Below are 288,358 nucleotides of genomic sequence, written 5' to 3'. Positions count from 1 at the left end.
AATGAGCTGAGCATGCTTCTGTGTCCCAGGAGCTATGTCTACACTAGAAATCTAAAGAGAACCTGAATACTGTGCTGTATTCAACTATGTTTAAGTTACAGTAGTTAATTCCTAGCATGCTTCCTGCATGGTTTTAGCCCATGAATACTTATCCTGGTCTCCTAGATACTCAGAAATAGGTGTAGCATGACAAAAAAATAGGCAGCAAGAATCAGGTCATGTGGATCTGGGGGAAAAGCAGATTTAGCTGCACAGGTGCAAGTTGCTGCAAGGTTGGGGAACCTTGAGAATGGGGTGCATTATTGGGTAGTACAGATGGAGGTAGTGTCCCACTACCCAAGCAAGCTCCAAGGGTGTTCCAAGTGAATAAAATTAAAGGATACCTTTTCACCAGTCACTTTGCATCTGGGGATAATTGGTAGTGAAAGGGTCAATGTTTTCCCCAGAAAAATCTCCTTAAAATGGTGACCTTTGAGAAGCTCCAGTGAGCGGTAACAGCTACGAAATTAATCTCCTGTCACATCATTCTCCAAGCAGAGGATGCATTTTTCAATATTTGTTGAGTCACAAATTGGGAGATTGAAGAGAATATACATTTTCATTATATTATTATTATTATTATTATTACTATTATTATTATTATTGTTGTTGTTATTATTATGCTGAGCATGTGCATATGTGCATGGTGGGCCCATTTTTAGGAATAACATCACAAGACATTATAGAACATGTGCAAAAATTTATCTGTAGAAGAGTGGGTCTTTGTGTGCGTGTGTGGTAATCATAATCAGTCACTGTATTTCTGCCTTGGGGTACACGAGCTGAAAGAAAGGTTGAGAACCACTGTTGTAGATAATCCTCTGTAATGATTTTCCTTTCTTCAGGACAATCTTGACAACAGCACCTTGCCCTAGGAAAGTTTTCTTTGATCCATTTTGTGACTGAAATACAAATTCTCTATTTTTCATTTGCCTCTCTTCAAATTAATGATCCCTGCAATAAGGATGCCCTGCCCAGGAGTGGTTTCTCCAAACAGATTAAAAGAAATAACAAAGCTAAAACTCAGAATTGGGAATTAAGTCTGAAAGGTGGGAGGGTCTTTATTTGCTTTTCTTCCTGCTTTTCTGATGATGCTGTCATGTCCTGTTACACAGATTGTCTCTTTGATATTATTTCACTTATCAATATAGGCAATCAGCACTGTTAGCAGTAGAGGAGATCTGAGGATCTTTAAGGCATAACACTTCATTATGGAGACAATTTTCATGAAAAAATTATGCAAAGTAGTGTACGAACATGCATACAGAAAGCAAGCAGTTAGCAGATCGCTGTGGCGTGGTAAAGTTATCTACAGTTTGGTAAAAAAATGTCTCTTTGTGGCTGTGTTAAAGAATCTGATAAATCTGTCCACTGCTGATACAGCTACACAAAAGTCAGCGTGGCTGCAGGTGCTAGACAACTGAATCCCAATCAAATATGCTAAATATGTGCCTTAAGATGCCCGATAACATTCAAGAATTTTGCACGGGTATGACAGATTTAGCGCAGAGTCGCAGGAGACCCAGGCTCCTCTGGAGTAGATGCAGGAGACAAGTGAAATATTTCACCCGCATACAGGTATGGTGCATACATGTGCAGGTAATGGCAGCATACACCTATATTTAGGCAATTTAATCCCTCCCTTTATGGCCTGGGTGTACTTTTCCATGGCTTTCTGCATTCTTTTGTCTTAAAAACTTAAACATAACATACTTAAAAAAAACCCTAAACCAACAAAAAACCACCCACCCACAGGACTTTCCTAATGTCGAGCTGTGTTTTCCTGGATTTTTTTTTTCTCCTTTTCCTCAAAAAGGGGCAGCTGATCAAGACTGCAGGACTGTCAGTGTGAGGACCCTAGGACTTCTTGGCTGACTACCTGCTGTCCCTCAAATCCCCTCAAAATCCATGCTGTAACTAGAAATGAGGACAAATATTACTTAACCATATCTTTTTCAAGTTCATATCTCTTCACCTACAATTTTCCTTTAGCAAAAACAATAGGACAGGGCACCTGGAAATGTAAGTCTGAATTCCCACAATGGCTGAGGCTAGAAAGATCTCTGGAGACCGTCTAGTCCAAAACTCTGCTCAAGCAGGGTCACCTAAAGCAGGTTCCTCAGGGCCGCATCCAGCCAGGTTTTGAATAGCTCCAAAGATGGAGACTCCACATCCTCCCTGGGCAACCTGTGCCAGTGTTTGACCACCCTCACAGTTAAAAAAAAAAAAAAAAAAGAAAAAGTATTTTCTTACATTTAAATACCATTTCCTGTGTTTCAGTTTGTCACCCGTCACTTGGCACCACTGAGAAGAGTCTGCCTCCATCTTCTTTAAGCCTTCCACATCCCACCAGATATTTATGCACATGGATAAGATCCCTCAGAGCTTTCTCTTCTCCAGGCTGAACAGTCCCAGCTCCCGCAGCCTCTCCTCATACTTCAGATGTTCCAGTCCCCTCATCATCTTTGTGGCCTTTCACTGGACTGGATCCAATGTGTCCATTTCTCCAGTACTGGGGGAACCCAGTACTCAACACAGCACCCCGGGTGTGCCCCACCAGTGCTGAGCAGAGAGGAAGGATCACTTGCCTCAACCTGCTGGCAACGCTGTGCCTAATGCAGCCCAGTGAGGCTCTTTTTGCTTTCTTTTACCACAAAGGCACATTGCTGGCTCATGGTCACCTTGTTGTCCTCCAGGACCCCCAAGGCCTTCTCTGCCAAGCTGTTTTCCAGCCAGTTTGCCCCCAGCTTGTGCTGGTGACTTCCTCCCTAAATGCAGAACTTGGTACTTCCTTTTGTTGAACTTCATGAGGTTCCCATGGATCCAGTTCTCCAACCTGTTGAGGTCCCTCTGAACAGCAGAACAACCCTGGTGGAGTGTAGTGCTGTACGGTCAATAGACTACTCACATGCCAATGGGCTCGGACAGAAAATCTGCGAATAAACTAAATTCAGATTGCTGTTGTTGCTGTTATATTCATTATTATTTTTTCTTATACTTGTAATAAGCCAGTAATAGCTCAATGCAAATCATCAACTGACACTTGAATGCAATAAAAAATAATATAACAGTGTTTGGGACCAAATCAATCTCTATCCTGAATTGTATAAAAAGAAAGAGAAGTGGAGATCTTCAAGCCCTTCCAAGAAATGGATGTTTTTCTGTTACCACAACTATTTTCACCAACCACTTGACAAATTCTTTCTGAACACTAGACAATCTGTTTCTTAAATAATCACAGTGATTTCCTGGTCCTAAAGTTAAAAAAAAAAAAAAAAGAAAAGAAAAGAAAAGAAGATAAGAGGCATGTATTATTTCCTTTGGTATTTTCTTGAGACAGATGATAGCAGATTCTATGATTTATCTCATTGTCTTAACTCCACTGTTATAGGAACCAAAGTTAGGCTCTCAGCACCTTCATTGACTCTGGAGTGACGAGCACATATAAAAAGAAAATCACCACTTGCAGGTGAACATCTGTCAGGTATTTTTCCCCAACTAGCAGACATTAATACTGGGTTATATTATTAATAATTATTATTATTAATTTTTATTAATCTATTCCCAAATTTTAAATCACTGTTTCCTTCTAGCATAAGATACACTTCAATGTGGTAGATGCTCTCTTTGGCTTCAGCAGAGCATGTCAACCTTTAACTAGAGGACAGTGTATTGAGAAGCTTGTTCACTTTCCATGCTCAATTAATCTTAAGTCTCTCTTTGGAGCACATGCTATAAAATGTGTCAAACATACAATGGTTTTCTGATGTGGATTCCAGCTTATTCAACATTTAAATGGGGTCATCAAACTTATTTTATCAATATTTTTATTAGTTAACACTATCTAATCATTCTTATTTTGCTGACTTTGGTCAGGCTAAATTCAAACTGCTCTACATGGAAGAAAATGAATGACTAATCTGGCGAATATGATATAGCTCTTTTACTACATAGCTGGAGTAAATGTAACTTTCATGAAGGTTTACAGTTTATTGCTACAGCAAGAAAGTCAGCAATGCAATTAACTGGCTTTTAATTTTTTTTAAGCCCCTTCTTCCAGTGCCTGACTTTACAAATTAAAATAAGCTTGTTCCAATATTAAATTTTGGGATGTTTACTGCCTTAAATCCGGAAAAAAGCAGAGAAAGCAAAGCAATTTCATGTGGTAAACAAGTTAAATGACTATTGCCTAGGGCTACCAAATAAGTGTGTGGAGCCATAGTGACAATTTGCTGTATTTGTAATATTTTGTTTAGAAAAAAGAACATTATGTTGACATGTAAGTAACAAAGAATTAAATCATCATGGAAATTGTAGTCTCAGGGAAGACTGATCTTTAGGAAGTAAAGCTGACAACATTAGAGTATTGAGCTAGCATCCCCAAAAAGGAGATGAACCAAATTTATATCCCAGGAGCCATTTAAGCTCAAATTGCTGCTGACAGCATCATTATTGAACTACTTATTCATGTGATGGTAGCTAATTAGAAGTGGGGTTCACGTCACTGGGTGTTATCCATAGTTAAAATACATGTCTACATGAAGATTTTTGCTCCAAATCTTTGAGGTGTTTCACAGAAACAACTCCTGAGTCAGCTCACTCTTCCTCTGCTTGCAGCAGAGCTGTTGGGACAGGTAAAAATCCAACCATACAGAGCTGTTGGCCAACAGGTTTTACATTTAGCTGAGGACATAAACAGGACACATGAACAGGCATTAGGGTCAGAGGACTGTTAAATGATAAACCAGATATTTTAGCAAAGCAAAGATGGTTGTGAGCATCTGAAAAGATCAAGACCTTATGATCTTTATCAATATCTCCCAGTGTGGAAGGTGGCCTCTCCTCAAAAAGCTCAGCTGGTTTGCCTTTCCTTTTATTCTCCAAGGCATTGCTGGGAAACGATTAGAAAACACCGAAACAAAATGTCAAAAAATTCCCACTGTGACACTGTGAACTATTAATCATTCAGGTCTGTTATATGCACAAGGGGTGGAGAATTGTGTTTATATTTTTTCTGTCCTTTTATCATAAAGCTGAAGTGCAGTAGATTTTGTAACTAGGCTGATAAACTTTCAAGAAGAATTTGTACAGCTGAAATGGTAAACTATATAGCTCAAATGGGAGTCAGGCTGAAACTCAAAAGCTAGTGAATGGAGCTGAAGGAGTAATGTGTATGCACACATTAAAAGTGAAACTTCTCAGATGAAGTCAAGCAGTTCAGGGGAGACAAGGCTAACAGCTCTAGGACCATAATGTTGCTGAGCCTTTTGTTGTCACAGCAGCCTTGACAACAGACAGTCAAGGACTGAACTCTTCATTTATGAATCACGCAAACCCTTTTTTCAATATTCTTTTGACTAGCACAGGAAGTTTGACTTGGAAGAGACTTGCAGCTTGAGAGAGCATCTGGGAGCATCTGGAAGCATCTGGGCTGAAAGGTGAGACTTTCCTACAGAAAGCAGAAAATTATGCCTTTTACAAGTCCTAGGGAATAACTGAATGCTTCAACTCAAGCAAAGAGGGAGGTAAGAATAGAATAGAATATTTTCAGTTGGAAGGGACCTACAATGATCATCTAGTCCAACTGCCCGACCAATTCAGGGCTGACCAAAAGTTAAAGCATGTTGTTAAGGGCATTGTCCAAATGCCTCTTAAACACTGACAGGCTTGGGGCACCAACCACCTCTCTAGGAAGCCTGTTCCACTGTTTGACTACCCTCTTGGTGGTCTAAACCTCCTCTGGTGCAGCTTTGAAAGGTACCTGACCAGGGGACTATTGAAATATGTTTTGATCTCCAGGCACAGAAGCAGGGTCTTGGCAAGGGGTTGTACTCCCTTCCTTCGCCCCAGTTCCTGCTCCCCTACCACAGCTCTGGCTACTCCTCCAACTTCTCTTCCAATACTCCAAGCCATAGGAAAGTTTCCACTCTATATGGCAACCAGAAGCGTACAAGCAGCACATCCTGCTGTGCCCAGTCCCTTCCCACAAGAAGCTACAAAAAGGATACAGGAGCTGCCATCACAAGATGCAGTGTGAGCATCATGCCTCTTTATAAGACCGAGCATGAGGAAATGGCCACGTTTATGGGTAGAGATGTTTCAATGTGTGCCTGCCCACCCCTCTTTGATTATAGTCGGGCCACACCTCTCCCAATTTCTAATGAGTTATTCTTGGTTATTTCACTAGAAGCCTTTATTGAAAGTCTTTTGTTTCCACACACTGCAGCTGTAACATGGCAAGAGAGAGTCCCTCCTCTGCAAGATTTACCCTTGACTAGAGATAGGGCAGAAAGGGACTCAGTGGCACACAGACATGAACCCAATTTCTAAAATCTCGATCCATTTACTGGGAAGGCAAGTCATTCCTTGTAGGAAACATCACTTTGCCTGTTATGGCACTGCAGCTGTCTACAGGAGACTGTTTGCTCACCTTCAAGAGTTTTGGTGATTCATTAGCCACTCAGATCCCAGAGAGCACAAAGAGGTCAAAGCCTTAACTGTGTGACCAATTAGTTTACAAAAAAAGTAGTACTTGAAAGCGCTCAGATGGGAAAAGCTACAGCACTGCAGAGTTTAGTTGTTAGATGATGCCTCAAGGCATCCCATACCAGGAATTGTATTAATTCCATCTCCCCCGCAGGAGGCATTTCACCTCCAGCCTCTCCTGCGGAGAGCACAGAAGTGAATAGGGTGCTGGAGGAAGTATCCAGAGCACTAACAAATACACACACCTCTTGGTCGTTCTGTACTTCTTGGTGCAGGAAGGGGAAATATGAGTTACTGTGAACCTCTGGGATGGTTTCATGTGTGAAGGTGGCATTGCATACGTATGGACTCTGATGTTGTGGTTCTGCCCAGCTGATCTCTGAACTTTAGCAGAAAGAGGGCATTCTTATATCTCCCAAACAAGAAACAGACAGAGGTGCTTAATGAGGAGAAAGTGCTTATTGAATGCCTTTTCATTGGAAGAGGGATTAAAAAGTGTTAAATCTTAAAAAAGTGGAGGGAATCACAAACTCACTGAAGAAAAATCAGCATGAAGTTTCTCAATTACAATTAAATACCGTACATGTGCATTCCTGTCTCGCTGTAGCTGGCGCAAGGTCTATCCCTCCAAAAGTTGTTCCAAAATTAAATTTATAAAAAGAGGAATAAATTGAGAGAGAAGCAGACAGAGATGCTTTGATGTCTTTGTTTCCTTCCCATAAATATTAATGCATTTCCCATTGCTGCCATTGTGACATGCCATGGACGGGGGCAGAACGTGTGCTTGCCTGGCTCTCAGCCTTGCTGCATACAGATGAGCGCTTTCAGAAAGGCTGCAGGTGAAATGCACGCACAAAGTAAAATTAAAGCTGCCCCTTGTCAAATGCAACAACATGGGCCAATAATAGCTGCTTATTCCATCAGTGGCTAATGCAGTCGTTGTGTCAGAGACCTATTCAATGATGTTGTAGTATTAGGGGGAAAAAGGTAACGCAGGTTGCCAGAGAAAGGGTGAAACTGGCAGTTTATCACTAATACTTCCCCCCACCTTGACTTCAGAAATGTTTCCCTTCTATCACGCTAGTTCCTTTACAACTTTATATCCACAGCCTTTGTCATTCTCATCAGAAAAAAAAGAGTACAGGCTATGCAACAGACTGAAAATGCATCAGATGATATGAATAAATTTTCATGTGTAAAAGCAGATTTAACTTTAGTTGCAAGAAACAAAGGAAAGGGAAAACAATACCAGAAAAATCTTTCAGAGGTTATGATTTCTAGAGGTATCGTTATTTTGATGATGACACCGTGGGAAGTTTTAAATCATGAGTTAATTGTAGTAGCTACTTTTATAAACAAAAGACAAATGGCAATCTTGCCCTTGAGAATCTGAAGTATGACAAATAAGAGGAAATAACAGGAGACAGATAAATGGGTTTTCATAAGGAAGTTCTGAGACAGTTTGTGTTTATGTGAAAATGCAGTGGACTTTTAAATTCAGTTTCTTAATACCACAAGTAGCTCCATACCACAACTGTTTTACCTCCATTCTTTAAAAAAAATACAACTTTTAACATGTCTTCATAAATGGTCGTGTTAACTTAAGGGGAATTTATTTGGCTTTATAAATCTTAGAGAATCAGTCTAGCTTTGTCACATAAATAAACCATGGATTAGGTTTTCTAGAGATAGGTAACACAAGTAGACAAGTCATCTCAAGCTTGATGAATTCTATCTTAGAAATGCCTCTCTGTCTTTCCACTAACTATAGAGGGAGACTAGATAATTTAGCTAAACCTTCTTCATATGGCTAAAATTAAGCTAAATGAATCCTGACTGGAACAAAAATGATGACTCTGAAAAGACCTTCTATGAAGACATGGAAGTTAATTCAGCTGATATGAAAGGTCTCATACCTGTTAGAGTTAACCAGGTATCTGGATTTCCACGCATGTATCAGGTCCATTTATCGTAACAGAGTGTTCTTTGTGATGAAGATTGCTTTGGTACTTTGTATATAAGCATTCCCAATCTCCTGCCTCCTAACAAGAAAGAATTCTTAACAAATTGCTCTCCCCTGTAGCCAAGCATGTCTCTCAAACCTTTTTTTCCATTAATTCATCTAATAATTTAAAATACCTGATCGAAATGTTTAATCTGGGATTATGGTCACTATTTCCTTCCTCTCGCAGCCAATGGAGGGAGATGGACCAAAGGGGACTTCAGATCATACAAAGCTACCATGCATACTGAACCCTACCTTCTCAGGTACATGTTTTGATCAAGTTTCAAGTATGTTTAAGTATCAGCTGAATTTAAAACCTGGACAAACTCAGATAAAGTGAATTCAAAATCAACGCCTCATGATCATCCTTTTTTCTTACTTAAATAGGAGATCACATACTAAATTGTTTGCCCAAACCTTTTGACATTTATTTAAAAGTACATGAAGTAAGCAATCTGTATGAGAGCTGAGAACCTTAAATTTTGGAGATATTTTCCTTCAGGTGCTGAATAGAGATGTTTTCTCCGAAGTTAATAGGATCTTTAAGGTTACAGCCTCTAAGATTAACTGAATTTGAATAACAATGTGTAGTAACCACCAGCAGCATAATAGCAGCACCAAATACACAATCATTTCATAATTACTGAGTGTTAAATACAAAACCTTTGCAAATGCTTTCTTTGGATCCACATAGCAACAGTATTTCAGTTAAGTTTATACCTAGCTTTGAGGTGAGAAAGATATGGATATATATGCAACAAAATGATGAAATATGAGGAAGGATCTTACATGTTTCAGTGTATAACTGCCCAGGGGAAAAAAAAAAAAAAATTCCTTCAGATCTTGCACATCTCTCAATGCATTCCAGAATATTAAGATATGAACAAATGATTATGAATAAATCAGTTGGTGCAACATAAAAATGAGCATTTCTCATATAAACTAAAGTGTGTCTAGCCTACACGATTGAATAGCTGGTCTAAAAAAAAAAGGTGGGGGTGGGGTCTTTACTTCTCTAGGACCTCCCACAAAGTCAGTTACTAAGAAAAAATGCTTTGCCAAGAGCTCGTAACTCACAGCATCTTGATTTGAAATATCACTGGATTTCATTTTATTTGATCTGTCTAACCTCAAAATATAACAGTTTTGATTGATGTTTTCTGCCTCCTCCTCAGTCATCCCCACTTAAGATCTAATAATATATTAAAGAAGTTCAGAGCCCCTTTTCCTGCACTATCTTCTTCCTCACACTGTTTTAGCACTTTTAACTTTAGAACACTTCAAATATCACAGAAGATTCAGAAGTTATCCTAATTGTACTGATATTTCTTTGTTGAGGTTGCAATTATTAAAGCCTTTTTTTTTCTGTTACAAAGTCCATCTTTTATTAAGTTTGGTCAGGATTAGACATGATCAACGAAAAGCAAAATTGAAACTGCTCTGAATAGCTTATGATTAATAAACTTCTTTTAAGTAAACAGTTCACCCAGCTGCATATCAGAAAATGTCAGAGGGGAGCAGTCACTGTGGTGCTACTGGAATTAGGTAATAGCATAATTAGTAGTGGTCACCTGGATCTTACGGTTCTGAGACTAATAAGCACCTAACATTTTAGATATCTTCTTCCTCACTATTAATGTCTGCCAAGACCAAGCCAGAAGTTTTTCATAAATCATTCCACTGAACTGTGAGTGAAAAATCCTTCCTTCTCATTTGTAGCAATTGAGGTCTACAATCAGAATCACTGGGAAGTTATAAGGTAGCTCACAGGACTAATTTCTTCCATGCCTGGAAAAATTTTAGGCTTCAATCATCTGCTATAAGGCCTGAGAAGATCTGTCCCATCCAATAATGACATGTAATATTGAAAGCATAAGGTTCAATTTCAAAGAATAAGACAATGACCAGCACTGAATAACCTCTCAAAACATCTTATGCATATAAAGCAGAAGGGAAATGAGGTTGCAAAATGTGCTTTCAAGGTCTATGAAGTTAAAGATTATCCATACATCTAAGCCAATGCTCACAGAACTTCTTTCTTTTTTGAGAAAATAAATTTTCCATCATGGCCCTGATCCATTCATTGTGCATGATGGCATGAGTCCATCTACTTGATTTCCAAATTGTTATAACCTTTTATAACCTGCATTCATTCCAGGATCAAATTTTGTTATTTTCCTGCCTAACATTTCCTCATCTTGCTGTGATATTCTGTAAATACCTTTCATTATTCAACTTGTTTAATATCAAGTAGTCATCTCCTCTGGAAAGTCCCCATTTCATGAATAGAAATATCTACAAAAATTCAGAAAAGTAGGAAAAAAAAAAATAACAACTCATTAATGCCTAAGAAAAGGGTAATAAAATAATAATAAACTTACAAGATAAGGCTAAAATATGGCTCAAAACAAAGAAATTAGAAGACACAGAGAGAGAAAGGAGCTTTGTGTGATTATTAGATCAGAAAAAGATAAGTAATTTATAAAAGTCAGTCTTTCCACTGCGTGATGTCCTCTGTGTCACATCTGGTACCTACCAGTTTCAGTCTAGGGCTGTATATGTTTACATTAAAAAAAATTTGTTCCTCAGCTTCACCAAGTTATTTGCTGTTTTATCCTCGATAATTCACACTGGACTTGTTCTTCCGTTGCCCCTAGAGATGTACATGTTTTCATGTCCATTTATGTCTCCAGTATTCCCCAGACAATATTATGTCTCAGTTGGGTTGGTGTACAATGAGAAAATAAAAAGTTTCTCAGCGTTTCTCTTCTTTCTTGTTGATGAGTAATAGAGGCAAAAAGTTAGAAACAGTGTCTCTGGACAGCTTCTAGAGATTACAGAAATAGAGGTTATTCCAAAGCCCAAGGAAGTCAATTAAGAGATTCATTGACTTCAACAGGCTTTGGAGCAACACGTAATGAATGTAGGTTTATCTCACTATCTGATGGAGAGCCTCAGATCAATCAACATTGCAGCTGCTCAAGAGGAGAAAACTATTTGTAAATAAATTATTCACTGATTAGTTATGATACTCTCCCCAAAGCATTTAACTACTCAACTGACAGTCTACAGAACTGATTATAAAGTGGCAAATTTTAATGGTGAGTAATTCAGGGAAACAAAAGCTCTATCTCTCACAAATATATGCTAGAAAGCTGATTCCATAACCCTGATGTATCCTACTTGCATTTTTTCTAAGACTTTTATCTGGCCTTTCTTATTATATCATCTGAATGCTTTACAAGTCTTAATAAATTTATCCTCATAGTGTCCCTGAGGCAACAGCTATGTGAACAAAGTTGCCCAAGACAAGGAACCTTTAGGCAAAAGCCTGGAGGAAAATGCTGCAGGCAATCACATGCAAAGGAACAGCTGTCCGGAGAAGAAAATATTCTGCCCCAGGAAGAATTGACCATGGGACAGAACTGGGGAATGTCCTTGATCAGGTCAGATTTACTGGGCTATGTGGCTCCAGTTTTTCCTTTCTTCCTTCTGACAGATGACAGATGGGGTTTTCCCAGAATTTCTCATGTCCATTTCAGAAGTCATAAAGATTTTAAAACTGTAGACTGCATTTTTTGATGCTGTCCTTCCGAAAGCTAGATCTAATAAAACGGTTCATGGAGTTATTATGAATATCAGTTTGTAGTGCTGCAGCCCAGTAAATACAGTATTGTTATTGCTACTAAGAGGCTTTGTATTGAGTTTGCAGGGCCTCAGGAGCAAGGCTTGTCAGGCTCGCTTTGTCTGAATTTGTGTTCACTTGCCTGGGGCTTTGTCTTAGCTACTTTAGCTGAAACAGTGTTTTCTAACAACAGATCACTGGCTAATTTGTTTTACTTTGTATTTGTATGGTACAATCATAGTTTTTAAGCAGATAGATGCAAAAGGCAGTTTTGTTCATACTGAGACTCCTTCTGTAGTATTTTTCCTTTCTGTTATAATCACATCTGGACTAATAATAATTTGGATTAGACTGTTAAGATGTCAATTATACCAACAATAAATTCCTGGATTTAGACATAAGGCGTTTTCCTTTTCCCTAAACAAGACTGAGGGTAACTGGTTCAAGTCTGTATACAATGCAAAGCAAACAACATAACAGTTGTCCTGGGCCTTCTGGTGACAGATGCTGCTCAGCTGAGAAGAGCAAGGTGTTCTTTACCCAGAAGTTTACAAGATCAAGGGTAAAAGATTACTACAGGCAACTTAGTATGTAATAAAGGAAGGAGGCAAAGTATCAGAAATATAACCAGTGAATGAAACTGATTTAGCAGAGAGTAAAAACTCTTGCTGTGCATTAAGTAACCTTTGTACACATGCAGCAGAAAGTACAATTTAATATTTTGTACCTGCATCTACTTAGGCTTCTGAGTGAAGAAATCATTGATCAGCATTAAAAGCAATTATATCAGTTTGCTGATATATTTTTTAATTAATTTATTTTTCAGCAAACGTGCCCAGAGGGAGTTTTAGAGAGATTTGCACCTGCTCAGAATCCAGCCTCTAATCTTCTGCTCCCACTGATATTTATAAAACCTTCCTTTCCTTATAAAGGGCTAATGCCTTTTAGAAGTGGTACTTCTTTGTAGCCAGGGATTAGGATTCAGAGATGATCCTTAAACGTCCTGCTGGTCTGATCTTCCTCCTTTTCCACAGCACGTTGCTTAACGGACTTAGAGGAAGTAAGTATCTCCTATTCTTACACAAGTCTTACACAGACCTTTAAATGGTGCAAGATGGTCAGTGCTGCAGGGCCAGCACAATGCTACGCTACGTGTTACAGTTCAATAGACTTTGCAATCCATCTTCTGCTTGTCTTATTGTCTTGCTCATTCCCTATCAGCCATCACAGTAATTTTCCACTGTCAGCTCATACATATTCCAGCAACTCCCCAGAAACCACACATTGAATAGTTTTTCTCTTTTTGCAGTCATTTATTTGTAGATTAGCCTCTCCAAAGAAATAAAGACCATCTCATTGCCCTCATTTAAATGGACTCTCAAGGCCAACTGATCACATTTGCTTCTAATTTGTAGGGCTATCTTCAATGGTATTGCTCTGTTATATTGTCCTACTGCTTTGTAAAGTGCATGAATGCTGCATGGGAATTTTGCTTAAATTATTTGTTAATACCTCAAGTACAAAAGGAAATGAGAGCAGAAAACCTTTGCCAATCTCCCCAATGGGGAGGGGTGTTTGTGCTAACTATGATGTTTCTTAAAATTTTGATATAGCTTGAGAAGCTTTTAGGTGGCATAGTCTGTTCAAGACTTCTCTGGGATATTCTAAATTTGCAAGGAAAGACACTGGGGCTTACCACTAATATCATCATATGCATAATACATTAAAGCTTTCTTGTTAAAGATTCTTTATAGTATACTTCAAAATTCCTTTTCTGAGATGATTTAAAAGCATTATAATACAAAGTCAGTCTCATAAAATTCTATAAGTGTTCATGCTAAGCCTTTTTTAATGCTATTGAACATCAATATGCCTTATTTGAATGTAACTCCAGAAAATTATTTGTGCTTTTAAAATTGCAGCCAGACTGCTCAATGCAGGAATGATTTCCTGCGTGTATTTAGAGCAATTGCTACATGTGGATTTGACTCGCCTCCTTGCCTGACACTAAAGAATGAATTAGCGTGGCATAACTTTCACTAAAATCCCCAGGCTCAGTTGACTTTCCCTAAGATTCCAGAAATTGCCTGTGCAATTCACACGGATGTATCTAAACTTAGTATAAACCATTGACTTAGGCATTGATACCAGAAAAAGGGACAAAGCATAGCTCATTTGACAACAAACCCCACAATTCATCAGCCAGGGGAAATTTCTGGCAGTTGACCTGGTGAGTTACGTGCTAGCCTATCATCTCCTATGTTACCTTTCCGCAAGGTATTTTAAATTTAAATATGTTCTATCTTTACAAACTGCACTTGATGCAATAGCTCTAGCAGAGCTCAAAATGTAAAAGCGTCTTAAGAAGTGTACGTCCCTCCTCTCATGAGATAACTACTGGGGTGATTATTATGGTGACTAAGGAGAAATTAAGCATGTATGGAACTTGATGATTGTCAGGAAAAAACTAAACGTGTTTGAATTACTCTTAATATGAACATACAAAACCAATATTCACAAGTAATATATATACTTAGTGATTCAAAAGGTCTGTTTTCCCAGAACTGAGGAAAGTTATAAGGAATACTGATTGGAGGAAAAAATAAGCAAGAAACCTGAAGGAAATTTAGGACTTCATGATAGTTTAGTTGTGTACTATTCCATAACCACTGAGCAGAACAGCTATGCTTGCAAGCTCAGTGGCAGAAAAAGGGAGCAATTCAAAGAAAGAGTTGTATAACAGAGAAACATCATAATCTAGGTGAGTAGCATAAACTAGATAGTAATTCAGACTAGAACTAGTAGGCATCATCTAGTTCTGCACAGTGTTTCAGTACAGCGCTAATTTTCCCCTTACTGAAGTAGCAAAGCAGCCCCGTTAGATTTGCATGCAAGGAATCCCATACTTCAGTATCCAAAAAGAGATATCAATAAAATGGAAAGATGACAGCTAACTTCAGGTAAACCACATTTTAAATTTGCTATTTATAGCAGGGATTTGCTAGCCTGACTGGATGCCCCAATCTAGTGTTTTCAGGGAAACAAAGAATTTACTGTAAGAAAGAATTCAGGTTCATCAGTAACCAATTAAAATCTGTTTCTTTCCTCCCAGCAGGGATACAAACAGCTGTGTTATCAACATAGAGGACAGAATAATCTGTTAACATTTTTGGCACACATTAATGGGCTATCCATAAAGATCTCTTAATAAGGCATTTGAAATCCCAGGGAAATGCCTCCCAACAAAAGGCAATATTTATTTATTTAAACTTGCACTCTTACCCATTACCTCTTTGGACCCGCTGCTGCATTCTTCATCTAACTGAATGAAATCATGCATGAAATAGTATTCTATTTAGTTTAATGGTTAACAGAACCTGAATGGCTACGTGCAATGCATTAGCTTACTTCTGAAAGACTCAGTAATTTTTAATACAGCGCAGAACTGTTCAGTGTATAACCTCAGTGAATAGGCCAGCCTTATTTCCATCATCAGCAAATATATTCCAGAAAGTTGTTCCATAATATTCATTCTTATATATATAATTTCATCTTTTACAAAAAGAACCCTAAAAATCAAACTCCCAAAGCTCCACATTCTCTGATTTTATTATCAAATATTACCTCTGCTAGCAAGAAAATTTTAGTGTTATTTCACTTTTTATCCTCACTTCCTTTGAAAGAATAGCAACCTTTGTCACCATTTGCCCAGTTATCTCATAAGCAAATTTGTCTTTTTCTGAGATTCCTCTTTTGATAGAACACCTTCCTTAAATACTACACTTTCCTTAAATACACTGCTATTAAGGATACTTTCTTTAAAGTTATTAAAGAAAATTTCATCTGTACTCTTTATCATCCTCACATTTCAAATGAAAGTAAAAGAAAACAAGATCAGTGATAGCATAGAAACTGTATAAATACTTGAATTTATCATTTTTATTGCAATCCAACTAGAAAAAATAGTGTTGAAGTAGAATGTCGCTGTAAAAGGTGCTGCAGAAACAGTTTAGCAAGAAGATTTTGCCCCAGTGAGTCTGTCTAATAATTGATATGCATGTAGCAATCGCATTAATATCCATGAGCTTTGTTTGTTGAAACCCATCAGGAAACATAATGGCATTCCAGAAAATTGCGCTTTTCAAGGTCAAAAGTTTTTTAGAAATTTTTCTGAATTTTAAATGACTAGGATTTTAGAACTGGGACAGATTCATCTCTGCAGGATTCCATGTCTTAAAACATCATTAAGATGTACATAAACACGTGTCCCAGAACATTTCTTGTTCTTCTTATTCCAAATATGTTTCCTATCAAGCCTTCCTCAACATAGTTAGCCCTGCCGGCTGTGTCCCCGCCACCAGTGCAGAAACCCCAGAGGCAACACTGACGAGATATTCTGAAGTAGGTTTTCTTTGCTGCAAGCTAAAGCCAATTATCCTTGTTGTAATGTCATGCTGATGCGGCTATACTGCTTTTGGGATTGGACCTCAATGTCTTCATATGGTTTTTGACTCTTGTTTGGCCATCTCTTAAAGCGGGCAGTGTTTCACCACTGACTTAAGATTTCTTTCGGTTGCCCACACTTAGGAGACCTAGGACCATTTGAGATATCCTCGGGTATCCAAAACATCCAGATGGCACTGGCAGATCTCACACAGGACCTGAGGGAGATTGTGCACATCTGGAGCAACAGCTGGAGACCAGATAGCACTGCCTGGGTTATCTCAGATCGTAGAAGATATCTAGGTGAGGGCTACTGAATAAAGTCCTTTACATTTACACTTCAGGCATGGCTTATATTTTCTGTTATGGGTGTAGAGAGGTATCCTAGGAAACAGTAACCTGAGGACCAATCCTACTGCATTTTTTTCTCTGGGTATTCTTCCATGTTAACCAGGGGTGGTAAGACTTCAGCCTCTAAATCCTGTGAAAGTCCAGTGAAAGTTCTGTTTTTTCTCTCTTCTATAGCTGACAGTGTATTTATCCTTCTCTTCAATTCTTCCCTCTGAAATAGTCATTCAGCTCCTTTTGAAACAAATGGGCTTAGCTCTAAGGTTGATACCTGACCTCTTCAAAATTATTTAAGATGCCCCAGGGCTTACTTGTTCATTTCTTGACTTTCAGCTGCAGACAACCGGAAGATGACCTATGTAACTGTACTTTCTCTATTATTCCTACCTCTATCTCTTCAGAATTTTATTGCCACATGGAATAAAGGCTTTGAAACCTTCTAAAACAAAATACTTAAGCCTAGCTTCATCCAGCTTAGCTTGATTCATTCTACTTACGATTCAAAACTTTTGTGGATGGGTTTACCCACCTCCACTTGGCAACTAGACCTCTAACATATAGATATCAATTAGATTCCCAAAGGGTATGAAACCAGAACTGAGAGCCAGATTCCAGCAAGTGTTTGGTAAGAACAGGATAATTGGCTTCAAATACATTAAAAAATGCAGTAGCGAGAAAGGGAACAATATGTGTTCTACGTCCAAGATAGGACAGCCGAGAAATAACAACCACAGAGAGGAAGCATGAAGGAAGTCTTTTTAACAACAAACGAATCACTGGAGTTCCACAGAGGTTGCTGCATAGGATTGCTGCACTGGAAGTCTTTAAGGAGTTTGGCAAACTACCTTGTTAAGGCAGGAAGGTGGACAAGATGACTTTTCTGTAAGTCTCTGCCACCCTTTTAAGTCAGTATCAAATTATATTTTAATTCATGAATTGCTCCTCTGGGAGAAATAGGTTTATACCTAGAGTGAGGTGTCTTGGCATCTAAATAAGCTTTCATAGTTTGGCCTTAAGAATTCAATTCAGAGGCCAGAGAAACTTTTAGATCCAGATATTATGAGCTCATCAAATCTAACACTTTTTAAAGAGATAAGAACTATACTGATACCTGACTCCCTTGACAGAAATTCAGGGATATTTCTTGGAGAAAAGAAAAAAAGAAAAAAGAAAAACGTTTAATCTGTAGCTCACCACTAACTAAACAAAACCTTTCCATTTCTTTGCTGCTTCTTATTTGCATCTGACCTTGAGTGTCTCTTATACCTGAAAAGGAATGAATATTTTTCATCTACCCTAACTCTCATTTCTCACACTCATGATTGGAGGGGTGGAGCTATAATAAACATGAACGTTTAATCAATAGCCTAGTATGAACCGAACAGTAAAGCGCAGACTGAATAATGAAGAAATACAATTCTTACTCCTGTCGCATCTTTAATTAGAGCTTTACTACATGACGCAAATTGCTTCGGTCCTGTGATATTACCCAAGATGTTTAAATGTTCTACAGAAGTATTGATTTTGTTTTGAATGTCAGATCTTGCGCTTGGCAGCTTTTTCCATGAAACAAATGGATTACACTTGGAATTCTAATTAAGCTGCATTTCTAAAATGAGAAGCAGATAAACAGCAGTATAAGTATACAATTATTGGACTATACTTATCAACCTTCATATGGGCAAAACAACCACAATTTTGAGTAGTATCAAATAGCACATGATTTGTTTTGAATGCAAGCTTTTACAAAGATGAATGTCTGTATTCTCAGTATATAATTTGCCATCTTGAAAAAGACTGGTTAAATAGTTCAAATGGTACATTATTTTTATTTTTGTTTAAATAGGTTTGGTGACTTAGCAGTGAGAAGTATTAACCTTTGGAAAAATCAATTGTCTTCTCATCTCATCTAGTTAAGAAAAACACACATGCAAGAAAAACTCCACAGAAACCTGATAAAATTTGTCAGCAGTGAACACAACCCTCACTCTAAACTAAGCTTTCAGCATCTGTGTGGTGCAGTAGATGGTCTACGGCAAGGAAAATTTAGAGTGGAGCTGAGTAAGAAAAGACTGTGACTGAAAAGCTGAAGGGAAAGACCTCAACTGTTTACCATGACCAGTGAGTAGCTGATACTCAGCACTTATTCTTCATTGTGTTTTGAGCTACAGGCTTCTTGTGTCACTTCTTTTGAGTACATTGACTTTGGAGACCTTCTGAGATTGTACGAGATGTACCTGTTAGAAAGTTCCATCTCACATTCATCAATAAGATATACACCATTCTAACTTTATTTTCAATTCTTTCATCATCTAAAGACATAAGCTTCAGATTTATGTTCAGGTCTGTTGTTGCTACTGGCTTCCTTTTTTTGTGTGTGGTTTTTAACTTCTTCCCCACGCGCACCAAAATTGCCATCACCCCTTCATTGGTCTTAATAGTGATATGACCCAGACAAAGAAAGAAAAGTCTTTACCAAGACATGGCTAGTTCAAAATTGCATCCTACAGCAAATTGACAAGAAACATAAGTAACCCAATGTTCTAGTAGCTTCTATTACTAAACATTTATGAGGTTTCCAAGTTTATTTAGTTTCTAAAGAGTTGACATAATGTTTCCAAATATTGGAAGAGATCTTAAAATCCATGCTCCAGGGATTAAAACCATAATTATTAAATCTTCCAATTACTCATATGCGCCTAACTCTAAATTGTGGCAGGTTTTATCTCACACACTCATACATACACACACACAGAAATATACACACAGAGCTAAAGGACAATCTCTGTATTTACAATATCTGCCACATAAGGAATTCAATCGCAAAAAAAACTTTGACCTCTTAGTAAGCCATTCAGGTATTCATCCAAATATTACTTGTTGTGAGTTCATTATATTCTCCATAGTTACTGTTAACTAAAATCCTCTGAAGCATCGGTGTCCTGACCTGGTCATTACACTCACTACACAATAAAGGATACTACATTTTAAATGTATGGGAGTGAAAATAAGATATTTCATAGAAAATAGAGTAACTCTAGCAATGATATTTAACAGAAATCATTTTACGAAGGAAAAATGCGGAGCTTCACTTTTCAGGAAAGGTAGTAGGCCTCACTACTGCATGAATGATGTAAAAAATTCCTCTGTAATAAGGAATTTTTCTTCAACTCACTTTTTGGGAGTTCGTGGAATTAATTAACAATTAGCTTAATATTCCTTGCAAAACAGTAGTATTCCTCAGACCTGAATATCTTTTAGTTTGCTTTTTATTTTAAAGCCATTTCTAAGCACTAGTTTTCCCTTCAACAGCTTCTTCACCACCTAGCTTTTTAATTTAGTGTTAAAATTTCACAATAAGGCTAGTAGAATACCTAGCCAGACTAGAATACTTAGACCATCTATTTAAATTATTTGCCTGCCCCTGATTCCTGTATGTTCTGTAAACCCCCTTCTCAGACTAAATCACAGTGACTGTTATAGAGCTCAAAAGCACAGCAATGAGCACCAGGCCCATGGAGAGTAACAGAAGCCATGTAGGAAGCCAGGAGATTATAGGAGGTGCTACAGTAAGCTCAGAGTACACAACTGTAGTGCAAGATCCACTATATTGCTCCCACTTTTATCGCAGAGCGTATCCTAAAGAAAAAAATTGTAAATTGGAAAATAATTATTCTCTGTTTATGAATAACCTATTGTTCTGACCTTTTTGCTTTGAAGTCAGTACTTGCTCCAGGGTGATTCAACACTATGCTTTGGCTTTGATGTACAATCTTAAAAGCACCATTACAGGCATTTACTGGAAGGGAATACCTTGTTGCCATGGCTACTAGTGCATCACTTGAAATTGTGATATAGCTGGATTTCATCACTATGACACTAATTTTCTCCAGTGCAGCAATGGAGGGACTAGATCATAACTGTATTAGATGCAGCAGGGCTGCATTTCCTCCTTTTCACTTCTTAAAGTTTGTGTAGGTGAAACCCATGACTGTAAGAGCAAATCTGTAAGCCAAAGAAAACCATGCCAACTATTTTTTATAGGGAGGAAAGAAATAGAGAGTATTTTTGGCTTTGTTTCTTACTAGGAAAAAATGAAATGCAGAATCCTGTAGGAAATCAGCTGTCAGGCTTACCATATCTCCACTGCTACGAGATAATGACAGTCAAATTAAATGCTTTCCTGGCAACTGCTTGGCCCTAATCCAACGCTCACTGAGTGTTCTCAGCTGAATGTGGTATTGTGAGTTGTGGTGTGAAGAACATTTCTTGGGGCATGTCTTTATCACAGACAGAGCAAGGCAAAGAGGACCTGCACCAAAGAGAAGGAAGCATCTGTACAACTTTTGTATCCCCAGCAGTTCACATACAGCCAACTTAGAGCAAAAAGTGTGATGAAATTGCCATTGTGTTTGGAAATAACCTCTAGTTCCAGGTTCATCATGACCCAGTCCAGCTCAGTTGTCCCTATACCTGCCACACAGATGTGCACTGAGACAGCTGTAATGTCCCAGATATAAGACAGATCTATGGAGAAATGTACAGCAATTGAGTGTGAGATTTGTTTTCAGCTGGGCTGAATAGAAAGGAACAGTTTTATCCCAGTACCTGTCTTCATACCTCTTCAGGCTACAAGCTAAACCTTTAGAAGTTAACTGAAAACAAAACTTTCTACAGCCTTCTAGTTAAGGGATTTAAGGGAAAGAAAACCCTAAATCCTTCGTCCTCTCAGTCACGCTTTCATCCTCAAACATTCAGCACACATGAAGGATCCCAACTGAAATCCCAACTTACATCTTATTCCTCACCTAACTTGAACATCTAAGTAAGAGTCATCTCACCAGAAGTATAAACAAAGGAGGAAGCTTCAACTGTAGGTTCAAGCATCTACTTTCAGAAATTTACAATAGAGATACCTGCATCTGAGTCCCACTGTAAGAGCAGGATTCACTTTCTCACAGATAGAAATCTAGTACCATTAGAAATGCCTTCTGATTGAGACATAGCTGGCCGATACAACACAGGTCTTATGGAAAAAAAAACAAACAAAAAACACTTGAAGAGGGAGCCGGACACTCAGCAGAATGCACAATTCATAGACAGGCAGTGAATCACTCCTTAAATTTGACCTAAGGTCATCATCTAGGTTCAATGTGTCTTCAAATGAGAGCTACCAACACCTTCAGGGTATTAGTGGCCTCAGATATCTGTATTAGGATAGGATGAGGAGCGTTTGGGAACATTTATTTTTCAGCATTAACTATTGAAAGGAGCTTAAACAACTACTTAGGCTGGATGCCTTCAGGTAAATACAACCAAGATGATTCTGTCCTCAGCGTTTTGGTTTCATACAATTTTAAAAAAAGTATTTATTTTAATTTAATATGTTTCTGTGAAATAATCAATTTCTGCAAGAAAAAAAAAGTAAAATAAAAAAGGACCAGCTTAATTGGTTTCATTTTTATCTTCATTATTACCTCTGGGTAATCACAGTTATTCCCAGTTCACCACAATTTTGGTGGAATGCATGAGTAGCAAAGTCCCCAGTGAACTCCCAACATACTTCCTAATCTTTAGCTTTCAGCTGCCAGATGTTGTAGCAAAGTAAAGATAATTGTGTCTGAGAAGTTGCTAAGTATGTATTTACATAAATTTGTCGCTATTAGGAAAGTTTGGTCCACTGCATTCTTAATGCATAAATTCCAAAGTGACTGATGTGCAAATGTTTTTTTTTTTGTATGGAGTTTGGTTCAAACCCATTTCTAATTAGAATAGCCCGATTTTGAATCTACTATTTTAATCACGTTTTCTTTCTGCTTTTAGCACATATATTCCCTATTTTGGTCATTCAACAATGGGAGATTGCTCCCCTCCCCAGACTATCCTCGTCTTTAATATTTAGAAGACCTTATAGCTCAAAGTGACACCAGAAGCAGCTTTAAGAAATACCTGGCTTACATCAGGTAGGTGTTACAGTGTTTGAAATTATATTCAAATTTTACAATCAAACAAATTTGCTGCAGGAATTAGTGATCTTAGTGTGATATAAGGTTACATGTACATCCTCTAGTCAAATTTGAACCCATAAAAGTTAAGTTCAGTTAAAAATATTAGCTTGTAAAACTGTTGTGGTGTCAAAAGTTTAAAGAGTAATTTTTTATAATGAGTTCTCTCTGTAAGGCAGACCGGCTTTCCTCTTCTGCTTCCAACATTTAGATGTAGATTTACCAAGCAGCGCTTAACATCTCAAAGTAACTCTGTATCTAAACATACCTATTTGCTTCCACTTAAAGTGCAACATACTTTTCCTGCAGAAATGACTAAACAGAAAAATGACGCTTGGTTTTTAACTTTAGTTAACCTATGATACACAGCTATCATTACCCACAGAGAATGAGGAGTATTGATTTTAATTTGTCCAATAACAAAGTCCTACAGAAGACTTTGAAATAAATTCCTCCCTTACCCCACATGGTAGCTGTTCAGATTTCTCCAGTCTTTTCTCTCTCTCTCCTGGAATAGGACTTTCAGATTTAAGTAGTGACTATTCGACATATATGTGCCTAATGTCATTGATTCTCAGTGCTGCTATTTAACTGCAACTGTTGACAATTAATTTGAGAGAGCTACATAAAGCTATACATAAAGCTACAAATACATTTTTAATGAAAAATGTTAACAATTTTTTATTATTCTTGATTTTATAGCAAAAATGCTGCACTCCTCTAAACAAACGCTATCTAAATTTTACGCACTGTTCATCTTGCCCATAATTTGTATGTATTAGTGGTGGCAGAGTTTGTAATTGAAAATGTTTGCTTTATTACCTGAACATTGTCAAATTTTGGTTGCTAAAGTGACTTTTGTAAAGAATTTTTTTTTTTTTTTTTTGTAATTAGGAAGATTTTTCCATTAAAGATTTTTCAAAATATCAAAAAATTACTTTAAATTTATTGAAAATAAGGTAACTTAGTAAACAGTTTTGATAATCTAACAAGATCATTTTCTTCATTTGCTATAGCCTAGAAGACTGTAGTAAGATGTTATTTTTATGAGAGTTTAGACTTCCAGACATTCTGTAAGATCTTTGTCATATTTTAGCACTTCTCTCTCTCCATTTAAAATTTGGCAGATCAGAATATAACTAGGATGAACAAACATCGATGGAGAGGGAAGAGAGGAGATGCTGATTCCTGGAAATCATTCAAACCTCAAAAAAAGGGTCAGGTTCAGGGTGCCCATTTCCTTAATTAAAAATCTAGTCAATCAATCCCAACGTCTCTCTCGTTCACATTAGAGTGACAAACCATGTCGGACCAGATTCTTCTCTGTTTTTACAGTCACGTAATTGAAAGCTGAATACACTACTGTATGAAAGTTAATGTGCCATCCCAGTGGCTATTCTTAGTCCCTATTTTCTCATCTTCTACACAATGGTTTAAGAAATAAAATCAAATAGTGAAAAATAAGGCATCATTTGGGTTCATCTGGTGAGCAGAGAAGGCTTCTAATTTTACAGAAAAGGATAAAAAAAGCAGCCTGTCCATTCCTCAAAGTGGTGATACAGAGCCAAGCTCTATGGGGTTGCTGACTGGATTTATTGTATGTCACACAGATCAAAAGTAAGTGTAGGCAGCGAAAGAGTCTTGATACCCAGCTGGGTAGGATGGTTTGTGAGCGTAACAGACACTGACTGTGCCACAGCACAATACTTCTGCTTGCCAAGTTAATTAAGTTAGGATTGAATGCCCATGGATAACAGATAATAATATCAGCCACATACAAAGGATATGTGATATTGTAGATTAGTTTTATAAGAACTGCTTTGTCTCTCTGACAGGGAGACAAAAATGTGCTGCCGTTAAGCTCGGAGAGATGGGACTCCTGCCATATTCAAGAACATGCCTTAGTTTGTATTTTTTTCCTTTATTATTTCTATTTCCCATTTAATAAAAACCTGTGCCTTTGAGCTATATGCAAGGGAAATGGCAGAAAAGGTGACAAGCCCAGGAAACTGCCAGAGGTGAACTTTTCAACTCACAGCAACATCTCAAGGCAGGCTGTAAATAGGATTACTTTTATTAGAATGCTGCCTGCTACAGCTGCTCTCGTTAAGGGCCTGTCACTCTGCCCATTGTGCATGGCAAAGTGACGGCAGCCCAAGCCTTGGGGACCCAGCGCAGGGCCCCCACTGCCAGCCGTCACTCAGGTGGAACAGTCCCTTTGAGTCAATAACAGCGTCTGTCTGAAGCATAAAACAGGATTTTAACGTGCTTTACAGAAGATAGGCAGGTGCTGGGATTACCCTTTCAATAGAAACACAGGTTGTCAGTAGAGGGCCAGTGAACCACCAAGAGCCATTCCCCCCCGCCGTGGATGTGCCTCCAATGAATTAAGGCATGCACCAGCATGTCACCATGTTGACCACATTGGTGGTTAAGCCCTTCTGTTCTAGAGATTTTTTTTTTCCTCTCACCTCCTAGTCCAGTGCCTGAATCACAAGAGGCTTAAATAAGGCAATGCTCAGTCTGGGCTGAGTCTTAAAAAGGAATTATCAAGCTTTCAGGTAAGCTCTCAAATGTTTCCAAGGTCTGGGCCACTGCAATACAAGGTGGGGTGTAATGATCAAACCACTCGGAGGGAAGCACAAGGATTACGGTGGTCTGCACCTAAAATTTATGGAGATGAAGAACAGATAAGAGCAATGGAAATAAGGAAATAGCAATGGGGAGAGCTTCCTGGAAAGACCAAGAGTTGCAGCAAATTTTTTTGTAGGATGTACCTGTTACTGCAGCTCATAGTCAGCAGATGTGGATGGAACACTACATCTGCAAGTCAACCTGAGTTCCCAAGGGAGGAGAAAGCTCCTGTGAAATTATCAATTCTCCCCACCGGAACCTGGAATACATATATATATATATACACACACACACACACATAAATGTATATGTTTAAGCACTTGCAGCTCCAGTTTCTCCAAGCCTCTCTAGTGTAAAAGCCCAGTTCAAGCTGGTAAGAAGGTCCCACGCTACAGAAAGCAGGAAGTCTAACTGAGGTCCTCATCTCATGCATTTTACTCTATCTAAGCAATCCTCCATTTCACAGGATGTTTTGAAGTTGAAGTTTTGTTCTAGAGGGACATTGCAGCAGACATTGAAACTGCATCAACTGAAATACTTTTAAAATATGAGATAATTTGAATTCCAGACCCAGTGTAGCAAAAGGAGGAAGCTGGAAAGCTTTAGGCCACACTGGAGAGAGAGTTAGATTTTCCTCGTGTACTTGACCCTAACTCTGCAAAGGCATGTATGTACTTCTGTCAGGGACTAGCACAAGTGTAAACACTTTTTAAAAAGGATATACACTTTTAGGTTGCTATTCTGCTAATTTTGATTAACATTACTAAAGTATTACTGAATTGGATGGGTTTATAAAAATATTTAGTCTGGACATATCTTGCAGTAAGCACTTGCAACGATATATTTGTAATACCTTTTATTGTTTCCTTTCTCAGAGAGGTTTATAGGAGTGCACATCTCTCAAAACATACAAACAAAAAGCTATTTAAAAGATATTATAAAAGTCTATTGTGTTTCATGATCTGATTATACTTATTCTGTTTCAGGACAAGCACGCTATTTGGAAAATTATAGTCCAGTCACCTTCTTGAGAAAATTCTTATTTATATTCCTGACTGGCATCTCCTATTTCTCCAAGTGATTTTGCTCAGTTTGCATGAAACAAATCATCTATACAGAGGAAGACCAGGTCCAAATTCACTCCTGATTTATCTCCACCAATGCACAAAAGGGTAAAAAAAATCCATTAAAAACAAGGTTAAAAAGAAAAAAAAAAAGAGGCACAAGCATGAGCTAGATGGAAGATAAATGCCAAAGACCTGATTGTCATTTACATTAAGGCAGAATAAAGAAGCTGTGAATAAGAACACAGGGCAGGCTGTGCTTCTGTTTATTTCCAGCTAAATATGTGATGGATATTTTTTTTTGGGGGGTGGGTTCTCATTTGTTTGTGAGAAATTATTTTTTGCATTAACAGGAGCTGTTTTTTTGGAGGACTAGGTGAAAGGTTCAGAGTTGAACTGATTTTACAAATCCTCCAGCTCTCCAGGATTCACTTATCTCTCTCTGAAAGGATCTGTTTATCTCTTCATCACAGGTCTCGCAATCACTGGCTATTATGCGAGGGTCAAGCTCACTCTGAGAAAGGAGAATATACTAAATTAAGATGTATAAGAGATTAACCAGCTCAGGTTAATTGTGTTTTCATTTTCTTAAGAATTTATCAACGCTGTAAAATAAATCTCATTATGTTTTTGCAGTTATTAAAAGAAAATGGGACACTGCATAATAGTGACAGTCATTATCATCAGATCTGAAAACAAGAACAGAAGAGCAATTCTTTCCAGTTGGAAGTATAACCAAGTGGCTGCATTTAACACTGTTTCTATAAACTCCCTGCTATTTCTTCATCTTCTTTTTCTGTTACTATTCAGCAAGAGATCTTGTCACTCTTGCTTACAATGTCATCAAGAAGGCATCTGCGTGCCTGTTGAAACTACTGTTCCTGTGAGCTTTCCTTTCCAGGCCTTGTAACATCTTTTTTGTAACTGTGGGTTAGAGACAAGCCAGCTTCCTTCTGTGAAATAACTTTCTGTGTCGATAATGGAAAGCATAGAGAAAGTTAGACACTGGCTAAGGGGATGGGGGGGGGGGGGTGAGAAGGGAGGGTAATAATAAAATAAAAATAACATCTATCTCCTTGCTACCTGAAGTAGACAAGGTGCTTTGGATCAGCATCTTTGTCATGTTTGAGTCTGCCCACAACCAAAGACACTCTTTGAATGAGGCAGTTGCGTTTTACAAAGGCATCGTTACACACCAGAAGTACTCAAACAGTGGTCACGGGACTTTCCCTCAAGTTGTACCTTACCAATAAGAGGTGACATGTACAACCATGTTGAAATACCAATATTCTGCCTTACTGGAGAGCTGGGTGCACATGTTTTTGTGGCTGAGCTTGGTTTTATTTTATTTTCAACTTGAGCTGCAAACCCAGAGCAGTAACTGGGTCTCGCCCAAAAAACCAGTAACAGTTCCCAAGGTACTCAACCAAGTTCCCAAGGTACTCAAGCCACTCATTCTCCCTTGCATTATACTAACTACCATAAAATACATATTTAGTGCTATTTAAACCGTTGTAGGAAGTGCTGGGGAGGAGGCTGTGCAACCTTCATTATGGTGACTGAGTGTTTACAACAGCAATCCTTTTAGCAATAATGAATTTCCTCATGTGAATGAGGGCTCCCCAGGGTAAAGGGAGTATCCAGCAATCAAGAGCCTTGAATTTCCTTTGTGCTCATTAAAACTAAAAAAAAAAAAAAAAATCCTGCATGGGAAAAAAACCCCATAATAAACAAGGTGTCAATCTGAACACCACAAACCAGCCTCTAAGCAGCAAAAGCTGTGCAAGCACTCCGTGCTTTCCATTTTGCAGAAGATAAAACAGGAACCAATTTGGAATCAATATTAGCTCAATCTTGATTGAACTTCCTTAATGTTAATCTTCCCACTTCAGTCACCCAAAGGACTCTTTACAGTTGATACTAGAGAGGGATGCTTCCAGATCTTAAGCCACCTGAATAATTTTCAGACTAAGTCCAATGATCCTCAGATATTGCCAAAGGAGTCTAGAGTGAGTAGTTTTGTCATTTACTTAACTCCCACGTTTTCCCTGATGTGACTGATGGTATTACAAATCTAAAACAACCTAACTCCAATGTTTTCTTATCCATGAATGATCCTCTGTGAAAACATATGTTATTTTACTTTTTAGCCTGAAATGAATGGAAAGATATATTGGAATGAGAAACTGAAGTATTGTACATAGCCCTAATTAAATGGGATTTTTCATAATTGTAGAAAAATAGGATATAATCTTAAAAATTTATTCTGTTGCTGTCTGATAAAGACAATGGTTTGGGACTTAAAAATGCTGGGGAGAAGAATTGGTGAACAAGGAAGTCTTTGCTTTAATGGTGCTTTTTCTACTTTGCTTCTGAGTAAAAGTTAGTATTTCAAATCATTTTCAGGGTCTCAGGTCTTCAAAAATATTTTATTACATTAGACGTTGGGACACTTCAAAATAAGCACTGTTTCAAAATGGAGAAAAAATAATGTGGATAATCTGCAGTTCAGATTTTTCTCATGGCTAAAGTGAGTCACACAATTTTTCAAAATTTGGAAAAAAACCACCAAAAAAGGTCCTTTGTGTTTTTGCTAGTAGTAACAATTAAATAAATGGTACAAGTAAACCAAACCAAGTACATGATTAAGTAAATAGTCTTTAATTAGCTCTACTAGCAAAACCTCAGCTTGATTCCTTACTCTGCATATTACTTTGTCATTTCTACCTCTTACAGTGCTTATGCCTCACTGCAAGAGACCCTCATCTATTAAATGGGGCTAATAATGCTTTCCAAGCACACAAGAACAAATGTGTCAGGAACTGAGAAGTCTACGTACTGTTGCAGTGTGACTGGACAGCAAACCCCAAAATTTTCAAGGATTTTTAATCAAAGACTTATGTGTAAGATTGTTAATATGGATAAGTGTTCATTCCACTTTTAGCAAAACACTATAGTTACCTCACCATCTAATGGCACGGTTGCATATATTTTAAAATATGAAGATATTTCATTGTTTGAATTAGAATTTGAAATATTTTTTCAGTTAATAGTTCATGTGATTTGTATCAACAGTTTCCTAGATAGAAACAAAACCCACCTAAATGGAAAAGATTTGTTTTTTTCCCCAAGATTATTTGTGGTTTTGTGTCTTCCAGTACAGCAACTGCTTTCTTCTAATTTTTCATTTTGAAGTGGCACCTTCTTAGACAAACAACATCTATATGGCTAGAAATCTAAAATGTACAATTTACACCTGACCTCCTGCCCCTAGTGTTAGCAAGGGGATTGGATTCTATTCCCGCCCCCCCCCCAAGAATAAAGAAAAAAAAAAAAAATCCCTAAAGTATTACTCATTTTTATAGCCAGAAAGAGCATTTCTTATAACTAGGCTAAAGCTACTCAATTGTGAAAAATGACACTGAGCATGACTGAAAGATTAATTCTCCTCGGAACAGAAAAAGAAAAAGACAAAGAAAGAAGATAAAAAAAGTGTATAGGAACTTTTCATGTCATGTATTTCTATTCTTTCATGGCCTGGAGCTACACACCAATGCTTGCATTTCAACAGAGAGTAGGGGACAGACTACTTAAGCTAAATATCAGTTTTTACTTGCTTTAGGGACCAGCAGTTATAGTTGCCCATAAATGTTTTGTAATAGGCAGGCTCATAAATCCAGGTGACAACCTTCCACTTTCAGCAGCTGTAGGAACAGGCCACACTTGGACTGGGGTTTAAAGCACATTGCCTAAGTAATTACAACAGGGTGATTTGGAGTTTTATTTCTTTTCCTGTATTTCAACATTGGTCAAAGAAAATGCATCCTTAATGGAAACAATTTGTTTTTTCTAAGTGTTTTATAGCCAGAGATAACAAAGCACTTCTGAAAGCATTTGTATATAATCCTCCCCTAAAGCTATTTATGCCCAAAGTGTCAAACTTGAATATTTGAACTCACACACCTAAGCCTGTACTCATGCATGTTTGCAAATCAACCTGAATTTCAGAGGAGCTTCCAAGGCATTGCTGGGGGAACAACTTCAAAGGTGTCTCCAAGATGAACGCTGTGGCTAGGACTCGATGGGGCTATTAGGTGCTGCATGGTGCACATCAAACTACTCACTCTCTGAAGTGTATTTGGGTCTCTTTACCTCAGCAATGGTATTGTTAATAATTGTAGACTCCATACTAGGTCCTACTGGCCTTTTCCTGAATTACCAGCCCATTTCTGACCACGACTGGTGTCCCTGCTGGCTGGGGCTCTGCTACGAACCCCAGTCTTTCCAACAGAAAGAAGAGGGGAAGGAGGAATTGAGGCAAATTGATATTTTAGGCATGGGACTCAACCAGAAAGCCTCAACACAGAAATGCATAGCACTCTTGTCAAAGATAAAAACCAGGCAGTTTACCTTCACAGTGAAGAAATCAGGTGGGGACATAACAACATAGACCCATGTCATTTTTCCTTTGTCTAGGCTCCTCTCCTTGTCTGTCTATTTTATAGCCTTTCTCACCTCTTTCAGACAAAATTCACTTCCAAATTAGGGTAATGTTAGCCTAGTCTTTACCTAATTGGCCACTTTTTTCTTTTCCCCTTGCAGTGGGGAGAGGTTGAGTTTAATGAAATTCAGCTGAAATTGAATTCCCTCATTAGCCTTTTCTATCAGGTTGCCACATTTTTGTCACAGTGACTGAGTGTCTTCTGCTGTTACTATAGCAATTCTGCCCTTATTTACAAAAGGTAGGCACAAATTACTTAACTTTGTTCTCTGCCTATCACTGAGTCTATTATTGATTTAAAGATCCAGGTGTACAAAGGCGAGAGAAGAGGTAAGAGTCTAGCAAATTTCTAAAGACTCGGATATTTCTGAAAAAAATATACATTACTTTCTGAAGATTAAATAAACTAACACCTCAGTGGTGCTGTGCTTAGGCGTTACAAGACTATCAGGGATTCTCCTGGAAAGGAGGGCCTTTACTTAGTGCTAATGACCTTCACCAGCTAAGGGTGGCCTGTGAGCATAATTGGTGGTTGATCTACCCAGCTTGTATATATGGGAATTGCAGTAGCTCTTTCCTACTCTTTCTCAGTGTGTATGCTGGCTGCAGCAGTGCTCAAAAATGTTCCTTCTGAAGTCTGGTTTCTTATTCTTTACGCTATTTTTGGTTTGTTTTGCTTTAGTCTCTAGTTCATGTGCTCTTTCTCCCCGTCTTAGGTTGCCCTTTTGTATAAGCCCCCTTCTTTTTCCTTTGGTCATTTCTCTATGTTGGGTTTTATTTTGTGTTTTGTTTTTTTTTCCCCCTGCTTCCTTGAGTGCGTAGTTACGTTACCAACTATTAGGCCATTATTTCTTCCTGAAAATTGCTGTGTAGCCCATAATGTCTTACTGGGTGATACAGCTTAGTACTGAATTCAGTCATACAAGAAACTAAAACTTAATTCTTTCAGTCATCAGCTGAAGAGTTAGATGGGAGCTTAACAGTTACCAAGGGAGAAGACTTCGCAATAACTTTTGCAGCCATTTCAGAAGTGACACTGATGGCTCTAAAAGATTTGGTGATGCTGATTTATCAACATTATATTTTGGTAGAAGAGGAAACAAGCCATAAAAATGACAAATAGTGAAGAAGTTTGCTGAAGAATAGGGGTAGATGGAGGAAAGAATATAGAAGACAGAGAGCACAAACTTTGTTGCCTGAAATACTGAAAGCAAAAAGAGTACATCTGTAGTTTGCTTAATTGGTGCTATCCGTACAGAAACTTTTTCAAGAATCTGGAGACAACAAATTAACTTTTGACATATATAAATATACAAAATATATCTAATAGGAAGGGAAGATATGTATGATGAGGAGAAGGTTGAGAATTTTTTCTCCTTTCTTCTTCAGGAAAGCAACATGTATCATCCTTCATTCAAGACACATCCTGAACCTGTCATTACTGGTCCTGACTGTAATTTGCTTCTGTAGGTGTCTATTAACTCGGTGTGCAATGCTCAGTGGTTTAGATACCACTATAGTCTTCAGTCAAAGTCTACTTATAAGTATTCATATTTCTGTCTTGTGCTTGGGGATCTCTTCTCCCTTCAAGCTTTCTTCCATGGACAGTCAACAGACTATGCTGAATGCATAGGAGCATCATTATATAATAAACAATCATCAACTGGTCGCTAATTGACATTATGGGACTCCTCTCAGGCTGTGACATGCGGAAAAAGAAAAGTCAGCCCAGTGTTGCTCTGCTGCCAGGAGGTTCACCTTCAAAGGCTGCTTCCTTGCTCTGCAGTAGCCACCCATCCTGAGCTGACCCTCTGCACTCCTTCCTCCTCTTCAAGGGTAGTCTTAGCAGCACACGGGGTGCCTCCTAGCTAAAACATCTCCAAATTGCCTTTTCTTTTTGGTTTTTTTTCTTTTTTTGTTATTTGCTCCAACATTTCCTTCATTACTGTTGTCTTGTCCTGTTGGCGACAGCTTTGCCTCCGATAAAGACATGTCCCCACGTCTTGATCAGGGTCCCCTGCAGAGCTCCTGAGTATGTCATGAAAACATTTTTAACTTTTGAGTGTGAGCTACAATGGCCAGCAAAGAACATAAGCATTTACACAATTTAATTTGAGCCCTAACAACAATGGTGATGGTAAAATAATAAAGTTAACAACTGCCAAAAGTAGTTGAGGTTTTATATAAATGAGATAGGAACAAACCCTGGCATTCCACACAGGAATTAATTATTTTTAAAAAATACAAAGACAAAAAAAAGAATGAGAGGACCAGAACCTATCCTGCTTAGGAAAAAAAAAAAAAGAGAGAGAGAAAGAAACATTGTTTAATTTATCATCATGGTCTTTTGTGTCTTTCAGCATTCAGCATAAGTTATTTTCCAGAAACAGACTACAAATGAAGAGACTGGAATATGACTCTCTGATAAACAAAACCATCAGACAGTAAATAGGGAAATGAGAAATAGAATTACAGGTGCAAAGTAATTATTATTGTGCCACAGCATTTCAACTGCTAACCATTTTATTCCTGCATATTCTATCAAAGGGATCAGCATTTGGCTTGCAGAGCCACTGATGTTTTCAAGGTCTTTGCATTCATTAGAATTTAGTACTGTGAGATTTTGCTTTGCTTTTGTTTTTTAACCTCTTTTATTCCATTCAACTCATTATGGAGGAAATATTTGTATTGAAACACTGCCTAGGAAAGTAAAACACACCAGAATATGATACATTTTAGTGATTATTTTAAAATGAATTGTTTTCAGTCTCTAGAATGTGTCATAATTTTTTTATATGTGAAGTTTGTGTGGAAATTTCAAATTCTGAAAGGCTTACAAGGCTTTTGCTATAGGTAAGCCCTAGAAATTACCATTTGAAATATAAATAGTGACTATTTCTCCATCTCAGACTCAAACTAGGGTTAAAAATACAGGAAATTTCCGTTAAGAGAAACTACAAGGATCCACTCTGAATAAAGCATGGAACTGTAGTCATACCATGGTCACAGGTCATGCCTGAGACTGAGGATTAGATATAAGTCAATACAGCATAAACTTGATCTCTAATATCATAGAAAAGGCTTAATTTAAAGGACGATTCACACCATTATGAGATAAGCATCTCCAGAGATTCATCCCTCTGACCTATTTCTCTCCATTGACAAAAAGAGCCTAGGGTGACCGTCTCAGATTTAGATGCCTAACCTTTAGATATCTCAAGTGAGATAAGACAAATCCCATACATAGGATTCCTGTGCTGTGAATGGTGATAGATCAACTGCCCCAAATGGAGCAATCCAGAAAGGGGATGTGTTGAGTGGAGGGCCGTCTCCCACGAGCTGGCGGGGAAGGTGGGTGGATGGCAAGGTGGGCAGCTCCGACTATCTGCCTTGCTCTTTGGCTCGGGTCCCTAATGTGAGGATGGGGACAAAGTGCCTCTGTCCTTACAGGGCAAGACCTTCCTGGGGTTTGGTGCAGCTCAGCGATACTAGCAGTGCAATTTGTTCACTAGTAAGTGGGTCAAAATCAATACATTTAGAAGGGCATAAAATAATATTCTATAGCAATGAGGTTCTGCAGCATAAAAGACAATCTCTTGGCTTAAACTTCTTGTTATCTCTCTGCTTAACATCAGACCAGCAAGGGAGTTAAAAAAAAAAAAAAAAAGGAATCACCAACATTTTAGCAGAAACAGAAATTTTGAAGAGGTGCCTGACATAACACAGCATTAGGCTCACTGACTCTTCCCGTCCTGTGTTTGGTGGGTTTTAATCAAGTAGGAGGATTTCACTGAATGTTCACATACCCTACGGAAAGCTGCAGCAAGCCTATGTTTCCCTCCTCTACAGGGTAGTTATTCTGTGGAAAATAATTTCCAAATATATTCATTAGGATTGGGAATTTTGGGGAAAGCAAACCTGGCCCACTGAGACCTGTAAACCTGTCTGATTTTACTGTAGGTTAAAATTTAAATTTAGTGCTCTGACTATGTTTCCAAAAATATGGTGAATGCCAATGCTAATTCTTATGTGCCAACTCTTTGCTGCCATCTTTTTGTGTGTGAACATCAGAAGCAGAGGACACAGGGGTGGAGGAGGGGATGGTGCTGACGGGATCTCTGTTCCATTGCTGGGTGGTTTTTTTGGTCGCTTTGTGTTTTTTTTCCCCAAACAAAGATTTTTGCTGCTCTGTGGCATGTTTTGATGACATCTGTATTCTTTGTTCTGAGTGGGCTGGAAGTGTCACACTGAAAGATTGACCAGTGTGTTGTGACAGATATGTAATCTACTGAGCAGGAGCACATTTTGCTTTCATGAGGTGAACATGATGCTCCTTAACTCCCCAGGGAGCACACATAACACTCGTGTCCTCAGCTTCACAGAGCTGTGGAGGAGACACTTCAGACAGGAAAAAATCTGATGATTGATAGTTTTACTTTTCTAATGGGGCAACTGATTATTTAACATTCACTTATGAATACACAAAGACGTATAGAAGTATAAAGTATTGTGTGTCTTCAAGAGGATTTAGTCCTGCAGGTAAAGTGGAGTTTGGACTTTTAAGTGGTGGTGTCCTTGCTAGAAAATAGAATTGTTAACTAAAGCACAGGAATGGTGTTGATGCCAATAAAACCTAGACTTCTTTTTTCTCTGAATCTGCCTATAAAGTACCTGTCACTGTAGGATCTGAGCATCCCTCTGGACCTTCATCTTCACTTGTCCTTCCCCTGTTCAAAAAAAAAAAAAAGGAGTGTGGGGATGTTGTCATGCAGGTTTCAGTAATGTCTTTGTCAGAGTCCCATGTAAGACATCAGTTACCCTCTATGCACAGACTTTTCTCTGCTAAACTCTCTAGGAGCCTGACCTTTATTTTGCTTCAGTTCATGCCCTTAGCTCTTTAAGCACTTTACCCTTTAAACTGTTTTGCCGGTTTGTATGCCCCAGCATGCCCTTCAGCTCTTCTTAAATTTCCTGCTAAAAAAAAAAAAAACAAACAAGCAGATGTACAGAGATTATCTGGTAAACTGATACAGCCTCTTCATGCAAACTAAGAATTGCTTTCAATATTCACCAAATCTAACTCTTACTGGACTATTATTGGAAAGGAGTTATTTTGTTTTGTTTAACTATGATTTAACACTTGTGTTTTCATGGACTGCAGCTCCGAAGTTCTGGGCTGCAATATAAGTCATACATGGAAGTATTGAGCAATGTTTTAAAACCTTTTATTCTTTTGTTCTTGCTTAGAAAAATGCTGGAAGTATACGGTGTCTCCAAAGGAACCAAATTTCCAAATCTATCTAAACTTATTGCTGTTAATAGTCGCTCTTTGAAAATCTATCAGATTTGTTCAAGGGAGCCTTAAGCTGATCATTGCTAGTGATCAGGATGCTAGCAGACGGGATCAATTATCCCAGTTCTTCCCCTTGAGTTCTTATGCTTTCCCTGCTGTATCTGCTTTTGGTGTCTGCTGACGAGATAATACTGTAAGATGTGAGTTTGGATACTATAAATCAATTCTTACGCAGTTAATTCCTTTTTTTCAAGGATGGTCTCTGTAAATCTTGGTTGTCCATCTCTTTCCTTAGCTTCAGAGATAATTTTGACCAAATAAGGTTGTTAGAACAAGGCTTTAATTTTGTATATTCTGAAGATATATACTTCAGGCAGTCTGAAGGAAAGTTTCAAAATAGCATGTGCTAACTCAGTGAGACTTTCAATGTTGACCCAGTGTCTTTTTTATTGCTTTCAGACTGATGCTGTTGGATATTCTTTCCTTTTTTATTTTTTTTTTTTTTAAACACAGGACTTTGCTTGCTGATTAATGGCATTCTAGAAGGAATTACTCTTCTATGATGACAGTATGAGAAACAGGAGGGAAATATTGGTTTCCTATTAAATTAACACGTTTCCTATTTCTATGTGGATTTGCATCAAATACATTGTACCTTTTGTATGTTCAATGACACATGAGCATTTGCTTTGGGTCAGTTTGTGCTTTTCCCAGCAGTCAAAATAGCAGTCAAAAAATGTTGAACGCTGAAATTGTAAGCAAGGTGAAAATTAAACTTGGAGCTTTAGTCTCCTGTTTGGGTTTTGGTACCATTCAAAACCATCTTTCCAAGAGAAATATGTTCAGACAACTGTGAAGCAGACCTGAAGAAAATGTTTGCCTAAAGCTTTGTGTTATTGAAGCTAGGGCAGCAACTGATACAGTGTTAAATAGGTCTATTAAGATGAAAAACAAAACAGAAATTATTGAGACATTACACGGAAAAGAATGGAGTCCTTGACTCCCACTACATGTTGTAAAACCTCTAAAATCAGACTGAGATCAGGTACTGTTTGCTTTACATCTGTCTTTCTGCCAGCAAATATTTGCATTTGCAAGACTATTTCAATCTTATCATTAAAACTATAGCTCTTAATCCTTTTTTTCCAGTATACTTGACAGGAAGACAGTGATTTGTCTTTGTTACCTGACTATATGATGAAGTGGCAGTGGTTAATATAAAAGCCCTCCGTGCTTAGGCCGAAGTCCTGGTAACTTAGTGAGAACAAGACCTAAGTGTGAGAAAAGGATTTGACTGCTTTGCACCTATTTCAGAATAATATAATTAATCCCACCTTTTTTTTTCCCCTAACACTTTTTATGCTGATATCTTAGTCTGGATGCTTATCAGCATCTAAAACCTTTATATTCTGTAAGTTTTGCATTCTCACTGCTTCAGATGAAACAAAAGGGGCTTCTTTGTCCTACCCTCAAAGTAGAGCTCCTCAGAAATGTGATAATAAACTCAGTGTCTTATCTTGAACCGATCACATCATCGTTTATGTATTTACCTTCTTCTAACGGACAGTAAAGCACATCAGACACTAGTATGGAAAAGATAAAGAAGCTGTAGTTTATGGAGAAAGTATATTAAATCCAGTATCTAAAACAATGCATTTTAACGCGTGGACTTCTAAAGCAAAACTTGTGATGTCTAATGATTATCATAGTGTACGTAGTGTATCACATCCTTTAGTATCTTGAGATAAATTCTTTTGGTAGCATAAGGCATTTCCAACAATATTAACGCTGTAAATTTTACAAACTTCAAAATTATTCGCCAAAAGTATTAATTACTTTTTCCTTTTGCTTGGAGGAGAGATGAGAAAGATTAGAAAAGTGAAAACTAGAAAAAGCTTAATCCATAAATAATATTGCCAATGAAAAAGTTGGCATCCGAGCGAATGTGAACACCTAGGCAGCACAAAAGTCGTGACACAGTCAATAGCCTGTCAGACTTGTATGGTCCTTGTAAATCAAATGCAAAGTCGTTATGAATTATAATCATCATTGTGGGAAAGGACAAAAAGCATGAATCTACCTACTGTTACTACAGTGCACCCTGATGATCTGCAAAGGTGGAGGTTTTATACTAATTAAAAAAAGGAAAGGCACTCTTATAACCAAGGCAGATAAATGCGTGTGTTTGTCAGACACATCTCTTCCACTCCTCATGTGAACTAATGATGTTGTCTGGAAGCAGAGTTCATTGTATGCAATAGTAATTTGAGACTAATCCCTATTTTCCTCAGGCATATTCATCATTTGCTCTTGAGTAGGAACCAAGCATTGTGCTCTGACCTTGATTCAAGGTGTCAAAGTTATAATCGGCTTCAAAGATGACTAACAACTAGATAAGCACTCAGCTTTGAGGGAGAGTTCTCTCTTAATGAATCCAAGTTTTAACAGCAATATTCCAACTGGTCAATACGCAATATCACCTGTGGAGAACAGCAAAATTAATGAAAAAGAAGAAACAAAGTGGGGACCTACAACAGATTTCAAGACTTCTTAAATATATGATTGCTATCTTAGTTAAATTTCTGCTAATAGATTATCACAGCCAAATAACATGAATAATTAATCACAGAACCTGAATTTCAAACTGAATCAGAATTATATGGAACCATCTTTGTTGTATCTGTACACACATATATGAATAAATATATGTGTTTCAACCTGAAGTAAGGTATTTCATTAGTGTGGTGGTGGTGGTGTTTGGTTCTGTCTTGTCTCACGTTTCTACCAGCCTCTGCATCTATTTCCTTCTATGAACACTAGAAATTTAATGATAGGTCTATCAACAAGGTTAAAAGAAGTCACCTACTCCATCTCTTTGCAATCAGGACAGTTTTAAGTGTTTGAGAAACGCACTTGATGTGCCTAATTGCTTAAACTGAAGCTGAGGTAAGTATTTTTCTTACCAATAAACAAAAACTAGATTTTGTATGTCAGTATCCATGATCTACTACTCCAACAGATGAGGCAGAGAAAGTTCTTTCATTTTTTATCACAAGAATTTGTGTCCAATTCCACTTTTGGCACAGCATGATCAACCACATAATCTAGTCTGGTGCCTCTCACTTCAGTTAACTTTGGGACTGTTTAAGTTGTGCTCATCGTGTTTGGTTCCTTTCACCACAGGAATTAGGAAAAAGAAATCACTCCCTGGAGGCGTCTGTTTCTCTCCTCAGCTGTAGAAGGAGCAGAGGCTGCCTGAGAAGTAAACATCTCATTTTGGACACGGGTGTCAGGACCAGTGAATCGCAACTGTTGCTTCAGGCGTTGGCCTAAGTTGGTTTAGGGAAGCGTCTTTTTAAAATGTTAATTGTTATTCGGGTAGCTGGCAATAAACAATTCACTGATCTGAAACAATGAATTGCACAGGAGGATGCAAAAAACCCAAAAGATTGGCAAAAGGCCTGGAATCAGAAGCCAAACAGACAGACAAGGGGGATAACTAATGACTAAGTGACAGCAGGTTTAAAGACAGCAGGTATGAAACCTAGGGAGAAAAACATATTAATTACATTGGAAAACAGGTAGGAGTTTAAGACAAAATTTGAACATGATTTAAATGGGAGACTGTACACCAAGAAATACTATTCCAGCTTATTTTAATCATTTCCCTATTTCATTCATAAGGGCTGAATAAATAATACACATCAAACATCTCCAGCTTTTGTCTGAACAAATGACAAGAACAAAAAATAAAGCAAAAGGAATTGGGTAGTTTAACATGAAAACTAAATTCTTTTTCTAACCTGTACTAAATAATCAGCATCAAGTGTGCGGTGAAGAGAAATGCCAGAGAGACTTGGGGGATGAGATTTTTTTCGTGTTTACCATCAAGTAGGTAGTTTTGGAAATTTCTAACAATATTGAAAATGGAACACACTGTACCTGAAAATAGTCACAGGAAATTAAATGGTGTCTGCTACTGGTACCATATATATGGATTGACATCCAAATACTCTGTGGGTATAACTAGGACAAGGCAGATGTTAGCATTTATTCACTATTGGTAATGTCAGATATTTTACCACAAAACAATTCATGCAGTATTCGTTTTTTTTTTTCTTTGCATGGAGGAGAATTCATTACTGTTTTTCGTTACAGTCTGATTTTTCAGTTGAAATTTCTCCTTTTTTCTTCATCATCTACAATGACTTGGAGGGATATTAAAAGCATATTTTTCAAAAACTCCTGATGCATCAGTAAAATTACACCCACAGACAGTGCCCTCCGCTGGATCCCAACTAGACTATTCTAAAAGGTGGGATGCTGGCATTTGGGGATTTACTCTAAATACCCATGGCCAGCTACATGACTTGTTTGATCAGTAGTGTTACACTTTGTCTGGAGACAACGTGGAGATTCAAGTTGTGTCTTTGTTCCTTAATCTTGCCTATGAGAGTTTGAATCCCCTGTCTTTCCTTCTATAAATTTATCATACGTAGAGTTAAATCTGACCGCGTTCCTCTCTTCCTTTCCACATAATACTGTGAGTAATGATATCTGCTTTCCAATGTATCTCTATCTCAGGCAACCTGATAGTTATTGTTACTAGAATTGCCTGTCACAAAAGTCCAACGTTTAGAGTAAGATTTATCCCAACAAGCTTTATGCACATAAAAGTCTGGTGTGTAGTCTAATTTCTAATTGGCAAAGAGATGGAAGTACCTCCAAAAGCGATTTATCCCACCTTGCACACCTGTCTCCGGATGGGTTGAGTCACCCTCGGGAAGTGCCTATTCCTTTCAATTTCCTTTAACTGCATTGCTGTGGTTGAATATTATCATGACAGCGCTTACTGGGAGGAAAAGTCTTCTACAGGAAAATTGCCTGCCAGCTGGCAATTGCACTGGGATATAACAGATTGTCATACAGGAAAATGGAGCATTTTAGGACAGTGCAATACCTTGCAGGCTCCAAGGGTTAACTGCATACCCTGTGGTGATGTTTGTAAGCAAAAGTCTGTGCTGACTTTTGGGCTCAACAAGACTTGAAAGATGAAGCCTATTAAAGAACCTCAAACTTTTCTGCTGTCAATGAAACCAGGAATTCTATTCTCAGAAGACGAGCTTCCATACCTCTGCTTTTGGGACTTTTCTGTGATTTTTTACTATATTTCTATTTTTTTAATACAATAAAGGATATCCAGATTACTTTTTAGCTTTATTTCTGTGAAGAATGTAGGTAAACTCATTAGTGTCTAAAAGTGGGCACGTGGAAATTAAGATAAATGTTTACATCATAATAACCTAACACTATAGCTGTTGAGAAAGACAGAACTGCAAAAATGCAGATGCAGATATAAGGGCTACCTACTTCCAAAGTTAATTTCTGAAAATGCTAAACGGATAATGCAGACTTCATCATTTCAGAAGGGATAAAATGATCATTGAATGTGCAAAGAGAGTCTGAAATTATAAGACAATACTAAAATTCTACAAGTTAGTTCACAGATGAGTAGCAATGTGGGCTATTTCCAGGAAGGGAACTCAATGGTGGTACAGGAGCTCTGAGATTTCTACTGGCAGTAAGCTGAAGAGCTCATACAATGCAGAGTGTAGAAACCTGCAAAGCTGCAGTATGAAAATCTGGTTAGTAGATGATTCTCTGTGTGATGAGCAAAAGTTCAGCCACTTCTCTTGAGCAACACTATCACTAGTGTGATATGAAAGTGGGATAAGCAGCATTTACCCCTCTGAGGTCCATTAACCACTCATTCTGCATCCTGACTAATTTGCAGTTTGGGTAACTACAGACTGGCCTGAAGAAGTATTTTCTAAACTTTCCACCACAAACTGTAAGCAGCTGTCTCTTAAACATAGCTACCCAAAGGATTAGGAGGACAGGAGATACAGTGTGTAAAAAAACAAACTGGAAATGAGGATTTTTAAAAAGCTGTGGTTTAAAAAAATGCTCTTTATATTTACCAAGTGAGATCTCCTTGTACTGTTTCCTGCAGCGACTGCAGATTGGATGCTCATCTTTCTGTCAACCATGGGAGGGAGGATCTCCAGGGAGGAAGAAGCTTTCTGGCAATGAGAAGCTTTGGTCTCTCACAGGACCTCTCTTCCTTCACCTGAACACCCCTAAAGTGGTTCTACAGACACATGAGCTTAGAGAGAGATCAATATATATGTAAATATCCAGGGACAGAACCGATTTTACTGAAAATGTAACTTCTAAGGGCATATTCAGTTATCTATGAATATAATTTTTTTAAAGTACAAATTGGGGGTTTCATCTGCTGACATTTGGGGCCCACAGGGCAATTCAATAGCTGACAGAGATCCCCTAGTCAAAAGATATGGCAAAAACTAGTGACAGGGATAGCATTAACATTCCCAGCTTCTCCCATCCTCACAGACACAGAGATATATTGATGTGGGGCCAGGAAAAGAAATATGTTACAGCCTATGGAAACAATCAATGACTATATATTTTGCACATTTTATAACGTATGCCATACAGCATTTGTCACAGGCCCCTTGTACTGTAGACAGAGCACAAAGTAAAGGAAAAGGAAAATATATTAACTTTCAAGTAGTTATTTTCATGTAATTGTCTGGTCTCAGCCCAAGTCTCAATCAGATAAAACCCACCAAATTCTCCATTGATCAAAGTCTCTCCAAGAAGCAGTGCTATATTCAACATTGATCTTCCATTGATTTAATGTTATTTAAACAAGGCTAAATTTAAGCTAGCATTTTCAGACAGATAATCAAAACCAGAACCAAGTTTATTTGGCTTCTTAATAAATTACGGTGAATTAAAGAACTCTGTTAACCAAAGTCAGCTATATTCTTGTTAAAAATAAGCCCAGAAATGGTGTCAAACTAGACACTGTTAAGGTGTTCCAAACACATTTTGAACAATGTAGCTCTTTTTCAATGTTGAAATCTTTGTTTATATTTTTATGAAGGCATTTGTTTTTGCCATCAAGAAACCATGGGAGAAAAAAATGGATGTAGTACAATATACATAGAAAAATCGTGGAGTTAGACATCTTTTCTCCTTTACCTCCTCCATAAATATAAAGCATCAGATAATAGAAACCAATTCATGTGATGTACTGTAAGTCAGGTGCTATTAGAGTCAAAGGTGTTATCTGCCTTAGTAAATAGTTGCAATAATCTATAGCTTAATACATTGTAAACCGTGGTAATAGATAAGAATAAAACCAAGAATACCTCTTACAAATAGTCTCTGCTGTTTATTTGAGTTTTCAGGGAGCAGCATGGAAAGGTTTTCCTACCCCATCATAACCCAAGGAGTGATTTACATTTCAACCTGTGCAAATTAAGCAAAATAAATAACTACTTAAAAAAAGATAAAGAAGTAACAGTCTGGAGAAGTCAGAATCTCTCAGAACTGTTTCCCTAATAAGTCATCCTTTATGATACTAATAAACCAAAAATAAGGGGGAAGGGAATGACAAAGTTTGTTTTCTCTTCCACCCATTAAATTTGAGGGAAGAGGAACAATACATATAGACTCAGTTTCTAAATCAGATATCCACAGAGACCAATACCAACGGTTGGCGAATATTGGAATCGGGACTTTATGATTCAGTAGCCTTGTGGAAGCTTCTCCCAACGTTGTATTGGCACCCCAGGTACTTACCTTACATATCCAATATTCTGACAAGGAAGCAAAGCACTAACAATGATCTACCTGGCAGAAGAGTAAAGCTGCTAGTGCAGCACACTCTAGCTAATTCTGATTTTTACAGCCAAAGCCTTCTACCGTCTGCAACCTGAACTGTTTCCATTCATTGATAGATGGAGATCTAGTTTTCTAAGCATTTATAATAGATACTGCTTTGCACAAACCCCACAACTGTACCAGATATATAAAACAAGTCTTTAAACACTTAATGATGTGTCTGGTTGTATCAGAGATAACTTAGTAATACTACAAATTTAGGAATCTCTGTTCCAGAAAAAAACAGTCTTCAAGAAGAAATTGCACGGGACCAAACTAAAGGTTTCTTGTACATTTTATTTATATATTGTTTTAATTATGCTTCTTTTTCCCCACCTTCATTTCTTATGTCTTCTCTAGTCCATTCAGTAAATTTCTGTATTTATATTTCAGTTCTTCAATGTGTAGATCTTGTAGTATGTGCTTTCCTGAAATTTAGGCAATTTTCATCAGTGGCTTCTCACTTGTAACAATTTGGAAATGAACATGTTGGTCAGCTCTAGTACATTGCTCAGCTGTGATCCCTTTTTTATGAGTGGACTTTGTTTTTAATATATTTCTAGATGTTTTGTACTCTCTTCTCTTACTGATAATTCTTATATCCTTCATGCAGCTGAAGTACATTTGGGGGGTCACAGACATGCTACAGAAAGGAAGGGCTACATTTGGATTGAATTCAATGAAAAGAGAGGATAAAATTGAAAGCAGATGATTTTTTCCTTTTATTTGTAAGTCCAAGTGACAGAAAACAGCATTCTCGCTATAATTCTGTTCCATGATACTTCACAGAATTTTTAAGGTTGAGGGATGCCGAACACCTCTGAACATAATATCTTTCATCCTGCTTTCACCCAAGATAGAAAGCAGATTCTCCTGAGGTTTTGACATATTCACATCACTTTGTATAATGATTGTAAAGACATCACTTTTAATTATCCATTTAATTATGCCTTTTTTTTTCCTCAAGTAGGGACATGTGGCTGTGACAAGAAAAGCCAAAATACCATAGAAAATGCCAGTTAAGGCACTTTCTGATAGGAATAAGAAAAACCCCATCATTATTTCTACTCAGCTTTCCAACTCAAGTTTCTAAATAAAAAAAAAAAATTCAGGCAATTCAGCTGAAAATCCACATTGCTAGAGAGATATGTGAGTGGATCTGGAGGATTCTTCCTTGCTAATTGGCCAGTGATGCTGTTGACCACTTACATATGTTTGCTGATAGTGGCCTTAACCTCCTTTCACGTACAGTCTCATGAAACCACATTTGGACTAGTTTTGGTGAATATTGCATTAGGACGTCTCAACAAGTGTGACTGTATTTAATTATCTATGAGACTTTCTTCTGAAACTAAGCCAGTAAGAATATTTTCAGTGTCATAATATGATTTATATACCACTGTTTCAAAGGTTTTAGACTGATAGCTGTTTGTTTTTGGTTGCATTTGATTTTGATAATGGTTGTTTAAACTTTGTTGCTTTAAGCAACAACAAAAGTGATGTCTTAGTGCTACAAAAGCACCCCAAACCTGTGTGAAGTGCTATGAAGCATGGTTTGAGCAGCATGCTCTGGAGAGACCCAGGCCTGAACAGAGCCACTCTTCACTAATCAGCCTGGAGCCATTTAAAACATCCATTATGGGATGCAATACCAGTAACTCAAGGTATTTAACCAAAAATGACAAAAAAAAATATTGTTTAATCTTCACAAAAGAGAGAGGGAATTAGTTGCTATATAATTTTTCTGTGATCATGTACTCCCCAAAAAGTTGAAACCTTGCCACCTTCTTTCCCTTTCCATCTTTGGGTATTTTTCCTCTTTCCTTTTTGGAATGGGGGGTGTTTATGTCTTTATTTTTGATTTGTTTTGCTTTTAAACTTGAAGCCCTACAACCCGCTCCCAGAGAACAGACAGTACAGACTTTTACATGCCCACAGGTAAACTGCAGAACAAATCAGGCCTGAATTTTCAAGCGATGTTATATGTGACTATCTATCCTTCTGCCAGCCTTTGCAAATGCTTAACAAAGGGCCTTATAAGGACTAAATAGGCAGTTGAAATATTCAAACATTTCATGGCTATATTATTCTTCTACGGTCAAACTACACAGAAATTGCCTATTTCCTGTCTTTCTGGTTCAAAGTAAAAAAAAAAAAAAAGGAGAAGAAATGGCCAAACTGCTCATACCCATCATACCAAACCCATCACTGAATTCACCCCATCAGCAGAAGCTGCAAGGGTAACGTAGAAATGAAAGCCTTCATCATCTTTCCACTTATTTTTTTTTTTTCTTACATTTTCTGAAAGCCTCATCAGTTCATTTTGATTTAAATTTGGCAATGGCTACTAAAAGTTTCAGGAAAAATCAGTTTATATAGGAAGCAATCATGCAGTTTACCAGCATTTCATTTAGCAGGCAAGCTGAGACCTTGAGGTGGCCAGCAGTCATTGAATGTGGCGGGGATGCAGTGGTGGGCCAAGAAACCAAAAGACCAGTGAACGCAGTGAGCAGATGGAATGGTAAATCTCCCACACAGGTCGTGCAAGGCAACTAATCTTGTCAAAAAGCTTCTTTGCAATTATTAAGATGATGTCTGGTTTTGACTGCTAATTTTGCTAATGACATTCACCCTGCATTACCAAAATAGGGAGGCCAACATAAACACTAAATCCAAATCCGTATGTAATCCCCTAAATAATCACAATTTACATTTCAGTCTTTTTAAGAGGTATCAATTCACTGGTTTGAGTGGATTAAGTCTTTGTTGGGTTGTAGAGTGTGGGCTGCTGTAGTCTGCTCTTTCTGGCTACTTCCACGGCATTGCGCAAGTGAAATGTCACAGGGATTCTTGGTGCCTGCTTTTCCTGGCTGTTTGCATATGTTTAATAGAGTCAGATTCACTTATGATTTCTGACTGCAGTTTATTAGCTTTGCCAGGAAGATGAAAATGCAAGGCAAATTCATTCGAGCAGATGTGAATGTTTTTTAAAAGAAAATGTCAGCCTTCTTTTTTTGCCCCCCTTACTGGTCCAAACCCATAGATTTCCAGGAAATCTTTAGGGAACCCCAAGGAAATTAGAGTAAAATATTTATAACTGAGTTAGAATAATTGGTTGATTTGGAGATAACTGGAAAGATATCCCTGCTATTTTTACCCTATAACCTGGAATATCCTTACTGTGACAACCATTTCATATTCAGCAAAAATGCAGTCTTAGTAGATGATGGAATATGTAGACAGTGGCCACATCTAAGTATTTTATGTTAATGTGCCACTGGAATGATTTTCTCTTTTTTGCTAAGGACTTCAACCCTGATTTTTTATATAAATTATGTATATCAAAAAGAATGAAATTGCTTGAGTAGCTCTTCTGAAAAACTTTTTAAAATAAATTGTTGTTGTTGTTAGTGACCTTCTCTGTTTTCCTAGTTCTAATTTTGATATTGGAGGTGAAATGTTGAATTTTTAAATGTTTTATTCTTGTCTTCATTAGCATCTGCTGTGCAGTGATAATGTGTCAGCTGCTTTAGAGAAAGGCTTGACGCATGTGGCCTTGCTTGAAAAACTTGTAAAGTTGATAGCCAAAATGAACAGCTGATGTGTGAACACAAGATATAACATCAGAGTTAAGAAGTCACAGATTGGTAGCTTCTCTCTGTCTTTACTTTAGGGAGAAAAAAAATAGATCTATTCTTATAGTTTTTAGACATTCTTTTAAGGATGGGATTGAGGAAGAAAGGGCATTGAAATTATTCATAATCAATGATAAATCTAGTTAAAATGGCCTGAGCCAGGATAAATTTTAAAGTTTATTGTTCCAGCTTAGGTCATATCATATTCATATTCATATTCATATAACTGATACACGTGATCCCAGCAGACTATTTACCTTACCACCCTGAATAATCCACTTTCTTTCCAGTGCTATTGTTGTTCCTGTATCTTGGAAAAAGCCTCAAAATTAAAAAAGAAGTAAAAGCTCTCTTGGATTTGACATAGAATAATTACTTTTAATAACCAATGTAAATCATCATAGATTCTTGATTCAATATGGTGACTTCTGATTTACTTTGCCTGACTGATGGGAGAATCAGGCCAATTGCACTTGCACTTTAAAAGGCCAGTGGTTTCATTTTCATAAGTAAAATAGAGGGATTCCTAGGAAGCAGCTGTATTTCTTTATTTGTGGGTGTTACTGCAAAGCACAAAAAACTCTACAAATGTTGCAGGGCAAACCAGCCTGATGGATTGCTAGTGTAGAGTGCCCTTAATGTGAGATGTTCAGCTTTGCATCTCCCCTGCTCATATGTTACCACTAACTTGGTTTTATGCTTCATTATTAATCTGTAAACTGTCTGCAGAACAACAGGAGACGAATGTCCAGGCTGCAATGGGCGGGGGTAGTCATTGATCAAACTGCTCAAGACAGTTCCCATCGATTTCTTGAAGATATGCATCCCTACATGTCTGCAATAATATGGGAATGGGTTTTGCAATACAAAAAAAAAAAAAAAAAAAAAATCCTTTGTGTTTGGATTTTGCTTAGAAAGTAGAAAATTTTATAACATTATATGCGTATATTGTGGTTTGGTTTATTGGTTATGTTGATATCAGTACGTTCTGGGGACTAGCCTGCTAAGAGCTTTTTAATTGTGGGTAAAAAAAGCCTAAACAGAATAGTGACTATAGCCTTTGTAGGTGAGAAATTTAGATGATTGTTTTTGTGTCTCTGAAAAGAAGCTTCCAAAGACCAGCATTTTATTGTAATGGTGCAAATAGGTTGACTCAATGATTTGGATAAACAGGCTATATAACTCATCGACCTCTATGTCTATGAAGATTTATACATTATATGGCTAGGCCATGACACAACTAGGTGTGGTTTTCTCCTGACAACATGTTCTCTTCATCAGGGAAGAAAAATATCCAAAATGTAAAATTTTACTGGGAGATTCTCCAACTATTATCTTTACCTAAAAAAAACCCCAAAACAACAACAAAAAAACCCAAAAAACATGATCCTGCACAATTTAGCTGGAAACCTCTGAGGGGAAATAACTTCTTTCTGGTCCTGCTGCATTCCACCTCCAGGAATTAGACTGAACTTTCTAACAGGAGATTGGCTGGAATCTGGAAAAATAAATGAAAAAATACAAGGAATTGAAAAGCACTATGCAATGTCCTAAAAAGGTATTTAATTTGGCTTAAAAGATATCCAGTTTGGTTTCAGTAGAGAGAGATGTATATTTATATATACATACATGCACACACTCACAGAGTCACAATATGATGAATTATTGAGAATTAGCACTAGAGATTAATTCTGGTGAAAAAAACCATTGAATTAGATTAATTAATTTTGTGATACTGTTCATTTCTGTCTCTTGGCAATATCTAATTAGGGATTTGATACAAAGCTGGAACAGGAAAAGTTAAATATTTCTCATCAAAGTTTTATGACTTGCCTTGTTATATGCTGCACCTTCGAATTCTGAGGAATGAGGAATGTTAATAGCTGGCAGAGATGGTAACCGGTGCTTTTGCAAAGTTCCTCCAGTCCACTCCAGATCAAACATGAACACATTATACTTTCTTATAAGGAATACACAACTATGCTTTTTCACCGTGCCTACCATCTGAATCAAAGTTAATTTAAGTAGAAGAATATGGAAAGCTATGTAATAATTTGCTAGCATGGAAGGAAATTTGCATCTTTTCTATACAAGGACTAATTGTCATGAATCATATAAACATAGTGAGGAAAATTGGTTTTGTTGATGTTATGATGCCACTTCTATCTTCCATTTCTTCCTCTTCAGCAGCTCTGTTAATTCAAAATTTACTGGAAATAAAGATTTCAGCTTTGCCTTGCAGCATTGATCTGAAGCACAGTTGAACCAGTTATTAAAACACAGAGTCTTCTGAGCCAAAGAAATAATCAAAATTCCAATTAATGCTGCTGCGGCATTACACTATTGTCATAGTAACAGTGGCATGAAAGTTTACATCAAAAGCCTTGTTAGGAAGTGCCAGTCTAAAAGCAATCAAATCCCTGGGAAAGCATTCAGAAGTTCAAAAGAAACTAATGAAAGAGGCCTTTAGGATGTAATTTCATTGACAGTTATTCTTAGTTAATAGAGGCAACCCAACCAGGGTCTTCTGTTACAAGGAAGCTCAGTGGTTAAAACAAATGTATTAGAGCAATAGCGCTAAGATTAACAAAAACAAAGAGGCACTGTGCAGAAACAGCAAAGCACAAATCTGTGCTTGTAAAAGGTAAATCCACAAAACAGTAATGGCATTAGGAAGATTCTGGAAAAGATGCTATATGGACTGAAAAAATGGGTAGGTAACTTGGGTTCAGAGCACATAGAAGAGAGGACTTCCAGGCTCTTGGAGATCGACCAAGTGTTTTAAATGCTTAGGTGAATGGTCCTTAGCTTGTGACCTGTGTATAATATGCTGCCTGAAAGACCGCCTGATCTGTCTTGAGGGCACAGAGGGAGGAAAAATACCAACTAAAAATAAAACTAGGTGAGCATATTCTGATGTTGGTCAGCATGCTAACTTTTACGTATTTTCCATCGTAAAGTTAAGGAATGTGTACTAAATGCTTCTTCCTATTGTATGTTTGGGGTGGTGGGGTGGTGGGGAAGTGGGTTGTTGTTGATTACAGTTTGAAAGCAGCTGAAATCCCAGAAGAAAAGCTGTTCTTTCACAGTGTTCCAGGAAAAGATAGAGGCATTGTCATAAAGATGGATATTCTCGTGGAAGTTCTTCTCCTTGCATGAAGGGAAGAAAAAAAACCACACAGGATCAGAAAGTTATTCCAATATCTCCTAAACTCACTAGGTTGACAGATTCAAACTGAGATACAAGTCTTGATTTACAATCTAACAGAAAACTTAGTCCTCATTTTGAATCAAATTTAGACTCGGTCAAATTTTGCAAGCTTGGATAACTAAAATGAAGTGAATGTGACACACTGAAATAATCATTGGTCACATCCCCAATATGTGCAATGCAGTTCTGTCAAACCAAAAGCAGACAAAAAAGAATAACAGATGTGAAATAGCATCTAAAAGCAGAAAAGAGCAGAGCAGTGAGTCTTGGGAGGAAAGGGGGGGTATAAGAGATTCATGCACGTTCAGGTAACGTTCTTTTGATCTTCTCTCACTCCTGTATTTCATGTTCATCATTATTGCCTGCACAGAGGGGAGGAAGGACGGAAAATCAGGTAATTAGTTACACATGTACTTTGATCAGTATTGCATTTTTCTTTTTCAAGCTGTTTGCCAAAGTGCTAACAGAGGAGAGGGAGGGTTTCATTTACGGCAATTGTTCGGTCAAGCACATTCTCAGGAATGTTTCCTTAATCTCAAAATTTAACCCCGTATTTCTCTAATGATAACTTAAAGGTGATTTGGATTTGATTTTATTTCCACATCATCAAAGCTTTCTTCCTGGTAGAATTTCTGTATTTCCATGTCCTCAATCTCAAGACACTGTACACAGGTATTTAACTAGCACGCTTTTGTAGATGATGAACACAAGGTCTGGAAAGATAAATAAATGGTGAGTAACTTGAAAAGTTAGAATTAGATTTAGAAATCTCCTGTTTAGTGCTCAGATGTTGACTTTCCATAGAGGGAAAAAAACTTCCCCTGCTCTTTCCTGTTGGTAGTAGCTGGTGCTATACATGGTCCCTTGTGAAGTGACATAGTGTCTGTCATGCAGATAGGGTCCCCAGCATCATCTTTGGCTTACCATATCCTCCCTTTACCATTCAACGTAAGAGAGGGAGAAGAAAAGAGTGGGAAAATACTTCTGTAAAAGAGGCAGGGTCTTTTATCTCAGATATTCTGCTGGAGCGAGCTATTTTTAGGCTAGTGTTGACATTGAAATAGGGATATAATCTAAAGAGGGGCATGGCTGTACCCATTCAGTTTGCATCTGGAAGGGGAAGGGGAGCGATACACAGTCAAATACCACGAGAGTGCATAGCTCAGTTTTTGTCCTTCCCTAAAGCTTCAGACAGGGAGCTGATCGGCTTGTGAGATGAGACATGGGTGGTTTCCCTTCACGTCCTGGCTGGGGGCAGCATTTGAAAGCGGGGTTGTGTGTTAACTATGACAATTCTCTGTAGGAACTCTTACTGGAAATTTAAAAATGTGTTCTGTAATAGACTTAGACAGCAGTCAGCACAGGTCTGGCTTTATGATCCTTTTCTTCTCCATCACAGAGTCCCAGGACACCTGTCCATAGAGCTCCCCACATCCACTATAACTAATGAGGTTGTGGAGCACAACAGAACAGCATAGGTCACTCACTACCAACAGTATGACAAGTGTTGGTTCTGTATAAATTACCTTGTAGACATGTTTTGTAGAATATTTCATTATTTTGTGTGGCAGCTTCAATAGCAGCAGTATGGGACACATCTCCCATTAGTAGTGTACAATATATTTTCTTGTCAGTTAATCTTGAAAGCTGGCTACCGTTCCTCAAAAAAGCTGGATCTTTCATTTCCTTCTAATAAATACTTCACACTAAATGCATTATTGCTAGAGAGATGTCAGTAATCGAATGCTTATCATCACATTTTCCTTGTGGCCTATGACAAAAAATTTTTCTGTAGTGGATGCAAAAGGAGAGTAAGAGAGGTGATGGGGGTAAAGTAAGGAAAGGAGATCAAATCAAGTGATAGATGAATAGCCCCCCTGAACAGCCAGATCTCTTGCAGACAACACAGACTGGAAGGCTCAGAGAACTGAAAGAAAACACAAGTCTAAGGGGCCGGATGGGATCCACCCGAGAGTGCTGAGGGAGCTGGCAGAGGTGCTTGCCAAGCCGCTCTCCATCATTTATCAGCAGTCCTGGTTAACGGGGGAGGTCCCGGACGACTGGAGGCTTGACAATGTGACGCCCATCCACAAGAAGGGCCAGAAGGAGGATCCGGGGAACTACAGGCCTGTCAGCCTCACCTCGGTGCCGGGGAAGATGATGGAGCGGTTCATCTTGAGGACGCTCACAAGGCATGTGCGGGACAACCAGGGGATCAGGCCCAGCCAGCACGGGTTCATGAGAGGCAGGTCCTGCTTGACCAACCTGATCTCCTTCTATGACCAGGTGACCCGCCTAGTGGATGAGGGAAAGGCTGTGGATGGGGTCTACCTGGACTTCAGTAAGGCCTTTGACACCGTCTCCCACAGCATTCTCCTAGAGAAGCTGGCGGCTCACGGCTTAGACAGGTGGACTCTGCGCTGGGTCAAAAACTGGCTGGACGGCCGGGCCCCGAGAGTTGTGGTGAATGGAGTTACATCCAGTTGGCAGCCGGTCACGAGCGGTGTTCCCCAGGGCTCAGTTTTGGGGACGGTCTTGTTCAATATCTTTATCGATGATCTGGATGAGGGGATTGAGTGCACCCTCAGGAAGTTTGCAGACGACACCAAGTTGGGCGGGAGTGTTGATCTGCTCGAGGGTAGGAAGGCTCTGCAGAGGGACCTGGACAGGCCGCATCAATGGGCCGAGGCCAACTGGATGAGGTTCAACAAGGCCAAGTGCCGGGTCCTGCACTTTGGCCACAACAACCCCATGCAGCGCTACAGGTTTGGGGAAGAGGGGCTGGAAAGCTGCCTGTCGGAAAAGGACCTGGGGGTGTTGGTCGACAGCCGGCTGAACTTGAGCCGGCAGTGTGCCCAGGCGGCCAAGAAGGCCAATGGCATCCTGGCCTGGATCAGAACTAGTGTGGCCAGCAGGAGTAGGGAAGTGATCGTGCCCCTGTACTCGGCACTGGTGAGGCCGCACCTCGAATACTGTGTTCAGTTTTGGGCCCCTCACTACAACAAGGACATCGAGGTGCTGGAGCGTGTCCAGAGAAGGGCAACGAGGCTGGTGAGGGGTCTGGAGAACAAGTCTTCTGAGGAGCGGCTGAGGGAACTGGGGTTGTTTAGCCTGGAGAAAAGGAGGCTGAGGGGAGACCTCATCGCTCTCTACAACTACCTGAAAGGAGGTTGTAGCAAGGTGGGTGTCGGTCTCTTCTCCCAAGTAACAAGTGATAGGACGAGAGGAAATGGCCTCAAGTTGTGCCAGGGGAGGTTTAGATTGGACATGAGGAAAAATGTCTTTCCTGAAAGAGTGGTTAAACATTGGAAGAGGCTGCCCAGGGAAGTGGTTGAGTCACCGTCCCTGGAGGTATTTAAAAGACGTGTAGATGAGATGCTTAGGGACATGGTTTAGTGGGCATGGTGGTGTTGGGTCGATGGTTGGACTCGATGATCTTAGAGGTCTTTTCCAACCTTAATGATTCTATGATTCTATGATTCTAAAACAGAGAATATGTTTCAGTGGCAAAAAAAACCAAGGTCTGAAGAACAGAAGTATGTAAAGTATTAATAGCTCCTTGAATATTTTGTGAATCTTCCATGATGCTTACTCTGTTCTATGTACTTTATAACCTCTCTGTGTGTGTAAAGTGTGAGTATTTAATCCTGGCATACTTATGCACTTTAAAAGACAGTTATTGGAGACCTGGCTCTGCTAAAATTGTTGCTATGAATTTTTTTGTAGCATAACTGTGTAGGCCAGAGCAATAACCCACTATTTATTTTGCATCGTTATCTGTTGCAGCTCCTTACAAAAAATTAGCCATTTTAGACATGTTGCATATGTTTCAGTTTCATATCGCATGCAGAAAAAAAGCACAGCAGCAGCTTGCATTATATTTATTCCAAGCAATTATGATGCAGCTGCCATATGAGTACTGAGAACACAGGCTCATCAAAAATTGAAGCAAATGAAGGAAAATGCAATGGACTCCTACAAAAATGATTGTGAGGAGGTGGTGAGTGGAGGAGTAAGAAGTGACAGGCTTAGGGTGTGTGTCTGTTTTTTGCCTAAAACATTTTGAAGATTGGAGATTCATGTAGGTTTCTAAAGAAATGTGTCTGCAGATAATTTACTCTGCAAAGCAAGATTTCAGCTGATAACTTCTTATTGACTGAATCCTGTTTTTCCAGTTGCCTTCCAGAAAGGAGCAGGTTTATATCCTTAGCTGCAAACTCCCAAAGGCTCCAGAAAGCCAACTCTCCTTCAGTTATGGCAAAGCAAAAAAAGGAATCAACTTAATCCTTTCACAAGCCAAGCCCCGTGCCTTCCAGTTCTCCAGGGTGTCCATCCACCTCAGTGCATATCCCCATCCCTTCTAGTTAGCGCGTGGAATCAACCCCGATGGTTCAGAGGGAGGATGTTGCCGTGTTTGGGTCTCAATTCTTCTACAGGCTGAGAAAATCACTCAGCCTTTCTATGCCTCTTTGCCCTGATGATGGAGGTAAAATCTATTGTTACTTCTACGTTTTTTCTTGCCCTTATCATGTTTATATAAGTTCTTAGACTGAGCTTCTTGTCAATGATAAAATGATATTTTGTAAATGGGGCCAATTCCGGTGCCAGAGGTCCTCGGTGAACTGTTGTACAGGTATTAATGAGGGAGTGAGGTGAACAGGGATATTTGCCACATACTGGGCCTCAGAAATTCAGAAGCTGCTTAACTGGAGAGTTTTTAGGTATTTTTTGAGACCTCAAAGCCCACTGATACATTTAAGGAAAATAAAAGTGAAAATTCAATCTGCTCTAACGTATCTGCCTGTCTATCTGTGTGTTGGTTTTACATTACCGTCCTATCACAGTATCTGAACAGTTTTCACAAAAAAAAAACCAGTAACAGTGGTGTTATCTCTCCCTGCCCATGCTGGCTTTTCTCCTTTTCACTCCTTCTCTTAGGCTGGGTCTGAGTTTGTCACCTCCATGCTGTGAACACCAGCACTGCCCGTTAGCCGGCTCGGCTAAGGAAGGGAAGCCATTTCACTTGAAATCAAGAGGCCCAGCAAGTGCGATTCATCCTTTTTATCGCAACCACTGTGTACCCTGCTGAGATGCAAAAGTCTGACTTCCCCGCGCACGTGGCGGTTTTGGGGGATGGGAAATGTGTCTCCACTGGCGCAGAAGGTCTGTGTCCCACCAGGGGGAACGTGTCCTCGCCTCCTCAGGAAGAGGACAACCAACCAATATCTACATGTATGGCTTTGCACCACTCCGGGGAGGGGTTTATCTGCTCGGTTTGACTTCAGTCACCTGTTGAGCCTAAGCAGTCTGAAGTTCTTGTTGTCTGGGTTTTTTTTTCTTTTTTCCTTTCTTTTTTTTTTTTTTTTCCCCCCCAAGCTCTCCTGACTTTTGCATTCTCTCTGTGTGCGATGAGGGCGGTTGTGTGAGTTGCTCAGAGAATAATTATCCTTGCTGAGACCTGAGGAGGCAATTCATCATGTCAGACTAACAATGGCTGCAGATAGCGCAAGGAAGCCTACATAACTAAGCATTGAAAACTAAGCACAGAGTGCACTGAATTTCCCTGGTGAATATAGAATCTGGGGTCATTATCTCACATTTTTGCTGATTATCAGTGGACGTATTTTGAGGCTAACAGATGCATCACTTTGGCTTTATTTCCATCTGCCAGGCAAACAGAGGATTTATGGCTATTTCACAGAGCCCACCAAGCAATGCTATGAATAGTATCAAATAGTCTTTTTGCTAAATTCTGCTTGCCTTGGGGGTATGTGTAATTATCTCTTCTGATATATTGCATATTGAATTGTATTTATTTTTATTGTGATGTGCAATGGTATGTTCCTGTTCCATTTATTGGCGTCTTGCAGATTGATGGCAATTTTGTATAAATTTGTTGTTTGTTCCAGAGGAAGGCTGCAGTCTTCTCCGAGTGTTTGGACCTGGGCAAATAAACTTCATTTACAGCTCTTGCAGGGATGGGCTCTTTCTTCCTTTCAAACCTGGTGTACAGCAGGAATACCCACACCACCACCACGCCTCCTCAAGGCCCCAACTTCAAAGTCTGCTGAACTCAGGGGGGGCATTTTCTATAAGCTGAGCAAGCTTTGTTTAGGGCTGTGTGGAAAGTAGGTTTGAATTAGTTCAATATGTTTGATAGCACTGGAAAGAAGGTAAGCCAAGCCCTGCCAGAGATCTTTTTTAAAGGCAGCTAGGATATACATACATATATACATACGTACATACATATACATATTTATTCAGTGATGTTTGTGAGTGTATGTGTGTTTTTATTCTTTTTTTACCACAGCTTTGATAATTTTGTGGAGAAAAGCAGATTTTGAAGACATTTTCAGCCAGATTTTCTGGGAGTAAATTCTCTCTTGTCAATAAGGAGCAAGGAAATATTGGAAATATTCAACTTGGAAATATTAAAATATAAACTGTTGTAACATAAATTAGACTTTTTCTTTCAATTTGACTTCACTTTACTATGAAAAGGAATTTTTAAATTTAAAAAATATAATGAAAGGAGTTTGTAATTTTCTGATTATTAATTTGAGATTGGACCTTTAAAATAAAGCTGTTAACTCACAAGAATCTTGTTTCAGATGTCCTTATAAGCTACTGGTAGAAGTCAGGTCTTTTCTGTATGTCTTTTTGCAGGTTAAAGAATATTTTCACTTTTTTTCACAGGAGTGAGACAGAAAAGGCAAAGAAAATTTTTCAAAACCTTAGTGTGAAAAAATTTAAGAACCAGGTGTTGAACAAAACTTTTTTTGTTGTTGTTCTCAAAGCAAAACTATATAAATACAACCGGAAATAAAGCCATTCTCAAAATACCTGTTATAATGGCCCAAGGAAGTTCAGTAGGGGAAAGCTAAAATACAAAGTGGATTTAAGATTGAAAAAATAATACCTGTGCACTCGGGATGGTCTGCACGTGAATGAGAGCTGTGCCAGGGCAGTATCCTGGGGAAAGTGTAATGACAAGAGAGGGAATTTCTCTAACCAGCCTCTGTGTGCATCGGTATCCACCTGGGTAAATCATTCTCTAAGGGTTCGGTTGCAGCGTAGATTATCTACCCGTAAAAGAGAGAGAAGACATGTCATAGCTCTCTCATGTACTCCTCTACAGGGTACAAAGAAGAAAGGTGAGGTCTTGGCTCCATCTGTCCTTCTTGCTGCCTCGTGCAGGGTGCTGACCAGGCTATCCATAAATCACTGAACCACAGAGGAAAAAAGAAAGAGTGATGCCTTAGAGAGGGACCTCCAAAGCAGAACTTTGGATTTGCACCTTGTTTTAAGACTGCACCTAATGCTGCCGACAAGTTTCTCACTATTATCACCTCAGAGCTTGTTGGGTCAAGACATCATTGTGCCAAGGAGCAGACAGTGTGACAGCCTCCACTTTGGCTTGGTTGAAGTGGGAGCCTTCAAAACTTTGTAACTTTCCAAAGCTTGATCTGTAGATTCACACAGTTTTGCAGCTCCTTTGCTTCTTGCTGAACTGAGAGGCTTTACGCCGGCTGGTCAGAAATCATTTATCCGGAATTCACACTGGTTTTCGTCTTTTGCAAGACTTTTTTATTCTGTCGTTTAGTGAGTTTGAGAGATTGGACTATGAGTCTTCATAAAATAAAATCAGACCTGGTCAGGTACTAGAAGCTTTGTTCTTTGGAAATTTAGAAAGCACACAAAAAGTTATATTAGATTTCCTTACAATAGGCTTATTGGAATGCAACAGGTGATGGATTCCTCATGAAATTCCACAACTGTGTTTAGAAAATGAAAGCTGTGGTAATATTCCCCGTCAAGATGTTAAAACCTGTCTGAGGCTGTACTAATTACAGGACTAATGAAGAATTAGGCTTTCTGGAGAGCTGCAAGCTTCAGAGCCCTGCGTACCTTGCTGTGTGGCTCCTGATTTCCAAGCCACCCTGCAGAGTTACTGATGCGCCAAGCAGGGCCAAGCAAAAGCCATCTGACTCTAGATACTCTTGCATAGCAAACAACAAATTCCCCCAGACCTTTCTAATTTTTGCTAAAATTATTTCTGATGGCGTAAACAATGCTCTTTTTTATGCAAAAGAGTTGGGTTCAGAAGTGGAAAGTCGGTGGATAGTCTCAGTCATAGGTTAGGATATAGGGAGATGTATGTACCATATACTGTCAGTGCCTTCTGCGAATGGGGAGTCTTCACTCAACGAAGCAGTAGTTCTGAAATGTGTTGGACACATGATCTGGGATTTTGTTTACAGTGAGAAAGAGGGGAAGGAAGTGGCAAAATAAATACAACTTGATACTAACCTGGAACGAAATTCTAAGAAAATTACATTTTCAAGATAAAATAAACTACCTGGCTGCAATACTTCAACACCCTTCTCCATTCTGTGACTTCTGAAATTGCCAGCATGGTGTGAAAACCATGGTGATTTCTGTGATGTTTCTACTTAGCTGTGATGCAGAAAATGCATCTTCATTCTTTCTTTGCTGTTTTCAGACCCCCAGTTTAGAGAAGTTAATGGTCTGTTGTAATTCTGTTATGAACTGAGCTGAATCACCACACTTTCCAAATTCGCAAGGCTGGGTTACATTTTTCAGTTTCCCCCAACAGATGGTAATTTTGGAAAGTCAGGAGGATGCCCAAAGCGTACATTAAAAACAGAGTTGAAGCACTTGTTTCTCAATTCATGCTCCAAAGTTCTGGTTATAGTCTAGTCCCTATCAATGTCCCATATAGAAATAAAGGTTGTTTCTTTTGATGCATAAGATATTTTATTGTGGTTGAGAATTTCTTAGCTTCAGAGAGAACTGCTCCTCCTTCCCTTGCCAGCCCAGGGAATTACAGGAATCCCTCCCACAATCATTTGCAGGCATAATGAATTTTATGACTCAGTGTATTGAGAATTTGCTGCTAGACTGCTAGAATAATACCGTTTAGCAAGATGCTTTGGAGGAGTTCATGTTTTCGGGAATATTTTATTAAAATTTTCACTTCAGTGAAAATGAACCTAATTTTAGGATAAAGAAACAAAACTTCCTTGAAGAATACGCTTTTTATCCTGCACTATCTTCTACATCTATGTCACAACTCAACCAGCTTTCAGGCTCCACATGTTGACTTGAAACACATAAAAGTTCGAAGAGGTTTTGCGCTCTGCTAAAATGAGAGTTCATTGCTGAAGATCTGGCTGTTCAAGTGTGTTCGTCCAACAATCACGATCAGAGACCTAACAGTTCTCCTAGCGCCTAGGAACAAAAATCATCCAGGGCTGTACTCCTGAGTGCAGTTGTCTCCTGTTCATACTTTATTCACTTGGAAGTTCCTCAAGCAACAAACATTGCTCTATTTTTCACAGTCCAAGAGTGATAGTCCTTAGGAACAGTGCTCGTCCCTGTCCTGTCCCCACCATGTCTCCTACGTGCCATCACTACCCGCCTGTTCTAAATACTGAAAACTAATGCAGTAGGTGATATTCACTCAAGAACAACATCTGATGTGAACGGACAAGTGAAGCATGGTTATTGCTGTTTAACAGCTGGAGACATTGGGACAGTAAGAGGTTCGGTGGTTTATCTAAAGCTGCAGAGGTAGTGGCAGAGAAGAGAGAAATGTCAAACTCACAAACCCAAGTCTTACATACCAGGCAGTCCTTCCTCAAGACTGTAGGAGTCACATTTAATTGGTGAGCTGATTTAGGATGAAGCAGAGTTTGCCATCAATTACAGAGCAACATTATTGTGCCTAACTTTGCTAAGCCCCTGAATGAACCAAAGGTCTGGCAGGGCAAAAAGGGCCCTAGTCAATTCTGCTAACTGTGTAATTCTTAAACAGAGCTGAATTCTCCTAAACTGTATTTATGCTAAATTTCATGGCATCTGATGACCTCAATTAAAACCTTTCAGAGGAAATCAGAAGTGCCAGCAAGGTCCTGCAAGATGAATGTCTATGGCTTTCTCCTGTTAACTGCTGATATAAACTTGGCGATTTTAAAGAAGATTTTATAGTGATGCTGCTGCTGCTCTTTTTATTGAAGGTGTCAGAATGCCAGTAGTGATAATGTCTCACTGAATGAGCAGCTTGCTTTCTCCGGTCCCTTTCCTAAAGCACATAATAGACATCATTAGCATCCAGATAAATCTCCCTTTATGGTACATTTGGTCGCAGAGAAGAATAAAGTTGTGTTTTCCTAAAGCTCCCAAGATTGTTTCTGTTATGAGCATGGACAAGGGCACAAACTTTTGTAACTTTACTGGTCTTTATTGGACAAGCCAGTAATTATCCAGAAGAAAAAGATTTCTTAGGAATGGACCTAGCTTGACAAACAAGATGAAAGCCTGCATACCATTGGCTTTAAAATACATATATAACATAATTTGTAGGGTACAGAGAACTGTACACGGCAAATTCCAGGTGTAAACATGAGCACCAAACCCCACACATAATTCTCATACAACTGAATAAATGTATATACAAGAGTTGGAAAATAAAAGGCCAGGTGCTTTGTGTTCCTGAATATCGCCTTCTTGAAAAAATAAATGCATGCATCTGCTGTTCTTCTGGTGCCTTAGAGATTTCAGCTTAAACTTTTCTAATGAATAAATATTTAAGCCCTGCCAAGGAGTTTAGAAATTTCCTTTTTTTAAAATTTTGAATAGGAAATCAGACTGAAATGACCGTAGAAGTGGTTATTTCATTTGCTTCAAATTCAAGTCAGGACTTCTTGAAGGTTCAAAAATGTTTTCATTATTGTAATTGCAAAGAATGGTATTTCAACATTTCTTGATGCTTGTGATAAACAAAGGCTTGGTAGAATATCCACCATGGCAAGAACGTTTTCAGCAATGATGGAATTAAAAAATGCAATTCTGAGGAGAATATATTTTTAATTGCATGTCTGCTGTAAAATTTAGGGCTTGAAAATTAATTGTCTAATTAGGATGAAGCTTAGGCATATTTTTAACTGCACTGACCCATAACATAAATATATTTTGGTTGAACATAAGATTTACTTGAACAATTTTAAATCCCCACAATCACAAGTATGCAGCAACTGCAGTCTCAAATTGTTCATTTAATGTTAATCACAGCCATTGTAACGTGGAGCCAACCAGCTCTAAGGGACATGACCTTATCACAGTGGACAGATGGCAAAAAATTTTCAAGCCGTGTTAAACCTTTTTCTTCAACACTTTTTTGTTCTTAACATATTTATTGCTGACACCATATATCAGTGTTATAGCTTCTGTTCAGGTGAATACGATCAGTTGGCAGTAATAGGTTCAGCTCTGGGAACCTTTCAGCCATTGCTTTTTGAGTTGTTTCTGTAAACTCACCGTCTGGAAGAAACAAGGGAAAAAACAAGAAAGGGAGGGAGAGAGGCTTTTGGAAACCCTTCAGCTTGGCTTAATTCCCATGCAGAGAGGAGAATAAATTAATGCAGACACTGTGTTTTCCTGGCTTGGATGTCATATTTTCTCGTGATTGGAAAGATCAGTGGCAGCACAGGATGCGTGGAAGAGAGAGGGGGAAGCAGAAAATGCGAGAGGAGAAATATATTTGAAAATGTTAAACTCAGCTCTAGCAGTATCTGTTAAATGTCTCCCGCATTTGTAAGAGAGCTGTGTTTCCCCACATTAGCGCTGAGCCTCTGCTGCTCCACTGATGTCTGTCATCCCAGTGAAAGAATCAAATACGGTTTGAAGACACAGTAGGAAACATGCCTTAATAAATGCATTTGCAATTGTATCATATGACTTTATGAATGCTCTGCATAACTGTGCAAGCTACGAACGTATTTTATGTGTGTCAGATTTCCTGTTGCCTTGCTTTATCCACATTTCTCCTCTGTTCTTGAAGAGAGTAATATGGACACCTTTCTCATTATATTTTTGAGGCGAAGAATTATCCCTGCCTAGCTCCAATTCAGCAAGTCTGGGAAGAGCTTTCTAGGTTCAATAGCACTTTTCCACAGGTAAATATCCTTATGAAATGACAAAAGATTTTTTAAAGGGACTTTGTGTTTTCTCTGTGACAAAAACAAGCTCAGCTGCAGCTACTCTTATTTCCTATTTGGTAAATAACTTGGCTGAGGTGACCTGGTATACGTTGGACATACGTTCCGCATGAGAAATGTGAATATCAGTAGGAAAAATAAGAGCATCCCACCCAGAGAGTCATCACTCAGAGGTCCTGAGAGCAGATTTACTGGGATGAGGATGGAAGGAGGTGCGAGAATTGCCTCTCTCAGCAGCGAGGAGCACTCATCCCTGATAAGTGGCATCCCTGCGAAGTTGTGCAGTTATGGATGCATCAAAATGGGAGTGCACAGCACGTGCTCTGGGCTGAGAGGCTCCCAGTGATTAAGTTGTGTGTTCAATTAAACCTAATGCCCCAATAACTTTGAAAAATGCAAAAGGCCCATGGATGCAGGAAGGAACAAAATCCTCAGGCTCTCTTTACTGGCTAATAAACCTACTATAAATGCCCGTGACTGGAGGCCCAGATCTTTATATATAGCTGCAAAGCAGCATTTCCATTAGCTTTAGTGGTGACAAGCTGGTTTCTGTTTGTTTCAGATTAGATCATGAAAACTCTAGATAGTGCTCCTGTGCCACTCGGGAAGGAGGTGGGGGGCACTTGTTCTTGGTTACATTTCGGGAGTCAGGGACGAACTTTTAAGCTTAGTTCTAAGCATTTTTTAGTTCCTTAAGGCCTTTCAAAAATAGACAGGGAAAAAGTTAAAAAAATAGTCAAAATTAATGCCAGCATGCTCTACTATTTAGAAAGCATTACTTGATCTCTCTCACTGAGGGTTCCTGAAGAATTCGCCAGGCTGACTCTGTAAAACAGGTGAGATTTTCTCACCTAACTTTAGCCCTCTAAAAATTAAGAAAATTGATGGTGTGGCTGACTACAGCACCTGTTTCAAACTGAAAAATAATTAGGCAGATGCACCTACCGAGTATATTAGCTGTAAAGAGAAGCTCACATAAAGGACTTAGATCGGTTTAAGATGTTTATATTTAGCAGACTTGAATCTCGCCCAAAGAGAGGTGCAAGGTCTTCTTAACTTTCTGGCAAGTAACATCCCCTCCTCCCTTCCCTGCCCCAAATCCTGTGCTTATGCAGCTCATCAGAAAGTGACCTGCCAACCGACGATAGCTCTGGTAATGTAGGGGTGCCAATACAGATATTTTCATTAATTGCTGTTTTCTCATGCTCTACCCTGTCTCTTTTTTTTTCTCTCTGTGTCTCCTGTGTTAGGTTTAGAAGGCAAATTGTAGGGAACGGGCCCTGTCCTTTCATTGTACTAGCAAAGACTTCCCGGGAAATCTGAGCCTACATTTGAATAAAGACTCGACTACCCTGCTGTATTTATTACTGCTGCTGTTTGTTTGTTTGTTTTCCTCAGACAAGTCATCTTTGGGTATGGAAAGTAGGAATCATCCATCATCCCCAATAAAACACAGCAAGTGAATGAAAATAACATTCAGGCAGACAGCAGACCAAACCCGGAGCCTTTGCAGAGAGGTTTCCTTTTAGATGAGAAATCAGTGACCTGGGACGCGGAGGACCAGGATGGGGGCGAGGGGAGGAGGAGACTTATTTCTCACGGCAGGCTTTGGGATGTGGTATGACAGTTATTAGCCAGAAAACACAGCTGAATGCAAAGTGGCAAGGCAGACTGGGGAACTGCGGTGCTGCCGAACCAAAACTGAAGGAAAAGGTGCTGGTGAGTGAACTGGAAAGATGAAATGTGCACTTGGCTGGAATAATAAAGCACGCTGCATTCGGTTTGGCAGCAGACACCAAGAGCTTATCAAAAACAACATATTCTCGTGTAGCAGAAGGCAGTACAGTAACTATGTGATTGCTGAGCAGACTATGTAAAACTGTATAAAAAATTTCTTGTTGTACTTAAGTCAACAGGAGACTGAGATCTTCGCTGGCCTTGCGGGAAGAGGGGAGACTGATAGAGTCATCTTGGCTTGCACAGAGTAGAGCATGCTGCAAATGGGAATTTCACAGAGAAGCATTTTCCCCGTCTCTTTTTTTAAAAAAAAGAGATTTTGACAGTTAAGTGCAAACTGTTCTGAAAAGTGTCAACTGTTCAAATAGTTTTTATAAAAAAATAAAGCCAATAAGACTCTATAGAAATTATAGAATGAAACTTTTACAGTAACTTTTAAACCAAGAAATAATTTCAAACATGTATCTCTCCAGTCAGGATTTAATGGTCACAATTGTAAATGAGTGGATGAAAATCTTCCTAGCCTCTTTTAAATCAGCAGAATCATCTATTACAATTTAAAGGTCCTAAATGACATCACACGGTCATCCACAACTTTTATATCTTATCTTAGACTATGTCTAAGGTTAGAAAGCAGTTATTCTTCCCCTGAATTTTTATGATTTTGTAGAAGGGAGTGAAATAGAAAATACAAAAGGAAAAAATCATTTTTCCTTGATGAAACTCTTTCTTAACCCGATGTACAAAGCAGCTAAATTCCTTTGGTTTTGGTAAACAGGAACAAGTGGTTGCTAACCATTAGTATTGAAAAAGAGCAAAAGATTCAAGGATCCAGACCTAAGAGCAGCCTGATTGTTGGAGGCCCATTTGCTACAAATTAACCTGACGTTGACCCTAGTTACAGAGAGAGATCTAAAACAAAGCTGAATATTAGCATATACATGTATATGCCTTATAAATAAATATGCACAATTTATTCACTCAACCCACAGCGCCAGGAACTCCTTACCGAATGCACTGACCCACCAATACAGAACAGCACTAATTACAAAGTGGTGATTGTCTCTGATTTCATGACAAGATTAATGAGTTTGATTTTCCACTGTGTGATTATTGATTGAAACTGCGTCTGGTAATTTTGTATGGATTTAGTACTCCAGCTACTCAAACTTAGACAAAGATACATATAAGATATGGAAAAACTTTTTGCACATTAAAGTCAAAGGCTTGCTGTTTGGCTCATGCAAGTAATTACACAACTGATATTGAGCACAGAGAGGTGTTTGTTGCAATAGAGTGGCCTGCAAGAACCGCCAGCTGCTGAACGCTTGCAAAAGATAAGAAAGATCCTTCAAATCCTCCAAACCTGCTATGCAGTTACTGAAGATTTACAGGATATGTTTTTCATCTTTTGCAAAACAAGGGTTTGCAGTAGAGATGAAATTGGATTGGACCAGCAGTTGGCTCCGTCAGGCATACAAGCTGAATTAAAAAAGAGAAAAAGAAAGATTCTTCCCCTTTAAGCTAAGCCAGATGGTTGACAATCCAGACTCATGTCAGAGTGGAAATATATGGCTGATTTGTCCATGCATTTTTTTATTTATTAATTAAAATTGCCAGTGGAATAAAGACAAATGAGAAATGGTGATATGAAAACACAAGTTATATAAATATTAAAAAAGGAGCATATCAGAGAAGATAGTTCAGTTGTACTGGCATCACACACAGCCCAGAGGAAGAGATGTTGTAAATTGTCAAGAAAAATGTGTTAAAAAATGGATATGCAGCTGACTTTAAAAAAAAAAAAAAAAACTATTGATGCCTCAAAAAGACAAAGAAGACATGCCAGTGAGATTTCTACAGGAGGAGAGAAGCTGAAAAAGAGGTGGCAAAGAGACAAAAGATGCTGCACATGTTGTAAACAGTGAACTGGGTAGAAAGAGACAAGAGAAGGGCATCAGAGAATTGAAAGGAATAAAAAATGTAGGTGGAGAGGAAAGAAACATTAGGAAAGCATTGTGTTCTCTGTGTCATTAGGAGTTTGATCAGCTCTCAGGAAACGAGCTCACTCTGATGCAGCCCACACCACTACTTGTATAATGGGTAAAAGAGGTAAGGAAAAAAAAAAAAAGATAAATGTTCAATCAGCAAGAGCTATATAAAGGGTACTGCATTTGAGTTGATGGTAAATGGAGAGAGGAGATGTCTGAGCTGTAAAAAGGAGGATGTTTAAAGAGAGAATCAGCAGCCGCATTTTGCTAGTCAACAAAGACCGGTTCAAGGCCCAAGGGAGACGTTTCGGACTGGACACTGATAGAAACCATCTCATTTCCTAGCAAGAGAAAAACACTGAATAATAGAAAAGGTGAGTAATGTACATTGCAGAGTCTCTGGGAGGAATGTGATAGAATAAATAGCAGGAACAACTGAGTACAGGATACCAGCACATAACAATGATGTTGATCACATCCTTGCAAAAAACATGTCTGTATAGCACTGCACTTCCATAATGATCCAGAGCCAGCACAAAAAGGAGAGGAAAATGGTCTTTTTATGACAGTCACTCTCTCTCGCATGGGGGATCCTAACAAGCAAAAAGCTGGTGTGACTGGTTTCTATGCTACCTCCCAACACATGAAAAAAGTGCTTTTGGGGAAAAAAAAAAAAAGATACATAAAAGAAATTGCCATAGCCAAATGCTCCTCAGCTCTCTCCAGCTGTTATATAGCATTTTGATCTGGACTTTAGCGGACAACCCGGCGGCATTAATCTACTTCTGATAGCTTCTCCCTTTAAGCGTGGAAGCAAATGATACATCCTGGTAGGTAGTGGTAATATTTTTCCCTATCTATTATACATAGTTTCATGGCTATCTTGATAAAACTATCCCCTGCATTTAATACTGCACTAACACAACCCCCCTACCAAAAGGTCACCATGTCTAATTGTCTTATTTGTAATTATAACAGTAAAAATCCAATACAAAACACGTATTTGCAAATAAAATGCTTCAGCTCAACAGTTATACTTAGCATGAGGACCAATTCTTGACTCGTGAAATAATGCAAATGGATCGAAGTCAAAGGTACAGTGGTAAACTCTCTTGTTCAGTGGCCTTCTCCCACTAAAACAAAATCATTGCTTTTTAGCATACTCTCATTTATACCACTTGTTTACATTTACAGTGAGTGTTAATTTCTCTCATATTTTCAACTTGTTAATTTTTCTCTTTTGTTTTCAATATCTCTACATTTTCCCTTCACTCCCTCTGCCATCAAATTAAATTACATGTTTATGCCATAATTTGTCTAATTTACCAGAAAGAACGAACTTGGGAAGAAGTTGCAGAAACGCTTATTATTAAAAAAGTCTGCAATAGGTAGAAGTTGGTCTGTGAGTAATGGACCTAATGAAACTAATGGGTTTGTGTCCTTTGTCTCCTTTGCCACTTTTCTGGCAATAACCCTGAGTCCTTCCACTGTTCCCAGTGATTCTCAATTTCCCATTTCTCTCAGTACTCCTAAACCTCTTCATAAGTGAGCACCATCCAGTTCCTCTCGTGCCCCCAAAATCTTCTCGTCTATTATAGAATCATAGAATCATTGAGGTTGGAAGAGACCTCTAAGATCATCGAGTCCAACCATCAACCCAACACCACCATGCCCACTAAACCATGTCCCTAAGTGCCTCATCTACACGTCTTTTACATACCTCCAGGGATGGGGACTCAACCACTTCCCTGGGCAGCCTCTTCCAATGTTTAACCACTCTTTCAGTAAAGACATTTTTCCTCACGTCCAATCTAAACCTCCCCTGGCGCAACTTGAGGCCATTTCCTCTTGTCCTATCGCTTGTTACTTGGGAGAAGAGACCGACCCCCACCTCGCTACAACCTCCTTTCAGGTAGTTGTAGAGAGCAATGAGGTCTCCCCTCAGCCTCCTTTTCTCCCCAGCCCCTTCCTTGACTCAGTGTAACACCCTTTGTACATAACTCCATAATTTCTCTTCAGATTGCCTAAGCTCTTCCCCTTTTCTCTGTCTATATATTTTTTGGCTTACGCCTGGGAAAGAGTTGGAATATATTGCAGGCAACCTGCAAATATATATCTGTTGATTGACCATCTGCTATTAGCATCCAAAATTAAATGGATAAGAGCTGAGTTTTTTCTACTTTTTCTTCAGTATTCAAATTTTTCCTTCCTCACCTAGATGTATAGGAACTTGATATCTTTTAGAATTCAGCCTTTCTCTCAAATTTCGTTGAGTCTGACAAGAAGATTAAAGGTTATTAGAGGAAGTTAAATTTACTGACAGCTGGACAGGCAGAATGAGACCATGACTGCAGGAACTCTTTTCTTTTAGGAAACCAGGCTAAAAAGCTGTCACCTCAAAAATGCAAGGCCTGACTCTTCTGGTCAACTGAAGGATTCTTCCAGAGATGAAGCACATTGCCATGATGGTGCAGTGTTGATACAAAACTGGAAGGAGTGGCTGATACACCAGATGATTGCGTTTCCTTTCAGAGAGGCCTCGACAGGCTGGAGAAATGGACCCACAGGAATCTTGTGAAGTTTAACAACGGGAATTGCCAGGACCTGCACCTGGAGATGACTTTCCTTTGCAGAAAAGGACTTGAGGGTCCTGGTGGACAGCAAGTTGAACAAGAGCTGTCAACGCTTCCTTGTAACGAACAATCTCCAACAGCCTCCTGGGCTACGTTAGGACCATAAGAAAAAAAAATAAAATTGCTGTAGGTTCTATGGAGCTGCCAAGAAAACTGGAAAATATCGAGGGACTTGCATTCCCAAGATCTCTAAACATCAGAAGCAAACTTGGGAATAAGGGTCCTTCCTAGTGAAAGAATTAGTTCATGAGAGCTAGAATATATATTTTATATTCACATTTTTTCTGATACACCTAGCGTATTTCTGAAGAAGTCTTCTTCTAGAGAGAAAAATAATAAGGAAATCATTTCAGCTTTTAATAAAATTTTGCCTTCCATGGTACATTTGTGCTCTCAAATGTTTTAAATAGCAATTTTGGCTTTTTTCTCATGCTGCTTGCACACTTAGGAAAAGCTCAACATAATGAATATTTGCTGAGACACTTTGTTAACCTTTTTGAAACCATCTTAAAACTCACCCTGATGTAGAAAACTGAGAAGATTTCAACAGCTGCATGCTGAGCCGGCTGCTATAACTTTCTTGAACAGTCTTAAGTAAGGCCTACCAGTGGTGTCCTTTTGCTCAATGGCTGGCATTTAAGCTTTTGGGGCAGATTACTCTCTCTTTTTCCACACTTTAAGCAACAGTAATTATAATGATCATCATCATAATAAGCATAATAATAGATTTTCTGCAACTCTGCATGGTATAATTTTAAGCATACTATTTGAAGGCACTCCCATTAACTTCCAAGAAGATTACAGTCAAAAAATGCAAATATTGGTATGAATGGGCCCCTCTAATTGCTCTCCATGCTCCACTGTGCTTCCCCAGATCTACTTTTCTTTTCACATTAGAGTTACCAGGCTCTTTCATCTTCCTGCCGTGCTGGGCAGTGGCATATTTGTTACGTGGTTTCTTTCTGGCATTTTTTTCTCCCTTCTTAGCTCCTGGGGGTTCCTGCAATTGTCAGAGACACAATTTATGAAGCTTTTCTGATGTCAGGTTAAAGCAATGCCTTCAAGGTTAAAAGTGTAATTGGACTGTAGCATGAGGGGTAAAAATTCCTGTTTCCCTTGATTTGTTTTGTTTAATTAGAGATTCTTGGGAAACGTCTCCATGTGTCATTCTACATTTAAATGCTAGAAAGGAAAGGGTGCCTTGCTCTTGTAAAAAGACACTGACTCTTGGTCCCAATATGGAATACACCAGTGGAAAGGTTGGTAGTGACGACTGGTTGCTCCACAGGATAGTAAGACTGATGATTAAAGTCTGAGAGTGTGACAACCCTAACGTTTATGTTTTGATGTATACAGATTAGGCCACAGTGAGGCTGTAACTAACTGCACGACCTGAGGGTGGAATAAGGAAACAGGAAAGTCTTGTAAAAGATCCTAAAGTCCCCGTGCCTCCAAAGCTAGGAAGGCAGAAAAGCTTGCTGCTTTCGTGAAAAGCATTTGTGCACTACCTGTAGGCAGAAGAGATTTTGTACCCCCTTATATTAGAAAGGATATGTATATTATCCTTTTTTAAAAAAATCATTTTCCCTTCCTTGCTTTTAGTCAGGCCATGTGGTCTTAAATCACTGCTGGAAAGGCACAGAATTAGAGTAGGAGGGTCACAAGCAACGACCACAACTTAGGCTTTCTCTGCTTCTCTGTGGTATTCTTCAGTTTGAGGAAGATGTAATGAAAGATTGCGGCATTCCCTGCTCTGGTAAGCTTTTAGGGTTTTTTTCCATAAATGAAGAGCTTTGATATAGACTCTTGCATTGCTGAGAAAAGCTGTGGCTCCTCTGCCACTTCAGGGAGCAAAATCAGGAGACTGAACCCCTGAGAAAGTGGCAGGGAGGGAAGGAACTTTCCCTGAGGGGAAGTGAGTGAAATTAGAAGTCCAGACATCATAAATTTTAGTGCCTGTTGTTTTATAGCTGTTGGTGATTTTTTAAATTTTTGTTTCCATCACAAGCCTCGTTATAAGCAAGTTCTTCTTGCTCCTTTTAGGAGATAAGTACCACCTATCAGCTTCACGGCGAGAAGACATTAAGTCGTTCCAGTGAGACCTGGGATGAGAACGCAGCTGGCTAATAAAAGAGTTACTGCTCAACCATTTTATCACTCAGGCTTTTGGCTGGCTTGATGCAAATTAGGTGCTTCAGTAGGCCACAGGGCATTATCCATATGCAGGTAAATGATAGATGGGGACTTTTATCATTAAAGTGTGCCTAGGCTTAGGTGGTAAAGGTCTGAGATCTGAAATTTGTCCTCCACAAATAATGTTTGGATGTTCTTTGTCTGGAAATGCGTCATCCAAGTTTGCTTCTAAATTTAGGAAGTGGAGGAAAAGGAGGTGAAGGAAAAAATAAGACAACAACTAATGTCGTACTGCTCTCCATCCAACAGTTCGGTGAGCCTTCTCCTTACAGAGCAGGGGACTCGCTGATGGATTTTGACCTTTGTTATTTTGTAGCTCTAAGAATAATGTCTGGAAATTGTGTTGCTATAATATTTTAAATCTAAAAATCATGAAGTTTATCAGCAAGTTCTTAAAAACAAAAACAAAAACCCAACAAAAGAAACAAAAAGATCCCCCCAAAAAACCCAACCAGTTTTGAATATCCAGGGTTTGGATGTCTAACTTGAAACATCATTACCAGGTATCATTTTTTAACATTGGATGTCCCCGCCTGCGTTTCTGATACAAACAAAAACTTAATGGCTACAGGAAAAACTAAAATGCCAGGTTAACAAGTTATAGATACAGAAAAGTATAACCATCTGGTTTAACCCCCCTGTATTAACAAGGACTATAGACTTTCCTTGAATTGACACCTGTGTGAATTAGAATTTAATTTTTAGGAAAAAAAATGAAACAATAGAAAACAGAACCACATCCAGCCTCCATTAAAACTATTGGTGATGGGATCTGAGGAACTAAATCAGCATGCAAGTGAGGCTAACAGCAGAAAAGGTCAATCTTTTGCATATATTCCTCAGGATAAATAAGAAATAGAAACGCGATGCCTTACTAATATAGAGATGGTATATTATGCCTTGCACAGAATACACAGTACCGTATCTGAGAAAAAGGAAAAAGTTCCATTTTTTACAACAGCCCATAGGCCTGGTAGCTTGCCCTCAGAGATTTAACAAATAAAGGCATAGAAAGAAGCCTTGTTATAATATTTAACATCAGATTTGAACCAAGTAGAACTAGCTGGGTATCTTTCACTGAGAAGATAATTGATTTCCTCCAGGGAATATGTTAGATCTCATTTGTTTGGACTTCAGTAAAACATTTGATATGGTGCACATAGGAAATGCCAATGATATTTGAGAAGAAAGGGATGAATATTATAATTACATGATGGATAACGAGCTGGCTACCTAGGCACCCATTAGCTTTTTGAAAGCTGAATTGTATTACCAGAGAAGAGTTATTAATGGTGTTTCTCCAAGACTAGTCAGGACAGGGATTGCTGGGGGGAGGTGTTATTATTATTTTTATAAATGACTTTGGTATAAAATCAATCAAATTAACAATATATGACTAAGTTTAGTAAAACAAAGGTAAATACACTGTACAATTACTTTCTAGTAACACATAAATGTAACGTCTGGATGTTATATGTTTTTTAAGAGTAAAACTTGTTTTTCAATAAGCACTAATTAATTCATTAATAACAATTAATTCTCTAAGGAAATAATTTAATAAAATTCCTACTGATCTTAAATATAGCCTTTACCACCCATGGGTCCTGGGTCATGAAAAATGTACCCTACAGCATACCAGGAAGGGAGAAGAAAGGTTTATGCAAAAGGACAATGATAAGCTGAGAAGAAATAATAATAAATGAATATATTTAGGCTGAAAATTAGAATGTTTCGAGCAATAAACCCAGTGAGATTCAGGAAACAGTTGTCCATTTAGCGTAACAAGAACAGAAATTTATCCCATTTAAGAGGGGTGTGGATTATGAAAGGGATTATATGAGACGGCTGCTGGAAAACTGGGTTTGTGGCAATCCTTGCTTCTCTCTCATTATTTTCAATGCCTCTGTGTTTTGCAATTACTAAATTCCACAATGTTTCGAAAGAGGCTTATTTCTAGAGGACTTTTACTGACTGATTTACACCATGAGATGTTCCCCACAGTAATTAACCTGCCCCAGCCACTGCTGGAAATGAATTTCCATGGAGCCATCCTATGACTGGTGGGATCTCTGCTCTTTCGCTGTGTGCTGGTCAGCCTTTGGCAAGCCATCAACTCTGGGTACTTTCAGTGGAGGCAAGAAAAAGGCACATGTTTTTATTTTCTTTTGAGATTAGAAAGGTTTAGAGATCGTAGGTGAGTTTCACTCTCAAGTCAAGGTAGCTTTATTGCCTCCAAAACATGGCTTAATTATTCAAATGTTTGGCTTAAACAAAACCCAACTTTAGGCTTGGCACTAATATATGTATCAGCATAAATTATTACCTGCTTATTTCCTTACTGCTTGTTTGCAACAGTAATTCAAATTACTACAGTCAAAATTATTTCAATAAATATAACAAATTATGGATGTAATTATTACAGCGTGTATTTTAGAACGTAGCTTTATTTACAAAGGACACAGCATTGATTAAAACAGCTTGAATTATGCTAACTACAACACTGAACTCTCTTTACAAAACCATCTGAGTAGCACAGTAATTTGAGTTCAAGGGAGAGGCAGTATTACAAGAAGGCTAATGATAATCTTGTTTAAGGTCATTGGCAACTAAAGTACTTACTGTACAGGAGCCTTCTGTCAGAGACAATTATAGTGAAGGGCCTTTGAATGGGGTCGAAACACTCGGAGTGTGTTTCTGTGACACCTTTGTTCTTACAGTATTTATTCTGTTTTTAGTTTATCTGTAGCACAGTACTAAATTTAGAGTGTCACGAGCCAAGAGGTTCATGCAAAACTAAATTGACAGCATGCAATAATGTTGTAGTTACACTGCAGCCTTTCTAATAATGGCAATGCCTTGTCAGATCAAAAGCATCCCCCAGGACCTAGGAGGCAGCGCCAGTAGTCCTCTTCACACAGATTAAGAAAGTACTGCTGGCTGCACAAGGCTGTTGGAAATAAAGAAAAATCTTCTAGGATCACATTTGTTTGTAGCTGGTCTTCAGTCCACAATTTATTTGTTGTACATCTATTTTATTGCATTTTACCTTTGTTTGTCTGGAAAAGGAGGAAGTAAATGAGCAATTAACTTCACATACTCTGCTGTATCTAAACTTCACAGAGTCTTTAATTTGTTCAGCCTCACTACAAACCTTGATGGTGGTGTGAATATTGCAGAAGGGAAACAGAGTCACGCAACACATCAAGTAACTTGAGTGCTGTTGTTGCAGCGTGTCCACTCTCCAGCATGGCAGCCTGGGGACCTAACCATGTTGCCATCCTATCCCAAATAATACTGCTCTCCACTGGGGTGGCCTCAGCACTCTGAAGTGGCAGAGGAATCGAAATAACTCCAGTCTGTGTGGCAAAAGCTTGTTTCACACAAGCAGGACGTGTAACCAGTCACTTGGGTCGGGAGTAACACACCATCAGATTTTGAGTGACACGCGTTACACATGTGCCTGGTGATGGGGGTAGGTTCAGCATTGCCTTCTCTCCCTCTTTGTTCCCATGGGTTGGTGATGGACAGTCAAAACGTATCTTAAAGCTCATGGGAAATCTTTCACAAGAACTGAACTTTGGAGATTATTGTTTATAATATTAGTCGTCTATTAAATAATATTAGTTGTCTATCAATATATTATTATATTATTATTTGCCAGTTAAAATCAAAAGCAGAGCCAGAAAAATGTTTTCATGGGAACCTCATTAGATGGAGGCTTGTCTTTTTCCATTTTTACAGCAGCCTTTTTGCAAACTTTGCTCTTTGCTATTTTCTTGAGAAAAATTAGCTCACCTGGGTCCTGTCCTCTATGAGGATTAGTTAAAATTGAAAGGAAAGATTAAAAAAACAATCTATCATTTTGACAACAGCTTTTTAATTAACATCTGGATTTATGGATTAAAACCCCCTTAATATTTTAATGAGAAAAATAAGGAAACTCGTAATAATGTTGATTCATCTTCAAATAGGTTTAGGATTAAATTTTATACAAATAATGGAGTTGGTCAGATATTTGAAAATGCTGCTATCTTAATTTTTTCAAGTGTTCTGTGCAACCTAGTGTAGTTTGAATTCCTCATGCTTATATCACATTTATGGGCCAAGCTGTCTTATCAAATAATAATTTCCATTATTTTACCCTTTTAGAGAAGTGAGGAAAGTAACAGTAAGTTAGGCATGGTGTTCTCTTGAGCACGTGCTTCCCCACAGACTGTACCCCGAGAGACGTGGGAAGACAGGAACCAACAAAACTACCATTTCCAGAATGCAATGCAAAATCTTATTAAATTTGCCACCCTCAGTCTTCAGTCAGATTATTGGTGTTTATTTGAAATAAGGCAAGTTGAGTTAGCAAAATGATGTTTTTTCATCGTGGATATTTTCAATGGAAAAACCAGCGTCATGAAAAAAATAATTTTCCATCAAAAAACCACAGTGATAGGCATTTTGTTACAGAACTTAATGTGAACACTTACTACTTTACAGCGAACATTGATCCTCTTAAGGATATGGATATGGCGGATTATTCTGCTTATTTCATTTTAAGCAACAGACAAGAAAAGCAACATTTAAAGCACATACATTACAGTGCGCATTAAACACAGATATATCAAAAATCAGCCTCTCCTACTTTAGCAAATTCATACAGAGTGCCAAGCAAAAAGATGGGGTTTTTTTCTAATGTACATAGGCAAAATAAAACCCAGCCAGATTTGCCGTTCCCTGGTGAGTGAACATAATTTCCCCTTGTTTAAGTCTGAATACTTTTCATACTTCCTATGCATTAACATGGGCCCATTTACAGGGTTTTGAACAGATGTCAGACTTAAAAATAATACACAGGGACACGGGGCGATTCTTCCATCGAGTGATCTATTTCCTTCTCCAATGGGGAAAAAACAAGGGGGAAAAATAGGAAAAGAGAAGGCAAGGAAAACCCGATCCTTTAGTGCTTGGTCATAAAGGCTGAGCTGTGAGGGCAGAGCCATTTGAGGAGGTTTCACAGCAAGGTTTCGGGCAGCTCTGGGATGCACACACAACTACTGGCATTTGGTTTCACCCTTAATGGTACCATCTCCTCGGCACTGACTGAGGGGCATTAAATATTCATGAGTTTTTTAAAGGCTTTTGGAAAGAAAGTGCTAGAAAGGAGCATTAACACGCTGATCTTTTTACTAGCCTGTGTCAGCAAGGGGATATTAAATAATTAAGTCAATTTAAGCCATTTTTTGCACAGAAGGAGGTTAAGATTAGCAGCCCCTGTGTGCTGGGACTTGCTGCCTTTTCCACTGCTGGTGCTTTTAGGCCTAGGAAAACAAAAACAGAATAAAAGGGCCAGGTTGATTCTCAATAAAAAAATGCACTAAAGCACCATTTGTTCCATGTTGTAACTCCTGTGTTAGATTAGGAGCGCCTTTTTTACAGCTCCAGATGGAAATGTGACCTCGTAAAAAACCTCTCCGTACACAATATGTTCTCCAACCTCTGCCTACGAAAAGGCTCATGCAAAAATTAAACAATCATGTAGAAATTACACAGTTTGCCTGTGAAAATACAGATTCTCAAAGGGCTATCCTCCCAATTCCTGCCTCCTGACACCCTATGTTATGTTTTCCTTTTTGTGCTGAGCCTCGGAGAGTTGAGGTGGATGGCTGTCATCGGCTGAACATCACTGAAGCTGAATCTCCAGGAGGGTGCTTCACCTTGGGGCATTTGAATCAACAGGACAAGGGTAATTTTGACGGAGTCAAAATGGGCAAAATGTGCATATCTAAGTCGTGAGAACACATTTTGGGGAGGTTTACTCATACACACAGAGACACACACACAGAAAAAGGTCAGAACTACGGGCTGTAAACCACCAGGCACCTTTGGGGAACATACTTTCCCATTTGAAATTTTGGGTCCAGAATGGAATTGAGCTAAAAAATGCCAAAGATTGCCTTGAAATAATTTTAAAACCTTATCTCACTTGGAGATCTGGGTTTAATTTCCATCTATAATTAGTATTTAACTGTTTGTACAAACTGGGAACGTTTAAGCTGGGAGAGTTAGAAACCTCTTTCTTCTGTAGCGCGTATTTAGGAGTTGATACCGCACATCAGAAGGTTCAAGGCTTTGATCTGTAAAAGGCAGAAAAGAAATGTAAAATTGCTCTCTGACATGGCAGGTGGTGGTTGGGCTATTAGCCGTTATGGGTAGATTCAGGTCTCTCACCCTCATTTTTCACAGCAAATTTGACAGCTCTTGAAACAGTCCTGAGACAGACTGGAAGGGGGGAAAAAAATCATTGGATGGGAAATGCGTTTCCACACAACTCTTCCAAATGGTGTTCAGCACTTCTTATCGCAGAACAGAAAGCCTTTCAAGTCAATTAACACATTTTTTCTCAAATACATTTTTAATACTTGCTTTATTTATATCCAGCTCATTAATTTCCACATACTGAACTCAGAACACAATGGAAAACTTTACTTACAGGACCTAACTCTAACTTGATTTATACCAGGGTGGAAGGAGAAAACAAAACCAAAAAAAAGGTACCTATAATAAACACAATGTTAGCTATAAAAAAAGAAACAAAATCTCTGTTTTAAGCAAGATCAAAGCCAATCAAAGCCAGGTTTGTGATGTGGCTACAGAATCAGTCTTTTTGTAACCAGGCTGCTTGCTGGAGAGGTTGATTCTATGGGTGTTATTTTAATGTTTTCTAAACATGGGATTATGTCTATACCAGCCACAGGAGCACAGGTACATATTAATAAGGAGTCCCTTTTACACAGCTTATGATTTTTATGCAGCATTGTTTCCTTCAGCTTTCTTTTTCATTAATATTTAAGGAGAAAGTCACTTCACTATGATATTCAGATTCCAGTGAGATCATTCCTAAAATATTTAAAGTGAATAATGCAAGTTTCCAGAAATAGTGATAAATATAACCTCAGTTTCCTGACCCCATAATACCTGCAGGTGGGGAAATATACTGGAGGCATTTTAAAGATCCGCATGCCAGACTGACCCCATTTTTTATATCAAGAAAGAGAGACAAACAAGGACAAAGCCATCAGAAGGTTGTCTGATGTATTCTCCTGGCCACAGTGAAGGTCTTTACAATCTTTTACTGAGAGAGTATCTGCTAAGAAAGAAATCCTCGCTATGAGGGCTAGAAATATCATCTCTCTGTGCTTCGGTTTTGCATCAGAAGTTGGTGATAATAAATAGATCATGTTGGGAAATGTGGATTTATTCATTTTTCTTAGAACGAGAAGAAAATAACAAACTTTTTTAGAGATTACCTGTTCTGGATGATCTTCAAAGAAATTTTGAAATACAGCTTTTCTTTATCAGAACCCCCCCTTCCCTACTTCTTTCCCTGAAGAGAGAGAAAAGAAAATAAAGAGAATATTTTATGTGCCAGTGGTGCTTTTTGGTGCTCTCTTACTTTTCTTTTTCTCATGAGTTTTTTACCGTAACTCTCCCCATATACTTTTTACCTGATCATGGTGAAATCCCAGATATTAGAGTAAGAAATAAAAGTTTCAGAGATGTGTCACCATCCATCCAAGAGGGTCTAAAGTCATGGAGCAGAGCTCATTCCCTCTGGAGCATGCAAACTCTCAAACGGCATCCTGAAATCTGAGTCTCACAAACTCTCTTAATGGGGAATATAGACCACTTCCTCGCATCCTTTCTGGTCTATGTGAGAGAAGGACTTGATATCTGACTGTGGAAACTGTATAGAGGATAAACAAATAACTGGCTTTAAAACTAGCTTTACAAGCAAAAAAGTAAATAATATAATTTGGGATATTTTTCTTCCCTTGTGGCTAAACAAAAAGTGGTTGGCTGAAACCTGTTTAGTGCTATAGCATGTTCAGAGAATCAAGTGGTTAAAGACAAGAAACTAATTTCCTCTATCCCTCTCCTTATCGCTGTTTCCCCCCTTTCTGATCCTGGATTTTTCTGGTTGCTGGGCTCTGGCTCACTTTTACCAGCTGCAGGTGTGAGACGGTATGAAACCTTTACCGAACATATCTTTGGCTTGTGACTATATGGAGTATTTTGCACTCAGCAACATCTCATTTGGCTGAATAAATAAAAACCACTAAACAAACATCCTTTCTAAAGGCAAAGTGCTACTTGTATTTTGGACTCAGCACTTACTGCATTTGTAAATATGCATCAGCGCGGCTTGTGGTATAGAAGATTAGATGCTACATGGGGAGTTTTATTGTTTTATAGTTACTGCAGCAGCAGCAGTGGAGCACAGAGTACATGAAATTTAGGTAATTGTGGATGGGAACCAAGTAATTTTAGTTACAGCTATTCCTTTATCCATAAGTGAATCTATGTTATTTTCTTATTTTGTTTGCAACACTAACTTTAAGGAGAGTAGAGCTGGGACTCTGTGCTACTTTCCCTTTCCACTCCTGTTTGAACATGCAAGCATATCTCATTGCTACAAAAATATGGGTCACTCTTCTCATGTAATATGAAGTTGACAAACGACCAGATACGTACATAAATCCTTTAAATGACTAAGGAAAGCTCATCTAAAACTCTCAACTGACATCCTCATTACTGCTGTTCAACAACACAAGGCTATTCATGCAATCTGGCTCACATACCATTGTTTGAAAACCATCAAAACCACAGACAGCCGCACGCTGAGATACAATAAATGTCAAGTCTATATTGCATATTTTCTGGAATTGTTTAATGCTGACACAGTGTGTGTGCCAAAGAACGCATAATCAAACAGGCAGCGTGCTTCATTGTGGCCATCCCATTGGGGTTTGAAAATTACTTAAATTCGAGCCAGTAGCAGAAAATGACAAAGCGGAGACATGTTAGGATTTTGGACACAAGCTACCTAGCAGAAAGCAAGTAAGCATACTGTTATGTCAGAAGGTTTTTGATCCATCAGTACAAAAAGTCACCATTGCATGCCGATGACATCAACTTCTAGTAAGCAAGGCTGAAGGAAAGTCTCTCAAATTTCAAGTTTAAAAGAACAGGTGGAGGTCAGCCAAAAATATCAATTATTGTCACAAGTCCCCCGCGGTGCCTCGGTCAGGATTTTGTGGACCATTTCAATGATTAATACCCACTGGCAGCTGGTATTACTGGGTGGTATGAGCAGATCTACTTGGGGTTTGCACACAGTTTGGCATCTCTGGTTTGTTTGTCCAGGACAGATTAATGATTAGTCCCAGAACATCTCAGCTCATCCACATCTGGGGTAAAGGACAGAGTGACATTCATTACACTCCTCTTCTTTCTAAGACTGTCCTTTTTGTAACATATTCAAGTAAAAACTGAAAAATTAGGCATGTGTTTATCCCGCCTGTGCAAAATCTAAGACAGAAGAGAAAGGAGCGCAGGAGCATGCTTTCCTAAACAGCAGTGTTGTCCAACGGGCTCCAGAAGTTTTTAGGATCCCTGGAAGAGGAGGAGCAGGTAGGGAGCAGGGATGGGAATTTTTCAGCAGCACGCCCTTATGCCTGGGCTATTTTTTTCTCTACCTGAATATCCTGACTGGACGCAAATGGAGATTCTGCTATTTGGCTAGATTTTTCCCTGGGATGAAAAATTTCTTCAATAAGGCTGCCAGATATGCAGGAATCTGGGACATATGCACAGCATGTGTGAAAAACAGCTCTGCACATTCACAGTTAGCCTGACACATCTGGGAAATGTCAGACTTGCAGAACAAATGATCTGTGCATCACGGATGTCTTGGGTTGACTGAACACAAAAAGAAGATGTAGCTAGTAAGTGTCCCACACCTGCAAACTACTGGACTCACTGAGCACCCCATGAACGAACACACGTTTCTTCCTGGGATTAAAAATGGCACTTGTGAGCCAAGAGAAATTTAGAGACACCATGCGCAGTCTTCAGCTGGGACATACCTGACCAAGATCCTGACTCAGCACAAATACGACTTCATCCAGCCCTTCCCAGCTTTCCCTCTCATTCAGGCTATTTCTTCTTGTGTGATGTCAGAAACATGAACTGGAAATTTCCATTGGCATTGAGAGTCTCCAAAATGTTACTATTTTGAAGACCATTTGTCTATTACAGTAGCAAAAGTGACCTCAGAGGATTTGGCCCAAGCTCCCTCTGACAGCAATGTTACATAGGCATGGGACTGCAACTGGAGAAGCTACTATTAGTATAAACCAGCAAAGCAACTAACAAAATGTAGATTCCTTTCAGTGGATACATTTTTTGGTTGTTTTAATGAAGAAAATAACTAACTCTCCCCTTAAAAATGACAGGAAAATGGAAGTAATAAGAAGTAAATTTACTTTTTCTGGGTTACTCATCTAGACAGAAGTAGGTCAGAAGCTACAGCTTCACTGTCTGGAGCAGTGTTTCTCAGCCTTTTAAAGCTAAGAGCCTTCTAGCTCCCCCCAAAAATAAAAAGCCCACTAACCATCTCAGTAATACTGCCAAACTTTATTTTCTATTTATAGCTGAATAAGAACTATGTTAACCTTTGACTTGTAATTTTATTATTTGCTTTCATTTTCCTATATATGCTTTGGGTTTTTTTTCATTTGCTTCCTACCTTAAAAAAAAATGGCTATTACAATTATTTAACAGACCAATTTCTCTTACATAATTAGCCCACAGACGGGGATAGACAAACACCATCCAGTTAAACTCCATCAGAGGTGTATAACTGAATGACAGAAGAAATAGGACTTGCATGTAAAACTGCAAGACAGAGTAAACCAATTACTAAACTGCAGAAATGATGGAAAGGGATTTTCTCTCTCATCTAGAGCAGCAGCTCTCCAGGAATAATCAACACAGACATCTTGTTGCAAATGTGGATACTCATTCTTTGCATAAAGAACTACTGGGGGTAACCAAAAAAAAAAAAACCAAACAAAAAAAAAAAACACAAAAAAAAAGAGAGAGAGAACACACATTTAATAGTTTGAAGGCTTTCAGATAATTCAGAATATACTGGAACACAAGTATAAATTGCTATGGAGGTGAGATATTAAAGTGCCTGTTCACCCATGTGTAAACCTAAGGTTAATAATTCATACTTGCTCCACAGAGTTGTTGCAGTAAGATGTGATTAATTAATGTTTATAAAATACTTTACAATCCTTGGGTTTCCATAGCTATATTATACATAAATCTAAGTGATGATGGACATTATTCTTAGTAATTTACTACTGCTGTTTTTTGTGTATGATCTCAAGAAACTTCTGAAATTTTAATCTCAGACTGAAATGTTAGTGCATCATCCGATTTTGGCATCTTTATATATGATTTCATGACAATTAGGAGGGCACTAGAAAAATAGATGTAATTCCAAAAAGCTGAAATGGCTTATGTTAACACTGCAGTCCTAAAGCATGACAAAGCTCTATACAGACCTGTGATAGGATGTTAACAGTATGACAGCATAATAAAGTTAGTTGTTCACTACACTGTATTCTACATCCTTACACTTCATAACTGATGCGATCCAGGACCAGAAGTCAAAGATGTTTGTGACCTTCAGTTGTGGACCTCCAAAGGAAAATACATGACAGGGTGAGGTATTTTCAACGATTTTTTTTCTTTTTTTTTTTTTTTTTTTAAATTTGTACTTTATGTATCATAGGCTAAAAGAGGAGCTCATAATGAACCAGCAACATGCTAATTTTTTTTGAAACAGTTAATGAGATCCTTAGTGTTATCATCTTGGAAGAAAAGACTCTGAATAAACTAGATAATAGAAATAGTAAGAGGAGTTCTCATTGGCTGGATTTCCTAAGAAAAACAAGGCTTGTGTGGTACAGCATGAATGTACACGTGTCCATGTATTTGTTGGTTTACCTGCTGTGCTAACAACTTATAAATCAATTTGACAAATTTTAACCATATTTGACAGCGGAGTGGGCACCTTAGATACACAAATTTTTAACAAGATTCATCAGAATACGTGGGCAGGGAGAAGAGAGAAAACATGCCAGTATTCCAGCTGAGGTTCAGGCTACAGTGTGAGCTTTGCTTTCCATCGACACCAGAAACTGCGCACAAGGAACAACCCTAAAAAATTATCTATATGCAAGAAAATTTTTAATTCATGCATTCATTTTTGGAATGTAAGAAATTAAGAAATTAATTGCCAAGATCAAATAATGCCAGAAAGTAAAATTACAAGAAAACAAGACTCCATAGTTCTGTTCCTTCCTCATAGATAGCTGTTTTGTTTTGCTTTGTAAATCGATGTGGTTTTGTTTCCTTAGAAGATCAAGACATTAGTTTTCCATGTGACAAAATGTAGATACTTGCAGAAAAAGAATTGAAGTCAAGAAGGATCCAGAATAAAGGAATTTGAGGTGAATTCTATACTAATAAATTGAGTGTGCATGGGAATGACATGGAGGTCAACAGGAACCAAATACTCCATGTCTATGCCAGGAAATGGATCAAACTTTAAAAACAGGGAGGCTGCATGTTTGTTGTTCACAGGGAAAGGTCCTTCAGCTATTCTAATTACAAAATCATGTCCAGGAATTATTTAGGGAAAGTGCTGGTTGGAACAAACTGGTAAATGTTCTGCCAGATTAGCAACGTAAAAGATCATATTCCAGTGCCTTTGAGTATTTCCCAGCTCATCTCAATTTCTGCTACAGGCAAAGACATAGCACATTAAAATATTTTAAACTTAATTTAGCATTTATTTATCCTGATGGCCATTTGCTTGCTTTTGATTGTTTTTGTTAGCTTTAATGAAAAAGAGCGAAACAGGAGGATGGAAACCCACCCCCCAGTGTTAGGAAATCATGAAAGATTTTGACATTCCTGCCACCACCATGACAATCCTTCATGGGAAGTGTGATTGCATTTCCTTCCCCTCCTTTGAAGCCTGGGTTTGCCGATGGGAAAAAAATAACTATCATGGATTATGACCAGACACACTCAGAATTTAAACTCAGTGTGAAGGAAGCTGGACTGCCCTCCTGAAAATAAAATGTAAATCAGGGACTTTTGCACATTCTCCACAATCTTAGGAATCCAGTGTTTGGAATATGCTAGCAGAGTGGTCTTAGCAATGCTGTTGAAATAACTGGGTAGTAATAGTTTAAAGCATTCCCAAAGGTGGTGTAAAATGAGCCAGGATAGTGCAGAACTAATATTTGACTCAGCTTTATTATGTGATGTCTCAGACACAGATCCCTTGCTGGCATTTAATCAAGGTTATCGAACATTTTGGACCCAACAAAATGAAGCTGAAATTTGGAAGTCCTAACAGATCTGATTCCATATAATTATTTGTATCAGCACTGAAGAGAATAAAATATGTATTAGGGTGTTTTTGGATTATAACATCATAGTCTGCTTGGATAAGGTGATGAGAAAGCTGAATTTTCTCTGCATTTTTCGATTTATTGTTAATTACTATGATGTTTTGCTCTAATAAATCGTATTCACACTCAGAATTTTCAAATGGATGCCAATTTTCTATAATAATTTATCAGAAAATGTGCAGAACTGCTGCATGGAGCAAAATGATAAAACTATTTAGAAAAGATTTATTGCACTGCTCGTGGTGTAGCATCTATGACTTAAGATCATTAGTATTTTGCCTTCCTGCTCCCACATCTGACAATACGCGAGGGCATATTTAGCAGTGGATATTAAACAACTAAGGATTATAAACCACATAAATCATTTGTGAAAGGCTGTTTTCCATGAAAAAACAATGCTGAAACCCAGCTCTTTTCCTCTGAAAACTCTCTTGCATATTCTCACATTTAAGCACTTACAGATGTGCATAGACAGACAGACAGACAGACACATACGGGTGCGCAACTGAACCCCATCATGCAAAAACCCATACTGAAATAGTTCCTTAGCCACCCGATGTGGCTGGAGGCAGAATTTCTAAATAATGTTTTATTACCACCATCAACCCCCCCAAAAAAGACAGATAAAGGAATAATTGCAACTACACGAGGAAGTTAAGGAAATAATGATGATAATGCCGTTGATAACAGTGAAGTCCTGATGCTCTTTCTCAGGATTCACTCATGTTTTAGTCAGAAAAGAAAAAATAACAAGAAAACTAGAGGACAGAACTGGCAAAGTTAGAAAGAAAAGGTGAACTTGTAATAAGATTTTAGGCTGAAATACAGAAGAAATTGATGGGTTTTCTGTGCAGGATAATTTGCACAGCTTTCTGACCTTTACAGGCACAAAGCTCAGGCGAGACACACCCATACGGCGCTGCCCCACACTGCAGCAGGATGTGAAAACATGCCAAGATCCCGGTGAATCTTCCTCAATATATTTCCTGTGCCTAATTTCCTTAATATATTCCCTATTTTCTGTGCTCCTAGAAATGCAACCTGTCATTTTAATGATTCTATGATTCTATGATTTTTATAAGCAATTTTTTTACTCCTTTAAAGCTGTCACCTCTGTCCAGTGCCCACTTGTGGCCAATCTCTGCCACTTCAAAGACAGCTGATAATAGGCAACAACCTCAAAATACACCCAGCCAAAGGAGAGCTTTGTAAGTGCAGTCACATAAAGCACTTGTCTTGATTCCTTTCATACTGATGTCAATAAAAAACCCACCTATTTACTTTAGTGAAAACAGAGTTAAACCACTTATCAAACCCTTATTATAGGAGCACAAAATATTTAGCCAACATCAACTACTACCAAGTGCTTGGTTTAGCATGTTGGCTGAGCCGCAGGAAGTATACTAATGAAATTATTGTCATTTGGGAAACAGCCCACTCTCTGGAAGCTTGCCTGGATGATTTGATCTGAATCCAACATAACTTGGATTTTTTATTTTTTTTTTTTTTAAACAGAAGCATACAGTAATGCAAATATGTTAACTAACACTATCTTCATAAAAACCTGCTGCTGCGCTAAGATATTCCAGGCTGTGCAAGAATTTTCATTTTGAAGTCTGTAGAAAAAGCAACCATTTTTGGCCCTTTTACCTGAAATTATCATAGTAATGAAAGTCCCAGTTTCTCAGTTGAGAGTTGAAGTGTAGCCTTTGTGCCCAGCAAGATTTAAGCTTTTGTGTTATAGTGGTTTTGTCTCACCATATGTTTAGAATATCACAAAAACCAGAATCACCTTGGCAACATTATTTCTACTGGTCCAGTGAGATAATGGTTTTATGTAACTGTTAGTACTGGTCAGTCCCTTAATCGCAGCAGAGCCCTGATAAAAATGAAGCACGGTTTTATAGCAGGCCGCAGCGTACTTACGAAGAACTCCTAATCTTCATCTGCAGATATAATTGTTTATGGTGTTCTCTTTAGGAGGATGCTCATCCAGACAATGCGTTTTGAAACTTTGACAGAAACAGTGCAATAGAAATAAAACACTCCAAATCAAGACACGTGAAATGGAGGGTAACAATATCCCACTTGTAACATGAAATTTAAAAATCTGAATTCATGCACCGAAATCCCTGCCCAACTCCTTCGTCGCATGCTACGCTTTAATAACTTTCATAGTTGTCTTAATGCAGTGTATGCCCAGACTTCTGAGACAACAAATATCTGGAGCCATCTCAGATGCATAAATTTGGGTCTATGGATGGATGAACTCTCTGCCTCACAGCCCCTGAATCCTGAATTCAGAGTGATCTTCACTTACTATCCTAGTCTGCTTTTCTCAGTACATTTCAGGAAAGAATAAACATTTCTAGGTGCTTAAATATAGAAGACAACACGAGCCTAAGAAAGACAGGTGTTTGACTCAGAGTTTTAAGTAGACCACTAAATCATGAAATAAGCAGGATCTCATACACTCCCCTCGAACACCGCTTTCTGCTGACTAGCTCAATTATTTGTCAGTGCCGGCCTTTAAATCCCATTGTTCATCTCCAGCACTGCTTACCCTTTGATTAAAGAATTTGGAAACCCACTTTGGGCACCTGATTTAGCAGACTGGGAGTAAAACCTTCTCACATGAGGTCTGGTTTGTTCTTCAGCCTTCGGTTATATGTGCTGAGGACAGATCTGAAATAAGGTGTTCATAGATGTGTGTGTGCATGTGTGCTTTTTTCTAAGTTATTCACCTCCATCAGCTGGCAGGACTGGTAGAAATTGTGTGCCCATGCATGTATAGTTCTTTTGGGTTTTTTTCTTTTTATTCTTTTTAACTAGGATGTATGAGATATTGTGGTAACTAAGTGGGGGGGGGGGGGGAGGGAAGAATTGAAACAGCTTTTTTTATAAGAAATGTCTTTTTTTGTGATAAAACAGAAATATTTATAAAATCATACCAAATCTTGTTTTAAAACTTAAATCCAAGCCTTATGTTGTAATTTAGGTTCTTATCTTCTTTAACAATACTACAGATGCCAGCAAGTAATGCAGAACTATATTAATGTCATTTAAAAAAAAAAACAACACCACAAACCTTTTATCTGGTGTAAGTAGGAGGCTCCTACAGACATTTTCAAGCAGGAGTAAACAAAGTTTCTATAGATATCCTTGTTCTCTTAGTGCTTAACAAAATATCTCATGCTCTCAGAGACAACATCATGGGATGGCGGGGGCCTTGTCTGAGCCCGTGCAGAATTGCATCTCTTTCTCTCTGAAAATGGTAGGACTTCCTGTGAATTTTATGTTATCCTCCTCATTGTGGCTGACTCCACCCATCCTGTTGAAGGTTTCTCCAAATATCTAAGAGAAAGATTTCATTACAGCTTGAGTCATTTGAATGCCCCCATACATGTTTGGACTCGATGATCTTAGAGGTCTTTTCCAACCTCAATGATTCTATGATTCTATGATTCTATCCTTTTTCTAGACTATGTCTTCTAATCTTTGGGCTGAAACATGAAGGAAGGTGGTAGCACAGTGCTAGGACCATGGCAAAGGTGCCTGCTTTAGAGGAGCGGTGCATGCTCTGCCTGAATCTGTTCTCTGCACCCCAAAGCAACGACAGCACCTTAGCTTGATGTCCCTGCTCATGGCAGGGGGGTTGGACTAGATGACCTTTAAAAGTCCCTTCCAACCCAAACTATTCTATGATTCTATGTTTTGAACAAAAGCTATGTAAAGATAAACGCATTTTGGACAACTTCAGCTTTATAATTTCTTTTTGCCTTCAATGTATGAAGCTGAAAATGCACCTATGGCACTGGAAGATTCATTATAAACTCAATTGTACTCCAGATTTGTTAGTCGAAAGGTGGCGTGTAACAATAGCGACGGTATGTAACAAACGAGATGCTGTCCTCCTGGATAATGGCATAAAAATCTAAGTTATATAACATCAAGGATGGAAAAAGAGTTTCATAACAAGCTTCCACCATTCTCTTCCATTTCAAATTATCCTTTTACCATATTTTAAGCCAAATTCCTAACAAGCCTAATTAGAAGAGATAATTATTTGTAAAAAAAACCTTTACAATTTCTTTATTGTCTATAATGTTTAAACACATTTGCCAAGCACAGAATTACTTAGGGCCCAAGGCTGCATTTCTAAGACAGTTGGAGGCAATCAAGTTACAACTGCCACAGCCCTGCCCTCCTCCTTGTGCTGCCAGATTTTGAGTGCTAAATGGGCAGAAAATGTATCATTTTGCTGCTCTTGTTTTGCTGAGTGACATTTCTGCTCCAGAGGTTTAGCTGATGTGGACCGGTTCGCAAAGGGGGGTCACTGAATATTGGTTCTGTACAAAGCAAGAGGCAATACCATTGCTTTAAGCCCTGCCTGGTCATCTAGGAACATAGGGGATGTCACTGCCATAAAGAAAGACTGTCTGGACAAAGCCCTTGTAAATATGAAGACAGATTCTCTTGATTCCCTGGCAACCATCAACCAGCTCAGATTTTAAAAAAGGAAAAAAAAAAAAAAAAGAAAAAAGAAAAAAAAAAGGGAAGAAAGGAAAAGAAAAAAGTTTTTTTTTCAAAACCCTCAAATTCTGACATGGCGGTTTGTTTTTTTTTATAGTTTTCCATCAAAGCTACCTTCAAGGAAACAAGAAAACAATTATTCAGTGTTTACTACATAGAACTTGAACTGGAAACAAGGAAAACATACAAAGCATGCCTTCTAATAATAAAAATTAATATTTTCTGTCAAGAGATTACAGATTTTTAGTTACGGTATTAATTTTATATATAAATAACCTGACAAGTTTGTAATTTTTATACATGATCTGCAAAACTTATTTATGTTCTTAAATTCGTATATGTCAGATAGCAGAAATAATGTGGTCTAGAGCTATGTTTAAACAGAGGAAAAGCCTCACTGAACATGGTATAGCCATGGGAAGCCTTCAAGAAACCAATCTACTGCTCTTAAAAATAATTTTAAAATCTTCTATTTTTTCACAAAGGGTTTCCTAATGGGAATGGTTCTTAAGTCATCAAGAGTTGATTAAACCTGAATATTTCAGCTTAATTCTTATTTTGTCAAAAAAAATCTTGCTGTGTTATGATACTGCTGTGCATTTATCTTGTGTACGTGTTTATGGGATTTTTTGGGGGGGTGGGGTAATAGCAGAGAGCATCCTTATCGAAATGACTTGGGAGGTGATCTTATTAGACTATCGGCTTGTCCTCCAAGAAAAGTGATTGGTTCAATGAATATCCTGGTAATTTTATAAGACTTTGAAAAAGCCCGAGAAAATATGGTTTAGACATTTCAGAAATATCCCTGAAGCTTAGATTACACATTTCCACACAGGTAATGCTTCATTTTTAATTTCTATGCTCAGATGAGGAAATTAGGACGAAGGTAAAATAAACGTAGCTGGAGAAAAGCATGTAGAGTACCCAGAGCCGATGCGGAACAGGACATCCTTCTTAAAAGTTCAAGATCCAGTCCAGTAAATAAGTAACTGCTTTAAACATTTTTCTCCACTGGGGAAGGCCTTTTTTCAAAAAAATGAGCTTGTCTAATGCATTGCTGCTTCTAGACTCTGTAACACTCATTTTCACTGCAAACTCAAAAGTTACTTATATTTCTTCCTGATGGCTCATAGAAGCTGAACTTCTATCACATCTCAGAGCAGCTGCCACAATTCTCTAGAACTTGTTTTTATATTTACAAGGCAACAAAATACACATTATCATCTCTGACATAGTCTAGTGAGTTGAAAATATGCCAGTAATAATTTTGTTGGCTGCACTGGTCCCATCTTACTTTGCTGTTTCACACACACAGCTCAAAATTGGTTCAAGCAGCTGCCAGGAGGAATGGGAAATAGATTGCTCCCCTTGCAGCGGGGAATTACAGGTTTTTCATTAGTGATTACTTTAGAGGGCAATCTTGTAATTTTGTGCTGGAGAAGAGTATGTGGCCCAGAGTCACAGAGTGATGTGGATATATATGGACCTGTCTGTAAAATGCATGTATCGAGAACATCTCAGAGTACTCGGAGTACCTGGCTCCGTATTCCTTCAGGGCAAACCCAGCTCCCCAGAAGCAATGCCCTGGCACCATTTGGACATTGGCATGGGTCAGGAATCATCCCATGCAAATAATTCGCAATAAGACACCTTCTTATGGTGGGGTTGTGTTTGTCTCCCATATTCTCATGAATAGCTACCTGCCCAAGGAGTCCTCGTGCTGTTGGAATTTCCCGGGGTGCCCTGCGGGGCTTCCAGCCACTGCTACAGAAGGGTTGGGGTGTCTTCTTCATGACATGTCTGTCAGCTCTATGTGGATGCTGCAAGTGCCTTTGGGTCTCTCAAGAGGCAAGAAAAGCCCACATTTAGCTAATGAAATCAAGCCCTAGCAGTCTAAATGCTGTTTTCTACAGAAAATGTCCAGAGAAAGTCTATGAAATTTTATGACACTCATAAAATACCCTTTCTACCACATAAAAGGCAAATCATTCGTGTTTCTCCAGGTTTCTCAGGAAAGTCTTGTGCAACTTAGCCTGGAGTCACCCTCTTACTTTGAAGAGGTAAACAGAGTCTTCTTAAATGGTGGGGGGGTAATTCTTGAAGAATTCACAAAACCTCTACTTTTAAATTTTGGAGTCCTAGCCATTGGATGTTGTGATGTAAAAGTTTACAGGCCCAAAAAAGGTTTCCAGAACAAGTTTATGAAAGAGAAGTCAACTGAGGATCACTGATTTTACAGAAATAATTTCTGACTTGGGAAGTTTCTGATGAATGATGTCTGAGAGAGCACATGTAACATATCTTAATATGTTTTAATCCTCTTTCCTGGGATTCTGCTTTGGCCTCAGTAGGAAACAGATATTTGGTTGGCTGCAGTGTAGAACATACATTCTTCTGTATGTTATGATGTATGTATGTATGTATGTCTAATTAAGACAAAGCAATATGAAGTATAGCAAAACAAGAATATACGGAGAGCGTTTCCTCCCATAAGAAGAGGGAAACCCATGATAGATGTTAGTCATTTTACCTAAGTCATTGCAAGTGCTTAAATTCAGAAATCTAACCAAATAATATCCCACAAAAAATACTATGAATTGGCCAGAATAAACTAGACCCCTATCCCTTTCAACTTATTATTTTCTAAAGAGAAATGTTTTTTATTTCTAGGTAAATAATACTCATACTTCTTTCAAATCCAGTCATTGTTTTGTAGTCAGCAGCACAGCAGCCCCTGGTAGAAATGTGAAAGCTGGAGAGACAAATGATCTATTAAACTGGGACAGTTCTTAGTAGGACAACACATAGCACTTTATCTTGTCTACATATAGGTGAGCTAAATGTAAAGGCCTTTACCAGTTCCCTTGGAAGCTTTACCTACCATCAAATGTGTCTCATCAGGTGGAAGCTAGCCAAATATTGAGCTTCTATTTACTTCTTTCTATTACTACTGATTAATGTACATACCCAAAGTCGTCCCAGCAGACTCCTCTCTCTCTCTGGCCCATTTTTATTACACAGATTAGAAATCTCTAAGATAAGTCATATGCAAGTACCCCACCAAGTGCCAACAGCCTGCTCATCCTCACTGAATTATTACAAGCCCAAGCTGATGCACTTGCATGTTTAGTACTTTTTTTAGGTAAATATAGCCACATAAAAGTTATACATTTTATTTAAGCTAATTTTCCTGGGTTTCTCTACAGTGAAAGTGAGAGTATTATGATTTGTATGTTTAGTAAAACAGCAACTGAACGATTCCAAGTGAGGCACACAGAAAATACATGCTGTGGGTATTAACAGTAATGTTATCAAGAACATGGCCTCTTATTTTCCTCTGGTGGCACAAAAATGTGGAGAAATAATACTTTTTTTTTTTTTTTTTTGCCTTAGTTTTACTTCAGACACAAGCTGCAAGATAGATGGGGACAGATGAAATTCTGGGGTTTGAACACAGTATGTGTTTGTATGATTATACACATGTCTGTGAGATTATTTAGGACGCATAGAGTATATATTTCCCAGTGAGGAAGCAGTCATATAGTGCCCACCCTGCTTTACAAGATGAAACTAATACATATAGTTCCAAAATGGTAAAAAGCATTTTATTTCACTCTAGCATTTTGACATTTTTTGCAGGGAAAAATGTGTCAGGAAGAGCTGTCATTCCCCTGCTGTTTGATCAGCACAGCTGAGGGACGGTTGGGGAAGCGCATCTGCCTTCAGATGCCTTCCCAGCGGTGATGGTGCTCCTGCTCCTGCTCATGGCCGCTTCAGGGGGAAAGGACCAGCCACAGCCCAAAGGGTTGTGATGGGTGAAACAAGAGGAATTCCTCCTCAGGGTCCAGCTCTGTTAGCCCCTGCCCTCTAAGTGAGACCCGCAGGTGACCATGGGCCCAATATCAGATTTGTAAGGCAGAGCCTGAGGTTTAGCACTCAGCATCAACGCAACTCTACTGATGAACCATATGGCAACGAATTAATATCTAGGGCTGCAGTTTCTATATGGTATCTGGAAGGTGTTGTCCAAGGAGGACAGTCTGCTTCAGTATCAGGCTGAAGATCAGCACAGACACTTGAGTATCAATGAAATTATTGACACTGATTTACGTCCATAGTATACTGAGGGTTTTTAACAGTGGTCTTCAAACCTGGTCTTAGTTTACAAAATCTGACACAAGGTGGGCAGCCTGCAAACCAGTCAGACCTCCTTATACATGAAAAGTGAAGGTCCTTTTGTGTCACAGTATGTCTTTTCTTTTCCTGTCTATTTAAATCACTGTGATTCCCTATAAGGATTTTTATCACTCAGTGGCAAGTGGATTGAAAAGTCTCTGTCAGGTGAAAGAACTGATATGGTACTGACTGTTCTGAAATTTCTCGGCAGTCCCTGGAGGTCTATCTTGGCTCAGAAGTTTTATCACAGCAATATTTACAGCTACTATAACTTAAGTCTTTCTGAAGTTTATTGTTGGCAGGTATAGCATATTCTCCTAGGCTTTGTGGTTTCATCTATTTTTCTTCTCATCTTTCATCCACATCATGGTAATCAACTCCGCACAGGTTGAAGAACTCTTCAAAGTACTCTTTTCAACATCTGCCTCCTTAAAGACATCCCTGCTGCATTCTCTGATAACTTGGATCTCATCCAGTTTTGCTAGATAAAGACAGGAGTATTTGGTGAACACCTTATTAACTAAACAGGAGAGCAGACACAGGTTCCTACATTTTTCATTAACATCTGGTCTGAGAACAGTGGGAGGGAAAAAGCCAGCGGCGAATGATCTGCATGCACTGGTTGCAAACTGGAAGCTGCTCTCCCAGATGAAACCACATATTTGAAGTACCATTTAAAATCTTCAGCAGGGAGCTATCATACCATCTTTTATGTTAGTTATGAGGCATATAAATGAGGGTTTTGCTACTACCCTTCCAAAATACAGAGCTGAGCATCCTACTTTTTCCCCAACTGTTCAGTTGAAACCAGCTGCTTTCAGTTTCTGAAGCATACACAGTACGGGGAGCCAGCAGACACCACAGAGAGATAAGTAAGTATTCTCATAAGCATCCAAAGAAGCTTCAGTGAAGGGGCAACTTATTCCATAGTCACCTGTAGCCAGATCCTCATTTGAAAGCTGATGCATACTGCAGGGAAGGAAATCCAAACTTCCCATTGACTTCACTGAATTTTGATATTGTTTCTTCCTGTTTAGTTTTCCATTCTGTGCTGTGTTCTCCATATTTTTTTCATTAAATTGTGTTCCAAAACTGTCTTGCATATTCACAGCAGTAGTAATTTCTCTAACCTCTTCCCTTCGTTTTCTATGCCAACCCAGTTGCATCATCCACAGGATGAAGCAAATGATCATCAATTTCTATTGCTCTTAGTATCACCCATCTCGTCTTAATATCCTCCATCAAACTCCTATGGTATGTGCACTTGACCCAAATCTCTGGAGCTTGTCTTGTATCTTTTTGTCATTATATCTGCTCTTATTCACCTTCTAGAAGGCATTGAGACACATCCAGAGTGGAGAATGGTGTAAGGCTTTCCAAGTTCACTTGATTTTCATGCATTTACTCATACTGTATTCTCCTCTACTGCCTCTGCCTATCCTTCCCATTACTAAGACAGTTTATTCTGTCTTCCTTAAATTGTCTTTTGCTTTGGGTTATGGCCTTTGTAAGTTTTCAGGGACAGAAATCTCATCTTCTTCTGTGTGAAGTATATTCATCATCATGCGATAACGTGTAATTCTTTTCTGGAGACGGATATGAATCAACTGTAAGATTTTCCATTGCCTTCAGAAGAGCTGCCCACTTACACTGACTGAATACCTTAAGTGTTCAAGCTTATTCATTCAATGTCCTAGATAAAGAGGCATCTGTGATTAGTGAGCAGTGCCTAGCAGTGGAGGCAAAGTCAGTTTGCAGGAACTGTCAGCTTCTTATCAGAAAGCTGAGTGACTTTGCAAAACTTTATCATTAAAAATATTACTCATTCTCCCTAGTATGAACGTTAAATTAATGGGAAATTTATGGAAAAGGTAGCAGATGCAGTGTCTTTAGTTTGTCAAAAGCACCGAAGACCATCTTTTACATTGCTCAGAGTGATGCAATAGAGCAAATGAAATAAAAATGAAAAAGAGTGAGTTTATCTGGATGGAGCTTAAGATGGAAGGGTTAGCCTGGATGTTTTGGGGTTGCAGAGAAACTAATGGAAGGAACTGCCTAGGAATCTTTGTCAGGCTACAATGTTGGAAGGGGCTGACTGAAGTCACAACCATCATTTACGAAACAAATCTTGAATCTACAACCTCTGTCCTGATTTATTCTTTCCAGGACCGGGAATTCCAAACTATCTTGTTTGCAGAATGCAGCAAGAGCAGACAAATATAAAACTTTTGAACACTGAATTTCATAGTTGTGAAATAGACTGCCTTCCTCTTCTATTAATTATACTTAAACGAAAAGGGTAAAATGATATTGTTTTCTTTTATACAAATAAAGGTAATGTAATATTAATGTAAAAGACTTGCTTTACTTTACCTTCCTAACATTGTTCTTTAACTGGAATTCTGTTTCAGCTGCAGCCATGAAAAATAATGGCTTTTGAGCTTGGTCATGTAGTTGTTGAAACAGTTGTAAGTCTAAAAGCACTGTAAAAAAAATGATGCATGACAAAGTGCGAGAATGGGAAAATCTCATTGTCACATTAATTATCTATTGACAGAAGATATACAGTAGGTGATGCAATGGCTTTGTATGTTCTTGTCTTTATTACCTCTTGGGGGAAAAGTTCAGATCATGAAATGAGTCTGGTGCTCTTGAGTGGACATTTGTCCTCATCACAAAACAACCTCATAATTCAGCACGATGTAACAAAATTGGAGGGCTCAAATTGAGGAGGCTTAGAACCAGGAGCATCAGGGAGTGATAAATCAGGCTAGAGGTGCAGGGCAATGCCGCTTGGGGTGACTTTCACAGCATCTGTGAGACAATGCCATCCCCATTACAAATCATTTTGCCAGGCAGACATCCTAAGGAGCTCCACATACTTGAAGGGACAGATCAAGCTAGAAACAGTGCTAAAAAGGAGGCTGGTCAGAACTGGTCTAAGACGCTATTCTGTTCAACTGCCATTCAATTTTATGAGAAAGAGATTCTAATACTGTATTAAAGACACATTCTGTAATTTTGCCTTTCCTCTACTAATTTTCAGGGACTTTTTCAGAGTCATAAGCAATGAGCAGTGTGCATGATGAACACTTGTGTAAATAAAAGTCCCTGAGGGGGATGTCTAAATATGGCTAACTACTGTAAATGTACTTAATTGAATTATATTAGCATAATTGTCCACATTAGACATCCATCTTTCAATTGCTAGTACAAATTCAGGCAAACACTGGTGCATACTTATAGCTAACTATAAACTTCTTGTGATTTATATGAAATGAATTGATGGTCTTCAGTTTAATTTTTAACAGTCGCCATTGTTGTTTCGGTATCACCTTCTGAGGTGGCTGCAGTGGGTACCTTTGTTTGCTGTCTCTACAAGAAGGCCCACTGGCAACTATTTTGCTTATCACAAATATCACAATCTGGCCCACAGAGAGTAACGTTCAACTTGGGAGAAGATGTTGACACAGTTGTAGAGTGTAAATCATCACTATGAGACAGTAAACTCTGCTGAGGCCCATCTTTTTCTTGTTGCATATGTTTTTTCTATCATCTGTCACGATACAAGGAGGGCTCAAATATCTAAGAAAGGCTAAGAATGAGACATATAGAAAATATGTATATTGTTTATATATTGTTTATATATATTGTTTATATAGAGTGTGTGTTTATATTATATAATATATATAGCGGATAAAATGAGGAGAATTCCTTCTTTTCATTCTAGCTATGCGTTCTTACAACTCAGTCTCAAAATATACTTTTTTTGTGTGTGTGAAGAAATTATTTCCAATCATTTGTAAAGACATCAGACCGTTAACGTAGTTCATGAACTGACAATCTGATGGAACACAGAAGGTTTCTGTGCTTAAGCCCTAAGGCCTGTATGCAAAACCCACGAAAAAGGAAAACTTAAGTACTGCAATTTTCCACCTTGACTTACAGCCTTCCCCAGATTACTTCTCAACTGTATACAACATGTGATCTGCCATAACTGGGAAGAAGGATAATTAACTGCCACATATTATGTATTTGCAAGAGACACCATGGATACATTTGCAAAGCATTATTATTTTATTTTATTTTATTTATGAGCTGGCTTTAATTATAATGCTGAAGGAGGCTGAATTACAGTCCAACTGCGACACAGTCTGACGGTGGAGTAAGTTATAGCTGCCACCTTCATGGGACTGTAGGTAACACAGCAAAATAAAGTGATCAGTTTCCTTCTTCAAATCTTCCAGACGTGATTAGATGAAAGACTAGTCAGAGATGGAAAAGTCTTTAGACACAGAGCTGCTGTTTTTTAATTCTGTCAGCTAGGTTTGACAGCTAAATACCATCTTCTGTGATGGAATCATAATGATTAATTAGGTAAAGCAGCTGCACCCAGCCTCTTGTGCAGTTATGACTTATGTTATCTTCACTGACTATAACCTCCATCAGCCTTGCTCAATTAACTGAGGTTAAGCATTATAGATTATTGAGGAATTGGGTGATGGTAAATCAGAGTGACTTTCCCATTTTAAAAATAAAGGATGGTCAGGTGTTTCAGAGACAAGATTCAATGCCAAGCATTTACAGCACCATTCTCTGCCATAGGTATTGGGTGGACAAATCATTAAAGATAGGGTTTATCATACCTGAATTTAACCATCAAAAAGTTAGGCTTGGAGACCAAGCTGCTCTTTATAGAGCGACATATAGTCACCGGAAAGAGGTAGCCATTTCAGGGGGTGAGACATCCTATGCTAACCATCCAAGATAGACGGGACAAATCACCAACCCGAGGAACCTCTCTCTCCTTATTAACCAAAGAGGGACTCTTAATGACTAGATGTCATGCTCAAGTTTTATATGATCAAAGTGGAGTGAGATACATACATATTCAGATGCCTGAAATTGCTCATGGAAGATGTAGCAGAAGATCCTCAGAGGGTATGCTGCCTCATTCTTCTTGAAGAGACTAACCTAGTACCAAATATCTTTCAAAACATTGCATGTATGGGCTGGTTCTGGAGACACTCAAAAACCTGGAGATTTGGTTGGGCTTGGTAGACCTAAAAATATGACTATGTAAGCTGTGTCTGTGCTAGTAATTTGAACATACGCAGGGAGGCACCCAAGCACATCTATACTGTTAAATTGTTTAAATGATCCCTAGCTTGGTTTCAGACCATGTCAGGCTACCACTTTTGTAACCAGTTGCTAAGCATGGTGCAGAACCTAGCATAGTCCAGGGACCACTTCCAACAGCAGTTTGTGTGTGGTAGCCCTGCTGTGAAGGCTAAAAGAGTTTAATAGTATGGAAGGATGTTGCTCCATGCCAGATGACCTTAATGCCAGAGAATGGGCATGTTTAATTTATTAATCCATTTAAGGTTTAATCTTAGACTGTATCTATGTCTTCTTCTGCAACCTTTTCTATATTGCAAACTGACCAGAAGCAAGGTACCCCTAAAACTATGAAGCCAAGCCAGTGTTGATATAATATGCCCCTCAATAGGGTGGGTGAAATGACATCATAACCAATACTAAATGGTTTTCAATTGACTCAAAGCGTAGGCATCTGCCTGAAAAATACCAATGAGCGTCCCTCAAGGTTTCTCAGAATAGTAATTTCTATGGTCTTTTACGCATGGAACGACTGCTTCATCCTTCTCTATGCAGTGTGCAGTATTGGAACAGTCACAGATGTTTCCCCTTGTTATTTATTGTCTCATAGCTGCCATCTGTTCAGTGCAGCCTCCTGTTGTCTCTCCACCAATACTTAGCTCATAAACCCTTTGGACAAGCACATCGCTTTGTCTCTAGGATGCTTGACCTAAAATCTCTGTGGCAATACAGGTAAAATAATAATAGTAATTACAATAGTATAAATGCAGACTTCAGCAGTTGGAGGCAGGAAATAGAAAATTCACCTTAAATGCATGTATGTGTTTATATTCCTCTGAAATAATCTTTCTGAAATAGAAATATAGCCACATATTATCTAACTATATACAGTAAAGTAGTACTTTTGATGGGGAATTTTTGACAGGGAATTTTTGACAAGTCAAAAAATATCACTGGATTTTCTTGAAAGGAAGGCGAAGCGGAGAACAAAACACCAGACTTTAATGAACTGAAATTCTTCATGAAACCATAACCTTTTCAAATTTAACAGAGAAAACAAATCAACTGCTCCCCAGATCATCCAAAATATAATTAATTTGAACCCTGCAAAATAGCCAAAGAAGGGAAAAACTGAACATTTACTAACGAACATACATATCTTTCTAATGATATCGATTATCACTCCAGGACAGACACAAATGACACTGACTACTAGTATGGTTTCATGGAAATCACACTTTATTTTTTGACAAAATGTATGCATGTTTTAATTGTAAACTTTATAAATAAAGTCAATAGTAAAAGAAGTCTGGGGGGAAAAAAAGTTGATGAGACTATACTCTACTTCATGCCAGCTTTAAAAAGGAATATTTAAAAGACCTGTCCAACCAATCGATCAAATGATTCACTCAGATGGTCAAGGACTGTGAAAGATGGCGACTGACCTGATGCAATTCTCTAGTAAGTCAAGGGCTGAATGCTACATCGCAGATGTTATTACACGGTGGAACAGAGCTGCACCACTCTAGGGAGGGCTCTGGGAAGCATCAGACAGACAGTGCCTTTGTGCGCTCCTTGGTGGGGTGCAGGAGTGTGGCCAATGCGTTGTATGTCTGTAGGACACTGCACCTCTGCTAGCCAGTCCTGGTGAGTAGTGAGCAGAGGAGACAGAACAGTAGTCCTGCAGCCCCTGGATGGCTGGTGCATGACTTGTGCTATGCTTGCCAACCCTTCTTGCTAAATGGAAAGGACACAATGAGGATGGGGCTCTACAGGGTCAAAATCGGGTGCTTGCAAGCGTTCCCTTTGGGCCTGGTTCATACACACACATTCACACACAGACACGCGCACGCGGGCTGAGCACAGTCTAACCCTAAACCTACATGTGAATGCAAAGCTGAAGGTCAAATCCTAAAGTCCTTAAACAGTTAAAATGACCATTGAGATGAAATGTTATTCATTCCTGGGATGGTGAAATGATCCATGCAGGTAAAGAGGAGGCAATAAGTGCATCCCTTGTCCTAGAGCTGGTGGAAGCTGGTTCTGCCTTGGATGCTGCCTTAACTCCTAGCATTTGAAGACCAGCCAGGGACCATAGGGAAAAAAACCACAGTATTTTCTCCACTCAGATTTGCAAAGAAGGGATGAGAGGGTATGCTAAGTGACTTTATCTATAATACAGAGGAGCCACAGGGCAACCATGAATTGGGCCTTCAAGGAGCTACTTCTGCATGAGGGCTGAAGGGAAGGAACTCCAGGACCTGGTCTGGAAGATGCTGTGTCAATGCTGCCTTTTTGAACGGTTACAGGTTACTGTGGTCAGCCTCTGATGGGTGGCTCATGGGGAACTGCCATCAGGTTGTACTTTCCTTCTTTTTCTTCAGGGAACCTTTCAGCTTTCGCCACAGACTATCTTTCCTCTTCATCTTCTTCTCTACCATGGGCAGTGAAGACTCTTTCCTTCGGATTTCCCTCACTAGTCCATGAAAGACATCATCAATGTAGAAGCGGAGAGCAGCTGAAGTCTCAAAAAAGGAGCAGGAGTATTCTCTGGCTAAGCTCATTCCTTCTTCAGTTGAGACCTAGAAGGAAAATAAAAGTCCATAAATGTTGCCTAATGCACAGAGCGTGAATCAACACGAGACCATCACAGTATATGTAGTCTGACTTTGGATACTGCAAATCACCGACCTTTAATTTTACAGGAAAGTATTCTAACAGTACCCCACAGAGAAGATTCAAGAGCAAAAGGATCAGACTGAATCCATGAGATGTTTGAACAGAGCACGCTGGCAATATTCATGTGCTCAGGTATATTATTTCCCTAATTCTGATGCATCAATTTTTCCATGCATTTCCACTCTTTAGGGCAGTAATCCTGTACAGTTTGATAGTGCTGGTACCTTTATTCCACAGGCTGGAACGGATGGCCAAAAAGACTTACATAGAATTAAGGTCCTAGAAAATCCCTGTTCAGCATTAACCTAATCCTGGAGGCAACCTGACTCCTTAAGCACACCAGCTTTCATACCTCAAGAATTTTCAGTCACATTAATTTCTGAGCACGCCTTTAAGTGTTTTGGTCTTGGCAGGCCTGTAATCCTAACACTGAGCTCATGCCTGAGCTGTACAAAGATCCAAAATCTATTTGTTTTTCAGCTCATCTTCCCTAAGTGGCTTCCTGTACTTACTGTTCTCAGAGAACGTGGAGGAAATGCATCTTTGTACTTTGAGGAATCGCCATGAATCTAGAGGGAACCAAGGGAGCTCTTTTTTAATTTGCCTGAATTTTGAAACAAGGATCCTATTCCTAAAATTTCCATGTTGGCTACCTCTTGGCATTTGACTTGCCAGCCTGCTAAATGGAAGGGTGCTCAGCATGCTGATTAATGTGTGGTTTAAATAGAGTTTAAATGCTTACCATAAGGAGTACCACTGCCTACCACTTAAGGTACTTTTTGCATTTTGGGAGCTCATCCAGTAACATGTAGCAAGTCTGCAGCAAAACGAGGAGCAAACCCTATGAGCCTCTAAATATTAAGCTAGCTTTCCAGCCAGTAGACTATACTTTCTTTTCAGTATTTGAACATAAAACTGAATGAATGAAGTGTGTCACTGAAATGTATGGTGTATATTCAAATTCTAGGTCAGAAATTTCAGCCTTTTTTTTAATTTGTATTTGGATATCATGATTTATTCAAGTAACTTTCCAACCATCTGGATAAAAAGGCAAAAAAGTACTTTGAGACAGCTTTGTGAAAGGCTACATAATAGGCTATGAAAAGTCTCAGTTGCTACTGTCTACCACAAGACTAATCTTGGGTTTTTTTTTCTTATTTCTACCTTCATGCACCGAATGTACCATTTATGATTATCAGGGAAATAAACCCTGAGGTTTCAAGATACAAACAAACTTTCTTATACCTACCATGAGAAAAATGCCTTTTATGATAAAGTTATGACATCACCATGCATTTTTTTGTACCTGTCTGTAAAGCTGGACACAATGAGAAACAGGATTTTGGATGAAACAGAAAATCAGTTCTTTCCAGCCTGGAGGTAAATCTGCACCAAGCATGTACCCGCATAGCACAGACCACAGAATTCCTCCCCATCGCCTTTGCATTGAGTCACAAACTTTGTAACATTAGTAGGATCATTCTTCTATGTTACAGGTATAATCTTAATTTAATTAGGAATATTGTAAGGGTAAGCAGGGAGGTTGTACGCCAACCTGAATAATACTCACTGACACAATGAAAGATTGTTACCGCTTTCCAACTGCTATAATTGCCAACCTTTAGCAAAAGGAGATGGGTAGCAATATGGTCCTTGTTTTTCTCTGGGCAGCTGTGTAAGCAAAATGCGTGATTCAATATGTCTATTGGGCACCATTGAGAAATTGATTGTCTGGATAGAAGACTATTTTGGTCTATTTTGGACTTTATAATCATTTTTTTTCCTTGCTATGCTTTGCTTGAGCTGTAGGAGTTTTTTATTTTATTTTGTTAAAGACTGCAGTTCTGAGCAAACGATTACACAGAGCTGCAGTTTCAGTGAAGATTTTATACATTCCTTACCTAAAAGGAAAAAAAAAATGCACATAAATTGAAACATCCTTATGTTAAAGAATGGTAAGGCTGTATATATAATTAGGATGCAAGCACAGCAATACTCAAATATAAAAAAATTGCCCTTCCCTTTGCTCAGTGGTTTTCTAATCTTTGCCCATCTGATTCCTCCTTCGTTCCACTCTTCCCCCCCCCCCCCCCCTTTTCTAGGATCAAAAATATGTTTTGTCCCACCTGCAAGGAAGAACAATTGCAGAGAAGACATGCTATGCTCCGTAATGAAAAAAGACTGCTAAGAGCTGTAAGAACTGGAGAATACTCAGGAGAAATAAATTGCGCAGAAAAACTTCCTCCCAGTCTCTATGTGGCTGGGGGCTTGTAACTTGGCCAAATTTGGCTGGATTTCTGTAAAAAGCAGCAAAAGTTTGGTTTTGGACTTGTTTCCTACCAAATTACAGAGACAACATTAAAGTTATTAATGGCAATAGTTCATTTCAAAGTATGGTATTTTTCTTAAATCTTGCCCTCAGGAACTGATTAACTGCTTTGGTGAAATTTTATGAACTAATTCAGCATGAGGAAAACACCTGGCACAAACAATTTCAGGATGTTTAGTTGAAGTTTTTCAGCTTCAAGGCTGAAAACAGACTTCTCTGAAATCTAATGCTGTCATAATTACCACTACTGCTTCCAGCACCAATGAAAATATAGCTATAGTAACCTAACTAATCTGTTTGCTGAAGAAACTGTAAATATAGAGAGATGTCTAGAAGAAAAATAGACATTTTTCTTTTGGTTCATATTTCGGTCAAGAGGCTAGACACCTATGGAATGAGAAACAAGGGATAAAGCCCTTGATGAGGTCACTGACACCCACATAATTCCAGGGATTTACCTTGTTCCCATCTTATTGCCAGAAGAAAAACTATATCATAGAAATCCATCCCAGATCTGCACAGCTCAGGGACTTGTTGACAAATTGCAGCTTCCGCGGGTCTGGATCAGCGGAAGATATGATCTGTCAGCATGACACGGACAGACAGGTCAGGGAGCGAGGTCATTCTATTGAATATATATCTGAGAAGCAGAGTTTTATATCTCATCTTTAGAGTAACCCTCCGTGATTGAATCTGGCATTGTTTCCCAGAGTAGAATTCTGGTTATATTCATTCCTATTTAACTCGTTTCTTTGCTGGTAAACCTTAAGAAGGGAATGAAGGAGGAAGACTGGTGTAATGAAGATATTGAAAAATGAAAATTTAGGAGCTGGCAGAAGCTTCCTGAGTTTAATCCAAACTTTAAAAACTGTGATTGTCTGGGAGGGGTTTGGTTTAAGACTTACAGAAGCAGGGCATGAAGCTCGCTGTATAACCAAAGAGCAAGATCCCCCAGAAGGTCAAGTCCATAAAATGGGCAATGAAGCCTCATGAACATGACGTGTGAGCCCCAGGAAAAAAGTCTTTTCACGTCTTCCTTGCAAAGTGCATGGTTCTGAGTGCCCATTTGGGCACATGTGAGTTGAGAGGGAAGATATACCGGTTATGACAGCATGTGGACTGTGGATAGCACATGGGACTGTAGGCTGAATTTGGGAGTTTTTCATCTCCGGATAGTTCAGGGCAGCTGGAACGCAGCACAGCTTCACACAGACAGGAAGTATTTACTGGCTACAAACCGCATTTTATAGCATTAAGATTCTGTTTGTGGCTTTTGCAAACCTCCCTTGGAAAATTACAAGTAAGATTAAATGCAATGCTGACAGCCTGTGAAAGCCGTGATGGATGAGCTGCCATCTTTAAGACAGCTAGTTCCCCACTAAGGTCAGCTCCTGCACAACCAAAAGGAGAGCACAAAGCTACCTGGGCTGGATGGTGGGTGGGGAGACACTGGCAATCATTGGCCCCCATAGGCAGAACATAAAAATATCTGGATCGGAGAAGGAAATTGCAAAGAAACTAAACAGATCAATAATCTACCTCTGCCCTTGGACTGTCATTAGCTGGCAAATCTCCATCAAGACGAGACTATTTTGTGTTCGGCTTTGTCTCTCCTTTGGTCAAAGCAGCAACAGAAGCATCCCAAAGTAGATTTCATTGCCAGAGATTGTATTAGTAGAGTCAACAGCATCACCTTGGGTGAGCCAGTGGTGGCCTTCATGCAGGAAAGCAATGCATTTCCATTTGTGCATCTCATCCCTGCAACAGCATGGTCTACTTGAGATGGCTTTTGCAGCTTTCCCCCTGTGATTTGGACCTCCAGGTTGCCATGGAGAGGTCTGGAGGCTGTAGGTGGAGTGCTAAGGGTTGCAAGGATTCTCCTAAATTTTTTGTTACAGACTTCCACTCTGGCAGTCCTCATTAACTTTGTAATGGGAAACAGTGTAATAATTATAGATCCAAAAGCTTCGTTCTGCGATATTTTTTTGCTGAAGACATGAGGTCTTGATCACTAATCAGAGACAGAAGGGGACACGTTGCTGAACAGAGTGCTCATCTAAATCCCACTGAGGCTAGTAGGAGGAATTCCAGTGGTTTTTGATCAAGCTCTGTATTTTTGACAGGCAATAATTTATGTCAGCTGTAAACAAAAGATAACTGTTTAAGAACATAGGGGGAGGGATGCAGCATCTTTAGCAGCCTTTTTTGTACCACAGCGAATAATAAGAGGGGTAGGAAAAGCCACGAGTCCTCTGAATGATGTCTAGGAAAGATCCACGTCTCTTCCCTTCATCTCCAGTGGATTTTTTCTGCTTCCCGACAGGCCCTATTGCAGAAAACAAGCAACCAGATGCCAGGTTGTGTATTAGCACCTGGATATCAGTTTAGAGACAGGCAGGCAATCCAGAAGAATCCACACAAATGTTCACATCCCTTCACAGTCCATTCCCTCAGCATATCAGAACAAACATCATCAGCTTTTGGTACAGGCGCAAACCTATAATATGCCACAGGAAAAAGCTGGAGAGATCAAAGGTATTGACAATTTCCTAGGTCTCCAATAAGCAAATTTGCCAAGAGAAAAAGAGAATAATCTCATGGGTCTAGAAAGTGAATGTCATCCTGGACAACAAAAAGCAAAAAATGGGTATTGCCTATCTGACACGAACGATAATTTTATTGATCCCAGCATTGATCATTGAGTTTATGCCAAAGGCACTCCCACACAACACCTGCAAGATTTCTCGTTAATGACGAACAACAACCAGGACTGACCAATTTTCACTAGTCTCAGTTCATCACTCTATGTCTAAGGTACCAGGAAGAAATTAGGTGGTTCCCGGCCACCCAGCACTGACAAGCATCAGGGACCTTCCCAGTAATCTGGACAGGGACAAGCTCTGTATTTTGATAGATGGGAATGGGTCCAGCGGAGGCTGAACTGAGCATTCCTATATTGCCACCTGCCCTTCCTAGAGCCAAAGGCTTTCACTGGAAGCATTTGATTCCTGTTTTGAGAAACATGCAACCCAATCCACTAACCTAAAAACAGCTCTATTGTATCTATGTCATTTTTGACAGTTATTCATTTTTTCCTTGGACAAGTGTTGTATCAACAGGCGTGGTGGCAAAGACTTTCTACAGGCTGGAATAAGGGTCTTTCCAAGTGTGAAATGCTATTTTTCAGGTCAAAGCTCAAATACTCGGATATTACAGCAGTGGTTGGGGTTGAAAACCTGAGCAGAACCAGATAAAACAGAAAAATCAATCTTTCTGTCTTTTTAAGACAAGCAGCACTATTGCTGCATCACATAATATTTGTCATGGAATATTTTTTAAAAAGAAGAAAAAAATGTTCCAAGCCCTTTTACCCTTCTTCTCTTTCTTCAGATATTTACATTTATAAATTGCCCATCATATTCTTGCCACTGAGCAATGACATCCCTGAAAGGAGGGGAAAAAACAAGATCAAGTGGAAATCAATTCAGGCTGAAAGAAATGTTGACGACTAGGCTTTGTGAGTAACCAGTGTTTCCTCTCTGTGGCCAGACATTCAATATGACTATGTTTCAGGTCTAAACAAAGGCACAGTAAATGCAAAAGTAAAACAAAAATCCTTGGTGTTAAAATCTCCAGTTCCATCTCCCTCAACACAAACTTTATACTTTGTTTCAGAATTTTAAATGAATTTTAAAGTGAATTATTGTTTAAAAATATAATGTTGAAACTTCTCCTTCTGCAAACAAACATTTTAATCTTTATGTATGATCACATTTGCAAATGTATACACTGCAGTTACCAAATTGATTTGGCCAAGATTCCACTAGAATTCCCAACTAGTTTCTTCTGACACAAACCAGCATTTTTCATTCAAACCAAACATGTGCACCTTATTTTTTTTTTCCTCAGTCCATTGGGAAGCAGACACTTCTTTTCAACAGCCTGAGCAGTAAATGAGTAACACACTGCAGAAATGTGAGAAGAGAATTTCATGTCAACACCATTACTCTTAAATCCATTTGGAAGTCTTCAGGAGTAATTAGTTGAACAAACCTTACTCCAACTTCATGGCAGGCAATTCTGCAGGCTCAGCTCTGCTGGTTTTCTAGATTACAAGGCCAGATGAGATAAAAGCTGCCATACAATTAATCGTTATTGTGAGAGTATTGCAATTAGTTCTGTTCCTCTTTCTCCCTCCCCAGAGTTACATGAAAGCTGGTGTCTTATGAGTTTCCCTTCCTACCTCGCCACTCTGTGACACTTTTTACTGGTTTCACACTTAAGAATTATTGGTGACCAGAATGGGGTCTATCATGAATGGCCATGGGAGTAGACAGGATTAGCAGACTGGGCCAAAGAGTACATATGGCCTTGTTGTGTGAACTTATGCCCTGACAGATGCCATGGAAGTAGCACATGGCACAGTACTACACATCTCACGTCCTCAGCTGTTCCAACCTTTGAAGGCACTTGCATTACAGAGGCTCAGATATTCTTTCCCTTCCCCTCGTAACCTGGCCTTTGCATTTGGACAGGGAGGAAAATGCGGTTTTAGCAATGCAGAAAATAATAGGATTGTCTGGGCCCTCTGTGATGAGCTTTGTGTCTTATTTTTAGGGGATGGAGGATGGAGAGTGTGGGATTGTAAAACTAATTTGCCTATTTTTTAAAATATATATTAGTCTTGAGAAAAAATAAATTTCTAGACAAAACTGGAGAGATTCATCTATCCCAAATCATGCACTTCTCACCTGGTTAGTCACTAAGGCAGGACATGAAACACGGCTTAAACTCTCTGTTCTGTGCCAGGAAGAATCATACTCTCATTCGATCCGAGGGAACTGCAAATTGTTGGGGGCTGGGCAAGTAATCTGATGAAGCATGACCGAACACTTGTTCGTATGCTCTTCACTATTGACCACTGTTAGATTAGACTGACATTTCCTCTGACCTGCTATGGTCATTGCTACACTCTCATATGAAAAATCTAAGCTATTCCTAGCTATTTCATTAAATACATCTGTCTCACTCTTTTTCATATGAAAAAATTCTAGATCCAATGCTAATTCACACTTGAATATTTTCTAGAGATTTTTAGCATCTTTTGTGATGGAGGTTATGGCCCAACACTGATTTTTGTCTAGTCTTTCTCTTCCTGTTGAATTTTTTTTCCCCACACACTTTGGATCCACAGTATCCTTGTAACACAGGAGCTATGCCAGCAGGTAATTTCATTCCTGCTTTGGGCAAATGTTTTGAGTAAAGAGAAATATTCTTCATGCAGTTGCCCAGTTGCAAAGCAAGCGAAACACATGAGGCTCCTAGGTTTATTGTTTCCAACTTGTGATAATGTTGCTTCATTATTTCACAGATGTAATGCTAAATAATTAAATCAACGTCTCATTTCATGTAAAAATCAGTATGGAATCAGGGTGCTGTCTGCAGGTTAGAGACTGAAGTTGTTCTTCTCTACTACAGACTGTACTCTTTTGGCTTTATCTTGTCAAAAACAAGACTGATGAGTGGGTTAAAGCATCTTTATACCAGGAAATGTTTCTAGAGAGATGGCCTCAGGATCTGACTGAATTGGGTACTCAAAGCCACATGATCTTACATCAGTCAGCAGTAGCTCTGGGTCTAATTTGAAGAGAATGTGGAAGTGTTAAATCCTTAGCATCAGTCTTCAAGATGAACAAGTACAAGTCAATTGCTCAAAGCATTTTTCAGAGATCTGACAATTTTCTAAATTGTCCATCATCTTTAAAGGTACTTTGATTGCAACGCTCAGCTGAAGACATAGATGGCCATAAGATGGTTGCAAAAAGCAGACGTTTCTATATCAGTTCAGCTTGGAACACCCACAGGAAGAGACCAGGTTTTTGTAGGGAAAAAATCTAGGAATTGCAGTTTTAAGTTCACAAGAAAGGAAAATCTTTTCAATTTTTTGTAAGCAACAACAACAAAAAATCAATTATCATGTGTTAACAACAGCAGATGGTTATTAAAAAGTGTACATGTAAAAGAAGCTGCAAATGTACCTTTTAGATTTTTTTTTAAGCAAATAGAAAGTTAGTAGTGTTGAACTTTTAACACTGCAAGTGATTTCTATTGCCTTGTGAGCACAAGTTAACTATCAGTCCAGTAGAGCCAGCCCCCATATCTTTTATCTATATATAGACTGGTGTAGGCTATTTTCATTTATGTGTTAGACATTAAAATTCCACTAGTCACTTGAATTCAGTTCTTCATTAGGACTCAGGCACTAAGCAGACTGGGTACTGAGTAAATCCACTTACCACCACCTGGTAACCTATGCAAATCTCTCTGTCATTATGTTACTTTGAAGATGAGAGTAACACAGCCTCTAACAGCAATATTTTGTCCTGAAAACACTCCACTGACATGAGAAGATAAGAAAACATAGCAGGAGTCAGTGAGGAGGGCAGAGTAGGACGCTGCTTTCAGTGTGCTATTTTCCACAGTTGTCTGCTGAAGATTAGGAAATGTGTTTCAAGAAATTTGAAGGAAATCAGAAAGAAATTTGGAGAGGTAAATAGAAAACAAGGAAGAGACAGTGTCGTGGTTTAACCTCAGTTGGCAACTGAGCACCACACAGCCGCTCGCTTACTCCCCCCACCCCAGTGGGATGGGGGAGAGAATTGGAAGAGCACAAGTGAGAAAACTCGTGGGTTGAGATAAAAACAGTTTAATAATTGAAATAAAATGATAATAATAATGTAATAATCATAGAATCATAGAATCATTGAGGTTGGAAAAGACCTCTAAGATCATCGAGTCCAACCATCAACCCAACACCACCATGCCCACTAAACCATGTCCCTAAGAGCCACATCTACACGTCTTTTAAATACCTCCAGGGATGGGGACTCCACCACTTCCCTGGGCAGCCTGTTCCAATGTTTAACCACTCTTTCAGTAAAGACATTTTTCCTCACGTCCAATCTAAACCTCCCCTGGCACAACTTGAGGCTGTTTCCTCTCGTCCTATCACTTGTTACTTGGGAGAAGAGACCGACCCCCACCTCGCTACAACCTCCTTTCAGGGAGTTGTAGAGAGCGATGAGGTCTCCCCTCAGCCTCCTTTTCTCCAGGCTAAACAACCCCAGTTCCCTCAGCCGCTCCTCAGAAGACTTGTTCTCCAGACCCCTCGCCAGCCTCGTTGCCCTTCTCTGGACACGCTCCAGCACCTCGATGTCCTTGTTGTAGTGAGGGGCCCAAAACTGAACACAGTATTCGAGGTGCGGCCTCACCAGTGCCGAGTACAGGGGCACCATCACTTCCCTACTCCTGCTGGCCACACTATTTCTGATACAGGCCAGGATGCCATTGGCCTTCTTGGCCGCCTGGGCACACTGCCGGCTCATGTTCAGCCGGCTGTCGACCAACACCCCCAGGTCCTTTTCTGACAGGCAGCTTTCCAGCCATAATAATAATAATAATAATAATAATAATAATAATAATAATAATAATAATACACAAAGCAAGTGATGCACAATGTAATTGCTCACCGCCCGCCGACTGATGCCCAGCCAGTCCCCGAGCAGCGGCCCCCCCGGCCAGCTTTCCCCAGTTTATGTACTGAGCATGACGTCACATGGTATGGAATGTCCCTTTGGCCAGTTTGGCTGTGCCCCCTCCCAGCTTCTTGTGCACCTCCAGCCTTCTCAGTCGGTAGAGCATGGGAAGCTGGAAAGTCCTTGACTAGTGTAAGCACTGCTCAGCAACAACTAAAACATCGGTGCGTTATCAACTTTGTTCTCATCCTAAATCCAAACCACAGCACTGTACCAGCTACTAGGAAGGAAATTAACTCTATCCCTGCCAAAACCAGGACAGACAGAAACAGCTGTATGTTTATTTGAGTGTGTTGGTACATACAGTCGCAAAGAAGAACTGTAAATGAAGTAAAAAAACCCCACACAACCAAACAAAAATATTGGTGATTCACAGAACTGAAATAATCTTTTAAGCCAAAGTATCCAAAGCTTGTGTTCAATTAAATGTATCATTTTTAGACATATGAACAGACAACCGGAATGAAGCTCTGAAAGTTCCCTTTATGTTTAAGCTGAATATGAGTTTCCAACACTGGAATAAAAAGGTCACAAAAAATATCTGTTCCAAATGCAGTAAATAGTGTTGTATGTCCTGACACCACATATTGCTTCACACTACATGGAGTGCAATACACCTATATTCTGGTGTACAGTTTTCACATCTAAACATACTCCCAGACTCAGCTTGCAGGTAGACAGAGAACACCATGCTAAGTTCCTGGCAGTGAAAAGAAAAAAAAAAATTGCAACAAATCTCTCCCTTCTCCCTTCATCTCCATGCAATTGTCATCTGTTGGGATTCAGGGATTCTGTCCAGGCTGCTGAAGTGGGTATTCAACAGAAGGGAGGCAGAGAAAGAATTTATAATGGATTTCTAGAGATTTGGACTGAAATGGAATTTTTTTTTTTTTTTTCCAGAAGTTGTTTGCTGAAGTAAGCAAGTGCTGAAATGTATGAGGTATCAAAGTGCCTTATGCACAATTTACAGAACAATGTTTCACCTTTCCACCTATTACTTGGGTTGCTTTCAAAGAAAAAGTTACTCAATGCAATGAGAGGGGGATGTTATAACAGAAAATGGGAGTGGTGAACTTTTTTTTCTTGGAACATGTAATTAATTTTGAGGGTTTAGTAATTTTGAAGTTTATTGGGAAGGTTTGTCAAACAATCCCATTACAGGAAATACTTGCACAGTATCTTTATTAAACTGATGACATTGATCTGCCTCATGTCAATATTAGTTCAGGCAAAATATTACACTTTTGCAGAATATGAATTGACTGAAAAAATTCATGGGAGCTTCACTGGAGTCTTCCTTTTCAGCTCCTTTCTAAAGTGCTGAAAGGAGAGCTCATGGATGAGCAAAGGGTCTTTTCTTGATCACAGGAACATTGAAAGAGGGAGGCCCATGACATAGGAACCTTAAAATGGGAATGACAGCTGCATAAGGAGCATCCACTTAGCTCCATCATCTGATGTGATCTGCCAGCGTGGACAATGCATAATAAAATATTGAGTCTGAAGAACTGCATATGAAGGGGATAACAATGAGAAATGAATGTGCTGAGGGAGAAAAATTAAAAATCTTAAATGGCCAGTGGGTAGGAAGAGCTGTAAGAATGCATTTAGCTAATTAGACATAACAAGCTCTCTTATTGCTTGCTAACCTCGCTCAAATTACCTCACTTTTGCTGCAGGCTAAGAACATGCACTCGGATAGTTTCCGTGGTAACTTGTTCGTACATCTGTGGTTAGCTTGTCCTCTTGCAAGCTCCCCATTTGGCGGGCGGTTTCTTTGGATAACTGTTCTACATTTGCTGCCTGTGGGCTTTGATTTTTACTCAGAAGACTGAGCACCTTAAAGTGAGCAAAGTAACAGCTAACAGCTGGCAGAATCTTAACTTTGTTGAATATAGCCCCAAACTTCCTTGCATACATCCCCAAGACATCTTGGATACTTTACTAACAGAAACTTAAGCAATGATGATGCTCAAGGATTAATCAATAGGGTTTTTTTCTAGAATCTTAATTTTTGACTGAAATCAAACAGGTTGGCTGGGATGCTAGTTCTTGTTTATTGCCATAAAGGAAAGGATATAGTGAAGAGAGAAGAGAGAAGCAGAAGGGTGAAGGTGGAAGGATGGTGGAGGGGAGGAAGACAGATTATATCTTTATTATGCTAGCTCAGGGGTAGAATGAGAAAACAGACTCTTAACAAACAGAATGGCAAAAACTCCTTGCTAGAAGCATCTGTTTAACCTCCTCTATCCATGATGTATCCATCCAATTATGCAGATATTCTTTTGATGTGTAAAAGATGCTGTATTAATACACCCTGGAAGCTCAAATCATGATTACAGCTGATAAACTCATATTCTTATCCAGAGTAAAAGACTTTTCAGTCCGCCACTGATAAAGCTGGAGCTCAGTTTACCTTGCGGCATGTGTGAATATGCGTTTACTCACATAAAACCACACACACACACAACAAATGCTGCTGGGATCAGATCGAGCCTCTCCAATATACCTGGCAGAAAAGGTTGGCTTTACAGCAAAACTTGGATGTGGAGGCTGACAAAACACTGCTCTAAAGAGTCCCTTCAGTACCGGGAGGCATTCAGCATCAGCTCTTTTGCAGATTAGAGCTGGTTTCTGACATTTATTTATTTCCCATGTTTCAGTCAGCTAGCTAGTTCAAACCTGCAGTCTGGCCAGACTCTGGAAATGGCACTGAAAAGATGAAAAAACAGTGTGTGTAGTGCGGATGCCACAAGCCAGGCTGCCCTCCTGCCTCTTCTCAAGGTTTTCCAGAAATTCTTAGAGGAAAAATGGTGGGTCACAACCTGGAGTACAAGCAGCCAGGTGAACCACTGCTTCTGCATCCTCCCGGTCAGAAAAAATTGAAAATGAAGGACAGGAAACAGGTAACACATAAATTACAATAAATGCATAAATAGTACTATGTGGGAAATAAATAATACCTTAAAACATAAAGAGTATTAAGGGCAGGGGGGAAGAAAGATGCAGCTTTTCAGGAGTAACCTAATCTGGCTGATGAAGTATTAATAGTATTTTATCACTGATCATCACGGTGGCTGGTAGATAAATCTGAAACCGGTGCAGATCGTCATGCATGCCTGGATGAGCAACACCATGGTTCAGGGCACAGAGTGGAAATGTGACATCTTTACCCAGCTATGCAGGTATAACAATGACAAAGACAGACAATAACTCATTTGATTTCTCTCAGGAAGCTTGCTCACAATTTCCTAATGGCTGTTTTTTGGTTTTTTTTTTTTTTTTTTTTTCTTAAATACATAAATAAGCCTAGGTTTGGGGGAATAAAATTGCTGGTACTAAAAGCAGCAGCTGGTGAAAAACAGTAAGTGCTTGAAGCCTTAACAGTTACTGTCACTAGCAATTCAGGACATGTTATCACCCCATTATTTTTTTACCCTTAGAAATAAAATGAGTGTTATTAAATGGTTTAGAAAACGACAACTGCCTGTGGTAAAGTTTTGTTGTACTCGATGGAAGGAATATTAATAAGACGATAGGTATGATATCTTGGAGAAAAAGGTGTGGAAAAAGAAATGTATATCCCATTTCTGAGAGAAGAAGCAGTTACTATGGCTGACACAAATTATTCAAGCTGGAATTAATATATTCTGCTAAAAGATGTACAGAAATCAGAGAATCATAGCATGGTTTAAGATGGAAGAGATCTCTGTAATTCATCTAGTCCAAACTACTGCTCATAGTGAGTCCACCCAGAGCAGATTACTCCTGTCATATTCAGTCAAGTTTTGAAGACCTCTGAGGAAGGACATCTCATTGCCTCTCTGGACACTTGTTCCACTGTTTAACCACTCTCACGGTGAAGAAAAACTTCATAATTAATCAGATTTTCTTGTGCTGCAAAACTTTTTTAATTTCTTCTCATTCTTTCACTGTGCACCCCCAGAAAAATCTGATTATTAGATGGCTGAAGACAGCAAGATGGTCCCCCTTTGGTGAAGGGGGACACACCATCAGCCGTCAGGCTGAACAAATCCACAAGCTCAGATGTCTCAACCTCTCCTGTTACTTTTTGTGCTTTATCCACAAGACCATCTTGGAGATTTCTGCTGAACTCACTCTAGTATGTCAAGATATTTCTTGTACTGGGGAGCCCAAAACAGACACGATACTCCAGATACATTCCCACAAGTGCTGAATAAACATCCAAGGATCACTTCCTTGAACCTGCTGGTTACACTTTTACTAATACAACCCAGGATGCACCTGGACACCTTCACTGTAAGGGCACATTGTTGATTCATGGTCAACTCGTCCACCAGGTCTTCCATGCCCTCTTCTGCAAAGCTATTTTCTCTCCAGTAGTGCTCAACTGGTACTGCTGCATGATGATGTCCATCCCAGGTGAAGGCTTAGCATTGCTTTTGGTGAACTTCATGCAGTTCCTGTCAGACCATTTCTCCAGTCTGGCAATGTCTCCTCTGTGTGTATACCCTACCTGCCAGTGTATCATCAACCACACCACTCAACTAGGTACCACTCAGGAAGGTACCTTCTATCCCAGCACTCAGTAAAGATATTCAAAATACTGCCTTGCAATTGACCTCTGAGGAATGCTACTAGTAATTCGCTGTTAGCTGGACTTTGTACTTCTCTTCACAACCCTTTGAGCTTGGGGATCCAGCTAATTCCCATCCACCTTGTAGTCTATCCATCCAAACCATATCTCACTTGATTGGCTACAAGGATACTATGAGAGACTGAGTTGAAATTCGTTAGAGTCAAGGTAAACATAATCTGCTTTCTCATCCACAGAGCGAGTCATCTGAAGGCAATCACAGAAGTCAGTCGGTTTGTCAGGCATGATTTGCCCTTGGCAAATCCATGCTAGCTGTTCCCAGGCACTTTCTTATCCTTCATATGCCTGGATGTGGCTTTTTGGAACGATTTGCTTCAAAAACAAATCATCCTTTTTTTTCAAGACAACTAGATTGAAAAAAATTTACAGACATTATTGATTTAGCTTTAAACTACTTAGCTCAGGTATTGATATTTAAAAATACAGACATCGGCACAGGCTGTACAGTCCTGTCCAGGAACCTGAGTGTACACCCACCAGCTGAGCCCCCTGTTGCTTCAGTCTCATTGAAGCTTCTTCCAAGGCTGCTCAAAGAATGTACATGCAGATGTAACTGCTGAGTTGAGACAAACATAACAAGAGATAACCCTGTCCCATGTAAGTAAAGACAGGTGGAAGTTTTTGATAATTATAGATTTTGGGTCACAACTTGAATTTTTCTACCTGCTGAATTTTCTGCCTTGCTTCTTTTAGTTTTTGTTTTTCTAGCCACTTTTCATGTTTTAAACGTTTGATTAGGTACTTCCGACCCTTTTGCTTTTTCTTACTAGTATTTTATTGAAAAAAGTGCAAAACCCAAGTAGACCGCATATTATCAAGAAAGGCAGAATACAGCCTCACAGACTGAGACAATGAAAAAGAGAGTAAAAGTACTCAATTCTCGTGCCATATGGGCAAGAAGGTTCAGCAAATAAAGCAAAACTGCTCAAGTAAATGGAAAAATTCCTATTCCACCTCAGTTCAGGCTCTGAAGAAAACAGTCTGGTAACAAGCAGTCATCCATCTCTGAACAGGTGGTATACCTGAGTATACAAAATAAAAAGTGGGGGGAGGAGGGGGGCCGTGAAGGAAGGGAACAGCTTAGACCACAGATGGCGTAAAATGATCCAAAAGATTATTTGTTTTTAATCCAGAATGACTGCACCTTTTCATATACAGCTCTGGACACTAAGACCTACCCATGAAAAAGGTGGTTTGCTGTTGCTTTCTTATGTAGGTTTGACATTTATGGCAATGGTTACTTTTCTCTGGTGTCTCTAGTGAAAGATGGACCGTTTTGATCTATAGCCACTATTCAATACTGCTTTCATTCTGGAACATGTGCTGAACTTTGCACTCCATAATCTGATGGTGGGGCACACTGCAGACTGCGGAACAGCTGTACCTATGGGAAGAGTAAATAGCTGAAATGAAAATTACACTACAGCTCATCCGCAATAAGATTTAACAGTTTTCAATTTCTTTGGTCTTCTAGGGATTAAGCGTCTGATGTTGACTCACTTTCTTTTCTGTTACTAGTGTTCTGTGCATTTGTAAGTCATGTAGTCCTGTGAAATCAGTAGGGCTACTCACAAAAATACAAATGTTTAACTCTGCCCATCAGTTGCAATAGTTCTCTTGTCTTGGGTAAGGATCTCTGTCCTTTCAACATTCTTGGGTACAACCAAAACGGAAGTTTGCTGAGCTGGGTGTCAGCAGGCTGAGTGCACTGCTAACAGGAGACCGTGAGATGTACGTCAGTGGCATTCCACCTGTGTAAGTGTTCCTAGTTCTTGTATGAGCAAACGGATGGGCAGGAAACGTTACAGCTGGAGTGGTACGTAGCCACAGCTAAAACATTAACACTCCAGAATTTATAGCTATTTTTGATGCCCAATTCAAGGATTCAAGTAGAATATGCCAAATATGGCATCTCTTCCTACCTTTCTCTTCATCTTTGTTAATTAAGTTTGTAGCTTAATAGTTCTAGAGCAACATTTTCAGATGTTATAAAAGTTTTTCTGAAAGCCCCCCAAAGATCAGAAGACAACACAAAGAACAAGATGAGTAAAAAATAAAAAATAATAATTGAATGGAAGCCTTTTGAAGGTAATCCTATTTTTTATAGAACTTAATTATTTTTTTCTTTTTTTATTTTTTTTTTTTTTTCTTTTTTTTTTTTTTTTTTACCTACTAGCACTGGCGGTCATGAGTATATGAAAAGCTATATTTAGTATTCTATTTTAACACTCATTGGTACAGTCCAGAAAACAATGGAGATGCAGTATTTTATCTGTCAAATCAATTGGTATAACTGGAAAAAAGAAAACATAGACAAACTTTAGCTATACGGTCTGTTTTTCAGGTCTGAATCAGAAGCTGCAAACTTCAAGTTAAAGTTGATTAGGGGCAATTGCTGTGATTTTAACTTAATGAAATCAATTATTCACACACTGTAGAGAAATAGGTACCCTAGCACCTGTGGAAGATGCTCAGAAGAATGACACAGGTCTTTAAGAGCTCCTTGTCATTATGTCAGTCCTTCAATATTTCTGGCAATGACACTATATCTCCCATTCAAAAAAGAAGAGAAGAGAAGAGAAGAGAAGAGAAGAGAAGAGAAGAGAAGAGAAGAGAAGAGAAGAGAAGAGAAGAGAAGAGAAGAGAAGAGAAGAGAAGAGAAGAGAAGAGAAGAGAAGAGAAGAGAAGAGAAGAGAAGAGAAGAGAAGAGAAGAGAAGAGAAGAGAAGAGAAGAGAAGAGAAGAGAAGAGAAGAGAAGAGAAGAGAAGAGAAGAGCTTGTGTCCCATTTAATTCCCACTAAACAGCTGTCCTGAAGCCTCTGTACTGTCATGAGATGATCCGTAACCATCACGTAACTTCTAGGCAGAATGTGTTCCTTGCCATTTAATACCCATTAGATGTTATCCTATCATTGTTCTTTATTTTAAATGGTTCTTCCTCAGAATTCTTTATGTCCCTTCACTTCTTATCAGCGCATGCACAGTACTTTTATCACGTCTCTACTTTCATTTACCTAGGCTGAAGAAATTAGGCTGTCTTTAATTTCCGCTGATAGGACCAGCCTGATGTGCACTGTCTGCACCTGTTCCAATTTGAATTTGCCATCATCATCCATAAGCAACAACAGCTAATCTTAGCTGAGATTTCACTTGTACCTTCTATAATACCTTCGATGCTTCCATGCCACTGATAAACATACCACTCCGAATACCTCTTGAAGTGACATTTATTTTATGCATAATTGCATGAGGTTTGTGGTTTAAAACCACCCTGTAAGTGGCTGATATATCCAAGACTTTCTCTCCTGCCTTCCAGCTGATGTGTTACAGCAAACAGTCTGTCTATTAGTCCTTAAGGGCATGGCCTTGCACTTTTTACAATTACATTTAATTCCACTTCTATCACTCCTCTGGGTCACACAGCTTTTCCTCTACAATAATCCTGTCTCTTATAGATAGAAAATGCTCCCACTTTGTGTTATCAGCAAATTGTGTCAGTACACTCCTGCATTTTTATGCCTAGGTCATTAATGAAAATGTTAAAGATCAGCAAATTGAAGGGTAATACCTAATATTCTTAGGGGGTAGATCCAGTTCCAGCTGGTGGGATCAGAACCAAACCCTCCCTTTCTAAAATGTTACTTAAATTTAAGAGTGTGTGTAGTTGTATATGTGTGTAATCCAGCTGTCATGATTTTTTTGCCAGTAAATCACCCATCTCTGTTGGCCTATCTCAACTAACCCATCTGTTACGGTTATACAGAAAATAGTGGAGAAAAGGCTGATTTATGAAACGCTGGATGATTGTCCCTATTTTTATTAATGTGTGATTATGACTTCCCAGCTACATTGGGTGAAAATAGTCTAATGGCATTGCTTTCCATGTGAAAATACCGAGTTGACAGACACTAAACACTCCATGGCAAGGAGCCATGAAGCTGTGCTGCTCCAGACACCCCACTCTGCAAATAGCCCTTAGTGCGGCTCCTTTCACAACGGGGGGCCCTGGTTCGTGACCCACGCTGGTCGGCAGTGCAATTTTAATTCCAATAATCCAACGCCTCGAGGCTTCTATATGAATTAACTGCACAGGCTTGCTTCTAAGTGCCATTTTTTGGAGACGGGGATAGAGCAGATGGGGATTTATACAGGCCAAACTGTTGGGAGCCAGCGATAAGGAGGGGAAAAAAAAAAAAAAGAAAAGGAAAAAAAAAAAAAGAAAAGCCGTGAAAGACAACCCTTTCGTTTGTGTGCTTTGCATTGCCACCTGCCAACCTCAGGCCTTCTGATCTCCTCTCAGTGAACCGTAGAGGCAGCAGTTGGAAGATCAGATATACGCTCAGGGCAATCTGTCAGAAACTACTTTGTCACATTCCCCAACACTAAAACCCACAGAAATAAAATCTATGTGTTTGTGTTTAAAACTGTAACTGCCCCATATATGGGAGAGCTACTCTTTTAACACAGAAAAAAACACTGAACACAGCTCCTGCCCTGACATCTTTTTTTTTTTTTTTTTAACATCACTAAAATATTAGCTTCTTTTTTTTATCTCCCTTAAGCATCTGTACCTTGTTTGTTTGCCTCTGGCAACACAGTTGTAATGTCATTCTCAAGAGAGTACGCTGAATTCCATTATACAACAAATGAAATAAAAAATAGCAGAACAAACCAACAGATAAATCCAACAATTATTATTTAAGTCATTTAAAGATATTATTTGTCTATGTTTCGCCACAGTATCAGCCCTATTTGGGCCACTACTTAGCTATACTTTGTTGTTTCTAAGAGATGAAGCAGATAAATGGTGTGTGGGGTTTTTTAAACTAAGTGCTGAATTTTTTTTAAAAAAGGTATATTTAAGTATGCATAGACTGTCCTTGAAGAGACAAGAATTTGTGAGTAAATTTCTAAATTTTCTATTCTATAGTACATCTATATAGCACATAGATAATGCTGTATAGCATATCTCCTTTCAAGCTCAAAGCACTCTGCAGATATCCAATTAAATTTTATATCAACCTGTTATATGCTAGAATCTTATAATACCTGTCAAATCCAGTGATAAGTATCCAAACTATGTTTGGATAATGAGGAGTAGATAGAATGAAATAAAATATTTTTCCACCTATACTGTCATCCTTAAAATAATTAATAAGCTGTATTAAATTGAATATTCCAGCTTCAGTTTTAACTGCCACACAAAAACATAATATAATGTCATACTTGTTTACCTGTAGAGCTAAGAACAGATTCCCCATTTCTTTCTTTGGCCTACGGGGCGGATATCCTATTTACCCTACCATGTAATAAGGGGGCTGTTGGAGTATTTTCGTTTCATTCAAACCTCATTTCACATGGGTCACCCACAGGAATAAGCTTGGCATCTCATCTGAGTCCGTACAATGAAACCACCGTGTACTGGCAGAATTTGGCAGACTTGGGCAGTTTGTGCTGGAAAGAAGCTAGGCTTTATAATGAGGTCAGGACTGAATTGTACTGGCAAGGCTCTATGTTGGGATGTTTTCACAGCATTTCTCCAAACCAATCCTGAGTACAGAAGTTTTGGTGAGTTTCATTACTTCCATGAGGCCTAAATGTACTCACAACTTTTGAAAGACAAGTTTAAAAATGATTAAGTAATTACCCAGGCAATACAATCTCTTTGGCAGTCCTCACTATACGATGCCCTTCCACGGTGCTCAGAGATTCATAAATGTACTGACTGACCAGTCTGCCTAATATAGTCTCAGTAATATAATTTCTTTCATTTTGTGCTAGAAAGTAGCAGGTTGTTAAAATAATTATCAGGTCTAGCCATCCTTCAGAATACCATGGCTTCTGAATAATGTAGTTTCGCTCAAATTTATGCAAGGTGAATTCAGCTCTGTGAGCATATCACTGCAATTCCCACTTATTACTGAAGAAAAATTGAACATACATTTTGAGCGTGTTATCTTCCTTTTTCTTTCATCTCCATGTCTTACTGATACTTTCAGAATTGACTATCTATTTTGGGTATCTATCTCCATTGTTTGGCTTATGATCGGAGAACTGCTGACTGGTCCTAATTTTCAAAGGTCAGGTTCTACAGTCTTTTCTAAATAAAAGATGTTTTCTAAATATTCCCTGAAAATAATATCCCAAACTCTACCGTATATAATTTTTTTTCTTTCATTTACTCATCAGTGACTTAACTTTACTCTCACTACAATTGTATTACTGACCTGTAATACTTAGAGCGAGGCCAACAAGAAGTGCTTTTGAAAATCAAGCCACATATCACAAATACATCATCATCAGAGTCACTTTAAAATCAATGATAGTCATCAGTCACCCAAAGAAAACCTAATCAACCAAACAAAGGTTAAAAAGACACTCACTTATATCTGGCCAGTTCCATGTGGTGTCATGCATATTGTTAAAAAAAAAATAAAATAAAATTGTAGAGGCAATTAGGTAACAATATTAAGTCTTTTATCAGAAAAGATTTAATCATTACCACATTTTCTTTTTATTTTGTGCAGTCTTTGTGATGCATTCTGCAGAAGAGTGTTTTCACTTGCTTATTCCCCCTCTCCCCTCCCATCTTTTCAGATAGAGGCATGGAACACAAGAAAAGAAATAAAAGTAGAGTATTTTAGAGGTAATATGGATCATCTCTGGATCTGGTGAGTTCTTTTAACATAGAAACATGTCGCCCTCCATTTCCCATTGTAAGTAATTGTGGTTATCAGATAAAGCAGTCATCAAAAGGTGTTTTATGGACCATTGTGCTTATATAAAACAAGCTGCTGCTTTGACACTGAAAGAAATTCACAATCAACCATTTTATATAACTAGTCAGAATAAGCTTCTTCACAGTCTGTAGATCTGCTTTCTAAGGCTTGCAGATCTCTCCCTCAAAGCAAAAGCCTCTGTCCCACAAAGGCAAATGGGGTGAATTTTCACCTCTAGGACTGTGCTTGCAGCAAGAGCAATAATGATACCAATAAGTAGCTCTTTCCACTGCCACACCTTGCACAGTTTTGGACTCATTAAACCTCAGATTGCACCTATTTATTTATTACGGGTGCCTCTATTCAAAGATTAAGAAATAGAGGTGCCAACAGACATATAATCTGCTTCAGTATTTTTCTCATTACCACAGTCTCAAATGCACATAATATGTAGACATAATAATATATAATATTTATAGACTTTAAGGTACAATTAACTAATCAGACCTCCTCCAGAGTAACACAGGCTATAGAGTTTCATTTGTCTCAGTACCTTGTGTTAAAAATCATCTGCAAAAGAAAGTATCCAACCTTGTCAGGAAGGAGACAAGAGAAGGAGAAGCTTCTGTGGTGGCATGCTGCAGTGGTCAAGCACTGCTGAAAATGCTGAGCCTCCTTTCAAATACGAATGGGCTTTAACTGTAATTTAATTTAGCTCCCAGCCATTGCTGCTTGTTCCAATGCTGGCTACAGTAAGCATTAGCATGGATTTTGCCCCATCTCGATTCCCCCTGGGGTATTTAAACTATGCAATCCAGTCACCTCTCAACCTTCCATTTAATAAGGCAAACAGACTGAGCTCTTTAAGTCTCTCATAGCAATGCGTGTCCTGCAGGCCTCATCCCTGGGATGATATATATTTTATGAGACGAAAAAAGATTTTTTTTTTTCTTTTGATCCAGTCTGGTTCAATAGCAGTGTGATACAGATGCTGTTCTAGCAGTCAAAAAAAACAGGGACATAATAGTACTGGACAATTGGATTGAAGACAACTTGATCCTAAAGCAAAGCACAATATGACAATGGGTAGATCTTTTATTACAACAGTATCTAGAGTCTGTAGCCACTGTTGGGCTAGATTTCACAATCCATAATCAGACACAGCCTAGAGATCGGTGGACTTAAGTCTACAGAGGACAAAGAAAAGAGAGTTGAGCTAGAAAAAGACACAAAGAGATAAAATGTCTTACTCAACTCACAGAAAATGTCTAAAAGAGGGCTGAGAATAAAAAGTAGCTCTCCTGACTCCTTGTGGATTACCCCTCCTGCTTCCCTTTTGCTTTAAAATAATTTATGAATGTGTTCTATAGACACTGATACCCGAGATCAAGATCTTTTTTGCTCAGTCACTGTGCTGGTGTATAGACCTTTGGATTTTTCTAGTGGGTATGTCTGATTTTGCTCTGAGAGCTGCAGCTTTTGACTGGTTTTGGACATATTCCTTATATGTCTCTGAAGCACAAATGAGGACAGCACAGAAAGAGCAGTGGTGATTGACTCTCCTTCCTCACCAAGGCCAGCATCTTCTCGGCAGTAGTAGCCAGCTGCTATCAGAAGAGGACCTGGAAGCCCCACATTAAACAGGCTGGATGCATTAAATCACACGTCGTTGGGTGGGGGTTTTTGGTTTTTTTTCTATACAATATGTAACATACAGATTGCTCTTGATGCTTGCACTGGGGCTTTACTGCCTTTAGTCTCCTCCCCAAATTGTGCCCTACTATATGGGTGTGGAAAAACAGCTGGAAGGTAAAGGAGTAATTAACTTTTTCCCAGAAAACATACTTAGAGTAATACTTGTTTTGTAAACTACCTGTCAACACAGTCTCTCTAAGGCTGATTAGTGAGTGGGTGGAGAGGACTTCATGAAATGGCTTGTAGTGGAGAGTATCCCCATTATCAAAAATTTACAAATGACAAAAATGTCAAAATTTTTTATTGTTAATGCGTGACCACAAAAACTACATCCAGAGACTAACTATGTCAGGCAGCCCCTGAGGCAGGGAACAAACTGTATCGACCATTTATTGACTTATGTACACTGTCTTTTATGTAAGCTTTCTTGTTTGAGAAATTTCTTACTCAGTCTCAATCTATCCCAACAAATAAAATGGACTGTAGACCATTCCCTAATCCTAAATTTCTATAGCTAAACTTTCTCTGTACCCCAAAGAAAGGTCCTCTTGCCTATATTGCCTAGCAGAAATCGCCTGTAGCCTTACCTCCCTCCAAATCACCTGTGGACATCATACTGGGAGCTGCATCCGTGCATCCCATGCATCAATACTTCTGAGCGAACGTGTTAACTATTAAACAGCACAAATAACTATGGATCATTGAGCACACTCCTTGGCCCTAACCATAAATGTCAGAAGAGATCTTGGACCAATCTCTGTGTCATTATGCTTATCTGAGATAAGCTGTGTCTAACAAACTGGGGTCACACGAACTTGGCTCCAGAGATACGGTATGGATCCGCTCACTCTAGGATCTTGCTATAATTAGCAGATACAGTGTTAAACCACCCTCTGGAGATGCCTTCCCCGATTGTGAAGAGGCTGAGAGACAGGCTGCCTCCCAGCCTCAGTTATCTCATTACAAATAAGATGAATTGCTGCCCAAGTGTGATGTGTGCTGTGGAATGCCTTGGATTGTTGTGGCAGATATTTGGGTGGATTTTCTTTAGTTTGTTACTATAGTTGTTGCTCAGGACTGCTGTCAGGGGAGAGAGGACAAAGGAGAGCTGCAGACACTGGGATGGTACGTGGTGATGTGTAAACTTGCTCGTTAGTCCAGGCAGAGGTCTCTGAGCAGTTCCCAAGAGTGTCTTCCACTCAGGAGACCTAGTACTCGTATGATTGTTGCTATTATTATTATTACTATCACTGTTATTATTGTTAGTCATTTACTCTAGTTAAAAACAGAGAGGCAGACGCTTTTGTGGACTTAACTGTAGACACCACCATGGACTTTGTTTCTGCCAAGGAAGTTTTTGTTCTTGGTATTTGCAATTATAAAACACATCCTTGCTTTAAGTCTACAGCATTTTTCCTCGCTCCTCTGGTACACTGTATCAGCTGTTTCCACTGCTTGATATAGCCTTCTTACAATGTATTTCTGTCCTATCCTTACCTTCTCATATGAAAAACAGGTGGTGAAGGCTTAGGGATGTGTATTTTACAGCTATACTGGATTTGATGGGTGCTCTAAGAGATCCATTTAACATATGAGTCTGAGCAATTCTAGTAACAACCAATATCCAATAAAGCTGATAGAATTATTATTTGTTGCACTTTTACTACAGGAAAATGTTTCACAATGTGCGATATACCCTGATTCATAACCTGTCATTTATCAAGAGACATCTTCTTATTAGATCTTGTTAACCAGAAAATAAACCTTTTTTTCCACTTTATGAAGAGTAAAACATGATAAATAATAATGGGAGAAATAACTGTCAAGCAATTTACAAAAGATACGTTGTGAAAATATGGCACCTTGACAGTTTCTGCTAGGAAGACATATGCTGCAGCAATACCATGATTCAGGATTCAGAAGGTGCTTTGCTTATTAGGGTTAAAATGAATGTGGCTGGACAAATATCAGCTTAAAGCTCAAGTCCAAGTTGAATGAGTCTAATGACAAACATGGCATTAAAATCTTGTGCTAGGTAGCCAAGAAAAGTTATGCAGAGATGAGTCAGGAAATGGCTGTTGGCAGCGTTGATCTGGATAAAACAAGCACCTTAGTTGCCTAAAGATTTCTGAATGCTTCAATATGCAGAAGCCACCCCAGACTCCTCTGTGTGCCATGAAACTGCCTCCCATCTCAGTGCATTCTCATTGGGTAAGTGATGCTTCCCCACTCCCTCATGGTTTGCACAGTGCTTGGAAAGCAATATTAAAACTTTTCCTCAACATCAGAAAAAAAAAAAAAAGGATTTGCTTCACCCAAGATTACAGGAATTTTAACATGTCCATCCCTACTCCATCTCTAAGATAGTGAGCCAGAGTGAGAACCTTATTCTGGACAACTAATCAAATTATACAAGATTTTTTATTAGCTAAATAATGAGAAATAGTGAAGAAAATCATTAAAATAAATGAAACATATGAAGAACATAAAGAAAGAGGTACATTTAGGCTCTGTTTTGGATTATCTGGACAATGATTCAGATATTGGAAGTCTTTAACAGGTCATCTTAATATAACCTGTGACATTGTCTGAGAATTCTTCAAACATGTCTTTAGTACAAAAATGCAATCTGCTAGCATTTTTCAGGCATGCTTACATACACACACACTTTCATAAGCATTTCCTTTTTGTTTTGGAGAGGAGGAGAGAGGGAGAGAGAGAAAAAAACTGGAAAGCAAGGCAGTGAAAAAGTAAATTTGTGAAAAAGTAATCAAACAGAAAACAGTCTGGAGCTTGCTGAAATGTTGGAGGTTGTGGTTTGTATCTGTTGATTGGTTCCATGGTATCCAAGTAGAATATAGGTCAGGTTGGACGGGTCTCAGAGCAAACTGATCTAGTTGAAGATGTCCCTGCCCACAGCAGGGGGGTTGGACTAGATGACCTTTAGAGGTCCCTTCCAACCCAAACCATTCTGTGATTCTATAATTCCAATTTCTGAAACTTCAACCTGGTATTTAAGTGTTTCAATTTTAATTAGTGCCATTACTTTGTTTTCTTCTGCCATTCTGAACATCTCATTTTCATTTTACGTTTGAACTTCCATATTTGTCTTGAGTATGAGAGGTTTTTTGTGTGCTTTAGAGTTGGCCACAAATTGAACCTCAGAGATCTTTTGAGATAAGGAATATTTAGATTAAATCTCAGCTAGGGACCTAAAATTGAGAATGTCCTTGATTCAGAATATATACTGAATACAAAGGTCTGTTTTCATCCCATGAACTTTAAACACTTAACTAACTTAATGGCATAATCACCTCTTGCTGCCTGTACAGTTAACAACAGGTAACAGTCAGTTCACCTAACATCTGGATTGCTCTTTGAAGGACCTAGGCTTCCCCTCTAGTGGTGAGGAAGCCACAATGAATTCATCTTTAACTACACATAATATTTTAATTATCTAAAAAATGATCTAATCTAAGCTGAAGCTCATCTTTATTTATACCTTTATGAACACTCATGAAAATAGCTACTGTCATGAGATGGTATTATGAAATTTAGACCCACATCTTATTCATCCTTTGAATTGCTATCATAAATCCTGAATATCAGATGGCACATACTGATGGTTTTCTATGGACTTTGGGGAACAAATGATGATGGATTTAAAGAGGTTTCAGTTGAATTTCTTTATTTTCATGTGTGTGAAAACATCACCTTCTAAAGACTGCCTCTAATTCTTTTATAAAATTTCTGGAAATTTTATGAGTAGGTATTTGCAGGTTTTTTACAAGTAATGTATTCAGCAGTGAGAAATAGAAAGTTTGAGCCATAAGCCAAAATAAAATGTCTTCATCTAAATCATAAATAAGTGGTTATAAATTTCTCAGATCATTATCTGAAAAGGGGAATTCCGCTCTGATTTCTGGAACATATCTAATTAGATTAATGGAAGGGAAGGGAAAAAGAAAATAGAAAAGCTTTTTTAAAGTATAGTTTTGGAGATTCTATTCTCTGTAAATATTTTTAATATCTTTATGTCTACTCAGTCTAAAAATTCATACTGCAACCTAAGTACATGACTTTCTTTGCCTTTACAGTTCCGATCCTTCCTTTTCATTTATTACTATCACTCAATATGCTTCATCTAGCATCTAGCCTCTAAGAAAAAGGGAATATATCTTGTAATATTTGTGTAAAAAACCTAGTACACTTCTGGGGCTATTTAAATAATGGAGGAAGTTAAAATAATATATGCAACAATCTTGACCTGGATCGGAATATACTAGACCAGAAGTTTACTACAAATATACTTTGCAGTTTTACTGGAGATTCTTTTCCTAAATGAAACAGGTTTTAAATTTGATTCCAGCTTCCAGATCTGTTCTACTGATCTTGTGGGGTGAACTTTTATGGTGACGCTATTCTACATCCATAAACTAGAACAAATATGTCTCTCTTTCCCCTTTGAAGTTAGATTCCTATTGATCTGCTCATATTTATGCTTGTGCCACACACATTCATAGTTTTCACATATATCGGAACAGTTATTAACTTTTAAATTCTTCATGGCATGGGTTGTCTTGTAGTAAAAACAACCATAGAACCTAAACTTGATTGAGTTTCCACTTAGTTGTTACAACAAGGATTTGGCATGAGTTTTATATCTAGAAATAATATTTTTTTTATCCTATCACCTTTGCAATATCGTTATAAAATAAATTGGAATTACAGCATCATCTGGACTGATGGAGGAAAGTTACCAAGGTTGTTCCCTCAAAAAAATGCACTGACCATTGAAAAACTAGCTTTCTCCCACCTGTATCTGCATCTGAACTTATTATTTATTTATCTGAATCTGAATCAACTCCATTTAAGGATAGGATGAAACTTCTTTACTGTGAGGGTGATCAGACAGTGGAACAAGTTGCCCAGAGAAGTTGTGGAGTCTCCATCCTTGGAGACATTCAAAACTGGACACAACCCTGAGCAACCTGCTCCAGTCGACTCTGCTTTGAACAGGGATGTTGGACTTAACAATCTCCACAGGTCCCTCCAAGCCTCAAGTAGTCTGCGTCTGTGATTCTATGATTCTATGAATAAAAGAAAGTTTCTTTTTATTAAATTAGTCACCTGTTCAGAAAGGAACACATTTTACAATAACTCATTGTGCTGCTCTGTTTAGAACAATAAATTCCACATACCTAAAGTAGTAAATCGTGGCAAGGATAATTTGCCAAAGCACAAACTTCTGCATAATATTACCTTTACTCCAGCTGAGAACAACTTGCTTCAGTTGTATTTGGACACAGAGAAGTCAAATGTTTTTTCCACAGTGGCAACAAGATTCAAGCCTCCTGGACTATAGGGGTTCCCATGGTCTGAGGTTTATTTGTGTGGGGATTTTTTGCACCATGTAAATCTGCTTTGAATCTGAAGCAAAGGATAAGTATATGCAGAACCAGAGACCAGTATGTATTTGGATGAAGATAGCTCTTCAAGTCTCAAGGTAGACTTGAAAACAAAATCCCAGAGGACATCCCACTAAAGTGCTGCCTTGGAAATTTGCAGTCTGGTATTATTCATAATCTTTGAAGAATTTAAAATTAGGAATGGACCACTTACAAAGAGCAAAATTAATTTAGTGTGAACAAAGAGATGGATTTTTGGGTTCACAAGGTAGGAAGAAATCTCCCATTAATCTTGTTAATTTACTGCAGTAGTAAGTGTCATGCATCTCGGTTCATTTCTACAGAGATTACGGGGATGTATGCCTTTGACATATCCAGTTTAATTTGCCTGTATAACACAAAACAGTGGTTCAGATAGAAACAGTGAGTTAAACATGGCAGTCACACAAATACACAAATTACAGAAGGTAACAAGAGCTGAAGAGCTATATCCTGGTTTTCAGCAACATATGTGCAACATCTCAGAGAAAATCCTAGTCACCTCAATTCAAGTGATAGGACGAGAATATCTCAGAAAATGTTGTCTCTGAAATTAAAAGGTTTCTGTTTCAAAGCTTTTGCATGGCTATGATTATTGAGATGTATAACATAACAGTTAACAGCGGTGTCCAGCTGCACAATTTGCCTGAGTTGTCTACCCTGTGCGGGCCACGGTACACACAAAGTAAACGAATGACCCCTTCCCTTGAGAATTTACACAAAGTGGTACCCCAAGGAATGAAACAGAAAGTGAAGAAATGAGATTAAGAAAATGCTGTACTAAGTGTACACAAGACACTGACATTTTCAAAGGTCTACTGCATAAGCTTTCCTGTTCTTTTTATTGTCATCATTGAGTGGAAAAATACTGAGATGAACACAGAAACTTCATTCAATAAGAATATCTTTGTTATTGCTTTTCTCTTAGATAATCCATTTCCCTGTATGCATTGTGTAAGTGATGCCACAATTTATCCTGCTCAGGTCAATTCTGAAACCTGTTTTCTCTTATGTATGACTTTTGAGTTCACTCACTAAATCTCTCTTCACCCTTTATTTTACATAAATGAGGGATTTACATTAGCTCAGCACTCTGCAGCACTGTTCACTAGCAACACCACTTTTCTTGTCATTCGTTTTCCATGAAGCAAAGCAAAACTGTCAGGATATTACAAGAACTGTTTCAAGCCTCATTTTGTAAAATTACCATTGTTCAATGTTTTTAAGTACTTACAAAGTACGTAGTGCTATACGAGTTAGATTTACAGAAAAAAGATTACTAAAAGTCTGTCAACTATTTTTAGAAGTCCCTAAAATTATGTTTAGTTGTCAAATAGAATAAATCAAAAGAGAAGAACATGTTCCCCTTTTAAAAAAAAAAAAAAGTCAAAGTATATTTTGGTCAATAAAGCATGCACCCAAAGATGTAAATAGTTAGCTGCTAAAACTATATTTTTTCTTGTGATTTCCCACCCTGGATATTTTCTGTTCACCTAAGAGTTTTAAATTGCTGATATCACTGGTCAGTCTGGCACTATGGTGGCAATTGAAGTTGAATACTCATGGGATGAGGTGCTTGGTGATGGAGGGTATTAACATAAATGATCTGTTTCCGAGAGTGGATTTCAAATCCAAACATGCACTCGCACTTCCTTTTGTTGCAAGATTTAATTTGCTGGCACCACATCTCTGCTAATAAACCCCATTTACTGAACTAAGATGCTTCGGCCTATGTTTTTTCAGTGACCACCACTTTCATGCCATGAACATACAGCCCAAGTAACTTCTCATTAAAATTAATAGTTGTTACCATCTTTCCATCACCTATGTTGTATCATCTTTCCTGCTGTTCTTTTTGTTCTTCTGCAAACACTTCAAACTTTTATCTCTGCACATACCCTCCCAAGCCTTACAGACCTCCTTTCTCCCACAATTTCTCTCAAGAATTGTGCCATTCTTTTCACTCCAGTGAAATCACTGGATCCTTTTTCTAATGTTTTCTACTTATTATTGACTACAATCAGTTGTATTATTCAATGCAGTTTAAGTGTTTGATGTACGTAGCCCGTCCTCTATTTCTCTGCTTGCAAACACATGCCGAGCAGAGTCATCATTTGTCATTGTACACCAGCAATCTGCAGCCATCAATTTGCAAGGTAAGGTTTGTTCCTGAATTGTTTATCTCAGCAGTTACATACTTTGAATTCAAGGTCTGTAATTTTGAACTCACAGGAAAGAAACTGAGTTCCAGAAGGAAAAGTTTTGGGGCCCTTGGGCTAGGAATCTGGTTCCTAGGTCTCTCTCTGGGATAAAGGGAGTTTTTGCTATTGCTATTCATACTTCTCCTTAGTCAAAACAGCTTGACTGAATTAATATTTTTTACACTGAATCTAGTTTGAGACAAGGTATAGGTGATTTTTATTTGAGCAGCGTCAGGATAATTAACAATACCTGTTTTTCTAAGTTTCTATTGACTACCTGTAGGAAAACAAAGCTACAAATTTCTGGGTTTTAAACATTTTTTTTTTTTCTTTTTGGCATTAAAAACATAGCCACCATTAACAATCAACACCTTAAAAGCTTTTAAAGCCTAAAACTGGAATTTAAATTCCTAAACCAGGAATGCATCCCCCTGAAATTCAGACCATCGTTTATTATGAGCAGCTCATGTGACTGAAATGATGTTACATTTTGACCACATTGCTATCAAGTAATTTGCTGTAAAGAATATCTGTTTGGTAAACATGTACATATGATAAAGAAAAAACTATTTCAAATTAATAGTACCAACTACACATTGTGAGAGGAAAAGATAAACCAAACCAAACAAACAAATCAGTAAATTAATAAATTCTCTGACAAAAAATAAAACCTTATCAAAATGACTGAAATTGCTTTTAAATTTTATTCCAGTAAAACAATTCACAGTATTACTTTGTTGCATGACTAAAGGTCAACCTTGAGCAGTTGAAATCATGCAGTTGTTGCATACCCCAAGCATACATTAATTGCCCTATAAAAGAAACTTTTGTCTCACACCTTAAATTAAGACCTGTTACCATGAAAATTTTTGAGTCACATCATTCATGAACTATTATTTGTGGTGGGATTCTTCTGATCAAATGTTAATCTCTTCAATAGGGACCTCAACATCGGAATTAGTCTTACAAGAATCCCTGTCTATTAAGAGAGAGAAATAAGCCCTTCTAGGATGGGTTTCATCCCATCATAAGGTAAATGTCTAAAGCAGTTAAAGAAAATGATGTGTAGTAATGTCCTTTATTGCCAGTAAACTACTTTAAAGATTCACCCTTTTATCCCTCTCAGTTATATGGTACGTGATTTGCAACACTTGGTTGAACAGAAATTTTGATATGTAGTCCAATGAGTCAGGATTATTGCTCATATCTATTGCAAGCTGAGGTAAATCATCACCCCACTTTTCCTTTCTTCGTTGTACAGTGCCAGTCCTTTATGGCACTGCATTGAACTGAAGTTCATATCCTTGTGTAGGTCCTCTGTTTAGTTATTGATTTATTTATTTTTCAGAAATACTAAATAACTAAAACCTCAGAAATACTAAATACTAAAAAACTCCCTCCTGTGCACAGGGGAGATACACTTCAACATGAAACCTGTGGTGAAAACAAAGATATTGATGCACAGATTTGGATCAGATTGTATGTAGAAACAAATTTATTTTTTTGTTCCATATCATATTATAATAAAAATAGTAAATAAAAATAACATATATTTCATGTTCACACACATGCACACACACCCCTATATTATATGTATTTCTTTTTCATCTCTCAATTACTCATGTAGAAAGTACGTAGTAGAACAATCAGATGTGTCTTGACAGGACGAAAAGCAGATTTTAGTTTTACAACGCTATCGGGCTTCTCTGATGAACTTCTAAAGTAATCTAGGAAAGACATGATCATTAGAGTCTCATTACTTGGCTGGGTAATTGCTGTTCGTATCAGAAACACAAATCACAAGAAAGGCTTATTAAAACAACCTATTAAAAATCTCAGACAGACAGACTGCTCTGCAGTATCTGCCACTAAGTCATGTAAACAGTACCAAGGAAATTACAAAATTGGAAAGCCTTGTTAAGTTTATTTTGTTGTCTTTCTGCTTGTAAGAACAGGATTTTTTTTTCCTACTATTGTCTGTTTATGAATACCTTATCACATCCAGTGCGCAGTGAGTCAAAAAACAGTATATCTATCATTTCCTGCAGCAGAGAATTTTATATACTAATAGGCTTTAGTGCCAGGAACTTTATTCTTGCCGTTGAGTCTTTCTTTTTCTCGGTTTCATCCTCTCACTTACTAATTCTTTTTATTCTTATCTATCTGCCTGCTTCAAACTGATCATCCATCGCCACAGCTGATCACTGCCCATCCCCTGTCCTTCTGCTGACCTAACCAGTTCTCCTTCCTTATCCTCCTAATAGGTGCATAGATAACAACTATAGTTCTAATTCAGCAAAGCAGATAAACACTGTTTAATATTGAGATACTCCTTATATTCCTTAATATTAAGGAGATGTTAAGTATTGTGATATTTAACTTAAGAGTAAGAAGATACTTTTGTCTGCCCCTCATCGTTAAAGTACTGAAGCAAGTGTCAGTAATCATACAATGCAACTGACCCTCTCATCCAGTATTCCCCAGCACCACCCGGATACTTCAGTGGGTGAAGAGGAGATCCGGCACTTGTGAAACCAAATTTTTAATTCAGCAGCCCTGAATAACTGTCCAGAAAATATCAGAGGGACCTTCTCACCTTTTTTCTTGCACAGGAATGGTTTAGTGCACGATGGCGACATTTATAGGGAATGTAATGATTTTGCAGTCAAACTTATAAATATACCACTGTTGACAGCTTTTTAATGTTTCATCAGTTACATACTAAGATGATGTGGAAGGACACATTTGGTAAATATTTGATGAATGTCATTAAGACAAGGGCAGAGTTACATTTCTAAGAACTTTAAAATTAATAAAAGAAAGTTGTAGGGTTTTTTTTCTGAGCACCAATCTTCTATCTCCTAAAAGGTCCTAAGGGGTACCCTGGGGAATGTTTACAAAGACAGTCACACAGAACTAAATTCATGCTGTTATTTTAGGAATGGAAATGCTGTTATTTTAATCTCACCGGACATTTTAATGCAATTAAAAATGACCGAGATAATATATTCATAATTTTGGGATAAAAGGTTTGCATGGCATTATGTTTATCATAAGCCTAGAAGCAGAATTTAACTAATACACTGTTACTGTCCTGATAGAAAATAGTAAAAGCCAAAAATTGATTTTTTTTTTGTCATTTAAAATGAAACTTTTTTCCTCTACAGCAAACAAAGTATAGCTCTGATATTTAAATAACGGACTTTTTCACTTGCTAACAGGAGTCATTATTTGTAGATAAAAATAACTTAAAAAATAGCCATAACAGATCATAATCCCATTAGTAAAAATAAAAACAAAAAATAAGACTGGATGCAGTTAGTGCAGAGTAAAGTTAAGGATCTCAACATGAGATCAATAAAACAAATTAAAAGATACAAATTGTTATCCTTAAGTTATAGCTCATATTCATGTATCCCACTAGGTTTACAGTCCCCTTTCCCACAGTGTCTGACCATGAATTATGTTTGATTTTATGTATATAATGCAAATAATTTTACAAGGAACATCCTTATGTAAAAAATTACCACTAATAAAATTTTTATTTCTCATATGTTCACTTTTGTATATAATTATGTATATCATATTTTCTATGCAATCTTAATTCTGCCCATCTATCTGTGCAATCTTGTTATAGAAATCAGTACTACTTTCTTAGCTAGACCTTCTAAATTTTTATTAAGCATACTTGACTTAATTTTAACAATGCCTGCACTGGTGTACAATCAGTCTTCTTGTAGCGTTACATCCCTACCACTTGTGGTGATGCACAGAATGTGGTTCTCCACATAACAGTCAAGAAAAATAATCTCCTCTGTCATCCCTACTTGTCTGATCCTCTCTCCCATCGTCCATAAAAAGCAGAGAGAGTGGCTACTGACAATGATCCTTATTTTGTATGAAGAAAGCAAACCTGCCCAGGAAAATGTCACTCCATCCACTCATTTTGACTCCTCTGCTTGCCCTCCTTCAACAGCGAGCAAGCTAAGAAAGGGAATGTGCCCCACAGATTCACCGACACCGTTGACAGAGGTATGGTTTCTGCTTCTGAGGACAGGCAGATTCGTCTCAAGGGTTGAGGAAAATAGGGCCCAGGCTGTGGAGAACAATTTCTAATGATGAGGAGATACGACACCAGCTCCGAACTTTTCTTCCTCAGTCCCAGGCTCAGAAGAGGATCTATGGACCTTTGCATTGCCAGTTGGGCCCATGACTAATATGGAAAGGCACTTGAAAGGTATCACAACAAAATAGACCCAAAATGTTAGGAAGGATGAATGCTCCGTCATACTACATGGATCTGCCTTGGGCAGCTTATGAAGAAAGATCGTTTGAATTGTCTCTGTATCTGGCTGCAGGGAAAAGAAATGTTTTCTGCAAATTGTTATTCAGCAGGTAGACATTAAATTTCACCACAAATGGTATTTTGCAATAATTATTTGACTAACTTGAGCAGTTACTATATATAGTGCCCATGGTTGAAATTAAAAAGAGACAAATTGAAATAAAAAAGCTGATTCTTAGCCAAAGCTGAAGGGATGCTGCTGATACCATCTGCTAGTACAGCCCACAGGAACTAGGAAACCACAGAATTAGCTTTATGTGAGGAATTATGTTTCATCTGCTTTTTAGGGAAGATTAACAGGAGCCTGTTGTCCAATTGCAATATTAGTACCCATTTAATATTGCTTCTGATTTTGTTAGGCGTGATTTTAAATCTCTGTTGAGAAGTGTAAATGCTTTATCCAAACGACACAACTTTTGCTGCATTGAAAAACTAGGTGAAATCATAGTCACAACTGGCTTTCTTGTGCATTTCCCAGATGTGCTACTAATGATCCAGTTCTAGGATACCAAGAATGATTTTTTTTTTTAATTTTTCTTTTGCAGTTCTAAATGCTGCTCTTTCTCTAGTAAGCAGCATCCTTACGTGGGGAGAAGTCACGTATTTTGAAGACTGTTACAGGCGAGAATGAAGGAGTGAAAGTGTTGAGGGTTTTTTTCTTTTTTGTCTTAGTCCAAATATTTTTTTTTAGCTATGAGACTCATTACTACATTAAAACATTCAAAAGATGAATTGAAATATATTTTGATAGACTGCGGTGAAGTAAGTCAAAAAACAAAAGACTTCCAGTATATAAGAAAATCACAGAATCATAGAATCATTTAGACTGGAAAAGACCTTTAAGATCATCAAGTAGAACCATAAACCTAACACTGCCAAGTCCACCACTAAACCATATCCCTAAGTGCCGCATCTACACGTCTTTTAAATACCTCCAGGGGTGGTGACTCAACCACTTCCCTGGGCAGCCTGTTCCAATGCCAGTGGCATTGTGTGCCAATGGCACACTGCCAGCTCATGTTCAGCCGGCTGTCGACCAGCACCCCCAGGTCCTTTTCCGCCAGGCAGCTTTCCAGCCACTCTTCCCCAAGCCTGTAGCGCTGCATGGGGTTGTTGTGGCCCAAGTGCAGGACCCGGCACTTGGCCTTGTTGAACCTCATACAGTTGGCCTCGGCCCATCGATCCAGCCTGTCCAGGTCCCTCTGCAGAGCCTTCCTGCCCTCGAGCAGATCAACACTCCCGCCCAACTTGGTGTCGTCTGCAAACTTACTGAGGGAGCACTCGATCCCCTCATCCAGATCATTGATAAAGATATTAAACAGAACTGCCCCCAGTACTGAGCCCTGGGGAACACCACCTGTGACCGGCTGCCAACTGGATTGAACTCCATTCACCACAACTCTTTGGGCCTGGCCACCCAGCCAGTTTTTTATGGCAGAACTCCGAGACTTGGGGGTTCGGATGTGGCACCCTGTGCCTGCTGAAGACATTAACAATATTCTGGGAGGGAATAGAAAATACCCTCCAGTGATTTTGGAGCCCAGCAGAACATTAATATAAAAAGGATGTGATATAAACAAAACAAAAATAGCTCTAGCCATACCTGTGAAATGAGTGGGAGAAGTGATTGGAAGAGAGGTTTTCACTAGCGTTATTATTGAAGATGTAAAATGAACTGTGCACGGGCAGAACGTGTCCAACTAAATATGTGATGTTGAGCCTGAACCCCAAACTTGTGGGTACTCTGTCTGATGGCTCAGTGATCTAAAACGGAGCCTGAATTCGGAGCAAAGTTAGCTATTGTCCTTGGCCTTAACAGCTACAGAAAAGCTTCTACGTATCATAGAATCATAGAATCATAGAATCATTGAGGTTGGAAAAGACCTCTAAGATCATCGAGTCCAACCGTCAACCCAACACCACCATGCCCACTAAACCATGTCCCTAAGCGCCTCATCTACACGTCTTTTAAATACCTCCAGGGATGGGGACTCCACCACTTCCCTGGGCAGCCTGGTCCAATGTTTCACCACTCTTTCAGTAAAGAAATTTTTCCTTACATCCAATCTAAACCTCCCCTGCCGCAACTTGAGGCCATACGTAGTTTGACTCTAGAGATGTGCAGGGAGTGAGGGAGGTTTATAACATTCAATACTGAGTTTTCTGTTTTCCTAACTGTGCTAATATATATATCTGTTTTTCCTAACTGTGCTAATATCATGCAGTTACCAACAAAAGCAACTGACACAAGGTAAAGTGAGAGCTAGGCTTTTTATATCAGTCATTGCCAGATGCTGGCTTCTCAGCTAAATAGGAGTTCCTGCTAGCTCCACAGCTGATTTTGCTAACTGCAATAGCAGTATGCATGCACTTTTCTTCCAGAGGTAGGCCCTAAGGCTCATCTTGTTATTCCCTGTGTTGTGCTTTTTCTTTTGTTTTTTCTTCAAAATTAAGAACCTTACTTAAAGGTAACTTTACTTCTTTGTGTGTATGTGGGGTGGGAAGGGTTTTAAAAATCACATTTCGGGGAGTTTTCCATCAGGGTGTGCTCTGAGTCGTAATGAACTATGGAAAAAACAAGCCACATACACTCTCTGTTATTCATCTTGAACTGGATGTAGAAACTCCAGTGGTGTTGGTACGGGAGAAAACAGTTTTCAGCAATGAACACAGTCATGGTTCGTAGAATCACTTTCTGCTTATCTAATAAATTTGCACATAGAAATCCCATCAGGAATTAATACGTTTTCTACACAAGGGCTGTATTCCCAGTGCACTATATTTTAGAGCAAAGCAGGACAGGTACTGAATGAGAATATTTTCACTAAAGGAAATGAGGTCTAAAAGAAAGGGTTATGTTAAGAATAGGGTAAATTCAGGGCTCCAATGAAGTCAGTTGCCAATTTTTGTAAATTATGAATTAACCAACACAGCAGAGATTTTTCTGCTCATTCTCAGTGTCAAAGGATCTCTAGCAATAAGAGGTAGGCTCCTGATTTTCATGCTGTACGAAGAGGACTACATCTCCGGTAATTACTAACTCCATGATCCATCACTAACAAAAAAATGCACTGCCGGTGATTTTGTTCTCACTGCCCAGCATCAGGTCAAGATTTTGTTGTTATCCACGAAGCATTTTTACTTAATGTACAACCTTTAGGATTAATATCTTTGTGTCCTTTTATGGACAATAGGTTGTTTTCAGTTTATTCATTAACAGAATTTACATCACAATGACTAAGACTCCTGCTGAAACAAAGTCTTTGTATTGTAAATTATTTCCAATGTAACCAGTTCCTGGATTTCCATTAAACAAGAAATGACTCTTGTAAATGAAACTATTTACCATGCCAATTACTAACACTGTGATATCTTATTTGAGATTATGTTAATCAGAGAAAATGTAACCTTGAGTGTTATTCTCTGCGTCTGGAAATCTAATTGAAATGGTGGCCAGAAAACTCTTATTTCTCTTCCTTTTGAAACTTTTCTGGAAGCTGCATAAAATTATATAACAATCTAAGCATTAAGCAGGGAGATAATAACTGACATTTCAGATCTACTAATACATAGTTATAAATCAGATAATTTTATATCTCAGCAGATTTATTAATCTGAAAAAAATTCATTTGAAGCAGTGGGATTTTAATAATGATATTCATATTAAATTACTTTCTGAGGCTAACCTCTTGCTAACAATACTCTAAATCTTTTTTATTTTTTTAATAAGTGAGACAGCTACACAGGAATTTTATTTTTTTTTAAATCCTTAAGAACATCGCGTAACTACAGTGTTGCCGTTTTTATGAATAAGGTACACCCTTGTTTTGCTAGGCTGTCGGTGCTGTTTTAAGCCCGTGAAACACTTGGAACAGATACTTCCCATCACACTGTGCAAATGCCAGGTGTGAAATATAGGTTCAATTTAAGCCAGTGGGACTCTTTTCACTGACTTCAGTGGGGCTAGGAATTCTCCCCATGAATTCAGCTTTCAGTATCTTGTTGTTTTGACTTCATATACAGCCAAAAGCGAGGGTTGATGTATGAGTAGCATTTAGCCAGTAGTAGCCCTAGGAAGTACCATAACACATCTAAATCATAACGTCTTTCCTACTTCTTTGCTTTCAGGGGTTGTAATTTGCTGCTCATCTACAATATTAAATTGCTTTACCCTTCCTACACATGTAGTTAGCAACTCAAGTCCTCTATATTGAATAGTGGAGTCATAGACTAGTCTGAAACTTATTTCCAGCCTATTCCTCATATGAGTCTTTTTGCTGTCTGGAAAAGGAATAAGTGAGCTCTACTTACTTTATGCTATAGAGACATAAAAGAAATTCCTGCTATTTTTCAGTGAATGTCATGATGGGAGATGTAGCCTGATCAGTCTCCTCCAACAAGGCTGGAAGTGTGAAGTATTCTTTACCATCAAACAAGTACTATGTATGACTTAAAAGTGAAAAAAATTTGCCTTTTATTTTTTGCCAAAATTTTCAGTGTTTCACACAGGCTCATCCCCCCACCCCACCCCCCGGCCCCTCCCCCCCATTTTTCTTTTCTCCAGATATGTTTTACAGGAATAGGGAAAGGATGGGAGAGAATAGTATTTCTAATCAAACTTTGGGCTTAAGGGATCATACTAAATTTCTTAGATTGTATTTTCTTTAAATGTTATTGCTGAAAGCAGCCAGATTGACATCGCTAGAACTGAAAGTATAGGACCAGTAAAATACTCTGGTTTTCAAGCTTTGGTGTATTTTCTCTCTTAAATATTTCTTGGCCAAATAGACAGTCTATAGGTACTGATTTTAAATACTTATCTGCCTAAGTAACGGTCTTGTGGAACTTCATAAAAAATACAAAGAAAGAATGCAAAGTTTTCAAAGCCAAATGAAGAATTGGGCGAAAATATTCAAGAAGCATTCTCCTTTTCTCCTGCTGTCAAACAATTTCCAGAATTTATGAAAACAATGTTTTCTTAACAGTTTAACTACCTTGATGCCATTTCCTAAAGGAAAGCAAACAAGACTAACCTTTCATTGGATTTAGCAAAATTGACCAAGAGTGAAAGGAAAGTACATGGAAATCTTTGAACTACCCTTATTTTTGTGGATCTGGTGGTGACTCTTGCTTCTACAGCAAATTAATGAAAATGCTTAATATGGTATGGAAACTGCTTCAAAGGGAGTTGGAATTCTCCCCAAAAGGATTTATTTTTCCTTGATATACTGTCTAAGATGAAAAATTATCTGTTTCAGAATATCAGGTTTCTAATTTAGTGTCTGAATCTAAGGTAGGTAATTAGGATCAATAATGCCTATCATGGCTCACAAACACACGATAATGTCTGTCTCATTTTAATCCTTTTGCATCTGAAACCTTTCCAACGTTGAGGAGTCATGACAGCACGTAATACATAATTTACATTCATGTGTTCTGTTCAATATTGTAACAGCCAAAGCCACACTGAAGAGAAATATTTTATTCAATTTTGAAGAGAGGTAGCTTATTTTAATGTTACATTTATTGAATAAAATGACCTAAAGAGAAAAGTAGCAAAGGCATAATTTGAAGCCAGCGTTGGAGTTACCCAATTTGTGTTCAATAGAGAAGTAGCTAGAAGAGCGGATGATTTCGGAGAATGATGTGGTACTTTAAACATCAGGGAAGTCTCAGAGGCACTGCACTACAAACTGACCTAGTATTCCTCAGACTGTTTTCAATGGCATGGTTTTGTTACACATTTTGGTACCTTGGAATACACTGACAATAAAGTCCTCCAGTGCTTTATGAAGGCATCGGAATAGCTAAAGACGAATAAACTTCTTCCTCTTCATCCCCTGTGTCTGTTCTCTTGGTGTTGTGGAAATGATCCTTCCATTGTGGATGAGGGCCAGATAGGCATCTCAGTGTGAATTAAGCACCTAACAAGATCAGATATTTTATAAAATATCTTGAAGCTTGCATATGCATTTTTAGACACTTTTAAATACCTACTAGCCTTTGAAAAAACCTTTTAGCTGGGAGCTTGAATCTTGCTCTATGGCAATTTTTTACAAATGGTGCTGAAGCATTTAAGTCACTTCAGTGTTCTTGCAAATATTAACCATGGCTAAAATAACAGCCACAGTCCAAGTAAAATAATTCACAGCTCAGTCATAACACCTTCTTGGGATACAATACTGGACTTCATGACAATGAACACAGCATTATAAATGCCATATGACAGTCATCTTATAAATTGGCACATGTTCTTTTCATGATACATTACAAATGCTCACTAGGTTTTGTCTTCTCCCTACCTGAATGGGACAAAAATTATAAGTTATATGTTATTGTACCATAAAATAAAATTGCAATAAGGGATGCTGAAAAACAGGAAATTACAGCAAGTTCTCAAGAAAATCCACTTTGTACATTGGGGTGTTGCCATGTCTTTTCTTCTAGTGGATTTTCTTACTAGCAATGCCTCAGGCCTGATAGATATGTTTAATACTTTGCTCACTTAGGTATGCAGCTGTGTATTGAACGGCTGATGCCATATTGGATGCAGTACATCTGAAAAAACACTCTTGACATGTTTGACATAAATTAGTCATATAAAAGGCATCATTGCTAAACTGTCTGAACATAAAACAAAGTTCACTTAATATTGCTGAATGAGCTGGTCAGGCAAGAGTCCTCTAGCTGTCCTTATTCCACCAGTAAATACAACTAAAAGAAGTATTATAGGGAGAGACCAAGCAAAATGCAATATGCTTTTCGGCTGAGCAGAACTTAGTGGATCTGATATAGGATCTGATGCTTCATTTTTTAAAGGGCCTGAAATCAGTGGCAGTTTTGGTTAAATAGGAGTTATCAGACTCTTTAGCACTTAACTATATGAAAATCACAGTTAAGGCCGAATAGATATATTTACTAAGCAAAATCTAGGGTTTTGGAAGTGTGATCATCATAGTCTGACAGAAAGTTCTAAAAGGAACAAGGCTCCATTTCACACTTGCAATAAAAGACAACGTGAAAGGGTGGCTGAATCAGTTCAGCTGGGAAAAATAGGGGTGAGAGAGGGTGATTATTTAAAAAATACATTGCAAATTGAATGGCGTCTCTTAAGTCTAGTCACCTGGAAGTTAGGAACCAATTCTCAACTCATTCTCTAGCTTCCTTTTATACTCAAGAGGAGAGGTAGATACCCCTGGGCCATGTGCACCACTTGCCTTGAATTTCTACTTTTGGAATGGTTGGATTGCTCTCTGAATGTGTTTATTGATTACAGAAAGGGTCTGCTAACAACAAATTTGTTTAGAAATTTATTTTTAACCTTCTTAAATGTAGTGGGATGAATGCCACCGTGAGCATTTTAAAATTGCTTTCTTGATAAGATGGAAGTGTAAGATAATTCAACTGAAGACAATGCAGTGAAACTGCATTTTGCAAATGTCCAAAGAGTTGGCCACCATCGTAGGCTGATTTTTTCAAAACCACTTAGAGAGTTGAGACACATTCCACTTTGTAGCTCAGTCCTAATCCTAAGAGAAGTTACTAACTGCTGACCTCGGCCACATTGGCTGACTCTCAGCTCCTTTCAAAAATTGTTACAGCCAGAATGTCAGCTGACATCATATATAAGCACGATAACTGGAAGAAATTTTCAGTGTAATAAAATGTTTTATTTTATAGAAGATATTTTCTTCTCTTGAGTAGCTCTGTTAGCATGCGCTTATTCATCTATGCCCTCTTTCTACCTTTTTTTTACCAAAGTTTCCAAAGTTTCTGCTTTTCCTTTTTCTCTTGAAGACTAATATTATCACTTTCATTAGAGCTCATCGAGTCCTGAAACTAAACTTAAGTAGCAGCATCTGACTGTTGGGCAAAATGGAAAAGTCTGATTCTACCACGCTACACTGAACAACGTGTTACCTCTGGATCATGTATTTAACACCAGAAATCATTTTATTTTCTGCAAAATATCACATAGGCATGTTTGGTTTGTTTTCACAGGAGCCTGTTACGTAACAGCAGACAAGGCATATTCAGATAGCTAATGAAGAGAGTCATACACTAATTCTGTTCTTTCTTTGAAATAGCAAGGCTAACGTCAGTTCTGGTCTGGAAAACATGTAGCTGTGGGCAAAATTTCAAGTTAATGTGCTCTTCAGAGAGGAGTTTTGTTGTTCTTTACCAGCTAAAATTGTCTGTCTGTGTCTGGTTCTATAGTTACCCTCCCAGGGGATCAGGAAAGTGGCTCCTCATGCATAGTTGTTTCATGGTAAAGCTATCTGAAGAATACATTCATAGGGCAAATCAAATGATACAGTTCAATCTTAGGGCTAGAATAACTGAGCTATATGAATCTCTAATGAACCATGGTTTGTTTTCCTTTGTTTTGTACATAGTAGCAACAGTAAATACCTGAAGTGATTTTCACAGCTTTTATAAGAGAATACGACATTTTGGCCTTCCTCAAGAAATGCATTCTCATATGATTTGTCGTGTCCAAAAGATTCACAAAAGGCATGACATGGCCTTAAAGGACAAATTAGAAAGAACTCAGTTTGACTGACAAGAGGAAAGCAGCTTTTGTCTGCCTGACCCATGTCAAGTATGGACAATGAGCCAATGTAAAGGTCAGTGTGAACAACAGCCATGGGGAATTTCAGACTTCCAAAGACGAAGCAGTACGGCCAGTAGTTGTGAAGTCTGTAAAGAAACACTTTCTGAAACTCAATTTACACTTAGTAGAGACTCAAGTGTCTAACATGTTTCAACACATTTTCTGCAAACTTTTTGACTTTGCATCACTAATGACATTTTAGGTCAAACTATTTGCTTCATTTTCCTCTGTGTGGCAGGCAGATATCTTTTACAATGGATAATTTTAGAAATGTGCCTCCTAATTTACTGAGATGGATTCAGTGTTCCCACAAACATGTCCTAACTGCTTAGTCACTCATTAAGCCACCAATATTATTGCTATGAGCAGCCTGGAGAAGGAGGCAATTAGAATTCCATTTGCTTCAGAAGTTATGTGAACATATTCATAGCATAGAGTTAGATAAAAGGCAATCCAGAGAAGAACAAAGTATATATTTGACGTAAAAAAAGGCAGTCTAGGGGGATTCAAGCAGTTTTGTGTGATATTTCAGATATGCATGTGCCATGAAATGCAAATGTCCTTTTCATGTGTGGGCATGAAAATTGACTTAAACACAGAAGTCTATAAAAAAGCAAAATACTAGCTGACTAGCTTTGCAGCCTCTAAAATTGTCTGCCTGAATATAACCCATGTTTGTTGCAATTTGATGACTGAATAAACTCTATTGCTGCTTATCATAACTTCTGTGGCTGTGTCATCTCGAAGACAAACTCAGTGAGGATCAGACCCCTGATGTGCTAGGTTCTGTGAAAGTGAATTGGAAGATATGACCTCTCCTTGGAACAGCTCAAGATTCAATTTCAGACATAGCAGACAAGTGTAACAAACAATAGCCCCATCTCACAGTTTCATCTCTAATTATTTGCTCGCAGAGTGCAATAATTCATTGTGGACCCACACTTCAGTAGTAAATTAATACTCCCACTCTCTGTGCTGGCTCAGCTATTATGACTATAAGACCAGAATTAAAGTTTTGACCCATGTTTTCAAGCATACTTCCACCCTACTCACACTCCAGTAGCTTCTACAAGAAGGTAAATTCATTATGCATTCTGAAGAGGAGATGCAATCTGAATTACAGTCTACCAGTGTCCCAAAGGGAAACAAATAAAAACAATCTTTCTGAGTATGTTGCATTTTTTACACTGATTATTTCCACATTAGATTTTACCCAGAAAAATGTATATCATATTCTTGAAGACTAGCATATCATAACAGCAGAAATAAATATTCCTTAGACAACGGATAAAGTGGAAGGTTCTTCACAGCTTGTAAACAACTTAAATATTGCAAGGCATGTAAAAAGGCACAAAAAAGGAAATTGATTCCAAAACTGAAAATGAGAAAGACAAAATCCCAATAAGCTAAATTAACAAAAATCAAGAAGGGCAAGTTTGTACCGGTGACCTTAGCTGACCTCCATTAGAGGGTAATTACTACCCAATCAATAGTCCTTATACATAACTACGGACACAAATGGTCAATGGAAAGTGATAAAAGAATGGTGATCAATAAACATTACAGTCTGGCATACAATTGTCCAAGAAGTGGGGGAAAATATGTTACTTTTTGACTTTGGAAAGCCAATATACAAACAAGGATTCACCAAAGTTTGGGATTTGAGCAGTTTCCATCATATAATACATCACCATTCTTTTTTAAATCCTTCCTATACAACTGAGTTAAATGATCTGGTTACAACATGGCTGCTTAATGCTCAGCTTCAGTGCAATTCCATTTTGTTGGTATATGGATTGCTAACATTCCTGAAGAACCCCTACAAACCTTGCATGGTGCTTGTGAAAATAAACATGCGCCACTTAGCTGTTTGAGATCAGAATCAAATCAAAAAAATTGTTTCTTTACCAGGACAACAGAAAAGAGAGAAGCAAGGCCCTAAGCCTGAGAGCTTTTGTTGAGATGCTGAACCTCCTGTTGATGGTGGATATACAATTGCAGGGGCCTAAACCAAAGTGCAATGAAATATCTGATGAAGGGGACGAAGAAACTCTTTTATTGAATCCAAGCAATCTTGAATCTGGCCCTTGAAGAAGACCCAACTGCAAAAAATATTTTAGTATTATTCCCTCATAACTGCTAGAAAATCAGTCATGAGCAGTCCTTCAGAGTTACACTTTATATTTCAGAAAATGTTCCTGATTTGTAATTTTTGCCGTCTAATTTACATTCACTGAGAGACAGCAGTCAGTCAGGTATATAATATAAAAGACATTTACTGCAGCTTCACACATATACACTCCTCCTCCTGCAGTCAAAGAACGTTGATGAAAATTATCCCTGGGACATGGTTTCTGCAGACACCACATGATTTTTTATACAGGCAATGTTTAACTATTCTTTGTGATCCTGGCCAGGATGCACTCTTAAGTGTGTGGTTGGTCAGAATAAAAAATAGAATCAAAAAGGATTCACGTAAAAGGACTATGATTTTGGTAATTTAAAATTAGATTAGGAAGTCCTTCCCCACAAAGAGAAAGACAACAGTCTTACTATTGTAGAAATATGGCGATCTTCCTAAAACCAGTTCATGTACACTGTCTTGAAAGGTGCTTAGATGATTTCAGAGTAGATACACTGCTTTAAATCAAGAGAATGTGCAACTTCTTGATTCCCTCAAAAATTCATTTTTGGAAGAATTTTACCTATTCTATTATTAACCACACAAATAGTGGTATAAATCAAATTACAATTCTATTGCTAATAATGCTTTTAGATCTCATCCCTCTGGATGCCCAGAGCACACTACCCTGATTTTTAGTGATACCAATAACATATTCCTTGTTCAAGTTGGTGAGTGCTGACCCACCAGTATGGTTCCAAGAACTTCATCAAGATTAGTTGCCTGAAAAAATGCTATGGGTTAAGAGTTACAATGTTACAACGTCAAACAAAGCAAAATAAAGTTCTCTTCTTCCTCCCATCTTTCTCTACACATTTTTCACTAAGCAGTAGGATTGCTTAAGATTGTTTGGTCAGAATGGATTAATTTGGATTTCAGAATATGACAACACCTCTGATTGCCTTCCCCCCATCCTTTTGCTTTCCCATGATTAATTTGCTATTATGAATAGTCAGTTTACATCTGGACATGAAGCTCAGAGTGACACCAGTCTCTGAATCATTTTACCCTGGTGTAGTGATATCGTCTGTTTCACCATTACCCGCATTATCTAAATTGCTTGAAAATGTTTGTGCACAGCTAATGGATTGTATTGTAAAGAATAATGTTTTGGCTAGACATAAATCTGGTTTTAGACCTCATTCCATGATAAATATGTTAATAGCCTTTATGCATGATTTGTTCGTACCTCCACACAGTGCACAACTGGCAGGCAGTATTGTTGGTGACTGATAGTATATAACGTTAGATTTAGATGATTGTGGCCTTTGATTAAAACACATTAAACTTTCTGCTTGTGCTATTGCCTTGTTTGGGATTGATTAAAGAGATTATGATGTGCTTTCCTGGGTAGGGCTGCATGACTAATTACTAGTGGTTCTCCTTGGAACAGCCATATTCATGAAACTGGCCACACTTTATGGACCGCAGTTCTGCGACTTTTACCCAGTAAAACAGAACTTAGTCCTGCAAAGCCAAAGGAACTGCTCCCATGAGCAGCTTCAGATAGCTTATCCATTCAATCTACTCTTTCCAGTTAAAAACTGACAAAGGTTTTTGTGAGAGAGGCTGGTGAGGGGTCTGGAGAACAAGTCTTCTGAGGAGCGGCTGAGGGAACTGGGGTTGTTCAGCCTGGAGAAAAGGAGGCTGAGGGGAGACCTCATCGCTCTCTACAACTCCCTGAAAGGAGGTTGTAGCGAGGTGGGGGTCGGTCTCTTCTCCCAAGTAACAAGCGATAGGACGAGAGGAAACGGCCTCAAGTTGCGGCAGGGGAGGTTTAGATTGGATGTGAGGAAAAATTTCTTTCCTGAAAGAGTGGTTAAACATTGGAAGAGGCTGCCCAGGGAAGTGGTGGAGTCCCCATCCCTGGAGGTATTTAAAAGACGTGTAGATGAGGCGCTTAGGGACATGGTTTAGTGGGCATGGTGGTGTTGGGTTGATGGTTGGACTCGATGATCTTAGAGGTCTTTTCCAACCTCAATGATTCTATGATTCTATGATTCTATGAGAGCAACATACGTATTTGATGTCCTTTACGTAGCTCATCAAAGGATCTGCAACTCTTTAAGGAAGTATTCCTCTTTGTTTTCTATTCATCCCAAACGTAAACAGTCCTTCTAGTGCCTGCAAGATTTCTCCAGTGCATTAGCTCAGTTCTGCTGATGGAGAAGACCTGTCCATTCTTCACATAAAGCCCTTCTTGATTAAGAGGAACAGATTTGCATGAACTGTGGCAGCTGGCCTCAGAGCCAGAGAACAGACCATGTTCTCAGGGGCATGTTCTTTCCTGAAATAGCTGTGTTCTTTATCCCTCACTGTGGAAGTTCATGCTTCTAGCACTGAAGTCCCCTGTTCATTCCCTGGTATTAGATTAGAGCATAGCCTCCATTTTATTTCTTAATAAAAATTACATTATATGTGCATATATATTTGTACATATATGTATTCTATATATATACCAGTATCTATTTACTTCACGTGTGTGTGTTATGTTCGAGTAGCAGCTGAGACCCCTTGCAGTCCCTCAGAAAGACAAGGAGGTTATGCATGTCTTTCATGTGGACTTGCAAAAACGGGTTAAGATGATGTTACCTACCATCCTCCAAACATTGGTAGATTCTACGTAAATAGTAAAGTTCCAGATGTGGGTTTACTAAGGAGCCAATATGGCTTTGATCTCCTCTGTTAGCACTGGCTGGTGTAGTGTGTTTCCCTTACACTTCTGTGACTCTTCAACTTCATAGCGTCTTCATTTATATTGGGACTGCAATTCTCCCTTCTGTCCTGTAACTTGGCTATTAGCAACATGTAGATATTTATGACTTATTTGTATATTAAGTTGAGAGACTTAATGTAATGGCTATTATTATCATTACTAGTAGTATCATAGAGAAGGTATTATCTGTTATATGGCAATATCTGTAATGTGTGACATAAGGAAATGTGTGCTCCTTGACCATCTCTAAAGTAAAATCAATCCTTCCTTCTGCACTCCCCACATATTAAATATAATAAGCGTAGCTGCAGATGAATGATAGGGGAAGATTTCTGCTTTAGCAGTGTCCTGGTTTCAGCTGGGATAGAGTTAATTTCCTTCCTAGTAGCTGGTACAGTGCTGTGGTTTGGATTTAGGATGAGAAGAATGTTGATAACACAGCGATGTTTTAGTTGTTGCTAAGCAGTGCTTACACTAGTCAAGGACTTTTCAGCTTCCCATGCTCTACCGACTGAGAAGGCTGGAGGTGCATGAGAAGCTGGGAGGGGGCACAGCCAGGGCAGCTGACCCAAACTGGCCAAAGGGACATTCCATACCATGGGACGTCATGCTCGGTACATAAACTGGGGGAAAGCTGGCCGGGGGGGCCGCTGCTCGGGGACTGGCTGGGCATCGGTCGGCGGGTGGTGAGCAATTGCATCGTGCATCACTTGCTTTGTATATTCTATTATTATTATTATTATTATTTTACTTTAATTTATTTCAATTATTAAACTGTTCTTATGTCAACCCACAAGTTTTCTCACTTTTACCCTTCCGATTCTCTCCCCCATCCCACTGGGGTGGGGGGGAGTGAGCGGACGGCTGTGTGGTGTAGAGTTGCTGGCTGGGGTTAAACCACGACAAGCAGCTTTCTGCTGTTCCTCCTTCCTAGTTATTGTAATTGGATAATGTTCTGGAAAGTATCCTGGTAATAGCAGAAAAGTAGAAGGTGATGGTCTTTTTGACGTATGACCTTATCAGAAAATCATGAAATGACAATGTTTCTCCCCAGGAATAATACCCCCTGTACTTGTTAACATTTTCAACACGGAGGACCAAATGCATCGCAGAGAAACAACATCCTGGAGGTCAGAACTCAGGCAAGGTAAAAGCAATTGCTTTTACAGGCCAAATGTTTTAACTATGCTAAGCAGTTCTGCAACCACAGCTTGTTGCATTAGTTTTTCTTTCCTTTAATTTTGCAAGATTGTTGCACAGGTGTAACATTGCCTGATCACGGTGTGCACTTAAATGGGATCCATCTTTGTTCCTTTCTCTGTTGAAGAGTCATCTTTGACTTTGTATGCAAAGAAATAATGCACTGAATTCCCGTGTACCACCTTCCATGCCCAGAAACAGTCAGTCAATCAAGCCACACAATATTGAAAGAGGTTAAATGTCCTCTGCACACGGTCATAATTCACCAAATATATCAGGCAATAAAATCCTGTGATAACTCACTTTTCATGACAAACCTTGTAATGAGAAGTGAAAATGGGACAAATTCATCTATTCACTTGACATAGATTGTAACTAGAAGGAGAAAAACTAGCCCAGGATTAACCCGTTCTTGTAACGATCACACAGCTGAAAACAGGTGTTTCTCCTTGGCTGTAGACTTGAGTGGTGGTTCTTGATTTTATTTACCTTTTCTCTCAAGTACCTCTCTAGCAGCATGACTAAAGCGCAGTAACTACTAATGAATGAAAAGAAACATTTGAAAGTGTCTAGCTACCTCATGCCTATTTCCATGGAACAGAAGAGCAACCCAGACTTCCATTGAGTTTAGATGCATAATTGAACCACTGCCTAATAGCTATTCCCCCTTTAAAGAAACCTGACTGCTTCTTTTAGAATTTTTAACTCACTAAATTCATATATCTCAGCTGTCACAAACAGATAACTTCTCCCCATTTTATGGAAACACTATGGGTACAGAACACATGATGCATTTAATGACAAACTGCAAGGTAATAAGAAAATGAAGGGAATAAGAACATGACGGGAATTAATTAGTCCCATCTTCAAAAAGATGGTGCCACGATCCAAGTGCCTATAGCCAGATCCTAAGATTAATGCAGTTTTACTTCTTGGGTGGATGATGGGACCAAAAAAGATGAAAATCAACAGATATGAGTAATGCAAATTCTCCATGTATTTGCAAGAAGCCATGCAAGATACTGTTGAAACAAGGCCGATCCTGAAACCTCTTTGTATCCAGTATTTAAAGACTGAGGGGGTCTCAAATGACTAGAGGGGCTTTTGCACCTTGATCTTGATAAATGAGAAGCCTAAACACCTTAGACATCTCAGGAGAATAGAGCAAAATGTTACACATCATATCACAAAAACATGGGGGTGGAGAGGTGGCTCAACTACATAAAATTAAATGAAAGCAGAAAGCTTAAAAATATTAAGACTATGGCATTGCTGACACATTCTGGAAAACTACATCATGTAGTATCAAAGTGACCTCTGCCCATCTTGTCACACCACATCAGCTTGTCTTTTGTTACTATGTCTGTTGACAGCGCATTATGTGATGAAGCATGACATAATATGGAGGACAATATGAAATGAAAAGGTAACCTTTTGTGACATGTATTGCATTAAAACACCAATAATACAAGTAACCGATAACATTTCGATCTCCTCAGAGGATTAGAATGAATGCCTCCCGTTGTTATAAGGGAACATGTGTTTACAGATTTGAGTTAAAATGAGTTTTCAAGTAAATGGACCAGTATCCTGTTATTTTGAATGAAAGTGAGATCCTCTTACATTAAGGACCATTTTCTCTCACAATATATGTCATTCTGTTCTCTTGTATGGTGTCAGTAGCGAGATCTATTCCCTGGCTAGCCTCTTTTCAGGAGAGAATGGAAGTGATTTGGTATCTACTGCGATATGTATAAGAAACTTCTGAAGGAAAACCAGAGTAAAAAGACTTCCACTCTCCAGAGAGCTGGCATTCTCAGAGGAGCAGAGCAACCCCCTCTGCCTTTCACCATCGAGTTCAACAGGAGTGTCCTTAGCTGGGAAGGAGTATGGACATAAGAAAAAAAAAAAGAAGAAAAAAAGACGGTAGAGGGAGCAATACAGAAGAAATGGCAGGAAAAGACTGATGGCAAAACAGCAATACAGAGAAAGAAAACAGATGAAGATTTACTAATAAGAATGATAAAGAATGACAAAGCAACATTTAATGGAGGTTGGAAACCATGGGAAAATGTGCTTGGAAGCATACAGTTCAAACAAAGGCACTGATGTGAAAAAGAAAGCTGGAAAAAGAAGAGGAATTGGAAAGACTGGAATATTCCAAAGAGAAAAAGGACATGCAGCCCAGAGGGAAGCCCTCTGTTAGTATTTCAACCATTACTTACACTTCATCACATCTCTGTAACAGCAAGTAATACATTATTTTTAATTCCTGTGTTTCTTGACTATGAAACAGAGCACTGGGACAGAGTATTCTGTCATGAAATATATTTATTACTAGATTTTTTTCTGGGTTTTCTTGACAGAGTCCACCAGAAACTGCTTTTTTTTTTCCTTTTTTCTTTATATATCATATCTTCCAGATATGGCTAACTACCTTTTATTTCTAACCTTACACTATATACACTATTATTTTGTGTACCACCTATATTATATTTTTGTCATATTGTCTGTTTCTGAGAAGCTTGGAGCCTACATTTTTCCATTCTTCTTAACCGGCCCTAAAAAGACGTTTCTGAAGAGCCTCATCCTTTGCTAAAGCATTGATACAGCTTCTAGGATTCAAACTATCTTTGCATTTGTTGTTTGCACAATTAAGCTTATTTAATGCCAGAGCTGTTAGTGCTTTGAAACTGTTAGTGACAGATATTGATAAAAATATAAGTGGTAGGAACAAGGTGAATGGAGAACAATTTTTCACTTTCAAAAGGCAAACAGAATACGACCAAATAAACCAAGATATTTATTACGTGGCAGAACTGAACCTCAAATGTTAAAAAGTTTACATAACCCTAAAAAGAGATTGATGAAATTCCTAGGAGAAAAATTCACTGAGGACTAGTTAACACACAAATTTCACCTCTGGCTCAAGAAGCTTTTAGGCCAGAAGCTGCTTGAGGCTTAGAATGTGTCCTGAAAGAAAGGTCATTATCTGTTTTCCTGACCTCTCTGGGCTCTGCTGGTGGGCACTGTCAGAGACTGAAGGCTGGAGGAGCATGGTCTGCCTCGCAAGGCCACATCGTCTGGGCTCTGTCACGGGGAGGAGTGGCTGACACTGTTTAAAATGAAGACACGTACCCTGCAATGCAGAAACACCCATCATAGATCCTAGGAGTTAGTTCCAGAATTGGAAACAGTATGGCTGTATCAACACGGTTCTGAGCAGAGTCTAATTAAGCAAGACTAATTAGTGCTTTGAACAATGTCTTACAGAAGAGACTAAACTCTTTCTGTCCTACAAATTATCTCTGTCTTTCTCATCTGCACAATTTTGTTTATTTTATGTTAGGTCTGGGATCTCTATATTATGCCATGTAGAGATACATACAGTATCCTTGTTATCACATTTGTTTTTCTTATTTTTTCTACCAGTGCTTAAAATAAATGAAGAAGGAATTCATTTAAAATTGCATATCTATATATTTTGCGTTATATGTACACATAACGTTACCTTGTATATATTCCTTTCCGGGCAACTTTCCAAGCTGCATTAACTAAAACTGTCATCTTATATAGAAAACATTTTTCAGATGTTCTTTCGTATTTGCAGCATCAGTCAAACTATGTATCAAACCAAGAATGGATCCCTTTCATGTCAACAAAATTGGCATTCATTTCTCTTTAACAGACTGGCTGAGCAACCAAAGTAATAATTTTTAGGAAATGCATTTTTTGTAAATTATTTTCTACTAAGGTTCAGTTTCAGGTGATAGATTTATTCATGTGATATTTTTTCTTTTCTTTTGTTGGAAGATTTCTTTTTATTAATTAATTAGTATTTATTTAATAATTAATATGACTAGGCAGGCATGAGCTAAAAATCATCCCTCCTCCAATTAAGGAATTAGTTATGATTTGGAAATATATTCACCTCTACTTTCTGGATTCTTTAATTCTTCATAAAGGAAACAAAGACATACTGTTAAAATACAATAAACTCGGCAATGTCTTTTGACAAGCTATAACTGTAGTTCTATAATTTTATTTTTGGTTTATGAATCAATCTTCTCTAGATGAACAAGAAGTAAAGGTGACAAAGGTATAAATATCCATCACTGAAAAAAATGTACTATTGAGAAGTAGAGCACACTTTTGCTGTGACTTTTCCTTAGAGCAAGGCTCCTTTATTTTGCATTTCAAAGCAAGATGATGTGCACTGTTATAAATTCCCGCTTTGAAGAAAAAAGAAGTAGTTCTGAACAGGAGGAGAAAAGAACGTATTTATTCTGTGTGAGTTCTACTCCTCTACCACCATCATTTTTTAAAAGGTATCCTGGGCTCTGTGGTAGATCTCCACTCCTCCTTTCCCTTAGAACTCAGACTTTTCTTGCAGCTGTGGTTTTCAAACTAAAGAATTGGTAGCTCTTTCTTAGCATACACAAATCCACTCCGATGACTGAGAAATATGTTTTTACAAAATATACTGAGTTAAAAGCATCCAGAAGGAAATAAACCCACGCTGAATGAAACACTTGGAGAACAGCCAATCTATCCAACTTTAAATAGTGAAACAACGCTGCAATAACATCTGCTGGCTCCAACCCAAGCGCAGAGTTTTTATTACCCTAGACCCTTAACACACATGTAATATGCTAAGCTGTGTATGTTATTTCAATCCTTATTAAGTTGTTTAATGTGGTGAAATTAAGAATTATTATACGTTACTTCTGAAGTTGTGAGAGAAGGATGGGGAAAAAATAAATTACCCATGGCTGCTGAGCAGGTGAGGTGGTAGAAATTAGAGTATAATTTCCCTAAACATTTAATCAAAGTATCACAACTTCTCTGAATGGGTTTTTTACATTAATATTTTTCTCCACTGCTTTTCTTCACCGAAGTCCCTCTACAGTCTCTTCCTCTAAATGCAGCAGGAATAGTTCCTTCTGGTTTTCTCTCCCTTCTTTCCTCCATATTACAATAACGGAGCAACACTATTGCTGGTCTCAAGCTGCAAAAGACGGGACTGACAGGGTAGGGATATACAGGCCCTGTAAGCACAGTAATTTTTGAAAACACAGTTTAGTTCTGAGGCTCCAGTTTTGCATCATTAAGAACTGGTGCTTGGGTGGCATTACCTAATCAATGTCCCTGTCCAAATTGCAGTTAGTGTTACAATTGAAAGAAGCAAACTCAAGTCATCGTAAAACTCAATAATACAAACTCTCATTTTTGTAAAGCTACAAAATAGATGGTTGTTTTTCTTCTATATGAAGGTTTCAGATGAAATTTTGGTAAGAGCCTTTGGGCACTTTCCGCAGCTCATTTTGTTCTTTTTAAAAGAGCCATTTGGTTTTGTACTTTTTAAAAATTAAGTGACGATGAAAGCTGTCAGGTAGACAAGCCTGGAATCTGATTAACCTCTTTCTGTAATTGTCCCCCATCAGCAGTCATCCCACTGAAGTCAATGGACGTGCTCCCAAGACTTTCTGAGGGAAGAATCAAGCCCTTCATTTTTTGTGCCAGTATAGCATATCCAGTGAAATTTCCGCCTGCTGCCTTAAGTCACTGTATGTCAGTGTTATAAGGTAGTGAATGGCTGCTACATCTTTGCTGTTTACCCCTCTATTTGTTTGAAAGTCTCTGGCCTTTTAGATTCTCTGAGGACAAGTGTACTTGCAAGGATGATTTCTACATGGCAAAGGACTCTCCCTTAAAACTTTACTCATACTATCATCCTGTTTCATGTTGATTAGTGAAGCATTGTCAAATTCTTTTCTGTGGGATCATAGATTTCAGTGATCTCTAAGTGTCCTATTCTATTTTTTTTTATTTGTTTTGATGAAATGGTATATAATTTCATTTTTTAAACCCTCTTTTTCTTTTGCTATGGTTCCACACAGACACAGGTGTTATACCTATTACGTTATATACAGCTATCAGCATACCAAAATGTGTGAGATCTCATCTGATGTCCACTGTACACAGAGAAAATGTTCCCGGTTACTGCAGCAGTTGATGAGCAAAAATGTGTTGATTAGAAAAACCTACATATATTAAAGCCCTTTGAAAGGACACTATAGATTTCAATCTAAACCTGGGATGGTGGAAAAAGCAGCTAATCGAAACAGGTTTCATAGATCAGCCAGACACAGAAACAGCAAACACGAACATGGTATAATTAACTGATTGTTGTAACATATTTGAGCTTGACTGTGAAGCTGTTTACTACCAGACACAGGGTATGATGAAAGTCAGTGGAATTCCTTTCATTTACTTTGATGAGCTTACTGTCAAGTTCATAATATTTACAGTGCTTGAAATTACCCGATTCAGTCATAACTATAGCTGGTCAGAATATATGACTTTGTTTCCAAATAAATTTCAAAAGCAATTTTTTTTTTGGTAAAAGCTGTTCGTGGAAAATCCAGTTTATGAAAGTACTATAAATGGATTTATTTTCACTTTTTGATGTACAATTTCCTAAGTATCAATACTGTGAAAGGAAATGAACAGTTTAAAAAAAGTTAGTTGAAACCTCAGTTAATCTAAAAAAAATCCAGCTCAAGTAGAAATATTCCAACCATACCTGCTCATTGTAATAGGCAGCAAACTATCAAATCGACATATTGGCAGGACATGGTCCCAGATGAACTATTAACAGCCAAGGGAACATTCGTTATAGGGTTAGATAGCTTTTAAAATGATCTCTGAGCTTTTCACTAATTCCCTGGCCTATACCAGATGAATAGACAATGCTTGTTCCCAACGCAACTGTGTTTTTCTGGCAGTCATTCTCTACAGATGTCCTTTGTCTTAAAACATCTGCAGTTGCAAAAGGAACCAGCCATGTGCCTGTGTAGGTGCATGGCTAGCGGGAGCAGTTTAATGGCATTTTCAATTTGCTTTTCAATTTTCACTTTTTCCACCTTAGGAATTTAAATAATTGAAAAAGTTTTGTGAATTACAAATCCCATCGAAACCCCTGTACACAATAATAATTTAATTATTCAAGCTTTTCTGCTGTTATCGTTGATGCAGTAATTGGAATTTCTTTTGCTGATTATATTCCTAAGAGAAGGAAAATCTCTTTATTTCACATTTTTTCTGTTCTTTTCCATTATTTTTTTTTCAAATGGAAGAATAGTTGGAATCTTCCTGAAGTTTTCAGAACATCTAACCCATATCATTATCCAGAAGGCTAAATCTCCAGCCTATTCATCCAAAGACCAGTTATACAGAAACGTGGCAGTAAAAACGCTGTTACTGCCTGCTTTCTGAGGATCAGAGAATGCAGTGTCACAGGGTGGGGCTTTTTGCCCTAATACGTCTTCTTCAGTTGCCAAAGGTTGTCCGCATATGGTAAAGAGTGAGAATGAGCAAGATGGTATCCTGTGGGCCAGAGGACAGAAGACTGTAAATGTTGGTACTTCTTAGGAGGCTGTGCTTTCACATCTTTCCAAAGATGCATTTCCCCTTACACTTGGCTCCGCAGGAGGTCTGGAACATGTAAACAACTCCAGACAAAAAGGTACTCATAAAGCACATTTGCAGTGTGCAATGGGTTATTCGGTAAAACACTGGATGCACGCCACACTACCGAGCTCCCTGAATTGGCATCTTAATTAGCTATTTACGCACAGTCATCTTCTAGTAATGCGGGAGTCCTGTAACATAGTGATCAATGAAGAAAAAGTTGGTTGTAAAATGAGCAAGACGTGGAAAAGGGTATAGACCAGAGAGAGATGATAGTGCGCCAATTTGATTACTGTTACACAGTAATACTAGCAACACTGACTGTTAATGGAATGGCATGGAAACACCTCCCCCATGCAATGGATCCCCGAACGTATTTACTATTTTAGCACAAACCCAAGAAACAGTGGAGTGGCGTCCCCATGGTCTCTGCCTGCTTTAGTCATTAAATTCACTGCTAACCGAGCAACATGCCTTGCAAAACCCAGGTGACTATCTCGGCCCAGTGTTGCACCGAGTCCCTGGGTTGGGCCAGCTTGAATTCACGCACCCTTAGAGGGCTCTGCCTGGCGTTTCAGTGTGCGGTGCACATAGCCAGGGTGTTCAGGAAGGATCGTTCTATAATTAGAACAAACAATATTCACAGTGGCCTCATGAAACCGATAATCTTATTAAGACTAGCTAACTGAACATAAGGTTTTTCTTTTAAAATATTTCTTTTGTGAGAAATATTAACTTCATGAGCTGATCAAGGGGATAAAAAAGGCTTTAAAATTAGATCCTATCTATAGGTTTGATTGATAAGAAATGAAATTATACTAGACACTTAAAAATAGAGAGTATCCAACTGAGGGCTGAATATATTGAAAACACTTAAAACATCATGAGATTCTATTCATTTGTGAAAATTAAAACCTTAATGAAAAAATAAGGAAATCACTTTGCCAGAACTATATGACATGATCTCCCAGTGGTTTTGGAGGACGGTCCTTCTTGTGCAAATTATGAGTACACAAACAAAACCCCCTAGAGGTTTATATCATTACATGTGGCATGGAAGAAATAAGAATAATGAGATAACATGGCCTGGATACTGGCACAGACCCTTTCCCAGTTGAAGATTTAATCATGACTCTACGCAACTTCTCTTTCTGTAGGTTTTTTGAATTCACAGATTTTGTATTTTTGACCACAGTTGATTCAGGTTTATCGGAATCTCCTAAACTCTCCTGAAACTTGGAAACTGTTGGTAAAAATTCATGAGACTAAGGTGAACCTTAAATACAGGTTTTCTGTTTCCCACATCTGGGTCTGCCCAACAATGTTTTATACAGAAAATGAATGCCAACATATTCAGTTATAAAAATTCAATTAAAAAAACCCAACCAACCACCAACAACAAAAAAGATAACTATAAAATAATTGGAATGAAAGCAGTTACAGAAGTTTGCAAAATTAAGATCCTGAAACAATCGGAAGGAGGGAAAAACTTTTCATTTCTCAGGTGATCTGAGCAGAAAACTCAGATATGCTTGGAGCAGGGTTAGTTTTGGAGATGAGTTATTATTTCCCTTTCAAGTTCAAGTATGAAGAACACAACATGACAGAAAGAACATAAAATGAGGCTGGATACTGTACTACAGCATTCACTGTCTAAGAAAAACTGATGGTAACAAATTATGACTCAACATAACCCCACCCTCATCTCTGAATTATTGAGTACAAAACTAAAACCTTTGAGAGGCTTAAACAGTCTATTACTTGCTAAACTTTCATTAGAAAATTAGCTCATATATGTAATGATCTTTCCTATACTTTTTAATTCCTTTTAACTGTTTAAATAGAATTTGAGTAATAACTTCTTAATGTTCACCACAGAAGGTAACTAAATCTTTAATGGACTCCTGGTGCAACCAGTTTAACATTGTAACTTAATTGAGCTTTATGCAAAAAAGAAAAAAAGGAAAACAGAAAAGACACCTTCCTTTAATATGTAAAGTAGCTACAATATTTTGTTTTACAGAATAGAAAAAAATTTTGAAGACAACTGTTTTCTCGATCCTCAAATAGTGTAGCTTTAGTCAATCCATTTTGAGAATTTCTATTTCAAAATATTTTGTTTTCTTATATATATTATTGAAGTCAGATTATTATTCTTCAAGTGTACAGAACTTTCTCCTTTGTCTCTTTTTCTTAAGCACAGACACCAGACACCATGTTTATTATCCTTTGGTCTTCCAGTAAACATTCATTTTAAGATATTTACTAAAATCCCCTTTGAACCAGACTTGCAATTCCATCTTCCATTGGATTCCAAATTCTAGGATGCACGTTGTCCAATTCTTTTGATTTAAGGACAATTTAGGATTTAATTCTAACCCTGACTATGGCAACTTTCACTTCCACTCCATCACCTCCTGCACACATCTTGCTATTGCTCGTTTTCAACACATTCGTCTTTAAAACATAAACAAGGTATTAGTTTAACTTTGAGGCCACAATTCAGCAGTGTATTGTGCCAGCCACAGCCTCTCTGAATGACTGATCCCACTTCGTCCTTTCACATTCTCCTGTCATTTATCTTGGATTAGTATTTTTTTACTGTTTACTTCAATTTCTTTTTTGTTTAAGATCTAACAAAATATGGCTTTTGGTGGTTCTCCCTCCATCTATTTTCTTCTTAGCCCCTTCTTACTGCTTTCAGAATAGATTCTCATTTCTCAACTAGTTTTCAAATAGGAATGTCTCCCCTTCCTTCCCAGCCCCACACACCTGTCACTCATTTTTGAACCTGAAGAAAACCCAAGCTTTCCCCATGTCTTTTAGCCAGCTAGGTTTGTTGTTTAGCTCCCTCAGTATTGAGGTAGTTCTGAGAAACCTGGTAAATCCATATGTCAGATGGCAAAGCCTCGCAGAGACAGTATAGATGCAGAAGCATTATGTTTATTTAGCTTCTCACTGATGAAGGCATGCACCTCATTTCTTAACACTCACCTAACTAGATTTTCAAGAATAACTCTAGCTATAGCTAAATACTAAGGGTTTTGTCTATTCAAGACTTAAGTGATGACCCACCGAGTGTACAATCATCTGTAACAGCTGCCTTTCAAAGGCTTCACGGGCCCATCTCATATACAAAATTTAAAAGATCAGACTACCTGTTAAACAAACCTGTGTGATTTCTGATGGGCCATGCACAGTGTTCATTGGGGAAGTCCGGGACAGGTTTTTATAGCTGCAACTCATGTTCCTACTTCACGCTTATGATGCAGTAAACTTTGTCATGAAGCCATCAAACAACATGCTCTGATAGGTATGCGTCTTTCTTGTACAGAGATACATTAGACCTCGTTCTTAGCACATGATATCACCTTGTCAGAGATATTCACAATCTCTGATACTATACCCAAGGTGTTTAATGACCCAGATTTATAATAACTGAAACATTATCTGAAGTGCCTGAATAAGGACTACGGTTGATAACTTTACTTCTTAGATGCAATAAGGATTTTTAAATTACCATTAAGCATCTCTCCAGAAACAACAAAGCTTTATCCAAAGCTTTCTTAAAACCAACTCTAGGAATAACTTTTTTTAAGGTTCTAAGACTGAAATTTCATGTTTCATTCCAAGACCAAGTTTATTTTTCTTTAAACTACATTTTCTAAGATAAATCACTGGCCCCTCACTACAAGAAGGACATTGAGGTGTTAGAGCGTGTCCAGAGAAGGGCAACGAGGCTGGTGAGGGGTCTGGAGAACAAGTCTTCTGAGGAGCGGCTGAGGGAACTGGGGTTGTTTAGCCTGGAGAAAAGGAGGCTCAGGGGAGACCTCATCGCGCTCTACAACTCCCTGAAAGGAGGTTGTAGCGAGGTGGGTGTCGGTCTCTTCTCCCAAGTAACAAGCGATAGGACAAGAGGAAATGGCCTCAAGTTGCGCCAGGGGAGGTTTAGATTGGACATGAGGAAAAATGTCTTTCCTGAAAGAGTGGTTAAACATTGGAAGAGGCTGCCCAGGGAAGTGGTGGAGTCCCCGTCCCTGGAGGTATTTAAAAGACGTGTAGATGAGGCGCTTAGGGACATGGTTTAGTGGGTGGTGGTGTTGGGTTGACGGTTGGACTTGATGACCTTGGAGGTCTCTTCCAACCTTAATGATTCTATGATTCTATGATTCTATGATTCTATCAAATATACAGCAGAATGTATTTAAAATTTCAAATCAAACAAAACATTGCCAAAACAAAACGCTTAGCTGATCATATATCGCTCCTCCTATGCTGAGAATGAGCCACATGTGACAGATGGTGAACATTTTGCTTATTGTACTACAGGAAACCTCTCAGACAATACATCAGTGAGGATCATACAAATATGTACTTGGAAAGGAGTGAAATTAAATAACTTAATAAATTAAATAAATAAGTTATTATGGAATAACCCATTTCCTATGATTACTGAAGAGTGTGTATAGCTTCAGATTCCTAAAATAGTTATTCTGAGGCTCATCCCAAGGCTCAGAATATATCCTGGTAATAGATCAAACCTTGTGACCATTTTGCCCCTGTGAAAACTGTGAGATTTTGAGGTCGTCTTCTGAATTAAGCAAAAAAAGAACCTGAATACAGATCATCCATATTTCATATAGTGAACCTACAAGGACTATCAGCAACAAAGGGCATGAACAGGAGGTTGATACAACACTGACATCTCCATAGCTTTAACTTTTTTGGAAGTGCTGTAAAACACAGTTTTCACTTTGGTAAGAATGTCTCATTTGATATACATAATGGTTGGATATAATCTTTAAAAAATGCATTAATTTGAGGTCATTCTAAATAATTTATTCACCTTCAATTTGGACACTGAGTAAAGAAACAATTGTTATTGCACAACTACATCACAAACAGTTCACAGAAGAGCAAATTCTGTTCCTTGGAAGGGAGTTTTTCACTGGCTAAAATCTTCTAATTAGAAGTCCTTGCAAACCACAGACAGTTCAAGGGTCACTTTAAATATTAACAGATAAACCTAACATTTTTTTTCTGCTTGACCCACAAGACTTCCTAGTTCTATTACACAACTTCCTTACTGTGGTTTTGAAAGTTTTCACTGTATTTGTGAAGTGCTTGTGCTTCCCAAATGTTAGACTCGATATAAGTATGCACTGTTGTTATTACTATTATCCACATCTGTGGAACTTTTCCTAAAAACTAGTTATGTCTCCAGATGGTGATTGACTCTGCAAGAAAGTTCTGTAGGAAGCAATTAGTGAATAGCATTTTCATCACTGTCCTACTTTAACCATAGGTGCATCTGGTAGGAAATTAGCCACAAAGGATTTCCACTTTACCATGTTATTATTTCTGTTCCTATTTAATGGATTGTTTCTGTATACCATTCAGAGTCTCTTTAATTTATCTCTGTCTGTTACGGATGCTCTTGATTAAACACCTATTGTGCTGTGTTCTTACAATTGCTTTGTTTAAACACACTACACACACTATCCAAAAATACAAACACAAAACCCCACGAGGAATAATACAGCAGTTTCTACCTGTAGACTCTGACAGATGGGCTGCTGTGAATTTCGTTTTCGCTGTGATTTTATTTGGACATGTCCTAGCTTTTAAGAATAGTTAAGATAGATGTGATTTTCAACTGCTATAAACCATAATAATCTTACATCTGAGCTAGTCATCTTGACTCCATTTTCTCTTTATCAGTGAAAAGAAATCAACATTCTCACATATGGTTCATTCAGAGATCCTCTTTGGGATGCCGCTCATCCTGCTGTAGAGCTCTACATTTTAGATTTCTAAAGCTAGGGGAGATTAGTCCCAACCCTAATGATGTTAATGGATGTGAATTTAAGATCTGACTCTGTAAGGGCAATATAGAGGATAAGTCTACTTGGGCAGACCTCAGCTTCCTTCTGTATGCTGCCAGATGCATGTAGTCAAGGAATAATAAAGATTCGCCTGGAATCTAAATACAGATGTTAACAGAGCAGGACATGGTGTCATACAGAACATGGTGTCATACAGATGAAACTACACAATTCCCAGACAAGAGCTTTTGTCTGGCTATCTTGCAACTAGGCGAGGTCAGCTATGTCTCTTTGAAACCACACAGATATGTTATTTTAATTTGCTAGCATTCAAAAGAAGAGAGGGGAAATCCTTGCTAATAATAATTTAGTAAATGGTAGAACCCCCATTTCTTAATGCATGCATACATAACTACATTACTCTAGCTGATTACAGCCTTATAGATTATCACTTCTATAGAACATATATAAAACAGAGGTTGGGAGGAGAGAGAAGAAAACTATGTACCAGACCCAGACCTCTCTTGCTGAAAAACTGAAGGTCTTCTGCGTCTGTAATAAAATCAAATGGCTCTTTGTTACCGATTTATTGATGGAAGCTCTATAATATTAATTTTACTAATCTGAACTGAATTTTATGTGACAAACTACTAGTCTTACCAGGGTAAAAAGCCCTTGATCTGCAATATAGACTGCAGAATTTTTTTTATACTCTCCTTCCTTTGTTTTCTTTCTTAAATGATATGAAAAGTGACTCTCCTTCTGGAGAAAAGCCTATATTCCTCTGAGCCTAGGTGAAACAGGATGTACCTACAAGTCCAATGGACACTCTCTTCTAAGGTAATTGCAAAGCAATGGAATTGCGTAGCCAGTGTTATTAGTTATTAATCCAGTTCTGTTTCTAAATTCCATTTGTACTGTCTTAAAAAAAGCCAGAATTAACTTATTATTGAGCAAGAGACACATAGATCTCAATAACTGTCTTTAAAATATAAGTATCGATGCTGTCTGTATTGTGTTAATCAACAAGACAGAACTGTGAAGGAAACTTGGAAAAAAAAAGAGGAAAAAATCCCTTCTGAATGTTTTTTCATAGCTCCAGTGAAGTTACACTATCACTCTCAGAGTGTATGATACAGAATGAAAATAAAATCATCACTATATACAACAGAAGTTACAGCTTCTTTGCAAAGATTTTGATTCAGACATAGTTATTAATTGCCATTAAAATTGAAACAATCAAAACCACTATAAATGCGCAAAGTATAGCCATAAAAAAGTCTGTTTTCCACAGCCCTGCTTAGTATTCCACCCAGTGCCCCAACACACACAACCTAGATGACTGCTTATTATAGTTTTAATGTAACGACTTGGATCATTCACATTCTAGTGTATTAAATAAGTTTGAAAACAGAGGAGAGAAAGATGATCTGACTTCAGATGTCTAAGATCCTTTTCCAAGCTTCACTAACCTTTATGAAACCCAACTGCAATCCTGCTGGTTACAAAGTGCTCTGAGAAACTTCCTCACCCATACCACCTGCATGTTAGAAATCTTCATGAATTGAATGCAGATATACTAAGATGCTAAGAAGATCTACTGCTAATTTTAGACTCTTCAAAGAGCTGGAGAACTTGAAGAACTGATCAGAATGTTGTGATTGGAATCTGCTTTTACCTGTAACTTACCCATAACTTGTTGTTACAAGGTTTCCTGTTAGATAATTTCACATATGAAATAGCCTCATCTCTATGGACCTGCCTGATGATCTCTGGATTGTGGCTGATGCTGGTTGCTTTCACCAGACCTGATCCTGACCCTGACTTTGTGGCTCCTATTCCTGGCTTCTTCCCCTTGGATTTGCCTCTTCACCACAGACTCGTCTGAGGATCTGGACTCTCAGCCAGCCCTGGTTCCCATCTCTGGATAGGCTCTGGTCACCTCACTTGGGTGCTGTGGGACTACCCCGTGTTGGCAAAGCCACTGCCTTGTTATGATGTGCGGCTCCTGACTCCTGGCTCCCCTGCCCTTACAGAGCAGCCAACTCGTCCTCGTCTCTAGCAGTTACACCAGAAACTAGCCCAGTGTTGGCTTTTACACTGAGGTCACTGATGTTTGTAATGATCTTTCATTTACTTCAATAACAAGAATTTGTTTATGGGTGAATAATTTCCTTGGTTGTAGAAAACTTATTACCCGGGTAATCTCCACTGTGAGGCTTCTCAAAATGAGACAGGAGCCTAGTAGGACAGTATCTCCCTAGGTCCCAGCAGTTGAGACATTCATGCCTCCTTCTGCTTCGGCTCTTGCTTCTAAGTCTCTTAATGGGGAAATAAACAAGGAGCAGAACCAGAAACTTGTGAGTGATGCAATCCATTAAGCAGCATGAATTGCAAATTATGATGAGCCAGTATTCTTTGTAATAGCCTTGGAGCAAAATTGATGAACAATCTCTAAAATAAACTGCATTCTTATCTTTATGGAGATTTTGAATAATAAAGAGATTCATGCAAGGAAAAGCGTCTTCACTGATAAATTACCATGAGAAAGAGGGATAAATTTGCTGAAAATTCCACTGTTGGTAAAAACTGTTTGAGAACGTTATTTGTTGTGAAAGTTATGTATGAAATAAATTTACATACTCAGTCAAATCAACAGTTAAACTACAAAGACAGACTCTGTTAGTTGCTCCTGGGGATGGGGTAGGGACCTCTGCAGAATGGTCCCTTTAGGAACCATTTCCTTTGGGCAAAATTTCCTCCTACCCAAACTGCTTTGTTTACTAAACATATATGATTCGCAGAACATATAATGCTTTCAAATATCAACCCCCCTTTCACAGCTGGTATCCCCCAGGTTATACTTGTGATCCATATAAATTTTTAGTTTTATTTTATTTAATTTCCCCTGCATTGACTATGTTTGTTCTATTCCCAAAATTATAAGCCAGAAAGAGAACCAAAGTCCAGTATACTTTGCAGACCTGGTTCTCTATATTTGGATGCCAAGTGTAGGACAGTTACCGCTTGGTCTAGTCCAGATGTTCTCATCTAAAGAGCCATGTGAAGGAGGCTTCCTACTAATTCTGTTAAATCTTCCAACCCACGATTTTGGCATACGCTAGTGATGAACCAAGTGGCTGATATTCCTGCCTCCTCTTAAACGTGATATTCCTTACAGGCAGATGTATTACATAAAGTGTCTAAAAGCCTCTAAGACTGAACCAGTTATACATGTTTTATAATCACCAGGAGGAAACAGTTAGTGTCAGATAGGTATTTATCACATCCCAAGAAAAGTTTCTTAAGTAGGATGGATGATTATCTGATTGCACAGAACATCTCTTTCTCCTCTTGAACAACAAGGGAATGGGTGACGAGATCAAATTTAGACAACTGAATTGTAGCTTTCTGAGGTTAGTCAGATGAGGAAATCCTACCCAATGAGAGTATACTTCTGACGGTGCTTTTTACATTGGTGTTGATGTGCTAATGTAACAAGCCCCAACTCTTCCCTCACCATTTTTTGGTCTGCCTGGAAATTTTCCTAAAGTTCCCAGCTGAGAATAAGCTTGCATTTAAACAGCTTGTGCATGCAGTAAGTTTGCATTCAAGACTGGTGTCCAATTTGTGCTCAGAATATAACTATATCCATCCACTGCTTCTCTCTGGTAATTACTAGTTTCATGGGGATCATTTTTTCAGTCATGTTCTTGCATTACGAGATACATGGAATACAGATTTGTTTAACATTACTTACACCGTAAAACCTAGAATAAATGCAGAGACTTTGTGTCATTGCTTCTCACAATCTAACAACATTTTTCATTTCAATTTAAAAGCAAAACCAAACTGCTTCTTTGAGGGGTATGGTTTTTTTACTGAAAAACAAATTACCATATTGTTTTATGGAAGCACAATGACAATGTAACAGCTAATATTCATCTATACTAAAACTACTCCAGCCCAAGTAATTTTGGTCTCAGCCAATCGTCTCTGTATTATTAGCCATAAGATAATTAGAATACAACCAATCTTAGTATTATAATTACTTGCAGCTTAATTCTCACGTTGACCTGATATTGCACACCACTATGGCTCATTACACTTGTTTTATTAACGCAGTGTACCAAAAATTATGTTAACATTCTTGCTAGCTACAACATAATCTTCTGGTTCACCCACAGACAAAATAGCCTCCATTAAAGGTGAAATAATAATAATAAAAATATCACAGTAAAACTTAAATGCTTAGTTAGACTCTGCTTTCCAAGAATCACAACAATTTACATAATTGTTCAGATATTTTTCACTGCAGATTCTTAACCATTCTATTTTGTGTAGAAAATGATATTTATATATGCCTCTGCAACATTCAAATATACTCTTTTGTATGACAGCAGGAATAGAAATAAAATGAGTTCATAAAATCAGTGATGCCAGTGTATTAGCAGTTTGCCCTCAATATTTTGCTATAATGATTATCAAAACTGCATTAATCTTCCTTATTGAAAACTATTTATATACCCCTAATTATCATTAAAATGTTATTTTGTCTTCAGCACAACAAGTTAATCTTCTTTTCTATTAAAAAGAAATCATCTGATTTTTTCCAGGCTTTGCCTGTTAATGATGCTTCTGTGAAGCAAACACAAGAGAAGGCTCAAAGAAAAAGAATTAAAAGAAAAAATGAAAGGAAGAACTAGAAACTCATTAACAGAAATTACAGACAAGGTTTATCAGTTTCCACATTAATGGTCTATTGTTGCTGAAGGCTTTTTTAAGTGTATCTTTTTCAGGGAAAGACCCACAGTTATTTACTGATTCTTAGTAAAATCGATTAGAATGTAGGCCACAAAAACAAAATCTGTGCATCCGTCATGGAAAAAGCCTCACTACCCACATGTCTGAGTAAAACAGGACTCAGGCGACAGCTGGGTAACAGACTCCAACACAACCAGTCTCAAAGAACATGTTTTAGTTATTACTGACATCTGATGGTTTTCAGTTCACCACTTAGGCAAGAATTAAGAGACTGAAATAAAGAAAACCCTCCAGAAAAGCCTTGCCTAACCTGGAGTGACACCTAATACTTGGGGGAAACACTTTCTTAGGAAAGAAGGCTTTCTGGAGTTGTATGAATGGCATGTCTAGTGATTTTTGTTGAACTGAGTTGTATAGATTCCTGAGTTCTTCCAGAATGCATGGGATTCAGAAAGTGGGATTACTAGGTAACATTCTCATATGGGATCCAAAATACCAGTGCATTCAAAGGAAGCCAATTCACTCCTTGAGATGTTTGGAGGAAGAAATTTCTTTCCTGAAAGAGTGGTGAAACATTGGAAGAGGCTGCCCAGGGAAGTGGTGGAGTCCCCATCCCTGGAGGTATTTAAAAGACGAGTAGATGAGGCGCTTAGGGACATGGTTTAGTGGGTGGTGGTGTTGGGTCGATGGTTGGACTCGATGATCTTAGAGGTCTTTCCCAACCTTAATGATTCTATGATTCTATGATTCTATGATTCTAAGAGGCAACATTACAAACAGTTATATTACTGCTGCCAGTTCATAGGTACCTCATTTATATTCACCAGAAGACCATTCTGTTATAGATACCACAGCAACATTTCATGAAAGACAGACTGATCTCAGACTACACAGTCTCAGAAACAGTATTAAATTCACAGGTCGTTAAAATTCAACGGTACTAGAATAGACTTATCTTTTGGGCCCAAGTCATCAATCTTGATCTAAATTTCCAGCATTTATTTCGAGAGGCTGAAGTAAAAAATAGTGAGATATAGTACATTATAGTACATGACAGTACATGACAGTACATCTTGTGAATAGCTGCAATTATTTAGTATGACTAGTAACTTCAGAAATTCATACTGGATTTCAATAAGCAAATAGATGCTGTAATATATATCCAGAGTTTATCTGATAAAAAGTTTACAGGATGGTAAATATTAGGAAAGGAAACTGCATAAAGAAATAGGTAGTCAGAGTAGAACAAGCATCTCAACTTTGCCTGAAATATTAACATTTATCCAGCAAAAGTAGTTTGCTTTTAAAAATGCAGCATTTCACACCAGTATAGTGACTCAAATCATACAGATTCTTCCTGAACAATCAAATGCAGTGGTGGTGTTTGCAGCTTTGGGAAACGAGAACAAAGTGGCAATTGCCAACCGTCTCTAATGTGTCTCTGTAGTCAAAGGTGCAGCTCAAAGGCAATAAAACATTTGTATCTTTTAATTTGGTAACTATGCACAGCCCACTATGCATTATGATACTGAAGATTCAGTTCTGCTGACTTTATTCATTGTTCCTCTTGACTGAAGGGGTAATAGTGTTGTAGCAAACAACTCAAATCACTTCTGACTTGCTGAAGTTCCATCTTTACGTATACTGAAGCTAAAGGAAAGCCCTACATGAATTTCATTGTCTTTGAAGAAGGATCTACAGAAAGTAATGATATTAAAACTACAGACTATACAGTTTATTAAAAAGAAAGACAAAACAAGCAGGACATTGTTCTTCACTTATTTCTAGCTCTGCATGATGGTCAAGTACTTCAAATTATGGGGAGTGTAAGCTTGAACTTGCAAGGTTTTCAGTTCAGTAATGTTGGCTCTGAAAGTTCAGATCACCTCTTGATATGTAACAGAAATCAAGGATTTTTCCTCAAAGCAAACACAAACCTAATCTTTTAAGAATGCCCCGTCACTAAACATCCAGCTTTATTGGAAGAGGCTGCCCAGGGAAGTGGTGGAGTCCCCATCCCTGGAGGTATTTAAAAGATGAGTAGATGAGGCACTTAGGGACATGGTTTAGTGGGCATGGTGGTGTTGGGTCAATGGTTGGACTCGATGATCTTAGAGGTCTTTTCCAACCTCAATGATTCTATGATTCTATGATTCTAAAGGCAATCTTATCCAGGCTCCTCTTCTTGGGAGAAAGGTGAATGTAAATCTGAGAGCACAGGAAGTATGCTTGATTTTTCCTTCCTGGCATGTCAGATAATTGGGATAATAGCTCTGTCTACGCATCTAGTGTTTTCCCCACATTGCTATAAGCATCTCAGCGATGTGCTACAGAAAACAAACACTTTTTATGTTTCCCTATATTATCCCTTAGATTCCAATTTGTGCCTCAATATCTTAGACAAATGGGGTCACTTAGATCCTCTGCCTTCTATTTGACTAGTCTTAATTATTTATTTTCTGTCATTCAGGTTTATGACTATGCAATAAAAGACAGGTTTAATGGGCCAGTAGTCCAGAATGGGAAATCATCCAGCTAGTGAAGCATTGAGGACATCAAATTAGTGACACCACTGATCAGGTTTTTTCCCCAGCTTGACATCTGTTTGCAAACACTCACAGCCAAAATTGTTTTGAAAGGCAACGTCAGCCTTAGGCTTTGGAGCTTGCCTCCTCAAATGCATCAGTGCATCTCTCCACCCCTTACTACTTCTTATTTTCTGCTGTGAAGTGACAAAGCATATAATCACGCACAAGGGAGACAACATTATCTGATGTTTTGATCTGATGAGTAGAAGTCAGGATTCTTGGGCTCTCTCTCTGACACCATTCCTGATTCTCTTATGACTCCTGTCTTATGTGCATATTTAATATGTACATTAAATTAGAGAACACAACCACACACCTAAGAAAAGTTTCTGGAAACCTTTAGTTGGAATTGAATTAGCTGTCAGCATGTGTTGATTCTTTGATTTTCCTTTCCAGAAACTATTCTAGTAAATGTGACTACTATTAAGAATCTCCTTGCACTTAAAGAGAAAATAAAAGAATATTAAAAGATGCATGTACTTTTGGAAAGAAAGGACTCTTGGGACCACTGTTCCAGACTGCTTTATAATGCAGACTGAACATCTTTGTCCAGTGATTTCTGCTTCAAGCTAACATTTGCTTGGAAAATGTAAGAGTACCTTAGAAAAAGAAACGAAGAAAAAATAAAGAGTCCCAGTGGAAACCAAGTACCAACCAGCAGTAATTATCGTATAATATCAATGATTATATAATAATCATATGATCATAGTATAAGTACAGTAGTTACTCTATATTAACACTGTTAATACTGCTGTACACATTAATGTATAATATGTGAGTGTATGTAAATGTAAATATTTATGTAAATTAATGTTTTCATGAGACCTCTGTGTGTTTGTCCTATCAAAATTAGTTGTTATGGTTCATTTTTTATACATGTTACAGCAGAAGAGCAGTGACGTTAAATAAATCAGCCCACAGTTCTGTTTTGTCCCCCATGTTGTCATCAACAGCAGCAACTTGCTTAGGGACAGGACATGAAAATAGACCAAACATAGAGAATACTTCTGCTATATCCTTGCAGCTTCTGGGAATCTAAAGCTCAGGCACTTCCTGAGCTAAAAATATCATGTTTTTCTTTAATACTCCTTGGATGGCTGGTTGAATTATTTTTTAAATCCATCAAAAAAACTTTTACATTTATAATTCCTGCAGCAATGAGTTCCATAATTTAGTTATGCACTGTGTAGGAAAGCATTTTCATTTGTTTACCATAAACCTGATTCATCAGATGATAATTTAATTCTTCCCAATTCTTGTATTGTGAGGAACAATTGATATTCTTTATTTATTCACATTTTCCATGACGTTTTCTCCCCATGTCAAAATTCTCCCGGTTTCTTGACTGAAACTTTAGTACCCCTGATTATCTTTGCCTATCTACATTTATATTTTCAAATTCTACTATATCACTTTTGAGCAGAATGGAGAAGAGGACACTATCACCTCTCACAGTATTTAAACAATGCTTAATGACAAGCAGCATTTGCTTTTTTCTGCTCTGTTCTTTATTCCCTTGCTAATATTTCAGTTTGCTTTTTGGCTCCTACAGAGCATTGAGCTGATGGAAATCAGTCAGCAGTAATTCTAAGGTGACTTTTTTCAGTGGTGATAGCTTGTTTACAGATCTTTGCCATGTATTTATTGTCCCTTTACTTCTTTTCAATCTTCAGCACTGAATTTCATCTTATCATCCAGGCTTTAAACACATTAAGAATTACTCTTAAACCTCAACATTGCCAACTGCCATTTTTACTACTTAATAGAGTTAAATAACATTGAAAATGTTTCATCTTATTGTCCAGTTACTAATGGATATATTTACAACAGGAATATCTGTATCTACACAGAATTACAATGATAATCTCTGTTCATTGTTAACCATTTATTCCTGCCTTTTGACACTTATTAACATGTGACACATCTTCCTTCAATTTTATTTTTGTTATTCACATAAACCTCTTTGGAAATTTAAGGAAAATATAACAACTGGAACCCTGTTCCCTGTATATTTGCTGACTTAATCAAAGAACTCTAAAAGATTTGTTAGGCATGAGTAACCTCTGTGAAAGCCATGGTGACTTCTGCCTGTAAAAACATATTTATTCATGTACTTCTTATTTCTGTTCTTTCTTATAGTAACTATCAATTTGCTCAGCAAAACTCAGATTTACTGGTCTGTAGCTCCCTGGACTGTTCTGAACTTGCCATCTTCCATTTCCCTGGTGCCGATTCCATTTTAAGCACAGTTAATAGTTCAGCAATTTTATACTTGAATACTTTTAGAACTCTTGGGTGAACACCATCTGTTCGTGATGATTTGTTACCATTCATATTATCAGTTAGTTCTAAAACCATCTCATTTCCAGCATTTTTATAAGCTGCTCAAGTACTGAATTTAGACAGTCTGCTAGAGAAACCCTCAAATCTGAAGTCCTAATTTTAAATTTTGGGAAGCTGATGTTCAGACTGCAGATCTTCTATAGCCATCACTCTTATTCTGATATAAATAATGAACTAAACGTAATGTCATAATCCCATTTTTCAGTTTTAGGTACCCACATTTCTATCATTCAAAGTCACCTCAGCATTCTCCATCTTTCCTGGGATTGTTCAGAATACAAATATCACAAAAACCTTTCATTTAGGTACATTATTCATCAAGATAAAACCACAGATATGGAGGCAGGTAAAGGCAGAACATTACTGACTTTGTCCAGAGCTTAGATAGAATGTCAATGAGAATCACAAACAGGGGGAAAAAAGATATGATGTAGGCACTCTTGATACTCTCATCAGTATAGAAAAATGGAGATGTCCTAAATTATCCGTCTATCTTCAATCACTATCTGGACAAATAAAACCATACACTGAAGAAGTAGAAGGCTTAATACATTTGAACGAATAATGGCATTACAGATTTTCTTAGTAATAGCTTCCTACTTAATTTAAGATATCTTAGGGTATTTTTTTTTATTACAGCATGTCTTAATTTTCTCTCTAAATATCAGTGGGTTTTTTACACAACTGTTTTATGCCAGGGATTTCAATACTATGAAGCTTTCTGCTGCTTCTTTCTGTTTTTACTTTTTGAAGGAAAATAGCCATTCCAACCCTATTTTGCTTTAATGAAATACACTTCTGAAGAACAGCAGACTTTCTAGTCACAACGTTAAGGAACTTGCTAATTAAAAAAATAAAGAAGATTTCTATACTACTGTGTAAGTTTGGCATAACAGTAAGCCTTTAACTTAAGTGCACAAGGAGAATAAAAAAATCCTATCAATCAGAACTATTCTATAGTTTTTTATGAATTTTTTAATTAATTATCTTCTCTTTCCCTTATAGCCTTTTTACCTGTGCTCCATAAAAAGCAATTTCTCTTTTACAGACGTTCCACATTGAAAATGTCAGGCTATCAGGACAAATATAAAATTATTTTTATGTGCTATGATTCCAAAATTAGTAAAAGCAGTATTTTTTTTTTTTCTGTTAAATTTAAATTACATAAATGGTGCTGGGTTGACAGCCCTGGAGAATGAAACACTCTTTCTGTCCACAGAACAGTGGTACAAACAGTGGGAGTTTCTCCAGCATGTTCTGAAAAACTAATTATACCTGAGATAGAGCATTGGCATGGACAAAAATTCAGTTCTTATTATCTTTGAATTTTTCACTCCTGCTACTAAGAATGCCAGGAAAGTTTTTCAGAAGAGAGTACAAGGGCACTTGCACCATTGTCCTGTCTAGCCATGGCTTCATACTCCAAATTCCACAGAGTCTGAAGGAAAAAATATAGAATCATAGAATCATAGAATCATTGAGGTTGGAAAAGACCTCTAAGATCATCGAGTCCAACCATCAACCCAACACCACCATGTCCACTTAACCATGTCCCTAAGAGCCACATCTACACGTCTTTTAAATACCTCCAGGGATGGGGACTCCACCACTTCCCTGGGCAGCCTCTTCCAATGTTTCACCACTCTTTCAGGAAAGAAATTTTTCCTCACGTCCAATCTAAACCTCCCCTGGCGCAACTTGAGGCCATTTCCTCTCGTCCTATCGCTTGTTACTTGGGAGAAGAGACCGACCCCCACCTCGCTACAACCTCCTTTCAGGTAGTTGTAGAGAGCGATGAGGTCTCCCCTCAGCCTCCTTTTCTCCAGGCTAAACAACCCCAGTTCCCTCAGCCGCTCCTCAGAAGACTTGTTCTCCAGACCCCTCACCAGCCTCGTTGCCCTTCTCTGGACACGCTCCAGCACCTCGATGTCCTTCTTGTAGTGAGGGGCCCAAAACTGAACACAGTATTCGAGGTGCGGCCTCACCAGTGCCGAGTACAGGGGCACGATCACTTCCCTACTCCTGCTGGCCACACTATTTCTGATACAGGCCAGGATGCCATTGGCCTTCTTGGCCGCCTGGGCACACTGCTGGCTCATGTTCAGCCGGCTGTCGACCAGCACCCCCAGGTCCTTTTCCGACAGGCAGCTTTCCAGCCACTCTTCCCCAAGCCTGTAGTGCTGCATGGGGTTGTTGTGGCCAAAGTGCAGGACCCAGCACTTGGCCTTGTTGAACCTCATCCAGTTGGCCTTGGCCCATTGATGTGGCCTGTCCAGGTCCCTCTGCAGAGCCTTCCTACCCTCGAGCAGATCAACACTCCCGCCCAACTTGGTGTCGTCTGCAAACTGACTGAGGGTGCACTCAATCCCCTCATCCAGATCATTGATAAAGATATTGAACAAGACCGGCCCCAGTACTGAGCCCTGGGGAACACCGCTCGTGACCGGCCGCCAACTGGATTGAACTCCATTCACCACAACTCTCTGGGCCCGGCCGTCCAGCCAGTTTTTGACCCAGCACAGAGTCCACCTGTCTAAGCCGTGAGCCGCCAGCTTCTCTAGGAGAATGCTGTGGGAGACGGTGTCAAAGGCCTTACTGAAGTCCAGGTAGACCTCAACCTGGTCTGACTTCCTGACAACTGACTTCCCTGGATTTTTGATAAGTTATATGGACACTTTTCATCTAGGAATTATCCTTTCACATAATTCTCTGATACTAGTTCCCTCCCAGTAAAATGCAAAGGACTGAAGCATATGCTTTCAGCAAGGAAAAGCAGTAATTAATGAACTGAGACCTATGAACCTTCCCCACCTTCCGCTTCTTCCTCTTCATAGGCTCAAGTATTTCTCAAATGAGGTACAAAACCCTCAAGAGCAAAGACATCAGATGTAGCAGTGAAATACTCTTTGTCTCAAAATTCAGGAGTATGGCAACATTAAATGCTCCTAAAGTCTTATAAAGTAATTATTCAGTGGCTCAAGAAAAAATTTCTTTGCAGCCACCACCATGTCTGAAGTCCTGCCTGAGGTTTCCCAAAGGACTTTCAGGCTTCAGTCTCACTGATCACAAAGCACTGCTGACTCACCTACGGTCTCTGTAACTCTCCCATTCCTCTTTTCTTCTGACAGATGTCAGGGATTCTCACAACTGCGGATTCTCAAAATGAAATCAAACTATTTGCAAGTTCTAACCCCCTCCTGGGTTTGGGAGCATTATAATCCTGAAAAGGTTAATTGGCATCACCAGTCATCTTGTAGCCACAGGCAATCATCAGTGAAAACATCTCATTCACTTCAGATGGGAAAGAAAATGGGATTAAAAGGGTATACAACTTCTCCGTAAGCAACACTTCTTCAGTGGAGTGCACTGGGAATGTAGCTACACAGGTCTGTAGCCCAAATCAAGTCAGATGCCACTAGATCTGATGAATGCTCAATGCATATTTCACTCCAGTGAATGAATAGATCATCTCTACTCCCTCTTCCAACCTCTTCTGCTCTTCCATCTTCTCTTCTGACTCCACCAAACACAAAGCTACCTGCAATCCCTTCCCAACGTATAACAAATAAGCTATTAAAAAAAGAAAGAAAATTATCTATTTTTAATTAAATAAAGAAAATCCACACAATTTTCTTCATATGGTATGTTAAGAAAGAGAGCAAAAGAGATCGGATATGCCACCTGAAGCCCACATTCCTGCATCAGTTCAGAATTTGTTAAGTGAAAATGCCCAGATAATTCTGAGAATCTGGCCATACCTCCCAGCCTGATCGCCCGCAGTCAGTGTATGTCTGCGTTTGACTTCGGTGGAAAATAGACCAGGACTTTGTGGCAATAGCTTGTGTGTGGTTTGAAATCACTAGGGAGGCTTGACTCAATAATAGGAAGGTGACTAGGTTTGGTCTGTAGTTTCAGTGGGCTAACACTAAGCTCGTCTGGGGTAATATCATTCAGATTTCAGAGGGGAAAAAAAACCCAACAACAAAGCATAGTATCTCATGCATTCCTCAGGTTTAAAAATCCAAGAAATCGTGAGCTGTAGAAATGAATGGAGTCTCAGAAACAAAGGCAAATTTTACTTTTTTAATAATAACGAAAGAAGAGATTGTATGAATCACAGCCAGGAAAAGAATGGAAGAATTGTTCCATGGTTTTGGTAATGACAAACATCATTAAATGTAAAGACGGTGTCTTCCCCACCACCTCAGAGGAAATGTAAAGCAAATTCAAAATTTCAATGACTAACTATGTATGACAGGAATACCCAAAGGGATGGCCTGTGGTGCTGATGAATATCCTACACTGAGCACCTTGTTGGTGTTAGATTACAATGTTAAAACATGCAGACACACACAAGCACACACAAAACCCCACACATTTCTGTCAGTGCTTGTACCAGACACTTTAAAAAAATTGACAAGACATACTATTTTTCTCCTTATTAACCTTTTCAGATTGTAGTAGGTGGTAAAAATGACATAGACGGAAACAGAGGGAAAGAACATTCCCTGAGCAACAGAGGAAATAAATGCAGCAATGACAGAAGGGATGCCCATCTATTTTCTTTTTGAAATAACACCCATCAGGACAAGGTGGATGAAGACAGTAAACTGTATCAACTCCAATACTGATTAATTTCAAATAAACAACCTGCCATACCCCGACTCCCAGACTGGGTCTGGGGTTCTGATCAGTAAAACTGTGGGATTAATGCTGTTGATGACTGTAACACCAAAACCTGAGTTCTGACATTTTATAGACATTTAACATCTTGAGTTTCAACTGTAGGAATGTGCTTTAATGTCATTTTATCATAGGTAATTTCCTGGACCTTCTTGAATTAACTATGCTATATCAAACAATTTACCCAGAGATTTAGAAGCTGCCATTATACATGGACTGTAAGTGTAAAATTTGGACACTATGGATGAGAGATTGGAAATTTCCAGAATGGATATAACACAGAGAGATTTTCCCTTTCATTTTGTTTTTCAGATTGGTTTGTTTGGGTAACGGGGGTTTTTGGCTTTTTTTTTTTTTTCTTGTCATGACTGCACAGCTTAAACAACGTCACAGTGTGTGAAGCTAACATGCTGCTATTCTTAGCCAAGTTGTTAGATCTGGATAAAAACAAATCTCTAACTTCCTAATTAATCTGGGGGAAAAAAAAAAAAAAAGAGTCGTTAAGACAAGAATACAAGCAAATCTTCAAAAAGCAAAGATGATTAAACTGAGTAATCTTCTTTTCTTTAAATGTTAGGTCATGCTCTTATTATTTGTGACACCATGATGAGCTATAATTAAGTTCTGGCAAAATTTCTTCTTTCAAGTAATTTGAGCTACTACTGCAAAAACACACAGGAATCTATCCTTGCTACCAGGAATTCACATTTTTATATAAACAATGCACTCAGTAAATGTTGCTTCCTATATTAATCTGCTACTTTGCCAAGGGACTTTCATTTTTACGAAGTTGCTCATTACTGTCTCACTTTCAGGACAACATCTTCGCTCAAGTGGAGATTAACATGAAGAACATGCATTTGTTCCACTCTAATTAAGCATATGCTTAAATAGTTTCCTGAACTGGAATGGTAGTAAATGATATATGAGTTAGGCTGAAACCTTGATATTGCTGATGTAAAAATACCAGCATGTATATAAAAAGATACCTTCCCATTGCATGCCATTCTCTTTCACGTATATGTGCCCCTGTGGAGAAAATGAGGGGATAAATCCTGAGAGATGGGAGGTCATATTGCTTCAGGCATGGATGGTGGAGGGGCAAAACTGTTTTCCAATTAGTACTGCCTGATGTGGTATATTCATGCTTCTCCCCTTTCTGCATTAAGAAGAGGTTGATGCCTGGCTTGCACACAGTGTGCAAGAGGAAGATTCACAGACAGGACAATGAAGATTCCAGCAATTAAATTGAAAATGAATAAAACTGAATTTTGCAACCAGCGTTTTGGAGCACTGACCCTGGAGCAGGGCAGGCACCCGAGTGAGAATCACATACAGCTCCTTCTTTACGCCTTTCTCTGCTGGTGAAAAATAAACTATGGAAGTCCTTCAGGGATAATTAGCTTCCTCGCAAAATTTTATTTTCCAGCACAGGAATCTGTACAGGCTACTAACTAAGCCCTAGTCACCCAACAAATGATACCACTGTGGTTTTCTTTGCAAGCTGTACCTCTTTCTGTGGTCACTGTGTAACCAATGGCTTTCCCACTGCAAGGCTCTGAGGAATGCAACAGCATCCTGAACTTACTCACAAACAAGCCCTACACAAGGCTGTTTTGCAGAAGACTTGTGTGGGTAGTTTTCCAACAGCAGTTGCTTGCTTTAGTTAAGAAGAAAGATCCTGCTGGCATGGCTGCCAAATGAAAAGTGCATTAATGTCTTCACAACAGCTAATTTCCCAATTTACAGACCCAACAGACAAATCTCATAGTCCAAGTTCACCTTGAGGAGCAATCTAGGTCAAGAAGACAAGAGGTGAGAGGGTATATCTCTGTAGCTTCACACCTCTCCTCCAAGGCATTCTCCCACTGGAGTCAAACATGGCCACACCAAGTCAGGATTTGGTACATGGGGAGGACAAAATCTGTGAGGTGGAGGGTGAAGGTAAAGCAGGTAGAGGTAACAAGTACTGGGAGCCTTTTAAAACAATACAAAGTGTGTTGCTGTTTAATAGCCCTAGCCGTGAAGTGACCTTGCAGCACCACCCCTAGCGTATAGCCCTTGCTACATGTCCTGTCCTGTCCTGCTTTGGCCTCAAGAAATTAGTTGCCTCTGTTTTTATCTCTGAATATCCAGGGTTTCTGTTATAAACATTTTTTATCTGCAGTTCAGCTATTGTTTCTCTGTTGCTTCTTCTCTTATAGAGCAGCTTGTTATCTGCATCTTAGTCCCCTTCAAATGTCTTCTGCTCTGTGTTGAAGGGATTACAGGGCTTACAGGATGGTTCACTAGAGGTTAACACAATTATGAATCGAGAAATGAGCCAACAGTTTCATTACAATTGTCTGCGTGTCTGATTGCATTTACTGCAGCCTGGGTAATATGAAGCTGTAGTTTGTTTTTGTTTTTTTTTTTTTTTTTGTGGAAATATAAAAGCATTGTAATGACGAAGGTTCATTGTATAAATGAACCTTTGCTTGAGACAGTTAAGATAACAATAATAGAATTTCCTTCCAAGAGACTACAACTGCCAAATTGACTTCTACAATTGCATTGGCATAGAAAATCACACTTTTTTTTTTTTTTTTTTTTTTTGGGGGGGGTAGGGGGCAAACACTAAAAGATTTTATTTAAATTATATAAGAAAGACTTCTTAGGACAGTGAACAGTGTGAAAGAAATGTTGAACAGTCAGAATCAATTAAAAATAAATAGAAATTAGAGGTGTAGAGGAACATGACAGAATCCAGATACATATTTTGGTAATGTAAGAAAGTGATTATCAAAGGTTTGACAGTTTTCTAAGATAATAAAACATCATGACAACTTCAGTGGTTTTAGTTCCAAATATTCAGACAACTGTCATAGCTCCATCAAAACAGCAAAAATGGCTTATATTATTCAGAATTTGAAGAGCAAATGAAGAATATGATGTGATGTCATGTGGGAAAGGCAATATGCAGGCAAGCGAATGTAAGCGATGATGGCAACTCCTTAGAAATGTAATTCATTTTCAGCAGGCATTCATGCTAGCAAAATGGAACTGCATGGATGTCCATGGAAAATGAACAGCCAAGATGACATCAAGAGGGATGAATGGATTAATCTAAAAATTCTTTGCAACATTCAAATAAATAATTTTGAAGAATTTGCTCTTCTGTGCCATATTCTCCTCTGGCTTTTTTCCATTAAGGATATCACTAGGTTCTTTGTAGTTGTTATTTAGGGTAAGCCTGCCTGTATACATCTGAGATATTTTAAGATCACAGCTCACACTGCTCTTTAGAAGGGAGCACCACCTAAGAATGACTATTTAATAGATTTTATTCATTCAAAAACCAAAAGCAAGCTAAGCATGCTTCAAAAGTCTAGTCTGTAGTTAGCACCAACAATAATAACAGAATGAATCAGTAAGTTCAGATTCTCCACTGAAAGGATGTCATAAACAATTTTGTTAGTCTTCATCTCACCCAAGTATTGCTGTATAAAGGCTAGGAAGCTAGTTGTCCGTGCCTCCCTCTACAGTCAACAGAAAGACAGGTGACTTCACAGGCAGATACATCTCATTTTATGATACACTTCTATGATATGTGATAAATCCTGTTTTTCTCAATGGATTTTATAGAGAATCTGGCCAACTCATTTGGTTTAATCACTTTAACATGTCTATAGTTAACTGAAATGTACACTATTCTTTGTCAGTAAATAGCAGAAAATGCATTTCCCTTGACTTGCAGTTAGAAAGTTCAGAAGAAACAATGAAACCTTTCACTCTGTATAGAGCACTGGCCTGATAAATGGGAAACAAGAGCCTTCAGTAGACAGACTCTTCCACCCAAATGTCTTTTAGAGAAAATGGAACTGCTGGTGGTAAAGGACATTTACAAATTTGAGAGCAGTTTTAATCCCAAAAGCAAAAGAATTCAGCCTGATGTTAAGGTAAGAAGTTCAGAATACTGCAATTTCATTACTAATATTAGTAAGAGAGCATCTAGTAAATAATGCTTCATAGTCATGCACTGGTAAATGAAAATAAAATAAAACATAATGTCATACTCTGTAAGTATTTTCAGTGTCTCAGCCAGGCACCAGAAGGTATAGACTGACAATGTTGGAAATATACTGAACAGTTATTCATACAAAAGAAACCAAACCAAAACAAAAAGAACATTAGTTGTCTCAGACTCAACAGATATTTCAGGGTTTTAGAAGCCAGCATGAAAACAAAGCAACTGTCAAAATGGGAAATCTAAAAGTTGATGCTCACAGTATCTGATAACCAGTCAGATCATCTTGAGCAAATTCCAGAGTAAAACCTCATCGAAGTGATAATGTTCTGCAGGCAGCTGGTTCAGATCATGAGAATGTACTGAGCCACTGTAATCCTGGTTTGAGAATTATCTTATGGCATAATAAAACCTTAGAAAGAAAATAGAATGAAGCCCCTGTAATTAATTTGCACTCCAAATAAGATATTGTTCCATGCTAAAGACAGATTTCCTATTGATTTCATATTTCTTACTGAAGGAGCGAGGCTGTAAGAGGAGAGAAAAGGAAGCAAATGCTTTCAAAAGCACTGCTCCTGCTCATATTTGTGCTTGAAGCCAATAAGACAACTCATGTGTGGAAGGATAAACAACTGCATAATTCTTTTCAGGACCAAGACTGTACTGGCAAAACTAACAGCTTTGATGACAGGCTTCCCAGAGAGGCCAAGAGCTGAACGAAGCGTGAGCTGCCCTCGTAACCTTGGACTCAATGGACATCAACATGTTATCCATGGACTCGACTGAGCCCACAGCTTATTCCTCTGGGGTCAAACAAAAGCGTATAGGAAAAACTGCTCCATGAAGGCTATGCAATTTCTATATAGGTAAAATTTCCAGAGGGGTTCTTACATCTACATTAAAAGTTTGAAAAAACTACTAGAAAGTATCTATTCTTTCCAGCTCAGAGCTACAGCACATTGTTCAAAGGAGCTTATGTAGTTAGTTCCCCTCTGAATTGCTGAATGTAATATATTGCAGTGGTCGGTAGGCAGTCTTATGGATATTTTTTCAAACAACCTTTCAGCAGTGCCACATGTCTTTATTACAAAATATTTTAATTAAAAGCTGCAATTTAGCTTTCGCATGGCATGAGCTCAAATAGAATCAGTTGTTTATTGTCTTTTTTAAAGATGAATATGTTTTAATTAGATATTTACCCATTATACAGATTTTAAACTTCAGTAAGAACCAGATGTTGACCTGGGGTAAAGTGACAAAGCTTATCTGAAATAAAAGTATCTATTATACTACATATCAGCTGCTCCTAAATGTTTCTGAAACTCTATGGTTTGAGACCATTAAGACCAATAATAGTCTTATTGGCTTCAGGCACAAATATGAGCAGGAGCAGTGTTTTTGAAAGCATTTTCTTCTTTTTCTCTCCACCTACAGAAGACATTAAAAGACATATACAGCCTATCTTTATTAATCTGATGACTTTAATGTTAGAAAGCACTGAAATTAAAATGGTATCTAATCAAGCACTTAGTGCTCTATTTTATGCAGCAAACAGCTATGGGATAAAATGCATATAATACTTAAATATTTCTTAGAGCAATGGCTAAAAATCGAGGAATGAACACAGATGAATGCCTTAACCATTCATGTCCATTCGCTTTCCTGCTGAATCTCTGAACACAAAACGAAACAAGGTCAGAAAGGACCAGACGCAGCTGCAGTACTAATGGGTGGAAGGGAATGGAGGATGGAGGCAGCCTTGCCACTAGATTGAATATGCACATCAAGATAATGAGTTATTATATTTTTTCCCCACAGTTGTTTCAGAGTTGTTCCCCCACATTGTTTCAGAGAAAATGGAAAGTGCTTATTCTTTAGGCTGATGGATGTAATTAAAACTTGTTTTAAGGAGTACAGGCAAACCCATTTCTTAAGACATTAAAAATGACAGGCATACTTAAGGACAACAATAATTTCACTGAAGCCATCAGAAAATAAAAACATTATTTAAAAATAATAAGCTTGTTGGTTTTGTTTTTCAGTAGTGTTTCTGCTAACACAAAATTTTAATTGCAGATTAGTTTTATTCTCGTAGTTGATAGATTTGAGGCAAGCGACATACATCATTAATTGTATTGTGCAGGGGATCACATTTCAAACAAGAGCTTTGTCTGACTGAGCTACTACAGCCTGTCTGATTGTTGCGGAATTGTCATTAAATGGAAATGAAGCCTGGGAATGTTGAACTTAATGTTATGTTTCCAAATACCATGAATAACATTACGGTAGCTTTAATGAATTTCATAGGAGAAAAATGTCGTTAAACGAAGCAACAATATTAGCCCTGGTGCCCTAGCCAAATTCCAATCTGGCTAATTGCATTCTGACACCTACTATTTCTCAGTTGTTTGAATTTTGTATGTTTGTGTACCTCACTCTCTGTTCATTGATATGTCACTGCCATACGTTGTCAGACCATTGCTGCCTGTCACCCCAGAGTTAGCTGGCTACCACTCTTGACCATCCAAGCACTTTTAATGAAGCCGTAACTACAGTACATGACCTTGAAAAGATTCCTTTCAATCCACCTTCCCACAGCTCATCAAGTTACTTAGATATTGCTTAATCTAACAGGTAAGCATAGATATAACTTATTTCAGTGTTTGTTAAACATAGAGCACAACCTCACTTCCCAGTTCTGAAATGATGAGCTGCTGAAGTCTATTAACATACGTTTAAAGCTGGGCACAGAGATGACCTCCCACACATTAGTGCTTTTGTTGAGGTCAGAGAGGCACTCTGAGCAGTATCTCCTAATCGCCTCCATAGAACCAGGCTTTGCTTTGAATTGTAGAGCGGTCTCTGAGAACATTACCTGAACTATGGATGAAATTTAAGTGAAGATATGCTCCAGGAGCACAATTTACACACCTCAGCACCAACTAATCATGGAGACAATGGCCCTGGAGTAGAGCTAGTCCAGAGTTAAAAATAAATTCCCAAAATGTGGACTTCAGAATAAACTGTTTTGTTCTACAGTTCTACTCCTATTGGCTCATGCTACTTGCTCATGTAGATGTAGTCATATTCAAGTGCTTTATTCAAAGGAGCAGATCTGCATTGTATTATCTTACTAGTCTTTGAAGTAAGGGTGTCCCACAGCTCAAAGTCTGGATTGCAAAATATTTGAGAAAACCCTTCTGACATTGCCATGTTTGTTGACAGTTGTAGAGGGGTTAAGGAGGAAAAGAATCTGAAGACCTAAATCCTGGCTCATTGAAAGGTTTTTTTTAAAAAATAGGACCAATATTTAGAACTGTCTTGATACACATTCGGGCAGGATCTTCAGGGACAGCCTTGTATAACAGTTTTTTGTGTGTCTGTCACATCTCAAAGACAAAATTTCTAGTATCATTCCCAAGATCCTCCCCATGCCCTTTAATCTTGAGTGCTGTTTGTGATATCTAATTCAGACATTCACGCACGCTAATTTTCCTTTTTTGGGAGACCAGACAAGATCATCAGGGAGCATGTAAAACATTTAAAACAGGCACATATTTTTAATATGCATTGGCAGTGATTAAAATATAAATGCCCAACAAAACATAAGATCAGAAACAGGTAGTGACAAATATAATTCTCTTCCAAGAGTCTTTATATCACTTAGTGAACAGAGCATTCCTGAAAACCTCATCTACAGGTAACTGTAGGTAATCAATCATATCCCATTCCTGTTGGGATCAGGTGCAATGTCCTGTTCACTCAGCAGAACAACTGAATCCACATCCCTCCCCCATCTGGTATATAAGTATCCCAGAAGCTGCACAGATTGTATTCCATGTTGCACATGGCACTCTTGTTTGAAGTCTCAAGCTGCATGTTAACCTGCAACTGGATTGTCACCATTAAGGTTTTGTCACAGTACGATTTAGGGAGAAAGTCAATGATCTGGAAACACATGTGAAGTTTTAAATGTACATCATTAGATCTTCAGGACTAATTTCAGGCTTAACACTGCCTTGGATTTTCTTCAGGTAGAAGGAAGAAGACAAAGAAATGGGGAAAAAAGTGACAGGATAAGTGGAGAAGAGCAGACAGGATCATGTGAGCACAGATGCTAATGAAGTTAAAAATACCATTTTATTTAACTGTTACATATGTCTGCACAGAAGTCAATCATTTGAAAGCAATTGTGGTGTGTATAAAAAGCCTTTTAAGATTTCCATATAGAATTTTTTTTTTCCCCCTTTTTGAAGTTTCTGTTTAAGATTAAGGATATTTTCCATTCAGTACCAGGTCACAAGCAAGCCATTTCTAAGATGGTCTCTCTCTAACTCACTTCCTTGCACACACACACATCAACACAAACAGCAAGTAGGAAGTGGAGAGGAAGCAAAAGGAAAAGAGTCAGCAAAGATTACTAAAGACTTTGAGAGAGACACAGTCAATGCCCTCATAGTCAAAGAAATCTACTGCTCTATGTGTGGTGGTGGTTCAAATCTTGTTGTGCTGGTTTTGGCTGGGATAGAGTTAATTCTCTTCACAGTAGCTAGTATGGGGCTGTGTTTTGGATTTGTGCTGAAAACAGTGTTGATAACACAGGGATGTTTCCATTATTGCTGAGCAGTGCTGACACAGAGTCAAGGCCTTGTCTGCTCCTCACCCCACCCTACCAGCGAGCAGGCTGGGGGGGCACAAGCAGTTGGGAGGGGACACAGCTGGGACAGCTGACCCCAACTGACCAAAGGGATATTCCACACCATACGATGTCATGCTCAGCATGTAAAGCTGGGGGAAGAAGAAGGAAGGGGGGGACGTTCAGAGTGATGGTGTTTGTCTTCCCGAGTCACTGTCACATGTGATGGAGCCCTGCTTTCCTGGAGATGGCTGAACACCTGCCTGCTGATGGGAAGGAGTGAATGAATTCCTTGTTTTGCTTTGCTGGCGTGCGTGGTTTTTGCTTTGCCTGTTAAACTGTCTTTATCTCAACCCACGGGTTTTACTTTTTTTTTTTCCCCTCGATTGTCTCCCCACTCCCACTGGGGGGCGGGGAGGGGAGGGTGAGCGAGTAGCTGTGTGGTACTTAGTTGCCGGCTGGGGTTAAACCATGACACTTGTATACAAATCAAAGTGAATTCAAGTCTTGCATGTCCCCATCTTACCTGAACACTCTAATAACACAGCCACTGGCTTTTCAGGCAAAGGTGACCTTATGTGCATTTATCTATTTTAACTAGAACTTTTTTCAGTCTGAGTTTGAGAAACCTTTAATTAAATCTACTACATTTACGAAAAAAATCTGTATTTAAAGGTTGGTAACTTCCAAAGAAAACAGGTTTTTTTTGCCACAAAGATCCTGACTGAATCTATTTCCATGTTGAACATGTATATAACTTCCAATGAAAATAGTGGGATTCCTTTTCAAGTAAAAATGAAAAACATTTGGATGTGATTGGCCAAGACTACTTTAAGATCCATAACATACAAATGAAAAGTCCTTAATTTATTACCAATCCTAGTGTGTTGCTCTTTGATTAAACCTCATCTTGTGCTAATAATTCTCAGTAGTACTGTACAACATATGCTACAGAAATCCCTGAGGTAGCCAAGGAAAAGCAAGCCAAAAACAGCAGAGAAGTTGCTTACCTGTCTGAACTCTTCAAGATCTATTTTGTTTCCCACCAGCACTAAGGGGATGTCATAGGAGTGCCGGACACGATAAATGAGTTCCTTAAACTCAGCAGCTTCTTGAAAGGATTGGCGGTCTGTGATGGAATAGCAGATAATGAAGCCTTCTCCGCCTCGCATGTATTGGTCCCTCATGGCTGTGAATTCTGCCTATGGAATAGGAAGAACATGCTCAGTAATTTGGCAAACAAAATTATCCAGCTGTAAATAACGAACTTGTGAAAAAGTTCCCCCCATTTCCTACATAATTCCACATTGCTTGTTTTCTGTTTTCAATACTGCTCGCTGAAACTTGTGCATCTTTCTGGGGTCATCACCTGGATAATACACCACCAGGGTTTCTCTGAGGACCTTTTTTTTTTCCTTTTCCCATCAAGGGGACTCTGTCCTCTAAGAATATGAAATTATTATGCCAGCGCCTGCATACAGAAAATACTGTCTCATGTATTTCTAAAACCTCCTGCAGCACTTTCGGTAAACATAGATGACTTGCAATTGAATGAATACTAACAGGTGTAAAAGAAGAGCTATATTACTGTCTAGGGATGGGAGACAAACTCCTTACTATGCACTCACTTCAAAAGCTCAGTAATATCAAAAAAGACATTAATTGACTCCCACCAGCTTTGGAATAGTGCCTAGTAAAACAAGAGTATAATCTGCAAAAAGTTCTACTCTTTCAAATGCTCTCAGAGAAGCTGGGGGTTTCAGTTCAGTGTGGGATAATACCATTAAATGAAAATGAACAATTCCAAATTGTTAAGAGAATTGTGTAAGAATTGGTCCAATTCTCTCCTCCTGCATTTTCCTCTATTTATGTATGTATTTATTGTCACAGCAGCACTTCTGGTTATCAGTATGTTTTTTTCAGAAGTATTTAACAACTGCTGCATTGTACAAAAATCAAAACTTAGTTTTCAAAAACTAGTGTCAGGCACTGTGGCTTGAGAATATCTTTTAAAGCCAGCTTCTTTTTCAAGTTTGTTTGCTCCTCTTGATCACAGCCCAGAATAACCCAACACCATGGCAACAGTCGGTCAGGATCAGAATCCTCCTGACAGAGTCAGTTCTCCAGAGATATTAAGATGCAGGAAGGTCTGATAAAGCAAGGAATACACATATCGCCATTGGACCACTTCTATGAGCAGCAGGATGCAATATCAAGTCCTGTATTTTTTACTGTGTTGAGAATTTAGGCTAACATTTTTAAAACAGTTTAGTTTATATATATATCCTCAGTTCTTGCTGAAAATTGAAGGGAAATGGATTGCTTATGCTCTTTTAAAAGTCTCAGCCTTAAATCTCTCTCAATAGTCACTCATGTTGATTGATAATACTTCCTGTGAATAGACTTTCGTGTTGACCATTATCATTTATTCATGATGTATCTTTTACCCAAGGGCTTTCTTATATATCATTCAAAATATTTCACCTGCTACAGGAAAAGTTCATAGACTAAGCTCCACAATAGCAGACTAATAGGCAATTTAAGGGTAGGATTCTGCTTTGAGACTTACTTGGAATTTCAAAATGTCTAAACTATCACCACTAGCATCCCAGGAGAGTTTATTAACTACCAAGCTACAGCATAGAGTGGATCAGGCCATATTCTACCCCATCCTTTTGAAACTGGATGTGTAAGAAGTAGGGCAGCAGTGGGGAGAAACACAGAAGATGTCAAACAAAACGGATTCTACATTCTGCTGGTTCGTGCGAGACAATGAATGGAGATCTGTCTCTATTCCCAGGTCTTTGCCTGCCACCTACATTAGATAGCCACTGTATTAATAAACAATGCGACACCAAACTGGAGACCATATCCAAGGTATCCAAATTATGGATAGGGAGTGTTAATGACTAAACACAGAGACATACTTCCTCTCCCTCACTCGCCCTCAGGTCCCAGGCTTTCCTGCCAGAACAAGGGTCTCTCTGCACACCTCCGTGCCCCCGATTTTCTTCTCTTTGCATCAGTCACCTAGAACTGTTCTGCATCATGATTAGTAAGGGAGTCTCCTTTGTAGGAGGAGCTGAACAAAGCCAGGATCCCTTCAGGCTGAGCAGACAATGGAAACCTTATGTGGAGTTAAACTTGTGGATTAAGGCCTCTGAATTTAGCTATCTATGTGTAGCTGCAGGCCACTATCTAAGCTCCTATTGTAGGTAATAGTAAGCTAAACAATGCAATCAATGGACTACAGATTGCTTCTGCTGATGAAAAATAATCATCTGTTTAGTTATCTAATTATCTATTTTTTGTTTATCTGTTTTTGGTTTTAGAGTGAGCTGAACATTTATACAACTGAATGAAGCCGCTAGCTCCCATGCAGACACCTAAAAGTAGATGTTTTGGTATGGAACCTAAATCCCAGCCCAGATGACCTGTTTTCCTGGGTTAAAGATTTCATAAGTCAACTACTGTAACACTGTATGATTATTCTGCACAGCCTTTTACAAGGAATGAACTCTGCTAAGTGAGTTGATCCACCTCTAGGAAGTGCTCAGAACTTTGTACACTCATTTATAGCCATTTATGGCAAACTAAAAAGAAATTAGGTCACATATCCCTGTTTCAGTTACTCACAGTAAGTGACTTTCTGCAGCATGAGGACTCCCAGGATCACTCCCCAGGAATGCTTAATGACTTTCTTTGACTGCCAGGAGACTCTGGGCTCCTAATTTTACACACTGTGAATCATTCCAAAGGGACAAAGTGATCAGCTTTTAGGCACTGCCATTCTTGAGTGGGAGTCATTTACCTACGTGTTCTGGTTCATGCCTGTGCATAATTATGACTTTCAGGACATTAATTAGTTTACTTCTGCAATTTTTTATTTTGACATGTTATTGCTGCTGATGTATTAGACTACGCAGCCAAAATACTTTAGTGTCATGTTTGCAGTGATCCATTTTCAGAGGCATTAATGATTCTATGCAAACTAGGTTGGGGATATCCACTTTGTTTTCTGTTGACTGTTAGCTCAGTCATTTCCTTTCTTATTTTTTGATGTTGATTTTCACTTCTCAGCTTTTTCCCCTTGGCATGATTGCTCATTACAGAGTCAAGGACTCTGAGGTCAAACATAAATAAGACTTTTCTTGGATTTGAAAAAAAGTGAGTTTTTTAATTCTGTTCACCAAGAACCCCAACATAATAGTATATCCTAAGAAAAAGCATAAATACAATTTCCAATAAACATACTATAACCCTTGCAATAATGTATGCGTATTATATATACAAGACAAAGGACTAAGATGTGATTAAATCTGTTTGTTAATTTTTTAGTTCAAGTCCTACTCCAGACTTCACTGTTTACATGTATCTCTACAGTAAGCAGAATCAAAATCCAAATTCACCTGGGTTTTGTGGATGTTCAGAGGTAGATGGAGATAGACCCAAAGGTTTTACTGGTTTTTCAGTGGTTTTATTTTTATGTTTTGCCTGGTTCTCTTATAAAATAAGCAACAGAGTATCTGTGCAGCTGGCACATTAATATCTACTTTAATTGTTTCCTGCTGTAAAAGTAGCTTTCTAAAAAATTATTCAGGAGTAGTACTAGATGCTATTTGCTACTCAATAGGGGGAAAATATGAAACATTCCCAAGTCAGTAAATGCCAAAGGGAAGAGACAGAAGGAAATCACACCTCCTCAAAAGGAAATAAATTCTGAGAATTAAAGTGAAGATTTGTCATGCTTATAGCACTTTGCAGCTTGACATCAGTCTCTAATACTCTCTTGTGTATTATGACTAAGACTTAACTGAAAAGTGTGGTAAGAAATCTTTTGAAACAAAATTACCATTCTTCTTGGGAGAGATGTTATACTTGAGAACAAGCATCAAGTCTGGATAGAAACAAAATAAAACTTTTCTAAAAGTTGAAAGAAGGCAGCATAACTTTTTTCCTTTTCTTTTTCCATTATAATTGAATGCAGAAAAAATCTGATAGTAATTCTCATAAGATTATATATATGTCTACCTGTTGTTGAAGAAAGAAAGCAAGAAAATCTCCCAATGATTAGGTCTCTTCTAAATGGATGTGACATTTGCCTTTTACCAGTTATTGGGCATCTCATATGATTTTTCAAAGATGACAGAATGGCCTCACAATAACACAGAACAGCTCCCTCAACATGCTCAGATGCATCCCATCCTGTCATATCAAACTGCATACACCCAGCTTAACTAACCTGTCCCTTGTTGATCCCCCTCTGCTAAGGGTAGTATATCTCTTCCTCAGACTTTCCTGCAAGGTGTAAAGACCTGGGAGGCATAAGAGCACACCTTGCCTGTGAAGGCTGGGATAGCGAAAGTCCTAAGTGTGTTAGTCCTTTCTGTGTTCCTCATCATCAGGCCACTCACTCCTTTCAGCAGCAGTCCCACCTTTTTCTTGGTCTTCGTTTAGTTCCTAGTGTACCTGTAGAAACCTACCTCGTTGCCTTTTACATCTCTCAAAAGTTACAACTTTGGCTTTCATAATCCAGTCCATTCATGCCCAAGAAATACTTCCATGTTGATCCTTGGGAGACTGTCCTTGTTTCCACATTTCATCCTTCTGTATATGCCTGCTTTTTCTATTAGCTTTTAGGAGAACAACTTAGCAAAGAAGAAAATACTTATTCCCTGTATTCTCTCTGTCATCTTGATTTATCCTCTTTTATCCCAATTTTCATAATGAGCAAGAGAAAGCTTTTTATAAAGAGCAGTAGTTTTAATGAGTTTTAAAATTCATATTGTTTTCATATAAATATAAATAGGACTAGTATGGTTTTTTTTTTTTCATTAGAGATTAGAATCCTTTCCAAATAAGATCAGTATCTTAATGTCTCCAGAAAAGGAAACAAAGGCATTGAGCAGCAAAGTCAGATAGACTAGATCCTTATGAAGGATTAGTTTATGGGTTGCTATCAAACATAACAGTCTGGATCTAACGTTCAGCTCAGTTTCAGTCAACATTGCTGACTGAAAGAATCTAGGAAGGTGTATCACAAAGTTCACTGAAGCCAAGTCTGTTTCTTTACTGTTTCCTAAGTATTTCCTCCTGAACAATGGTGGAGAAAGAGTGCTGGGCTAGAAAAGCTTTTATCCAACTCAGAATAGAAATTGTTAAGAAGCAACCTCTTCCACATCGCCATTTTACGCCAGCAGAACTCAAAACTGAAGCCTGTTCTCCTGGATCCCCATGTTATGCACTGCTAATAGATAACCTTGTCAGCCCCAAAGGGATAAGAAAGAAAGGGGCGGAAGAAAAGAACTAACAAAAAAAAGGGCACAGGCAATGAGCAGGGGGTCACCATATGTGTCCCTTCTTTTTCATTGTGTGGTGATGTGTTTCAGGAGGAAACACAGTGGAATGCTTAGAAGTGCAGTCCTTCTCCACACTCCTCAGAAGTCTAGTGCTTAGAAATTTAAAGATGCAGCACCTCGGAAACAAGGGTGCCATGTTTTTCAAACTACACACACACTCCGCACATTTTGATGTCTGTTCTTTTTTTATGACCTTGGCTTGTATCTCTGGAAGAGGTCAGAGTCTCCCCAGGGAGGCCAGCCTCACAGTTTGAGAAATGCCACTTTCTATATCTTCTCATCTTATGTTCTGCTTGACTTTAGAACCAGGAATCTGCTAACAGATGTTCTTAATCAAAGCTGTCTCCCTGATTACCACAGGGGTCATTCTTATTATGAAGGGGTTTTTTTACATTTCTAGTGAACATTGGTGTGTGTGTGTGTGTGTATGTGTTTCTTGGAAACAGGCAGGACATTGTTCATCTATGACAATGAACAAACAAGGGTAAAATGAACAAAAAGGACATAGAAAACTCAGTGGGGGAAAAAAATAATCTTTCAAATAGTGAGTGAGAGAATCAAAAGTAAATAACACACAACATAAAAGAAATATGTGAAAATGCATTGTTCACTTTAAAAAAAAATCAGAGTTTTTGTTTACAAAAAAGTTGAGAATTTCTTTTATCTCAGGAAAGTTTTTGTGAATATGGTCAAAGATTATTTTTTAGCAGCAAATGTTTTTCAAAGCTAAAGTGCAGCCCTCATATCTCTCTGTTAATAAATTCTCTTACACACATAAACATCACAGTTGACTTCATTGGGATTACATATCATTCACTTGGCACTGCTTGTCATAAAGTGCTTTGCTTTTCTTTTACCTCCTGAAATAGATTTACCTAAGGAAAGTACACTGGTGAGAAGTGCTGTGACAATTATTTGGTTTTCACTAATTTTTTAGGGTTGGTTGGGGTTTTTTTTGGGGGGTGGGGGGGTAAAAGCAAGTAGCTTTTAAAAACTTATTTGTAAAAGCAAGCAACAAGAAACCTGCAGCAACTACATTTCAAATGAGAAAGCATCCAGATAGGAAGTTGGTGGATATTATATCTTATAAGCACCATAATACCGCTACTAACCTAGATGCAAAGGATGAGACTTGTTTCATCTGCTTTCTGCCACTGAAGAGGTAGTCACCTATTCTACATTAGTCTTCAAGTCTCTCTCTACAGTCAGGAGAGAGAGGTGATCAACTCCAGAGAGTAATTCAACCCATCCTCAGAGAAGCGTTTAAGATACTAGTGATGATTTCCGTACCTCTCTCACTACCTCAACAGAGACTAAATAGCAGTCCCAGCCTCTGAGGTCCACAATATCAGCCACAGCCCCTGCTGTTTTCGATTTAGTATGAGAACAGTGTTGATAAGACAGGGATGCTTTAGTTATTGCTGAGCAGTGCTTACACTAGTCAAGGGCTTTTCAGCTTCTCGTGCTCTACTGACTGAGAAGGCTGGAGGTGCACATATCCTTCATGCATTTGGATGATAAGGGTTGTCCTCCTTTTCATTTTAAACTTTTCATTTAGTTTCTACAAGGCTGTTTTATTTCCAACAGAGTTCGAAAGGTCAAGAGGAAGTAACATCTAGTGCCTAAAGCCAATGGTGGATTTTTGCCTTCACAGCACTCAGCAGTGGGAAACACTATCCATCAGCATGGGTTAAATTACAGTAGGAGATAATAAACAGATACGCTTTGTCCTGGTTTTGGCTGGGATAGAGTTAATTTCCTTCCTAGTAGCTGGCACAGTGCTGTGGTTTGGATTTAGGATGAGAAGAATGTTGATGATAACACACCGATGTTTTAGTTGTTGTTAAGCAGTGCTTACACTAGTCAAGGACTTTTCAGCTTCCCGTGCTCTACCGACTGAGCAGGCTGGAGGTGCACAAGAAGCTGGGAGGGGGCGCAGCCAGGACAGCTGACCCCAACTGGCCAAAGGGATATTCCATACCATGGGACATCATGCTCAGCAATAAAAAGCTGGGGGAAGAAGAAGGGGGGGGACGTTTGGAGTGATGGTGTTTGTCTTCCCAAATAACCGTTACGCACGATGGAGCCCTGCTTTCCTGGAGATGGCTGAACACCTGCCTGCGATGGGAAGGAGTGAATGAATTCCTTGTTTTGCTTTGCTGGCGTGCACAGCTTTTGCTTTCCCTATTAAACTGTCTTTATCTCAACCCATGAGTTTTCTCACTTTTACCCTTCTGATTCTCTCCCCCATCCCACCGGGGGGGGAGTGAGCGTGCGGCTGTGTGGGGTTTAGTTGCTGGCTGGGGTTAAACCACGACATGCTTTTTCCATCACAGAAGTCAGAGTTTCAAACCTGCTGCCTTTGCTCACAGGATTCCAACATGCACCATCTATAGGTTCCCAGCAATGACAGAACAGAAAACAAGCAAGCACTGAACTGTATCAGCATCACTTCAAACTCTCTCCTTGCTTCCCTCCGATTTCCAGTCATCCTTTGCAAACAGGAAAGGATGTTACATAGCAAAAGATACAGAAAAGTTTGCAGCAGGTGGTACTCAGCCACCTGTGCCAGCCTAAACCATCTGTCACATCACTGGGAGGAAGGAAGGGAGCTGAATAACGGCTCAGATACTGACCAAAGAAAATGCAGGGGCTCTGGCTTAAATACTGGAGGACAGGGATTGATTCTTCTCTGCGTCAAGTCTTTACACTGTTCTGGTTGTACATCAAACCCCTCTCTCACAAACCTTTTTGCCTGCTCTAGTAATGATCCAGGAGAAGTTCAAAATGGGATTAGTATAAATGAGAATTAGCCCATAAGCCTGCAGTGGAAGTGGATTATTATTATAATCAGTCCCTTGATTAATGATCAGTCAGTGTCTCATGCCTTATAATTACAGGAAGGAATCCTTGCTTCTGTTATAAAACGGCAATATCCCTTTCCTTCTGTGAATTTGTACTGGGGACAAAATGCACATCACTGATGATGGGAACAGTATAAAGATAACATGAAAGGTGCAGTCCATGTTCCTAGCAGACTAATGTCTTTCTGAACTTAATGTGACAGCCTTCCAAGGCAATATTATGAACTCCACATTGTACAAAATCAGTAGCCTTTTCTTAACTCTGAGAATGTACAAGTAAAAAGCTGAGACAGATACCAAAATTAACCTGTAATTTAGAAGACAACCAGGACCAACAATACCAACCCTGTTCAAATCAGTGCCTATTTATCTGGCTAGTCCTCCCCCTCTTTAAGCTAATTTATTTACCTGGAAAGGGAAACAGGCAGGAAGAAGGAGGATATTCATAACAGGTGATCTTTGCTGGAAGAGACAGGTATGATTTTCAGTTTTGTGACAAATAGCAACGTTACTTCTTAGCTATTACTTTCCAGGGTTCTCTGGTGGTCAGTGTACACTCTGGAAATGGAGGAGATAAGCTCACCCAGGTAGACTGAATGAGAGGGAGCACCTCAAGACCTTGCCTATGGGCAAGAAGATGGTCCAAGATGAGTAATGGATGGTTGGCAGTTTCAGAAACACGATTAGACTTGCACTGAACATGAAATGAAAGCACAGTCTTGCATTCCTAATTTTCACAAATTTGGGCTGAAAACTTTCTAAAATAATTTCCCTCTCCTACCCTTCCTCCACACTTATGTTCTTCAGCATTAACCTTTTCCCTCTAGAAACAGGTCTTCAGTCCCAGACAGGAGCTGGTATTACACTAGACCTCAGTTCAGGATTCTTTCTGAAGACTAATGTATTTGCATGGAAAGAGATGGACTCCTGCACACCAGTTAATACATCTTTAATCTCTGACTACTGGAGAGACTTTATGAACCTCTAAAGTCCTGAATATAAAGAATGAATTAATTAAAAAGAAAGACTTTTATTTCTTAATCTGAGTTATTATATCAGGTTAATTCATGAGGACATTAGTCTCATCTTCATTCAGATGAATCTGAGATTTTGGATAGGTAAGGCTAAATTTTCACCCTTTCTGCAAAACACTAGTTTGTGAGGTTAGTTTGATTACTGACTTCTTTAAATTGTTGTGGGACACAATCTCTTTTCATCACTTGTGAATCCATGTCGTTTCCCACATGTGAGTTTAAAGATTCAGGTTCCCCTTCTCTTTTCAGCTATGATACTTCTTCCCATCATATCCGATATTGCTCACAGTCACGGACCATGCAGGATTAAGTCTCATGAAAAGCAGGTGTAGATGTCCCTTCACACCCTGAATGCTGATGGATCACTAGTGCACCGCCCCATTTGCTAACAGCACAACATTTTGTATGCACTTGCTCTTCTGTATTCACATACTGTTCGGCATCATGGCCGGCTTATAAAGTAAGATTGAACCACATCAGCCTGGCAGAAAAAATAAGTGAAGGAAAATAAATAAGGAAAAAAAAAGACAAATGAGAACGACTTCCAATAAAATAACTCAGGACTTCAAAAAATAGCATCACACAGTGACCCTTCTTTCTCACTAAGGAACTACTAAATAACCTGCACTGGCACTCAGTCCCTCCCTCCAGAAGTAGCTTCTCTGCATTGATGTTCCCAACGTTCCCACTCTAATTGCCCTCCTGGCTTCAGGTGATAATATATTTGCCAGTTTGCTGCAACTGTATTTTTGTTAATTTAATTAATCCTGCTCTTCCAAAGATGGTTTGTCTTATGCAGTAATGAAAATATGCAGTCCATCACCTGGGAGATGATATCTACTTTTCGTTCACCCCAAAATATGGATGGAATCACCATATCGGTTCTCCACAACGCCAGTAAAATGCTTCAGTGCTACACTCCCTAACTCAGAGAACTGTCTTTTTCTTTCATATTAATGCTAATGGTTTCTCTCTTAGGGATAAACACCTTAGTAATTTTTGCCTAAATGCAGGCACTGAAGTAATCTTCATTGTTAACTACCTCTAAAACCCCCAACTGCATTTGGTTTATCATGCACCATATAACACTTTTTCCCCCTCCTCATTGGTATGCAAGAAAGAATAAAGCTAATTTTCACCTTTTATCACAAATGCATCATAAACGGTAAAGGGAAAGAATTAATAGCTCGGTAATTACATTTTAGTAAACAGCAGAGTCAAAAAAAAAAAAAGACAACAACCCACTAGTGAAGAGGTAATGACTGCAGCTGCAAGCAAGGGCTCGCCAGGGATTCAGACAAGCTCTTGTCAGCTTACACGGGGATTGCAGACTTGCCATCTTCCCCAGTGAGGCTTGTGCAGCCTTGCAGAAGTGAAACAGGAGGCGATGGAGTCAGACACCTCATTGCTCTGATAAACGACTGCAAATGATATTCTGGCTTGCATATATATTCTCCCATGATGACTTCTATAACTAGTGTGCTTACCTTAAAAATTCCACAACATAGGTATTTCTCTCCCCTCCCTTGTGCCCTACTCGTCACCAGAGACATAATTTGAACTAAGAATCTGAAGAGGGGGGCAAAAAAAAAGAAGCAAACAACCTGCAGAGTGGCTTTTTTAGACTTTTCTAGCATTTAATCAATTGTGCGCTCATTTCTGTCACTGAAATTTTGCTCAGTGTTTATCTGAGGGATGTGCTCCCTAGGGACTACATAAATCATCACCAATACAAATGCAAAATAGCTATGTTATAGCTGCACTGATTTTGTATTGCTTACAATATTAAAATCTGGTATGACTGTGACACAAAAGGACTGAGTTGTCATGTCCCTGTGACTTCCAGCATGAAGGACATCCCACCGTTCTTTTTTATTTGCATTTGCTCTAATGTTTCTGGTGCAGGTGAGATGGCTAGGTAGCATTAAGTGCACAGAGATTGGCATCTATACAGTCCTGCAACATCGCTCTCGGTGACCTTCTGGTGACTTGTGGGAACAGAGCCTCAGCTGAAAGAGCAGGAACGTGTGTCACCCCGACTGCGAGCAGTTCACAAAATGTCTGTAAGGTACCTCCACATGCAGTGCAGCTATCCTGCACTAAGAGATGTTCAGTGGGACCAGTTCTCCTCTAACAATTCAAACTTTTTCAAACCAGCTTTTTATGGAGCTGATCATCACTTCATACATTCAACATACAATGAAGATTTCATCCAGATCCATTACTAGGTTATCTAGGCTTTAAAGTAAATGAGGAATTGTTTATCTGAAGCTAATTCACTTCTGGCAGGGTAAATGACAGCCAGTAGGGTAAATGATACCAGGTTCCATTTTCAGATCCATAGCCTCTGTGTCTGCCTATAAAATGGGGGTATAGTTTTCATTTCTTTAGAAAAAAGCTGTGAGGATGAAGACAGAGCTCCAAAACTCCAGTCATGAGGTATCTAGGTTAGATCAATAGATCCTGAAAGATGCTGAGTATCTTCTGAGATATGCCAAGACTGTCCAACACAAGGACACAACTCATCTGCAATTCTGAAAGTCAGTGGAGTTTGACTTCTTCAGCTTGCTCCAAGGTGTTACTCGGGTACTCCACTGTAAGTAAGAGAAGATCTGATTTCTTACGTGGGCACAGCCGATGCAGCTACTGCTAAGCTTTTGAGTTTTGACTTTTTAAAAGAAAAGATTGCTCCCTGGCATGGTTTGTTTCACATCATCCCGCTGCTCTGATAATGACATGGAATTCCCGTGGCAACAATTTATTCTCCTCAGCCATTAAGCACAAAATAAAAGCAGGCACAAAAAACTATGCAAGATATGCAAGCTTGCTCCTACGTAACCAAGAAAAATACATATCTGAAATATATCTAGTTTAAAAAAGAAACCAAAAAATGTTCCATATTTTCACTAATTATTGTCTTGAATTTCTATTTTCCTCTTCACTTCCTCTTTTAAAAATTAGATAGATGCAATAACATTCCTCAGATTATAGAGAGGTGACAAGCAATGGAGTTCAAAATTTCCTGAGGTTTACTTTTTCTTTTGTCTTTTTTTCTTTTTTCTTTTTTCTTTTTTTTTTTTTTTTTTTTAATTGGTGGGGGACAGATGCCACTTCCAGGTTCTGGGGCAAAACTATTGGAACTTCAGCTGTGAAAGATGTCTTTTGGTTTTAGGCTTTTTCAGTCCCCTCCTGCTAGTGTGAAATGAAAATAACATCTTTAGAAAGCCTCTTCCAGCCAAATATCTCATGCAGTTTTGCAATTCAAAGGTTTGGATGATTCAGATAAGACTATGTAACTTTTTGCTCTCTTTTGTTTTTGTCTGGAGACACCACCATGCAATGTATTGGTAGATTATCCAGCAGCTACAGAATAGCATAAAAGACAAATAAGTTTTGTTAAATTATGTTTTTTTGGGACAACCCACTTTGCCTGAGAAGCATTAAGACCCTTCTTTTGGTCATTTGTTATTGTCAGGTCAAATGGCAGCAGGCCGTGCTGTTACACGTGCTAGTTTTCTCAGCATGCAAGCCAAGATTTTAGTCCTAGAAATACCTTTTTGATGTGAATTTTGTGAAAATTGGTACAGGTAGAAAACAGTTTTCTGTCCACTGGAGTCCCTGGTCTGTGTAGAGCTGCTTGGTAACAAGACAGACAAACCTCTGTAAAATGGGATTCCTAGTGAGATCATTTAGGACAGTTGCATATACATAAAGAAATCAGGACACACTTAGAGCATGTCCAACATCTGCCAGAAGTAACTTCAAAGGGCTTCAGTGCCATTCAATAGTGGGAAGAAAAAGCATACAGTACAGTTTGTAAGGTTAGAAGAAAAGGTAAATTTACATAATCATAGTCTTGTGGAGGACCTGGATGAAGTTTAACGATATGGGATGTACTTATATAGGTGTTTTCCATACAATGTACACCAGACCACAACAACAACAACAACAACAAAACTAGGAAATACTACAAGGAAAGATCTGGAAAAAAAAAAAAAAAGGATTTTGCTACTTTTATCAGAATTTGTAATAATGTATTTTCTTCTTTTAAATGTTCTTCTTTTATTAAAAAAGTAAAAAAGTAAACATTCAGCAGTATCACTGGATATTTATCTATTTTTGGAAGTTATTAGTTAAAGAAAGACAAAGAACAGTGAGAGGCAAAGCATTTCAAGAGGAAAAAAAAATAATTTATTGAAAAAGAACAGGCAATGCTGGAAAGTATTCCTCCACCTGCAATACAGAACCACTAGCATTGACTTTACTGAAGTGGAAGGGTAGTGAGGGGCAGGAAATCAGTATTGCTAGACTCAGTAAGCCCTGACGTTCACACTAAATGCCTGCTCCCTGCGACATGTTATTGCACCTGTTCGTCAGAAAGATAAATGCAGACCTGGAAATACAAACTGATTCATCCTTTATTGCACCATGATTCATTCATTGACAGGGACGGGAGAGGAAGTTGGGAATCTTAGTTGCTAGTTGCCTGTTCTTGCTAAACTAATATAGTCTTTTTTTGACAGTATATGCCTAGATCTTTTCCTATTGAAGCCAAAGAATATTTTTAATTTGACGGAAATTGGAGTCAGGTCTGCAATTTCATCTATGATTTACTGAAACCTTTCTGTCACTCAATATCTGTGCCAAATAAATGTTTCTTCAAAATCTGTCCATTCCCAAATAAAATGACTTGGTCATGGGAGAGATTTTAGTTCTCCTTAGAAAGTACAGAACAGCTTGTCTTGAGAACCCACCAAATTTGCAGTGCTATGGTTTGACTTTCTAAGTATGTCATCATCAGCCTGTGAAACAACATATAAAGAAAATAAAATTAATGTTCTTCACCTAATATACTGTGTTAATGGTTGTTACTTAGTTCACTACCACTATGCTTTAAAAATAAAATGGATTTCATTTACTCACTACAGTACCTAGCAGAAAGTACACTAAAATTATTTCCCCCTTAAAAGAACACACTGTAAAGGCCCATTAAAATATAATTACTGCCAAAAAGGCATTTTACATTTCCTTGAGATAAGCTGCAGTAGTGTAGTTTGAAATTCGAGTTCCATTGATTCAGGATTAGAGCAGCACGTTTAGATAATAAGCAGAAGGATCTCAGATAACAGCCTGAGAGAACCATCGGACTATAGTGTTTAGCCTGAGAAAGTGTGTTTATCTGAAGGGCTCTTGGGACTAATATGGTTCCTCTTCAAAGCTTGAAGCAGGGGGCAAAAATCATAGTCCTGGAGGTTGGCAGGATAAACATGTCCTGTGATTTGCTAGCAATTTGAGAGATGGATTTCACTACAGAGCGCACTGTTGTTGTCAGGTTGAAAAGTGTCTGCCTGGAAATGAATTCATGTGCACACAGCTCCAGACAAAGGGAAAGCTCCCTGAAATGGCATGCCATCACATTTTAAGGCCAATTTTTCAATTCTCTGACTCACACCTGGAAAATATACTGGTGCACTAAGTTTATCATAAAAAGCTCACGTTTTAACAAGCAAAAATTGGTGCAATAATCTTGCAATGTACTGTCTCACTGACAGGTGCAGAAACCTATTTTTCTGCATATTTGCCTGCTACGTGTCTGAAAACAAGTTTGCCTTTTCTACATAGGGTCATCTCAGATTGTTTTTCGGTGAAGGGAATGCTGTCTGATGATCTTTTAACGTTCGGTGTGAGGTCTAAATGGGGAGGTTGGGTAATGTGTCATCAGGAGGAAAGCTGTGGCAAGAATAAAAGCTCCTGTGTCAGTCAACAGTTTATAAATACAGCAGGAGAGAGAACTGCAGTGTATGCTCCTTGAGGAGGAATTCAAACCGGGCTCCAGAAGTAGCAATATATTTTTAAGTTAGAAGAGAGAGTGGGAAAGCGTAAATGAGTGAACAGAAGGTTTCTATAACTCTGTGTGGAGGCTTTTTGTGCACGGTTGGAGCAGTTGGGGGTTGTCAGTCTCTGAGAATAATTGTGAGAATAACTGAACACAGAATAAAGGACTTGAGGTCTGAATGTCCTTTCGTTTGCACCTACAAGTTTCCTGGAAGTCAAAGAGTTTACACCAGTTTAAATCAAATACAAGTAAATGCAGATGAGGTTTATGACACATTGGATAAGAAAAGGGAAACCCCAGAACTGCCTCCTCCCCAAACCTCTCCCAACCTTAAGGGACAGAGAGAGGCACATGGGTGAATTTCAAGGGAGAGTTGTTCAAAATATGTCCCATGAACATGGTTGAACAAGGAAGCTCAAGCTATCTTTACGGCTAATAATTTGCATTTGCAGATTGCCATTAAGGTTTTGTTATTTACTCCACATGCCAAATTGTAGCTAGCCTAGAGTGTTAAAAGCTAACTAAATAAAATTCCTCCTAAAGCTCAATCTCATATCTACTCTCTGTTTGTTTTCATTTCCTTTTTGGTTTTGTTTTAATTGAAATGTAGACGCAAAAAAGAAAACTTTTGGTTTAAGAAGAGAACTTCTAGTTAAAGAAGAGCCAAAGACATCATTGACAACTTCTTCTAGCAGCAAATGTGGGGCCAAGGATACAAGTCGTCTAGATTCAGCTGTGCCATTGAAAAAGAAAACCAACATCAACTTTTTGTTCCCTTCCTTCTCGCTGCATGCCAAGATTTTGAGCCTTATGGTAGGAACTGCTCTAGTAAGTGCTGTTTATGACAATTCGGCTACAAGCAGCTACATCAGCAATACCTGCTCTTGAAACCCTCTGAGGTAAATGTAACCTTATTCTGTCTGAAGTTGATTGCGGTGAGCAAAGACAGGCTACCCCGCTGGCAGATGTAGCGGGTGGTGAAAAGCAGGGGTAGTGAGTTCAGTGAAGCATAACTACTTACACTGGCCCTACGTACATTAAGAATGTGCCTCTTACTGTATCTTCAGTGGAAAAATTATATTGGAAGAGCATTAGAGGACAATTGATGATGTAGAAAATATGTATCCAGAGCTCCAGGAACATCAATCTACTTCCTGAGAGGATCAGTCTGTCGTATTTAATGGTGTCTATGTATACGCATGAGAAGAGGAAGACCAATAACTAGATGAGCAATACTAATAGTTTATTCATGTTTCTGGTTTTCACTTTGTTTCAATGTTTTTTAACTTCAGAAAGTTGAGAACCAGAACTGTATTTCTGAAGCACCATCTATGTTTTTTGTGCTCCAAACTGTACCTATCAGTTAAAATATTTTTTATCCAGTTTCAGGTATGAAATCAGATGTTGATTTTTAACTCTGGACTTGACAATAAAGAACTATATTAATTATTAATAAATCACAATATTTGGTCAGTGTTGAAGTGTTCAATTCTGCATAGGTACAGCAGGGAAAAGAGAAGCATATTTGGTGAAACATATTCTCTAGAACAACAAAATACATTAACTTCAGTCAGTTTTTTGTATTGACTTCTTGTGTTTCCCAGATAGGGAAGAATTACAATTTTAGCTCCTTGATCTTCTGAAGTGATTAAAGTCATGATTCAAAGTTGATGATGAAGTATTTATGACTGTGAGGACACCAGGGAGAAATGAGATTTCCACAACATGATTTCGAAGCTGTTACACCATCTCTGCTTTAACATGAAACCCGGCGAGGTACCGTCAGAGCACACCACCATCAGCATAACCGGGCGCTTTGGATTTTTCACCAAAGTCACAGCAGGGTTTCAGTTTGAACTTCAGTGAGAGTAACATTAAGCCCTCTGTGAGGAAAGAGGCTATTTTAGCTGTTGACTTCAATGGAGTTGGATTAGGTCTTGATTTATTCTGGAGATGTGTAGTGTAGACAGAGAGGCAACAAATTCAAAGGCATCTGCAAAGACAAGCAGCTAAATCCAGGATACTTAGAATGGACAGTTTCTGAAAAATAGGGGCCTAGGAAAGCGGGAAGAGCTTCCTAGCATAGATACACTGAGACATGTTTCAGTGACAGTCTCCACTGTAAGAACAGGGAAATTTAAAGCAGAGGTTTTCTCGTATCAATTCAACTTGGATCATGAGGTAGAATAGATAACGCCCAGGCTGTACAATGTCCTGGGCTGATGTATCTGCAGAGTGGGGTGCTACTGCCACAGGTCTCTGCTTGCTCCAAAATCTCTGCACCACATTTCATTACGTGGTCATTACATGCCGTGGGCCTCCAATATTATGGATATTTTGGTCCCTTTTTGAAACAAAACTTAAAACTCTCCAGCCTTTCTCTGTTATTGTTCTCACCAGCTTTCACTGTTTGCATTATTCTGACTTCTTTTCTTACCTTACAACTGACAGTTCTGTTAAAATTCATAATATTGGCAATAAATCCCCCCCTCCAATTAAAAATGAGGTTTTGTTCTAGTTTTTTATATGATCAAAAATCAAAAATCATGTAAAAATTGTACAGTTTTGTGGGGAATTTTTCCTGAAAAGTGAACATGACTGACAAAAGATGAGCTTTGTTTAAATTGGAAAACATAATATTTTCAGCTACTTAAAAGGCCAGTGCATAGGGATATTTTTTCCTTTTTCCTGAATCTAAAAAAAAATTTCAAAGGGAATTTTTTTTTTTTATTTTAAAAGAAGCTGACGGAAAATGAAATACCATTTAAAAAATACTTGTTCTCATTTAAAAAAAAAAAAAAAAAACAGAAAAAAATAGAGGCTTTGATTTTGATGGGGGCTTAGGAAGAGAAGGAAACTCTCAATATCTGATTCTATCATTTTTTTATCAACAACACAAACTTTTATGTTTCTAGTAACAAAAACAAATGGAAAAAATCAAAGTAGAAGAAATTATTTCTCTTGGTTTTTGCAACATATTACTCCCCAGCTCAAAATAAAAGCACACCATACATTTTTGTTTCATTAACCATCCATTCTTTGCTTTGATTTTAAGCTGCTTTATTTCCTTTGTATGAATAATATTTGCACTGCTGATGCAAATTTAGGAACAGGTAGCCCATCTTCTCTGCACAGGTCTGTAAGCAGGAGCACAACGTGAGGAGCTCTGTACCTACTGTACCCTCATCTGTGGTTTGCAGAGTTTAAATCCTGCACTCTCTCAGAGTCTCCACAACAAATTAGGAACACACCTATGAAGATGAAGAAATCCTGTATAGCACTTGGCTGCTCTTTCCGTTAGCAAAAAGCTGGACACGTAAACTCTGATTCATCATTTCTCTTCAGCTCTGGGTAAGAAAGTATTTTAGTTTTTAGCATTTTAAACCTACAAAATAGGACTAAAGGGAATTTAGGAGTAGAATGAAATAGATGTAGACAGTGAACTATATTAAAGGATAACACAGGAGGTCCCTAACACATAAAGCCTTACAAGACTAAACAGCTGGAGATATAATTTCCCTAATGACTGTGTGCTAATGACGATATAAGGCTGAAGTGACTAGTCTCAGACTTCCTGAGTGAGCAAAGATGTTGCTTCCTCGTCTTCAACAGAAGTACAGATATTTTCAGACATATTGAGTAACAACTATGGTGTTCCTTCTTTCCCCCAACCAAATCATTGCGGAAGCTATGCTGGGACTAGTATGCATAAGAAACTTCTTGGGCCTGTTACAATAATATATTCAGGGTAAATTAAATTGACAGCTTTGGAGACATGCCTTGAAATTTAGCTTAAATTTTCTGGAGAATCAAACACTTTCACAGGGGACTCAGCAGCAAGTCACTGGTTAACTGCTGAGACTGTATAATTTTGGGTCAAAGAAGAATAATTCAGGGCATCTTTTGATTCCTGAAACTGGGTTGAGTTCACTTTGAAATTGGCCTATATTTCATTCACATGTAAAACTCGCGCCACAATCCCCCTGAACTACATTCGACTCATGTGACTTGATGCTGTTCTAATTCCTGGCAGCAGGCTGCATTTCCCACCATTTGCAGTGCCCAGCTAAGGTGCATTCAGACATTTGGGAAACTGGGGTCAAGGTTCCCAGGCTTACACTCCCTAAACCTTTTGTTTGTTTGTTTGTTTGAAGGATCTGCTGTCCTTGTTGACTGACTCATTCCTGTACAAGGCGCACACACACTATGGAAACTCATGAAACTATCAAAGCCTTCAGACAGAACCTGACGCATACCTCAGGAAACGATCGACCAGCTGCAACATTTTGATTAAACAATAAAAATGTTTTGAGATGGAAAGGGGATGAACGGAGTCAGGTAGAAGGACGTCTTGCATTTAACTTCTTCTTTTGCCTTACTGTATGTGAAACTGAATTCCCTGACTGATGCTCACACATGTATGTACTCATTATATGTACGCTGTGTGTTACTTTTGGCATTAAGATCTTTTCCTTACGGGTGAGCATTTGAAGTTTAAACATAATGTGGGGAGAAGAATAGTAACAAAATATTTGATCTACAAGTAGACCAGAAGATTCCTGTAATATATAGAAAAGCAGGAATGATAAACACATAAGACAAACCAACAGCAGCATTTATTCATTCCACGATTGTGATAGATGCTTCTGCATACAAGAGAAAAAGAAGCGAACAGCTTTTTATCTTCTACTTGATTAAATTTGTCTGTCTTTTCTGGGCAGATTTTGAAGTTATACTATACCACTGCAGCACTCCTTTAATCTTCTCCTTTGTTAATTCCTCAATGTTTTTCTGCCACTGCTCCCTTTATGTTTGAATAGGGAAGCTTGTTTCTAGCTCTGTGACCCATATATCTGAGGTTAAAATCTTTGGGTTTATCTCTGATTGAATAGTTCACATTGGGAAACTACTTACCTGTCCAGCAGTGTCTAGAATGTCCAAATAGGCTGGTTCGTCATCAATTCGGACTTGAGTTTTATAGGCATCCTCTGAAAAACACAGTGCAGTAGAACTAAGCATAGGAGTGGCTCAGAGAATGGAAAATGAAATAGCTTTGCTAGTTTGGAGTAGGCTTTTCAAAACCTCTCCAGTCTGACCTAACTTTTCTTTCTTTCAAGTCAAAAAGACACTTTCTGAAATCCTGCCATCACTGCAAAGTATTAGCAAAAGGGACTGATCTAGTCTTTTCTATTACATTACCTCAAAATATTAAAGAAGTAAATTTGCCTCTCTTCAAAAGGAAAGCACGGACCATAGGTGTTGTTTAAGTCACAAAGCTTCGGAGGTGTTGTGCTGGTGCTGTGCAGCAGAGTGGTTTTTACTTACCACCATCACACTTCCACAGAGCTTTTCCAGCAAATAGTTTCAAGCTAAAGGTTGTCTAAATTACCGGGATAATCTCCCTGTGGCTGAAGGGGGCTTCTGGCTCAGGTATGCCAGAGCAATTAATTAGACCTCTGTATACCTCTGGAGAGGATGCAAATGGATTTTTTAAAATAAATTCTGTAATGAGCGTCCCCACACTCATCATGGCTGGGGGTGGAGGGGGGAAAACCTGTGCTTGGTGGACATGATTTGTGTCAAGCTAAATCTGGAAAGAGAAAAACAAAAAAGGTGAACTGCTATTTGCATAAACGGTTTTCCTCACATTTAAATTTTGTTCTCCTCTCAACATTTGCATTTCCTTCCTAAGGTTAAATAGAGCTTAGATACCAGGACACGTTTATACTTGAAATAGTCTTGGAAAATATCTGTGTTGTTTAATTAAACAATAATGCATAGCAGCCTGAGTGGTTTTGGTGACTGATGTTCTGCTTTGGCTGTGCATTGAGGTGTGAAGACAAGACAAGTGCATCTAATGCATCTGAGAAGTGTCATTAATCATCATGAGCATATGGCTGGCCCTGTACAAAGACTCAATCCTGCAAGCCCTGGTTGCCAGAGACCCTCAGGACTAGGCTCTCAATGTTTATTGAGATACTATTGGGATTATAATATGAGATTATATTGCAGGTAGCTGGAATTCTCAGGACAGTCCAATCTGTACCCTTTATATCTTGCATCATATGACACTTTATAAAAGCAGGTAAAAACCTGGTTTCCACCTGCACAAAGGAAACACTAAAGCATTCAGATATGAAGGATTCTGTATGGCCTTAGCTCAGCCCAGTCCTGTGCAGTCAGTGGCAGGCTATCTTTAATAACATAATCACATCCAGTAATTTCCATGACTCCCCTGCTTCTTTGGGGCCTCAGTTCAGCAAATTACTTAGGCACATGCCTTGCTTTAAACAAATACCTAATCCCATTGATATTAGGAGGACCCAGAGGCTTAGGTAACTGTATAATACATTGCCCTGCTAGGAAAGCCAGAGCACTCCAACCAGCATATGTTTCAGTCAACAGATCTCTTTCTAGAGATTGCTGAATAAGAAACTCCGTGCTAAAGATGGACCATATAGAGTGAAATAGGCTATTTACAGTTCAGGTAACCTATTGTGGCACGACAATGATGTGTGCAGTAGAATTTATATCCTTTAACTAAAATTTAAAAACAAAGTATGAAAATACGTAAAATGAAATATGGTGTTTCCTTTATATAGATTCTATTAATACTCTAAAGTATTATTAATATATTGCCATGCAGGTGGGTGCCCACTTGCATTACATTCATGAATACGTAATTAACATATGACTTGCATAAATTTAGCTTGCACTCTTGGCTCCGCAGCTGGATACTCTGAAGCCAATATTCTGTGGTCCTATTTCTCTCTTCACTTAGACCAAGTGTTAATTAATCTGAGTGTTAATACAGTAGCTTTAAAACAGTTAATGCAGAGAGACATTTGGATACTTAAATTCAGCTTGGATAAAAATGAAGCTGGAATCTAGATAAATCCTGTCATACTTGCTAAGGAAATGAATTAAGAGTTCAGAGTTATTAACTAAAAGACCCACTGGCTTCTGAATATGTCATAGCTTTCAGTAAGTAAATGTAAGATATCTACGTCTAATCCCTGAGCTACTCCAGGTGTTCCCCGATATCATGCCACTGTAATCAGTAAACTTTCAACTGTTAAAAGCTGAAGCGAGGTTATGTTTATAACTCTTTTACTTTGCAAAGATAACACAGAACGTACAACCCCATTGTGTTATTTTCATTTGTTTTCTCAAACTACTGACCTTAAAACACTTCACAAAGATGTGCCAGTGTGAAACCGTCCTGGTTTCATTCTTAATATATGCTAACGTCTTCTGTTGGTGGTAGTGAAACATATTTTGTTGAGCATTGACCAAGCACATGAATCTAAATGGTTTTCTAGGCAATTGTATTTGGAACGTGCCGTTTACTTGTAGGATTTGCCTTTGCCCCAAGAAATGTGGAGATGAAACAGGAGGGAGATATGACTTTCCTTTGTAATATTCTCTCTCTGCATATGTGCAAAAAGCAGGTTAGTACAGATAATTTAGAAAAGCTTAAAAATATCCTCAGCTGGGGTGTGATAAGCAGTGGTATTCTCAACCTGTATTTGTATGGAAAATAGATGGGAGATTTAACACCTACTTTTCTTATGGCACTCATTTAAGAGGAAGTCCTAAAGCCCACACTTATGAAGGGAATTGCTATCTTGAGCTGACACCCTCATACCAGAGATCAGATCAGAGCACACACTTACGACCTATCAGCTTCTCAATGCTCAAGCACAACCAGTCTTTTGAGGGGCACTATCTTTCTCTTTACTCTGTGTTCACTGATCTCCTGGGCTACTAAGAGAATGAATTTTTCCAGTGCAGGAGGTAGAAGGAAGATGCATAACTTGAAAACCATGTTTCCCATCTCATGTCGTATAGACCAAAAAGACAAACTAAGAGTGGAAGAGCTGTACCATTTAGTTCTGGTCTACAATTAATACTTTTAAACTGGGATTTCATCTCAGGAGTAATAGAAATAGAGTTAAGTGAGGGATTACATAGACAAACATCTTTATTTTACTCTGTTGGACTACAGAGCAGAGGCATTAACCTGGAAAGAAACAACCTCCTAGAGATCAAGAGTTGGATATGTCTGTACGTTGGACCCAGTTAACATATTTTTTGTTTTATTAGTAGCTATAATGTTAAGCAGAAATCCTGGTGCCTTCGCACACTTCCTAAAGGATTTCAGAAGGGACTACTATGTGGCTAGTCTTTTTAGTCCAGGCAACATAGTACACACTATGGTCACATTAAGGAAACAGAAACCCTGAGATCTGAGAGGAACATGCTGTTTACATGTGGACCGAGAAGAACGGAAGTGAAGATGTTCCACTGAAATAGCATCTGAGTGTACATAAAACAAAACAGGAAAGTATTCATCAGGAGCACTAGAAAACTCAGTGTCTAATCTCCTCTCTTTAAAAAATATTCATATTATTACAAATGCTGTCTGGTATATTTACACTATTTACAATGTTTGAATACATTACATTTTCTTTCACCTAATTAATTTATAATACTAATATAATGCTCCCTTTAAAGTTAATTGGGAGCTGCTAAGCCATGTGTATCTGGATTTTACATCCTACAGCTCTAAGGACTAATATTTATTAAAAGGCCAAACTCCAGCTGCCATTTCAGTAAAGCATTAAGATAAGGTACAAAAAAGAGACAAGAATAATAATCAGACATCAGACAATAAATCAGACAATAACTATATTTCTTATATTAAGTTCAGTATTAGTCTTTTTCTGTGAGGCTAACTGTAAGGTCTCAGCTTTTGGTTTAGGTAAAATGCAGCAGAAAGATAGGGTATTATAAGAAAAAATTGTGGATGGAGTTTGTTGATATTGCTGTGAGATATAACCATGATTCAAACAGAGACTGCAAGAATGAGCATTTTGTAGGTACCAAAGAGAAAAATTAAGTAAAGCTCCTGCATCCTTACAATCTGTATAAACGTGAATATATGAATATATATGAACTGGATAGTTAAAATATCTGGTAAAAATTAATTTTTAAAGAGAATTGTTCTCTTCCCCCCCCCCCCCCCCCCGCCCCTATAGAATATGGGCTTCTTTAAGAATTTTATTTCCTACAAACATTAAAAATAAAAATGAAAATAGGTAAAAATTTCAGCTTAAAAAATTATACTACTTGGCTTGAATTATTACTGACTATTTACTGTTTTCCAGGGTGGGAAAAAAACAAATAGAGCTCCAACTGTTTTCTAAATGGCACCTATTCTTTTTTTTATTATTAATTCTTTCCTCCTTTACTGAATATCTCATTTAAACCAAGAAAAAATATTTTTTCAAAAGGCACTTTTTAACTTTTTTTTCTTAATTGTTTGATTGGCCTTTGCAGTATTATGTAAGAAAAGAAAAAAATTATTCCTTAAGCCTTTTGTCATCTGGCTTCTCTTTGTAAAATGAATGCATCCTCTTTTTTCAGCTTTCCTTTTTTATAGGACATCATTCTGGAGACAGAAGTACAATAATTAATACAAGGCTGTGTTGTGATCAGTTATCTTAGCACTGGAGAAGCTAGATTCATAAAAAATATATCAAAGCACTTTTTCAGCTATGAGCAGGTAACTGCTTCATGACAAATAGATTTGGATGGTGTACAGTTTAAAGGGGAGTTGGAATGGGCTTTTCATCTGTATTACAGACATGTTCCAGCCCCTGAAATATAGGTCAGCTGCTTCTTTCTTCCATTTGTTAATTCTGCTTATATTCTTTCTAAATAAATATTCGCTCTTCTTCTCTGTCTTATATACTGTCAACTGCAGTTAAAACCAATCAGATTCTCACATATATAGATGAGTCAAAAATATATTTTATTTGGCTAAGGAGGTGCCAAACCAGCAGGAGGTAGTCCAAGCGCAGTCAGCCACACCTGGAGTTCTGCTTCTTGTTGTTCTCCCTGTGTGCCAAAAAGACAGCAGGAGACCCAGCTCTTGGTGTGCTTAGATTATCTGCTACATACGCATTTTAATCCAGAGATGCTCCTGAATGTAGGATGATCATGAGCCTTTGGCTGGATAAGCCCTGTTTCTATTTATAACAAGGAATTTTTAAATAAAAAGAGAGTGGATGAACAGGGACGTAAACCACTGTACCAGCTACTACACATAAACTCCTATTTGAGATAAAAATATGCATGTCATAAGAATTGCCCATCAAAATACATTGGTCTTAAAATTTCCCTTAGCACATAATTATTTTCCTGGAGTATGAGTGTTTTATAATTTGGGTGAGCATTGCTATCAGCATTTTGCAGACAAGGACAGCAAGTCACAGGGGTTGCCTTCCTATGAGCTATGCACGCGTGATTAGCAATGAATGGCTTAGTATAGTAGAACTGACAGATTTGATTGCCTTGTATTCTGTAAATACTCATGTAGATAGCAGTATCCTTTAAAATAAGGCAAGTAGGAAAATTAGTACTAGACTAGTAGCTAGGATACTTAAATATCCCATTTCCAGTTCTGCCTAGTGTTACATAATTCTAGCAATTAAGAATACTTCAGATTATCCTTCCCAGTGCTGCTGCTTTTTATTTCTCAGCATTGAACTGCGTTTGCCATTATGCTGTCGTTCGTTTAGCTTTGTCAGGTCTTTGTCAGATCTTTCAGGTTTTGCTCAGTTTTGTGTTAACAGCACAAGTTGCCTGCTCCCGCCTATACAAGCGATGGTAACAGACAACATCGTTCTAGGCAGAATAATGGTTTGCCGAACAGAGAAAAAATGACCGCTGCCTTTCCAAATCCACAGATAGAAACTCTTTCTTCAGTAACCACACACTTCGAGCATCTCTGCTGTTTCTATGAAAGAGAAGCAGGTAAGTCATGCAGCATTTAATGCAGATAGTACCTCTCTGCTAGCCTTTTTCTTGTAAAAAGACTACCATGTAGGCCTTGAGAAAATTAAAATAATCTGAGAAAAAACAAAGCATTAGTCATGTTAAGTGCTTATCGTAAAAGGAATTCATACATTTATTCATTATACATTCAGTTGCATGATGAGAAACACAGCACTTTCTATCTTTCAGTTTTCATTTTAGCATTCAAATTACCATAAACATATTTTCAGATAAGATATTAAACCAAGGTCTTGGCCACATATGTCTTCAGAAAAGATTCTGTAATGTTGTTTCCAAATGGCCTTGCTAAATTCAAATGCATATTACTGTTGTGCATTCCATCTCTCCTTATTAATTTCAATTGAAAATGCAATTCTTCGTTTCCTTTATTTAGCCTTTGTTCAGCATTATGACATGTCCTTAACTAACTACTGTGCTCTGTTTTAGAGGTTCCTGTATCTTCAGTGGCACATAAAAACAAATCCTTGAGTATTCCTCAGATAATTCATTAATATAATTCATGAATATAATATATAATATGAGTACTTCTATTCTCTAAGTCTGAAAACAAAAGAGCAGAACAACTCATAACTTTTAGTTGATTTGACCCCCTGAAATAAGCGGTGCTAATATCTTCAGTGGAAAGCAGAAACAAAACTAGACTATGTCCAGATCCTCCAATAAACCTCTGTACTTAATCCTGCTACCATCAATGAAAAGTGGTGCCTAAATAAGTGGAGGGGGACAGGGCCTACATTACCTGTTGAGCATCCAGAATCGTTGCAGCATAATAAATATTTGAGTTTAGGCCCAGTAAGTCCCATGCAGTCTGACTATTTGTTATTAGTAGTTTTTAACTGAGCCATCTTTACTTTCATACTCTTGTCTCCCTTCTTTAACTTAGGCTCTGGCTGCCATTGACCGTACTCTCTCTGCGTCTGGTTACAATAATAAAACTAAAAGCTTCCTCAGCCTAATGGGTATTCTGTTTGGTTCTCGCCTCACCGCAGTGCTCTTCTTTTAATGCCATTATGTATCTGTCTTAAACCAGCTGCTCTCAAATTAAGTTTCTCTCTCTTGTTGGGCTGCCTAATGTTTCAGATCTGTGCTCTGCAGGGCAAGACTGATAACACACTGCTGCTGAAGGAGCCTGATTGATTTTCAGCTTCGGGTACTTACATGGCAGTTTTCTCGGTGACCTGAAATGCACTCAGTGCCTTCCAAATTGGGAAATGGGTTATCCATTGCACTTTCTGTCTTCTTCTTTTTTTTTTTTTTTCTTTTTTTTGCAGTTGTACCTATAGATATGTACAAGCATCTCTTCTTCAATGTCAGCTTGCAGTTTCATTACTGTGGTACCCTTTCATTCTCTGCTGAAAAGCAGGGGAAGCAAAAGCAACTTAATCTCACTTAGTCTGTGGTAGGCACAAAAAAGAAACGTTGTCTGTGCTCTAAAAGGTTTTGTGTGAACAGAAATCTCAGTGAATTGAACTTTGAGTCAGTTAAATCTGTTTTTTCTTCTCCCTTTGGGTCCTCATTATCATGATGTTTACTGACAAAACGGTTGGAAAAGGAGACAATGGCCTGGGTGGCTTTCAAGAAGAACCAAAATTAAGAGTGATTTTGTTGCACAAAGTGTTGTATAGGAGAGGTTTTCATCTACATGTACTCATCAAGAAGGAGACAAAGCACATGTATAACAGAAAATTCAAAGTAAGGTATCCACTTTCAGGCAAAGGTCAAAAATGTAAGACCTAAGTGGCCAGCAAGGCAAAATCATTGCTACATTCTCTGGTCATACAGCACCTTGCACACAGTCAGATCTCTGTCATCAGGGCTCAAAGGTTTTATGTGGTGCAAATAAATTGTAACAGTATATGTGAACATAACACCTTCAGTCTGCATTCATGGTAGCAAATGCTCCACGGAAATCAATCAAAGCCATCCACCATTTATAACAATATGGACTACAAGAAACACCTTCACTGCTACTTGCCCTCCATGCAGTGAACGTTTTCACGCTGTTGACTTGGATGCATCATAGTTCTTTTACGTCAGTTCGAACTCAATATTCTGATGCACCAAGTCAACAGACCCTTCTGCACCAAGTACTGATATTTATCCATTCCCATGAGGTGCTTCATTATAGGGAGATTAGACATATGTATGGTTTTATGTGTTTGTGCATTGGTATGTAAGTACCTACGTATATAAACACAGAGAGATACGTAAGACTGAGAGTACCTGAATGTGCAAGAAGAGAGTATCATAAATTAATACCTATGTGGAGCACCTGCAATGTGTGAAACTACTTACTTACTTAGTCCTGAAAAAATTCAGGACTAGGAGCAGGTTGAAAATTAAATACAAAGAAATAAAATACAAATGTCTTCTGCTATAGAAACATAGGTTATTTTTATACTACTACAATATGTAATTTTTTACTATTTGCAACTTTTTATTTTCTAGTTGCAGATATGCATTTTCCCCTTTAAAATGTAATTATTAACAAAGGCAAAATGCATGTTCACAAGAGCCCATGAAAAACAGAATCGTTAAGAGTTCTGATCAAGTTCTAACTACAATTCATATAACCAAGATGAAGTCTAGAAAACAATGTGCCCCTCTTCCTTCTTTCCCATAGACATATGGATGGAGAAGCTGATTACATTCTTACATTACAACATATTGTGAAATGTAGGATTCCCCTGGATGTAGAATAGTCACCTCCTATAAATGACGGGCTTCTGCAGAGAGGCTGGGATACAGCAGAGATTTGGATAGAAGACTGGCAAAGTCTATCTGAATAATTTGTCCCAGTGCACTAACTATCATTCGTGATGCAAATGCTGTTATCAACAAAGTCACCATTTATTATTTTAATCTGCAAGAATGCACAGATGTGACTAAATTTATATAAACAATTATAAAGGATATGACTTGCTGCCTAGAAAACTCACTCAGCTCTTCTTCAGACCTTGTATTACAGTTCTTCAAACAGGCTAAATTTTGCTTATAAAGTGTCCCACCCATGTGAATAAGACTATTCCAGTGACAAATATTTTTCTGAGAACCAGCTCTCGAAGAGAAAATATGATTTCTTACAAATGTTAGCATTTTTGCAAATCAAGGCTAAAGATAACTCAGGCAAACTTTTGCTGTAGCACTTGCTTCTCTGTTAGAAACCACTTGCAATATAGATAATGCTACTAATATTTAATAAAGACATATCATTACTTTCTCTGCTTCCAGAAAAATGTCATTTACTTCAAAGATGTACACGAACAAAGTGAACAAAGTACTCCTGTTTAATCAAAACATGATAATTAACAGGAGTCCAAGTACCCCTATCTTGGGGAAAAGGAATAACAGGTAGCAATTTCACTACTCTTTCAAGTCCGGGATTGTGCTACTGAGTGGGAGGATCTGACAGCTATTAATTCACTTCTTGTCATTTCAAGGGGAGTAATTAACAAGTTGACTACATCTGCATGGCTATTAGCATGGATGGTGCCTTGGATTTAGTAAGGTGTAGATGGCTGCCGGCTTCCATGAAAGAAAGGTTAATGGAGACATTTGTCCTGTGACGAAGAATTTTGAATTGAGCATCATAAATCATCCACCTCTAGGAAACCATAGCATGAGTGTCTCTTCCAATTTCAAAAATAATTTAAGGAATATTTTTACAAATCACGATATACAAGGAATAGATAAGCAAGTTTTCCACCGGCGACCCTATTCATGGGTTGCAAGTCTCACTTCAGCTCCTTCTAAGTACATGATCCTAATCATAATTATCATCACCGTATGTGGGTTGTGATACCTATAACAGAACCACTGGCCTAAAGCCACAGAATGACTTAGGTGTTCACTCCAACTTCAGGCATCTAATTCCCAGGGCCTTTGAAGCTTCTCAGTTGACCCATAACATGACATTCCACCCTGATTTAGCCCTAAGAACCTAGGCTTTCTTTATAGTATTTCACATTTGAGAGCATTATTCATCTGACTAACTTGAGATGCAGATGTTAGGGTGAGATGAATCATGCTCTAGAATTTCAGTACATTTTTGTTATGAATTAGAAACCACAACCCACACGACTTCACTATGGTTTATACTTCTGGATAAACATATAAACTCTCCTGTCTTAATGTCACCAGCCAGATGGACACTTTGCTCACACTTAAATCCAGTCAGGATCTATAGACTAGGAGCTGAATTCCCCAGATTATCAGAGGGTCTCAATCCAATGAATGTGTGTATATGAAACGCTACTAAAAACCCTACAGTTGCTAACAACCTAAGAAGGAGATGTTGTCCCAATTTTCTGATAGATCAGTGTTTGGAGTATCACAGTAGGCCTGAAGGGAGGCCTGAAGAGCTTAGCTCTGAGAATAAGCTCTTCTGTGATAAGAAGCAGCACTCTTCCACTCCTTTTGCCACTTCAGTTTATTAGATGGATTAGTTAGAGACTTGGTGAATCAAAGCAGGGGGAGGTGAGAATTGTTGGATTGAGTCAAATCAAAAACACCAGTTGCTGAGATAGAGGTCTTCTGCCTGTATGAAGCTGAGATGAAAAAAATAAATAGCCTATTTTGCATAGAACAGACAAAAATATTTTAACAATGGTTTCTATTCTTGGCTGACTCTAGATTCTGAATATGGTAGATATTATTATGAAAGACTTCTAATAATTTTTTTCATTATTATCATTATTACCATTTTTAATAATTACTATTATTAAAAAATATACCACAGAAATGTTTTGATATTGTCACAGTTATGAGAAAAGGCTTTTTTTCCTTCCTAAATTTTAATCTGGCTAATAAGTGCTTAAGAATAGCAACCACAGGGTCATGCTTCTATGCAGTTTTTGGTTATTTTTCTTCTCTCTCTGTTTAGCAGATATACAATTAATCTCAGAGGTTACTAGGAGGAATAGAAGGGTTATATACCGTGCTTTGATCTTCCATTGATGCTTTATTCAGTGGAGAAGAGAATATGGTCAAGGCAGGAATATATCTTACTTCTAACACAAAGAGAGTTAATGGAGGATAGAAAATAATAAGTATGAACCATTAAGAGTTAAGGGGTATTGGTACTTTTTTGCATGTGAACATACAGCATAGGTGTCTCATGGCAACACACAGGAGAAACACTTTTCTCTCCTGTTCCAGCCATGGTAGGCAGATGTTGGGCAGAGATGTTTGAGAAATAGAGTTGTTCACCTGTTTGCTTGCTTTCTCAAACAAAAGAGAAAGGGAAGTCAGATCACTGGCCAGACTATCAATTAAGATCATTCAGATTAGGTAAATGCTCCAAATGAGAATACAAAAAGTAGAGCCATAGAAGATCAATAGTCCATCTAATCCATTTTCCTCTTTTGGAGAGTGACCAATGGCCCAGGGAATCCCACAATTATTTTTGCTTGGCATATTCTCTCAGATTCCAGTTATTTGCACCTCAAGAGCCCTTCTAAGCTGGAAGCAGAATCTCTGTTTTTAACAGCCCTTGATGGATTTTTTTCCCTCCAATAGTTTACCTAAATGGTTTTTGAATCCATCTACATTTTTAGCACAGGTAATTATCCCTATTGTCTTTGAGAACAGAGATCAGTTTAGGAAGGAATTTTGGCTCACGGGCTGATGTCTGAGAGTGACTCTGCATGAGATGGTTGACTCAGCTTTCACATCTTGCCTGTCCCAGAAATAAAAGGATCTCTTTTCTCTTTCGTCCCCACTTAGACTCCCATTTCCCCATAGGTGGTTCTACACTGTCCCTTTTGCCACTTTTTGAGCTTGCTGCATTGTTTTTACTAAAGTGATTAAACTCACTAACCTGGTAGACAATTATTCTGTGTTGGGGTGGCTTAGTTTTCTTCTGGACTACTCTTCAATCAGCCTGTAAAGTTGTCCGATGAATGCCAGGGAGCCAATAAGGCTGGGAGAAGGGCAGAGACGAAGAGTGGGATTTCCTCCTTTTCCACACAAATGAGTTGTTAGATTTGGCCCATCCCATCTCACAAAACTGCAATCTATTGCAGAGCCTCCAAAGTCTGTTCCTAACAGGTGATAGTTCATGCATCATTCCTTCTTCATGATTTAGGGTAAAGAAATTGGATAGCTCTACACTGGGTCTCCTCTATATGCTATTTCCTTCCCTGAGGCCTCACCGTGTGCTGCAGAGACTCAAAACTGTAGCTGCTGTCTGGTACCACTGTGGCTGAAGTGAATCTGCTAGCATAGCTGCTGCGGTATGTTTTCTAAGGGCATGAGTGATGGATGCAGACAGATAACTGCATTTCCAAGACTAAACTGCAAGCCTAAATGCTCGTCAAGGTGTTCTGATTAACCTCCAACCTTTAAGGAGGTGTTCAGTGAAATGATAGGGAGAAAATGACAGCTGTAGGGACAGGTCTCTGGGCCACCTACTCCCTAGAAAGACAGAGACTGCATTTGCTTGTCTGCTATTGTTTATATCAGAGATATTAGCAAAGGAAAATTACTAGATTAAGCACTGTTTCCCGTGTGTCTGAAAATGCTAAGTGACAGTGAGCTGTCACCTGGCATAAACAGCCTTCAAATAGTTGCATGATGAGTTGCATTTGTAAGAAAATATGAATGTGACGAAGCAGTAGCAGACATTAAGTGTGTGTCCAGGATTTTAGAAGTGATTTGTCTTGAGTATGGACGGGGAAATGTAATTAGTTGCTCCGGTTATTTCTTACATGAAGTCTGCAAACCATTTAGGACTGAATAATTGGCTTATCAAAGTCCCAAGAAAGAAAGTTTAACAGCAGAGCTAGAGATCATTTATCTAAGTAACACAGCATATTTCGAATGGGGCCAGACTGTTTCATTAATGAGGAAAATACTGAAGTTCTCAACAGAGGAAGGAGTAAAGAATCAAAGCCCATCTTGAGCTGAGAATGCATCTAAGTTAGAGGATATAGCTCAGACTGAAATATTGAGAGGTGATACAACTATCATTAATCTGCTCTTTGGAGGGAAACTACCAACTTTACAACTAATTCTTCCCAAGAGAAATGGGTTTGATTTTTTTTTTTTTAAATCAAATTGTTTTCCTCATATGCAGAAAGATCTGCTATGATTTACCAGTTTCCATTCTCCATGGCTTCAAACAATTTCTATTTCCCTTCATGGCAGGATATAATAACAACACTAAGCAGAAGGTATTTTGTTGCCTCATTGAAATCTAAACTAACTGAGCAGCTTAGGCACTTTTTGCATTCTTAATTTCTTAATACTACTCCCTCCTTCTCTATTCATGGGTTTTTTTTTAATCTTATGGTGGGAGCACCTATGTTGCCAGACACATGCCAATGTTCTCCTTTCTTTTGCCACCTTAACAAGGATTCTGCGTGGGAAGTCCCGCTCTGCATTTTCCTCCCTTCACTGCAGGTCATCTATCCAGACGCTCTGAGAGATATCATCATGATCTGTGAAGGCCCCTGTTCTGACAAGCTGTCAGGGAAGGCACTGCAGTTCAGATTCAGGCACCTACATTTAGACAGATGCAAAATATTTGTCTACATGCAAGGTAGGTATCTAAAATCTCCTTACACTTAATGGAAGTATAGACTCTATTCAGCTGCCCACACATGACTCTTGCTATTTGATATGCTCTCAGGAATCTTGTCTGGCTTTCCTTTACTGGACTAGAAGGGCTCTGGTGCCCCAAAGGTCCTGTGTCACATCCACAGGGGGCCAGATGATGACGACACAAGACCTGTGGGACATCCACAGCATTCTGGATCAGGAACCTGAACCTAAGCAGGATACTGTAGGACATCTCAAATGGCTCTCAGAGCCTGTGATAAGGGAAATGAGCAAAGACCTATATCTCCACTTCTAAATCACCCTGAAACCCACAAAACTGGAACCTAGATACACAGCTCATGTGTAGACATTTTAATTTAGGTGTCTGAATGTAAGGCTTAGTCCTAACATGGTAAGCATAATCTCTGTTTGCTCTTCTTCGTGTACGTAAGTCAAAATGTTTTATACGGAAAGTATTAACCTCTTAATGTGACATATGATGCAGATAATACCAACAGCTAGAAAAATGAAAACTAATAATAAAACATAGGTTTAGGATTATGGTTCAAACGCATACACCAGTATTGTTATATATTCTCCATTCCTCATTTTAAATGATGATGAATATGGAACACAAACAAAGGCAATTTAGCTATGTCTACACAATCAGTCTGAATACCCTTGGAGACAGTCTTTGGAGACAAATTGTACTGGTTCCAGATCATTTTGTATGAGTTGTTTAACCAGTCTCAGATAAGGCTACTAAATGTATGGAGAATGATGAATGAAAGGCAGTGGTGACTATTTAGGTATCAATCACATTAATTTTTTGAAAAACAATAATTTTGGAGCTCAAAACCAGTTGTGGCTTGTTCAGTCCAATCCAAATATTTTACCTTCTATGGAAAAATGAGAATGAGAATGAAATTAGGGATGGAGTATACACATATACACATCTTAGATAATAGTAGAAATGATCTAGAAACCTTTTGTACCCTAAAAATGAATTTGAATAGTACTTTTGTGGCAAGATGTCCCTCTCCTGATCTATTAGATGTGTCCCGTCTTTGTCTTCTTTCACTCTCTCATTACTAATGAGTTCATATTTCCCTTGCTTTATCTTTTTTTCATTTTTGTACCTTGAAAACAGATATAATATTCTTTATCACACAGACATTTTTTGGTACACATTATATAACTTTAGAATATTTTCAGTCCCATTTTATCTTTTTTCTCAAATTCACCCGTGCATTCCCACCATCTTATTAAAGATAGGTTTAAATGTGTTTTATTTGATGCATTGGTGAATGCATTACTTCGTTAGGAAACCTCATGGAAATTCATGTGCTTAATGCTAAAGTGCCTCCCATCCCACACCCATTTCAATTAAAGTGTGACATTGACACAGCCTTAATGCCCTCAGCTGCTCATTTGACACAACCTCATGCAGTGATATCTCACCAAAACAGGAAGCTGCTTTCGCATCTCGTTTGCATTATGTATTCATTTTAAGATTAGTCACATGGTTAATGAGCATCTTGGAGGCTGTCCAGTTTGCTACACTATGTCATGCTTCCTTTCCTGCCACTCTACTTGCATTAACTCTCCGTGATATTGCCAAAGACTGTGCAGAGTGTAAATTGCTCTTATCCATTTTTTTCCAGAAAATGATCACATCCACTGCCACTTGGAAATTGTTCCCATTGTTGACTACAATTAAATATTAAATGTGTGCTGAAATAATTTCATTTTCATGAAATGCTAACCTCCGAAATTTTGCCCACACACAGTCTAATACTAAAAGAATTTCCTCCTTCCCCTCTCCATTTACTTACAAAAATATGTTTCTGTCTCAAAATTCTGAACTGCAATGTTTGTAGCAAGCCTAAAATACAGTCATTATTCCCACTTTATCTTGAAGTGGCATTAATCTCAAAGTGACAGCATTAAAATTAGCACTTCAGGTAGCATTTAACTCTTTAGTCAATGTTTACTCTATATTTTAAACAAATACTGACACATAAGAAAGACATGGACCTGTTGGAGCAGGTCTAGAGGAGGGTCACAGAAATGATCAGGAGGATGGAACACCTCTGCTATGAAGAAAGGTTGAGAGAGTTGGGGTTGTTCAGCCTGGAGAAGAGAAGGCTTTGGGGAGACCTTATTGCAGCTTATCAGTACTTCAAGGGGGCTTATAAAAAAGATGGCAGCAAACTTTTTGGCAGGGCCTGTTGCGACAGGACAAGGGGGAATGGCTTTAAACTAAAGGGAGGTAGATTTAGACTAGATATAAGGAAGAAATGTTTTACTCTGAGGGTGGCAAAACACTGGCTCAGGTTGCCCAGAGCAGTGGTGGATGCCCCATCCCTGGAAACATTCCAGGTCAGGTTGGACGGGGCTCTGAGCAACCTGATCTAGTTGAAGATGTCCCTGTCCATGGCAGGGGGGTTGAACTAGATGACCTTCAGAGGTCCCTTCCAACCCAAACTATTCTATTCTATGGTTCTATGATCTATTTGTGTGTTTATATGTATTCACATTTATTTATATCTGTATATAATGTCTGCAGTCTGAGTTTCTCAAAATCTTATCAGCTTTTCCAAACTAAGACAACCAGCTAAAATAAAAGACAGTTTCATACATCAGAAGGGACCACTTATTGTGATCATTTATTTTGACACCGTATGTCTGATCCACACTGTACAAAGGACTTCTCTGAATAAATTCCTATCGGAACAAAAATGCACCATTTACTTACAAAAAAAAAAAAACAAAACAACAAACCCAGAACAAAAAGCAACCTCTTCCCTCAAATAAATCCATACTAGTCTTTAAAAAAGTCTTGGACTTAAAGGAGTGCTGGAATATCCATCACAACATCCAGTAAATTCTTCAAAAGTATAGGTATTCCTTCTATAAATGATAAACACAGAAGGGAAAACATGTAAATAGTTCTAAATCTATTTTATCTATCAAAATTAACACATTTGAAATATATGTATGCATTCGACATACAAATCTATGAGCACATATATCATACAATGTAACAACTGAAATATACTTTTAACAAAAATTCTGCCTCATCTCACAGTAGCAGCAGCTTTCTGTGATCAACAAGATTCCCCGTAATATTTCAAAAATGCCAGTGGATAACAGAAAAAAAGTTGTAACTGCAAAGCACCATAAATATACAGTTGTATATTTCTACTATATTGCTAGAGATACGAGTCACTGTAGAAAGAGAAAACTAATGCATTAGTAACATAACATTGAACCACAATGAAAAGGAATGATAGGGAAAAAACAGGTTCCTAGGGACTGTCACAAAAAAGGGAAAAATAAAGCCTCTGAATTTTTAAAGCTATATGATTATTACTGCACAATGTTTAGGATAAATTCCTAACCGTGTTTTTGGAGGGAAGCAGAGGTGGGAAGGAGAAGAACATTTGGCAGCATATTAAAGGGAAAGGACTCCTCTGTATTCTCTGGTCAGTAACACTAAGCAATTTTCACCGTAGTCTCATGTTGGACTAGACAAAAGAGAAATATATTCTCATCTTCAGACTCCCTTCAAAGCTCACTGTCTTATTAGTGTACAGATGAAGTATAAAATAAAAATAAAATAAGGAGAAAAATATCTTCTAAAAATCTTCAAAAGCCAATTGCCCATGGGTATGCTTCTATGTAGAAAGGAGTAGGTCAGGACATGAAATGTGTTCTTTATACCAAAAGAATCAAACTTCAGAACATTTCTTAGAATTGAAAAGATTTGGGCTTTTATGAAATAAAATATGAAAACTCGTTGGCAGCCATTTATTTTTAAGTCAAAGCAAAAACTATTGTAGATGCCTTGTTTCAGGTTTTTTGTGTGTTCCTAACTGATCATACAAGATGGTTTTGTGGATCCTTTATATGGACTGAATGCAGTTTGGTTCTGCTTTTCAACTAGAATATCAACCAGATTATACCAGTCCTATGCTCATGTGCTTTGGGAATGGTTTATTGTCCCGTCTTCTTTACTTAGATGCAAATATATTTCACAAGAATCTACAGAAATGAAAAACAGCTGAAACTATTATTCCACTCCTATGTCAACACTTAAGGTGGACAATGAAAACTTAAAATGGATGAAGTTATAAACCTTTAGTAGCCCCAGGGGTCATTGAAGTCTTTCCAGTAAAACTGAAAGTGATAGACTTCTGGGATTTAAAAGACAATGATGTTATTTACAAAGGCCCCTTGATTTTACAGCCCCCAGCCCCCCGTTTCTATTAGGACAGCTCTTAGAAAAAGCCCCATCAAATGCAAGGAAGTACAGTATCAATTCTGTCAGCACTACCTACTTAAATCATGGCTAAATTTGTACAGTGAAGTATCGTGGTCACTGCTGCCACAATTTCACACCACAGAAAACATAGAGAATGGAGATGCTAGTGCAAGAATGTTAGGAAAAATATGTATTTATTTACTAATTCTTATGTCTGTGTAAAGCAAAAGAAACAATAGACCTTATCTTAAAGGTCAACTGGAGAATAGTAGACTCATCAGGACGGCAAGTACTGAAAATCCATGGATTATCATTCAAGCACATCATAGAACTTCTTTTGTTACTTCCAGAGAATATTATCCTCTCAGTGACACCTATGGAAACTGTTGTTCCCTTAAATGCCCAAAGAGAAATAAAACCACAGGTAGGCAGAATACGTTATTTCTGAAGAAGTACACTAAAATCTGAGGTCAGTATGCCCAGAGAAGTTCAGGACAGCTCATGAGTTCCATAAACAAGATACAAATTGCTGAGGAATGAAAGTAGCCTAAAATGTATGACACAAAAGAAAGGCAATATATCGATATCCAGAGAGATCAGTGATCTCAGACACAGCTGAAAAGCTGTGTTCAATTTTCTGCTTTGCCACTCTGCCAGAGTGAAGGTACATTTCATATGTGGCTGTTTTTTTTTCTTTCCTCATCATCTGCTGCTGGGTTACTATGAGAAACAAAACTCTGACTAGACAGATCGCTGTTCTGCCCCAACATGATAACTTCCCCGTGACACAAAGCATCTGTTTGTGGTTAGCTCCTTGCAACTTTCGAGGAATGACCTCTCCTCTATCAACTCCTGGCATCAGCATAGTCTTGGCCCTGGATATGTTTATCTTGGATCACCTAATTTTTTTTAGACTGATGGAAAATAGTTAAAATATGCCTACCAGTGGATGTACAAAAAAACATGGGATGAATTCTGTGATTTGAGACCAGGGGCTCGAAAGTAGTAAAAGCAATCTCAACACTATAAACTTTTTCAATGAACTGAGATTTTTAAATGTATTTGTTTGTTATTACAGGTCAGATGACAAATGATTCCTTCTATTTGTTTTTTGGGTTTATGTCCAGTTTTGAGGGGCCATACCACATATTTACCCAAGAGGAAACATATGTACTTAGCCCAAGATTATACTCTGCTGTTTAGTACATGTTTTAGAGCATGAATAGAAATAAGCCTTTCTCAGGATGTCCTCAGCATGTTCTGAGAGACAGAAGTGTTGAACAGATAAAACTCAGAGTCGTACTTCCAGTTCTGCCTCTAGCCATCTGTGTGAGTTTGCATTCACTATTTCATTTCTCTGTTCTCTATCTCCCTCCCTCTTCTATTTAGAGTGTTGGTTTTACTGAGTAGAAGCTGTCTCTTACTCAAGGAGACCTTCATCCTCATTCGGTCCTCTAGGTATTCCTGCAGTATGTACTTACAATGCATCATAAGCTTGCCTTCTCTTTATGATTATCTATTATTCATATTGTGGTAGTGTCTAGAGACCAGTAAGTTAAGATTATGACAAGATACAATATATGGATAAATACAGATGGCAGGTGGATATTTAATAATAAAGATGGGTGCATGTACAAAACTTAATGGTGTCAGTAATTAATGCTCCTCTCTTCCAATTAGATTTATTATTTTTTTCCTGAGTGCAACAAATGAATTTGTAGAAATTCCATAATAGTTTTGCCTTCTTTAGAGTTGACACGTCTCATTTTTATTTTGTAATATTTTAATGGTTATAAAATTACTAATGGTATGAAGAGTTTATACATCTTTTTTTTTTTTTTTACATCATTAAAATACAACAATTTACCAGGAGTTAATATCCAGGAAATGTGGAATACTATAGAAATAACAAATTAAAATAAATATTACCATTAGCTGCTCTACTTAGCAGTGCAGTAATTTTATATAAGTTAAACCTGAGTTTGAAATATTTGAAAATTTCAAAAATAACAAAAAATTGTTTTGGCTGAGGGGGTTAGAAAAATCCCCCCTCCAAAGGAATCTTTGTAAATGTTAACATTTTTAGTGCCTCCCACTTATCAGACCCAGATTCTGCCATCTTCTCCTAGGTATAACTAAATAGTCCCTATAAATGCAAGGACTTTTTAGTATAAGTAAAACTAACTAAACCCTTAAATGAATAAACATTCAGTTCTGCTGATTTCTACCTTAATGTGACATACATTTTTTACTACATTCATTGATATTGATGATTATAGCGGTGCCCAAAAGATGCTCAACAGCAAAAAAAAAAAAAAAAACAATAGTCTTTTGACATCATAGTGTCACAGAAAGGTGGAGGTTGTCAGGAACCTCCGGAGGTCATCTGGTCCAAACCCCTGCTCAAGCAGGGCTACCTAAAGCAGGCTGCCCAGGACTATGTCTATACAGTTTTGAGTATCTCCAAGGATGGAGACTCCACAATCTCTCTGGGCAACCTATGCCAATACTCTCCTGCACTGGGGAGCCCAGAACTGGACATGGTACTCCAGGTACCATGAGGTGTGGCCTCAGCAGTACTGAGTAGAGGGGAAGGATCACCTCCCTCAACCTGTTGTCAGCGCTCCTCCTAATGCAGCCCAGGATACCATGAGCCGCCTTTGCTGCAAGGGCACATCGCTGGTTAACGTTCAACTTGGTGTCCACCCAGCGTCCAGCAGGATGTGAAAAAATGATACCCAATACAACAGGAATCTGGGGCTGTTCAAGGCATTAAATTACTCAGTTTTATACTCTGTAAATATCTTCCAAATCTGTACTCAACTTAGAAGGGGGAAAAACATTTGAAATGTTTTAATGAGACAGTTTTTGCCACAGCCATTTTGAATTAACTGATTTAGAAATATAAATTCAGTTCAGCCAACCAGAATCCATCCCAGATCTCTCTTCCAGCTCAGACTGTCCCATTGCACTCCAGCCATATAGTCATGCAATGGTCAGCATCTAAAGATGATGACTTTCAGTGTATTGCAGATACATGTGAATATTTATCATTACTTAAGGTTACAATGCAGGTAAACTCAGTGGAGTTAGCAGAGTATGTGACCCCAGAGCACAACTCCTGTATATTAAACTCAGTAGGCACTTGATTTTTCTAGAGAAGGTCAAGTGTTTAAAAGTGGAAAACAGTACTAAAATAACAAAACTTTTAAAAACACACTCCAGACTGGAGTTTTTACACTATTTCAGTATTTTGAAAGATTGCTTTCTATCTTGTACGATTTTTGGTTTCTGTGATTACAATTGCACAGCCATTAGTAGTTATAGCACATGAAGCCACAAATCTGTTGGTGAAAGAGATTTTGTACAAAGCATTTCAGGAAGAAATACCTATGGTATGACCATGACACAATGTAATTGTCATCACAGAATTAAGGTTTAATCTAAAGTTTATAGACCTTGCTTCAATCTAAGCGTTATTTAGGAGCAGCTTCTCACTGTATGGCAATCTTGAATAGGCAGAGAGATTGAAAGGGATGAAGAAGACAATAATCTCTACTCACCTATAGTTGGATCATGATAGTCAGGGAACCGATGGCTTATGAACTGCATTGTCATTGCTGGAGATGAGGAAGACAGAGGGAAGAAAAAAGAATTACATTACTGTCTTTAAATGACAACAGGGAAAAGAACAAGCAGAGAATTCACTCATCCAAGTATTAGCTTAGAGAGTGAGTCAAAAGTTGGTCTTATGTCTACAGCTACAAGAATGCATTGGCATTACAGTGATAACGAAGAATTGATAAATGGAAAAAAATATGAATTAAACTTCTTTATTTGTCTTAATTTCTTCCTTTTTAAACTGCATTTTATCAATTGCTGTATTAATATGTTACATCTTTTTGGCACTTGGTAAATACTGTTAATCTGATATTGTCTAGAGATGAAAATTGCCATGAAGAAAACATAAAATATAATTTACAAGGCTGGTTCATAAAAGTTTTCATGATATTACACAATGCCACTAACTGCAGTACCTGATTGTATTTCTGGTGCGTTTTAGGAATACCTAACTCATTAAGCTTGATACAGCAGACAAATGCTTCTGCTAGAGCTACCTACCTAGAGCTTGGTTTCTTCTGAACAGATTGTTTTATGGCTGAATATTACTTGCTTTCAGAAATTTTAGGGAAGTTACGAGTCTTCAGAAAAATTGTTTTGCATCAGAGCGGAACAGGTAGCGCTCTAGAAGTGAAATTACAATTTATGTAGAAAGCCAGAAACATTCATATCCTGTCCAACCGTGAGTTTCCAACGTGCCTTCTAAAGTTCATGGACTTTGGATAACCACAAAAGTAGGTTTAGGTAGTCGGTGGTCACAGTAATACCATCAGTCATAAGAACAACATGGGTAGTTATGTTGTCTTTGATGTTTTTCCTCTGGAGCTTGAACCTCAGTTCATTTGAAAAGTAAAGGAATCTACCTAACACTGAGAGCTGTGAAGAAAAGACCTTCAAAAGTGAAACAGGTGAATTCCAATTGAACAGAAGGGGGAAAAAAATAGGACCCAGCAGATTTTTTTTTTTTTAAATATTGCTTGATTTTTAAGCCAATTTCATTATTTTAATTTTTCATGGTTTTTTAATGCCTGCATTAAAATTCCACTATAGTTGCTCTGTGGCCATTTGTTTAAAAAAAAATACCCCACCTGAATGATAACTATCGGTCACAACACTTTAAACCAAACATAAGATCCTGCCTTATGTCTTGAACATCTCAGTTACCTCCAATAGCAGAGGTTATGAACAAGACGTGATATTTTAAAAATTCTGTATATAAATACATCCATTTTCAAAACAGCATTTTTTAGGTTAATGTTTGTCCTCCTTATATTTTCAAGAATCTGGGGGTTAAGGAGATAGTTTTACAAAATGACACAGACAAGGAGTATTAAACATTTATTACCATGTTAATAAATTATTGCATCTTTAGTGTAGACAAATATAAATGTTAAGAAGCAGCATTATAAATTCATAGTAACTCAGAGAGCGTAACTGTGTAAAAAAAGCTCATTCAGCCTATACATATTATAGGGGAATAAATCTACGTGCAGTGACACTCATGTCTTCTATATTATCTGTTGTCAGATGCATTACTTTTAAGTACTGTGTATGTTTGGACACTTTCATTTCCAGGACACCTGTTTTTTTAATCACGACAGATTTTTAGGCACCTCCATCTGATAACTGTTAGTGGTTTATGAAGAATAAATTGATGTCCAATGTGATCTGCCTAGTTTGCTGAGAAGCAGAGGCAGCTAGCAGAAATGCTGTTCATATGGTTTCTGCCTACACATTTTGAGCTTTCTGAGGGCCTGTACCACAAATGAATTCAATTTGTTTCACTACCTGCTGCTTTTTCTTGCCAAGATTTTTTTTTTTTTTTTTTAAAAAGCAAACTACTCTGTATCTGATCTCATTCTGTTGCCTTTTGGAGCTATGCCTGCGTCACAAAATCTGTTGTTACAACTGATCCCCAGGGGATACCCAGAACTAATGGTAAACATTTTTGCTCTCTCCTGAGACAGCCCCAAATCAATACATCATTTATATCCTCATTAAATCCACAGGATCTAAGAGGACTGAAATCATTTGGAAGCATCACACTGACTTTCAACTGTAACGTGCAAAATGTTAGCTACTGGGACGTGTAAAATTTATATCTCCCAGACCACTCTGTGAGTGTGAATATGCATCATCAAAACTTTCACAGGAACCTAGGCTGCACACAGTGCTTTAGAGGCAGATCTGAAGAGGAACTTATGTCTTGTAATGTCAAGTGCAACGATACTGACTTGTATACGCCTGATCCTCGTCTCAGTCCAGAGCTCTGTATGAGCTGATTTGGCTATATATAAAATGAATCTGGAGAGGTACAGAATTTGAGAAAGGTGTTCACAGAAGCACTCCGCATAAAGAAATGAAAACATCTTACAGTCTGCTGGCTAGGGAAACGGTGAATAAAAGTTTCCTTTTACATGCAGTTTGTCCCACAACTGCTTCCATGACATCCCTTTGTCAAGGGCTCCTCCTAAGCACCAGAATAAGGAACCTCTTTGGCCTCTTTAGTGCTTGTCACCTCTTGCATGGGGATTAGCACCCTCTCCCACAAATAGGTTACGCAGTTTTGTTTCCTCAGAAAGAAGGAATTGAGGTACACTGTCTGATCTTTTTAATCACTGAATTACAATGTAAAATAAGGAAACTGGTGTATAAGAGGTGAGAATTGCAACCCCTCTTCCTCTGTGTGTTCTTTAAAATAAGAATTATAATTTTCTGTTAAACCCTACTGAATATTAGTGCAGCAAGCATTTTCAGAGCAGGCATAACAGGCCACTTCCCCTAAGGGAAAGGAACAACTAGCTTTTGGCTTTGAACAACAAACCCCTTCCTTACTCTATGAGGATGGAGGACAAAGAAGTTTCGAAACATCAGGTCTGATGTACAACAACAGTTGTATCCAGATTTACCAGACATTCCACAGGTTTGGCTGCTGGACATGCAGAAATTAGTTCTGAATGATGGTCAGAAGTTGGTGGAATGCTTCCCAGAGCAAAAGAAGGCTCAGTCACCGCTAGCATGAAACGACACAACTCAGCTGGTGCCTCGGGAATTAGACCTGCTTATAATCTGTTTGGGCTCCCCAGCAGGACAGCTACCTCAGCTGGAATACACTGGCTTCTTCACTGATATTAACATCAGCTCCGAAGTCATTTTCCAGAGCGAATTAATTTTGAAAACTAATACCAAAATGGTATGGGTATTCCGTGCTGCTTTATGAAAATATTCTCCTTGGTCCCCCATTTTTTCCTTACCCATTATCCTTATTTCCATATAAATTAACACTCACACTTAACAAATCCAAACCATCATCAGATATTGTTGTGACCATTTTCCTTTGGAAATCCAAATAATACTGCTCCAAATTTTTACAGATCTATAAATTAGGCACCTTTAACTCTAATTTATGCCACACATAAAACATTGTATTAAAATGTGGCTTTAAAACAGGATATTAAAACAGAATAAATGGATAAGACCGATATTTGAATAAATACATATACACGTCAAAGCAGAGTCAGTTAAAAAATGGTAAAAAAACCCCACCAAAACACCTTTTAATCCACAGCAGATATTGTGAAACATTTTGAATAGCAAGTTGCCTGAAAATTTTTAATGAATATTTTATAACACTGTGAAGATCATTCCATTTAAATGGGGCATGTACATCACATGGCAACTACTATAAGTAAAAGGATCATTGTTTCAGATGAATAATCTCTTCGTTATATCCATCTGTGGCTAAGCAAGTACAGATTGCCTCAGTTGAATAAATTTAAGCCTGATATGCATGAGTAACTATATAACTTTAAATTTCTCTTGTGTTTTCAAAATAAAAAAGGGGTTCAGATCCTGCATTTCATTTTTAGTTGTTTCCAATTATGCTTATCCAATGTTTGTTAACTATCTAGAATGGTATACATGATATCTCTGCTGACACTGAAATATATATGTTTTCCGTGAATAATGAACTCAGTCCTGTCTGCTACTTTCAATATAATTCCTACTCTCTTCCTAATAATAATTTCTTTACCTCCCAGTAGGAAATGTCACGCTTAGAAAAAGGCTGAGGTTATATCATTTACTCTAAAGCATCCTTTTGATCAGTACAGCTATATTAAATTTCACGTAAAGGAAGATATCAACTTTTAAAAATATATGTGTTTTTGTGGACCTATAGGTTAATAGAAAAAATGCTTCAATACCCATGCAGTTGTGCAAGCAAGAGTAGAATCCCACTGTCCTTCTAATTTGTTCTAAATTTGATTTGTGCCGACAACTTTGAAAGTAGTCCTACAGCTCTTTTTCAGGACTGGAGAGTACGTTGCGATCTTACACAATATTCTTTATGGTAATAGTATCCCTGACGTGAATATCTCATCCTGAGCTTCCTATCCCTCTTTATTCACCCAAGAACTTCCACATATTCATACTCTCCTGGGTGCTGTGTATGATCATGTATTAATCTGCTTCCAAAAGAATCTTTACCTTCATCACAACATCCTGCACTTTAAATAGTCTAACAAATGACCACAGTAGTTGTGACTCAGAGATCTGTGATTCCGTATGGTTGATTCACTTTAGCTTAGATCCACTATTCCAGTGGATCTTTACCTTCATGGAAGACGGCCCTAAAATAACCTAATATGGTAAAGTCAGTGGACTTATAGATTAGTTCATGAAGTTCATGAGAAAAGAAGAACCATACAGGTATTATTAGCATAGAGAAAGTAATAAAGAAGCTAGGGTCTAAAAACAGAACTGTAGATCATATTAACAAAATATGCACCATAGGAAGAGACTTTGTCACAGAACAGAAAAAGTCATAAATATGCTAAAAGTTTAAGAGACATCCTTGCCTCTATCAATCTGTAAAATTAAATAACTTTCTAAAAACCTGGCCAGGGCATGTTCAACATAACTGATTTTATTTTTTTGATAAGGTGTTTGTATGTAACTAAATATGTAAAAATGTTACAATATCAAAGTTCGACTATTTCAGCAACTAGACAAGCATTTTATTACTACTATTTGATCTCTGAAATACTGGATAGTTTGAACAGTTCTGGTCTTTCTGACGGTTTCAAACCCACAAGACCCTAGGTATCACCTTCTAAAATGTATGATCTTTTCAAATGTTCATGCCTGAAAACTGGAATGTTGACTTCTGTTTCATTGGCTTGGAAAAATGACAAACATCTTTATAACTAACTCTTTTGGAGCTCATTCCTGAATTTTTAGATCAACTTGTCAAGTAAAAAGTCATTTACAATCATTCTTTTGCCCAATGAGACTTATCAAATAGACTTTGTAATAACAATGTGCAAACATATACTTGATGAACAGCAATAGGTGAAGACAGTAGTTTTTCCAAAATCCTATCTGCTCTCTGAATTGCATTAACAATCACAGCAACTTTGAATGGCTGGAGACACCAATAATGATAGAGTATATTGGGGGGGGGGGGGGGGAGGGAAGAAAAGAAAAAGTTAGAAAAACTCTAAATACAGTCTGAGGAAGATTTTATGTATGTTCAGTTTCTGCAAGTTTAATAAATCAATGTAAAAGGCAACCAAGAAAAAGAAATGCTATTAAAGCTAAAGGGAAATTTGGCTGAGAAACAAACGGGAGATGCTAGCTATGAACAAATTTAGGCTACAAATTAGAAAATATTTCTAGCTACCAGATGAGGGATTTTCTGAAACAGAATTCAAACATGGACGGAAGAGGAAAGAAACCTCTTTGATTTTACATTGCTTCCTAAGTGAACGGGCTGGCTTGAATTAGTGACACTGAAGGTTCTTTTAGAGAATTTTCCCCTGTGTTCTCAATTTCAGGTGGGGAAAATATTAATTTATTTTATGATATTTTAATATAGATAACAGCTATAATCAGGTCTTCAACTAATATCAGTGATGGAAATGAATGTTTGTTTTCCTAAAATACTACGTGCTTTTGATCTCAAACATTTTATAAAGAGCCTCTTGCTTTCCAGGGAGAAGTTTCCATGCAGAAAACATTGCTTTGTAATAACCAGGGATAACTTAAATGACCCTATGTTTATGTTATAATTGTGTAGGGAAAAAACCCACAAGAATCTGAGAGCGCTTTATATACAATTCACGCAGTCAAAGCCAGCCCATCTGCAGCCTTTGCTGCTTTGAACAAAAAGTGTTGCACTTCTGAGGTACTGCACTTATCCTGTTTCCTACCCCTTACTAAGAAATCTTACAAGATAGCAGACATCTCTATCAGACGACAACTTTCCAGGTCACAAAGGATTACGTGATTTGAGTATACAGTATATTTCCTCTGTTTTATTTGTATTTATTTTATCTATGCATGCTGCATTTAGATCACAGTACATTTTAGAATAAATAATAACTGATAGCAGTAGTTACCCGAACCAAAACAAAAGGAGTCAGAATGATGAAATAATGTTGTTACATTCAAGCGCTTCACATCAGTGTGAACCAAAATTGCCAAACAGCAGCTGGAATGTCAAAGGTGAGAGAGGTTGCTTGATGTCAGTGGAGAAAAGATCATCCAAACCAGCAGTCTTCCATGATGACTTGTAGCTAACTTGGTTAGATGTAGACCAAAACCCTTATCTAGAAGAGTATGTGAATGACCTGCCTCACACTGAAATCAATGGGATTACCCATTTTACCATTGTTGGGGTATGTGTTGTGTTAGGTCTGAGCACTGAACATCCATAGTGGCTGAAGGTTATGTCTACCAGAAGGTATATGACAAGACTTTTGAGGGGTACTTATTTTAGTCAAAAAGATGAATGAGAAGAAGAGTGATGTCTAATGCAGGGTATTACAGAGTTATAAGAAATTTTAAGAGTACAGGGAAGGTAAACAGAGAATGATTATTTATTCTCTCACTGTACAAGGCAATATTATCGAGTAATAAAATATTTTTGCACATTTTCAAGGAGAAGTTTTCATATCTTTTATTTTGTTCGTATATTCTTCCCAAAACAACCACTACAGCCTACATTCACTGTTAGGATACCAGCCTAAAAGCACCTTTGTTCTGATCCAGTACAGCCATTTTTACATTGTTATGCCCTGTAAGAAATAGGATAAGAGCTTTACTACAGCATTTCAGGAAGGAATGCTACAAAGCCTGTGAGCTGCAATTATTAATTTTTTAGGTGTTATAATGTATTATTTATTGAGCATTGGCTGTGAAATGAAAGCAAACTAAATTTTATTTCTCTGTGTTAAATTCATTCTGGTGTACTAGAAAAATACAGAAGCTTGCTGTACAACAATCCACTGCCTATGCTAGGCTGCTGATACAGCATTGCTTTTTACGCTGTTTTTTGCTAAAGTGATAGGTGTTTTGTTCACCTACCGAAGCTCAAGTCCACAGCAAAGAGTAGTAAGCATCAGAAGGGCAGAGTCTTAAAAGCCAAAAGTCTCCTGAATTAAATCAGTCTTATTAGAATGAAAATCAAACACACAAAAGCCCATAACACGTAAATTTTAAACAGAGAAAACTCAAGTTACTAGGACAGCCAGAGCAGAACCAGGGAACTCCTCCTTGTCCATTGAATTGTTACAGCTGGATCCTTCTGTTGACTTGTGTTGACTTGGCCTTGGTTAAAGGCTGAGCTGCAGAAAGCACTGCATAGGCTTCTGTGGTCCCCTGAAAACTTATTTCTATCACCTTCAAGGCCTGTCCATCTTCTATTTGCTCCTGTCAGTTCTGACTCTCACTGTCTTGCATCCCATTTCCTCTCTGGGAACCCACACTTTCTTGCCAGGAAGGTCATGGTCTTCCTCTCTCTCCAGAGGGTCCCAGCTAGATCCCTCATTTCCTTGTTAAAAAAGTGTAACACACAAAACTACCAGGCAAACACGTTAAAATAAGTCTTAAGAGAAAAACAAAACCAAACCAAACCAAAAATGAACATTTGTAGTGATTGAAATAGGAGAGCTAGTTTTGTTGTTCAGACTGCAGAACAAGAGATAGGCTTGCTCATATAGTTTTGTACCCTCTACCATTGCAAAGTAAGAGCAGATTATGATCAAAATATGTTGAAGTGGAGTTGGTGGTGACAGACCAAGGCAGAAAACAGCTTTCTTTGGAGAATATTCACAGTTTTATAATTTCTCCTCCCGCGTCAGAAGGAAACGAAGGACTTGATGCAGAAATCTATATGTTGTGGCAATATGTGCCCCCAGGGGAAAAGCAAAGAATTAGGAAGCAGATGAGGAGAATCACGCCCTCAGAAAGAAAAGATAGAAAAAAAATTTTGTTTTCCTTTGGGTCTCACCTTGAATGAATAAATAAAAATCACTCATCTCAGAGTATCTCTCAAGCTGCTCTTTCTCACAAACATTAGAAGTAAAGACATGAGTTCTCACTATTTCTCTTCAAAGTGTGAACAGTGGAACAAAGACATATACTAGGTACTGGTTACACCTTTCCAGCAGGGACTGAAGGACAAAAAGAGAAATTGCACAAAAATTCATCCTGGACTTGAGAAACTTTCAGGAAACCTTCAGCAAAAGTGCTCGCACTGCAGAAAAGTTCCATGTCTTCTGAATCATCACGTTCTAGTGAAAAATGGTTGTACTAAAAAACTTCTGACTAACATTAATATCTACAACCAGACTCAGTTCCTGGTGCAATATAGGAAGGCAGAATGCACTGCATTGTAAAATTCATGTTAAAAATTCTGTTCAGTGTTTAAGGAAACAAGAAAGCAGACAAGAGTTGTATTTATTCCCCACGTAAGAGACATCATCATAATGTGATACAAATTAACGATAATGACAAGGTAGATTGCTACCACTTACACACCATTTCCTCCGTAGTATGTCCCTGACCCCTACCAGAAAGGTCTCCCACAAAAATACTGAACATTCCCTACCCTGCTTAGCTTATGCGACTTGACAAGATGCATTAATAAACAGAAATTACCTCTGGTAAATGCTGCTATTAGCGCATTTTCCTACTCTGTTTCTTCCATCAAGTTAAAATGGGTGAGAAAACTTAATGTGTCTTCTACTGTACTTCATCTAGAAAATCCAATAGTAACTTAAGCCTTCCATTAGTGAGCAATCCACAACGTAATGACATAAAAAGGTTTTAAACCAGACTCCAGTATAATGTGATTTTTAAAGCAGAATACATTGAATAAAGCTAGAAAGACTCAATTTTCACATATTATTTCAGAGAACGATGGAGCTGATTCTGGACCATTACAGACAGACACGTTTCAATTAAAGTCAATGGATAAATATCCGAATTTTACAAAAGAAGTAAGAGAAGTAAGAGCAAACGAGAAAAATATAGGTTAGTTCTTTATACAAGTGGGCCTTGGCTTGCAGCTACCATTCTCAAGTATGATTAGCTCACTGTGAAAAAGACTTTCAAGAAAGGATAAAGTCATTTCTTTCCATGGAAAGAAACCTCTCAGCAACCACATATATTTCTCTCCCTTTTTTTAACTGCTGACATGTTTCCATGTGATGATAACTTGAGATGCTCTGACTTGGTTTACTGCTGTTTCAGGTAGTGGTAAATTGACATTGTTTGCAGGTTTCCTAACATAAACTAGTGGTTAGCTCCTGTGATACCGTCCATGTGAAATTATACCCCGTACATCAAGCAGTGATGAATTGGCAGTGACAGCAGCTGTATTTTCTAGCGAGTGGAAGAATAGTTGCTGTTCTGTAATGGGGTACCAACTTTTCTGTACTTCAAACCTATGGTCTGGAAAATTGATGATACATCAAAGAGGAAGATACAACTCCTCCATTTAACCCCTCACAGAGGTCTTATTCGGGGTTAAAACACAGCCCAGCTTTTATTTTTATTTCTTACCAATGCTATGGTTTCTCAATATATCAGTTAAAGTCTTGCAGAGGATAACATCCAGATTCGCAGATATTATTGCTACCCAATTCCCTTTAACTTAACAGGTTTAGGTGTTTATCTGTCCTTGCTGATCTGAACGATAACCCCTGTCTCTCTCAAAAATTCAGATCTGTTTTTTAAAGGTGTTGATGGTTAGAATGATGAACTTGTTTCCTGCTGCTGGATGAACTTTCATTGAAACGAAAATACTTCATGGAGAGAAAATTGACTTGGATGAAATTCAGGAGAGGAAACTAAACCAAATAATGGTAATTTACTGCTTTGGATTGATGATATCAAAATTATTCAAAATACAGAACTGATATATTAATTTTACTGTTAAATATTTTATAGTGTATTACCCATATTTACACTTTTACTATAAATTATATGATTTATAGATAAATTTTCATCACTTTCATGATCTTTTTCAGAATTTTGATTTACTAGGGTCGCTTAATATGCTGGCTTTCTCTGTCAATGGAAAATGTAAACAGAATTTAAAATACTGTATTTTGCTCAGAAATTCTCTGCTCCATTCTTTTAATGTCTGACACAATTTTTCCAGTGATAACACTGGTATTCAAATCATATGTAAAGGAAATAGACTAAGAAAGAAGGAAGCATTTCTGAAGATAGATCTAAAGCCAGAAAACTGACATCAGGACATTGCTAAAATCCCAATAAAAAATTAATTAATCAAATACATTTGATTATTCCCAGAATGTTGGGAATAATATTTCCTACTCATATACTTAAATTTGTATTCATCTCAGTGGAGTTATTTATTTCAGTGGAGATAAATATCACATAATTTGCATTATATGAGTTTAAAAGTGTTCTTCACTACAGACGTGACTTTGAACTGAACATATTTTCCTTGTCAGATCTCAGAGATGTTTCTCTCTCAGCTAATTAGGTAACGCTTCACAATGAAGTCAAATCTGACACATTATCACTTATACCAACATGAGTTCTTAATGTCTTTTCTACTGTATTAGAAGAATTCCCATAAGATGAGAGAAGGGTGAGGCTCTTCTGCTGGTGCGGCTCTTCAGTTGTTTACTCCCCTCTGCATACATACACGCACACACACAAATCAAAAAGCCTGATAATTACGAACCGTTACCCAAAAAGCAAATCAAACAGTTGAGAAAGACTGGAATTGAGGATAACAAGGTCTTCTGGATGGGGAAGAAGTAGTTCTGTTTTGCTACCAGCACCACTTAGAACATGGTCATGCGGGGAAAATGAAAATCACAAAGGTAGCAATATTGAAAAGAAATTGTTGAAATAAGACTCCAGTTCTGGGGCAATCTTTTTCCATTGTAAATCAACTCCTAGATCTATCACTCTTATTCAATACTCTTGCAGTATTAAAATACCCATTTCAGCTGCAATATCATAAATGCACACAAGAGAAAAGCTATCGGTTTGCACTGGCAGACTAAAGGGCTGCAGGTTTTGTGTGCTGACTTTAGGTGGCTCCCAGCCATGAGTGCTGCCTTTCTAATTTTTCTGTGGGACACCAGACCTCCTGGTGACAGCTTAATAACCACTGTAAGACTACTGAAGAAGGCTTATGTGATCATGTGAATCTGGGGAGAGGTGTTTCTAGTTTTTGGCTCTGCTATCAGCTCTTTATCCTTTGATTATCACCAACAGCTTTTTTGCCTCAGTTTCCACACAAGCAGAAGGAAAAAAAAAAAAGGCAACAGCAATATGGACAGAGAGCTCTGAGATTTACAGGATTGCTGCATAAGATCTGTCTGTGAATGCACTCCTTAACGGTTCATCTAAAATCAAATTAGTAAAACCATGAAATTTTTAAGAACAGACTTAACCAATCCCTTCAACATGAAGTTATCTGGATGAAAGGAGGCAGGAAGCATGAGATCAAACACCCTACACAACAAATATGAGTTACTAGTACAGTGGAGATGAAGAAACTACAAAGTACAAGGACGATAAAGTAAAATAACTACCTATCCTCTCATTCTCTTCCCCCTCTCACAGTACAAACCCAACTGGAAGTTTACCTCTGCCAAAAGCGCATTCATATTGCTTGACACATGTACACGCTACATTATGATGATATATTGACAGCGGGCACAGTTGCAAGACATGTTTGGGGGTGAAAGGTAGCAGTTCAGGCACTGAAAGAGGTGATTTATTATAGCATTAGCGTGACGCTGAAAAGGTCAGAAAGCTACAAAACACATACAAAAGTTCTAGAGGGCTGATTGCATTTTGACAGAGAAAATCTACATTAGCCTATTCAGGTTTGTACCCTCAGTGTGAATAAGAAATGTTAAAGCTATCAACACTAGCAACATGGAAAGAGTTTACAATGTTGTTTTTTTTTCCTACAGCTGGAAGGGGATGGCTCATGACCCAGGAATGAGCTTCAGAATACTTAGGCCCCTAGAATAGGCTGAGTCTCAGTCTTTCATCCTTCTGGGGTAAACTTACTTTCATGTATTTTATAATGTACTTTCTGCCCTTGATGTACTTGTCATTTATTCTAGTGTGAACCTAGCTGTCTCGGGGGTTTATGGTGCTATGTATCACCTTAGCTTGATGGGTGACAGAAGCTGTATTTGGTGACCCTAGACCTTTCCATGCAAAACCAGCAGCTGGTAAAACAAAACAAAACAAAACAAAACAAAACAAAACAAAACTCCCCCTCGCCCCCCAAACAAGGAAACAAACACCACAGAGTGGACTTACAGGAGTCTCAAAAACTTCCCTCATGTTAGAGGCAAAATTCTTCTCAGGATTTTTGAAGCTTAACTGGGAACACAATATGTTGGGACGGGACTGATGAGTAAAAACAGTTCTTTGAATTGTGAAAAAAATCCTTAAAACCAACATGATCTTCTTATTCATAAAAGCCATAAAAGATATAAATACATTTAGCCATTTCTGAATTTTCCTAATTACTCTAGAAAGTTGTTCCACAATCAGATCTCCTTAACAAAAATAGTTTTGTCCCAGGGTTAGGAGCTGTACTTCATCTGCTCCATCATAGGACTGGGATTTATGTTTTCCCAACCCCTGCAGTAATTATAACGCTGAAATTTTGTCTTGGTGGTGCAGTGGCACCGTAAGTCAGTTCCCTGAAGATAAGGATTTGGGAGCTGACTGGGAAACAGTAGAGGAACTTCTTCAAGACCCTGGTAAGCTTATGACCTAAAACACAAAGCAACACACAGCTTTTAGGTTGTAACAACTGGAAATGTTTCCTCATGTGTGCTCACTGAGCTCTTAGGGGCTCAGTGAAGAAGATGGTATTGAAGTACTCCATACCCCAACAGTGTGATGACACTGTGCTGTGCTGATTCAGAAATGAGTCAGCTCAGTTACCAGAAAAGAGGCGAATCAGGTCTTTTTTGAAGGTACTTGCAGTGATATAGATGTGACAGAATGATTCATCTGTCATCAGTGTTTTAGTCAGCAAAGTCTTTGGCTCAACGGCAAGTATTTATAACTGGAAAATAAATGGAGGCAATCAAAATGAAGTAAGCAAAAAGCTCTGGATGTTAAGCCTGTTCTATAACAATCAGCTATGAAGTCATTACATCCGTAACCCTAAACACTATTTTAATGCTACTATCTGTCCAAATCCAACCCACTGTACAATGTGCTTTATGCATTTCTGTCTGTTCCTGATTCCAGAGGATATGTTTGCTGCAGCACTCACCTAAGCACAGAGTGATAAATCTCTGTCCATTTTCTTGTGAAAAGAATTTGTTCCTCTGTAGTATTTCCTTCAGTACAGGTTTTACTTTAGTTTTAGGTGGCATGGATGATAGGGCTTGGGACGTTTTCCTTTAAGAGATACTTCCATAAAGCTTTTGAAGGACATGAACCAAGATCCACAAAAATCGATGGGAGCTTTTCCATTGATATTAGTAGGTGTTTCATTAAATTTTTACTTCCATAATGCTCTTTCCACGATGTTCTTGAGTAGGAGTAATTAAATATCTTTCAAAATAAATTATAATGGGTGAAATTGTGACTCTTCTGAAATGAATGGCAAACCTTTCTTTGATATTATTGGGGTTGGAATGTCTCTGATATCAATGTATGACTGTGGTTATTTGCCTTTACATGGTATAATTGAGTACATTCACTACCTATAATTTTGCTTTGGTGCAAATATATTTTCAGACCTCCAAATTTTCATGATTTTCTAAATGGAAAAAAATAGAAGAAATACATACAAAGAACAACCTTCTTTTTGTACTTTTTAGTAAAAAAGTGAATAAACTAATGATCTTCATTATTGTTTTTAACGGAGAAATTTCTTTTCTTGCAAAGAAAGAAAATTTTATGAACACTCAGGTCTAGAACACATCTGTCTCTAGGAAGTTGTGTTATTGAAAGGATCCAAAATTTGGCTGAGCTGTGGAAAGACAGTGCAAAGTCTAAATATAATGACTTCTTTTGTTATAGGATTTAAAATCCTTTTTGAACATTGCCATCCGCCTACATCTCAAATACGTTCATAAAAGCTTCTCTGTGGGTTCAGTCCAAAGGTCTGGCTGGTGCAGCACCTTATCCCCAGAGGTAGGGAGGCAGTAGGGTATAAGAAACTCAGCAGGTATAAAGTGATCTTTCCCATTACGTACTTTTCTACTGCTAGTATTCAGTGGTTTAGGCATTTCCTTAACTAGCGACCACATCTGGCCCAAAATGTTGCACTCAGATTTCACATCTGATCTATAGAGTTGCACCTGGAAGTTTCTTTGGCCCGACTGTCTATCCTCCATGCGGATAGTTCTAAATTAGGCAACGATAGATACATTCAGCTAAGACAAAAAAGAGTTATAATTATACAGGATCTTCAAATCTGTGCATAGGTGAAACCCAAGCAAATATAGAGTCATGTTAAAATTATTTGCTGGCAACTGCAAATTGACTGATTTCACTTAATGACCAAACCAGGGTAAGAGCTGTTAATGGCATTCAGGAGGCCTTGGTTCTCAGCTAGGTTGTTTTACTCAATAGATCACACTTTTTCTCAGAAGTTTTCCGACAATAAGGGAATATTTTTTTGATATAAATAAAGGCCAGTATTTGCTGGGGGGGGGGGGGGAGGGAAGATATCTATATAATGACTTCACCTTCCAGTTTCTCATCAGACTGATCTAATCTGTTAGATGCTTCATCAGGTAAGAGTTGAGGAGGCCACTGGTCTTACGAGTGACTCTAGGTTTATCACTTCCACTCTCTAGGGTGTATTTTTCTCAAATGTAAAATGGACACAGTGATACTGTTTCCTCTTTGCACCCCGAGTTTTGGGCTGTACTATAGAAAGAGTTATATGAAAACTAAATTTTATGAAAAAGGCCATATTGTATTTTTTATTTCATACAGCTGCTCTGCATTTGTGTTTATGAAAATTATGACGGTTGAAATCCTGACTGCACTAAGGCCAGTAGGTGTGCACATGAATTTATCTTACTTTCTGTATGATAGTCTTCCCTTTTTAGAAGCATTTGGTAAAAGATTTCTCCTTACTCTGATACAACTTTTGAACAATAAGTTAATTCAAGATCTTAATACTTTTAAAGTTGACAAAGTTGTCTGGAAAACAGACAGAAAAATTCAAGAAAGCAGAAATAATGCAAAAATAGGACATTAAGTGAATTAAATAACATTCTAGTTATCATCTGTATATGTATATCAAAATGTATATATTTTATAATGCATCTTCATTGCTACCTCTAATCATATATGTTTAGAAGTCAAAACTGGAGCACTTGCTTTACTTTAAAAGCAATGAGGCTATTTGTATGTTTAAAGATAAAATTATGCTCATGTGAATTGTCAAAATTGGGTATAATCTGCTAATTTGCAAAATTTGGCAATCCTCAGTGAGTTCTGGTATTATCATTTTGAATTAGCAAAAATGTATACTGTTGAAAATCAAATCAAATCAAACCAACCCAAAAACTGTTCTTGATAGAGTAAGATATTTAGAGAAACTGTTATAAAACCTGTATATTTAGAAACTAAAGATTAAAATTTATTTAACATAGTTCTGTATTTTTAAATATTTATATATTCAATATATTTATATTTAGAGAAACTAAACTTTTAAAGAAACTAAATATTGAAATATACTACCAGCCTTGTATATCATCTTGATAAATGGTTAATATGGTGGCAAAAATAAAACTGTCAAGTTTTTTACTTATTTTATTGTAGCTGGAACAAACTGGATAAAATATATCATGAAACAAAAGAGAATTTTGTAAAATCCCCAATCAAGATGAGAATTTACATTTCAGGAAGACTGCTAAATGATGGTCTCTGATTTGGTGGATGGAGGACAGTGGTCCTTCAGGGCATTAGTTGAAGAGCTAAATCCAGTACGGTACAAGAAAAAGACAAATTTACCTCCCCAACATATAGGGTTCCTTTTCACCTATGTCAAAAACACACACTTGCGGAGCTGCAAGGAGGATAGTTTTGCCTTCTCGGCAGTTTGAGCACTCTGAACAAAACAACTTTTTTTTTGTTACCATAACAGAGGTCAGACAAACAGAAGGTCTGACTGACCAAAGAGAGATAAATAACCCAGGGAGTGGGATGAGGAGGAAAGCTTTATTATTAGTTTAAAGACTTCTGGAGCAGAGTTTATAGGGAAGCCAAGTAACAAGTAGCAAACAACATGAAATGTTTATGCATGTCTATGGAACCCAGTTATTCTTCTCTGTCTTTCTGTCTTCCCCTAATTTACTGTTCTAATCAAGAGACCTATTTTCTGCCCTCTTGGATACTACCATCCCGCTTATGGGTTGACGTAAATAACAAACAGCTCTAGCCCTTGGCTTCACCAATATGAAACACTATATACAAAATGAATTACTGCAAATAAGGCAAGGGCTAGTGTCGTAAAGCTGTCACCTTTACCTCCAGGATTTTCCTTCCTAATAGACCTACACACTTTCTTGTTATCATCCACAGTAATTTTTTCTAAAACGTTGAAGCTGTTATTAGTCAGATACAAAACCATTTAGGGGCAGCCAGCAAAGGCATGTTTCCTTAATAAAGAGCAGGCTAGACAATAACTGTTGGGAATTTTGGAGTTATTTCTGCCAAAGAGAGAGTCTGATTCTGCACTCCTTGGTGTTAATGATAAAACTCCTGAATTCTGGGGAGCTGGGGAGGATCTGACTAAACTCTTTACTAAATACTCTTAGGTCATTGGGACGCTGAAGCAATCGTATTCTAAGCTACAGCTGGGGATTTATCTAGATGGGTGTATCTCTGCTGCCTCCCTGCTTGTTTTTTAAATTACAGCTTGAGTCAAATTTATCAGCTATAAATAACAGCAAAATTAACCAAACCACGTATGCAGTACAGCCTAATATGTACAGCATAGCTGTTTGAAGTTGACATTTGATTTAGTAAGGGGGAAATCTCAGATGATTTTTGAGGTCTGGTTGCATAAAACAATCAAAAGTTCAAAAACATTCTGATGAAGTGTGGCATTAAGAATCTATTACATACAAATGCAAACATTCAGACCTTATTTCAGTGGATGAGTTGGTTCAGCTGTATGAGGTCTCTATGGTTCTTTTCTCTGACTTTTTTTAATATTTATGGTCACTCTGAAATTCATGTTTATACTAGGGAGAGACTTTGAAATTTTAGCCTTTGCCTTTGTATAGACATCTGTGTTCAGTCCTAGAGCTGAATGACTTTCAACTTTGGTTCTATCTTCCAGTCTCTATCTGCTGTTTACTGAAGTCAACAGCTCAATTTAAAGTGATCATTGGGTTATACCCACAGCCCTAAAGTGAACATTCATTTCAGCAGCTTGGGTGCACATGCTTGAGAAGGCACGTTTGTTCCTAAGTTAAACAGAATGAGTATCCTAAATGTCATAGTTGCCTGCAACTGCCAGGTTTTGATTGAAGAATCTGCAACAGATAACCTCACCTTTAGAATAGATTCAGCAGCTTACACCCAATATTTAGTTGCATGAGCCCTCTGAGCACAACAAGTATTAGAGGAACCCCCTGAAGTTCAGAACAATGCCAATAACTGAAAATCATCATCTGGCACAGCACCGATGGCTGGACCATTTCTGGGAAGAGACAATTTACAGACTGAGCTCAACTAATAAAGTTCATGTGTCTCATTATGAGAGACATGCTGAAGGTGCACTGACTCATGGGTTACAAAAACAATGAAGAAAGGCTAACCTTTTATGTCTCCTAAACTAATCCTCACCTAATCCAAACTAATTGCTCAAAATTCTGTTCAAGCTTCTTCTATGGACCAAACAATTCAAAATTTTGTAACTCATTTTATTCAACGATCTCAGCACAAGTCCCTTTCAGTTCAACAACATTCCCTTGTGCGAGCATTACTTAAGTCTTCTTTAATGCCTCCAAGAAGTCACAAATGAACTGTGTCCTGGACACCTGCAAGGATCTGAATTTCAACCACTTACCTAGGAATAAACACTATCTCACAATTCTTCAGAAGAGTTATTTTTATTCCAATTTTACCAATGTAATGCTCAAGCAACATGAAATAAATGTCTAGACACATGAGGAAGACTATTAACAGGAGACAGCTCTGATTTCTTACCCCTTACCACAGTTCCACACTTCCTAGAAGTTGTCATGGAACTTTATGGTGACGGGGGTCTGAGTTTCTCCTGGTATCAAATGAAGAAATGTCACTTATTTTAACTATTCTTAAAATAACTATGTGAATGGAACATTACATATTAGTAACTGATAGAGAAATACTGTTTATCTTGGGTCTATCCTTTTTATATATTTGAGAAATGTAGACAAAACTAGGCATTCCATTTGTTATCTGAAGTTCTTCTTTAACATTAATCATATGGTTGAATTTGCACTGGATGCTGCAAAAATCTAAAATGATGAATACTGAATAAGTAGCTAGTGGCATCGTCCAACAATAAATCATACTTCTACCTTCCCAATTTTGCATTGCATACAGAAATGTTAGCCACAGAGTGAAAAACGGTGCTTATCATAAATGACAATTTAATTCTATGCTCTGGTCACTTTGTAAAAGTAGCTCTGAAAAGAGCATATGGTCCAAATGGTAATTGGACACACAAATACATATATGTATGTATGTATGTAGCTCTACTTGCACATACAGATACATGTACTTACACATTTCTTTTTGCTCTGGAGTTGACAACACTCTATGGCATGTCAGCCTTGGCATAGGAACTACATGGTGGATTTAACATATTTAGCATGGTCTTGTGCTGTCTTTTAATTCTTTAGATTTTCCGCCTTTCATATGTTTGCATTATATACATATTCATGCACATACCTGTACATACAGACACACACACACGCATGTATACATTTATATTCCAGAGCTACAAACAGTTTACTTCTGTACTGCCATAATGCCCCATCTGAACGACTAGCTATTGGAAAGCTGGCGTAACCTGTGGTATTCAGGTTATCTCAAGGGGACAAAATGAGAATCCATTAGGGTACAACTAAAAAAAGCAAAACCTGTCTTTCTTCAACTCCAGTACTACTACAAAAATCCATATTGTGTGCCTAAAGGGAATATTAAAATATGCTTTATGAGACACCATAGGTAAACAAACATGTCTTCCTTTAGGGTGTTGTAGAACATACACAAATTGTACGCTAAAAGCAACCACAGTAAGTCCATTGTAGATTGCATAACACAACCTTTTTCTCTTAAAAAGGCAACATGCATCTCACATGCAATCCGTTTAATCTACTTATTACATTTCCTGATAAAGACAGACATGATTTTAGGAAAAATATTAGGAAAAATGAAAAATTATGAAGTTGCATTTTATGATAAGTGAAATTGAAACATGTTACTTTCTCTGATCAACTGGAAAAGTGTAAAATTTACATTTTAAATTATGGCAGTACTTATATGGGAAATATGTTGATTACTGTAAAGTAGAATATAGAACTTGCAGGATAATGAAAATATGGTGAACTAGGTCAACATCAAGCCTCTTGTACTTGGAATATTGACACACTTCCCAGAGAATTGTATAATTTTGGGTAGAATATATCGATTAAAACCAAAATTTCGTGCAACACACAAGAAAGCAAATCTGGAGTTAAAATATCATCTACTGACACGAAATATCCTCTGCACAGTCCACGGGCTGCCATTTGTTCATTTAAGAGATGCTTTGAAGTCATACTTCATCAGTCCTTCATGAAACCAATGAAAAAAACCCTCAAGATAACTACATTTTGTATTTCAATTAGACATATTTTTAGCATTTTACTAGCCTTGAAACAGTGGTGTACCACTTATATTTCAGCCCCAGCCACAGTGCAGGTAGGTTGTCTCTAATTCTGTCTTGTTTTAGTGGTCATTACAGTCATATCAACATAGCTATATACATCAGCAACTAAAGAATAAGCTACATTTTTTCAGTCTGAAATTACAGAACTTGCCAGAGTAGCTTGTTACTAGTTAATAATACAGACCTTCTAAGTCAACATGATTCATTTTTTTGGAGTGCTGTGTCAAGGTTGTGCAAATGTACAAATGTACAAACAATGATGGATGTGCAGTGATTTTGTGGTTTGTGTATCACTAAGTTTCATAGAATCATAGCATTGTAGAACGGTTTGGGTTGGAAGGGACCTTTACAGATCACCTAGTTCAATCCCCCCTGCCATGAGCAGGGATATCTTTCTCTAGATCAGGTTGCTCAACGACCCACCCAACCTGAGCCTGAACACTTCCAGGGATGGGGCATCTGTGACTCCTCTGGGCAACATGTTCCAGTGTCTCACCACCCTCATCATAAAAAAAATTTCTTCCTTAGATCTAATCTAAATCTGCCCTTTCAGTTTAAAACTGTTACTTCTTGTCCTGTCATTACAGGCCCTGGTAAAAAGTGTCTCTCCATCTTTCTTATAAGCCCCTTTTAAGTATTGAAAGGCTGCAGTAAGGTGTCCCCGGAGCCTTCTCTTCTCCAGGCTGACGAACCCTGACTCTCAGCCTTTCTTCATAGGAGAGGTGTTCCAGCCCTCTGATCATTTTTGTGGTTTATTCATCAACAATTTATTTATTTTTTTTTAAGAAGCATTCTGGCAATCTCTAGTGAGTTTATATTATTTTCTTCTTTTAATGAATCCAGAATGAGTGTGAATGTCTATGAAATACTGCTGCAGTGACATATAAGGAAAAAATAATTAACGATAATCTTTATATATGTCACAAAATAGAAGATGCCATAGTTAGATTCCCACGTAAATGCAAGACTGAAGTCATACTTCAACAGTAGGATGCTGCCAATCTGCAACAAAACAGCAAAAACTAAAAGTGCCGCCTTTCCTTTTAAAGGAGGAGTAGGTTATAGACATTGGACAGTTTTCTCCTCTTAAGGAAAAATGTAAAGGAAACTTATTACTAAAGAATGCTTGTATGGGAACTTACCACGAAGGAGCTGTAATTGTCCCTTTATATTTTCAATATCTGTTGGACATTTTTCTCTAGTTGGGTTCTCCTAGCAAAGTCTGCAAAGATTGAGTGCATTTCCCTTACCTCCGTGTTTCAGTTTCCTGAGTGTGACTTTTTTGAGTCACTTTTGTTTGAATTCAGTACCAACTCCTCAGGCTGAGTCCTGAGCACACTTAAGTCACGTGTGCTTATTGAGGCAATGTATCCAAGAGTAAAAATCTTGCAGCATAAGGGGATGCTGCATTGCTGACCACTGCTTTCTGGACTTCTCCCAGCTGTGATACAAGAGGGAGGGGATTTAGTTGGCTAATCCTAGACAGCACCCAAGGCTTGCCACGTGGACTCCACATACAGTCAAGTGAAACAAGCAATTCTTCTATATGATACCACTCGGTTTCACTGAACAGGTGATAAAACAGGTCTGCTGGATCATATCCTGGAATTCCTACTCTCTCCATTGGGTATAAAGGCTATGAGATTAGACTAGTTGTAAACAGTTACATTTTACATGATTAAAGTTAAGTGAATTCCACATGAATAAAATCCTGTGCAAAGAGCCACATATCCTGTTCCTTTCAATTCTTAACATTTTAAATATTCCCATAACATCAGCCTAAGAAATTGCCTGAAAGCAACAACGGCTGCTGGAGTATCACCACTGCTTATTATGCTTAGCCTTAGAGGCTCCTTGTTGACTTTTTTCCTCCTTCATCTGCTTGTTATACCTTGTGTATTATTTAGGTAATATTTATTTGATTTTTTTTGCAGACAGAGTTCCTTGCACAACACAGACCTAATCCTTCCTAGGAATTACTCCAATGCAATATAATCAGCAGCAGCTATGATAAAAACAGTGATATTAAGCAGAGGAAAGAACAGATAAATTCCCGGGGACTAAAGGTTCAGATGAATCTGCAAGAACTAGAATGACTGATTTCCACACTGTAGGCTGATTACAGAAGGCCTGTCCTGGCTGCAATTTCTTAGAAACAAAATGTAGATATTTAGCTTTAAAGAAGCTTTTTCTTGTCAGAGGAAATTGGAAAAGGAGAAAAAAAATCTATATATGCAACACCAATATGAATTTAGAAGAAATATTAGGTTCCTATACTATGACGGAAGCTATAGTGTTAACAGGAGTTTAATGAAGCAACAAATAGTTCTTTTTACTTCTATCACATTATTTGCTGCAAAATAGAGTTGCAACTATTACCAGTACTGATGGAGTTGTTTAAGCTGGAAAGGACAAAAAGAGTTAAAACTGAAAAGAACATTGGTGGAGCAAATGAGTTAAAAGCTGCCAAGACAAAACTGAAACTTTAAAAAAAAAAAAAATACATTTTAGGTGATTTTCTGCCACATTCTCACTGAAAGAATTAAATGATTTGTCCTCCAGACATCAGACCTAAGCAACATCGGTACAAACCTGTGGTACATATTTAAAATTGGCTGAATTATGGACCAATTCTGGATCTTGGCAAGACCTAATCCTGCAAAGAGTCTTTGCTATAGAGATTATTCAGCAAAACTGCTAAAGAATTTAATTATGCAAGTACTCAAGCAAGTATTTAAGAAATTGTTTTCAGTAGGATTTAGACATACACTTATAGTTGGCTGTGTGTTTAAATGTTTTAGAGAGTTTGCTCTGAAGCATGAAGAATTCATCCCATAAGAAAGTTTATAAGGCAGTTTTGAATCACTGAAAACAGGATCATAACAGACTTTTCATTTTAAGTTCATTATTTTCAAGCATTAAATACTGGACTGGACAAAATTTGAAGATGTATATACTGAAAATTAGAATCCAGCCTTTTCAGGGTGAATTCTGTATTCAAAAAGGTCTTTCTGGTAAACATTATTCTTTTTTCCATTGCTGCAGCATTTCCAGCTAATGTGCACTTATTTTGTAGATAACAAATATTTTCTTAGCTCCCATTACTAAATGATGCCATTTTACTTAGCGTAACATATGAATTAAATAACAAGGTATAATTTCAGAAAGAATACTTGGCATCATCAGATCTGATAGCACCGTGCCTCTTGAAGCATTTACAGAAGATAGGTACATGATCCTCGGAGTGATTGCTTTTCCTACTTCAGTTTATTTATGCTCACTTCAATGCTGAAACACATTTCAAAATAAAGAAGTCACTGAATTAAAAAAAAAACAAACAACTATATTTCTGCATGTTATTTTGTTTTTATTTCTAACATAATCATATCATGGGTGTTTATATGACTAATATTTCATATGTATATAACAATCCTCACCTTCAGAAATATTAGAGACCGTGATATACAAACTCACAGGTAAAGAAAAATCCAGGCATGCTTTTTGTTTGTTGGCTACTTGATCAGACAGTGAACTTGGAGGGTTAGCCTCATATTAGTAGGAAATACCTTCCAGAGTACACAGATCTCTGCAAATCTGATGATTTACCTATTCAATACCATCCAGCAGCTTAGCATTTCAATGGAATGGCTGGACTGGTGTTCGCTGACAATTCAAGAAACATATGGGGATCTTCGAATGCTGTGAGGTAGATGAATCAGGTCATATGCAGAATAGACATATACATGATGGCATTCATACAGTTACCAGTGATAGCTTTCCAGTGGGCTCCATGAACAGTATAGCGAGATAAGTATTTTTCTCTTCCTGTTACTTTCATGACTGTGTATATGTGAATATGTGTGTGTTCTTTATATAAACTTCCTTTATTAATAACATTTTCTGTACAGGAAAGAAGTACGATGATGCCTTTTGACTAGAGTTTCAAAAACAAAGAACAAAAATCCTGCTTTCTTCTTCAAGGAGGCTACTACCCAAGACTAGCGTAACACGGAGTGCATAGTAAGAAGTAAGTTAGATTTCAGGTGGAAACAACAAGGAAATAACAGATCTTTAATGCCAACAATATTATATCATACATCAGGAACCAGGTATGTCTCTATTTTATGTATCAGAATTCATGAAAGATCTTGTGGCCATAAACCTCATTGTGAAAATTATGTTCCAATCTCAACTTTGTCTTTAAGAACATCGGTGATAAATGACAAAATACGTGACAACGTGGCAAATCTTTTGATGAATATCCTCAATATTTAAAATAGCGATACAAGATGACATATGCCAATGCTGATTCATTTTACCCTCCATCATTACTCTGTCATGATGTAGCACATCAGTCAATGGAAAAAAGATATATAGGACCATTTTACAGGTGATCAGATTGATCCAATTGATTGGCATATATAGAATCATTGACCATGTTATGTCTGATGGGTCAGCATTTGTCTGACTGTCAGTTTTATTGTGTATGCTATCGATGTGATTGAATCCCAGGGCTATCTAAATTATAGTGAACACAGTGTGCTATACTTTGAGGAGACGACAAAACTGAAAAACAAAGTAATGAAAAGACAAAATAAAAGATTTTCCCTGTGTATTAGCAGCTCAGCATATGCAAAGATAGATGGCATGTGTCTTGGATAAGTGCCGAAGCTGAAAATATGCCACTCTCGAGTTCTCGCAGTATAAGCAGTGAGGTGCAAGAAGTAAATTAGGAAATAAGAGTTATGCAGTCCAAATGCACACCAGCATATACAATGATCACCATTTCCTAACGATCAGCTACCTGTTTGGGAAAGGTTACAAGAGAGAAAGTTGTTGGCTGTTAGATTGGGCAGGCAGCACCTCCACTGTGCTTAGGAGTAGCTGAGCTGATCTGTGTGCTGCAGATAGCTGGGATTTCTTCCCTCCTTCTCCCCCAAGAATGGATGAATTTCCCCTTTCTGAGTGAAGAAAACAAACACATTCCTTGTGTGCTCGGAGAGGAACTCTACTCTCTGTAAGCTGATCTACTTTACATTTTCTGCTCAGGTATGCCTCACTGCGTAATTATAGTTTGTTTCTGTCTTCGCATATTATTAGTCTGGGTTAGTGACGCTCCTTCAGAATATCTCAGAAAGAAGAAAATGGTGTGAAAGATTTGTGACCCTATAGAACAACAATCATTTTACAAAATTATTCCTGTCTGATCCTTCTAGGTTTTGATCTTGTTATTAAAAACTACGTGACCATTTTCATTACAAGGCAAGCTATGCAACATCAAAGACGTAAAATCTTCAGGCCCACTGAGCTACATGAGCTGAGGATAATTGCAGAGTTGTGGATGGCCAAGACTTGAAAATGTGAGATAGATACTTCCATTTTAGGATACACATCATAAGATAGCTAAAAACATCATAAGATACCTAAGAAAGGCCAGTTTCTGGAATATAAAGAAATTGCTGATTATGAGGGTGACAGGTTAAATGAAAACAGAGACATTTTGACTCATCCACAATATCAGGAAATTTTAACCATGTACATATCTTCCAAAAATGAGTCAGCTAAGACAATTTATATAAGCTACATTTTATTTTTTAAAAATATATATATTTAATGTTTAGTGCACATGTGACTTTTAAAAGATCATTTAAAGACCATTGTAAGAGATTTCCCAGTTCCTTCCTAAAAGTCTATTATGAAGATACACAGCACATTTCTCTTGAGAGCTGTAAAATCAACAGACAAGTTTTCACACATTCATTTTACTTTCTCTCCCACAAGGTAACTGAGTAGCATTTATTTTTAATGTATGTGAAGAATCTTCGCTGTAAGAGCTATATCTAAAGAGAAGACAAAGATGATCATCTAGCAACAAAACATACGGGCTAGGACAAACTAGATTCCTAAAGTTTCATTATCAGTCTTTGGACATGGTATATTAGGTATGTGGCCCTGCTTTCCCTACCCAGGGTATATTTAGTATTATAAAATCATATAATCATTCTGTTTGCAAGATGTCTCAGGAAGAAGCCTGGTTCAACACCCTGCTCAAAACAGTAGCATTGTATAATCATACTCATTTTATAGACAACTGATTATAAATCAGGCAGCCTAGTTCCCAAGCATTGTTCTTGAGTCTTATAGATGTGTCCCTTTAGCAATTAATGTGATAATTCCTGTTATAATTAATTTGTAGTTATACAGAGTTTAGCTGAAAACAAAGAGAAATAATGACTCTGGAAAAGTAAAAACAACACTTAAAATGTTGCCAGTTAAAGATAGTCACTGCTGTATATCTTCCAATATACAAAGTTAGCACATTTCAAAAGAAAAGTGTAATTAAAAAGACATATAAGTAATTTAGGTGCCTGAAGACAACAGAAGCTGCTCAGGCACTGTTTCAATAGATCTATGTACCGAAAGCACGTCACTGAAGTCTTCAGCACCAAACAACACAGCCTGTAAAGCTGCTTTCAAACACCAGGAGCTTACAGCTGTCCATGGTTATGCTCTGGGCCAAAAGGTCCCAGCTACTAGTCACAAGGTTAATGAGCTCTGTGCCGGTTATCCGTGCCAGAAGCTAAGACATTCCTGTCAGCAAGCTAAATTATCAATGAGAAGATAAAATAACAAGTGGAAAGTGCAATATCACCCTCTTGCCTCCTAAAAAACAAAGAAAAAAATGTTTTCACTTCCATAATGAAAAATCTGAGTTTTAAAGTGGGTCTGATCAAGAGATGGTCTAGAGCTTCTGCCACACTATTAAAATGTTTGTCAAAAAGACAAATGCTTTGTGGAAAAGCAATTAGCAAATCCTTGATTTTTACAGGAGTCATTTTCATCACTGATAAACCTGAATCAAAGGAATAAAATGCAACCGTGGCATACCTGACTAGGAAGAAAAGCATGAGTAAGTCATAAGAAAGGAAATTATTTTTTTTCCTTGGTTTCAAGGGTTGGTCACTGTCAATTAATGTAGTTTCAGTTTAGCTGTAGGTTTGCTTGTTAATCAAAGCCTTCTCTTCTGCTAACTCTCTATGGAGTGTTAAAGAGGCTTTCTCTCCAACAGAGGCTTGAAATCAGCGGAAAATAACGATTGCTCCTGGCTCACACAGAGCAGATTTATTTTTAAGAAGGGTGAGCTGGTCCTGAGAGCACAGTAATAGCTATCACTGACCATTTTATTTATAGAAACACGTTTCCATTTTTTTAATGATTACTTCTTAAATATGTTGGTGATTAGCTAATGTGTCCCTTACCTTGCAACATAAAGACGAAGCATTTATGTCAAAATCAGCTGTCAAATACTCCTTCATACAATACTCTGAAAACCAGAGATAATCAACTAGCAAAACAAAAGTTTATCTTGCTTGATTTTACTTCCATTTTTTGTGTTAAGTACCTTACAGTAGGTACCTTTTTGCTTTCTGTCCTATGTACTTGGAGAACTGTCACTGCCTTTAAACACAGAGTTGCATTTTTTCTCAGTTTAGATGCTGAGATGATTTAACAAAGAAGGTTTCAACCATCCCTTTATTTTAACTGATGAGTTCCCTGTCTGAAGCCCTTCCCTAATTTAAGATCTGTTCCATATTCATTAAAGTCTATAGAATCACCTCTATTTATTCCATTGAGCAGCAGATCAAAAGTACTATAAATCCTTTCTTATGTTAGTTGTTGGATTTTTGTTGTATTTTTTGAGTTCTTGGTCTGATGATTAGTTCTCAGTAGATGTACAAGCTGTGTATGAACATGCATTCATGAGCAGAGCATACAGCACATGTCTAAAAGAGCGTGAAGGCTCATGTGTTTATTCCCATAAGGCACTCATTGAGTATAAACTTAAGTAGGAGTCATCACCTTGATTTTGAGAGAATTTAGGCCTGAATGCCACTTTAAATGGTTCTGCCCAAAATTTCAACTTTCCAAACCCTTTCTCAGTTGCCTGGAGAAACATTCCTTCCCAATACCTGAAGTTTTTTTCATTCAATTTCCCTTTCAACATATCTGTTCAAACATATCTGTTTCTGGACATTCTAAGAAGTAACTGGATCTGAAATTTGTTCTCATCTAAGTCCTTTGGTGATTCATAAACTCAGGACTACCTCAGCAAAGGACATGCTGAGGAAGGAATTTAGAAGTCATACGTTACCAACTCTGAGCACTCGTAACAAGTTACACATGTAACACACATGCTACACGCTACACATATGTAGCAGTGCTCTTTTGACTACTTAGTTATGAAGTTCCTTGAAATCAAAGCAATCTTTCAGCTGATTTCCAATTACTAGAGTCAGACCTCTTAAGTGGAAGAGTTAACAGTGGGTACTGTTTCTGCCTGAGAAAAATGTCTCTTGAGATTCTTCATTTGGGTGCATCTCCATTACTTCAAAATGGGACAGAGGCACAATTTACGCTTGGTATACACTCAAGAACCATTCAAGCAACATTCAGGGAATGAAATGCATAAAATCTGGTTAGCTTAATTCTTTTCAGCTAGGACAGTCTTGATATTCTCTGATAACTCTGGTACATCACAGAACAAATTCTTCAAGTATTCGCATTGTAACTTCATATATTTTATACGTCAGAACCTAGTCATTTGAAACTGTCTCCTGAAGAATGGTCCCATACAGAAAGGAGTAGACTTGGACTTAGGAGATCTACGTTAAGTTACTTCTTTTCAGCAGAAACCTTAAATAAATTGATTAGTCCCTTTCTTCCTCACTCCTTATGGGGTTTACCTACATATGAAGAGTATAGGGATCAATTATTAAATATTGCAAATAAATAAGTGTAAATGTACCTTAAATAGAAAAGAGAGTGAATCCTCTATGAGTTACTGCTTACTGCTGCCATTTTTGTGCAGTCTCTCCTCTCTCTGCCCCTCTTTTTTAATGCAAGTTATTAGAAGAGTATGTTTATATAAAAGAAGAACAGAGTTTTCGGGAAAATGGTCTGGTTTGTTTCTTTTAAGTAATCTATGCATTTTATTCAGCTTTTTCTTTTTAATACTCACTCTGATTTAACTTTTTATTACTATATGATAATTAGCAGAATGCCAAAATCATAGATGATCTGCTATAATTATATGCTGCTAAGGTGAAACATTTTCCCAGCACTTTGGTAAATATCTCTACTCTTCATTAAACAAATCTGTGTTTAAAGACAAAGGAGAAAAAATACTTAAATAACCTTTTCAGGACAATGTAGTAGCTCATCAAATTATTCTGTAGCTGAACTATTTAAATGTTCTTATGAACGCATGAGGCTAGCTAGTCTTTAGAAAGATTAAAAAAGAGCAAATAGTAGAATTTAATTTAATTTGTCCATTGAAATATTCTTTAAGTCCCTATTTATTTATTTTTTTTCTCCATGTAATTGCTGGCTTTTATTTGTTGTGTTAAGAATAGAGATGGCTCTCCAGAGCTTTATTCAGACACAAGGATAACCACTGATTTAAGTATTGGACATGGGTCATCTCTTCCTCCCAAGACAGTACCTGCACAGAAGTCTCAAGGACTTAATTCAAGTGAACTGTGTATTGTTGTACCTAAAACCAAAAGCAGGATCTTCTCTTTCTAATGGACACATGACAGGAATTGCTCCCTCCTCGCTACCCCCTAGTACTACAAGTGAGAGATTTGTTTGCTGTGTAATTACTAGCTCTTGTATTTTTAATCTATCATTACATTCAACTTTCTATCAGTCCCACCCTGACATCTTCATTTTCCACTCCCCTTTATCCTACCACTACATACCTTGGAAAAGGAAAGGAAAAGTGATTCAGCTTCTCACAAAGTCTAAGACCACAGCTCGACCACGTACAGAGAACTGACAGTGGACTCTTTAGTATAGAAGCTACACATTAAAGTGCTGGCAGCTGATTTAAAACATTTGCATTTCATGACTGAAAGCTGTTTTCTCGTATGATATCCACTCCAATAGGAGATAATATCTCACAGTAACACTTTATCCAAAGCCTATTGAAATCTACAGGGATTGTTCCACTGATTCATTAGATTTTGAATAAGGACACAACAACCCAGTTCAAGAGATACCAAAATCCCATCTCTAGCCAGCATAAAATATGCCTAAATAGAGATGAGTCCTTTTCTAAATAGGGAAAGACTGCTGAATCTGAACCTAGAACCGTTTGAAAATATTAAGTGGACTTCATCATGTTGCCCTTCAAAATGAATTCTCAGTGACTGATTTGTCATTTTGCTCTGTTGTTGTATTCTCAAACTGGACAAATTTTACTACTTTTACTTCAAAGTACTTATACCAAGATGAGATTCTTCAATATTTTTGTACAACTCGTAAAGAAAGAAGAGAGAAATGAGTCTTCTGAAGATCACTGAATTTCACATAAACCTGAAACTTGTTTCCTATCTGGTGTCAGTGTACAAAGGAGAGTAACAAAATCCTGTAATATTTCTGCTGTATATTTATCACTGCATGGGAAAAACTCTTGAGAACCGAGGAAAGATTAAGAGTAATTATACGTACGAAGAGATTAGTAAAACTTCTAGTGCAGTTAAATACAGAGAAGGTGAGCATTACATCTTTGTTCACAGCCTAGGGAAGTCGACACAAGTCTTGTCACTATCTTCAACTGGCTTTGGAAGACCAACATGTTAACTATATGTTTATTTAACAGAAAGGAAAATCAACAAAATCACTTCTCAGACATTCAGTCAGACTGATTGACAGTGGGATCGAGTGCACCCTCAGCAAGTTTTGCAGATGACACCAAGCTGAGTGGTGCGGTTGACACGCCAGAGGGATGGGATGCCATCCAGAGGGACCTGGACAAGCTGGAGAAGTGGGCCTGTGTGAACCTCATGAGGTTTAACAAGGCCAAGTGCAAGGTCCTGCACCTGGGTCAGGGCAACCCCCAGTATCAACCCAGGCTGGGGGATGAAGGGATTGAGAGCAGCCCTGCCAAGAAGGACTTGGGGGTACTGGTGGATGAAAAGCTGGACATGAGCCAGCAATGTGCGCTCGCAGCCCAGAAGGCCAATCGTATCCAGGGCTGCATCCAGAGCAGTGTGGCCAGCAGGTGGAGGGAGGGGATTCTGCCCCTCTACTCTGCTCTGCTGAGACCCCACCTGGAGTACTGCGTCCAGCTCTGGAGCCCTCAGCATAAGAAAGACACGGACCTGTTGGAGCGGGTCCAGAGGAGGGTCACAAAAATGATCAGGGGGATGGAACACCTCTCCTCTGAAGAAAGGCTGAGAGAGTTGGGGTTGTTCAGCCTAGAGAAGAGAAGGCTTCAGGGAGACCTTATTGCAGCCTATCAGTACTTCAAGGGGGCTTATAAGAAAGATGGTGACAAACTTTTTAGCAGGGCCTGTTGCGACAGGACAAGGGGGAATGGCTTTAAAATAAAGGGGGTTAGATGTAGACTAGATATAAGGAAGGAATGTTTTACACTGAGGGTGGCGAAACACTGGCACAAGTTGCCCAGAGAGGTGGTGGATGCCCCATCCCTGGAAACATTCCAGGTCAGGTTGGACGGGGCTCTGAGCAACCTGATCTAGTTGAAGATGTCCCTGTCCATGGCAAGAGGGTTGGACTAGATGACCTTTAGAGGTCCCTTCCAACCCAAACTATTCTATTCTATAATTCTATGATTCTATGATTCTATGATTCTATGATTCTATGATTCTATGATTCTATGATCCGGCCACTCACAGAATATTCAGAAGAGCACAGTAACTTTTCAATTTATTTTTTAACATGGAGTGTCATATTATTGATTCTTTAGATTACTGCTATAAAAGAATTACTCTCAGAGTTTGTTTGTTTTGCTTTCCTTTGAAAGTCTGGTATTCTCAAGTGGATAATGATAAAACAGGTGCATAGTGTATTTTTATGCATTTTGCAATTACTGAATTGATTTTTGTAAAGAGCTGTTTTTGGAGCAACTGTGCATCAGTTTTGAAATGTAAAATATTTATCAGAGATTGGGCTTTAGTTTATTTTCATACATTTCAAGAGACTTGACAGTAGTGATCTCTATCTCATTGTGCTTCCTGCACAAGTCTGTCAAAGTCTGTGAAATTTTAGTGGGATACTGCTCATGCTAATCACAACATTGGTCAGTTGGGACTGGAATTGATATGTAGTGTCACTAATGGAACTGCATAAATTCATGCCAGCTCCAGAGCTGCCACATTAAGAATATTGTTTCCTCCTCCCTGAACACACAAAGCACATCTAAAGATAAATTATTTTCCGATAAATGACTCTCATAAGACTTATAGAAACTTTGGTGTTTGTGAATAAAAAACGTGAGCAGTTCTGCACAAACATATACATGAAGAAAATAAGCAGATGATGTTAATTCTTAGAAAGCATTAGAGATGTAGCATGAGGCAAAAAGTATAAGGCAAAAAACCATGAGAATAGCTGTCCTATATTGCAGTGACACAGGCATCGTAATATGACACAGCTTTTAAAATGTGAAGAGAAAATGCCTCTTTTTTGCACGATAGAAAAGATCTGATGAGATTTATCTGTTTAAGCTGAATATAGTGAGATAGAGAGAAGCATGGACAAAGAGATGAAGTAAAGACAGTCTAGGAACAAGCAGGTGTATGATTTGGCCTCCCTTACCTCAGTTATGCACCACATGTTCAGCTTTGACACATGTGCACCAGATATTTACTCATATTGCACCAGATGACTCTACCACTTGTTTTCAGGAAAGTAATTTGTTCAACTCAATTACTGTAGTCAGCCACTAGATAGTTTAAATTACGTATCATCTGTCTCTTATGCAAAGTTCTCACTTCATTTGTCTCTTTGATTGTTTCAGATGCCACCTTGCCTTATAAGAGATAACATAAAAAGCATCAGACAGCATTTATCAAATATCACAATTTCTAGGTCTGATGATGTGCAAATTGGACTCCCATTCTGAGAGAGGAAAGGTGGTCTTGGGGATAAGACTCTGCCCTGCATCTTGGGAGCTCTATATTCATTTCTTTCACCTAATAATGGCTGATTGTATAGTTTTCATTTGAGAATCTCCAAAGCATCTATAGTCATAGCACTACTCCAGTTCTTTTAGTTGAAAACTCTGGTGAAAAAACTGGGTCTCAACTGCAAGTTTAGAGAGAATTACACATTACAGAGCCATTCTGCTTGTGGAAGATCAAAATTTAATGTAGATGAGTAGGTATCACAATAAATAAAGGTGCAGTGACATGAAGACAGGCTGGAATTTATTCATCTAAGTAAGATAAGTAGTTTAAAACAGAAATTTTCCTCAAAAAGAAAATTGTTGTGGATATAGGTCTATACATCTTTCCGGAAATTTAGTACATAGTACTAAGTGATACTTACCATCAGGGCAGAAATAAATTCCTTTGCACAACCAACTCCCTTAGACTAATTACTTTTTGTCATTATTTAGATAATTCAGCTCCGTAACACATTATCTTTATTCCTGCATGAGAGAATGGAGACACACAATTGTACTTGCTCTCTGCACAGAAATGCCAGAATTGCTATACTCCATAAGTTTTCTGCTCTCTGGAGGAATTAATTGGCTTGAAAGGGAAAGAAATATCATAAACTACAAAGTATTTGTTGTCGTGGGATGAATTTTTCATGCCCTTGGATCACTGACCGTGATGAATCAAGTGGCACAGAACAAGAGATCAATCAAGGACCACTGCCAGTGAAAGTGAGAAGCACAGCAGACAAAGTGATGTCAATGTCAGAAGATATGTCTGCTCCATGAAGCACTGACTCATCTTTCACCAAACTCTCTAAATACAGTGATACCATTTTGAAACTGTTGACTTAACTTGCTTCAGTGAAACTATGAATATCAAGTACCTATCTGGTGAGAATTCTCTGCCTGAATGCAAGCAAAGCAAAGCCTTGCATCCTGTCAGCTTCCTTCAGTCCTACATTTCTGGAAAACTTAGCTACCATGTGATTAAAAATATTTCTTACAGAGATGTAGTCTGTGATGATGCTTCTCCTGTATGAGACCCTTCAAGAAATTTGCAGTAACATACATTTTATAAAATATTTTACACAAATCTGAGATACTTACTGCGGACAAAATTAACACTCGCTAAATAATAACTGATTCACAGTTCTGTCATGTGTAGAAGATAAATTGTTTCAGTTTGAAAATGGATGAAAAGAAGATTGCAGGAGGACAGCAATTTCTTACTGTTTGCCTCACTGAAAATAAAAAAGTCATAAATCTAACTTGCTTTAATGAAAGTGAAATGTGACTGGAAGCTTCACCTCTGGGCATGTTGAAGGCTACTGTATTGGCCAGCATTGATATTAGAACAGGGAACTCCAAAGTTAAATTCATCAGTCTGCATGAGCTAAAAGAAACAAACTCTTTAGACTGGGGACTGAAAAAGTCTCATATACCCAGTGGATTAATGTCTGAGGAAGACACACACAACACTGACCACCAGACTGTACATGTTCAATTTAAAGAGGAGCATTATCATCACTGAAATTATAGATGGTTTTCACAGAGGACAAATATCTTCAAAACAAATCTCAGTGAAGCCATTATATATATCATATAAAAAAGAGGAAATATTGATAAATTCTGCAATAATAGGAACTGGTACTGAATGCAACAATTTATTGTGTTCAAGAACTCTCCACATCAATTACAGACACCCCTACCAACATTTGAATTCTGGTTATTACCACCTATTCCTTGACAACTAGTCATCCTAGTTGCCTAGTCATCCAGGCTTCTCAAACAATGGAAAGCATTAAGTATCTCTCGGATTGCCCTCCTTGCTCCATTGACTATAGAAAGAGCCTACATATCTAGACTCAGATAACATTTTCAGAAGCTGAAATTAGGCAAGACGAATTTTATCACTGTTACCGAAATTTCTGCCCACAGAATATCCTGGATGCTTCTTTCTGGGAAATCCAGAGCTGCCTGAATCTTGAACACCTCATTAGATCTGTAACATTTAAGTCTATCAAGGTTTAAAACAAACTATTATTTGTCTTTTGGAGTTTCAATTTGGGAGGAATTCTCAGAGAAAAGGAATAATATTGGACCCTGCCCAAAACATGGCCAAGGAGAAGCTGGCTGTGCCTCCCCATCTGCTTAGTAATTCAGTAGTTGTAGCAAGTAGGCATTCACAGTCCCTCTTCTGTTTGAGGAGAGATACACTAATTTCACTGATTGCTTGGTTTACCAAAATGTATTATAGATTCTCTGTCCTTGAATCATTATGTCTAGTTGCATCATCTTTACAGAATTTATCTTAGTGTTCATCACATTTATCCTAATTTGCTTATTGAGATGACACGGACTCTGAAGCAATTGCTGGATAAAGTTCAAGGAACTTGTCACCTGGTACCAGCCGCAGAACTGTGCTGCACATGATGACCCCTGGTGGCTTAAGTATCTACTAGGATGTATCATTTAATAGCTTTAAAAAAGTATTCTGCATTTGAAGGTCAGAAAGCTTATTACATACAAAGGAAGGCAAATATCTCTGGTCTCATTTTACAGATGGGGAAACAAGCAGAGAGGTGGGGTGTACACTGGACCACAAAACACAGTATAAATTATGGAAATCACGTAAAAGGCTAAGATTCTGTGTTCCAATGCAAGTTTTTGCCATTAGATAATCAGTAGCAACGTGGCCCCATGTTCCAGTGTCAGGGGATTAGAAAGCTTAGACTAGAAAGATATTTACATTTACTCATGTATTATGCTTGCAATATCTTTCTGACTTCCACCAGCATATGCATCAGCAGCCACAATTAACAACACCAGTGATTTGATTGCTACACATCATGCAGCTTAAATTTCTTTTTATTTATAAGTAAATGATGAGATCATTAATCATACAGATTTATGTATTTAAAAACTGAAAATTAAAATCCAGCCACAGATTTATGGATGTCTGGGGACTATTAGTTCTCTCAAACTTTTTGTGTCTTTTCAATGCTCAAAAACTAACAAATAGATACGCAGTTTTTAAAAATATGTATGAACCAAGACAGTGACAGGGGAAACAGCACAGAAATACACAGCCTTATACTATAGTCATAAGCACTACATTAGAACAGATGAAATAGTGAAGAAAAGGATTTTATTTTTTATTTTTATATTTTTTTATTTCATTTATGTCTATCAAATTAAGTTGACCGAAAGAAAGAGGGACAAAACCTCATCTGCCTTTAATAACTGGCACTTCAGTCAGTCTTCTCCATTGCATACTTCGATACTGACTACTGGCATTGGTAAGAACATGCTAACAATCTTTGGGAATCACCATTCAGAACTGTCCATTCCCTGCCACAGAACAGATATAAAGGTTCGCCAAGAATCCTGATGAGGCCAAGAAACTACCATGCTTTGGAAAATACCACCTGGGCATTGAGAACTGCAGCCAGTATCACAGAGATGACGAGAGCTGCAGTGTGAAGACAGCACTGCTGTCCTGCTCTAGTGTCTATCCTGCATGGCACCAAAATTGCCTGGAAGACTGCTGCTGACCCATTCCACTGTCTCAGCTGTGCTGCAGTGTGTCTGATTTCTGCACGTGGTTGATATTGGCTCAGTTACTGAGCTACAATAGAACAGCTGAATTGAATCATCTTAGACTTCAAAAGCAGTTTGGCTTCCCAGACTGACTCCCAAATACTGCGCTGCAGGGAGAATCCTGAGACCGAGAACTGAAGACTTGGAGTGGAAGATGACTGCAATACTGGCCGGTGCTGACCTGCAGTATGGGCATCAACAGATTCCTTCCAGGAAAGACAGTTCAAAGTGATTTAAGTCTTCTTGGAACTATAGGTACTTTAGCAGAGGCACCAAATGCTAGGGATACTGACCCACCTTTTGCCAATGATGATTTAATGGTGTTATAAATACGGCATTCCTCATTTCAACTGCAAAAAAAAGTAGCATGCTCCTCATTTCACTTCCTCTTGTGTGAAAAAGCTACAAGAACTCTGTAAGTACCTTAGCAACTGATCGTAAGACTCAGCTGGATTCAATGCTGGTGCTCTCCAGGATCATGTGAAGCAGCTGGACTGCAAATATTTCTAAACCACCATGTGTGCACTGCAGAGATGTCCTTACAAGTAAACCATACATGTGCAAGGTGTACAGCAGAAATACCTCCATGCCACTGAGATGTCCATCTGTAGTTAGATTTTAACTAAGATGTTTCTAAGTGAGGAACCAAAGAAACAACAGATAGTTTTTCAACAGCCAAATTAAAAACAAGGAGAAAGAAGAAGGAAAATAATGATGGCCCCCATTGGCTTTGTGGCCTCCAATAGCAACTCAACAAAACACAAGAGCATGGCGGTACTAACATATGGTTAATGTGAAACAAACATGATGTCACAGACACAAATTACAAAGAACGATTAAATCTCCTTCACTCCTTTTCAGACTATAAATTGCTGTACTGGCTCTGGCTGGGATGGAGTTAATTTTCTTCCGGGAAGCCCGTATGGTGCTATGTTTAGGATCTATGACTAAATCAGTGTTGATAACACACTAATGTTTTGGCTATTGCTGAACAGTGCACGCACAGTAGCAAGGCTTTTTCTTTTTCCCACTCTGCCCCCAGCAAGTAGGCTCGGGATAGGCAAGAAACTGGGAGGAGACACAGCTGAGACAGCTCATCCAAACTGACCAAAGAGATATTCCCTATCATACGAGATCATGCTCAGAAATAAAAGCTCAAGGGAAGTAGGAGGAAGCGAGGATATTCATGGTTATGGCACTTGTCTTCCCAAATAACCAGTATGTGTGCTGAGGCCCTGCTTTCCAGGATGTGGCTAAAAATATGCCTGCCAATGGGAAACAGTGAATAAATTCCTTATTTTTCTTTGCTTGTGGATGCAGCTTTTGCTTCAGCTATCAAAACTGTTATCTTGAGCAAGTGTTCTTGCCTTCCACTTTCTCACTTTCCTGTGGGAGAGGAGAGCGAGCAAGCAGCTGGGTGGGTGTTTGGCTGTTGGCTGGGGTCAATCCACCATACTTGCTTGCCCAGTGACTTATGACTTAAACTTTAGAAACTTTTTTGTAACCCAGGAACATTTACCCTGTTAGATATTCTCTTCCATAATGTATCAAACTCCAAACACGGTTGAGGTTCTTTGTCCTTCAAATTTGGTTATAAATTCTGTTATAATGTCTGCTGGATACAAGACTATTTGATACTTCTCCCCAGACCTACAGAAATCACTGGAGTAATTCCTACATCTTCCCCTCTCTCTGCTCCATCTCATTTAACCATGCACTACTTTAACCCTTTTAATACAGATATTTGAGTGGGTAGGGTAGAAAATAGGGGACAAGGCATTCTGTGGTAATTTCAGAGAGACAGTCAGGAACAAATGCAGATTTCTTTCTTCAACTGCATAATTTTTCCCTGTTTCCCTCCCCTCCCCACCTACTGCTGCGTGAATGGCTTCCCCGTTAAGATGCATTCATTTGGATGGAACTCTCAGTATAAGAAAAAAGAGCGGTATTCTTTCTGCTTTACTGCTAAGGTCAAGGAAAGAGTCTGCGTTAAGCTGCTAGTTTTCTTTGCGATGCGTGATGCAGCACAGAACACAAATTGCATTTCCACTCTCTCTTCAGCTCTTCTTTTAAATGCCACGATACTGACAGTAATCACTGAGCTGCACAGATATGACACAGAAGACACTGGCAGAACAAATAACACCTATCCTATCTTGGTTTTCCAGTGCTAAAGTAAACAAGTATGTGTTTGGTTATCAGTTTAACTAGAGATGGTTCTGAAGATAGGTAAGTTTTTGACACTATGCCATTGTGGGAAAATCATCATATGTTAAACAACCTGAAATTAATATAAATATAGAAATAAATTAGAAATATAAAAAATTTAAAACGGGAACAGAAAAACTATTTCACAATAGATTATCAGTCTAAGCCCTTCAACACTGCCGTATTCCTGGTAAAATATTTTATTAGCAGGAAATACACTTAAAGTAAGTTTATGAGAAAGATAAAAAGAATTTTGAAAGATAGCATGGGTTCCACAGACTGTACTAACATAAACAGGTGGTATTTTACATTTCCTACATCCCTCATAAATTCTACCATATGCTTGAAGGGAGAGCCTGCAAGAAAAAAGAGGGAAAAGTGGGAGGAAGGAATTAGAACTCAGAAGCAAGTAGTTCTATCACCAACCTCTTAATGATTTTTTAGCAACCCGTTATGCACTAAACCTGAAAAGAATTATTCATGGTATTTGCCTGTTGCATTGAACTTGAACTGTGAGCCAGGGAAACCTTTGATTCCCTCAGGAACTTTCATCACAGTGCAAGCTGGTATTCTGTCTACTTAGGTCATTTCCTGAGCAATCATGTCTACTACAGCCTATCTTATCTGTTCCCAATCCACATCCTGCTATTTGTTGTGACTAAATTAACAACAGTGGTGCCACAGATATTCCCATGAGTTCCAACCCTGTAAACTATTCACTGCCTACAATTTTTATCAAGTTCATTTGAGATACTCAGAGTCAGGAAGGGAACACTTACAAATTTGTTGGAACAAAAATTTTAGTTTCTGCAATTTTCCCTGCTTAGAGACAAGGAGAAATACACTTCATTCACAGGCTTAATAATGTCTTTGAATTATACCACCTTAGAGTATCCCAACATACAAAACTGATTTAACTAATACTTGAAACTTAATACACTAATACTCACCCAGCAGGTACAGTGATGCTTTAGAAACATACGATGCAGTTTCACAAACTAGTTTGATCCATAGTTCTTTTTACGAAATTGACATTGAGGAATAAAGGCTTTCAATCACCAAATAATTCTATTCTTTAAATATACTGTCACTGTCAATCAGTAGAAGTGGTTATCTCACTGGGTTTTGCAGAGCTTTCTATAATTCTTTGAATAACACGTTGGCACTAACAACTGTTTTCCTTAAAGAGTGAAAATGTGTGTTACTTTACACTTAAATAAATCTTACATGAGTATGTTTCAACGATATGTGTGTTTAAATCTGTTTATAGTCACTGGCATTTTGTTTTGATTTTTCCTCCTACCACCATTTGTCTACATTTGATTAGAGGGAGGTAGCTGTTTGTTTATAGGCAAGTGTGATGACCAGTAAAAGCTAGGGAATGAGAGCGAAGGTAACAGCTGGGTCACAAAGAATAAGAGAAAACACATAGAAATACATATATTTTTGCTTTGCATCTTGATATTTTTCCCAGATTAGCGAAAAACAGAACTTAACTTTATTTCCTGGTACTGAGTGAAATATATCTCTAGTACCACTGTGATTCATTGTTTTATTTGAGATTTTGGTGTCTGGATGGATCTGATTCTTCAAAGAACAGAGAAGAGTCTGACAAATGCTGGGCCTCCCACTGATTTCACTAGGTGCTAGGTATTGCTAAGGCTGGAGCCCACAAACTCCTCTCAGTTCTGGATGATTGTAAGAAGGAGAAGCACCACTTTGCCTAGCACCCCATAATTTTCTATCGCGGTTAGATTTACACAGCCTTGTCCATGGCTGAGGCAAGCTTCTACAGCACCTGAAAAGTTGGGAAAAAAAGGGTCGTGCCAAGAAGATTTGTGCTGCTTCCTCTCCGGCTTCCCATTCTAGAAAGCCAGTGGGTGAGAAACATGGGATAAAAAGTCACAGAGGCAGGAGAAAGAGGCACTAACATGGCCTCTGTATACTTTTTGGCCACCAGTACCTGCAGAAGATGTTGGGGTATAACCACGGGCCAGTAGCATCTAATAGGATAAGCACAATGAAAAGACAGCATCTGAAACCAATGCTTTTTGAAGTGTGAACTACTGCCCTTTCCTTCTATGCCGTTGTTCCCTTACCATTGCTTTTACTCATCTTTGCCTAGTTTTCTGTTTTCTCAAACTTTTTCCTATGCCTCTGTTTTTTCTAATTTCTTGTTCTTTATTCCTAGTTGTTCACCTCTTACATTTCCCCCTTCCCACTGCTCGGTTCGTTTCTTTTGTATCGTCTGTTTTGCTTTTTTCCTAACCACTTCTCCACCCTCAAATATCACAGCCAATTGTCATTTTGAGCATGTTATTTGCAAAAAAAGTGGAAGAGGATTTACTACTTGCTGTTATGTCAGACATTTAATAACTTTTAAGTATCTTGGTTGATTTTCATGGAGGAAAGATTTAAAAAATCTTTTGACTTCCACTTTTATAAAAACAGATCAGTAAACAGAGTACCCACTGAGAGAGAGACTACGATGCAAATTCACGGCTATTATTAGACACTGGAAAATCCACTGAAACTGCTGTAAGTGAAACAAAGGCCCAGGAAACCAGGTTTCTGGAGCTCATGGGGGGCTATTGGTTACCGTGATAGATTGCTCTTTCTTCTCCTCTATTCCCAGTAGAGAAATAAAGTGTCTCTAGACCATATCTACAAACATAAGGAGACCTCATGAAGCCCAGGAATACATTCTTTGGCTGTATGCAGTGGCAGATATTGTACGAAGCAGACCTCTGGTATACTGTGTGCGATGAGTGAACAGATGACCCTGTCACCAGGCAACCCAAGTAAGATTATTCACTGTGTAGAAAATGTCTGACGATTACTTTTTATTCAAATTGAGAAAGGAACATCATTTCCATTTAAGAAAGTCCCAGACAAAATTTTAGAGAAGGGGAAACTTTACAGCCTGCCTGGCATTCTGCATGATTTAAGAAGCTAGAGTTCTGCCGATTGGAAACAAGCAAGAATTTGACAATTCTTGGCATTGGTTTTGAACATTCTGAGTAAAAATCTGAAACAATGGTACATATTTTGCAAGCTGCTAAAGAGACATTTCTGTAAAGACACTGCAGATCCTGTTCAGCAGACAACAGTTCAGTACAACACAACAAGCTGTCACACAAGTAGTAGGCTAGTAAAGTTACTAAAGGAATCGCAGGATCTGACAGACAATATGAATTTCAGCTAAGGTTCCTTTATTTTGTGCATGTGAAAATGGACAAGAATTACAGAATTACAAAACTGCATGGCACTTCAATGAGATTGCAAGGAAAAAAATTAAACAGCTCTTCTCATAGCTGTAGTCAGTGTAAGCTAAAGAAGAACTACATGCATCAGTCTCTCAGCTGATTACAGCTTTTACTTTGCAAAAGCTTATGAAATTAATTTTTAAAGCTTATAACCGTTTGTGGGTCCACCTTTGGGTCCCCTGAAATAACTAGTTTAGCTCTTGGGTTTTGTCTGAATGAAAAGATAAAACACTGCTTTACAACAGGTAACTGAGTTGCAAACATACCTCTTTTGGAGGCCAGAATCACAATAGCCCAACTTGGCAGCTCCTGAGATAGTCTTTTATACACATATACACACACAGAGACACACACACTCTTCTTTTGGATATTCTCCACACAACTTGAAACAAAGTGGTTTTAGCCAGTGTCTCCACTGGGATCTGGTTAGTGGGCAGGTAATGCATTAGCAAATCACTATAGCTTGCAGCAAAGTGTCTGCCCAAGACAGCAAGACCTTTGAAACTGTGACCCTGCACAATGCTTTGGTAACATTTGATACCTGTCAGTGGAGCTGTGTGAGCGTGATGACTCTTCTAGCTTCTAGGAAAAAAAAAAAATTAGAAAGGCTTGCAGGCATAAAAGGAGACTAATTAAAGTCAATGAACAAATTAAAAGTGGAAAAGGATTACCAGAGGAATGGAAGGAAATCAAATGGAAAGTATGGAAGGAAAAGAGATGAAAGCAGCAACAGAAGGAAAAAAAAATCTTTCCTAATTGTGCTTTCAGGAGTGTCCCTAATGGATTTAATCTCATCCAAATTCTAGCAGATAGCATGTGCCGAAAATGCTGCAGATGGCTCAGCTCAGCAGCAGGGATGGCTTGGAAGGGAAACAGTTCCTGTGGCTGCCTCAACAGATTGTTTACAGCAAAGATACCTACAGTGCCCAGTTATTGTCATGAAACAGTGACAATCTCTCCCTTATTTGAGACTTCAATGTGGGCATTTCAAATGACAGATTTGTGTGTGGTTGAAACCAGGAGGGTCCTTGGTAGTTCGAGTCCTGTTGTTGAGGAACAGCCCAGAAGGTTTCCTATCTCTTAATAGCAAGCAGTATGATAGGGAAAAGCTGAGCGGTACACATCTCACTGAAATCTTCACTGTGTAAGTGAAGCCCTCTTTCAATAAATCACGCCATGAAAAGCAGATTCATTAATATAACCTTCCATGAGTTCTAATCACTTCACATCATTGTTCACGTAGGAGAGTCTTGATGAAGGTCCCGAATCAGTAAATCCCATTTCCATCAGCAGAACAGAGAATAGTTGTTTTGCAAGGGGGGAGCTAACAGATCTACTTACCTTCCATCTTCACCCCTACCCAACATACACGTTAGGTGGCCATTACTGTTAGGGTGCCACCTCAGCGTGTTTCCAGTTATACAGGAGCCCTTATACTCTAAAAGATGCACTTTAGCTCTGTGTGAGGCAACATAAATGACTTTTTTTGTACTGAATGAAGTCCAGTCTTGAGACCAGCCTTAGGATCTCTCTTAAGCAGTCTGAACATAAAGAAAGATGCTGGTTCTACACATCAGTAATGCCACATCAGCCACAAGTCCAGGTAACTTTTAACACATTTCATAATTTTGAGGATGACAATATTCCTTCTCCTCTATAAGAGAGTTTGAAGACTGCAAATGCTTTTTTCTGTTCAGGTATGTTTGCTCATTAATGCTTAATCTCTATAATATATTTTTCTATCTTAAATGAGCGTAAACCAATTAGACTAATACAACTTTCACCAATCTGTTCCTTTCAAAATCTGCTTTATCTTGCTTTTAAGCAAATGGTTAAGGATATATACTGCTCTTATTGGCCAAAGGAAGTCAGGCCTGAAGAGCTCATACATCTCTAATTATACATGTTTTAATTCTAATTTTACCACTTAACTGATGACTCTCCATTAAGCAATTCTGACCCCTTTCCTCCTCAAATTTTAGAAAACATGTCTTCTTTTCTTGATATTTATTACCTTCAAATATTGTAAATTCTCTTTCCCCTGTGCCAAAGTGGCGCAGACAGTGACCAGCCTACTTGCTAGCCTTATCCAAGTGGGTATTCATCATCCAGATGTTATGATGGGAGAAGCTGGATAGATCAACCCATTCACATTACAGCTGCATCCAGTCCCATTTACATTAAATCACTGTATACATATGCAAGTTGCACTGTAAAGAATCGTGGACTACTGGTTGACAGAGCTATTTGAATATAGTCATAGTCATTTGTCGTAAATCGTATTGCATCAGCCCTTTTACCATCTCTGTTGGTCTTCTCTGAACTCTGTCCTGTGTATGAGATGGCTTCTGGTATTGAAGAAACTAGAACTGCAGACAGCTTTCTCAGTAGCAAATTGGTATCTCACATGCAGAAACCATCTTATTAAATGCAGGAGCCATAATTGAATCCTCCACCCCTCCAGCCACTGAATTATGTGAACTGGCAAAATAATGAAAACATCTTTAACTCATTTCCCCAAGGCAAATAATTCTGGCCACAAGGTCCGCCCATAGTCAAGAAAATTAATGAATAAGCAATGTGTTTAATCCTTTCAAGTGGATAACAAACACACTAAAGATAAATGAAGAATATCGGAAACAGGTCCAGAATTATTTAAATCATGAGCTTTAATGGTCACAACCCAGCAAAATACTTCCAAAACAGAATAACACATATGGAAAGGCAGAATTCAGGTCATTGCTAGAGATGTGATAGCACAGGCGACTGCGTTGGGGGAAAGAGCAAGTAACTTAAGGGTTACGGTGGATATTTCTCTGTATGTGATCTCTGTGAACTATACCTGAACTGAGGAATTCATTATTCTCAGAGGAACAAAAAAGGACTGTCAAAAGGAAAGCAGGAAGCTATATTGCTTCTAGTAAGACCACTAATAGAATAACATGAATTTTTGGAATTCATATTCAGAAAACGATGTGGAAATACTAGGGAGCTCGAATTAAGGATACAAAATGCTTTGAGCAGGAAAATAAGCTTCTACAAGTGAGGTTGCAGATGCTAAATGTATTGAAGAGAATGAAGATCAAGGTGATCATTTTCTATAGGTATTAATAGTAAGAGAATAGGGAGTTTTTCAAAGTTGTTAACAAAGAAGTGATAAGATAAAATGACTAGAAGTTGGAATTACACAAAATCGAGCTTGAAACAAATTCAATAACCTATCTGTGAAGGTAATTGAAACATAAGAACAGTTTTGTTATCAAAGATCACAAATATATCAGAACTCTGCATTTATAAAATCTCCAGGGCTTAATCTGGTTTATGGGAAAAACTGGAAGTTGCCCATACCCAGGGATGTGGTTTTCTGGCGTTGGTGGGCCTTCTCTGCAATGTTTTCTTTTTTCATGGAGAAAATACAACCTACACCACCGTCAACCTGCATATAACATTTGTAATTCTTCATTAGAACTACGACTGTGATTCAGTTTACAGCATCCCAGACAGGACAAACTTAGCTGGTGGCTTACAGTGTTCAGGTAGGATTTTTTCTCCATGGATATATAATCATCAAGAAGTATTACTGTGTCTTTTGGGTTGTACCATTGTTAGTATTCTGTCTCTTCTCTTCCTTACCCAACCTTGCAGTGACACTTCCACATCAGGTCACAGCTGATCACAGGTTACAGTCAGTACTATGAAGTGACCAAGGGAATTTATATGTCATTTTGACTGATCGATACCCTTATGCTTTCAGAACCATTACCAAGCAAGGAAGTTTTTCTCTGGTCAACAAATAGATATCTTTTATTCCTTCCCATTTTTTAAATTCTTTTTCTTCATTTGAATGAGCATAATTAGTTATTTCCATGAAATTCCCAGGGTCTTATATTTGGCCTTAAAAATCCAAATTACCTTTTTTCAGACAGAAGATGATAAGGGAACAAACATTTTTTTTTTTTTTTCAGAGGGATACAGGTGTGTGTCTTTATTAATTGGGTATCTGAATTTCTACTCCAGTTAAAAAAAAGATGGGTATTTGTGCAGTCACAGGAGAAGCAGCACCAAATCAGACACCAAAAACTCTACTTATATTGATTTTTTGGGGAAAAAAGCAATTTGGTTTGCCTTAACTGTAACCCACAGCATGCCCAGACACTTGAAAGGCTACTTTTTTCACCTTGACCCATACTAAGCAGTAACTTAATCCTCCACCTTCATTCTAGCTATTGGTTTGGCTCAGAAGACAATAGAAGACCAGACTCTTTCCCTTGATCCATTTACCAGCCATTTAGGGAAGCATAGCTGTACCTGAGAGCATACTGGGGAGGGGGGGGTAGGGAAACCAAAAGCAACCCCCCAAAAAAAACCCCTACTGACAAGGTGTTTGATCGATGTATGAAGTGTGTTCTACAATACTGAGCCTTGTGATGGTGTAAGAACAGCAACAGCAGACCCAAATGATACTTTTCAACCTCAGCCCTTTTGATGCCAGTGGACTCTCTACCTTTGCTCTTCATCCTTTTCCAGTGTAGCCTGGATCATGTTAATTTATCTCCAAGGGATTAACAAACCGCTGGAGTGGGCCAGTTCTCCAGTACACACTCCATGGTGCTATCTTTATTTACTGGGGAGTCTTGCTATGAGGACATGCTTGAAATAAATAGGCACAGAATTTGCTTTATCTAGACAGAATAAGAGGTAAAACTAGTCAAAAAAAAAAGGCAGTTGATCGCATAAATGAAAGAAAATTGGGGCTTTAATCTAATTCCTAGTACAGAAGTTCCCACATCATAAAAACAATTGCTGTTTTCACGCATTTTGGAACTTTTTTTGTACACATGATCCTGAAATTAATTGGATGAGTCACCTGTATCTGTAGAAATTTGGCATTTGTGCAACACTGGCAAAAAAATGAAGGAAATCAATTGGGTAAGCATGCCCCCCCTAACCAGATCAGGCTGAGAAATACATTTCTTCATGCTCTTCCTCTAACAACCCTAAGAGAACCTTTTCTTAATCCCTTCTCTTCCCCTCTTTTTTATTTTTTAAGATTGAAACCTGGAAATATATATCTAAATGTTTTCCAAACCTGTATATTAAAACTAAAAAAATATTAGTTTTACAAAAATCTTGGGGTAATTATTTGACAATCCCTTCAATTTTTTTAAGGTGGCAGCAAATAAACTGGCAATCAGGCTGAGGAATAATTCTTGAAAAATGTACATTTTCTCTAAGATAAAAAAACAATTTACTAGCAACATATATTTATTAATTTTTTAATTTTAAAAAAAATCCTCTTCTTGTCTGAAATGCAAATTTCACAGGACAGGTAGCATGAAATTCACTTTGCTTCTATGATACACCCATTCTATAGTTAAACATGTAATTCCAATTACTAGGAATAACTGTAGATCATACTCATCCTTAAATAAATCAATTTTACTAGCATTAGGGGAAAAAAAATAACAAACTGGAATAATATTTTCATTTAACCCAGAAGATGCACTTAAGGTTAGATTATAGTGCAATCTCATCAGCATTTGAAGGGTGCCTAGGTAATAATTTTTCATTAGACAGAGATTGTCTATTTTATTCAATTGCACAGGTACATCAATTTGTTTGTTCTTTTTGGTAGTCACTGTGCAACCCCTCAGCTAATTATTGTTAATGTTTTGCAGAATGTGCTGTAGTTGTTTATTGTTATTAGTGTAATTAGTTTGCTAAATATCAGCCAACAATGCATGGTCTCAAGATTTAGAGGGTCTTTTATGTATACTTTTTGTAAACCCAGAGATCTGAGCTGCATCAGACAGGGGACCATGAGAGTACTAGGTTCACTGTCCAGATGCAGATCTCTGAAGGTATTTGTAAACAAAACCTGTTTCAAAACCACCAAGATTCTTAGGGTTTAAACCCTACGTCAGGCAACTTGAGGTAGGTTTCAACGGTACTGAGCTGATCTGAGATTTGCCATCAAACCAGAGAAGAACTAGTGTCAAAATCTTTTTTTAATTGAAATTTGATTATCATTAAAAATGTGTAATTTTGGTATGGACTATAAACAAATAAGAGTCAGTAGAAAATTTACTCTTATTTTATTTTATTTCATTTCAGTTTAATTCCTGGTTCTAACCTAAGTTTGGTCTGAACTTGCAGCAGAGTGTATAGCTGTGCTTGATGTCAGACACAACCTACACATAGTAATAAATTAGCATATTGCTCTGAAAACAAAAATAGTTCTATTTTCAGAAGTCTTAGAAGGGATAAATCATTCTAGGGAATCTATAATCTATAATTACGATACAGAAATCACTTCCCAGGAAAATTTACATAGAGAATCATAGAATCATTTAGGTTGGAAAAGACCTTAAAATCATTGAGTCCAACCATAAACCTAACACTGCCAAGTTATAGCTTTGTACATTTTAATTAAAAGCCACTATTACCTGTTTGTTCCAAACTCTGGGGATCGGGGTGGGAGTTTTTTCCTCCTATAAAATACTGGCAGAGATTTATTTTTTTTTTTTTTTTCCCCCTTCTGGCAGCGATTTTGCAATGTGAGGACCCTTAAGAGACAATTCTTAAATTATTTGCAGTTTACACATCATCACTCTGAATGTGGTGGGTATCAGATTTGGATGTGCTGTTTATATCTTCTATTACCAACTCTTGTAAAATGTCTAGTACACTGAATAGCCCAAATAACAGGAGGTTGGCTGTCCTCTGGGATTTTCTGCCATCTTGGAACACAGAACTGAAGAGGCAAGCCTGACAATCCAAAGCAAGTATTCTATAAACACCAACGTCAAAGGAACATCCATTGCTGGTGCCCTCTTCCTCATTCCTCCCTGTCCGCACATACAATCACCACCCTCAGCCCCTTGTAATGAGCACGCAATTTTCAATGCAAAGACCTCCATACAGACGGTATGAAATGGCACAGTAAGAGAGCAGCAGAAGGTGGGAAACGGAAGATCAAAATGTCCAGGGGATCCCTGGAAGTGAACTATGTCCAGGGCAAAAAGAAATCTTCTAACATTTCTGCGGCTTGGTTCTTAAGGAAAATTCTTTCCAAACCTGAATTATCTAATACTGAACAAAATGAGAAACAGAAAGGCTTTCATCCAAAAGAGGTTTCCCACTCAGCAACTTAACCCCAGCTGTTACTGCTTTTATCATGACTAAAAAGTGAAAGAGGAGGGAGAAGAAGGGGAAAGAAGCCAGGATATTATCAATCCATCACCCCATATATCACTTATCTGTCAAACGCTAGGTTGGAAATTGAACTTTTTTTAAATCTTTCATCCCTATTCTACCCTGACCCTTTTTTACACTTAAATTCATAATTTCCTGGACAGAGTGAATCTAGGTCATTAGAGGAAAGCAGAGCTCATCTTGGAGAATGAAAGTAGTCAGTCGAGCCTTTTCCTGCTTTTAATCCATTGTAAATTAATCCTGCATATAAAACAGTCAGAATGAATTAATGATTTAGGGAAGGACATCATTTTTTCCTTATCTCTCTCAGAATTCTATCAGTTGGATTATCTCAGGATTCTACTGAAATATTTCACGCCCATTCCACATTGGAAGTTCATAGCCAGTAAATAATGAACTGCCCACCTCCTTTCTTCTAGACTCTTAATTCTCAGTTGCTGGTTTTTTCCCCCAGAAGTTTCACTTTTGTGAAAACAACAGGAGGTTTTCATTAATCACATTGAACGTCATACCTATCCACTTCATCTTTTTTTTATTTCTCTAGACCACACAGACACCCAGTTCCTCTTGGATAATTATGTGGTCCTCAGCTTTCGAAATATGTTGTTACCTTGTGTAATCCACAGATTTGAAGGCTTTATTATCATGAAATCAACAGCTATTTTTTTCTGAACGAGGAGATTTGAATAAACTTCATTTATGCTTTAAAACTCTTATTTAATAGTAAATGAGAACTCTGAAATTTCCTCAATGTGTATATAAAATCTGACTGTTCTGATTCAGTTATACTATGAATATGGTATAGTTCGCAATATCTTTTGTTTTGGTGAATGAGTCTTCAAAATTACATTGTTCTTACAGTAATATGTTTGGGAAAAATTGCTGCCATCTTTTGGATGCACTCAGGAAAAAAAAAAAAAAGAAAAAAAAAAGAAGTGACATTTTGCTGAAAGTTCCAGCTGACACAGTCTGCATATCTGCTTTACCATGGAAAAGATAATTTCAAATTGCAGAAAGTTACTTTGAGATAACCAATATTTTCTTCTTTCCCATTTTATACAGTGATCATAGCATAACATCTGTGCAAGAATTGTTTGCTTGGTTAAGCAATACTGATGGGAAATAGCTTTCACTGAAAGATGTGCTACTGAAGTTGAAGCCAAACATAACAAGAAAACAGAAATTATGGATACAGAGAGGAAATTATATCCACTCCCAATATTTAATTTTTTTGCATTTATACCTTGCCTTGTTTGAATAGGAAATAAAACTTATTTGATCTATACAATTATCATAGTTTAGTGTCACACCTCATTTATCCTGAAATTTGTTTGGAATCTATCCTGGATATATTATATTATATTATCCTTTTTTTTTGTTGTTTGGTTTCTTCTTCTCTTTTTCTTTTAAATTTCCAGAAGATGTAATCAAATGCTTGTTGTGTGGCCAGCTCAATACACCGGCTTCTGAGACAAACACTGCACATTCAGCAAAGTCTTTTTAAGAACAGAGAATGCTAGTGTCACTGAGAATAAATCAAAGGTGATAATATCTGTGAAAAAGAAAACATTGTCCAGAGAAAATAATGACTCCTCTGAAGAGATACCATTGTCAGACACTAGCATATCTTGCCAGCACTGGACAGTGATATTAAAATATGCTGCAAATCTACCTTATCGCCTGGAGTGAGACTCAGACATGCATTCTGTAACTGTCCGGACAGGAGAGGAGACTAACACCAGCTGAGCCATAATGACACTCAGCAAAGAAGTCAAAAGATGCGGGGAAGAAAACAGAGTCACTGCAGGCATCCTCCACACTTTGCACTGTACAGCTGACTTTGCAGTTAGTTTCATTTCTGCCTGGGCACAAGGACCGGCAGGCCAACAAGTTACATCCACACTATCCAGCAAACCATCACCCCTCACCAAGTGTTAGAGTGACATGACCGCTTGCTGTTACGCTAACAGCAGCAAGCTAACCACTCTCTCCTCATGTACAATGGAGTTTAGTTTTAGTTTTACAAAAATATCCAATTAAAAAGGCTGACATGTCAGTCTGTAACAAATTAAGCTGACTCATTGCCCCAGTCACGAATTATAGTCTTTTATCCAAGCCATGTGCAAGAGAAAGAGGAATGAAACCCCTCATTAAACAACGTTCTTGTTCTGTAAACTTTACACTCCCAATTCACCCCGTCTCCCCAAAAATGCTGTTGCTCAAACTTACCGCTTTTGCCAACTCCCCCTGCTCCTAGCATCACCACCTTGTACTCTCTGGAGCCTGCTGAAGAATTGCTGGAGGAGCTGATCATTTCATTTTCTAGCTCCATCTTGCACGAGGCAGAAGAAGGGAGCAAAAGGGAAGAAAAAGCAACTGGCAGGTGCTTTCTCTGATCTTAAACAACTGTAAAAGCTGTGTTAGGGGAAAAAAAAAAAAGGCAGAAAGGAAAGGTATCATACAAGAGGTACGATTTATCAGCCTCACACTCGCTGCTGTGCCTGTGTTAGCTGGAGAAGGTCTCATAGCAACCACTTTAACAGCTTCCAATAAAAATCTCTCTCTGCCCCCTCCCAGCTCTGTATCATTCTCTGTGTTTCTCTTCCTGGACAGAAGCAGTTTTGTGAGACTCAAGAGCCCTGGTACCTCTGGGTGTTGCTGTGTCATTGGAATCAAACTGAGCAGAGACTCCAGGAAAAGAAAATGGATCAAATTACTTTATTATGATGCTTGTTATTCCATGTAGCACTTGCTTGAATCTTAAACAATAATAAAACAGACCAGAATACCTCCCTGCCACTTTGGAGTTAAATATTCATCCTATGTTCATGAAGTTTGCTAGATTTACATTTAATACTATTAAAAGTGAAATAAGCAACAACTTTTAAGAGTCTTTGTTCTTCCCGAAGCTTACTGCAAAGCAGAGAAGTTTTTTAAGGTTAGGTTTGCCCCCAGATCAATTTTCTTTTAGTTGAGTTTGCATCAATTATTTGCAGAAATAAACCAGGTATTTTGAAAAATTGTTTGTTTGGTTTTTTTTGTTTTTATTTCCCCACACGCAGAATTTCAGAAGGGGGTTGGGACTGAAGGGAGGGGGAAAGATCTCTTCATCCAGAAAATATCCATGTAAGCACAGAAGAAAAACAAATTGTTATAAGTATTTCATACTGATATCAAGTGATTTATCTAACCAATCTGGGCAGTCCAAATAAACAAGAAAAGAATAAAACAAAAAGTTTGTGCATGACATCCAGTGTGAAAATCTCCCATTAGAATCATTCAGTGAAAACTTACAGTAAAAGACTGCAGCTCTTCATTGATTTCTGATGATGTCCCTAAAAAATCTAGTATATTTAAAGAATGTGATAAGTAATAAAATACTTACCCAGCTTTAACTGTTGTGCAATATTTTTGAGGACCAAAAAGCATCTACTGCAAAAGGGGTGGAAAGCAAAACTTGCTCCCCTTTGAAAAGTGCTGGGCTTTCATGACACGTGCAGCTGTTAAGGAGACAGGGAAATGAAAGCAGGAGAGGTGACTAGTAAAGTAATCAGTCTTGGGAGTCAGACATCTTCATCTCTCCACTCCTGCAATTATTTCACAGAGAGTAAACATAGGGCATTACACAGGAATACAGAATTAAAAGTTGAAAGGGAAAGTAAAATAACACCAAAAAATCATAACCTGATTAAGGACATGATTTAAAGAAAATTAGAAGGAGAGGAAAAGGTATAGAAGAGCACATGTATGGAAGATAGTTTAATGGACTAAGAAAATACAAGATTAAAGAGAAGAGATACGTAAGTATGATAATAGCATTGCAATTGGAATGGAGAAGGTGAACAGAACATGAATACTCATTTTCCCTCCTTATAAAAAAAATTAGGAAACTTCAGATGAAACAGACAGTAGCTGGGTTCAAAACCTAAGTACTTATAAGAGTCATGGCTGACTTAAGGAACCTCTTGCCACTGGAAGTTTTGGGCAGTAGAAATGAACTTGCAATTAAAAAGAATTTAAATACAGAGTAATACAAAATCCACTGTGGACTATTAAAGTCACCACCTCATGCTTAAGAAGTACTTGCACCAACAGATCCTGGGAAAACACTGAAGAATCAAAGTATGATGGTCTGTTTACAGCTACACAGAAAAAGAGAACAGAAGGAGAGCCACTGTGTTCCTAGAACTCCTCCAGAATCAGGATCTGCTACTGTTTTCCTACAGGATTTGTGTAATAACCATGCTGCGAGCAGCTTTGTACTGCCAGGACTGGGTGACTATTGATGCCTGGATACAAACCTCAGAATTCAGGAGGATTTGGTCTTCAGAGCATAAAATAGGACTTAATCAGGAAATTCTGAATGTAATAATGTGATGGCTAAATATTGAACTTCAGCAGAAAGAAACAGGTAGGTCAGTAAATCCCTGTTGTGATTAAAATTCCATTTTCACTAAAATCATCCTCAAGTGTTCAGCATTCACATATTAGTTAAAACTAATAATGATACCAAAACCACTGCTTAGAACAGGTGGGTTTTCCTGGTAATCTCTGACATTAAAATGTCAGGAAAGTGAATGGGTTTGGGCATGACTCAAAAGACAAGCTAAGCAAAATACTCCAAAAAATATTAGTGAAAATTATGTATACATAATGGATAAGTCAGGTTATTTTCCTGCTGTTGGTGTCTGCCAGAGCGAAGTGGCAAGTCATTTTTTTTTTTTGTTTTGTTTAGAGCTGGAAAGTGGGGGAGGAATATACGAAATGGAAGAAGCTACAAAAGGGAATTATGTTAGTGCAGGAAGCAGAATAAGACAGAACTAAATGGAAAGCCAGTTCCTCAGCTTTTAAGAAAATCTAGAAAAAATGAAGATGGCATTTTTATGTCTGAAAGAATGGATTTAAATATTTTTTATCTATTGATTGAGGATTAATGATTTAAAATGCCTACTTTAAAGACAAAGATTCAAGTTTATTAAACTTCAATGGTTTAATAAGTCTTATTACATTATATAAACACTTGGACAAACATATCCTCTTAACTTTCACAGAGACTTGTCCAGAGCCTAAAAAGGTGATACTGCATTCCCATTTATAATGCAGGACTTGTTCTAATTGTTTTTCCTCATAATTTCCTTTTGACAAACACTCTACTCTGCCCTAATTTCATCCAATTCAGTAGTGGAGGATAAGTATTTAGCTTCACTCCCATTTATGATAACATCAGTGAGTCTTCCTTCTCCCACCTGAGCAGAAAAGTACAAAGTTTTGCTTTCAGTCTCCTGACAACAAAATTAATACTGAGATTTTTTGAAATTACTCAGCTTGAAACACTTAATAATATAGGAAAAAAATCACCAGTGTAAATGCTTTATGGACAACAGGAAGAAATAGTACAAAATACAACATTTGAACCTGAGATACTAGTGTTGTTACAATGGGTGACTTATTCCACAAGAAATTCCAACTCTCTATTCTATCTCTTTGTTTCCCTGCTTTAAGGACACATTTATCATGATGTAAATTCATAGAAAACTGTCCTCAGGCAAACAAGAGGAACAGCAAAGGTGGGGAAAATGCTTGGGGTACTAGCCTGTAATGAATCATTTATTTAACAAATTCAGACTCTATTGCTCTTTACATATTGCTTATGACCATACAGCAAATCTGCTGATTTTTTTCTTTTTTTTTTTTTTTAATTTGCTATTCAAACTCACTCTGAAATACAGCAATCAACTGAAAGCAGTCAGTATTCAAAATCTAGCAACTGCTATATTTGAATTCATATTTTGACGGTTAATATTGAAATAGCTGTATGCTTAGATCTTTAAGGATGCTTAGGTCTTAAGCAAAAGACAACGTACAGATAGGTATGTTAGAAGAGAAGTAGATGAGCTTTTTCTAGAGAAAATGCCATTAGAAAACACATTCCATTCATCCTGCATCCCCACTTGCTCTGGGGGTGTTGAATAAAATAATGAGATGTTAATACAACATGTAAATGTTCTGAAATTGTTTCCTAGAGCACTTTATGTTGAGCAGATTTTATCAATTAACCTGGATAAATATTCTTGTCATTAGGCAGAGACCTCATGAGTTTAAAAACTTGAATAGCAAGCAAAATGCAAATCTTGACTGATTCGTGCTCCAGTAAGTGATGGGTTTACAGGCATGTGAACTATTTAATAATAAACGAAAATGCATGATCCCACCGGGGGCCATGCTATTATGGAAACACTGACCACTCTTTTGTCCCTCATGTTTACGTATGAGGCACAACAGAGAGAGGAAATGTAGAAAGCATCCTTCATAAAAAGGCACATAAACCCACCTTGCTAAATTGCTGAAGTGCTGCTATGACAAGAAAGTGCTAATGTAGAAATCATTGCGCAGCACTGCAGAACTGATCCAATCTGCTCCCGAGAAAAAATACATTTGGCACACTAGCTTAACTTGATCAATTCTGAGTAAAGCTAGCATAATAAAGTAATTGCTAGGGGACTTCAAAAATTTTAAACTTAATTTTTGCATTAACGGATTTAACATATTAATTCTTAAATATGCTGAGCACCTCTGAATCGTATTGCTAAGGGACCTCCAATGAACGACAGAAGCAGCTCTGCATTTTTGGAATTCAGATTCCTACTACAAATACCCAGTGGTTCAATCACCCATCTGCCACAGGCACCCTGACTTCCTTAGGTAATCCCCATCCTATTTCTATTCTCCAAATTACTCATCTGTCGGATGACTCAGTGTGTCACACATAGTATACTTGATGGGACACTTGACAACCTCCCACCTTGAAGCTGGCTCTTCAGCTCAAGCTGTTAAGACATATGGCTTTTGTTCTGAAGTTCTTATTTCTGTCCCTAGTGTCAGACAACATGCACTGATGGCATGTCCCCTGCCTCTGCTGCAATGCATTTTAATCTAAGCCTTATTAGTACGTCGAGTGGCAAAAGCAAATGAAAGGAGAAAAGATGTGAGACTATTAACAGAAAATGTGAAACAACTTCAGAGTCCATAGAGCAAAGGAGCATTGTGGGTTTGGTCTTGTCAAAGAAGGGAGTGTCGTGGTTTAACCCCAGTCGGCAGCCAAGCACCACACAGCCGCTCACTCACTCCCCCCACCACCCTCCCCAGTGGGATGGGGGAGAGAGTCAGAAGAGCAAAAGTAAGAAAACTCATCAGTTGAGATAAGAACAGTTTAATACTTGAAATAAAATAAAATGTTGTTATTATTATTAATAATAATAAAAAATTGTAATGAAATGGAAAACAGCCACAGAAAGGAACAAAACCCAGGAAAAACAAGTGATGCAACCGCTCACCACCTGCTGACTGATGCCCAGCCCTTCCCCGAGCAGCGATCGCTGCCCCCCGACCAACTCCCCCCGGTTTATATACTGAGCATGACGTCACATGGTACGGAATATCCCTTTGGCCAGTTTGGGTCAGCTGTCCTGGCTGTACTCCCAGCTTTTATGCACCTCCTCGCTTACAGAGTATGGGAAGCTGAAAAGTCCTTGACTTAGTATAAACACTGCTTAGCAACAACTAAAACATCGCTGTGTTATCACATTATTCTCATGCTAAATCCAAAACACAGCACTGTACCAGCTACTAGGAAGAAAATTAACTCTATCACAGCTAAAACCAGGACAGAGAGGTTTGTCACGAGCAACGTCTTCCCTTTGCTTACCAAACAGGTCAAACAATGCAACTAATATTGTACTTGCTGTACAAAGGTTTGAGAAATAGGAGCAGTTTATCACATTCTTGAGAACACTCAAGTGGTGTTAACTTTAATAGTTCTTACAAGTGACTACTGACTTCTTATAGAACAGAAACGTTGAAGGTCATGTCCTAGAGTATGTTAAAGGGAAAAGCTATTTTCTCTGGGTTTCCAATAAGGTTTCACAAATGATTTATGATCTTACTGTCAAGAAGTACTAATGATTGCAAGTCATTTATGGATTTCTGTTGAATTTTAATTACATTTATAGATAAGACTTTTATACTTTCAACTCCAACACTGATATTCAGAATGTGCAAATCTTAAAGATCTCAAAGCCTCAACTCCACATAAACATTTTCTCTGTGAGCATGAATATATGTTTATTCTAAATTCATTCACCTTCCAGTGCTTTTGCTAGGAAGGAAAATTATAAGCACAGATATAATATGAAATACTATAAAAAATAGCATTAGAAGAGCTCTGAAGAGGCCATCATTTTCATCCCTGTCCTACTTCACAAGTCCATTTAAGGAATTTGAACAATATTTGCTTAACCTTACTTTAAAGTCTTCCAGAGAGAGAAATTACCCAGTTTCTCAAATGCTGAAATAAATTGCCTTGCTATCCTATTAGAAATGTCTTTGAAACCCGAATGTCCTCTATTACACAGTAAGACAATTACTTCTCATCCTACCTGCTACAGCTATTATGAAAAGGCATAGTGAACACACCAAACACATATTTAAATAGTAGGCTAGTGAATCAAATGAACAAGATAAATATAGAGAATGTTGTTCTCCTCAGCCTTCCTGTCTCTTCTTATTCTTTCATGTCTCTATCAATCCTCCTTCATAGGTCATTTATTAACCTTTTATGCTTCTTGTGTTCCCAAAGACCCTCCATTGCCTGTTCTGAAGTGTGCTTCCCAAATCTGGCCACATTATTGTTTCAAGACTTCATACAATATGGATTTACACCTACTACCAGTGCATTTCAAGCTTAGAATCGTTACAGTAAACACAAGCAGTCAACAGTAACAGATGTAAAATTTTTGGTATTTTCTAATCTGTATTTGATTGCTCTCAGTGACAAATCACAATCTACTGGGATTGTGTCAGTTTCTGACTTTTAGCTCTTTGCTACTCTTTTATTTTTCAAGTAATCTTTGTCATATTGGTTTCCAGAAAAAGAAGATTCTTTCAATTTTTATCTTTAAAAAAAAAGAAGATTCTCCCATTTTGACTGTTACCTTGAAGGTGTTTATAGATGATGATAATGCCTGCATCCCAAAAGTCCTTGCACTTGAAAATGGTTTCC

The 288,358-nt window shown here is 38.2% G+C and overlaps 1 protein-coding gene across 1 annotated transcript; it reads right to left on the bottom strand.

The window, feature by feature from the left end:
• Positions 1–100,010: 100,010 nt before the first annotated feature.
• Positions 100,011–281,787, bottom strand: LOC143172549 (GTP-binding protein Rit2). The gene is made up of 5 exons (XM_076362118.1): positions 281,530–281,787; positions 229,778–229,834; positions 208,460–208,533; positions 188,463–188,654; positions 100,011–101,355 (listed from the first exon to the last, which is right to left on the bottom strand). The coding sequence occupies exons 1-5, from the start codon at positions 281,630–281,632 to the stop codon at positions 101,128–101,130; spliced, it is 654 nt and encodes a 217-aa protein (XP_076218233.1). The 5' UTR covers positions 281,633–281,787; the 3' UTR covers positions 100,011–101,127.
• Between the last annotated feature and the right edge of the window lie 6,571 nt (positions 281,788–288,358).

The sequence above is a fragment of the Aptenodytes patagonicus genome, chromosome Z (genome assembly GCF_965638725.1).
Source record: "Aptenodytes patagonicus chromosome Z, bAptPat1.pri.cur, whole genome shotgun sequence".
NCBI lineage: Eukaryota > Metazoa > Chordata > Aves > Sphenisciformes > Spheniscidae > Aptenodytes > Aptenodytes patagonicus.
The sequence above is the reverse complement of the archived record's forward strand: the minus strand, read 5'-3'. Positions and strand labels throughout refer to the sequence as shown.

Bases quoted from the DNA above. Each gene is read 5' to 3' on its own strand.
- LOC143172549 (XM_076362118.1), bottom strand. From the start codon at position 281,632: ATGGAGCTAGAAAATGAAATGATCAGCTCCTCCAGCAATTCTTCAGCA. The intron at 188,655-208,459 runs GTAAGTAGTTTC...CCTATTCCATAG, and splicing joins TTCTAGACACTGCTGGACAG to GCAGAATTCACAGCCATGAG. The intron at 101,356-188,462 runs GTAAGCAACTTC...TTTTCCTTCTAG, and splicing joins ATCTTGAAGAGTTCAGACAG to GTCTCAACTGAAGAAGGAAT.